Source organism: Oryctolagus cuniculus, chromosome 6, assembly GCF_964237555.1.
Source record: "Oryctolagus cuniculus chromosome 6, mOryCun1.1, whole genome shotgun sequence".
In the NCBI taxonomy this organism is placed as follows: Eukaryota; Metazoa; Chordata; class Mammalia; order Lagomorpha; family Leporidae; genus Oryctolagus; species Oryctolagus cuniculus.
Window position 1 is genome coordinate 27,106,077 of NC_091437.1, and position 276,106 is coordinate 27,382,182.

Sequence of the window (276,106 nt, forward strand, 5' to 3'; positions counted from 1 at the left end):
TTCAAATAAATAAAGTAAATCTTTAATTAAAAAAAAAAAAACTATTTTGCTGCAGAAAATGTGCAATTCATGCAGTTTTGATAACATGCATTATTCATGAACTTTTTTTTTTTTGACAGGCAGAGTTAGACAGTGAGAGAGAGAGAGACAGGTCATTTTTTCCCATTGGTTCACCCCCCCGGGTGGCCGCTGCTAAGACGTGAACTGGCACCCATGTGGAATGCTGGCTTTGCAGGCATCTGTTTTACCTGCTATGCCACAATGCTGGCCCCTGATAAGTTGTTTTAAAAAAAAATACTGGGTAAGATCTTCAATCCACTGGATTATTTTCCAAATGTCCAAAACAGGCAGCGTCACATAAGGTGGAAGTTAGGAACCTAGAACTCGGTGTCTCCCATGTGGGTGCCTAGGTGCTGCCTCTCAGGGTGCATCTTAGTTAGAAGCTGGAGTCAGGAACAAAGCTAGAACTCAAATCCAGGCCCTCTCATAAGGAACGCAGGTTTTTAAAGGTTTTGGATTAACTTCAGTTTATCTAAACACCGATCTTGATTTTAGTTCTATTTGCACCTCTACCAGTTTCATCCCCAGCTCTCCTTAGATGTATTACACACAACAGACTGGTTAACATCATCTCCTTCCCCTAGAGTTTTATGCTTGGCAGGCAACAAAGCCAACCCTAATCTCCAGTCTAGGACACAAGACATTTATAATGTGGATGAAGTGGTTGACCAAGGGACTAGGATAAAAACACAAATTCATTTCTTTGAGACTCTGGACTGGCCCAAAGCAGTCTTAATTAAATAGCCCTGAAGAAAAGTAACCTTGCTTCTGGATTCAAGCCTTGGAACTGAGTGAACTTTCTGTGATACTATGAGCATGTCGTTTTTGTTGGTTTGGTTTGTTTTGTTTCGTTTTTGATAGGCAGAGTTAGTGAGAGACAGAGAAAGGTCTTCCTTCTGTTGGTTCCCCCCCTAAATGACTGCTACAGCCGGCACGCTGCTCCACTCCGAAGGCAGGAGCCAGGTGCTTCCTCCTGGTCTCCCATGTGGGTGCGGGGCCAAGGACCTGGGCCATCCTCCACTGCACTCCCGGGCCACAGCAGAGAGTTGGCCTGGAAGAGGGGCAACCGGGACAGAACCCAGGGTGCCGGCACCGCAGGTGGAGGATTAGCCTAGTGAGCCGCTGTGCTGGTCTGGCCATGTCATTTTAAAAATTCATATTTTAGGCCAGCGCCACGGCTCACTAGGCTAATCCTTCGCCTTGCGGTGCCGGCACACCAGGTTCTAGTCCTGGTCCGCAAAAGGAAGACCTTTCTCTCTCTCTCTCTCTCTCACTGTCCACTCTGCCTGTAAAAAAAAAAAAAAAAAAAAAAAAAAAAAAAAAAAATTGGCCAGCGCCGCGGCTCAATAGGCTAATCCTCCACTTAGCGGCGCCAGCACACCAGGTTCTAGTCCCGGTTGGGGCGCTGGGTTCCCGGTTGCCCCTCTTCCAGGCCAGCTCTCTGCTGTGGCCAGGGAGTGCAGTGGAGGATGGCTCAAGTGCACCCCATGGGAGACCAGGAGAAGCACCTGGCTCCTGCCTTCGGATCAGCGCGGTGTGCTGGCCGCAGAGCGCCAGCCGTGGCGGCCATTGGAGGGTGAACCAATGGCAAAAGGAAGACCTTTCTCTCTGTCTCTCTCTCACTATCCACTCTGCCTGTCAAAAAAAAAAATTCATATTTTATATGAGTCAAATTGTGATTCTTAGCATTGATCTTCCATTGATGTTCCTCTTCTCTCCCAAGAAGGAAGACAGTGTATCCCCTTTCAAATATGATGCATACATACTCAACCATCCAGATTCTTTTTTAACTCTTTTTTTAAAGATTTTTATTTATTTATTTATTTGAGAGGTAGGGCTACAGACAGTGAGGGAGAGACAGAGAGAGGTCTTCCATCCGCTGGTTCACTCCACAAATGGCCACAACAGCCAGAGCTGCGCGGATCCGAAGCCAGGAGCCAGGAGCTTCTTCCTGGTCTCCCACGTGGGTGTAGGGGCCCAAGCATGTGAGCCATCTTCTACTGCTATCCCAGGCCACAGCAGAGAGCTGGATTGGAAGAGGAGAAGCCAGGACTCAAACCAGCACCCAGATGGGATGCCGGTGCTGCAGGCGGAGGATTAACTTACTGCGCCATGGTGTCGGCCCCTTTAACTCTTCTTTACCTTACTCAGTATCACTAGAAACCTATCTTGGGACTCGCCAGTGATAGCAAAAAAGCAGGAATAAGAATAATGTATGGGAAGTGGGGTAGTGGGTAAAGCCAGTGCCCAGCAGTGCCAGCATCCCATATAGGCGCCGGTTTGAGTCCCAGCTGCTCCACTTCCGATCCAGCTCTCTGCTATGGCCTGGGAAAGCAGTAGAAGATGGCACAAGTCGTTGAGCCCCTGCAACCATAGTGGCCACAAGGGCCAGAACTGAGCTGATCCGAAGCCAGCCTGGCTTCTTCTCGGTCTCCCATGTGGATGCAGGGGTTTTCCCAGGACAGAGCAGAGAGCCGGATCGGAAGAGGAGCAGCCGGGACTCGAACCGGCGCTCATATGGGATGCCGGCACTGCAGGCCAGGTCTTTAACTGCTCTGTGTCAGCATCTCAGTGTGACGCTGAGGCGGCGTGTCACTCAGTGTGGCCCTGGCCCTATTACTTTCAGTACCTATGTCTGGGTGTGAGCGCCCTGTTTTCTAGATGTTCCTCTTGGCTATCAGTGTGCGTGTGTGATGTCCGTAGGAGTTCACGTTTGTGTGTGTCGTCTATATGTTTTTCAGGCCCCAGCTCCCCAACCAGTGCATCCCTTCATTCTCCAGGGCTCAGCGGGTGTGGGAACAACAGCCCGTCCCCACTCCCGCCCTCAGAGGGAACGCACAGGGCTCCAGGCTTACGCCGCGGCCCACCTCCCGCGCGCAAAAAGGCTGTTGTTCCCCCTGCACGCTGGACGGCTGAGGCGATGAAGAGATCCCGCGTTCTCTCGCGCGCCCTCTAGTGGCCTCGGAGGGTGCGCAGCGCTGACGGAACGAGAGGGCGGGGTCAGTGGAGGCGGAAGTGAAGTCACTTCCGGTCTGGGTGTTTGTTTGGACTGGAGAAGGGAGGCGGCGGGCAAAGCGCACGTCGAGCGGGGGAGCGGCGTTGCCTGTGGAGATCCGCGGAGGCCGACAGGTTTCGTTGGCTGCCGTCCCCGCTGCCGTTCACTGGGTGAGGGTACCCCTCGGGCGGAGCAGTGAGAGGGCTGCGGCGGTTCCGGCGGTCAGGGACAGTGCCTTGGCGACGGCTGGAGGGTCTAGAGGGCCCCCCGGGTTTGTTGGCCACCGGGGCCCCGAAAGATCGCCGTTGCCCGTTCCCTCTTCCTGCCGAATCTGAGGGGTGAGCTTGGGCCGACTTCATCTCCTTCTTTTCTTGAGAAATGGCCGTCGCTTTTTTTTTCCCCCCTCATTGTCATTATTTATGATTTGGATCTCTTCGCTCTCTATCCGGGTTCTCAGTGGCGCGCGAAGGTTGTCGGGATAGCGCTTTCTCGCGTTCCTGAACGCCACCCCCCACCCCATCTGTTCTCCCCCGGCCCCATGCCCCTCTCCCCTGCCCCCCTCCACCACCTCGGCAACAAAGCTCATTGTTTCTACCCACTTTACGCCTGCGCGTCGCCACGCGCAGCCCGTGGCCGGTGCGCGTGCGCGGTCCTGCCGAGCTGGGGCGGGGGGAAAGGGGCGGGGGGACGGCTAGGCAGCCGCGTCCGGGGGAGCCTCCTGCGACAGGCGACAGGCCCGCTCCTTTCTGACGCTCTGCTTTCTGCGCCTTCCCGACCCCCTCCTGTCACTTGGATCCCATGCTCCACACGACAGTCGGAGCTTTGTCTCGGGTTCTGAAAACCCTCGATCCAAAAGGGCTGCTTTTGAGCTTGATGGACTTTAAGGGCCCACCCAGTCCACAGTCTGATTCTGGTAATGACTCTCTGAGTGAAATGACGGCTTACTCCCCTCCTGCCCTACCACCACTGCAGAGAATTACAAGGCTTGTGGTGAAGTTATGCTTTGAAAACATTGGTTGAAGCAGCCAGTGGTGGTGTTTCTAATGACTCCCAAAAGGGGCCTTAACTGCTTCCTTTTGTTGTCTTGATTTCCCTGATTTTTCAGCCAGCTCCATCAGCTCATGGAAACTACAAATTCTAGAAAGAAATAGGCTTCCGTTTTCCTTGAGCCTAGGTCTAACACAGCACTGACACTGATTTCAACAGAAGGCAAATTCCCACTTTGCATGTGCCGACTGGCCGATCTCCTCTCCTACTGTAGTAGTGGCCCTGGTTTTGTTTTTGTTTGTTTGTTTGTTTTACAAATTTCATTTGAGCATTTGATCAGATGTTGATTTGCATTTTCATTAAAGAGCCATTCAGTGTGATTGGCCATTGGTTATGTTTGCAAATACAAGAGAATCTTTTATAAAAGATTTTTAGTGAAACAGTATTTGCTGTTTGTGGTTCTGTTTCTGGTTTGTGTGAGACAGGATATGTGGGGCAAATCCTGTTTATGTTACTTCATTGTGACCTTGAACAAAACTGAACTGTGTCTCACACCTATCATAAATGAAGATAGGTAGCTTCAGTTTGTTTAAGGGATGAGAGGCAGAGAATAGATTGATTAGATTAAAGGTTGTGTATGCTACTCTTTAAGAGCACAAAGAGAGGTGGATGATCTCCACCTTTTGTAGGAGAGTGAGTTTATGTATAGCAGGCTTTTCCTTGAGTAAGCACCCACTGTGTTATTCATATTTAATTTGTGATTGGAGCATGATACTCCAGTTTTAATAAAACTTATAAAATGCCCCTTTTAGCACAGAAATTTAGTGAATACTGTAGGAGATTAAGGAAGGTGAAAAAATCAGACCCTGCTCCTTTTAATAAGCTTTTGTAACTTTACGGGTTTGTTTTTTGTTTTTTTTTTTTTTTTGATAATTTACAAACTTTTTTTTTTAAGGTTTATTTATCTGAAAGGCAGTGTTAAAACAGAGTGAGAGAGAGAAGGATCTTCATCTGCTGGTTCATTCTGCAAATAGCTGTAATAGCTGGTGCTGGGGCAGGCTGAAGCCAGGAGCCCAGGACTCCATCTGGGTTTCTCTCATGGGTGGCAGGGGCTTAAGCACTTGAGCCATCCTCTGTTACCTTCCCGGGCACATAGCAGGGAACTAGATTGGAAGTGGAACAGTGGGACTTGAACAGTCGCTTATATGGGATTCTGGTCTGTAGGTGGTGGCTTAACTTGCTGCACCACAGTGATAGCCCCATCTGCTGGTTCACACCCCCAAATATCACAATAGCCAGGGCTAGGAGAGGTTGAAACCAAGAACCAGGAACTCCATCTTGGTTTCCATGCAGGTGGCAGGGACCTAAGTACTTAAGCAAGCATCTTCTGCTTCCCAGGATACATTAGCAGGAAGCTAGATCAGAATAGGTGCTAGGAATCAGAATGACACTTATATGGGATGTAGGCATCCCAAGCTGCAGCTTAATGGTTGCTGGGGCCGGCGCTGTGGCATAATGGGTAAAGCCACCACCTGCAGTGTTGGCATCCCATGTGGGCACCGGTTTGAGACCTGGCTGCTCCACTTCCAATCTGGCTATCTGCTGTGGCCTGGGAAAGCAGTAGAAGATGGCCCAAGTCTTTGGGCCTCTGCACCTGCATGGGAGACCCAGAAGAAGCTCCTGGCTTCTGACTTCGGATTGGCACAGCTCCGGCTGTTGCAGCCAATTGGGGAATGAACCAACAGATGAAAGATCTCTCTCTGCCTCGCCTCTCTGTGTAACTCTGACTTTCAGATAAATAAATTTTTTAAAAAATGGTTGCTCCTGTAGAGCAATTTTTTTAAAAAGGTGTTTTTTTTTTGTTTTTTTGGTTTTTTTTGTTTTTAAGATTTATTTATGTATTTAAAAGAGTTACACAGAAAAGGAGAGGCAGAGAGATCTTCCATCCGATGACTCACTCCCCAGTGGATTGCAATGACCGGAGCTGTACCAATCCAAAGCTAAGATCGAGGAGTTTCTTCCAGGTCTCCCACGTGGGTGCAGGGGCCCAAGGGCTTGGGCCATCTTCTACTGTTTTTCCATGCCGCAGCAGAGAGCTGGATCAGAAGTAGAGCTAGGGGCCGGCGCTGGTGTGCATTAGGTTAATCCTCCACCTGCGGCGCTGGCATCCCATGTGGACGTTGCATCTAGTCCCGGCTGCTCCTCTTCCAATTCATCTCTGCTATGGCCTGGGAAAGCAGTAGAAGATGGCCCAAACCCTTGGGCCCCTGCACCCACGTGGAAGACCCAGAAGAAGCTCCTGGCTTCGGATCGGCATAGCTCCGGCCATTGTGGCTATTTGGGGACTGAACCAACGGACGGAAGACCTTTCTCTCTCTGACTTTCCCTCTCACTGTCTGTAACTCTACCTCTCAAATAAAAAAATAAAATCTTAAAAAAAAAAAAAAAAGTAGAGCTAGTGGGGATTTGAACCAGCGCCCATATGGGATGCTGGCACTGCAGGCGGCGGCTTTACCTTCTGTGCCACAGTGCTGGCCCCTAAAGGCTTATTTATTATTTACTTTCTTGAAAGTCAGAATTACAGAGAGGAGAGACAGAGAGATCTTCCATCTTCTGAGTCACTTGCCAAATGACTGCATTGGCTGGAAATGGACCAGACCGAAGCCAGGAGCCTGGAGCTTCATTGTGATATCCCACGTGTGCTCAGGGGCCCAAGCACTGTCCAGTTTCTGCTGCTTTCCCAGGCACATTAGCGGGGAGCAGGTTTGGAATTGAGCAGCCAGGACTCAAACTGGTGCCCTAGCCCACTGTCCTGGCCCCACTGTTTTTGTTTGTTTGTTTAAGATTTATTTATTGGGGCCGATGTTGTGGCTCAGGACGGTAAGCCACTTCCTGTGACACCAGCATCCCATGTGAATGCCAGTTCCAACTCTGGCTGTTCCACTTCAGATTCTGCTCTCTGCTGGTAGGTCTTGGGAAAGCAGTGGAGGGTGACCCAGGTGCTTGGGTCCCTGCCACCCAAGTGGGAGACCCCAATGGTGTTCCTGGCTCCTGGCTTTGTCCTCGCCCAGCCCTAGCCATAGTGGCAATATGGGGAGTGAGGCAGCAGATGGAAGATCTCTCTCTCTCCGTCTCTCCCTGTCACTCTGCTTCTCAAATAAATAAGCTGAATAACAAAATGATTTATTTGAAAGGCAGAGTGACAGAGGGAGAGAGAGAAACAGATCTTCTATTCGCTAGTTCACTCTGCAGACAGCTAGGGCTGGTCCACGTTGAAGCAAGGAGCCAAGAACTCCATCTTGGTCTCCCACATGGCTGTCAGAGGCCCACGTAATTGGACCATCTTCTGCTTTCCCAGGCACCTTAGCAGGGAACTGGAGCAGAAGAGAGCATCCCGGTCTCAAACCAGTGCTCTGATGTGGGATGCTGGTGTCACAGACAGTGACTTAACCTGCTATGCCACAATACCAGCTGTGGTAGAACAGATTTTTTTTATTTGAAAGTCAGAGTTACAAAAAGAGAGAAAGAGTTCTTCTGTCCGATGGTTCACTCCCCAGACGGCTGCAACGGCCGGAGCTGCGCTGATCCGAAGCCAGGAGCTTCTTCCGGATCTCCTATGTGGGTGCAGGGGCCCCAGCACTTGGGCCATCCTCTACCGCTTTCCCAGACCATAGCAGAGAGCTGGATTGGAAGAGGAGCAGCCGGGACTAGAACTGGCGCCTATATGGGATGCCGGTGCTTCAGGCCAGGGCATTAACCTGCTGCGCCACAGCGCCAACCCCAATGGTAGAACAGATTTTATCTTGCCTGTTTTGAAGTTGAGGAATAAAGATCTTGACAGGTTATTTTAATTTTTTTTAGCATGTATCTGTAAGGTTTTAGAAATGTCAGGTATTTTCTAAGAACTTTTGCAAATATCAACTAATTTAATTTTAAACATTTCTGTAAAATGAAGATAACAACTGGGAGATGTGAAGTAACATACCCAGTGTCACATAGCTAGTAAGAGCTAGAATTTAGATCCAAGGTTTCTGTTGATTATGTGCTCCTAACCATTAAGCATACTGCCTGTGATATAGTGACATACTCAGGTCCAATAGGTGGTCAATGGCATAGCTGGGATGTGATTTTTTAAAGGTTATTTGAGAGGGGAAGAGAGACATTGCTTCTATCTGCTGGTTCACTGTTTCAAGTGCCAGCAACCATGATCACTGGGGTAGGCTGTAAACCAAGAACACAATCCAGGTCTTTCACGTGAGTGGCAGAATCCTAGTTATTTGAGCCATCACTGTTTTGCTCATTTTGCTTTAAGGGCCTGCAATAGTGGACACCAAAAAACAGGAGCCAGAGCTGAGAATTAAACCCAGGCACTCTGATGTAAAATTATTTTATACTGCCAAATGTTAAGGAATTCAGTGATTCTCTAAAGCTTCCAAGTGATAAACTGATGGGAAATTTTCTTTTTCTTTTTTTTTTTTAATATATTTTTGTTTTATGTATTTGAAAGAGAGAGAGAGAGGGAGATCCTTCATCTGCAGGTTCACTCCCAAAATGGCTGCAACAGCCAGGGCTGAACCTGGGCAAAACCAGGAGCCTAGAACTGCAGCCAGGTCTTTCACGTGGGTGCAGGGACCCAACATGTGGGCCATCTTCCACTGCTTTCCGAGGCACATTAACAGGGAACTGGATAGGAAGTGGAATAGCTGTAACTTGAACCATCCTGGCACTCATGAGATGCTAGGGTTGCAGGTGGCGGCTTAACCCACTGTGCCACAGTGTTGGCCCCCTGATTCAGCTGTGTAGAGATAGCAGATGATGGCTGGAGTACTTGGGTCCCTGCCACCACCATGATAGACTCAGATTTAGTTCCAGCTCCTGGCTTCAACCTGGCCTACTCCCTGGCTGTTTCAGGTATTTGGTGAGTGAACCAGTGGGTGGAAAATGACTGTCTCTGGCTCTGTATCTCTGCCTTTCAATTAAAATGAAAATAAATTTTTAAAAAGATAAAGCTTTTTTAAACAAAGGTAAAACTAAGGGAAAAAAGATGATAAAACCTAAGAGATTTCCATATATATACAAGGTATTTCAGGAGGGATAAAACAACTGAAAACCGAATTTGGTGTTTAGTTTGTAAACTGAAGATCTGTAGACTTTCAGGTGGCATTAATGGGAAAAAATTAATTTTACCTAACCAAAATTTGGTGAAATTTATCAAGTTTATTAGTTAACTTAAACATCTTAGCTCTTACCTAAACAGGATGTTTACAGAGGAAACATCAACATATTTATGTACATATGAAAGATCAGCATATTATATGTACATGATTTTTGTACCTTAGAAATAGAAGTCACAGGGTGGTGTTGTGGCACTGTGGGTTAAGTTGCTGCTTTGACACCTGTGTCCCATATTGGAGCATTAGCTGGAATTCTAGTTGCTCTGCTTCTGTTCTACCTCCCTGCTAATGTACCTGGGAAAGCAACAGGTGAACCAAGGGGTTAGACCCCCCCTATGCCACCCACGTGGGAGACCTGGATGGAGTTCTCATCAGCTGGCTTCAGCCTGGACCAGCCCTGGTTTTGTGGCCATCTGAGGGAGTGAACCAGTGGATGGAAGATCTCAATCTTTGTCCCCCTCTCTCTCTTCCTCCGTATCTGTCTCCTTCATTCTGTTTTTCAAAGAAATAATAATGTTAAATATATATATATGTATGTATGTATTACAGGAAGCACAATTGAAGAAGTATAGGCACACAAAAGTGATCATTGCAAGGTTGTAATGGCAAAAACTGGGAACATACAATGTGCATTAGGGGCTGGCACTGTGGCTGCGGCATAGTGGGTAAAGCTGCCGTCTGCAGTGCCAGCAACCCTTATGGATGCTGGTTCAAGTCCCAGCTGCTCCACTTCCAGTCCAGCTCTCTGCTATGGCCTGGGAAAGCAGTAGAAGATGGCCCAAGCCCTTGGGCCCCTGCACCCACGTGGGAGACCTGGAAGAAGCTCCTGGCTCCTGGCTTTGGATTGGCGCAGCTCCAGCTGTTGCGGCCATCTAGGGAGTGAACCAACAGATGGAAGACCTCTCTCTCTCTGCCTTTCCTCTTTCTGTGTAACTCTTGACTTTTGAATAAATAAGTTTTTTTAAAAAAATAATGTGCATTAAAGGGGAAGCAGTTGACTTGGTGGTGCTACACCCATTTAAAAGTGAGGTGGAGGCAGGCATTTGGTGGAGTGGTTTAGCCACGACCTGGGATGCCCACATCCTATGGCAGAGTGCCTAATTTGCGATTCCCAGTTATACTCCCGATTCCAGCTTCCTCCTGATGCCTACTCTGAGGCAGCATCTTGGAGGTAATGGCCCAGGTACTTGAGTTTCTTATACCCATGTGATAAGGTTGGATTGTGTTCCAGCCTAGTTTCTGTCTGACCCACCCCCGGCTGTTTCAGACTTTTGGGGAGTAAAGCAGTGGATGGGAGATTTGTCTGCCTCTCAAGTTTTTAAAAAATTTTAAATATACCTATACACGTTCACTAGTAAAGCTTCCACATGAAATGTGCTTGATATGGTATTGATAAAACAGAAATCTTTTATTCATGTTTTTGTAAATAAGCAAAGATAAATGAAAGAATACACACTAAGCTGTCAACATGATTTCTTTTAAGTAATTATACACATATGTTGAAGCAAATAGTGGACATAATATTGGGAAAAAATTCTTTGCATTCTCAGTGCATTCTGTCCAGTTTTATAGTTCATCAGATTGAGACATGATCCAAAGACAGGATAACAAAGTGGAATGATTGACTTCTGCATTTGGGTTTTTTGTTTATGTTTTTACTGTATTTGTTGTCATTACCTCCTTTGGGCCTTCAAACATTATTCAAGCAAATTAGATGCTTCTGTTTCCAACATTTCCTATGAGTTTTTGTTGTCTTTTGGGAGAAATACTTGACTAACATATAAGTTTGAGCTTAGTGACTCTTAGAGTTTTGTTTATTTATTTATTTTGACAGGCAGAGTGGACAGAGAGAGAGAGACAGAGAGAAGGGTCTTCCTTTGCCGTTGGTTCACCCTCCAATGGCTGCCGCGGCCGGTGCGCTGCGGCCGGCGCACTGCGCTGATCCGATGACAGGAGCCAGGTACTTCTCCTGGTCTCCCATGGGGTGCAGGGCCCAAGCACTTGGGCCATCCTCCACTGCACTCCCTGGCCACAGCAGAGAGCTGGCCTGGAAGAGGGGCAACCGGGACAGAATCCAGCGCCCCGACCGGGACTAGAACCTGGTGTGCCGGTGCCGCAAGGCGGAGGATTAGCCTAGTGAGCCGCGGCGCCAGCTGTTTGTTTATTTTTAAGATTGATTTATTTGTTTGAAGGAATTAGCAACAAGACAGAGAGGTCTCCCATCTTCTGGTTCATTCTCCATATGGTCACAACAGCCAGGGCTTGACCAGGCCAAAGCCAGGAGCTTCTTCGAGTCTCTCATGTGGGTGACAAGAGGCCAAGCACTTGGACCGTTGCTGCTGCTTTTCTCAGGTCATTAGCAGGGAGCTGGATAGGAATTGGAGGAGCTGGGACACAAACCAATGCCCATATAGTTACTTGTCAGCATTGCAGGTGCTAGCTTAACACATTAGGCTATGCCACAATGCCAGCCCCGAGTCTCAAAAACTGCATGTTTCAGACTGCCTTTGAATAGAAAGATGTTGATACAACCCAGGTGTATACGTTTTGCTGCACATTTTTTAGTTATTAAAGATTACCGAATTAAAACCAACTCAGTTTAATTTGTTACTGATATACAGTACAGATTTATACATTGAATGTTCATTAACCTTGATTTATAATTGTTTTACTATTCACCTTTTGATTCATGTAGAAAAAGATTTACCAGCCAGAACTACATTATTACTATCTTTTGTGTTTACCTGTATAGTTAGGTTTCTTTTTTCTTCACGTAGATTCACATTAATGTCTAGTAATCTTTCATTTCAGCTTGAAGGACTCATTTTAGCTTTTCTTACATGGCAGGCCTACAAGTGACACAATCTTGGGTTTTGTTTTTCTGAGAATGTCTTTGTTTCTCCACATTTGAAGGATAATTTTGCCAGGATATAGGTTTATTGGTTCAGTTTTTTTCTCTAAGCACTTGGAATATGTTGCCTTCTGACCTCCGTGGTTTCTAATGAGAACTCAGCTGACCTGTTCTCCTGCCGTGGCTCCCTTTACACATTACGCCGGCACGGTAGCTGTTCTACAGGTCTCTGACATTCTGTTCATTCTACTTCATTTTCCCTTTCTCCTCCTTAGACCTGTCTTTAAGTTTGCAGATACTTCTCCCTGCTCATATCTGCTGTTAGACTTCTATAGTAAAATGTTTATTTGTATCAGTTTTGTATTAGGTGAGCCATCAATCCCATGGTTTCCTTTAGTTCTTTGCATTCCATATCCTATAGCACTTTGAGCACATTTGAAGTACTTGATTTAAGTCTTTGTCTACATAAGTCCAACTGTCCTTCTTTGGGACAGTTTCTGTTAATTTTTCTTCCTACATGTGGACCATACCTTATTTATTTGTTTAAAAGGTTGATAGACCAAGACAGAAAGAGATCGTCCATCTACTGTCCCAGTGCCCGTAACAGCTGGGGCCAGGCCAAGCTGAAACCAGGAGCCTGGAACTCAGACTGGATCTTCCACTTGGATGGCATAGACCCAAGTACTTACGCCATCAGCTGCTGCCTCTCAGAGTGTATTAGCAGAAAACTGAAAGGAGGAGTAGAGCCAGGATTCAAACTCAGGCACCCTGATAGTGGATGTGGGTGTCTCGAGTGTTGATTTAACTACTGTGCCAACTGCCCATCCCAGAAAGCATGCTTCAGCGTTTCTTGGCACACCTCATAGCTTTTGTTGAAATGATATTTTGGGCCGGCGCCGCGGCTCAATAGGCTAATCCTCCACCTGCGGCGCCGGCACACCGGGTTCTAGTCCCGGTCAGGGCGCCGGATTCTGTCCCGGTTGCCCCTCTTCCAGGCCAGCTCTCTGCTGTGGCCCGGGAGTACAGTGGAGCATGGCCCAAGTGCTTGGGCCCTGCACCCCATGGGAGACCAGGAGAAGCACCTGGCTCCTGCCTTCTGATCAGCGTGGTGTGCCGGCTGCAGCGCACCGGCCGCGGTAGCCACTGAAGGGTGAACCAACGGCAGAGGAAGACCTTTCTGTTTCTCTCTCATTGTCCACTCTGCCTGTCAAAAAAAAAAAAAAAAGGAAAGAAAGAAATGATATTTTGAATACTATAATATTCTTAGATTCTTCCCTTCCCTAGAATTGTTGCTATGTATTGTAGTTTGATTAGTGGCTTTTGTGAAATAATATTGTAAAGTTCGGATTTGTGTGTGTGTGTATGTGTGTATGTCATTATTGGTGTCTGTTCCATTAGCTTAATGATCAGCTGGTATTTTTGTTTATTTTTATTTTTTTCTTTTTTGACAGGCAGAGTGGACAGTGAGAGAGACAGCGAGCAAGGTCTTCCTTTGCCGTTGGTTCACCCTCCAATGGCCGCCGCGGCCGGTGCGCTGTGGCTGGCCCACCACGCTGATCCGAAGGCAGGAGCCGGGTACTTATCCTGGTCTCCCATGGGGTGCAGGGCCCAAGCACTTGGGCCATCCTCCTCCACTGCACTCCCTGGCCACAGCAGAGAGCTGGCCTGGAAGAGGGGCAACCGGGACAGAATCCAGCACCCCGACCGGGACTAGAACCCGGGGTGCCGGTGCCGCAAGGCGGAGGATTAGCCTATTGAGCCACGGCACCGGCCTGGTATTTTTTTTTTTTAATAAAGGTTTGTCTATGAAAGTTAGTTAGAGGAAGAGAGATCGTCCATCTGCTAGTTCCGTTCACTGCCCCCATGGCTGCAGTAGCCAGGGCCAGCTGATCATTAAGCTAATGGAACAGACACCAATAACGACATACACACATGCAGTAGCCACACAGAAGCCAGAAGCTTCTTCCATATCTCCCATGTGCGTAGCAGAGGCCCAGATACTTGGGCCATCTTCTGCTGCTTTTCCCGGGCCAATAGCAGGGACTTGAACCAACGCCCATATGGGATACCAGCATTGCATGCTGTGATTTTACCCCCTGTGCCACAATGCTGGCCCCTCTCTGGTGATTTGATGGATTTCACTAGTTGTCTGTAATCAATAAAAAAATTTTTTCTTTACGGAGGGGCCTGAGGTCCATGTATGTGTTCATGCACACCTTCAGGTGATGTGCAACCCTGCCTTTACCTTTATTTCCTGACTGGCCTGAAAGTCCACCAGAGGTAAGAGTTAGGGCCAGGGTTTTTTTTTCTGAGTGTGCACCCAGCACTGGCATGTCCATGGCTTTTTAAGTTGCCAGAATACATGGGAGTTTCTCAAAGCCGTTGGGCTCAGAGCATTTCCTTCATGAGCCTTTCCTCCCAACCATTATTGCTACTATATTTACCTTGAACTGTTTCCAACAAATGTGTGTGTGTTGCCCATGCCCTCCTTCCACTCATCACAGCAAACACTTGAGCCAGTTGTTCAGGGACCCACCAGACAGGTTAGGACAGTTTTGTTTTTTTTTTTTTTTTTTTTTTTTTTAATGTTACATCCATATCACTCCCTCCAGCCTTTACCAGGAATGTAACTGCTGTCTTCAACACTGCAAAGTGGGGGTTGACACTAGTGTAGTTTAAGGACTAGGCATTCGGCCCAGCAGTTGAGATGCCCACCTTCCATATCAGAGTGCCTGGTTCATGTCCCAGCTCCTCCACTTCTAATTCAGCTTTCTGTACACTCTGGGAGGCAGCAGGTGATGTCTGAAGTACTTAGACCCTTGCCACCTATGTGGGAGATCTGGATTGAGTTCTGGGCTCCTGCTTCAGACTGGCATTTGGAGAGTGAACCAGTGGTTAGAATGTAGGGATATCTGTCTCTGTGTGTGTGTGTATCTTTCAAATAAAGTAAAGTAAATAAATAAAAATTTTAAATTACCAGTGCATTATTTTAAAAAATTAAGATCTATTACTAAATTATGACTTTTTTTTTCTTCATTAAACGTTTCCCTAGGTGTTGGGACCTTTAAATTGTGGAGCCAGCATTGTGGCATGGCAGGTAAAGCCGCCACTTGCAACATTGGCATTCTATATGGGCACCAGTTTGAGACCTGCTGCCCCACTTCCTGTCTAGCTCATGCTAACGGTCTAGGAAAAGCAGTGGAAAATTGCCCCAAGTGTATGGGTCCTTGCCAAACCAGGTAGGAGACCTGGAATAAGCTCCTGGATTCAGCCTGGCCCAGCACTGGCCATTGCAGCCATCTGGGGAGTGAGCCAGCAGATGGAAGACACATTCTCTCCCTCTCTCTCCACTTTCAAATAAATAAATCAACCTTTAAAAAATAATACAAGTAACTTGTACTTCACAATTCACATTCTGCTATTTTGTATAACTTCTATCATTATACCAAAATTTAAGTTGGTGTTTTTTAAGATTGATGTATTTGAAAAGCAGAGAGAGAGAGAAAGGTCTTCCATCCACTGGTTCACTCCCCAAATGGCCACAATGGCTGGAGGTGGGCTGATCCAAAGCCAGGAGCCAGGAGCTTCTTACAGGTCTCCCACACAGGTGCAGTGGCCCAAAGACTTGGGCCGTCTTCTACTGCTTTCCCAGGCCATAGCAGAGAGCTGGATCAGAAGTGGAGCAGCTGGGACTTGTACTGACCCTGGTGGTAAAGTTCTTAAATGCAGCATTTTTACTCTTATTGCATATGCATGTACTTTTAGAGGGAAATACTAAAAAAATAACAACTGTGGTCTCTTGTGAGAAAAGGATTTGGAGTGATGTCGCTCCCCCTCTTCGTGGAGGAACGACACTAAGCCCTGCCTAGGCTTCATATCCGAGTCACGGCACCATTATGTCGCTCCCCCTCTTCGTGGAGGAACGACACAGGACCCTGCGCTGTTCTTTCGTCTGCTCGGCCCTCCCCGGGTTTGCTGCTGGTTCTTCCCGGGTTGGCTACTATCCCTTCCACCTCCGTGGAAGGGCAGTTCCCCCTGGCCGCATTCCCCACTTCCGCAGGGGAGCGGCACACCGCCGGCCGGTTCTCTCGGGGGCTGCACGGGTTCCCTTAGATGTTCCCCATAGATGTTCCTGGTGCATGCCGTCTCTCTCCTCCTTTATAGTCCTCCTCCGCCAATCCCAACTCGGCTGAGTACGCTGCTCTCCAATCAGGAGCAAGTCCTACAGTTAATTGGTTGAACTGGAGGCAGCTGTGCGGAAGCTGTTTACTTCTCTCCCAGCGCCATATTGTGGGAGAGCAGATGCATAGAATAAGTCCTAATTCGAGCAACTCAGTCTAGTCCGGATTGCTCCCCACAGAGTGAGGCATGTGTTTGGTGGTCAAGAGAGAGGCAGTCACCTTTACCACTCATTTTTTCTATCACAGTTATGATGTACAGCTAAAATATAAACATTAATAGAAAACACTTACAAGTATACACCCAACTGGAAACATGTTCAAATAAAACTTGAACACACATGTTGATAGAACTATCTGTAATAGCTAAAAGGTAGGCCGGTGCTGTGGGGTAGCAGTAAAGCTGTCACCTGCAGTGCCTTTATCCCATATGGGCGGCAGTTCAAATCCCTTCTGCTCTACTTCCAATCCAGCTCTCTGCTCCGGCCTGAGAAAGCAGTGGAAGATGGCCCAAGTCCTTGGGCTCCTGCACCCACATGGGAGACCTGGAGGAAGCTCCTGGCTCCTGACTTCAGATTGACCCAGCTCAAGTTCATAGAGATGGAAGATTGGTGGTTCCCAGAGACTAGGGTGAATGGAGAATGTTTGCTAATGGAGGCAGGGTTTCTTTTCTTTTTTTTTTTTTTTTAAGATTTTATTTATTTATTTGACAGGTAGAGTTACAGACAGTGGGGGTGGGGAGAGGGAAAGGTCTTCCTTCTGTTGGTTCAGTTCCCAAATGGCCGCAATGGCTGGAGCTACACCGATCCGAAGCCAGGAGCCAGCTGCTTCTTCCTGGTCTCCCATGTGGGGGTGCAGGGGCCCAAGCACTTGGGCCATTTTCTGTTGCTTTCCCAGGCCATAGCAGAGAGCTTGACTGGAAGAGGAGCAACCAGGACTAGAACCGGCACCCATATGGGATGCCGGCGCCACAGGCGGTGGATTAACCAAGTGAGCCACGGCGCCAGCCCCAGGGTTTCTTTTTAGAGGTGTGAAAATGTTCTTAGATTATGTCATTGTGATGGTTGCATAATCTTATAAAAAAAAAACCACTGGACCGGATAATGTAAAATGGCAGATTTTATGGTATATGAACTATATCTCAATTTTTAAAATGTATTTATTGTCATTTATTTGAAAAGCAGAAACAGACAGATCCCCAAAAAGCCACAACAGTAGAAGCTGGGCCAGGCTAAAGCCAAGTGTCCAGAACTCAATCAAGGTCTTCATGTGAGGAGCAGGAAAGCAAGTGCTTGAGCCTTTGCCTGCTGCCTATCTTTTTTTTTTTTTTTTTTTTTTTTTTTGACAGGTAGCGTTATAGACAGAGATATATAGAGAGAGACAGAGAGAAAGGTCTTCCTTCCATTGGTTCACTCCCCAAATGGCCGCCACGGCCGGCGCTGCACCGATCCGAAGCCAGAAGCTTCTTCCTGGTCTCCCACGCGGGTGCAGGGGCCCAGGCACCTGGGCCATCCTCCACTGCCCTCCCGGGCAACAGCAGAGAGCTGGACTGGAAGAAGAGCAACCGGGACTAGAACCTGGTGCCCATATGGGATGCCAGCGCCACAGGCGGAGGATTAACCAAGTGAGCCACGGCACCAGCCTGCCTGCTGCCTCTTAACGTGTTCCTCAGCAGGAGCTAAATCCAAAGCAGAGGATATGAGACACAGATGTCTCTGGTGGTAGTATCTTTTTTTTTTGTTTGTTTGTTTTTGACAGGCAGAGTGGACAGTGAGAGAGAGAGAAAGGTCTTCCTTTTTGCCGTTGGTTCACCCTCCAATGGCTGCTGCGGCCGGCACACCGCGCTGATCCAATGGCAGGAGCCAGGAGCCAGGTGCTTTTCCTGGTCTCCCATGGGGTGCAGGGCCCAAGCACTTGGGCCATCCTCCACTGCACTCCCTGGCCACAGCAGAGAGCTGGCCTGGAAGAGGGGCAACCGGGACAGAATCCGGTGCCCTGACCGGGACTAGAACCCGGTGTGCCGGCGCCGCAGGAGGATTAGCCTAGTGAGCCGCGGCGCCGGCCTTCTAGTAGTATCTTAACTGTTAGATCAAACACCTGCCCCTCTATCAACTTTTACAAAGAGTAAAAGACACGAACATACAAAGGACACACTTCACAGAAATAAGAACAGGTCAGAGAAGAAAAGTAAAAATCTAACATATTGCCACATAGTAAGATTCATTTAGCCCAATGACTATTTAGGCTTGTCAGCATTAAAGAAGTGGATGATCCGTACCTTTCTGGTGTTCATTGGCTGGCTGTAGCAAACAATCCGGTAAGCTGTTGTTCCTTCCCTCGGCTGTCTCACCGTGTAAGATTAGTACCCAGGCTGTATTTCATGTTGGTTGGTTCAGTTATGATTTATTTTCCAAAGACTGCTGAACTGAAAATAATTTCCTTTTCTTCATAAATTCTTTATACTGAAGCCAGAGGTTGTTAATGAGAAGACAGTGAGTAAAAGGCTGACCTAGGCTCTGTTCAATGCAGGAATTGTTCATGTTTGCCATTTACTGTACGTTACTCATCGCTGGTTGCCTGAAACTCAGTGTACAACAGGGAAATGGAGACATGGAGTAGCTTAACATAGACTCATAGAAAAAAGCATACAGAGGGGGCCGGTGCTGTGGCATAGCGGGTAGAACTGCCGCCTGCAGTGCCAGCATCCCATATGGGCACTGGTTCGAGTCCTGGCTGCTCCGCTTTCAATCCAGCTCTCTGCTATGGCCTGGGAAAGCCGTAGAAGATGGTCCAAGTCCTTGGGCCCACACTCACATGGGAGACCCAGAAGAAGCTCCTTGCACCTGATGGGTGCAGCTCTGGCCATTGCAGCCAGTTGTGGAGTGAACCAGCAGATAGAAGACCTCCCTCCTTCCCTCCCTCCCTCTCTGTGTGTGTGTGTGTGTAACTCTATCAAATAAACAAATAATCTTAAAGAAAAAGACTAAGCATATAGAGTGTAGGCATGAAGGAGAGTTCCAGAGTTGCATTTTGAGACAGAGGAATTAAGAGGTTATTAAAAGTTTGTTAGTTTTCGGCCGGCGCCACAGCTCACTAGGCTAATCCTCCACCCGGTGTGCGGCGCCGGCACACCGGGTTCTAGTCCTGGTCGGGGCACTGGATTCTGTCCCGGTTGCCCCTCTTCCAGGCCAGCTCTCTGCTGTGGCCAGGGAGTGCAGTGGAGGATGGCCCAAGTGCTTGGGCCCTGCACCCCATGGGAGACCAGGAGAAGCACCTGGCTCCTGGCTTCGGATCACCGCGGTGCGCTGGCCGCAGCGCAGTGGCCATTGGAGGGTGAACCATTGGCAAAAGGAAGACCTTTCTCTCTGTCTCTCTCTCTCATTGTCCACTCTGCCTGTCAAAAAAAAAAAAAAAAAAAAAAGTTTTCATTTCCAATCTGTGGAATCTTTTTTTTTTTTTAACTTTTATTTAATGAATATAAACAATCTGTGGAATCTTTTAAATCAGTTTTAAAAAGTATTTGCTCCTCATTGCTTCACTTAATGGTGATTTTTCCAGAGCATACTTGTTTTTGGAAAGCAGGGGATACCCAAATATAGAATAAATGGGATGGTTTGGAGATTCCATGTAAATTGATTACCTTCATTTGCAGTTATCAGAAACTAGGTTAATCCACTTAACTTTTTCTTTCTTTCTTTTTTTCTTTCTATTTTTTTAAGATTTATTTGACAGGCAGAATTACGAACGGTGAGAGACAGAAAGGTCTTCCTTCCGTTGGTTCACTCCCCAAGTGGCCACAACGGCTGGAGCTGCGCCGATCCGAAGCCAGGAGCCAGGTGCTTCCTCTGGGTCTCCTATGTGGGTGCAGAGGCCCAAGCACTTGGGCCATCCTCCACTGTTTTTCCAGGCCATAGCAGAGAGCTGGACTGGAAGAGGAGCAGCTGAGACTAGAACCGGCATCCACCATGGGATGCCGGCGCCACAGGCAGATGATTAACCTAGTGTGCCACAGCACCGGCCCCTCAACTGTTTCTTAAAATCATTTGGAAAAATATAGGAAGCTTTCCAGTTTCTTAATATATCATGTGTGTCTAAGACATCATGGGAGCTGGCTTTGGGTGCTGAAGGTTACGCCACCACTTGTGATACCAGCATCCCATATAGGAGTGCTACTTGGAGTCATGGTTACTTCACCTCCAATCCAGGTCCCAGCTGATGAACCTGGGAAAACAGCAGAATATGACCCAAGTACTTGAGCCCTTGCCACCCATATGGGAGATCAGCATGGAGTCCCTGGCTCCTGCCTTTGGCCTAGCCCAGCTGGTTTTTGGGGCCATTTAAGAAGTGAACCGGCAGATGGAAAAATCATTGTGTGTGCACCCACACTCGCTCTCTGTCCCTCACTCTGCCTCTCTGATAAATAAATTAATTAGTTAATTTTAAAAAAGAGAAGATTTAACCATGATGCCTAGTAATAATAAATACTTACTAAAAGAATGCATCAATTAACTAGATTGTTTTTCTTTTAAGGTTAAAAACGACAAACAACGCCAACCATGAAAGATCCAAGTCGCAGCAGTACTAGCCCAAGCATCATCAATGAAGATGTGATTATTAACGGTCATTCTCATGAAGATGACAATCCGTTTGCAGAATACATGTGGATGGAGAATGAAGAGGAATTCAACAGACAAGTTAGTTTTACAAACATGTTCTTTTATGTATCCCATTATAGCACTCAAATAATATGATTATACTTATCTCTGAAATGTGTTTATTTTGTAATTTTTAAAACATTGACTTATGTATTTGAAAGAGTTACAAAGAGAGAAGGAGAGACAGAGAGATCTTCCATCTGCTGGTTTACTCCCACAGGTGGCCACTATGGCTGGCACTTGGCCAGGCTGAAGCCAGAAGCCACAAGCTTCATTCCAGGTGTCCCACGTGGGTGGCAAAGACTCAAGTATGGACCACTTTCCTCTGTTTTTCTCAGGCAATTAGCAGGATGCTAGATTGGAAGTGGAGCACCCAGGACCCAAACCAGGGCCCATATGGAATGCTGACATAGATTTATATGCCTGTACTCCTCTATTTTGTTTGGCTGTTGACTACGACAAGGTTTAACTGCTCATTAAAATTACTTGGAGAGCTTGTTTCTAGGTCCCACCCTAGAGAGTCTGATTCAAGACTAGGATGGAACCTGGGAAAGTGTTTTTTAAAAACTCCCAGCTGGCCAGCGCTGCGGCTCACTAGGCTAATCCTCCGCCTGCGGCGCCGGCACACTGGGTTCTAGTCCCACTCAGGGCACCGGATTCTGTCCCGGTTGCCCCTCTTCCAGGCCAGCTCTCTGCTGTGGCCAGGGAGTGCAGTGGAGGATGGCCCAAGTACTTGGGCCCTGCACCCCATGGGAGACCAGGATAAGTACCTGGCTCCTGCCATCGGATCAGTGTGGTGCGCCAGCCGCAGCGGCCATTGAGGGGTGAACCAACGGCTAGGGAAGACCTTTCTCTCTGTCTCTCTCTCTCTGTCCACTCTGCCTGTCAAAAAAACAAAACAAAACAAAAAAAAAAAACCTCCCAGCTGGTTCCAGTCAGCATTCAGGTTTGGAAACCACTGCCTTGTACCAATCAGATTACTGTATTGTAATGCCAATCAAGAGAATTCAGGAATCAGGAGACAACAGATCTCCCGGTGCAGTTAAGCTGTGTTTCGCCTGACATCATCAGTGTATTTTACTCTCGGAAATCTGTCAACTCTCATACAGTGGCAGATATTCTCTTTAATGTCTCTGGCATCTGTTCCCATCTTATAATTTCTCCCTTATCATGGCTTTGGTAATCAGAAGCCAGCTTGATTTCTCCATGTCCAATGTTAGATATTCAAAAGTAAAATGGTTGTCTTTTTTTCCTTAAGATTTGTTTATTTATTTGAAAGGCAGAGTCACAGAGAGAGAGAAAATCTTAGATCTGCTGTTTCACTCCTTAATGCCTGCAATGCCTGGGGTTGGGACATGCTGAAGCCAGAAGCCAGGAACTTCATCTAGGTCTCCCATGTGGTTGGCAGGAGGCCAAGGTCTTGGGCCATTTTCACTGCTTTGTCAGGTGTATTGGCAGGGAGCTGAACTGAAAGAGCAGCTGGGACTCAAACTGGTGCTCATATGGGATGTTGGCATCACAGTGGGCAGCTTAACCTGCTGTGCCACAGTGCTGACCCCCAAACAGTCTTATTTCAGTGAGAATCAGTTGTGGGTTTTTGTTTGATTGATTAGCCAGGAATGAGTATTTGGTGTAGCAGAGTGCCCGGGTTCTAGTTCCAGCTTCACTTTTAATTCCAGTTTTCTGCTAATGTGCACTCTGGGAGGCAGCAAATGGTGGCTCAAGTATTTGTTTCGTTGCCACCATGTGGAAGACCCAGATTGAGTTCCAAGCTTCTAACTTGGCCTGACCCAGCCCCACCTGTTGCAGACATTTGGGAAATGAACCAGCACATGAAAGATCTGTGTGTGTGTGTGTGTGTGTGTGTGTGTACACATGCACACACATGCCTTTCAAATAAATAAAAAGAAAAAAAGCATGCTTTGACTCTATCCCTTAGAAATTTTGGTTTTGGTTACTATTGGGTTTGGTATTAGGGATTGTGTAGTTTTTAAATTTTATTTATTTGTAAGGCAGAGGGACAAAAGGAGAAATCTCCCATCTGCCATTTCGCTCCCTAAATGCCCGTAACAGCTGGGCTTGGGCCAAGCCAAAGCCAGGAGCCAGGAACTCAATCTGAGACTCCCATGTGAGTGGCAGGGAACCAACTACTTGAGCCATCACCTGCTACTTCTCAGGGTCTTCATTAGCAAGAAGCTGAACTGGAGAGGGTTGTCAGGACTCAAACCTGTGTACTCTAATACTCCCAGTGTATTTACGGCTCTCTAATACATGCCCACCTAGTTTTAAGTATCAAATTATTACAGATAAGTCAAATACACATTCCTTCAAGCATTCTTTTATTTGTTACTCATTCTTTGCCACCATCAGTGAATAAAAGAAACTTCTTATCTAAATAAAGACATGGAAAAAACCCTCAATAGATCTTCTGGGTCTTAATGGTAAGTATTTTTCCCCTTAGCACAGAAGCAGAGGAGAAAGTATGACATTGTGTTTTTAAATGGCTTAGTTCAAAATATTTTAAGCTTTTTCTAGAAATATTCTACCGTATGTGCTATAAATTATCCTTAATTTATTATAAATTTAGATAGAAGAGGAGTTATGGGAAGAAGAATTTATTGAACGCTGTTTCCAAGAAATGCTGGAAGAAGAAGAAGAGCATGAGTGGTTTATTCCAGCTCGAGATCTCCCACAGACTATGGACCAAATCCAAGACCAGTTTAATGACCTTGTTATCAGTGATGGCTCTTCTCTGGAAGATCTTGTGGTAAAAAGTTATTTTTCATCTTTTTAGATCCTAGTTCATCTTTACCATAAGTGGAAAAGCCAGCCACCATCTCTGTAAGAAGAGTTCTGCCTCTTTCCCCTTCAGAAACTGCGCTACTTCTTAGAGTGGAAGCAAGGGCCTCCCAGTTTCACTTGTGACATGGAGTGACTTCTGGCAACACGGTGCAGCTAGCCTTAGACCATTAACAGACTGCTAGACAGCTCTTTGTAGTCATGATGTTGCCCTAGGATATTAAAATGTCTTAAAAGTTAGTCAAAGGAAAAATAATATTACCATGTGACTTGCCTATACAAAAGTAGCTTGATGGAGAAGTTTTCATCTTATCTTAAAAATTTGGTGATATTTCACAATTTTATTTGGAAGGTGTAATTTTAGAGATCTTTTCGTGATGGAGTTTTCACTGAGCACACAGTTAGAACTGTGATTTAATAAGGAATTTTACAAGCTCTTCTCAGAAGATGATCACACTTAGATTTGCATTTTAAGTTACTCTTAGTGTCTCATCGCTGACAATATATTTGCAGTAAAAGTATTTGGAATTGTGATATCTAAACATTAGCACTAAAATAGAATGGTATCTGATGATTTGATCTCTGAAATTAACATTAAATAATTTTGTGAAATCAAATCCAAATATTAACCTTTCTGTCTCTTTTTACAATCTGTAGTTGCTTATACAGAATAGCTTTCTGGAATTTACCCAGTGGACTCTGAACTGTATTTTGTTATTTCTTCTGTTCACTGTGCAGTGGTTTCCTAATCTATACATCATATTTATCTGTTAGGCATTAAAAACAAAAGTCAGTTCCTCAGTCCTGTATCAGGGTCAGTGTGCTCGGCCTGTTGAGTTTTTAGTAGCACTCCAGAGATATCAGACAGTCAGCCTACCCTGTAGGGTAAATCCTTCTTCTAAAGGACGATATTAAGAACACTGGGATTTACACTGCGGCAGGGCCTTGGCTGGAATAAATGACAGTATGATCTGAGTACCCATGTTAGAAATCATGTTGATAGCTCTAAAGGAATAAAGCTCTTTGCTAGACTTAATGTTTAGAGTCAGTGTAATTCCATAATGCAAAAACTGATTTCTTCTCAGACTATTTTAGATTACTTTAATTCATTCTCATTCTTGTTCAGCTGCCAAGTTTGTACATTGAAGAATACTGCATTTTAATTTAAACCTTACAGTTTTAAAATACAGATATATTTCCCTTGGGGGAAGGAAGACTATATCCTGTCCAAGGAAATTGTTGTGTATAAATTATGAAACTAAAAATAATTGCTCCAAAATGTTTGAATATGCTTTGGTCTTAAACTAAGCAATATAGGAGTCTAGTCCCATTGAAAAGCCTGCCAGCATCCCTACATTTTAGCTTTACCAACTTGGAATCCAAATGTACTAAAGGGGAATTTCCAGCTCCTCTTCCTGTATACTGACATTTCTGCTTAGGAAAGTAAAGGTTCAGAGACACAGAATAATGATACAAGTCTCTAGAGGCTCTTTGACACACTATTATTAGGCCATTCATCACTCTCTTTTTTTCCTTAACTTACAGAAAAAAAGACTGATTTATCCCAGCTTACACAGGAAGCTAGAGGAGAGCGGGGATTTCAGTCTTAATGTCTTCTAGCTCCCCTTGTTCTTTGCTTTTCCTGTGACATATCATGCTTCCTGTGGGAATTAAAATACAGCAGCTGTAGAAAGATACTTCTATATTTTTTGATGGGGATCATAAAATTAATGTATCAACAACTTTGCACTTAACTTTAATCATAATTTCAACATTTGTTTTAACATATTCACAAGCTCTAAAAGCAACAAGAAAGTTAAATATAGTTAACTTGTTCAGGGCTATTTCTTCAGCTTATGTGAAGCAAGTTAGTGAGTTTCTGAATACAAGTAAGCAAACAATTTCAATTCCTGTGTCGTCTTTAGAAGGTTGACATTATACAATATATAATTTACATCTGCTTCCTCCTTTGCTCTGCTGTAGACTTTTTGGGTTAACTGTAAGCATATATTCTTGACTTCTTGCTTTTCTCATTTTTTTGGAAGATATTTTTGCATGTGGATCTAGGTTGAATGCTTCTGTGTATCTGAAGCCATCTGTAATGAACTTGCTTTTCTATGTACTTATTTTCCAGGTCAAGAGCAATCTGAATCCAAATGCAAAGGAGTTTGTTCCTGGGGTGAAGTACTAAAATATTTGAGTAGACGGGGCCCTCTTTTGGTGGATGTAGCACAATTTCCACACTGTGAAGGCAGTATTAGAAGACTTAATTGTAAAAGCTCTCTCTTGTCACTGTGTTACACTTATGCATTGCCAAAGTTTTTGTTAGTCTTGCATGCTTAATAAAAGTGCTGAGACTGTTATTAAGTAAAAAGCTCTCAAACATTTACTGAAAGTAGAACTGGCCCCTTGGCTTGATGCGAAGAAAGCAAGGAAAAAAGCACCAGTCAAGTTGTGACAAAGCACCAAATGAAACAACCTCTAGATCTTACTAACTGGTCAGCTTTGAGACTGAACTGGTCCTGTACGGTTAACTCACACTTGTTAATGCCAAAACCTTTTTTAAAAATGAGTAAATTTAAATTAAGTTCTAATTGCTTAGCACATTCTCAGTTAAGACTTAAATTTACATTTGTCCCTATCAAAAATAATCTTGTTTTTACCCCTTAGAAAAAGGTCTGTTAATTTGAAATAATTCTTTGGTTACTGAGGTTACAAGGTAACAGTCAGTTGATCAGTTGAGAACTAGTCCTGGCTTTTCTGGTGTATTATCATGTTAGAAATACTGAATTCTCCTACTGTTACATCTGAGGAAGTATGTAATTTGAGAATTGCATCATAACTATGCCCTTGGGAAGTCTAACATATGACCAACAGCATCCCAGAATCCAGTTGAACAAAGAGACTGTGACATGATTTGAGTGGCGCTTTTCCTTGCTTTGTTAACCGTCACGACAGTCTGCAGCACAACTTTTCTTTTAACAAAGCTAGAACAGTTTTGGCTTCTTAAACTTCATATTTGGGTAGGTTAAGCTGCCATACGTGTTCAGTGTGAATAGTGTTTAAGTTGAAAATATTGTAAAAAAATTATATTTTTTCAAAAATATTTAAAAAAATAAATAATAGTAGAACTGAGCTGGTGGTTGTGTTTATTGGTGCTGGGATGCAGACTCTCCAGTAGGAATACTTCCCCTATGGGCCCAGGATGACTCTACTGGCACAGTGTGCTGAGAAAGCAGGATTTGATAAAACCATGGTAGCAAGTATGTTGCAAGCATCTATCCAGACTACTGCAGTGAAATAACTCGGTTGCCCCGTCCATCCTTTTTATCACCTTAGACTGCAGTGTCTGAGAAATCATAGGCAGCCATGTTAAGAGAGTTTGAGGCTGACCAATATCATGCCCTGGCCTAGTATAATCTGTTGGTTTGTGCCCTTTACAAGGTGTTTTCTTGGGTTCATTGGGCCAAAGAAAGTTAAGAAGACCATGTAGTCAGTCATGGCTCTTGTTTGTTTGTTTGTTTTGTTTTTTAAGATTTTATTTATTTGGGAGGTAGAGTTATAAACAGTGAGAGGGAGAGACAGAGAGAGAGGTCTTCCTTCCGTTGGTTCACTCTCCAGGTGGCTGCAACGGCCGGAGCTGCACCAATCCAAAGCCAGGAGCCAGGTGCTTCCTCCCGGTCTCCCATGTGGGTACAGGGGCCCACATGGCACCTTATAGTGCTATCCCAGGCCACAGCAGAGAGCTGGATTGGAAGAGGGGCAGCCTGGACTAGAACCAGCGCCCACATGGGATGCCGGTGCCACAGGCAGAGGATTAACCTACTGTGCCACAGCACCAGCCCTGAGAGTTTCTATACTAATTTACTTCCCAAATGCCTGCAACAGCCAGAGATGGGCCAGGCCAGAGCCAGGAGCCCAGAACTCTGTCCAGATCTCCTACATGGGCATTTGGGGCCCTCTTTGGAGCCATCGTGTGCTGCCACACAAAAACCTGGATTGGAAGTGGACTTTCTGAAACTCAGCAGCACTCAAAGAAGGGATGCAGATGGCTTAACCCACAACACCTGTCATTGGCTCAGGTTCTTTGTGGGGAGTCAAGGACACCTGTGCCCTGGTGATTTTTAGTAACTGCCTTAGCAGACTAATAAATAGGTGGGTTTTTAAAGAGGCCCTAATGGAGCCGTGATGCAGCAGGTTAAAGCCCCAGCCTGCAGTGCTGGCATCCCAAATGAGCACAGGTTCAAGTCCCAGCTGTTGCACTGTTGATCCAGCTGTCTGCTATGGGCTGGGAAAGCAGTAGAAGATGGCCCAAGTCCTTGGGCTCCTGCACCCGCGTGGAGACACAGAAGAAGCTCCTGGCTCCTGGCTTCAGATCAGCTCAACTCTAGCTGTTGCGGTCATTTGTGGAGTGAACCAGCAGATGGAAGACCTCTCTCTCTCTCTCTCTCTCTCTCTCTCTCTCTCTCTGGCTCCACCTTTCTCTCTAACTCTTTCAAATAAATAAAATAAATCTTTAAAATAAATAAAGAGGCCCTAAGGCAGAGACAGCCATGCTTGACTCTTACTCTTCTTGGATCTGTGATACGAGCAGTCAGTCCCTCTGTTCTCTGACAGTCCTACAAGTGGCATAGCAAACTGCCCTGTTTATAAAACTTACAAATCCTTTCTTTATGAAATCAGAAAGAGGCAAATGAGTTTATTTCTGCACACAGCCAAATTACTGTGGTGCAGTATAATTGGAGATTAAGAGGAGGAACTCAAGTCACATTTCCTGGATGTGACCCCATTGGTCACAAGCACGTCACTTAACCTTTGTGCCTTTGCTGCCACCTCTATAAAATGGGAAGATTGGGTGTCCACAGTACAAAAACAGAAATGAAGCCAGAAATCTTGAGTGCTGACATGCTGCTTAAAAAGTTCTAGACATCAGATTTTGATATTAGGGATGCTCGGCTATGCAAATATTCCAGAATCCAAAAAGCTCTGAAATCTGAAATACTTCTGGTCTGAAGCATTTCATAGAAGGGTACTCAACCTCTACTCTGTCTCTGGATCTCTGCATTGTGGGATGGGTTAATATCCATCAGGCTCTTGCAGCAGTCCTGGCACACAGAAAGTCCTGTTTAAGTGATTGCTGATTGCTGTGGTTATTACTAATAGAGCCTAGGCAAAATTCTTTTTTGGTTTGCACTTTTGCCTCTGAGGGGACAGGCACAGTGACAGCACTTCAATGTTTAACTAGGAAGCCAGGCATCTGTATTACAGATGGAGAAAGGGAAGCTGCAGCGCATTAGCTGCCCATCCGTTTTGAAGCCCTGGGGACAAAAGAGTAAGACCGCTGCTGGTATAGTTTTAAGGTAACTCAAGCCATCCATCCTGTTTGAGAGGATTTTAATTTTATGACCGCTGTTGAAACAAGGCAGCGTGTATGAGGATTTTTGCTGTGTCATTACTTCTCAGCTTCTGCCATGGCAGATATCAAAGTGGTATTTGTTTAGCCTACTGGAGTGCAAAGCTGAAGTTGCCTGTGGCTGCAGTGACTAGGCCAGGGCCTCCAGCTGGCCTGGGTTCTGCCGAGGGGTACCTGGAAGACCGAAGGGATCAGTATCTCAGCGTACTTACAACCTCTCAGTGGCCCATCCCATCAGGAAGTTCTGTTCTCACTATATGAAGTCAAGGACTTCTACCCAGAACCCGTATGCTTATTTTGCTTGCACACAGTCCACCTTCCCCCTGAGGACATGCCAAAAGGTCACAAAGAGGAAACTGCCAGTTCAGGTTTTCCTTTGGCTAAAACAGAAGAGTGTTTTGGCTATTTAACCCTTAAACAACAGCCCAAGAAAGCCTACCTTTCCTGGAAGTAGTGTTTCAGACCTTGGTGCACACAGACCCACTTTCTGTGTTTCTGGGAGTATCTTCTGGAACTGAATGTTGATCTTTTGACCTTGGAGAAAATCCTTTGAAGACTGGGCAGATAGGAATGTATCTCAGAAAAGCAATCCTTTTTACTGTGCCCATCCCAATGGGGAAGTCATAGCTCTTGAGGCTGGCAGACGTCTCACTGTTGGCATGGGCCCCAGCTTTCCACTGTATCAGACCTCGTTCCTCTGGGCTCCCTGGAGAAGGACAGTGGGGTCATTAGCCAGTCCGTATCCTAATCGGCAGGCACAGTTCTGGAAGGAAGTACCAGCTGGTCCTAAAAAGTGCATCTGATTTCTGAGCTGCCTTTGCCAGAGCTTCAGGGAACCCTGGAGGATACCAGTCAGTCTTTACTATATAACTACAGTGTGCCAAGCTCTGTGTGGAACACTTTAATTTCATGTCCTTTCTTCAGAACCATACCTCTGACAGGCACTGTTAGACAAAACTTAGGTAAGATGGAGAAACAGGACAGTGCAGGATCCGTCTGCAGGTGTGTGCTGGGCCATGAGAACCGAGCAGTGGGGATTATGCTCTGGGGCTGGGCAAGAATTCTTTGCAACACCGGAATCCATATTAATCTTCACTATTATGGTTCCACATTTGGGGGATAAACTCATGTTTTATAATATAAACCTTGGAAGATCAATCTTTGAGGGTAAGGACACACTGAGAGATTTTTACAAATAGGATTGTCCCTTGGGGGGGGGGGCAGCACATGAGAGTCCAGGTTCTCTCAGGGCTGGGACTGACAGAGGCTGTGACAATAAATCTGATGGAAGAAGTGAGGGATTTCCATGGGCCCCAATGTGCCCCAGAGTCTCAGAGAAGGCACCGTCTGAGCAGGCCCGGCTGCACACGGCACAGGTGGGCAGATGGATGCAAAAGCTGAGGGCGTAGCACAGACTATGCACTTGGTGTCTAATTACCCTCCCACCACTGTCAGGACCACACAACAGCCAACTTGAGCTCCCTCCCCAACCTCACCTGCACTACACACTTCCTGTGTTTCTCCAAGCACCCCCTCACCCCCACCCTCCAGTGTCCCCCATCCAGGAAGCCTTTCAGATGACCCCAGCTTAGGCTTGCTGGTTTTATTCCTAACGTAAATCCCGTTTTACTTTGTCTCATGCCAGGAGTTCCTTAAAAACAGACTTACACTTTTGTGGATCCTCCACTGGGTCTAATTTAGGGACAGACTGGTAAAGCTCCACCAGCATTTGCTCAACTAAACTGTCCTTTCTGGGTGGGCTGTGGCTCAGTAAGGAGAGAGCAAGGGCAGAGTGGCCCATCAGCAAATTAAGGGTGGAAGGAAGCTGTGCTATTCCACAGCTAAGAACTACATTCACAGCCAGCCAGACCTGGGTTTGAATCCGGCTCGTGTGACCATAGGCGAGTGACTCAACCACTCCAAGCTGCTTAGGACTACTGATTATGTGGTGTAACCCATATGCAGTCTTCAAAGATTCCATATAAAATGTATAGTATGAAAAGGATTTCAAAAGTTCTGTGCACCAAAATGAATTCGGCCCCACCCAGATGGCCTCGGATGCTCTAGGCCTGGAGGCTGCCACTTGGCTATCAGGAGATGGGGGGTGAGCTGCTCCAAACTACAGCCCAGCTACCTCTAAATGGGAATGACTGGGTACCATGGTTGAGTTCTCAAATATCCAAAGGACAGCTGCCCCTTGGGACCCCCTCTGAGTCTACCTAAAAATCCCCAGGTGAGCCCTGACCCTCCCCTCCCCTGGCCCGGCTGTGCCCAGCCTCTGACTCCTATGCTGAACACAAGCGCTCTGGTGTCTTCAGAGAGAGAGGGATGTGGGCAGAACCTGTGGCTGTGCTCAGGCTGGTCAGTGGCTGGGATGGAGGGCCATCATCCTGCCACTTCCATCCCTGTGTCCTTACACGGATGTAGGCATTAACTCCTATCTCTCCAGAACCTTCTCCAGCCTCCTGAACCCCTCCTACAGAGGCAGTGAGGTGCAGTGGCTGGGACAGGGTTTGTTACCTGCCTAGGCAGGATGTTCAGGACCTAGAATTGCAACATTTTAATTTTGTGACGTATCACTTTGTGGCCATAGTTTTTGAAGGTGAAATGAGTATCTTCGCAAGCTCCATACTTGGCCCATATTAAGTGTTCAGTAAATGATAACTTATTACGAGCACCTGATAACATTTATTGGGCACATACACCAGAGGTCCTCAAAGAGTTCATGGAAAATGTATTATGATAAAACTATGAATTTCAACATTTTTTTGCATGAAGATGAACTTGCTTTTTTAAATTCTATTTTGCATGCACTTTTTGAAGTACCTCCATATATATTAGCAAGAGGGTTCTCTGGGATGCCACCAAGTTCCCTTCCTGTCCCTGCAAAGACTGCTGATAGCAGAGGGAAGTGTTGCAGCCTTTCTGCCTGCCAGTGTGGCCGGCTGCTGATGTCTGCAGTGCCTTGTACCCACACACGTTCTCCATTTCTACCTGTCCTACAGTAAGACACCAAAGAACCCTTCAGCCCAGGGACTATCATGAATAAAGAACTCACAGGACCCAGAACTGACTCCTGACCTCTCCCTTCAAGAACTACCATGCATGTCTGGGCCTGGGTCCCTCCCTCCAGGGCCAGGATCACACAGGATCTGGCCAGAGCTCCAGCTCAGGCCATCTGGTGGAGTACATAGGAGTCCAGCCTAGTTCTGGGTTGCCCTCCCAGGACTGACTCGTACCTGGTACCGTGTTGTCCAGTATGAAAGCAATGCTCCCGCCCACAAACATCTCCGTGGTCAGCAGCACAGTAAGAATCTGGTCCACTTCAGTAATGCCTGTGGGAAGGCCAAGGGCTGGTGGGTGCCACGGCCCCATCTGGAAGGCAGCGCTCAGACATCCCACCGGTGCAGCCTGCTGCTTCCTGGTCAGTCCCGGCACTGAATTGGTTCCCAGCTCTGGCTTTCAAGCCTGTCTCTATCCCTCTCTCCCATCGGGATCCAGCTCCTAGTCCTGCTGGTTGACCTGAGACAAATCACCTCATTTCTCTGAGTCTCATGCTCCCCACCTGCAAAATGGGCGTGATAACTTGGAAAATGAAAGGAGCACACATACAAGCGCTCAGTCCCCCTCCACAGAAAGCGCCTCAGTCGAGGACAGCGCCCAGTGAGCCCCTCAAGGGCCTGACACCCAGAGACGCAGGGATTGGTGGCGCCAGCTAGGTGGAGCCTTTAAAAGTTTCCAAGTACCCATCCCAACTCTGGAGACAGCCAACAGCAGGAGGCACCTGTGTTGATGGCTCCGGGGTTGGAATCCAGGTAATTGGGCAGTGTGAGCCCGAAGAAGATGGAAAATCCGAGCACGAAGAGGTTGCGGGAGGAGTTCATATCCACGAACTGCAGGTTGGACAGGCCCACGGCGGTAATCATGCCTGCAGGCACATAGGAGCTGATAGCGGCCTGGTGGGCACAGCACGAGCGTCCCGCCTCCTGCGTCGTGCCCGGACCCATGCCTGGCACTCACCGAAGAGGGTGCAGAACATACCCCCCAGGATGGGGTCAGGGAGCGAGGCAAAGAGGGCCGTGAACTTGCCAATGATGCCCAGGATCAGCATGATACCAGCGCCGAACTGTACCACGCGCCGGCTGCCCACCTGTGGGGCATGGGGGAGCCAGGGCTACAGCCAGGACCAGGCACACGCGGGCTTTGTTCCAGGGGTGGGGGGCCTGGGTGTAGGGGCGAGACCTCCCCCACAAAGACAGGGTAAGGCTAGGCTGGGACAAGGCCTGTGGCCCACGGAATGGGGGCAGAAGCTGTGTGCCACCCAGGCTCCCGGCCGCACCTTGGTAATCCCCAGGACGCCGATGTTGGGGCTGGACGAAGTGGACCCATTGCCCGTACCCAGCAGCCCCGCGATAATGCAACAGACACCTTCGGTGAAGATACCCCTGTAAGGAGGGATGGGTGAGTAGGCATCACCGTGGCTGGTGCCCACAGCCACTGCCGGGCCAGAGGTGAGTCTGGGAGCCAGGCGCCTACTCCCTTGGATAGTTCTAGACTTCAATATCCTTATCTATAAAATAGGGATAATGACAGCCCGGCCTCAGGATGGTTATCAGCAGATCCCAGAAGAGCAGGCAAGACTGGGCGGGGGAGCCTGTCAGTCTCAGCTCCTCCCAGCAGCCAGAGTGAGTCAGAGAGCATCCCCATTACATAAGCCAAGAAAATGAGGTCTGGGGAGTGCTAGGAACTTGGCCGCGTCTGCGCCTCTGGGACTCAACCCCTTCCCTCATTTGCTGCCTGAGCGGCTCCAACAGTGAGGGGGCAGGTGGCACACCTGTTGATGGCATGTACCGGAGGGGGCGGCGCACCAGCCAGCCGGGCGCAAGCGTAATAATCTCCAATGGATTCGATGATGCCTGCCAAGGTGGCACTGAACATTCCCAAGACAGCAGCCACAGTCACTGTGGGCAGGCCCCACTGACCTGGGTCGGGGGAAGACAGGAGGCTGAAGAGCAAGGAGAGTGCAGGGGGTGGGGGATGGGCAGGGCACGGGGGTGGGGTGGGGGGAGGCATCACCGGGGGAGGCTATGAGGGTCACACGCAGCTCCAGTGGGGCACCAGGGGTCTCACAGGTAGACTCAGAGAGAGGCAGAGGGGCCCAAGTGGGGTTGCTCACAAGGGTAGGGGAGGCGGATCCAGGGTGCAATAGCCATGATCTCCCCACGGGCGTCAGTCCGTGCCTGGAAGCCATAGGCCGTGGAGTCTCTGGGCAGCACATTCGTGATGGTGAGGATATAACAAAGCAGCCACACCGTCATGATGGCCAACACAATCTGAAGCGGGGCGAGAGGCGGCACTGAAGGCACTGGAGGCTTTGGTCCAGGGTCACCAGCTCCTGCTTCGCCCCCAGCCCAGCCCCAGCCCCAGCCCCAGCTGGGACAGCATCTCCGGCTGCCTCTCACTCCAATGCTGTCCCTCGCCCTTGCCCCACCTTGGTCCCCGGCCCAGGTCCAGCCCCAACCACCAGCCAGGTCCTTACAGGAAACATCTTGAAGATCTGGATGCGAAAGAGAGTGAAGCCCTTGCCCCAGCGGTACACGGGCAGCAGCAACGCGAAGTTGCGCAGGTACTGGGAGAAGAGGACGATCAGGAGAATGGCGCTGGGGAGCAGAGGCACAAGGAGGAGGTGGCTGGTAGGTCAGGCTGGGGCCAGAAATGAGGGGTCAGGACATGAAGCGGGTATGGGTATGGGGCCTGGGGTTGGGCAGGGGTCAGGCCTGGTGCCTGCTCACCAAGCTGAGATGCCCCAATGGGAGCCAGCCCGTTCACCGGCTGTTTGGAAGACTGACAGGCCAATGAGGGAGACAGTGGGGGTGACCGTGAGAGGCCCGATGTAGCTGAGCAGGGCCCCAGGCAGTCCCAGCAGTCCGATCACCACCTCCACCACACTGGACACCATGATTGCACCTTGGATCTGGAGGGGCAAAGATCAGCTATAAGTCACTATGTAAAGGCCATGATGCCACCGCTAGCAGGATGAAGTTTGTGGACAACCTCCTTGAACCCCTCAACTCAACAGTGGCCCTTGCTCCCTCCTCCAGTTCCAGCCTCTTCGACCTCACGTGCAAACCCACCTCTCGCATCCGTGGGTGCCAGATATGGGAGGTGTTCAGAGGCAGACTCCAGTTACCGTAGATCTCCTCTGGGGGCAGAGACAGGGACACTCACAGGACACCGAGACAGAGGCAGAGAAGACGCTGCCATGAATGCGCCCAGGGCCTGAGCTTGGGACAGGTGCCCAGACCTCCAGGCCCCTGGGGGCCCCTCTCCTCCAGCACAGACCCCAGCAGGGTGCCCACCTTCCGGGGGACACTTCCATCTTTCCAGGGAGAGGATGGCTTTGGCTGGAACCAGAAATGCAAACGCACTGGCCTGGAACAGTGGCAGCCTGGGGGTAGGGGGGTGGAGGAGGATTACGGAGAGAGGCAGGGAGATGGGGACAGAGGCACAAAAGGACAGGGTAGGGTAAGGCAGGGCGCCGGCAAGTCGTGAGGCCCCAGGCAGCCGCGTCTAATGTCTTCTGGGCCCAAGGGGGAAAGAACATCAGCTCAACACCCGCTTCCTTTCCTCTGTGCACTGTGGTGCACAGCTCTGGCATTGGGCAACCTGTCCCCTGGCCCTTATCCCCCGCCACTCAAACCACCATCCCTGCCACCCAGGCCTGGGGCTACACATACCTGGGGGAGGCCGGAACAGGACCTCCTGAGCCATTTGGGCTGGGAAGCGGTGGTGCTGACTGTGCAGGGCAGGGCTTAGCAGAACCCAGCCAGGGCACATTCACTTAAACCCACAGACTCCTCGTCCTTGTGGGGCGCCCGGGCAGGCCGCTAAATCCAGGGGACCAGGGTAGCAGCTCAGCTGCCCACTGCCGTTAAGGCTGGCCTGGGAGCTGCAGGAGCAGGTGGGGCGCAGAGAGCGCTGTGGTTCCAAGAGGGCCCACCTAGTCCCGCTGCATGGTGCATAGTGCGCAAGCGTGTATGTGTGCGTGCGCAGTCGGGGGGACTTACCGGATTCCCAGCGTGGTCTGCAAGAGGGTGGTGATGCCAACGCACACGAAGATGGTGCCGATGAGCTGACTGACCATGTACTGGTCCTGGCCCACACACAGTGCCTCGGCCAGGAGGAAGGGCACGGCGATGGTGCCGCTGAAGCATGTCAGGTAATGCTGGGGCAGGAGGAGGCCGGGCGCGCGGGGCGTGAGGCAGGGCCCCCGCGGAGCTTGCCACGAACCAGGCACCTGCCTGCCCTGCTGCCCTGGCCGCGTGCCCGTGCAGGACGGCCACCCCACGCAAGGCATTCCCCGCGTGTACCAGGCACTCCTTTCTCTGGGCCACTAACTACCACCACCCCCCGCCCCCAGGTGGCAGGCATGGCTTCCTGCAGGGGCTCCTGGCCCCTGTCACCTGCTCCCAAGCTCTCAGGCTCCTTTCCCACCCCTGCCTGGGGACAGCCACTGTGCTGACCTAAGGTTACACTTCCTGTTGCCTGAGATAACCTTGACCAGGATGGGGCTGGGATCCTTGGGGAGTGTGCGGAGTAGGGGTAGGGGAGACCCTGGCGAGGCTCACCTGGAAGCCTAGAAGAATGCACAGGTACCAAGGCGGCGTGTCCTCAATCTTGTACAACATGTCAAACTTGGGCTGTGTGGGCAGGGACACCCGGGGGTCCGCTGGGGGAGCCTCTGCTGAGCCCCGGGCCGCATGCTGGGGGCAGCAGAGAGGAGTGGATAAGGGTGGAGAGGTGAGGACAGGCAAAGCCCATTCTGCCCCAAATAAGCCAGGCAGCAGCTCAGCAGGGGTCTGAGCCTGGGGTCCCCCCTGACCCCCCACAGTCCATGTGGCCAGTCATCATTCACCCTGGCCTCACCTGGCTCCCACCTCATATTGCTTCTGGCAGGGGTGAGTCCAATGTGCTGGCTCCTAGAGCCCTCAGAACTAGGACATTTTAGCCAGGGGGACTGGGTCCCTAATTCAGAGCACCTGGGGGCACCAGGAGAGGTGCCTACCCTGGTCCTCACTTCTGCCACTGGAGGTCCTTGGAGTATTGCTGGGGAGGCTGGACCCCACCTGTCCCCACTAGCTGGAGTCAGCCAGTCCCGAAGCCGAAGCTCATTCACCGCCAATCCTCCACACACAGCCACCCCCCCACCCCCCAGAGGCCACACTCAGCTTGGGACAGTCACTGTCAAGTTCAGCAGAGCTTTGTCTGCCCTCTCGAGCAGGCCTGACAGCCCCTGCAGCCCCCACCCTGCTCCCCCCATCCCGCAGCACCTGTGGCTGACCCGCGGCGTCCTGCTGGGCGCTCATGTTTGGAGCACTGCTCGGAGGGGCTCCTGGGGAGAAGGGACGACTTTGCAAAGGCCGAGGAGGACTTTACTCCACACATCAGACATTGTTCGAAGTAAATCTGTAACCAGATCCCCAGCTCGGGATTGCGAAAGGTGAGGTATTAACCCTGGCCACCCGGCCTCCGCCACGGTTGTCTCCAGAGCACTCCTGTCCTGGCCCCCACCTGGCCGCGGGACCTGCTTTGTTTTCCAAGGGGTGAGGAAGGGACAGTCTTGAACGTTTGCCAAGCCCCGGGTGAGGTAACAGCAAAGCAAATGGGAACAGGGGTGCTGGGTATGTGACTCCCTGGCAGAGGCCATTCCCAATTATCGATGACAAGCTGATCGTTATCTTCATCTGTATAGCCATTCTCCTTATTGAGGACTGATCACCACTGCCAGGAACACACAGGCATTGTTGTGGGCAGCCCCTGGTGCTGGGTGCTGGTAACTCCTGCCACAGCCACGAGACACATTCCAGAGGCAGGGTTCGACCAAGGCCACACAAGCAGCGAGGTTTAGCAAACCAGTCCTCAAATGCAGATCGACCTGAATGGTCTCCCCTACACCATCCCCCGGGGTCTTCCAGGTCCCCGAGGCCGGGGACAGAGAGGCCTCTGCACACAGAGCTGCCTAGGCTGGCCCGCCTGGCCTGTGCCCCTCCCAGCTGGGACCCAGTACAAAACAACTTGGGGCCCTTGTTACACAGCCCAGGCAGCCAGGCCAGTGCCCGGCCCTTCTGGCAGGCCCAAGGGCTGTGGACAGGGGGAAATGGGGAGGGGCGGAGGAGCTGAGGCTCCTTGGCCGCTAGGATCTGTGCTGAGGCCCCGGGTCTGCTCCTGTCTGGGTCGCCCCACCCCCAGCCGACCGACAGCCCACCTACTTCTGGGTCGCTGTGCCCATGGCCAGGCCCTGCCCTCGGGACCCCCGGCCAGCACCGCTCTCCAGCTGGGCAGCAGCTTCATGCCACGGCCCCGAGTCCGTCCGGCCACCAGCCCTTGCTCTGTCTGTCCTCTTCTGTCCCTCACGGCTCCTGCGCTCAGGCTCCCAAAGCCGTCTGACTAGTTCCCAGCCTGGACAACTCCTCAGCACCTCCCTCTCCTTCCTCCCGCCCTGCACTCCCCAGGGGGCTGTGGACGCCGAGCCCCACCCCTTGCCAACTCTCAACCCCCCCAACACACACAGAGACAAGGCCTGGAAGTGCGTGTGTCCCACAAAAGGAACCACAGGCGTGTACACAGTGGTGCAGTGCCTAACTCACTCTGCAGGGGCACCCAGGCCCAGCCCCACTCCTGTCGCTGCCCAGAGCTTAGCTGGCTCCTGGGCCTGACCCTCCTCGTCATGCCTAGGGCTTCTCTCCTGGGGTGCAGGCCAGAGTAGGAGGGGCCACGGGCACATCCTGGAACAAGTGATGCCCTGTGAGGGGCGGGGACACCCAGGGAAACTATGCTTCTTAGGGCCGGCCTGGGGCTCTGTTCCTGCTGCCCCTCATCTGTGCCCCCCAAACCCCTCCAAGTCCCGGGACCTGGCCTCTCTTTTTTAAACCTTGGTTTCTGCATGTCAAATGGGGAGTAAAGTGTGGTTCTGTACACACACACTCAGTCATACACATACACTGACACTCACACACATTCATACACACACTGACTCACTAATGCTCACACACACACACCCAGCTTCAGCAGATCAGAGACACAAAGAAAACTGCCAAGTTGTCATGTGTCCACTCGGGGTCCAGACCCAGGTGGGGCCTCAGAGCCCAAAGCATTTCTGAGAGAGCAGCCCTGAGCCAAGGCACTGAACCCAGCTGGTCCCACCCTGCCCTGCCCTGCCCTGTCCCAGGCAGATACCCAGCCGGGGACAGAGGCAGAGGGCAGAGGTGAGTGGCAGAGGCTGAGATGTGTCTCTGGGAGTGGCACAGATAGCGTGGAGTGATGGCATAGGTGTGTCCTTGGTTTTCTTTTCCCTCATGATGGCTCTGAGACCTGCAGTGCCCACAGGGACATGGCTGCTTGCCTGTGCCTCTCCCTGCAGGGCAGCACTGGCCACAGCAACACCCATGCCTGCCCCACCTCAGTCCCAAGGCACCTTTCGCAGAGAGGAGTTAAGGTCACTGGGTTTTATTTGAGTCCAGAGGGGAAGGCCTTGTTTCTTGCCCAGGTCCCAGTGCAATCGCGAGCGTGGGAGGCAGCGCAGGGCAAGGGCTCCCTGCCCTACAGGCCACCTGGCCTGCAGGAAGGGATGCGGGAGATCCGCAGGAGGGCCGATGGCTATTCAGGGGCAAGACAGGAGGACTAGAGCTCTTCCCTTGGGACAGGTGCCTCCTCCGAGCAGGCTCCCTGGGAGCCCCCGCACAGCAGGGCCTCCAGAGTCTCCTGGCCTTGGCGGTGGGCTTCATAGATCCGCTCCTCTCCGAACTCCCCGAGGTACTGCAGACAGGTCTTGGAGAGCCTGGGGGAGCCCAGCAGGCACCTCACAGACTGCCCAGGCCCTGGGAAGAGCCTCTGCCCAGGGGTAGCCAGAGGCTCCAAGGACTCCATCCCATCCCCAGCCACGTCATCATCACCTGTTGGGCCAGGGGCCTCCTCTGATCATCACTTTGATGCTTAACCCTGGCTCCTCGCTAAGCCCTGGGCCAGTGAGACGGTTCACATGGTTCACTTCTTGGACCCCATAGCTGGTGGCAGTGGCAAACAGAGAGGTACAGTGTTAGTGGGAGCCCAGTAGGGAGGGCCGTGTCTCCACAACAAGCTAGGCCCACTGTGCTTTTGCTGAGCTCAGAGAAGGAACGTCCCTGGTCCAAGGTCACACAGTGACTTTGCCGGCAGGACACCTGCTCTCCCCTTGCTCACAGCTCCAGAACCAAGACTCCAGTCAGCCAGCCTTTTCCCTTGGAGCAGAGCCCTGGGTGCATGCGGGGAGAGCAGGAGAGTGGGGGCTCCCACCCCCCTTGCCCTGCCCAAGAGGAGGGAGGCAAGGACCAGATTGGGACTCACTCCTGCCAGTCCTGGGAGCAGCTCCGGTCCAGGACGTCCGTGTACGCTGACTCACTCAGCTCCTGCCGCTCCCAGGAATCTCCGGGATGAAGTTTGGCCTCTGCTTTTTCCAGATATTTCCACATCTGGAACAAGGAGGGGCTGGGAGCCAGGGCTACAGGACTGCTGAGCAGTTGGTGGAGGAAGCGGGGAGGAGAGGACAGGAACCCCAGTCTCTGGGGAGAACGGGCAGGCAACGGAGCCCTGCGGCAGGAAGCATCTGTGAGGCAGGCGGTGGGCCCCTCCCTTGGCTCCCCAAAACTGTCACCAGGCCAGTGGAGACCCACGTCCCTGGGATGGGGGGGCAGAAATGCTAAGGTGGTCCCTGGAGCTGGGCACTGGGGCTCCCCCTGCAAGGTACACCTGCCCAGTAGTATTTGCTGTTGAAAACCACAAGAACACAGAGAGGAAAAGCCCAGAGCTCTCTCTTCAAGAGCACACGTCTTCACAAGCCCTGCGCACACCCAGGCACAGAGGCGTGCTCACCAGGTGCATGTGTGAGCTCCGACACACACATGCAGTCAACACATGTGTACCCCAGTCAGCTCTGGGCCGGTCTGGAAAGGGAGGAATCTGAGAACAAGCAGGTGACTGATTCCCTGGGGTTTCAAGACACCGTCCCAGTTCACCCACTCTGTTGGGCAGGCAGGTGGATAAACTGAGGCACGGGGGTTCCAATGAGGTGGGGATGCAGTATCATGGAAGGGTGGGGCTGGGGATTGCCAGTTAGAGGTGGGATCTGAGGTTGAAGGAGGGGTCTGGACAGGTGCAGGGTGGCTGCCATGGGGAGACTCACCTGGTAGGCCACTGCCTTGCAGGCGTCACAGCGCAAGTGAGTGGGCATGTGAGCTGAGTACTTCTCCTCCTCATCCATCTGGGGGGCAGTGGCACTGAGGGAGACCCTGTCCGCGAGGCTCCCTGACACGACCCAGGCTCCCAGCAGCAGCAGTGGCAGTGGCAGCCTCATGGCCTCTGGAGGCAGCTTCGCGGGTGTGGCTGCGGTTGGGCTGCAGGTGTGCGAGTGCTTGAATGCAGTGGGGACCGCTACTGGCCCAGACCAATGGGGAACCGACACCTCACCCCTCTCACCCCCTCCCCCTCTCCCTGGGCCCTGGAGATGCCACGTGTACACTCCCTCTAGCGAGACCCTGTCCCCAGCTCACAGCCCCATTTTGCAGGGAGCAGTGAGGCCAGGGGACGTGCCAGGCTGGGACAAGGATGCGTGGTGGCGACTCCCCCTGCCCCTGTGACCTGGCCGGTGGCAGGCACTGTGCAGAGCACCCTGTGGGAGGAGACGGTTAGCGAAGGTTATCTTTTTTTCTCCTGAGGACACAGAAGCTCAAAGTGGCAAATCCAGAGTCACACAGAGGGGTCCTGCTGAGATCAGCGCCTAAGCCTGACCCCAGTCCTGTGGCCACTCAGCCACCAGCAGGAATGAAGGCGCAGATGTGGTTGCCAGTCTCGGGCTCCCTTTCTAGGGGACAAATTCGCTGAGGCAGGGGACCCACAGTGTGTGGAAGCATACCTGGTCTCTGTCCCTAGCGTCCCCTCCACCCATACGGTACCCAGGCATGGAAGGGCATTGTGGGGCACTAAGAGGCTGCAGCAGGAAATCATAGACCATACACCAGTCATTTCAGCCGTCGTGGCTCCGTGGGTCAGCGATTTATTGCACAACAGGATGAGGGTGAGGTGCCCAGGGCTAGCCAAGGGCCCTCCATGCCATCAGGTCCAGAGTCTGGACAAGAAGGGATTAGGAATCACTGCTGTCCTGGTCAGTCTCCAATCCAGGGCAGAGGGACAAGGACTCCAAGGCACCACCCCCTCGCAGGCCTGGAACGAGAACCATGCACCCCCATCCCTGACAGTGCCCTCCCCGGCCTCCTCATGTCACATACCAGTCCAGCAAGACCCAGCCACTGCAGGCTGAGAACTGCACACTGACCACCTCCCCCCTCCGGCTCCTGTGCTCTCAGGGCAACTGGAGCCCGGACGCTGGGTCCCTTTCCACCTGTGAGACTGGCCTCTCTGGGCATTACTGCCGTATCACCTGCTGAGACCCCAGCCACCTAGAGGGGTCAGAGGCCCCTCGGGACAACAGCCCAACCTCCCTCCCTCTCCTAAGTCCTTCCTGCTGACTCATTTCATCAGCCTCTACCTGGGGGAGAAGGGCGGAAGCCCCCGCCCTTGGCCCCAGGAGGAGCCAGCCTGGCTTTGGGCTGGCTGAGTGGGGGCTGCCAGCTGGAGGCACAGCCCCTCGGCCCACCTCATGCCCAGTCCTCCCACCCCACATTCCAGCTCCACAGCCCTTCCCTGTTACTTCCTCACTCCATCTCCACCTGCCATCTGCCTGACTCCTTTCTCAGACCCAGCCTGCCTGGGGGCCTGCACTGGCCGCTTCTCCCGCTTGCCTCCCAAGTCAAAGCTCAGCTCCTCTTGGGAAGAAGAGATGCTAGCCAGAGCCCTTCCCCTGCGTCGCCGCAGTACCCGACGGCCTGCTCTGTCTCCGCTTGGGCGCGCCGCAGGGAGACAGCTTGCCATCTCTGGGAGCAGCCTTGTGCCCTGCTGCGCCAGGGGAGGCCCGGCACCTCCTCCGGTCGGCTCCTAAGACCCTTCGCTTGTAAGTATTTGCTTGCCTGCATACACACATACACAAACACACCACGCCCCGGGAACGCCTGGGAAAGGGCTACACGCGTTGGCAGGGGAGGGGAGGAGTAGGCAGCCACTCCTGAGCTCCATCAGCTCAGGGGTCTTGGATGCCCCCTCTGAAGGCCACTTCCGGTCTGAGGTCTGGTGTGGCAGGGCTTTGGACGCCAGAGCGCCCAAGGCCATCTGCGGGCGGCAGCCCCGTGGGCTTCACAACGGGAACAAGGTGCCCTTGCCTAGCTGGGCTGGCCCCGAGCTGGGGGGCGGGGCGCAGAGGAGCAGCGGCGCGGCGGGGCTGGGGGTCCCGCTCGGTGCCAGGTGGTATAGCCCGTCCAGGAGTCCGGGCTCCGAGGCCCAGGGAAGCTGGGGGCTGCTGAGGGCTGGCGGGCCCGGGGACGGCGGCAGCGAGAAGCCAGGGATAGGCCCGTAGGCGGGCGGATAGAAGCCGGGTCCCACGGCCATCGGGGCGTAGACGTGGCGGGGCGGTGCCGGCGACGACGGCGGCAGCAGCACCTCCACGTACTGCCCGCTCTCGGGGTCGAAGAGCAGCCGTAGCCTCGGCTGCCGCGGAGCCTCCACAACGTAGTAGCGACCGCTCTCCGGGTCCACCAGGACCTTGCCGGGCTGCGCTGCCGCCGGGAGCTTGCGCATCGCCTGAGAGGCGCATTGCAGGGAGCGGTCCGTGGGCGGCGCGGAGGCGGCGCGGGGCTGGCGCGGGGCCGTCCTTCCGGCCGGAGCCCGCGCCTCGGGCGGGAGGGGCGCCGGGGCAGCGGCCGCGGGTTCGGGGTCCGCCGGCGGCGTTTCCAGTTTGGGCGCCGCCCCAGGACTCGAGTTGGGGTGCCCCTGAGGGGAGTCGAGGCAGGGCCCCACAGGGGACCGCTGGGGTGAGGTGCGAACGCCCGCTGGAGGGCTGGTCCGACCCCCGCCGTCGGGGACGAGGCGCTGGGCCTCGACGCCCCGGCTCTGTCCGCCGGGACCGCGCACTCGCACCGCCGAGGTTCCTTCCGGCCGACGGCCCAAGGCCAGAGCGCCAGGCAGGCGGATCTCTGTGCGCGCGAAGGGTTTCGCCGTGCTGTTTTCCGCCCGCCGTCGCGGGGCCCCGTTGGGCTGCGGGGCTTCGCGGGGGACCGTGTCGAGGGGCAGCTCTGGGGGCTCATAGGGGTGGGGCACGACCGGCAGAAAGTCCTTGAGAAAAACCGAAGTGTAGTGAGCCGGGGCGGAGGCCCCCAGCGCCTGGAGCTCGTGCGTCTGCGGTGCGGCGCCCTCCTCCGAGCAGGGTCCGGCGGGAGGAGCAGGTGGCGCTGAGGCTGGGCCCGCCGCGGGGAAGCTGGGCGCGTACGTAGTCTTCACTATCTTGCGCACGTCCCGGGGCCGCGGAATGGTCACGCGCGGTCGCTCCAAGGCTGCTTCTCCAGGACTCGAAGCTTCTGGGCGCGCGGCGGCGTCCGGGGTGCCCACGAGATGACCGCGGGACAGTTCGACTGCAGCCACCTCTGGCGACAGCTGACAGCCTGGGAAGCCAAGGTCCGGAATCTCCCGCGTGGACCGACTCTGCGCGTCTGGTGGTTCTGGAGTCCCGGGTGCGGATGGCGTGCGCGGCGCGGCCTCCTCACGAGCTTCACCATTCAGAGCTCCGCGTGCAAATCCTGCGGGGGAGTTTTGCCCCGCGGGATCCCATATTTCTTGGGGTGACGGGCTCCACGTCCCAGCAGGACGATCCGGAGCCCTCCGTGGGCATGAGGCCGACGGGGACGGGCTCCTACCCCGCTCCAGGGCGTCCCCGATGGCTGGATGCGCAGCCTCCCAAGGGAAAGGCGCTTCGGGGGACGGGCTCCGTGCTCTGGCACCCCCCTGACTGAGCGGGGAAGGGGCCGCGGGGCTAAGGTTCCTCCTGCTCACCGTTTCCTCGATTGCTGGATTCCGGTTTTCCGTCGCAGAGGATGCTTCGGGGAACGACGGGTTACTCACCCTGCGAATAGTGTGATCCCGCGCGGACAGGCTCTGGGGGGACGGGCAGCGAGGACCCCGCACCGCCCCATTTGGAGCCTGCCACGGAGGGGAGGGGCTTCTGGGCCTCACAGCCCTGCTCGGAACCTCCCAGGGGGCCCTGGACTCGAAAGGCGGACTCCGTGCCCTTGGGACGGTCTGACCCGGAGTCCCCTGGGAGAACCGAGTCTTGGGCCCCTGGTTGCGAACTTCTTGGCTCTTCTCCTCCGACTGCAGGAAGATGCTGGAACTAACGGGGCCGAGTGGCTCGGTCCCGGGCGCGGGCTTGTCGCGCCGAATCGCGCGTTCGCGGAGGCTGGGCCAAGGCCGTGGGGCTCTGGCGGCAGCCGAACTGTCCTGTGCGCGGGGCGGCCGAGACCTGGCCTCCTCCGGGACCACGCGGCTGCTGCGGACCGTTTCTCGAGCCGCAGGTTCTGGGCGCACTGTGGGCCCAAAGGTGGCGCTGCTCGGGGCCGGGGCCGGGGCCGCGGGGCTCAGTTTTCTGGCCAGCGCCGTCTGCACGAGGCTCGCAGCTGCCTGCAGGCGGCCCAGAGACTCATCCAGGGAGCCGGTGCGCAGGAGCAGCCGAGGGCGCGGGGCGCCAGTCGCCTGCGGGGGACTCCGGGGCCGGGCGCGCAGCTCGATCTGACGCTTGGGCACCGTCCGATTCCTGACCGGCGCTGTACGCTCTTCCAGTGCCACCTCTACGCACTCGAACTGCGTCGAGGAGGCAGGACTCGGCCCACGGGGTTGCAGTTCCAGGTAGGTAGCCCAGCGGGCGCCACCGTCGGGGGCCTGCAGCTGTGGGGAGGCCAGGACGGGAGGCGATGGCCGCGGCGGCGAGGGGCTGCTGCAAGCGGGGGCCGTGAGCTGTTGCACCTCACGATCCTCCCCGTCCGAACGGCCAAACAGGGGTCCGGTGCTGAAGATGACTTCCATCTCCCCCGACGGCAGCATGCGCAGCTGGGGCTGGGGTGGCCGCGGGCCGGAGCCCGGGCCTCGCGGGAAACCCGAGCCGGCCCAGGGCTGCTGGCGGCTATTCTGGGCGCTGACGGACAGGCGAGGCTGCGCGCCCGCCCCCTGCCCAGGGGCCACCCAGGGCCAGCTCGCCCTGCCTTCCGCGTCCGGCCCTGAGTCCGGGGGCTCTGGAGAACCCGGGGCCGTGTGGTAGGAGCTTGACGAACCCGAGGAGTCCTGGCGCCGCGCAGGGGCGGGAAGCCGCGGCCGGAGCCGGGGCAGGGCTGGCAGCGCGAGCGCGGTCAGCATGGTGGGGCCGGACGCCGCGCACTGCCTCCCTCGCACAGCCTCCGCAGTGGCGCCGGCACTGTCCCCGCCCCACCCCCACCCCCGCCCGCCCGAGGAGGCCTGGGGTCACAGCGCCTTAAAGCGGCCGCGTCCGCTCCGGGGCCAGCGGCGTCGGCAGCTGGAAGGACCTGAGGCTTGGTCCCAGTCCCACGCACCCCCTCTGCCGAAAGCACCCCCTTGCCGGGCACTGGCTGCAGCGCCTGTGGAACGCGGGCGTCAGCTGTCACCAGGCCTGACTTTGGAAACTTTGGTGCCCGAGTCCGCCCACACCAGGTGAGGAGGCTGAGGAGTGGCGCTGTGGCTTGCAGATCAGGGGTGCGAGCCGGGGCACTGTCACCTGCAGCCCACCTCTCCGGTTCTCAGGGCTGGCGTCAGAGCTGTGAGCGCGCACCCGCCCCCTTCCCTGACCCCCTCACACACACCCCTTGGATAGGAGTGTGGCTAGAGAAGCCCCCTGGCTCCACGGTTGTGCTGGGGCCTCAGGGAGGTGCTGTCCTTGGCAGGATCCTTGGCCCTTGGTGAAACCTACTGGAAGTGGCTAGAGTGGAAAGCGCCAGCTTTAATGAGCTGCCGTAACACTCAGAGCGAACCCCAAGCGCTGATGTGGGCTCCCTTGCCAGCCTCTGGCTCCCCCAGGCCCTCACAAGGCCCTCATTCCCTGCCCCCTTAGGGAAGAGGCAACACCACTGTCATTGTCCTCCGATGATGGGCCCACTTGCCCTTAATCTGCTTTCAAGGTCCTGCTGTGACTCAGGCCCCGGCTGCCTCTGGAGCAAGAGCACAGGCCTCTCCGTGCTGCCCCTGGACCTGGCACGTTTGACACCCCTGCAGCAGGGGCCCCTGCCCGGGTGTCACCAGCAGACTCCCAGGCACATTCCGGGGGCTCTGAAGGTATGTCCGTCACCTCTAGCCCTGCCTGGTCCCCTCCACCAGGTCCCAGCCCCTCCCCAGGCTCCGCCCACATTAAGAACAGACCCAGCATGGTCTTGAGGACCGCTGCGCTCCTCAGGAGGTGGAGAAGGCTGCAGATGCGATTCTCAGGTGCAGTATTCCTGCCGCACGGTGGCAGGCAGCTGCCCAGATTTGTCGTGCTGGAGCCCGTGGGCTCTGGAGTGCTCAGGGCTGTATGCTGGCACTCCACACAGCCTGGCCCGCCCTGGAGCCAACCTGGGCAGATTTCCCTTGACCAGCGTGCTGGGGAGAGCGGGATGTTCCTGGTGTTACCAGGCTGTTTGCACGGAAGAGATTAAATACCAAAAAGGGGCCAGCCCACCTGCGCACTCTAGGGGCTACAGCATGGGTTGGAGCCTTGAGCGGCATCTCCTGTGGGGCTCAGGAGTGGTCCGAGGCCTGGCCCCTCCCCAGGCCCTGGTGCATGGGCACTGAGGTCACCAAGGCGGGCAGGCAGGCCGGCAGAAATGCCTGCTGCCTCTTCCCTTGCCCATTCCCTGAAGTGAAGGCCCGGGGGGAGGGGACTCGCGGGGACAAGAGGGGCAGGGCCGTGGACTCCCCAGAGCAGAGAAGGCTGAGGTTGGGCATTACTGCCGGAGAATAAGGAAGGCTACCGCCATTTTATTTGTCCCTGAGACGCTGGTGGCTCCGGGCCTGCCGCGTCCCCGATGCTTTCTTATGCTTCTGGTCCAGCACCTGGGCCATGTAGTTCTCCTGCTGCTTCTGGATCCGGAAGTCAGACATATGATTCCTGCAATGGAGCCAGCAGCAGCCAGAGGTCAGGCTCCCCGCTTCCACAAAGAGCCCCCAGTGTGGCCCGGATGCCTCACCTGAAGATCTGTCTCTGCTGGCTGATAACTTGCTGCAACTCCTTAATCTCATTCTCTTTGCCATTAAGTATGTCTTCTTGCTTTATAATGTGAGACTCAATTTCTGTGGGGGAGAGAGGCAGGGAGGAGGGGGTTCCATCCTACAGGCCGCTTCCTGCGTTAAGGCATTCCCTCACAGCACCTTCCAGAACTTTCTCCTCCCACCCAGCGGTCCTCTGTGAATTAACACATTCATGGAAAAAAAAAGGAATTAAAAGGCAAGTTTAATTTTTATTTATTGTTTATTTGAAAGGCAGAGAAACAAAAAGATCTCCTATCCACTGGGTCATTCCTCAAATGCCCACAACAGCCAAGGTAAAGCCAGGAGACCAGAATTCAATCCAGGTCTCCCACGAGAGTGCCAGGGACTCAACCACCTGAGCCCTCACCTGCTGCCTCCCAGGGTGCACGTTATCAGGAAGCTGGAATTGGAAGTGGAGCAGGGACCTCGACCCAGGCACTCCAAGCAAAGACAAGTTTATTTTGACAAAGAATTTTGCAATCCAAGTAGAAAATGACAATGTACTTCCATAAACCTTTGAAGACTTAGACACATGGATTTCAAAAACTTTTCATCACGATAAACACCTTTTCATTCCATTTTCCATGAACTTTTTCAGGTACCCTTGGAGTTGCTAATACCTAGTCCGAATGGGTTTATTATGGAGTCTGGGGGTGGGCAATGTCTGATGACATTAGTGACTTCACAATTCTATTTTGGAACAGGGGATCCTGGTAAGGGCAAAGGTTCCTGGAGAGGTAGGCAGGTCTTTGCAAAGCCAGGGAGATGAAGGCACTCGCTTTGTAGATGTCACCTCCTTGGCGAGACCCTCCTTGATCTAAAAATGACAACCCTTCCCACTACTTTTCCTGCTTTATTTTTCTACCTAACAATGCCATGTATTACACTCATTTCTCTTCTCCCTCGCTAGTGTGTGTGAGGCCCCCAGGACAGGGGTTTTTGTTTGTTCACTGCATTATCCCTAAAGCCTAAAACAGTACCTGACACACAGTAGATGCAGTGAACAGGATGTCCCCTGGGAGGTTAGGGCCAGTTCAGTCACTCAAGTCCAAGCAGACCTATATGGGCGCTGCAGATGCCCAGCCCTGGGCTGAGGCTTCAGGGATGGCGGTAGAAGAAGGGGTCCTTGCCCTCAAGGAAAGTAAAGTTCCACAACTCAGGAACTCATTGGAGAACAGAACACGGATGTGTTTTAATATAGGTCATGGTGATGGGACAGGATTACTACACTGGGCAGACCTGCTCTCTTCAGGGACAGAGATGGCCCCTCCTCCTTGGGGGGTGGGAGTGGGGAGGACCAATGAGAGTGATGGGCAAAGGCTCCGCAGAGGAAGCACACACGGGATTCAAGGAACAAAACCCCAGGAAGCTGTAGGGATCTGGAGTGCTTCATGGACACAACTGCCCCTCACAGGGCCCTGCAAGATTCTGACCCACACAGGAAAAATATCACAATGTCTTTATTTAAGGGCCTCGCAAGGATGAATGACCTAGGGGCCGGCGCTGTGGCACGGCGGGATAAAGCCACCGCCTGCAATGCAGCATCCCATAGGAGCACTGGTTTGAGTCCCAGCTGTTCCACTGCTGATCCAGCTCCCTGCTACTGGCCTGAGAAAAGCAGTGGAAGATGACCTAAGTGCTTAGGCCCCGTACCCATGTGGAAGACCTGGAAGAGCCTTCTGGCTCCTGACTTCAGCCTGGCTCAGCTCTGGCCACTGTGGCCATCTGGGGAGTGAACCAGCAGATAGATCTCTGTCTCTAAAAAAGGCTCATGGGAAAAATAAATAAATAAATAATACAAAAAGGAAAAAAAAAATCTCTGTCTTTCCTTCTCTGTAACTCTTTCAAAATAAATAAATCTTTTTTAAAAAGGGGGGGGGGGATGAGTGACCTAGAGTATGAGTACAAACCCTGAAAATGTTGACTGCTGAAGCATTTAAGATTCCGAAGAGATGATCAGGTAAAAAGGTACAACATGGGGGCCAGCCCTGTGGTGCAGCAGGTTTAGTCTCTGCTTACAATGACGAAGGAATCCCATATGGACACTGGTTCGTGTCTTGGTTGCTCCACTTCCGATCCAGCTCCCTGCTAATGCATCTAGGAAAGCAGTGGAGGATGGCCCAGGTGCTTGGGCCCCCACAACCCACATGGGAGACCCTGAAGAAGCTCCTGGCTTCTGATTTCAGCCTGCCTATGACAATCACTTGGGGGAGTGAACTAGTGGATGGAAGCTCGCTCTCTCCCTGTCTCTCCCTCTCCCTGTAACTCTGCCTTTCAGAATAAATCATTTTTTAAAAGGCATACATGGAAAAGAGGAAAGACAGCAAAGGGGAGAATGGAAATGTGGGCTGGCCGGGCAGCAGGACCAGGACTGCTGACCTCCCCATGGTCGCCCGTTAATCCCAGTCAGCTGCTTGCGCCATTCTTCCGGGCACAGAACTAGAAATGTGTGTGACACTGTTCAGATAAAAGCCTGAGGCACCTGAGGAGGCAATGTTGAGAAAATCCCCTTCAGAAGAATCAAGAACTATGTAGTGATGTTGTCGGGGGTTGGAGAGCACAGGCCAGGGTGAGGTTCAAACCACCAGACTGGCTCTGGTGGGGGATAGGGGCTCAGGACATTCCAGGGGGAGCCAGCCAGGCCCTCTCCCCACAGCACACACACTCCCCAACAAGTCCTGGCTGATTTATAGAAGCAAATGCCCTGGAGGAAGGATGTCTCTGGTTTCAGCAGGAAAGAAAACCCCAGGTTCTTAGAGAAGCCGGGGATGCCTGAGAGAGGGAAGCTGCAGCCTTGACCCTGGAGGCACTGACCAGCTCTTGGGCCCCAGGAGGCTCTTGCAGAAGCCACTGGTCAGACACCTACGAGGCCTATCTGCCCACCCGGCCAGCTCGAGGTGTGAGCCTGGCTGTGGATGTTCAGCCCAGCAGTTAAGACGCCCGTGCCCCGCGTGAGGATGGGGGTTTGGTTACTGGCTCTGGCTCCTGGTTCCAGCTTTCTGCTGATGCAGACATGCAGAAGGCAGTGGTAATGGCTCAAGATGCTGGGTCCCAGCCACCCATGAGGGAGACCTGGACTGTGTTCCTGGCTCCCAGCTTTGGCTCTGGCTCAACCCAGCTGCTGTGGGCATTTGGGGACTAAACTAGCAGATGGGATCTCGTTCCCTTTCTCTGTATGGGTGTGTCTCTGTCTCTCAAATAAATAAAAATAAATTAAAAAAAAAAAGAAAAAAAGCCTGTTGGCATCTTACCAGTGAAAGCCTTGCCTGGAGGACAGAGAAAGGAAGCAGCTTAAACCTCTGGGGTTCTGGTTCTGGTTCTGGTCGCTAAGCTACAGAGATGGGCTGTGGCACAGGCCACAGAGGGTGCGGCAGCAATCCACAGCTGCTTGTTTGGCCTGGCAAGTGTAGCTGGCATTCCAAGAAAAGCAAGGGGTCCCCAAGGTCTAGGGACATGGTGTAGCTGTCTCAAAGTGCCTACCACCCTGGCACTCCAGGCCAAGAGGTGGGCCACGCGCATCTGAGCAGAAACTGGCGGCCCACAACACATTTTCAAAAATTTTAAACTCAGCTGCCCACACTAAAAAGTCAGAAAAGCCTCCAGTAAGACGTGGTTTCCAAATTCTTATTTTTAAAGAAAGGCCTGGTACTCCTGGACCCCACTGCCGCAGGCGACAGGGCGCACTCCACACACCAGCACTGGCCCCGCTCCCCCTGCGCCCACCGTGCCTGCCGCAAGTGCACGCTCTCTAACACCCGTCAGAGGTGGGAAGACAAAAGGTGGACTAAGAAGGTTGTATGTTTCGAGAAAAATGGGAGCGAGCCCGTTCCTTTATGGCCGTGAAGAATACCGGACGCCGACTGCTTCCCTCATTTCCGTGGCCTGCCTGGTCCCTGAAGGCCTTTTCGAAGGTGTGGCCCGCCTTGGCCTGCCTGTATCCTCAGCCGGGGACAGAAGTTGGGGTGAAACCCTGCCCTTGACACAGGCGCTGGGCTGTTAGGGAAGAGCCCGTGGAGGTACGTTTGGGGGGGGGCACAGGCCTCCCGCCTACCATTGCACTTGGTGATGAGCTGGTCCTTCTTGCTGCACTCCTGCAGAACTCTGTGCTTGACACTGGAGAGCCTGCGGGCAGCGGAGGGGAGGAGAGGGTGGGCGGGGTGCGGGCGGCCAGGCCCTCGGCCCCCACAGCCCCGCTGAGGCTCACTCACGCCTTTTCAAAGGCCATCTTCTCCTTCTCCAGCTGCTTGGACAGCACCTCTACCTCTCCGAGGGCAAACTGCAACTTCTCCTCTTCCTTGGCCAGGAGGACCTTGGTCTTGGCGTGGGCAGCTTTCTCTTCCTGCAAGGGCAGCAGCAGTTACCTTATCATCCCAAGCCATCGTGGATCTCCCAGGCGCCCTGGACAGCCCCCTCATCAGAGAGGCACGCGGCCTCACTGCTGCCTAACCATGGGATCCTGGGAAACAGGCGTAGCAGGAGCTGCCCAGGCCGTACTCACCACCAGCTTCTTCTCCACTGCCTGGAACTCTTCTTTACTGACAAAGTTTTCATCCTGGAGAACAATCTGCAACAGAGCCTGGCTCAGGGACGGCCTGGGACTGGGTAGTGGGGCTGCCCTCCAGGGACCAGGACAAACCATGGGCTCCTAGGAGGGGACTGGCACTCCACTCCACTGAGGCTCCGCGCCAGCCTCATGGAGGAGAGCCCAGAGGCAGCCATTCTACCACACAGGTGCTGTACTGGAGAAGCACAGGGCCTGCGGCGCCCAGAGGAGCCCCTGACCCAGCCCGGGAAGAGGCAGGACTGCTTCCGGAGGTGCCATCAGTCCTGAGATCTGACTGCCAAGTAGGATGGGGCAGAAGAAGGGCAGAGCGGCAAGTGTCCAGACAGTGGGAACTCAGACGCCAAGGCCAGTCCCCAGCAGAAAGGTGTGGGGACCTAGGATGCATACAGTGTTGTGTTATGACGTTAGGGCAGCAAACACTGCATGTCCCTCTCCTGTCACCCACACCGACTTCCAGAAGGGAAGAAACTGTCTAAGAATCACTGGAGTGAAACATAGAAGTGAACCAGGCCGGCGCCGCGGCTCACTAGGCTAATCCTCCGCCTTGCGGCGCCGGCATACCAGGTTCTAGTCCCAGTCGGGGAGCCGGATTCTGTCCTGGTTGCCCCTCTTCCAGGCCAGCTCTCTACTGTGGTCAGGGAATGCAGTGGAGGATGGCCCAAGTGCTTGGGCCCTGCACCTCATGGGAGACCAGGATAAGTACCTGGCTCCTGCCTTCGGATCAGCGCGGTGCGCCAGCCGCAGTGGCCATTGGAGGGTGAACCAACGGCAAAGAAAGACCTTTCTCGCTGTCTCTCTCTCTCACTGTCCACTCTGCCTGTCAAAACAAACAAACAAACAAACAAACCCGGTTGCCCCTCTTCCAGGCCAGCTCTCTGCTGTGGCCAGGGAGTGCAGTGGAGGATGGCCCAAGTCCTTGGCTTGGGGTCTGCACCCCATGGGAGACCAGGATAAGTACCTGGCTCCTGCCATCGGATCAGCGCGGTGTGCCGGCCGCAGTGGCCATTGGAGGGTGAACCAACGGCAAAGAAAGACCTTTCTCTCTGTCTCTCTCTCTCACTGTCCACTCTGCCTGTCAAAAATAAATAAATAAATAAATAAATAAATAAATAAATAAATAAAAGAAGTGAACCAGATTTATTTCTGAAGTGGAGAGGCATCTCAACCTTCTTATCAAGGCAAAACAAGAAACCCAGCAAAACCATGAACTTTGGAGGGCCAGGATTTTATCAGGCCTGGAGAGGTAACCTGTGGCTTCAACACCTTGCACCCATCAGCCAGGGCCTCACTGAGAAGGTAAAAGCAAGAGAAATGGAGGCCCTCAAGGTGGCAGGGGCCAAATCCGAGCTCACTGTGCTCGGCCTGACACTGCATTTGGCTCTGGAACAGACAACTGAGTTTCTCGCCAGCAAGTGAGGTCCTTAGAAATTCAGTGAAGTCATTTTTATGAACAACGGGGAAATGCAGGCCCTTCAACAACCAGAGAGCGCAGAACATTGCTTGATTATACTTAAAATTCCTGGTAAGGAGCCTGTGTGCCACTGGTTAGGGCTCTCCTTGGGTGTCCACAGCCCCTGTCAAAGTGCTAGATGCAGTCATGGCTGCTCCGGTTCCGATCCAGCTTCTGCTGATGTGCCTGGGAAGCAGCAGGTGATGGCTCAAGTGCTTGGGTCCGTGCCACCCACCTGGGTGACCCAGAGACCCAGAGGGAGTTCCTGGGCATTTAGGGAATGAATCAGCGAATGGAAAACCTCTCTCTCCCTCTCTTTCTCTGTCGCTGAACCTTTCAAATAAATAAAATTAAAAAAAAAAAAAAATCCCTGGTAAATATTCAGGAAGGCCCCGCCCCGTTTGGCTCCATCTCCACCAGCAACTTAGCTGAGCCCGGCTTCCCGATGACGCCATTGTTAATGTTCCCTAACCACGCCCCTTGAATCGAGGCTGCACCTGGCCCCGCCCCCACCGGCGAGACATCCATTCCGGCCTCTCCCTGAGCGCTCCTGAGTGCGTACCACATTCCTCAGCTGGTGGATCAGTTCCTCCTGAGATTCAATCACGTCCCGCAGCTGGTCGAAGGCGAGACACACAGACCCTGAGCCCCCCTGCGACCACCCGAGGGGCGTCGCCATCTTTCGCCCCCGCCTGCTCGTTGGAAATGGCTGCCCCTGGGCGCCTCGCGGCCGTCGCCCGCCAATGAGAATGCGACGCCACAGAGCACCCTGGCAACCGGGGGCGGTGACTTCCCTTGGTAGCAGGGACGGGGGCCCACCTTTTAAAGGAGCCGCCTGGGGCGGGGAAGCCTCAAACAACGCTTAGGAACTGACGTTTGTAGGGAATTTGTGTGTCTTCTGTTTCCCACGCAGTCCTGAGGAGCAGGCAGGGCCTGGCTTGTACTTCCTTTAAGTGTGTGTGAGGTGGCAACACGCCTTCTCCAGGGCCTGCGAAACTGCATGACCCGGAAGCAAAAGGCGGCTCAGGCAGCTCGAGCACCCGGAACTTTACGAGCCTCTTTCTGGTCCCCAGCCCCCTAGTTCCCTCCTAGCGTGGCCCTCCAGCCTCCTGGTACCCACTTAGTACTGAGGGGCCCGAAGCTGAAGCAAGGAAGATGGAAGAACGGCTTTCAGATTTGAGCCCTCATGCTCGGGGCCAGCCTCTAGGCAGCTGCCGGTGTGGGACCGTGTGGAAGAGGTTTTGCCGCAGTCCCTACCGAAGGCTTTTTTTTGTTTGGTTTTTGGAAACCCAAATAAGATGAAGTTCGGTGGAACTCAGAACCAACATACATTGTGTGTTCAGTATTTCACGGCCCTCTTCAGTTTTGACTATCTCATGTGATCCTCGGAATAACGCTGTGAAGTATTCTATTATCCCTGGTTTTTTTTTTTTTTTTTTTTTTTACAGGCAGAGTGGAGAGTGGACAGTGAGAGACAGAGAGAGAGAGAGAGAGAGAGAGAGAGAGAGAGAGAGAGAGAGAGAGAAGGTCTTCCTTTGCTGTTGGTTCACCCTCCAATGGCCACCGCGGCCGGCGCACCGCACTGATCCGATGGCAGGAGCCAGGTACTTCTCCTGGTCTCCCATGGGGTGCAGGGCCCAAGCACTTGGGCCATCCTCCACTGCACTCCCTGGCCACAGCAGAGAGCTGGCCTGGAAGAGGGGCAACCGGGACAGAATCCGGCGCCCCGACTGGGACTAGAACCCGGTGTGCCGGCGCCACTAGGTGGAGGATTAGCCTATTGAGCTGCAGCGGGGGCCTCTATTATCCCATTCTACAGATGAGGAAAGACAGGCTCTGTGAGATGAGTAATTTGCCCAAGGCCACCCAAACTAGTAAACTGTGGGTACAACAGGGTTCTGACACAGGCAGTTTCACTCCAGGGTCTCTCTGTGTGTGCATTCGGATTTCTTTATTTGAAAGGGAGAGTTAAGGAGAGGAGTGAGAGGCACCCACTGTTTCACTCCCCTAAATTCGCCCTGGAGTCTTTTTTTTTTTTTTTTTTTTTGACAGGCAGGAGTGGACAGTGAGAGAGAGAGAGAGAAAGGTCTTCCTTTTGCCGTTGTTTCACCCTCCAATGGCGCCGGCCTTTTTTTTTTTTTTTTTTTTTTTTTTTTTTTTTTTTTTTTTTTTTTTTTTTAAGAGTTGTTTGAAAGGCAAAGTTACAGAAAGGCAGAGGCACAGAGAGAGAGAGAAATCTTCCCCAGATGGCTTCAATAGCCGGAGCTGTGCCAATCCGAATCAGAATCCAGGAGCTTGGGTCTCTCTCTCTTTTTTTTTTTTTTTTTTTTGACAGGCAGAGTTAGACAGTGAGAGAGAGAGACAGAGAGAAAGGTCTTCCTCCCGTTGGGTCACCCGCCAGCTGGCCGCTATGGCTGGCGCACCACGCTGATCCGAAGCCAGGAGCCAGGTGCTTCCTCCTGGTCTCCCATGCGGGTGCAGGGCCCAAGGACCTGGGCCATCCTCCTGCACTTCTGCCATAGCAGAGAGCTGGACTGGAAGAGGAGCAACCAGGACAGAATCCGGTGCCCCAACTGGGACTAGAACCCAGGGTGCCGGCACTGCAGGCGGTGGGTTAGCCTAGTGAGCCGCAGCGCCAGCCTTGGGTCATCTTCTACGGCTTTCCCAGGCCACAGCAGAAAGCTGGATTGGAAGTGGAGCAGCCAGCGCCCATATGGGATTCTGGCACTGCAGGCATCAACTTTACCTGCTATGCCATGGCACTGGACCGGAGTCCATGTTCTTAACCATGATACTGTGCTGCAATTTTTGTTGAGCATAATGGATAAAATGATAAATTTGGTACTACCAAGCAGGAAATGACTATTAAATGAAATTTGGGGAAAATAAATGTCATCAGTGACCAGGAAGCGAAGCTGAAAGTTGAGGTAAGCTGCCCAGGCTACTCTCTAAAGTTCTGTGGGGGATTTTTGGGCTGGATGTGTGGCCTGGCGAATGTGACCATCCCTGCGGATGTCTCAGTGGCAGCCCTTGTTCTGGATTTTCTGTTGTTGCTTTTAATCTCAGGTCCTTGGCGGCAAGGGCATCCTGTTGACCTCTCTCAAAGAACCTGAGACAGCTCAGTTCAATAGAATTTGCAGTACTAGAAATGTCCCACAGCTGCCCTGTCCAACATGGCATCCACTAAGCCACATGTGGCTATTCCAGGCTTGAAATGTGACTCATGTGACTGAGAAATTGCTTTTTACACTTTTTAAAAAAGTGATTATTTCCAATTTACTTTTAAATGGCCACCTGGGACTAGTGGCTACTAAAATAAAAAGGATAGGGTTTGAAGGTAAAAGAGTTTCATCTGTTGATGGATTGATGAGGGGGTCTCAGATTAGCACTCGCAGGAACTATGGTCCTCAGTGAGGGGGTTTTAAGGAGGCGGTAAAGGGGGCTGGGCTACTGAGTCAGTTCCTCAAGCTGGTTGTGGGTCTGAAAACCCTGTTTCGGATGCCAATGGTATTCCTCGGGAAGCGGCTTGACAGCTGGACTTCATCTTGGGGAGAAAACAGTAGGATATTCGGCACACTAAGCAGCTGCAAAATGTTATTTGGCTGGGATCGGAAAAAGGGAAAGTACTGTGTCGTCCCCTTTTGCAATGAACTGAAACCTCCGGGCACGCTGGCCATGGAGGGCCAGGTTACTTTTGCAACTTAAGCTGGCTTTCCCAAGGCCGGTTTCTGGAATTCACAAGCAAGCATTGTTTTTCTGTTTGCACAGACGTTTTTTTCAGTCCCAGGCTCAGTAATTTGCTTTTGTTCACGGACTTGAAAAGAGAAGAGGTATTGGTGCGGTTACAGGCCACGAGGGTGCCGTGTAGATGGCATGCCTCGCACGGAGCCCTCTCGTCTGCCAGGCGTGAATGTTGAATCAGCCTGGACAAAGCCACACATTCCTCTGGGGCAGTGATCCCCGAGCCCTCTCAATGAGCTGTGTTCCTTCCCCAGGGTCTTTCAGGAGGTACTGATGGCTGTCGCTTGCCATTCGCTAATTCTCTCTCTCTCTCTCTCTCTCTCTCTCTCTCTCTCTTTAATTTTGTTTATTTGAGAGGCAGAGTTACAGATAGAGGGAGAGGCAGAGGCAGAGAGAGAGGTCTTCCATCTGCTAGTTCACTCCCCAAATGGCTGCCAACAGTGGGAGCTGGGCTGATTCGAAGCCCAGGAGCTTCTTCTGGGTCTCCCACATGGGTGCAGGGGGCCCAAGGACTTGAGTAATCTTCTATTGCTTTCTCAGGCTGTAGCAGGGAGCTGGATCACCAGAGGAGCAGCCAGTACAGGAACTGGCACCCACAGGGGATGCTGGTGCTGCAGAGGGAAGCTTAGCCTACTCTGTCACAGTGCCAGCCCTGCCATTCACTGTTAACCAGCCTGGGTGGGATCAGGCACTCCTTCGTGTGTTTTTTTTTTTTTTTTTTTTGACAGGCAGAGTGGACAGTGAGAGAGAGAGAGACAGAGAGAAAGGTCTTCCTTTGCCGTTGGTTCACCCTCCAATGGCCGCCGCGGCTGGTGCGCTGCGGCCGGCGCACCGCGCTGATCTGATGGCAGGAGCCAGGAGCCAGGTGCTTTTTCCTGGTCTCCCATGGGGTGCAGGGCCCAAGCACTTGGGCCATCCTCCACTGCACTCCCTGGCCACAGCAGAGAGCTGGCCTGGAAGAGGGGCAACCGGGACAGAATCCGGCGCCCCAACCGGGACTAGAACCCGGTGTGCCGGCGCCGCTAGGCGGAGGATTAGCCTAGTGAGCCGCGGCGCCGGCCCCCTTCGTGTGTTTGAAACAAAATCTTGGAGACCAGTAGGCTCCAGAACTAGTTCCTTGGAGATGAGTGGTTGGGAGCAAGAGCGATCCCTGGATCCAGATGTGCACCTGCATGCCAGCATCAACATGACGGAGGTCTCTCTGATTGGGGCCCACCACAGACTCCTACTCATGATGTCCACATGTCCTCAGTGAACCTTAGGATAACATGACATCACAAAGTGGTCTGTGGTCCTGCCCAGGAAGGGCTGTCTTCCTGCACAAGTGTGTCATCCTAGTTGATGTGGTTATCTATTGGTTGTATAACAAGCCACCCACAATTTAAAAAAAAAAGATTAATTTATTTGAAAGACAGAGTTACATATACAGAGAGAGAGAGAGAGAGAGACCTTCCATCCACTGGTTCACTCTCCCAAATGACTGCAATGACTGGGGCTGGCCAGGCCAAAGCCAGGAGCCGGTAGCTTCTCCCAAGTCTCCCATAGAGGCGACAGGGGCCCAAGTACTTGGGCCATCTTCTGCTGCCTTCCCAGGAGCATCAGCAGAGAGCTGGGTCAGAAGTGGAGTAGCAGGGACATGAACTGGCCCTCATATGGGGTGCTTGGTCACAAGTGGTAGCTGAAGCTGCCGCACCGCAGTGCCACCCCTTTGCTCATGAATCCGCATTTTGGGCAGGATCCTGTGGCGCTGGCTCGTCTCTGTTCCGTGTATTATCTGCAGGGAGCACTCTACAGAGGGTTAGAAGCTCTACTTCAAGATGGCTCACAAACATGACTGGCAAGTTTGTGCCATCAGCTGGGAGCTCAGCTAGGTCTTGGTTTTTCTCTATAGGATGCCTGGGCTTTCTCATAGCATAGTGGCTGGGTTTAAGTGGAAGCATTCAAACTGACAGGAAGTGGAAGATGCCAGTGTCTTAACACTGGGGCCTGTTTACAGGCCTGATTGTCATTTCTGCTGTATCCTTTGGCCAAGGAATCACAGACCTCCACCTTAATGGTAATAAAATCATTTTGCTCCATTTCTAGAGCGAATCCTATGACAGATGGCATGTCACTCCCTTTAAGGCTCATCTCAGAAAAACCAGACTGAGGGAATCAGACAATAATCAAATAAACACCCAAGTAAATCCAAAATTATGTCATCATTCAAATAATATTATAGATATGACAAGTACTAAGAAAGAGATGAATGTGAGTAATTTAAAGGGCGATGTGGCCTAGTCTGGGCTAAGCTGCTGTGAAGGGGAAAGCTTCTGTGAAGATGTGATGTGTGAGCTGAAACCCTAATATCTTCATAGATAGACAGCTGAGAGGTACTTAGCAAAGAGGGGAGGGGCAGGTGAGTGAGACAGGGTTCTTTTTTTATATTTTTATTTTTTTATTTTATTTTTTTTTTTGACAGGCAGAGTGGACAGTGAGAGAGAGAGACAGAGAGAAAGGTCTTCCCTAGCCGTTGGTTCACCCCTCAATGGCTGCTGCGGCTGGCGCACCACACTGATCCGATGGCAGGAGCCAGGTACTTATCCTGGTCTCCCATGGGGTGCAGGGCCCAAGCACTTGGGCCATCCTCCACTGCACTCCCGGGCCACAGCAGAGAGCTGGCCTGGAAGAGGGGCAACCGGGACAGAATCCGGCGCCCCGACCGGGATTAGAACCCGGTGTGCCGGCGCCACAAGGTGGAGGATTAGCCTAGTGAGCCGCGGCGCCGGCCTGTGATTGCATTACAAGTCTCCGTCAGATTGCTTCCACTCCCCTCAGGATGCCTTCCCTTTGGTAGGGATTTGCAGGATCTCAGCTTCACTGGGGAGCATTGTCTAAAGCCTAGCTTCCCTACTGGATGTCTACTCCAGAGTCTCACCTGTTCCATGGGCCCTATCCCAAAAGCTCAGCCCGCCTAGACATAGTAAATTATCAATATTTGGTGAATGCAATCTCATGCCACCTTTTTCTCCAAATGAAATGCAAGGTATCATGACCAGTTGGGGTCATGTAAATTATGTATGTATATGCCTGCCTCCCAGCCCCATGTATTAGATTTTTAAGTCAAGACTTTCCTAAATATGGGCCATGAGGAACAAAGCCAGCAAGGAAATGGGATGACACCTGATTTTCTGATGCTAAGTGCAGGTCTGATCTGTGGCTCGACTATTATATGCTGTGGCGGCTGTTATTTGATGGAAATTATGGCATTGGTAATGCTACTAGTGCTATCTACAAATGCAAATGATTGCACACACAAATAACTCCACTGATAGATGAGGGAAGAGCAGAGCAGAGTACAACAGCCTTGCTAGAAAGACGTGGTTTCAAGGGAGTCAAGGACGCGTGGTGCCCCAGGATGCCACAAAGGTGAAGGAACACAGGAAAACAGGAAAGCCATTCTTTTTCTATAAAATCATTTAATGTTTTTCTTTGCTAAAATACACTCAATCCAGAATGCAATGGGTCAGGGGACCAGAGTTTTTGGGATTCTTACGCCACCATCAGTGTCATCCTGACTCTGGTCACAGAACATTCACATCTTTAATTTTCAATACTGAATGCAATGTAAATAATGGGACCCACATCTAGCATGTGGGTATATAGTTCCTTGGTGGTCACTGCACAAGGAGTCAACAATGCAGGCTCAAAAAAATAAGACGTACAGTAACTTGACCCTTTCCAAAAATAAATATATTAGGATCCTAAGCTTATACCTTAAATGAGTCCAAAATAAATACAAATTAAGTGCTATCCCCTGTGAGAAGTGCATGCAGAGAAAAGAAACTTGCACACGTGGTCAGGTGTAACAGAAACCTGCTGGAATCCCAGCAGTGTGCCTCCTCACAAAGCCAGTCCTGAGTGTGGGGAGGAAAACGAGGGTAGCACATAGTGTGGCCAGGCTGCTGCCTCCCATGTTCCAGTGCGTTGGGAGTTTGCCGTAATTCTTAAGTCTCCAACAGGAAGCATGGCAATGACACTTTCTTACTGGTCACTTCTCCCAAGTCGTGAGGTCGGGAGCTGATCAAGAAAGCCCGGACACCTCCAGGCTTCAGCAGAGGCACTGCAGAGTTGCTGTCCTGGGACCCGGGTTGCCTCACACCGCAGAGTTCTCCATGAGGAGAGGGACTCCATCCTCCTCTCTGTGCGCTTGCTCATGTGGAGCAGAGCAACTTCGGTTTCTGCTCGGGCTTCAGGCCCTATTTCTTAGCCTGCTCCCATCACACAACTCCAATCTGCAGTCATGCTCAAAGGAACAGTCTACAGCTATGGCCAATTTGCAACCGCAAGAATAAGCCTTCCCTAAAGAAGTTATCTACTGCAGGACACCTTTCAAAGGATGGAAGTAGGAGGCAAAAGTTGATTTTACCACCATGTGGACAGTGCATCTAAAACAAAACCAAGGACGTGAAGCAATGTTCTGGATAGTACCAAATAGATTAAACTACCCTTTAACCAAAAGCAAATACAGTTCACTTGATAAAAACTGTGGGTGATAGATAACAGTACCATTAGTGCCATAAAAACAGACAACTCTATGACATTGAATGGAATTAGTATCACCTCTGTTTAGTGTTGTCACACCTAATTACAACACATCGCTGCCAGGAATGCAAAAAGGTGTGACTTCCCCATTCATGGGCATCTAGAGTAGGATCTCCCAACCTGTCCAGTTTGATGACGGCCCATCCTGTAGCAGAGGCTGGGGCTGGTTAGAGGACAGTTTTGACTTCTGTTGTGTAGGAAACAACCTTCCATGAGCCTGTGTGACCCATGGACACATTTTAAAGTGCAAATTCCCTGTCACCTAGAGAGGGTGTCAGGGAGGCCCTGTGAAGCCAGGCGGCCCCTGTGCAATACCCACGTGTTGAATGAAGCTAGACGCTGTGGTCTAAACCACGGCTATGCATCCAAAAGGAGGAACTCTCCTTTGGGAGTCAATTTTCATGTAGACTCTTCCTCCAGCAGGAACTTGTCTCCCAACCTGACGACAACATGGAGTGTCAACCATGGCCATTCCTGATCCTTCCGTGTTCGGAGATGCAGCACGCTGTGGGCAGCCCAGACCTGCAGGGAGGCCGGAGTCACACGGCTCAGCAGTGGGAAGAGCTGCCTGTCCCCGAGGAAGCGCTGCTCTTGTGTACAGAGTGCTGCTTCCTAAAGGCCAGCAGGGACATTTTCCTGAGGGACAGAGGGCTGCCACAGCAAGGGTGCGGAGCAGGCCAGGGGACAGAGGCATCCCTGGGAGATGCTGCTTGGCCAGTCCGCTAGAATCACCTGGGAAAGGAGGACGATCTTACACAGTCTCCATCTAGTAACCAGACTACAATCCAGTTCTGCCACTACACAGGTCAGCCATTCTTCCTTTCTGGGCCCATGTTCTCGTTCATGAACACAGAGATAACGCATCAACCTCACAGAGCTGTAAATACTAAATGAACAAACAGCAACTCCAGTTATGAACTAAAGAGCACAAGATGATTGCTGGGTCATGGTGGACCCCACAGCCGCAGATGCCTCTGTGTGTCTGCCTCTCGCTAGGCTTCAGCAAGCAGCCTGGCTGGCTGGTAACAACACTGTTACCTCTGTGGGGGTGTAGAGGTGCAGCTCAAGGGTGACGACACCACATGATGAGATCAAAGGGAATGACAAAACAGAACATTCTACCATGGCCTGGGCAACCTGCACTGAGGAACTGAGAGGCGGTCTCACCTTTCACCCTCACCCACAGCCCCGCCTCCTGTTGCGGCACTGTCCATTGCACTGTTTCACAGCTCAATAGTTTTTCATTTCTAGAGCTTCTGCCAGAGAGAGGGTGAGGATCTAAAAGAACCTCAAACCCGCAGTTTGTTAATGGTACTAAGTGAGCAGATGTTGGGACAGGAGAAACTACTGGCTGTAGAAGTTTCTCCATGTTCCCCTTAGAAAACCGACTTGAGGAGGAAGCAGTTGGGAAGGCTGGACTGGGGGACAGAATGACTTTGATGAAGGGAAAGGAATAATGCTTGGTAGACGTTGTCAGTGACTCCTAGTAAGTGGCTTGGGCCAAGCCTAGGAAAGCCTGGGTTCTGAGACCTCAGTAAACTTATTTTAAACAAAGACCATATGGCTCTGCTCTGGGAAGCCCTGAGCTGCACTCACAGAGCAGGGGGACTGAATCGAATGCTTGGCCATTGGTTTAACCTGGCCAAACCATTCCTTGGGCCCGGAGCCAATGCCAGGAAGGGTTCTGTGGTGACACATCTGGCTCTAGGCTGAAGCTCCTGCAACTCTGCCCAACAAAGTTAGCTAATAGTAAACTGTTCACCATTTCCTAATTTTGTATTATAAAATGGGATTAGGAACATAAATGGTAACAAGTAACAAAACCCCAGCCCTGCGTAAGCGCATCATCTTCTCAGCCTCCTCTGCGTAGGCCGATAAGTTTGGAAAGTTTTTCACAGTTTTCAAGTTTCAGCGACTCTGCTTTCTGTTTCAGTCGTTCATCTCTGTATAATCCCGCCAAGTTCGTCAGCTCCGACTCTGAAACACAGAAGAGGGAACCCACTTACTAAGAGACTTGAGCTCCTTTGTTGCATCCCCATACTTCTGGAATCAAAGCTCCTTTTACTTTCTTTAGTGCTTTTTCTTTCAATTAATATAAGAAACGTTTACTCATTTAGTCAAGAAACATGTACTGGGCACTTTGCCAGGGCTGAGGATGAAAGGCCGCCTGTGATCCTGCTGTCCCAGCGTCTGCGCTCTGCTATCAGCGTGCTGGACATAGTTCTTATCAACCAAGCATTTGGTGGCAAGCTTGGGAAAGCTGCATGTGTGCAGTAAGAGGAGACGGTTTCACAGCCTTCTTACCGACGGCATCCAGACAGCAGTGGGGGGAGCAATGGAGGCCAGTTGCCTCTTCCTGTCACCTGAAACAAAGACAGCTGCTTTGTCTGTCCCCTGCATTGCTGGCGCACGGCTCACACATGCTACGTGACACATGGCCTAGCTTGGTGGCTGTGCTTCCACACAAGGCCAGGATGCTGGCGGCTTTCTTCCTTCCCTCGGCACCTGTGGGGTCCCCAACTCAAAGCCCAGAGGCAGCTGGGCTCTTTGAAAAGTGAAATCATCCAGATCTGGTGACCTTTGTCTCCTTGACTAAATGAATTTCATTTTCTCTTCATGGTGGAGAAGGTCGTTCTATTTTTACCAGAATACTCATATCATCTCGGCTGCATTTCCTGACTCGATGGTGGTTTGGCTGCCTCTAGTTTCCATCCTTTTGTAAGGTTTTCGAGCTGTGCTCTGGGAGAAGTGCCTGAAAAGCACCTTCAGAGGCGTGCTGTGAATTAACAGGGCGACTGCTTGGATGGCGTGGGAGGATTCTCAGAGCCCCAGCCAGCAGGCAGCTACTCTGTGTATGGGACCAGCTTTGTGAAAATGCTATTTTTGAAATATGCCTATCCATTCTTGATCACCTTGCTGAAAGATTTTGTTTTTCATGGTGGAAAAAGAGGCAGGTGTCTGATTAATCAGCAAACTGCCTGGAAGCAGGAATTAATAGTTAGCCCGGGGGAACAATGGCTATCCGTTTCTATCAACACAAAGTACCGTCTGGCATTTCGGCTCACAATGCTCACAATGCTTCTATTTACAAATAGGGCGCAGAGTGCAGATCAAGAACAGGACTCCAGGGTGAGGGGCGGATGTGTGTGGCAACCCTCCCTTTACGGTGGGCTGCGAAGCCTGGGCATTAGCCCAGCAGTTGCTTAGTGAGCAGCAGGTCTCCCTGGCTCCAGGACAATGTGCTGCACCCCCTGGCGAGAGGGCCTGCCGTGCCTGCCGGTCAGAGCTTGCCTTGGCACAGTCACTCTTGCAGGTGATGGGCTCTGTGGCGCACCCAAATGAAAGCTCTCTGCTCCCACGTCCTGCCCAGGGCTGGGCAGTGACTCCACTTCTCCGGCTTCACTGGCATGTTAAGAGAGTGCTACAAGAGGCTTCCACAAGAACCCTCCATGCCTGGCCCTCTGGGGTCACAGCGACACCAGTAGCTGGGACAGGTTCTGTGGCTTTGCCTCTCTTGAAATCATTTCCATAGGTTTTTCTGATCACTGACCTTTTCTAAATGCCTCACTCCCTGGAAGCATCTTCCAAAAAACATTAAGGACTGGTGACTCTCCCTGCTGTCTCCATGCAGACCACTGCACCAAGCTGATGGAAGATAACCAATTGCCCACGTGTGAATGCTTCTCCCAGAACGGCACGTTGCTTTTCATAAAGCTTGCTGAAACCAGGCCAGAGACCCCGCTCCACACAAGGACCTTGCACAACGTCAGTTTTTCAGGCACTGAGTCCCAAAGCCCCACACCCATGCTTAGAAAGAAGCTTCTCTCCAAACTGCCCTTCAGTGAGCACAGGGTCAGCTCCAAGAATATGCTACCTTTGACACATCCTGTTAATATTCAGTAACCGCTAGGTAACTAACAAAATTTTGGGGAGGGGCAGGATCAAGAGGACACCTTTTCTTCTTGGCAGAATGTTCCCCTTGCCCTGAATGCCAGCATAACGAGCGGGCAGAATATGGAGGCTTCAAGGTAAACTACGATTGCCAAGGGAAACAAGTCCCAGCGCCTCTCCGCAGAACGCTCTGTACAAAAGCCCAGATCAGAATCCCAACAGCGGGGAGACCCCAACAGACCCCAACTCCCCTCCTGAACCAGCTCCGTGACAAGGTGCTGCATGCGGTCCAGGGCAGAGCCACACTAAGCCTGGCCTCCCTCAGCAATCAGGTGTAGACCATGCCAGACACTGTGAGTTCCACACACCCTGTCTCCTATAATCCACACAACCACTCCAGGAGGAAGTCAATTCCAGCCCCATCCCAAAGCCTAAGCTTCTACCCACTCAGCTACACTGCTCGAGGGCATACAAAGAAGTGCGCATCAACCGGTAAGGGCCAGGATCTCAGGGCAGTGCAGCCGCTCAGGCCAGGAAGTAGTTGCTGCCTGTTAACTTTTGTCCGGCCCAGCCTAGGGGCCTGGCTGCTTTCCTGGCATCAGGGTTATTACCTAGATGCAGCTAAGAAGAGGTAAACAGGACAATTAGTGTTCACAGCAAAGGGTTACTCATAAAAATTCACTCAGATTAAGCATTCTAAGAGTAAAGAAATAAAAGATTTTAAAAAGACAATGTCTAACTTTGATAAAAAGTTTCCATCTGGTATTTTGCCAAGAGTGAACTTTGTTCTCAAGCGGTTTATTTTTACAACTTTCAAGTGCTAAATTTAACCTTGTTGGCGGCACTTGCTGCTGGAGTTGGAGAGCAGAGGCTGCTTGTTCTCAGATGGCATCTGGGCTGTGGAGGCTCCACACCGCCACTGGACTAAGATGCCAGAAATAGACTTTTTAAGGGGTGTGTGCAGATAACCCCTCTTTGGAACTTGTGGGTTTGCAAATCATGCTGACTCACTGGATTTTCATTAGTACCTGCAGGGCCAGCTGGGAAGCCAGGCCTGAAGCTTAGATGCCACCTTTGGTGCAGTCCTTATTGCAGGCTCTACAGTTCCAGCTTTACTGCCAGACAAGGATGTGGGCTGGGGGCACGTGTATGTGTCTGAAGAATGTGACATGCAGATTTGCATCAGTTCTTGCAGAAGCAACAAATTCAAAACCCTCCCAGGGCCCAGAGCATTTAGAGACTCTTAGGACAAACCCAGTAGTGCCCACCCAGTTTGGATCCATATATATGCTGTCTTTTTGGCGTAAGTCTTTGATCTTGCTCCAGAATTCTCTCCTGACTCTTGAACCTTGTCAAACTTAGTTAACAATGGGGGAGGGTCCATCCTGACCCCCCCCCCTTTTTTTTTACTTAAAGGAGAAAATTCCCTCCTCCTGTTTAGTTCCCCCTTGTATCCCAGAGTCAGCCTACCAACCCCTAATGCACCATGGGATGCCACCGGGCTCTGCCCTACAGGAATTGGAGGCAGGAACAAGGTCCCCACGGGTTAAGGTTAGAGCACTAGCCCTGCTCTGTTATTCAAAGGCCTCAGCATTTCATTGTTTTCCAGGCCTGGAAATGTCTAAAGACATTTGTTGAGCACCTGTTCTGAAACAAGGACTGTGCCAGGGGCCTGGAACACAGTAAGACATGGTCTTGTCCTCAAGGAGGCCTCAGCCCCACAGGGGAGACTGGCATGCACCTGCCACGGGTACTGTGGGATCAGGACTATATAAGCAAAACGAACAAAGTGCTTTAAGAGTGCAGGGGCACAGGGACAGGAGGGATTAGCCTGGGGGTGGGGTCAGGAGTATTCGAATGGTCAGTGAAGGCTTAGCAGCACTGTGACCACAGAGCTAATTTTATCAGACACTGGGAGATGTTAAGTGATACCCAGTAAGAAGCTTTAAAAGATGAGCTGGAGTTTATTTTTTAAAAGTTAAACAAATCCATGTCTGACAAGATGCAGTTACTAACAGGGCGTGTGTGTGTGTGTGTGTGTGTGTGTGTGTATGTATGTAATTCAAGGGAGATACAAAGTGAAGCTGCTGGCTGAGAGCCAGGGCCTTCCCTGCTGCCAGCACTCCCTAGAGACAACTGGAGCTGTAAGCCAAGTGGCAAACACTGTCACCCCACTGTCTCCATAGAGGGAACAGAGTGGAAGGCCTGCTCACCCCTGCTGAAGGAGCCCTGGAGGTCACTTTGTTGTGTGTGTTCACAGTCAGCTGGAGGTGAGGGCGGGGGGCACCCGATTCAATGCCAGTGATTTCTAAACATTTGGTTTGACTAGAAAACCCTAGGCTGGCGCAATGAGATTTCCCTCTAGGGAATGTGGAACTTGGAAATGGGACCAAACCGGGTAGCTCTGAGAAGTCCCAGGGGAAACCTGGGTGTTGAAAGGGGACCCTAAGTGGTGGGGCTGGGGAGTTGAGGAGAGCAACAAGGTGGGCAGCAGCCCCAGGACGCCGTGGTGAGACCTGAGTCTGAGGAAGCACAGAGGGGCAGGTGAGCAGAGGCCGACACCAAAGGAAGACAGCTGCCGAGCCCGGCCAAAGTTCCCAGGGCTTCCACACCCCGTCACCTGTATCCTATCAATAAAATCCCCACCTTGTTTGTCTGTCCTGACTGGGCCCCTGCCCCCTCTCTGTTCACATAAACTGAAACCTGGAGAGGGAGGGATCAGGAGGCTGCCGAAGCCTCGGCCGGGAATCATGGCCTCCAGCAAAAGCCCTCTTGACAGCATCTTACTTTGTTGTTTCTCCTTCCAGCAGCTCGTCTGGATGTAATCAATGTAATCTTTCTCTATCGCCTTCTCCAGGTCGCGCAGAGAAGCTCCTCTGTAGGCCTTGTCGAAGTTTTTATCCACAAAGTAAGGCACATGCAGGTTCTGGGTCTCTCTAGAAATAGTGTGGCCCAGGTTCCTGAAACAGGGAGCAGGAGACTCAGGGGAGCTTGTGATGTTTGGCAGTGTCACCTTTAGTACGGCCTCGCAGAAATCATTATCGCAATCGCCTCTGCATAAGACAGATGTGCATGTCATTTTCTAGTACACCTAAACATTTGTTATCTACCTAACAAAGTAGTAAGTATAATATCATCATTATCAATATTATATAAGCATGTAAGCATGTTCATACTGTGAATTAGCTTCACCATATATAGTTTATACTTTTAGAGGACTAACCTCTCATGTATTTTTTTTTTTAAGTTCATTCATTTGAAAGGCAGAGCAACAGAGAGTGAGAAAGAGAGGAAAAGAAAGATCCATCCTCTGGCTCACTCTCCAAATGCCTGCAATATCCAGGGCCGAGCCAGGAGCCTGGAACTCCATTACAGGTCTCGCACATGGGTAGCAGGAACCCAGGGACTTGAGCCTGCTGCCTCCTAGGATGCACTGGCAGAAAGCTGGATAAGAAGTGAAGTAGGTCCCGGCACTTCGGCAGAGCAGGTTAAGTCACGCCTGCAGCAGCAGCATCCCGAATGGATGTCGGTTGGAGTCCCGGCTGCTCCACTTCCAATCCAGCTCTCTGCTAACGCTCCTGGAAAAGCAGCAGAAGATGGCCTAAGTTCTTGGACCCCTAAACCCAAATGGGAGACCCTGAGAAGTTCCTGGCTCCTGAACTTGTGGCCCAGCCCCAGTCGTTGGTGGCTATTTGGGGAGTGAACCAGTGGATGGAAGATCTCACTCTGCCTCTTTTTATCTCTGTCTGTAACTCTGCCTTTTAAATATATGAATAAAATAAATCTTAAAAAAAAAAAAAAAAGAAGTGGAATAACCAGGACTTAAACCAGGCACTATGACATACGGTGTGGGAATCCCAAGCAGCTGCTAAAATTACTGTACAACAAAACCTACTCCTTATACTGATTTTTATGCTAAAAGTAGAATTCTGGATATTCAAAAAAATAATTCTTGGGGCCAGCATTGTGGCGTGGTGGCACAGTGGACTAAAATCCCGCCTGCGGCACCAGCATCCCATATGGGCACCGTTTCTAGTCCCATTTGCTCCTCTTCCAATCCAGCTCTCTGCCATGGCCTGGGAAATCATTAGAAGATGGCCCAAGTCCTTGGGCCCCTGCACTGGTGTGGGAGACTGGGAAGAAACTCCTGGCTCCTGGCTTCGGATTGGCCCAGCTCCAGCTGTTGCGGATGTTTGGGGAGTGAACCAGCGGATAGAAGACCTTTCTCTCTGTCTTTCCCACTCTCTATCTGTAACTCTACCTTTTAAGTAAGTACATACAATATTTTTAAAAAGATTAAAAAATAATAATTGGTATGTTATATAGGACTTCACATGGTATCTGACAAAGTAGACTATTTGTAAATGTTGGTTGAATGTACTGATTAATGTTACAGTAAACTATTTGCAAAACTAAATATCTTATGCCAATCTAGAATCAATTTTTAGGACATATAAAAAGTACTTCAGGGGTAGGTGTTTGGCCTAGCAGTTAAGATGCTGCTTAGAACCTGTATCTCATATTGGAGTGCCTAGGTTTGATTCCCTGGCTCCAGGTCCGGATTCCAGCTTCCTGGGAAGGCAACACTGATGGCTCAAGTGTTTAGGTTCCTGCCACCTCATGGGATTGAGGAAGATACTGAGTTCCTGGCTCACAACTTTGTGCCCCTCTCCTATCCGTTGCAGGTATTTGGGCAGTGAACCAGTAGATGGGAGCTCTCTGCCTCTCAAACTAAAAAATAATAATAATTTTTTTATTTTACTTTATTTTAAAAAATGTATTTATTTATTTGAAAGGCAGAGTTAGAGAGAGATAGATTCCACCTTTGGGTTCATTCCTTAAAACGGTGGCAATAGCCAGGACTGGGCCAGTTCAAAGGCAGGCATCAGGAGCCTCATCCGGGTCTCCCACATGGGTGCAGGGGCCCAAGCATTTGGGTCATCCTCCTCTGCTTTCCCAGGCACTTCAGCAGGGAATGCCACAGCACCAATTATTTTTTTTGAAGATTTATTTACTTATTTGAAAGAGTTACACAGAGAGAGAAGGAGAGGCAGAGAGAGAGAGAGAGAGAGAGAGAGAGGTGTCTTCCATCCGCCAGTTCACTCCCTAATTGGCTGCAATGGCTGGAGCTGTGCCAATCCAAAGCCAGTAGACAGGAGCTTCTTCTGGGTCTCCCATGTGTGTGCAGTGGCCCAAGTGCTTGGGCCATCATCTACTGCTTTCCCAGGCCACAGCAGAGAGCTGGATCGGAAGTGGAGCAGCCAGGACTTGAATTGGTGCCCATATGGAATGCCAGCACTACAGGCAGCGGCTTTACCTGCTATGCCCCAGCACCAGCCCCTATCCCAATAACTTTTTCAAAAGCACTTCAGGGACAGGCATTGTGGTGTAGTAGGTTAAGTTGCCCCTTGGGAGATCTGCATCCCATATTGGAGTGTCTGGGATTGAGTTCTGCCTGCACTTCCAATCCAGCTTCCTGCTAATGCACACCCTGGGAGGCAGCAGATGATTGCTGAAGTGCTTAGATCCCTGCTACCTATGTAGAAGACCTGCAATGAATTCCTAGCTGCTGGTTTTGGCGTGGCCCAGCCCTGGCTTTTATGGGGCGTTTGGGGAATGAACCAGTGGACAAAGATCTCTCTTTCTTTTTGTTGCTCTGTCAAATAAACAAAAATAAATGAAATTTTAAAAAATTTTACAGTGCTTCATACTTTGCTACTAAGTGAGCTGCAAAGACTCAGACAAAAGATTTCAGTGATACTTCAGGGCTAATTCTCTGTAGATCTAATACATCCAATGGTACCTGGTACTTAGAAACATGCAGAAGTATAAGTTGACTAAATTCTAATAATAAGAAAGTAGAGAAGGGAGCTCAAATTCAACTTAAAACAATGTGATGAGGGGCCAGCGCTGCGGCGTAGCAGGTAAAGCTGCTGCCTGCAGTGCCGGCCTCCAATATGGGCACACCGGTTCGAGACCCAGCTGCACCACTTCTGATCTAGCTCTCTGCTGTGGCTTGGGAAAGCAGTGGAAGATGACCCAAGACCTTGGGCCCCTGCACCTACATGGGAAACCTGGAAGAAGCTCCAGGCTCCTGGCTTCAGATTGGCCCAGCTATGCCTTTTGCGGCCATTCCATCAGCAAACGGAAGACACCCCCCCACTTCTGCCTCTCTAACTCTGCCTTCCAAAATAAATAAATAAATAAATCTTAAAACAAACAAACAAAAAAACAAACAAAAACAAAAAAGCAATGTGATGACAGGGTGCCAAATCTAGGCTGATTTTATTCAGACTGGAAAAATTCCATCTTAAAGGAGTTATATTTGGCCTTTTCCCAATCTTCTTTATAATTTATCTACTTAGGGATCTTGCCAAATATCTTAGAGCTCAGGCTGTGACTGCTCCCATCTCACTCTGGGAAGGAGTTAGCAGAGAAGATCCTGACTAGCCCCACTGGCCTAACAAGAAATGAAGTTGGAGTACCATGGGAATCTGGGAAACAGTGGGAATCAGGCCAGAGCATCCTGTGGCCATAACCTCTCTGAGGGGCGGGTATTGAGGTGCAGTGGGTTCAAAGCCTGCATCCCATATCCGAGGGCCTGGTTCTAGTCATGAGTCTTGAGTACTCCGCTTCCTATCCATCTTCCTGCTAATGCATATTCTGGGAGGCAACAGATGGTGACTAAGATACTTGGTTATCCCTGCCACCCACATGGGAGACCAACCCAGCACTGGGAGTGAACTAGCAGATGGATGATCTGTCTCTCTGCTTTTCAAATAAAATGAAAATTGAAAATAATAATCTCTCTCTGAACCTCAGCTTTGCTCTAGGAAAAGGAAGAGAGCAATAGCCTCTGTCCATAGACAGAATTGCCCCCAGAAACTCCACTTTTTAAAGATTTCTGTCCACTAAACTATAATAATGAGTAACACCTCATACTCATTATCAGTAAAGAGGAATCCAGTGATTCTCTACCCTCAGTGTGGACCCAGAACTACCCCCAGAGCTTCTGATTCGGGCTATGGAGTGGGTCTGGAGTCTGCATTTATAACCTGCTGCCACTGATGGGATGATGCTGGCCTGGGGACCAAAATTTGAGAACTGGATTAACTGAAACAATTAATTGAATAAATTTTTATAAAATTCCTATCAGACTTTATAATTTGCATGCAATAACAAGCATTATAAAGAAGTTTATTTTTAGCAAAAGTAAAGAAATGTGAAACTACAGTCTGACAAAAGCAATTTTTAAAATTGGAAATAATACTGGATCCCAGTTACTTTGCTCCCAGACCCATAGAAGCCTGTAATCCTATCACAAGTTCAACAGGCTCTTTTCCTTCCAACTCTACCATGGTGTTAAGGATTTAGTCTGAGCTTCAAGTACTCTACTGCTCCTTCAGAAACCAGTTACTGCTATTCTGCAGCTGACCAGACGATGGCACTGTAGAACAAAACAATCCACCCGCTAGACACAAGAGGCTAACCACACTCCCCACTCACTCACCTGTTCCTTTAAACATAAAATCAGTGTTTTCTACAGTGAAAGGTGAAGCAAAATGATAGGAATGTATCACATCAACAAAACCTTCAAGCAATTTACCCTCCAGATTGTTATTAAGAAAGATTTATAAGTATCTGACTTACGACTTATAGAATAGACTGTATGGGGGGTTCGCAGCCAGCAGCTGAGTAACAACAGATATGATCACAATCACAAGGACAGGAAGTAACTGAATAAAAGCAGAATATGTAGTCTGAAAGAGAAAACAATATTTGGTGTCGGTTTTCTGGGAAGGCTGTACTTTCTGCCGAGAAACACTAACCTGAGGGGAGGCTGAAGGCAGCCCCCCACAACCCCCCTGACAATCAGCACCCAGTAATCCTTCTGCGGCCTCCTTTGAGAAGACCAATGAAGCAGACAGCCCTAGGAGAATGGGTGCAGGCTCTAGAGCCATGCTGGTTATCAGACAACTCTGTGGCCTTGGCTGCAGCTGACTGGGTTTGGGAGACATCTGACTCCAGGAGACATAGTCACACTCTCCCTCATAGGAATTTCAGGCTGAGAGTCATCTACCTTCCCCACAAGGCTGCCACTGGAAGAAGGGACACACACCCTCAGGCACCGTGGACAGACCGGGGCCTGGGCAGAGCTGTGGGAGCCTGTCAGGAGTCCAGCCAGGCTTCTTCCCCTTGATTCCTTATTTTAAGCCCTCTTTAGTTCTGGATATTATGAAGAGGGTTCCTATATTCTGCTCAAGAAAACCTTGATCAAGACAGCTCCTCAGGGGAACTGATATCCAAGGAAGCCTCCAAAGAATGGGTAGGGGTGGGTCCCATTGTGGCCCATTGGGGCTGATTATCCAGCTCTTGTTACCATTGCCTCTGCTTTCCTCAAGCACATTTTAGCAACATTTCTTATTTTAACTTCTGAAACTTGACTGTGCATCGAAAGGGCAGGCTCTGTATAACTGTGGGAGAGGCTGCTGTCCTCTCCTCCCTCAGCACCTGAGGTTTTTCTTCTTCTTCTTCCTTCTGTGTCTGTGTCCTTTCACGTCGGTGCCGCCTGCGATAATACTGAGCGTCATCTGTCACATTTGAAAACATATGAATATTTCCTGAAAAAGAAAGAAAACCAATTGCTTAAGATGATAAATGTTAAACACTCTTTCCTTGCCTTTTTCTTTTCTTAAAAAACGATCTATTTATTTGTTTGAGAGGCAGAGTTACAGAGAGGCAGAGGCAAAGAGAGAAGGGCCTTCCATCCGCTGGTTCACTCCCCAGGTGGCAGGAATGGTTGGAGCTGGGCCGATTCGAGGCCAGGAACCAGGAGCTTCATCCGATCTTCCATGCAGGTGTGGGGGCCCAAGCACTTGGGTCTTCTCCCACTGCTTTCCCAGGCCATAGCACAGAGTTAGATCAGAAGTGGAGCAGCTGGGACTCGAACGGGCACCCATATGGGCTGCTGACACTGCAGGCAATGGCTTTACCTGCTATGCCACAGTGCTGGCCCCTTTCCTTGCCTTTTTCAAGGTTCTTACCCCAACTAGGTTCTTTAAGAATTCAGTATTGCCCGAATTTACCAAGTAGAAAAATAAGACAGACAGCACTTTTCACCCACATGAGAGACCCAGATGGAGTTCTGGCTTCTAGCTTCAGCCTGGGCCAGACCTGGGTGATGTGGTTATTTGGGGGACTGAAACAGCAGATAGAAGATCTTTATTTCTCTCATCCCTGCCTTTCAAAAAAATAAATAAATAAATTTTAAGGAAAAAAAGAATTTGGAATCAGTTGAATGAGTTTGAGACAAGTTGGAAAAATGGGGCTGATAATATGTATTTCACAGGTTTGCTGTGAGAATTTGATTTTTTTTTTTTTTTTTTTTTTTTGACAGGCAGAGTGGACAGTGAGAGAGAGAGACAGAGAGAGAAAGGTCTTCCTTTGCCGTTGGTTCACCCTCCAATGGCCGCCGCTGCAGCCGGCGCACCGCGCTGATCCGATGGCAGGAGCCAGGATCCAGGTGCTTTTCCTGGTCTCCCATGGGGTGCAGGGCCCAAGCACCTGGGCCATCCTCCACTGCACTCCCTGGCCATAGCAGAGAGCTGGCCTGGAAGAGGGGCAACCGGGACAGAATCCGGCGCCCCGACCGGGACTAGAACCCAGTGTGCCGGCGCCGCAAGGTGGAGGATTAGCCTATTGAGCCACGGCGCCGGCCGGTGAGAATTTGATTTTTAAATGCTTTATAAACAAATATTAAAATGCCTATTTATTTTATTTTTTATTTGACAGAGTTATAGACAGTGAGAGAGAGAGACAGAGAGAAAGGTCTTCCTTCTATTGGTTCACCCCCCAAATGGCTGCTATGGCCAGAGCTATGCTGATGCGAAGCCAAGAGCCAGGTGCTTCTTCCTGGTCTCCCATGTGGGTGCAGGGGCCCAAGCACTTGGGCCATCCTCCACTGCCCTCCCGGGCCACAGCAGAGAGCTGGACTGGAAGAGGGGCAACCGGGACTAGAACTTGGTGCCCATATGGGATGCTGGTGTTGCAGGCGGAGGATTAACCAAGTGAGCCATGGCACTGGCCCCAAAATGCCTATTATTATCATTGTTGCAAAATAGCTTTTATAAAGATAAAAGAGGGGCCAGCGCTGTGGTGTAGCGGGTAAAGCTGCTGCCTGCAGTGTTGGCCTCCCATATGGGTGCTGGTTCGAGACCCAGCTACTCCACTTCCAATCCAGCTCTCTGCTATGGCCTGGGAAAACAGTAGAAGATGGCCCAGGTCCTCGGACCCCTGCACCCGCGTGGGTGACTCAGAAGAGGCTCCTTGCTCCTGGCTTCAGATCAGCATAGCTCCAGCCACTGCTGCCAATTGGGGAGTGAACCAGCGGATGGAAGACCTCTCTTTCTCTCTCTCTCTCTCTCTGTCTGCCTCTCCTTCTCTCTGTGTGTAACTCTAACTTTCAAGTGAATAAATAAATCTTTTAAAAAAATAAATAAAGAGTACCCACCAGAGAGTTGGAAGCTGGGATAGTTTAATGCCCAGGAAGTAAACTGTATTTTGTGAGTTGCTATTGAAGATACCAGTGACATAATCTGGTATTGGGCACAGAGGCACACATTAGCATGCCAGATCAGATTCATGGCCCAAACACTCTCTCTTCTAGCGTTTCAGAGTTCTCTCATCCACTAGTTGCAAAGATTCATTTAAATGAAGTCAGGTTAAGCTTCTGCTTGGATGCCTGCATCCCACATCAGAGTGCCTGGGATCAAGTCCCGCCTCTGCTTCCGATTCTGCTTCCTGCTAAAGCACCCTGGGAGTGCTCGATTACTTGTGTAACTACCACCCATGTGAAATGGATGAAGCTCTGGGCTCCTGGCTTCAGCCTAGCCTAGCCCAGGCTGTTGTAGGCATTTGTGGAGTAAATCAGTGGATGGAAGATCTCTCTCCCTCTCTCTCTCTCTCTCAAATAAAATAAAATAATAAATAATAAGTCAGCAGAGCTAAATATATTTCTGGTCTCCCATATGGGTGGCAGGGGCCCAAGTACTTGGCCCATCGTCCACTGCTTTCCCAGGTGCGTTAGCAAGGAACTGTATTGGAAGCAGAGCAGCCAGGACTTGAACTGGTATTCTGGTATGGGATTCTGGCATTGCAGGTGGCAGCTTATCTCACCATGCCACAACACTGGCCCCTGATTCCAAATTCTTGCAGTTTCCATCCTACTATTGTCCCTCTATTCAGATCTTCAAACAGGAGCTTGCTGAGCCATAAACAATTTGTTTTCAAATAAAGATTTATTTTTTTGAAGATTTTATTTGTTTATTTATTTGGGAGGTAGAGTTACAGACAGTAAGAAGGAGAAACAGAGAGAAAGGTCTTCCATCTGCTAGTTCACTCCCCAAATGGCGACATCGACCTGAGCTGGGCCTATCCGAAGCCAGGAGTCAGGAGACTCTTCCAGGTCTCCCACACAGGTGCAGGGTCTCAAGCACTTGGGCCATCCTCCACTGCCTTCCCAGGCCACAGCAGAGAGCTGGATCAGAAGAGGAGCAGCCAGGGCTACACCTGGAGCCCCCATGGAATGCTGGTACTGCAGGTGGAGGACTAACCCACTATGCCATAGCACCATCCCCCTATTTATTTATTTATTTGAAAGGCAGAGTAGCCAGGATTTCAATATGAGCTATGGGCATTCCAAGCAGTGACTTAACCTGCTATACCACAACACCCACCCCAATAAGTAATTTTTTTTAAAGATTTTGTTTTTTTTAAATTTACTTGAAAGGCAGAATTACAGAGAAAGAGGGAGAACTGGAAAGAGAGATCTTCCATCCACTAGTTCACTCCATAAATGGCTGTGATAGCCAGACTGAAGCCAGGAGCCAAGAGCTCCATCTGGGTCTCCCACATGGGTGCAGGGGCTCAAGGACTTGGACCATTGTCCACTGCTTTCCTAGGTACACTAGAAGGGAGCTGGATTGGAAGTGGAACAGCCGGGACTCAAACTGGCACCCATATGGAATGCTGGCATTGCAGGTGGCAACTTACTTAACTTGCTACACTCCAGTGTTAGTCCCCTAATAAATATTTTTAAGAATCAATATTTTGGGGCCAGCATTGTGGTACAGCAAGTTAAGATGTTGCCTATGGCCAGTGCCGCGGCTCACTAGGCTAAGCCTCCGTCTGTGGCGCTGGCACCCCAGGTTCTAGTCCCGGTCAGGGTGCTGGATTTATCCCAGTTGCCTCTCTTCAAGTCCAGCTCTCTGCTGTGGCCGGGGAAGGCAGTGGAGGATGGCCCAAGTGCTTGGGCCCTGCACCCGCATGGGAGACCAGGAGGAAGCACTTGGCTCCTGGCTTCGGAATGGCAAAGCACGCCAGCCGTAGCAGCCATTTGGGGGGTGAACCAATGGAAGGAAGACCTTCTCTCTCTGTCTCTCTCTCTCACTGTCTAACTCTGCCTGTCAAAAAAAAAAAAAAAAAAAAAAAAAATGCTGCCTATGATACCAGCATTTCACATGAAGGCCGGTTCAAGTCTCGGCTGCTCCATTTTCAGTCCAGCTCCTTGCTAATGTACAAAGGAAGGTAGTGGAAGAGGGTCAAAGTCCTTGGGCCCCTGCACCCATGCATGAGACTCAGATGGAGCTCCTGGCTCCTGGCTTCAGCTTGACCCTCAGCCGTCATGGCCGTTTGGGTACTGAACCAGCAAATGGAAGATAATTCTCTCTTCCTCTATAACTGCCTTTCAAATAAAGAATTTAAAAAAAAATAAAGCAAGTATTTGGGGATACTAACCTGTAGGGAAATGTCCTCCAAAGAAGATGTTGAACAGCTCTTCCGGAGTGATATCAGCTTCAAAGTCCCTGTAATAATTATAAGATCTGGCTCGAGGGGCTGTGAAGGTCACCTGCTCATCTCCGTATTCATCATAGCGAAGTCTCTTGTCAGGATTGCTCAGGACTGCAAAGGCATTTCCTATGGCTGCAACAGCAAGAAGAAACACATGAACATGCAGTCCGTGCTGTGCAGAGGGTAATAACACCAGCAGTGATGAGAAGCCCAGCGATGACTTAGTTGGTACTGGACAACTTCACAGGAGCCCAAGGAGAGGTGCTCAGCCTAGACAACCCCCAAAGTGCTTGCTTTGCTCTCTTTCTCTCTTTCTTTCTCTCCCTCTTTCTCTCTCTCTCTTTCTTTCTCTCTTTCTTCCTTCCTTTCTTCCTTCCTTCCTTCCTTCCTTCCTTCCTTCCTTCCTTCCTTCCTTCCTTCCTTCCTTCCTTCCTTCCTTCCCTCTTTCCCTTTTTCTCTCTTTCCCTCTTTTTCTCTCTTTCCCTTTTTCTCTCTTTCCCTTTCTCTCTCTTTCTCTCTCCCTTTCTCTCTTTCTTTCTCTTTCACAGGTAGAGTCATAGTGAGAGAGAGACAGCCAGAGAGAAAGGTCTTCCTTCTGTTGGTTCACTCCCCAAATGGCCACTATGGCCGGCACCGCGCTGATCCGAAGCCAGGAGCCAGCTGCTTCCTCCTGGTCTCCCATGCGGGTGCAGGGGCCCAAGCACCTGGGCCATCCTCCATTGCCCTCCTGGGCCACAGCAGAGAGCTGGACTGGAAGAGGAGCAACCGGGACTAGAACCTGGTGACCATATGAGATGCTAGCACCACAGGTGGAGGATTAACCAAGTGAGCCATGGCACTGGCCCGCTTTGCACTTTTCTATGATTTAGTTTGCTAAGCCAGAAACAACAACTCTGTAATCAGATAACTTAAGAACAACTACTAAAGTGAGAGTTAACTCCCAAGCAACAGTCCTTGAACCATCTCAGGGACCTGGAAGTTAGGACATCCCCTTCTGCAGGTCAGGTTGCCAATCACTGCAAATCCCAGACATGTTAAGTAAATTTCTTCCAAAGAGCCCACACTCTTCTTTCATCAAAAATATGTTCTCAGGGCTAGCATTGTGGCACATTAGGTTAAGCTGCCACTTGTAATCTTTAAAAAAAAAATAAATTTCCAGGGCCAGCACTGTAGCACAGCAGGTAAAGCTGCCACCTGCAGGGCCAGCATCCCATATGGGTGCCAGTTCGAGACCTGGCTGTTCCACTTTCAATCCAACTCTCTGCTAATGGCCTGGGAAAGCACTGGAAGAGCACAAGTTCTCGTGCTCCTCGCTCCAGATCAGCCAGCTCCGGCTGTTGCAGCCATTTGGGGAGTGAACCAGCAGATGTAAGATATCTCTCTCTGCTTCTGCCTCTCTGTAAATAAATAAGTAAGTAAGTAAATTAATTAAAAATAAATAAAATTTTCTAGATCTATCAATTTTTTTTACTTTTTAAAAAAATACTTATTTATTTGAGAGGCAGAGTTACAGAGAGGGAGAGGCAGCGAGAGAGGTCTTCCATGAGCTGGTTCACTCCCCAAATGGCCACAACAGCCAGAGCCAGAATGATCCAGAGCCAGAACCCAGGAGCTTCTTCTGGGTCTCCCACGTGGGTGCCGGGGCCCAAGCACTTGGGCCATCTTCCACCACTTTCCCAGGCCATCAGCAGGGAGTTGGATCAGCAGTGGAGCAGCTGAGTCTCAAACCGGTGCCCGTATGGGATGCTTGCACTGCAGGTGGATGCTTAACCTATTATACCACAGCACTGGCCCCCATTTTTTTTTAATATGTATTTATTTGAAAGAGTTACAGGGAGGGAGAGGGAGAGGGAGAGGGAGAGGGAGAGGGAGAGGGAGAGGGAGGGAGAGGGAGAGGGAGAGGGAGAGGGAGAGGGAGAGGGAGAGGGAGAGGGAGAGGGAGAGGGAGAGGGAGAGGGAGAGGGAGAGGGAGAGGGATATCTTCAGTCTGCTGGTTCACTCCCCAGATAGCCACAACAGCCAGGGTTGGGCCAGGCCAAAGCCAGGAGACCAGAACTTCTTCCTGGTCTCCCATGTGGGAGGCAGGGGTTCAAGCACTTGAGCCACATTCTGCTACTTTTCCCAGGCACATTAGCTGGATTGGAAGTGGAGCTGCTGGGACTTGAAGCAGCACCCATATGGGATTCTGGAGTTTCAGGTTGTAGCTTAACCCACTATGCCACAACACTGGCCCCTTGTTTTCTTTTTGAAAAATATGAAACCCACAGAAAAATTGATAAAAGTAGTAAAACATATAAACTATTAGTAGTAAAACATATAAACTATTTGCCATATTGTTACCCCCACCTCTCTCTCTCTCTCTCTCTCTCTCTCTATATATATATATATATATATATATACATATGTACATTTATATGTAAAATTTTCCTTTACTGAATATTTGAAAGTGGGCTTGCAGATATTATGACCTTTACCCGTAAATACTTCAGTATACATTTCCAAAGACATTCTCCTTCATGATCACAATTGTCATACCATTATCATAACTATCAGGAATCATTATCAGGGCCGGTGTTATGGCATAATGGGTTAAGCTGCCACCTGTGACACTGGCATCCCATATGGGTGCCATTTCAATTCCCGACTGCTCTGCTTCTGATCCAGTTCCCTGCTAATGTGTCTGGAAAAGAATCAGAGGATGGTCCAAGTGCTTGGGTCCCTGTACCCACATGGGAAATCTAGAAGCTCTGGGTTCCTGGCTTCTCAGCCATTGTGGCCATTTGGGGGACGAATCAGCAGATGGAATGTCTTCCTCTCTCTCTCTGTAACCCTGCCTTTCAAATAAATCTTTAACAAAAAAGAATCATTATCATGTAATATATCCATGAAAAATCCAAATATTGCATTTGGTTTTATGTCTTTTTTTTTTAAAGATTTATTCAAAAGTCAGAGTTACAGAGAGGCAGAGGCAGAGGCAGAGAGAGAGAAAGGTCTTCTATCCTCTGGTTGACTCCCCAGATAGCCACAAGGGCCAGAGTTGTGCCTATCCAAAGCCAGGAGCCAGGAGCTTCTTCTGGGTCTTCCACATGGGTACAGGGACCCAAGAACTTGGGCCATCTTCTACTGCTTTCCCAGGCCATAGCAGAGAGCTGGATTGGAAGTGGAACAGCCAGGACTCGAACTGGTACCCATATGGGATGCTGGCACTGCAGGCGGCAGCTTTACCCGCTATACCACAGCACCAGCCCTGGTTTTATGTCTCTTGATTGTCTTTTAATCTAGAGCAGTTTTACCTTTTTTGTTTTTGATTACATGAAATTCTTTGAAGACTAGGTTAGTACTCTTGTAGAATGTCATACATTCTGATTGTTTCCTCATTATTAGATCCACACCAAACATTTTGTTCAGAATACTATATAGGTGGTATACCATTTAGTGTTAGATTGGATCACTTGTTTAAAGTGGTGACAATCAGTTCTCTATTACAGAGACATCTTCTCCTTCATAAATAAGTATTCAGTGGGACAATACTTTGAAATCATGTAACAACTTGTCACTCCATGGTTCCAGCATCAATTGATGATCCTTGACTGAATCAATGTCTTTCCTGTGAGTGAAGCTCTTAAGATTTCTAATCACGTATTTGGTCCAAAATATTTTTCAAGAGTATATTTTGTGAAAGTATCATGGCTATCAATGGAAAAAAGATTTGATCAGTAACTGTATTAACATATTTTGTAACACCTTTTTCATATGAACTTTTTTCTTAAGATTTATTTATTTATCTGAAAGCAGAGTTACAGAGAGAGAGAGAGAAGAACAGAAAGAGAAAGAGAAAGAGACCTTCCATCCACTGGTTCACTCGCCAAATGGCCATAATGACCAGGGCTGGGCCAGGCTGAAGCTAGGAGCTAGGAACTTCTTCCAGGTCACTCATGTGGATACAAGGGCTCAAGTACTTGAACCATTGTCCACTGCTTTCCCAGACACATTAGCAGGGAGCTGGATTGGAAGTGGAGTGGCTAGGACTTGAACTCGTTCCCCTATAGGATGCTGGTACCATAGGCCATGGCTCAACCCACTGTACCACAGCCTGGGCCCTATATGAACATGTTAAGATAAGGGTTTCAAGAACAAAGAAGTCCATGACCATAGACACTGGGAATGCTGCCTGGGACCTACCTGCAAGCAGTTCCTGTGGGGAGCAACTCGGACTAGACTAAGTTACTGGAATTAAGACTTATTCTATGCATCTGCTCTCCCACAATATGGCGCTGGGAGAGGAGGAAGCAGCTTCTACGCAGCTGCCTCTTGCCAACTTGAGTGATGACCTCCAGGAGCTGATCCTGCTCCTGATTGGAGGAGAGCAGCGTACTCGGCGTGTGGGCAGCCGAGTTGGGATTGGCGGAAGAGGACTATAAAGGAGGAGAGAGACAACATGCACCAGGAACATCTATCTGAAGGAACACCTGTGCAGCCCCCAAGAGAGCCGGCTGGCGGTGTGCCGCTCCCCCGCGGAAGTGGGGAAAGTGGCCAGGGGGAACCGCCCTTCCACGGAGGTGGAAGGGTCGGTAGCCAACCCGGGAAGGACCAGCAGCAAACCCGGGGAGGGCCGAGCAGACAAAAGAACAGCGCAGGGTCCTGTGTCGTTCCTCCACGAAGACGGGGAGCGACAGTTCCCAGCCCCTAAGTTTTTTTTTTTTTTCTCCCCAAAGACTTATTTTATATATTTGAAAGGCAGTGTTACAGTTTGAGAGGGAGAGACACAGAAAGATTTTCCATCTGCTGGTTCACTCCCCAAATGGCTACAATGGTCAGCGCTGGGCCAAGCCAATGCTAAGAACCTAGAATTCCACCCAGGTCTCCCACACAGATGGCAGGGGCCCAAGCACTTGGGCCATCTTCTGCTGTCTTCCCTGGTGCACTAGCAGGGAGCTAGACTGGAAGTGCAGCAGCCAGGACCAAAACAGTACTTGCATGGGAAAGCTCATATGGGATGGCGGTGATTCGGGTGGCAGTTTGACCTGCTGCACCACAATGCTGGGCCCTCGCAAGTTGTCTAACTGGAACTGCACATGTTTATTCACTCTAGCGACTGGTCCATAGAAGGTCTTCAGTAAATATCTGCTGAATCAGGAATGAATGGTACTAAAGGTATTACAAAGAAACTCCCAAGAGACATTAAGGAAGTGGATGAAAGCAGAAGGCAGCTAGACAGATAATCACTAAGAGACTGGCAGGGAGGAGAACACATAAAGGAGAACCCCTTTATGGCCTTAGGAAACAGACACAAGATGGCAATGAAGGTAAAGAAGGAAGATCCTGCCCCTCTAAAAGCCAGAGGCAAAGCAAGGGCTTTGAAGGTCAAGAAGGCAGCGCTGAGAGGTGTCCATGGCTACATACGAAAAAGAGGATCTGAACAGCACCCATGGGCCCAAGACGCTGCTGCTCTGGAGGCAGCCCAAGTATCCTCAGAAGAGTGCCTCCAGGGGAAACAAGCTTGACCACCATGCCATCATAAGGTTTCCACTGACCAACGAGTCTGCCATGAAGAAGACAGAAGACAATAACACACTGTGTTCATGGTGACTGTCAAGGCCAACAAGCTCCAGCTCAAACAGGCAGTGAAGAAACTCAGTGACTCGGAAGTGGCCAAGGTCAATGCCCCGATCAGGCCTGACGGACAGAAGAAAGCGTAAGTTTGTCCTGATTATGATGCTTTGGATATTGCCAACAAAATTGGGATCCTCTAAACTGAGTTCAGCTGGCTAATTCTGAATGTATGTTTTTTCACCATTAAAAAAAAAAAAAAAAAACAGATACAGGGAAGGCTAAAAGCAGTTTGCTGTCAGCAGTCACCACAGGGGCAGCATGAAGCACCAGTGCATCAGTTTAGGGTCAGACCTTTGAAGGCATCTGTTGCCCCGGGAGCACAGTTCTTGTCAGGGTGAAATTTCAGTGCAAGTTTTCGGTAAGCTTTCTTAAGCTCTTCATCACTGGCATTTCGAGGAACTCCCAGAATTTCGTAGTAATTTCTGCATTTTTTGATCCTAAAAAAAATTCAGAAACATGTATGTCTACAAAGGCTCCTATTGTATAATTACTGCAAAAGAATACATCAAATCTCTCTCTAACGGGAGACCCAAAACAAACCTGCAAGTTAGCGAAAAAGTCAATGAAGCATTCAAGTTCATTATCCTTTTCCCATCCAGAGCTTAATGCCTGGATGGGAAAGTACTTTTACATCTAGTTTATTCTTCCTGTATCCCTGCGAGTGACTAGAACAAGTGTGCTAATTCTTACTTCAAGGTTCAGGCTAAGATCCTGAGAGAAGAATCACAGGACAGCAAAGCCAGAAGAAACAGCTGACCACTTCATGTTCTCTCTCTCTTTCCTTGTGGTTATCTTTAAACTGTGGTAGCTTAACTCACTGTACTACAGTGCCAGCTGCTAGTGTCAGGAGTTTATATCTTTCAAGGTACATGTCCATTTCATCTAGGTTGTCTAGTTGGTTGTCATAGGACTGTTCCTGGTATTCTCTTATAATCTATATTATTTTTGTAAGATCAGTAATGATGTCCCCTCTGTCATTCCTGACTTTAGTTATTTGAGTCTTCTCTTTGTGTCCCCTTGTCTAGCTAACAGTTTGTCGATTTTGTTGATATTTTCAAAAATCAACTTATGGTTTTGTTGACTTTATTGTTTTCTATCCTTTATGTCATTTATTTCTACTCTATAGTATTTCCTTTATCCTCCTGATGGAGTTTAGTTTGCTCTTCTGTTTCTAATTTCTCGAGATAGATTAGGTTATTGATATGAGGTTTAATTCGGTTGATATTTTTTATGTGAGCATTTACAGCTGTAAGTTTCCTTCTAAGTAGTGCTTTAGCTGCAGCCTAAACATTTTGCTAAGTTGGATTTTCATTCTGAAATCATTTTCTAACTTTCCTTGAAATGTATCCTGTGACCTATTTGCTTTCTAGGAATCTGTGGCCTAATTTCCACATATTTGTGAATTTCCAAAATTTCTTTCTCTAATAAGAGAACTGATTTCAGAAAACAATGATGTCAACCTTTTAAAATTTATTGAGGCTTGTTTTATGACCAAAGATATGGCTAACCCCAAGAATATGACATGCGTACTTGAGAGAACTGCGTTCTGTTGTCGGACAGAATGCCTCTCGGTGCGTGTTATATTCTTGAGGCAGAGGCAGTGCAGTCAGCTCACACGCCTCCCTGTGAGGTCCTGAAGCTCTTGTGATTCAACAATAATGATACTGACAGCAGCAGCGGCAGGCAGGATTGGCACTGTGCATCCACTCTCTGAGCACTTTACACAAAGTCGCTCCTTTAATTCCATCACACGCTTACCTTTGTACGCCAAGCAGCTGCTCCTCAGTGTAAGTGGAGGTCCCCTCACCCTGGCGGGTCTGATTCCGCTCATTCTCAGACTGCTTTTCCTTCTGCGCCTTCATGCAGTTAGAGCACCCACAGGGATCGTGAGACTCAGGAGCTCTGTCTTCGGGGTACTTGTTTCTTCTAACTGCGTCAATGTACGCTGCAAAGCAGTAGCCTCTCCATTAGGCTTCCCTCGGACCCTGAATATCAACTTCACTACCTGGCTTAACTACTGGGGGCTGTTTGCAGGGAGGAGCAGGTAAGTGTGAGGAACAGGCTAACTTTTAAGCTTCCACACATGCTAGCCATCTGCCTTGAGGAAAGAATACAGGAAGTATGGGAAGTAACCAAGAAAAATGTATAAACACCAGAAACATGAAGTACATTACAATTACAATGATATCCACTATTTCTACAGTAGTCAGCAAATACTCTTTTTTAAAAAAAGATATATTTTACCTATTTGAAAAGCAGAGTTACAGAAAAAGATAGAGGGAAACATAGAGAAAGAGCCAATATTCTTGAATCAGTCTCAAAAGAGGGGTACAAGAGGCATCTGTTCAATACCCTGCCTTTACTGTAGCCCAGGGGGAAGCCTATTGTAAGGAGTGACACTGAGGCATAAAATACTATTCTTTGTTGTAATGCCTCCCACCCCTAAGATTTAAAGTAGAAAGGCAGGGGCCGGCATTGAGGCAACCTGTATGGGCACTGGTTCATGTCCCAGCTGCTCCAATTCCAATCTAGCTCCTTGCTAATGGCCTGGGAAAGCAATGGAAGATGGCCTCTGCCACCCACTGCTCAAAGTACTTGGGCCTCTGCCACCCACGTGGGAGACCCAGATGAAGCTCCTTGCTCCTGACTTTGGCCTGGCTCAGCCCTGGCTGATGCAGCCATCTGGGGAGTGAACCAGCAGATGTCTCTCCCTCTCCCTAAGTCTGACTTTTAAATAAATAAGCAAATCTTTAAAAATACAGGCACTGTGGTACAGGAGGTAAGTTGCTGTTTGGGACACCTGCATCCCATATTGGAGTGCCAGGGAATCAAAACCCATCTCTGTTTTTAATCCAGCTTCCTGCTAATGTGCCTGGGAAGCAGCAGTTGATGGCCCAAGTCCATGGGTTCTTGTCACCCTTGTGAGAGACCCAGGTGGAAGTCCCGCTGCTGGCCCAGCCCGAGTTGTTGTGAGCATTTGGGAAGATGGAAGATCTCTCTCTCTCTTTACTTCTCACATTCTCTCTGTCTCTCCCTCTTTCTCTGTTCACTCTGCCTTTCAAATAAATATAGAAATAAAACTTAAAAAATCAAGAAGAGAGGAGTTAAATTAAAAAAAAAAAAAACCCTAACAATTACAGAACTAGTAGGTACGAAGACACTTCTAGATAGGTCAGGGGGTGAATGGTAAGACCACAAAGAGGGTGCGGTTTAATGGGAGAGGAGTGAACAGATGACAGTGCCTGGGGAATGCAAAGGGGGCCCCGGCATCTAGTCCAAGAGGGCAGAGCACTCAAGTCTTGTCTGAAGGATCTGGACTAGGTTTTACAAACACCTTCCGCTGAGCACCCCTCAGTGACTACCACTTGACACTCTTCCTCCAGGGTGGCCCGGCTAACTCCAAGGCATCATCACGAATGATGGCACACTTTCGCCACAGAGCCTTGCTGGACACGCAGGCTGGGCTGGGTGTCAGTGTGCAGCCCAGGACTTCATGGTCCTGTTTTGTAGCTGGCTGTTCACCCGTCAAACTCTCAGTAGCTCAGGGGTCCACGCCTGTCACATTTCCACTGCAGCATCAGCAGCACAACGCGGGACACATTACAGGTCCGGGGCCAATACTTTCTGCCCACCTGCAGGATGGCAAAGGCCGGCTTATGGGTCCTGATGCTAGCTGGAGGGGCAAGCCAGGACCAAGGGTCAGTTGCTTCTGGAGCCCGCAGCCTGCGGCGGGCCCTCCGGCCACCGGGCGCGGTCTGCCGGGGCTACCGCGGGCCTTGGGCGGGGCAAGGGCCGGGGCGGGGCTGGGGCCGGAGGCAACAAGTCGTCACCGGGTACTCTGGGCTCCCGCCCGGTCCGCAGCCTCAGCCAACCTTCCCCGTTTCCGTATCCCGGTCCCTGCCTGGGCGGTCGTCCAGTCCATCCGGAACGACACCCAGGTTCAGCATCTTCTCCCAGCCTCCATCCTTCGCCTCGGGCCCCGGATCGCAACCCTTTTGCTCCCTCAGGAGTCCCAACCCTGATCTTTCCCGAGCGCCGCCCTGTCCCACCCTCCGGCCAGGTGTCCCACCCGGTACCTTGTGTCCAGCGCTCCCCGCTGCCCAGAGTGGCCGCCATATCCGTTCCTAGTCAGCAGGTCCGCCGAGCCTCCCCCGAGCCCGAAGCTGAAAGAGAAGGGGGCGCAGAGCGCGGGGCACGCTGGTCAGTGTAGTCCAGCCCATATGGGACTGCAACTCCCGGCAGGCTCTGCGCGCGAGCATTCAGAGACGCTGTGAGGTAACGGGGCTAGGCCCTTCGAGGGGCGACGTGGGGAGTTGCCTTGACGCTGGCTGGCAGCTGCGCGGTTACTGGCTCGTCCTCGTGTGTGGAGTGGGGGTAGTGGCGTCTGCCCTGCCCACCCCTGGGAGCAGCCAAGGAGGTGCGGCTGAGGGGCCTGCCCGCGAGATGGACACGGCAGGGCTGTTGGTCCCCTCAGGGCTGTCCGTTTGAAATGTACGCCAGTGGCTGTTCTGCGCAAAGCCTGTGCTAGGCCCTGGGGAGTCCGAGATGAGTTTTGGAGAATGCCCAACTCGTCTCTGGGGAACTTAAAAGCCAAGAAAAATACGAGAGTGATTTACGGGGTTCGAGCGCCGTCCGGAAATGGCTCTCCTCCCTCAGTTCCTCAGCCAGAGAGAGAAGAGGGAAGTTCCTTAGGCCACACTCGAGTCCATCTTTTCCTCAGCCCATTCCTTTCTTCTTAAGGACCGGGCTGTAAAAGGAAATGAGGAACTCTTCCTGTCGTTCCTGGGTTTTCACGGAGTCCAGCAAAGAATAAAAGCGACTCTTCATAGGCGGCAGAGGTCACGGATTGCTTGACATTGTAGTGTTAAGGGTGTGATGGTGGTGGTGTGTTGTGTATGTCATAAGGTCCCGGATAATACCAGCCTATCTGGTAATCAGTACAAGTTGCGCAAGAAGCCAAACACTACCACAGCATCCTGGGGAGCTGCTTTTCCCTGCACCCTAGCCTCTGAATGCAGTTATCAAAGCTGCAGGAGAGAGAAGGATGGAAAATTGAAGTACTGTGTGAAGGATCATCCACGATGACTGGGTAGATTGTATCGTGCCCTAAAACTGAGACAAGGAATTCACCCGAACCCCAGATGAATCCTGGGACACAACATATGCCCAGCTCCTCCAGCCCAGGCAGCTTCACAGAAGGCAAGATCCTAAAGAGGCCACCAGTGCGCAGCAGCCAGGGACCTGATCAGGGGCATGTGTAGATGAACATAAGAGGGGAGTTCTGGTGCTGGGCGGTTAGACAGCTGCTCTAGAAGATGGACAGCAGAGGGTGGGATGCAGCTTGGATTCCAGGGGCACAGGGCTCAGCTCTAGAGGCTCTCAAAGATGTCCAAGAGGGGCTGAGAGTGGAAGTGCTAGAGCACTGTAGATGGAACTGGATGGAGTGGAAGCACTATGAATTATGCAAGTACTAAGAAACAGAGTCCAGGTTCAAGAGCACTGGACAAGATCTGGGGAGCTGGGGTCTCCTGGCGATGTCTAGTACCTCAGCACCCTCTCCCTTCACCCTCTGAAGCCTCCTCTCCCCTTCTTTTTTAGACTTGGCGTGTTTTGCTCCTGGAATAGTAGAAAAATGGTTCAGCTCTGCAGCCTTCTCGGATATTGCCGTGCAAATGTGCCCTTCAGCTTGCTCAGACTTCAGCTAAGGGTTCTGAAGCTGTTTTCCCTCTGACTGTATCACACGAGCCTAGAACTCCAAATCTCCACACTGAGACTTCTTCTGTGCCAGTTTTTGCTTCAGCTCCCCAACCACTCACTCGGCAAGAATAATTTTCCACTGTCAAACTTAATCTCCGCTGTGGCCTAAAAGGGGATGATATGGAGTTTCCAGGGGGAAAGTAGTCAGCAGAAAGAGTGCCAGAACAATGGGGAAGGAAATAAGGAAGAGGAACTGGGATTTTCAAGGCAGTTTTCAAAGAGGAGGAGGTAGGTGTCCAAAGAGGTTCAAACAGGAAAGAATGGTAGACATCCCAAATCCACAAGGAGCCTGACTTTGGGAAATTGTGCCACAACTAGGCCAAGGAAGCCTGCAGCCATCCTTCTTCTGATTAATCATTTTACCAAGTCCTAGCTCAGATTTCTATCCGTTTTCATCACTAACTCTAAAAACTTTATTTATTTATTTATTTGAAAGGCAGAACAGCAGAGAGACATCTTCCAACCTCTGGTTCATTCCCCAAATGGCTGTAACAGCCCTGTCCGGGCCAGGCTGTAACCAGGAGCCAAGAACTCCATCTGGGTCTCCCAATGGGGGCAGGAACTCAAGTGTTTGGTTCATCATCCCCTGTTGCCCAGGTGTATTAGCAGGGAGCAGGATTGGAAGCAGACTAGGCAGGTCTTGAACAGATGTTCCAATATGGGATGCAGGTGCCCCAAGCCATGGCTTAACCCCTTGCACCACAACACCTACCTCTCCACTAACTTTTAAAGATACTTGCTGACGTGTAGTGGACTTTTGCTGGTGATACTGAGGTTTGCTATGTGCTCTGTGTGCTTGAGATGCTTCCCTTTTCTTCCCTGAAAGAAGGATATTGGATAAAAAATCCCTCTGTCCATGTGTCCTGTGTGCCTGAGCTGGTTTATTGGTTGTCCTTCCATAGGATGGAGGAAGAAATAAAAGAAGAAGACTACAGCAAGTGCCCCATCCTGCCTCGTGTGTCTGCTTTAGGACCATGTAGACCCGCATGAGAAGGAGGAAGCCACCTTGTAAGCAGCCACCATCCTGTTGTCTAGACAGCAAGGAAGAGATGTGATCTCAGGGAAGCTGCAGAGGCTGCAGGCTGCACTCGGATATCCTGTCAGAGGTGAGGCTTGTGTTTGCATAAATAGTAGGATCCTCCAGCAGAATCCACTGTAACGTAGTTTGCTGTAGAGCAGAACTCAGCAGTGAGTTCATCCTTAACCCCTTCCTAGAGGATAAGTCACCTAGCAACAGGAAAATCAACATGGCTAATGTGGTATTGCTGTGTCAGTGTCAGGGTAACAACCTTTCAGTCTCAAAAATATTAATGCCAGTCACGCCCCTGCCCACATGCATATAAATACCTTATGACTAACAGCTCACATTTGCAGGACATTGTCCAGAATCGGGAAAATGTGTGGCCTTGTAATGGAGATGTTACCTTGAGTGAAACCCATGTCCTTGACCCGATTAGTCCAGGGTGATGAATCAGCTGAGCTAAGTGCCCATGGCACTCACGGAACAACACCGATTCAAGCAGAACCCAGCACTGCTAGACATTGTTAGGTCACCTGGAGGGTTCTATCCCCATGATGGATTTTTATACTGTAACTGACTAGTAAGTTATGTGCTCTGGAAGTGTGGTTTCAATCAAATATATATGAATTATTTTTTTGAAGTACTGTAGCAGTAATGTCATGAGTTGGGTACCTCAGGAAATAGTTTCTGAAACTCAATTTTGCAGATCCAAGGTTTCTTGGTGAGAGCTCCTGGGAACAAGAGCTGTGAGGAATAAGAGAAGTGGAATCGGTCAGGGGAAGAAATGGAGACAATGGGTCCAGTTCTTCACCCTCACCCCCACCCCATCTGCAGTTGTTGCCTGGCTTTGAGCCCCCCACAGCCCATACTCCCAGCAGCAAGGAAACAAGTGTGTTGGGCCCACAGCGAGGCCTGGATGGTGGTACTGCAGATAGTCTGCTACAATTGCTTGCTAGGACTTGGACTTCTGATGAGTCTCCAAATTTTGATTGCATTTTATCTATTGGACACCTCTGGAGGGAGACAGAGCTGGGTAGGGATCATTCTCCCCGGGGACTACTCCCCTGTGGGACTACACAGGGAAATGGAAGTCCAGACAATGTCAAGGACTTGCACAGGAGGGATCTCTCAATCGTTTGCATTTTTTCTTACATCTAGAGTTTAAGAACTGGAAAAGATACTGGAAGCCAAATAGCCCAGCCACCTCACTTTAAAAGTAAAAAACCTGGGGTCAGCACTGTGGTGTAGCTGCTATGCAGTGCCAGCACCTGCTATGGGCACCTGTTTGAGTCCTGGCTATTCCACTTCCAATCCAGGTCCCTCCTAATGTGTCTGGGAAAGCAGCAGAAGATGGCATAAGTGCTGGGCCCCTGCTACCCACATTGGAGACCCAGAAGAAGCTCATGGCTTCTGGTTTCACCTTGACCCAAACCTGTAGGTCTCTCCCTCTCTCACTATGCCTTTCAAATCAACAAATGTATTTTGATTTTTTAAGTGTTGAATCTGTGGGGATTTTTAAAAAATAAGGAATGAGGTTTGGAGAAAGGGGATGTTCGGATCTGTGGTAGAACCCAACTTTCTCCACCCAAAACAAGATTTTTTTTAATTAAAAAATTACTTATTTATTTGAGTGATACAGAGACAGAGATCTTCCATCTTCAAATGCCCACAAGAGACAAGAGAGCCAGACTGAAGCCAGGAGAACTCTCCATCCAGATCCATTCGGTAGCAGGGACCCAAATATTGAGCCATCCTCATCTGCTGCTTCCCATAGCAGGAAGCTGGAGCTAGGAACCAGATTCAGGAATCGAACCCAGGCACTCTGTATGGTATATGGGCATCCCGAGTGGCATCTTAACTGCTGTGCCAAGCATCTGCCCCCCCAAGCCAGTTTTCATTACCTAGGATGTGCTGGGCATTGTGTGCCACACAGGAGCTAAAGACATTAGAAGGTGACACATCTTGCCTAGAGGAATTTATAAACTAGTAGATTTTCTCAGTCTTTCTTTAATGGCTTTTTTCTTTTCAGAAAAATATTGCCTTTTAATTTAGATTAATAGCATTATTATGCCTGTCATCTTATAGGAGGAAAATTTTTTATGGCCATACATCTAAAATAAAATAACAGAATGATGTGTAGTTATGCTTCCTTAGAACTGCCTTTCATTTAAATATTTGGCAGGTGAATAGGCTCTGGAGTGAAAACATCTTTTGTTATTTTTTTAGAAAGCTTTTATTTAATAAATATAAATTTCATGGGAATGGCTTTTGGTCTTTAATAACATCTTTAAAAAAGATTTATTTATTTGAAAGGCACAATTACACAGACAGATCTTCCAGCCACTGGTCTACTCACCAAATGGCCTCAATGGCAGGGGCTGGGGCATGCTGAAGTCAGGAGCTTAGAACTTCATCCGGGTCTCCCATTTGTGTGCAGCAGCCCAATCACTTGGGACATTTTCTACTGCTTCCTCAGGTGCATTAGCAGAGAGCTGGATTGGAAGCGGAGCAGCCAGGGCTCAAACCAGCAGCCTTATAGGATGCTGGAGTCACAGGCAGTGGCTTAACCTGCTGCACCATAACAACCCTACTTTAATAGTCTTGATAAGGCAGGGAGAATGAAACCTTTTATTCTAGGCTTTCCTCTCTCATATCATTTTGTGAAATCTAAACCAGAAAAAAACAGTAGCATATATGCTGAAGAGTGAATAAGTTGTGTTCTACTGAGTTCTAAACTGCTCCTTAGCAGCTGCTTATAAAGTTAAATGCTCCCTGCCGGCTCCACGGCTCGCTAGGCTAATCCTCCACCTTGCGGCGCCAGCACACAGGGTTCTAGTCCCAGTCGGGGCGCTGGATTCTGTCCCGGTTGCCCCTCTTCCAGGCCAGCTCTCTGCTGTGGCCAGGGAGTGCAGTGGAGGATGGCCCAAGTCCTTGGGCCCTACACCCCATTGGAGACCAGGAGAAGCACCTGGCTCCTGCCACCGGATCAGCGTGGTGCACCGGCTGCGGCAGCCATTGGAGGGTGAACCAACGGCAAAGAAAGACCTTTCTCTCTGTCTCTCTCTCTCACTGTCTACTCTGCCTGTCAAAAAAAAAAAAAAAAAAAAAGTTAAATGCTCCCTGTGTATACACTCAGATGATTCCCCTGGATTCTCCCCAGACAAGATTAATTTCCAAGCCAGTGTCATGGTAGGTAGGCATGCCTTTATTAAGAAAGTAAGTACTTCCTTTCTTTTCCCTCTCTTTATTAAAAATTTTTAGGGGCCAGCTTTGTGGCACTGTGGGTTGGGACACTGGCATCCCATATGGGCTCTGGTTCGTGCGTGTTCCAGCTGCTCCACTTCCGATCCAGCTCTCTGCTATGGCCTGGGAAAGCAGTGGAAGATGGCCCAAGTACTTGAGCCCCTGTCATCCATTTGGAAGACCTGGAAGAAGCTCCTGGCTCCTGGCTTCAGCGTGGCTCAGCCCTGGCTGCTGCAAACATTTGAGGAGTGAACCAGTAGAGAGAAGATCTCGATCTCTCTCTCTCTCTCTCTCTCTCCCCTCTACTTTTCAAAGAAACAAAAAAAAATACATCTTTTAGAATTTAAAAATTTAATGAATTTGAAAGGCAGAGCAAAAGAGAGAGGACAGGGAAAGACCTTCCATCCGCTGGTTTACTCTCCAAATGGCCGAAGCCAGGAGCCTGGAACTTCATCGAGTCTCCCACATGGGTAGTAGGGACCCAAGTACTTGAGCCATTACCTACTACCTCCTAAGATGTGCATTAGGAGGAAGCTAGAGTAGGGAGCAGATCCAAGACTGGAACCAGTCCAATATGGTATGCAGGTAGTGTCTTAAACACTAGGGCAAACACCCACCCCACCTCCTTCTCTTTAAATGACTTTAGAGTATTTCTGCAATCCTTTGTCCTGTTTCTAGGACACAAAGGTAATAGCTTTCTGGGGTAATGTGGGTGCGTTTTTGCTTTATAAAGCTGCAGACCTGTCCTTGCAGCAAGCCCTCCCAGTCCTTATGGTCCCATGGCTAGGACCAAAGTGATGCCAGCTTAGCCTGGAGTAAGCCAAGGGCAAATGCCCGCAGATCATTCGGCTCCCACCACTAGAGTTTCATAGTCAAATGTTTTGGGCCCCCCCGTTCTCATTCTGCGGTTTTAAAACTTCTTTGTTGGTGATGGTCAATCTGTTTCTAGCCCCTTGTTTCCCTCTTCTCTCCAAGTGGTTGGTCCGTGGCCTCAGCTCTCAGTGACACCACAGGTGAATGGAGGCAGACCTGACAGAAGTTCCCCTTGACTGCCCATGGTTCTCACAGAGCTGCCCACAGGTACAGAAACTTACACACATGCCTGGCCTGGGAAAGCAAGCCCCAAAGATGCTTTGTTAAGAAACAAACATAGGAGTGTGACCTGAACAGAAACCAGACTGCAGGCCAGAAAATAACTTTAATGCAAAGCGGAAAGGATCAGTTCTTTTCCTTGCTCTTGCTCTCTCAACTCCACTTTCCTTTGACTCTGAGGAAGTAGAAGGAGCCGGCCATGTTTCTAGAGTGGCTGTCCATTTGGAAAAGTATCTCCCCAGTGTGGAGGTGTGCTCGTGTCCTTTAGATCTGAGCAGACTCAACACAATCAGATAACTTTAGTGTAGTCCATCGCCTCTTCCAGTCCCATCTTTTCACAGGCACAGGGCTGCTGCATGATCCTCGGGCTCAAGGGGACCCAAAATCACTCTTAAAGAACCTGCAAAAATAAATACATCATGGGGAAGGGTGAGTTTCTTGGGAGCAGCAGGATAGGGAGGTGAGAAAAGGAGCCTGGGCCCTTGAACAGATTTCCTGAGAGGGGTAGGGGTGGGAGGAGAAGGACAAAGGAGAGAAGAGGGAGGACAGGGAGGAGGAGGAGAGTTTGGAGAGGGAAGGAAGGAAACAGGAAAGCGCACCTTCTCTGCTGAGGGGCATCCTTTGCTATTGTTGGTGTTGATGTTCTTCATGGAGATCAGCGTGATGCTGTCTTTCTCTCCGTTGGCTGTGGAGCAGCTGGGATGGGAAAGTAGTTGGTTACAGGGAGCGTTGGTGACAGAAGTGCAATGGGGAGTCAAGGAACCATGGGCTTGTTGAACCTTAGACCTCTGTTTCGAAAAATCTGCTGGTGGTGGACTATGGTGAGATGAAAGTGTGCTTTGAAGCCCCAAACACTGATACTTAAATCTTGGTTTTACTACTTACTGCTTCCTTGGTCTCTACCAAATTACATCTTTTAAGCCTCAACTTTTTTAAAGATGACATTTTTTTAAAGATTTATTTATTATTTGAAAGGCAGAGAGACAGAGAAAGAGATAAAGAAGAGGAGGAGGAAGAGAGAGAGAGAGAGAGAGAGAGAGAATCTTCTACTAGTTTATTCCCCCAGATACCCACAACAGCTAGGTCTGGGTCAGGCCAAAGCCATGAGCTAGGAATTTGTTTTTTTTTTTTTCCAAATTTTTTTATTTAATAAATATAAATTTACAAAGTACAACTTTTGAATTGTTGCGGCTTTTTCCCCATAACCTCCCTCCCACCTGCAACCATCCCATCTCCCACTCCCTCTCCCATCCCATTCTTAATCAAGATTTATTTTTAATTATCTTTATATACAGAAGATCAACTTAGTATATACTAAGTAAAGATTTCAACAGACTACACCCGCACAGCCACATAAAATATAGAGTACTGTTTGAGTAGTAGTTTTACTGTTAATTCTCGTAGTGCAACACATCAAGGACAGAGATCTTACCTGGGGAGCAGGTACACAGTGACTCCCGTTGTTGATTTAACAATTGACACTCTTATTTATGACGTCAGTAATCACCCGAGGCTCTTGTCATGAGCTGCCAAGGCTATGGAAGCCTCTTGAGTTCACCAACTCTGATCTTATTTAGACAAGGCCATAAAAAAAGTGGAAGTTCCTTCCTCCCTTCAGAGAAAGGTACCTCCTTCTCTGATGGCCCATTCTTTCCGCTGGGATCTCATTCACCGAGATCTTTCATTCAGGTCATTTTTATGAGCTAGGAATTTCATCTGGGTCTCCCATGTGGGTGGCAGAAACCCAAGCACTTAGACCATCTTCCGCTGTCTCCCAGGCACATTAGCAGGAAGCTGGATGGGAAGCAGAGGTAGTACTTGATCCCAGGCACTCTGTTATACGATATGGGATCCAAAGCAGCGGCTTAACCTGCTGTGCCATTATGTCCACCCAAGCCTCAGGTTTTTGTTTTTGTTTTGTTGTTGTTGTTGTTGTTTTTGTTTTGACAGGCAGAGTGGATAGTGAGAGAGAGAGAGAGAAAGGTCTTTCTTTTGCCGTTGGTTCACCCTCTAATGGCCGCCACGGCTGGTGTGCTGCGGCCGGCACACCACGCTGATCCGAAGGCAGGAGCCAGGTGCTTATCCTGGTCTCCCATGGGGTGCAGGACCCAAGCACTTGGGCCATCCTCCACTGCACTCCCGAGCCACAGCAGAGAGCTGGCCTGGAAGAGGGGCAACCAGGAAAGAAATCAGGCGCCCCTACCGGGACTAGAACCCGGTGTGCCGGCGCCGCTAGGTGGATTAGCCTATTGAGCTGCGGCGCTGTCCCTCAGTTTTTCAAATGTCTCAAATGAAGTTCTATTTTGAAAAATTGCTCTAAGTATACCATTGTGTTGGGGTATTCAGTGAGTGGTTCCTAAGCCTGGAGGGAATGCCTCCTTAGGTTAGAATCTGAATTCCTTCAGTTTCCTTACAGGCTTATAGGGCTTAGCCCTGGGGCTGAAGAGCTTCATTCCCTCTCCAGTAGCCTAAGTGTTTCCTTTCAGGCCTACCCTTGTCCTGCTTATCTCTAGCCCTGGCCTCAGTGGAGTCTGTTAGGATTGTGGTGTGTGTGTATGTATATAATATAGGTGGGGTATATGTGTGTGAGGAGGAGACAGGAAGTGTGGAGTCCCTCTTGGAATGGGGGAGTCAGGAGTCAACAGAAGTTTCCTGCCTTAGGGTTCTGTCAGTCTTACCTTTCAGACACCCCTGAACTCCCTGGTTTCTGGGGATCTGTAAAAACCCAAAGGCACAGATCAGAGGACATGCTGTGAGGTTGTAATTCAGAAGCTCAGCCTCCCCTTCACAGCCCGCCCAGAGGGACCCAGAGGGCTGCTTGTGAGCGTGGCTTCCCTCAGCTCCCGGCTGGGTGTTGGGAAAGATACCTTCAGACTCCTTGTTCTTCCGACACTTAAACCTTAGACTGACCACGCTGACCAGGACAATCACCACAACCACCAGGATCACAATGAAGCTGATCACCCCTGAGCATGGAAAGGACTGGACTGAGGGGAGGCTAAGGAGGGGGCAAATGAAGGCAACAAGAGCCCAGCATGCCCATGCCATCATGCTTTCTGGACAGCTGGACCAATGGGCTCTCTGCCTGCTGCCCCTCCCCAGAGTGGCTGCACAGCCAGCTGCATCCTCCCATGCTGGCCATAGCCAAGAGGAAGAGCCTCCCTCCCACCAGGGCCTTCCTCACTGGCCAGTCCCTCCTGGAACAAATCAGTGAGATTTGAACTTGTGTGTCCGGGCCAGAGTACACATAAATTCCAGCAGTGGGGTCCCCTCCCATGCCCCACCTTCTCCTCCTCCTCTCACCAAATGCAGCCACTGTGAGCACTGTCTCTGATGTGGGACTGGGCAGGATACTCAAGTCATCCCTTGTCCTCAGGGTCATGGTGGTTGAGTTGGGAGTAGCCTCCTGAGATGTGTCTACAGTGGAGTGGGATCAGGTGCATCAGTGAATAGGACTGGCACAGCCTATCAGAGAGTTAGCTTTCCTCCCGTTTCCCCCAAGTGAGCCGCTTTGACTAGAAGACAGGTTAGCATGTGGCTGTGGGGGTCATGTGAATGGCATTGCAGGCTGATCATGGTACTGATTACAGAGGATTCCAGAAGGTTCAGGACATTTCCCTCACTGTGGTCTTCCCACCAGCCCTTGGTGGGACCCAGAGGAAAGGGTTTTCTGCTGCAGAGACAGGAAGCAGACAGGTAAGGGAGAGCCGACTGGGTTTGGCCGAGGAGTGAGGTGGAAGAAGTGAAGGTCATGTGATGCTGATCCCCTGGCATTGATCCAATAAGCCAGGCAGCCAGTGAAGGGACATGGTTTCTGGCCTCTGAATATGTGGTGTGGTCACCCTTTCCTTCCCCTATTCTACTCCCTGTATTTCAAGCCTGATTGCAGTACCTTTCCTTATTTCTCCTCACCTCCTCCCCCCCAAATGAGATTGGGAGAATAGAAAATCCAAGAGCCAAGGCATAGGATGAGAGAAAGAGTCATAGATGTACCCATCCAATCTCCTTACTGTGTGCACAGGCAGGACATACCTCTACTTGTACTGCCACCACGGTGGGCCCCTGTGTCTGTAACGTGAGAAAGCATGGCTCAGATGGAGGGTGTCCACCACCCACCCGGCTCCCCTGGAGGTGCATGAAGGCCAGCCACCCTGAGAAGGGTCAAGCCCCTTCCTAACATTTCATGTCTTCCGTTTCCCTCATGTTGGGGTCTCCTTTTTCTTCCCTTCTATCTATGCCTTTATTGGTCCCAACTCAGGCTCCTTGTACCTTCACTGTTCCCCCGAAACCTCTCTCATTCTTTCCCAAACCAGGGTGCCAATGATAGGGATCCTGGCCTCAAGAACCCTAATTTGGGGGTAGCACCTGGGCCTCCAGAAGATAAAAAGAAGGAGCCTACCCAGACGTAACCCAGTGTCTTTCACCCCACGCCCGCCTGCCCTGGGTACTCACCAAGTCCTGATGTGTGCTTCTGTGGCTGGGACTGAGTCAGGCCCAGCACGGATGCAGAGTGACTGTCCACAAGGCTCGACTGTGGCGTTATGGCTTCACTCACTACCAGGGGGGCCAGGGAGATGTTCCTTGAAGCCACTGTGGATCGGGAAGCACACATGGGCCCAGGCAGGGCCTCAGCCAGCATGGTCACTGGGAGGGCTCTTTAGTCTCCAAACCTCCTTTTCTGTACTGCCTTCACAGCCAGAAGGGGCCATTCTCTTGTTCACTTCTGGGTCTTTGCCAGTGCAACTCCCTGGGCCTCCACCACCCTCCACCCCACAGCCTCCACCTGTTCATCCGACTCCTTCTCAGAATCTGCCTTGGGGCCGCTCACTGAACATTCTTCCAGATCCCTACATCTGCAGTGACTGACATCTGCCGTGTGCACTCCCACAGTGCCTTTGGCTTTGGCATCATCAGTGGGAAGCCCTGTTTATTGTCCACTCCCCTACTATACATTCTCCTTTAGTGTCCAGTTCCCCATGGCGTCCTCTGTGGGTGGCACCTATTGTGTCAATGACAGAGTACCTGTGGCAGCAGTGGTAGACAGAGGGCTTGGGCTGTTGGGCTGTGAGGAGGCGACATCTCCTGCCAGAACAGAGGCAGATGGGGACTTGGAGGTGGGGCAGGTTTGGTGATACCATACCTAACCCACCCAGAAAGCCCTGGGATCCAAGCAGGTCTGAATGACTGGGCTTGGGGCAGGCAGTGGTGGTTGAAGAGGTAGGAGATTGGCTCCTTGGCAAGCACACTCACTCACCTGTGGTGGCAGAAACTGGCTCTGTGGTCAGACTTGGACTGCTGAACGCTTCTGAAACAGATCATCTGAGGCTGAGAGGTCTACTGCCTCCCCTTGCTTAGTTTCTCTCTTTTCTTCTCTATATCTGACATTTTCTGGTCTTTCTGTCTATCGTATACCCTTTCCGCCCCTCTCCTCCACCCCCCACCCCAGCCCCTGCCACCATTCATCTCTCTCCTCTTTCAAGGCATGATAGACTGGGCAAGGCTGAAAAGAAGATTCCAAGATGTGCTCAACTTTGAACGAGCTCCTGGGAGCTCTGTTGCTAGTCCCAGTCACCTGAGATCAGTGCTAACTTGGACTACAGCTCCTCTCACCCTTCTTGAGCGCCTAGGCCCAAACACTGGAGTAGGCCCTGCATGTTCAGTCTTACCCTGAGGTCTAGAGATCTGTCTGGTAGGCTGGGAGCTGTGGCCTGTAAGAGAAAGCAAAACACAGGGTCTAGGGGTGGATATTTGGCACAATGGTTAAGAAGTTACTTGGGATGCCCACATTCTGTGTTGGAGAGTCTGGGTTTGAGTCCTGCCTCTGCTTCTGATTCTAACTTCCCGCTGTTGTGCACCCAGAGAGGCAGCAGGTGATGGCTCAAGTCCTTGGGTCCCTGCCACCCATGGGGGAGACCCAGACTAAGTTCCAGGCTTCTGAATCTCAGGCTTCTGGCATGGCCCAACCCCAGCGGTTGTAGGCATTTGGGTAGTGAACCAGTGGATGGAACTTTGTCTATCTGTCTCTGTTTCTCTGCCTTTCAAATAAGATGAATAAAACAAAAACAGAACAAAACAAAACCCAGACATGACTAGCTTGGTAAGTTGCTGCCAGCACAGAGCCCAGAGACGCCGTTCGGCTTTCCAAGACCCCCATGCTGGAAAGCAGGCACTTGGCAGATGGCTGAAGGCTATGTGGGCTTCAACTTATGGTGCTGGCTTGCTCTGAGACTGTTGACTCCCCTGTGCCATCACCACCGCCTCATGGTCAGAGTCCCCACGTCCTTCCTGTCTCTTCAGTCCTCTGTGAATATCATACCAGCCTGACACAAGGTCAGAGGAAGGTGATTTTTTTTATTTTTATTTTTTTAAATTTATTTATTTTTTTGACAGGCAGAGTGGACAGTGAGAGAGAGAGACAGACAGAGAGAAAGGTCTTCCTTTTGCCGTTGGTTCACCCTCCAATGGCCGCTGCGGCAGGCGCGCTGCGACCAGCGCACTGCGCTGATCCAAAGCCAGGAGCCAGGTGCTTCTCCTGGTCTCCCACGGGGTGCAGGGCCCAAGCACTTGGGCCATCCTCCACTGCCTTCCCGGGCCACAGCAGAGAGCTGGACTGGAAGAGGGGCAGCCAGGACAGAATCCGGTGCCCCAACCAGGACTAGAACCTGGTGTGCCAGCGCCGCTAGGTGGAGGATTAGCCTACTGAGCCACGGTGCTGGCCGGAAAGTGATTTTTAACTAGTGACTTGCCCAAGGCAGAGGGCCATTGACCTGCCTTGTCTAGACAAGAAGCATGACTCCAGGTCTCTAGGTTAAGGCATATGCATTGTTCCCACTGGGCAGTTTGCTTTCCCTCTGGAGACTGTCATCCTGGCCCTGTCCTGACGGGAGAGGATGGCGAGATAGGAAAATGAGTAAAAAGGGGTTAGAGATGAGGGCTTGCATCTGGCCTCTCTGTCCCACAGCTGAGGGTGGGTCCCTAGACAGGAAGCAAGTTCTGAGGTAAACAAGGAGGGCAGGGAAGCTGTAGGACGAACAACCAACTCATTCTCACAGGCAGAAGCTACAATGGTCAGCACTGGCCAAACCCAGAGAGGAGTCAGTGATCAGGAATCTCCCATCAATAGCCTCACTGACTCCTGTGGATGTACATGTGAGTGGTATGGACCTCTATGTACACATGTGTATGTGCTCGTGAGCCCATGTGTCTATATGGGACCTGGAAGGTCAGATTGTATTTGCTCATTTTCCACAATGAAATCATTCTTGAAACTTGTGAACAATGTGAAAGGAAAACAACGTGGGGAAGTGGAGCCGCCCAGCTGGGTTCCCGTTCCTGCACTGCAGCCCCCAGCCCTCAACCCCCAACCTGGCCCTCCAGCTCCCTTGGCCTCTCACCACCAGGGACACACCAAGTTTGGGCCTGGTGACAGAGGCGGCCAGGTGCCAGGGCCCACCCCAGCCTGCTGGTCTGTTTATTTTCTCTAGGCCACTGCCTTCCTCTGTTGGGCTATCACTTGGATAGTGTGTAGTTAATTGTTTCCAAGTCCAAGTTTGCCCAAATCTTGGGCTGTGTTTTTTCCAGGTCGCCATCTCTGACACCCCCATTCCTGGTTGGGGCGCCGGATTCTGTCCCGGTTGCCCCTCTTCCAGGCCAGCTCTCTGCTGTGGCCAGGGAGTGCAGTGGAGGATGGCCCAAGTGCTTGGGCCCTGCACCCCATGGGAGACCAGGAAAAGCACCTGGCTCCTGGCTCCTGCCATCGGATCAGCGTGGTGCGCCGGCCGCAGCGGCCATTGGAGGGTGAACCAACAGCAAAGGAAGACCTTTCTCTCTGTCTCTCTCTCTCACTGTCCACTCTGCCTGTCAAAAAAAAAAAAAAAAAAAAAAAACGGCAGGAACCCCAGGCCACAGAGAATGTTTTAATCCAAGGCACATCCTGAAAGCATCTGTGAGGATACCTCAACAAGTTTATGGGAAAATGGAATTGAAAGATAAGTTTATGGAACCGGCACTGTGACGTAGGGGGTAAAGCTACCACCTGCAATGCCAGCATCCCCTATGGGTGCTGGTTTGAATCCCAGCTGCTCCACTTCCAATCCAGCTCTCTGCCATGGCCAGGGACAGCAGTAGAAGATGGCCCAAGTCTTTGGGCCCCTGCACCCGCGTGGGAAGACCCGGAGTAAGCTTCTGGCTCCTGGCTTCGGATCGGCGCAGTTCCAGCCAGTTGGGGAGTGAACCAATGGATGGAAGACCTTTCTCTCTCTCTCTCTCTCTCTCTCTCTCTCTCTGCCTCTCCTTCTCTCTCTGAATAACTCTGACTTTCAAATAAATAAGTAAATCTTAAAAAATATTTAATTGGGCCGGCGCCGCGGCTCACTAGACTAATCCTTTGCCTTGCGGCGCCGGCACACCGGGTTCTAGTCCCGGTCAGGGCGCCGAATTCTGTCCCGGTTGCCCCTCTTCCAGGCCAGCTCTCTGCTGTGGCCTGGGAAGGCAGTGGAGGATGGCCCAAGTACTTGGGCCCTACACCCCATGGGAGACCAGGATAAGTACCTGGCTCCTGCCATCGGATCAGCGCGGTGCGCCGGCCACAGGGCGCCGGCCATGGCGGCCATTGGAGGGTGAACCAACGGCAAAGGAAGACCTTTCTCTCTGTGTCTCTCTCACTGTCCACTCTGCCTGTCTAAAAAAAAAAAAATATATATATATATATATTTAATTGGAGCCGGCACTGTAGCATAACAGGTAAAGCCACCACCTGCAGTGCTGGCATCCCATATGGGTGCCGGTTCGAGTCCCAGCTGCTTCACTTCCAATCCAGTTCTCTGCTATGGCCTGGCAAAGCAGTTGAAGATGGCCCAAGCCCTTGGGCTCCTGCACCCACGTAGGAGACCAGGAAGAAGCTCCTGGCTCCTGGCTTCAGATTAGCACAGCTCCAGCCGTTGCAGTCAATTGGGGGGTAAACCAGCAGATGGAAGACCTCTCTCTCTCTCTCTGCCTCTCCTTCTCTCTCTATGTAACTTCGACTTTCAAGTAAATAAATAAATCTTTTTTTAAAAATTTACTTATTGGGGCCAGCACTGTGGCATAGTAGATAAAGCTGCCTCCTGTAGTGCCGGCATCCCATATGGGCGCTGGTTCAAGTCCTGGCTGTTCTACTTCCAATCCAGCTCTCTGCTATGGCCTGGGAAAGCAGTAGAAGATGGTACAAGTACTTGAGCCCCTATACCCATGTTGGAGTCCCAGAAGAAGCTTCTGGCTCCTAGTTTTGGATCAGCCCAGCTCCGCTCATTATGACCATTTGGAAAGTGAACCAATGAATGGAAGATCTCTTCCCTTCTCTCTCTCTGCCTCTGGCTCTCTGTAACTCCAGATTTCAAATAAATAAATATTTTTTTAAAAAAAGATTATTTTGGTGCAAAATATTTTGAAATCCACATACTTTTTTCATGATACTTTTTTTTTTTTTTTTTTGACAGGCAGAGTGGACAGTGAGAAAGAGAGACAGAGAGAAAGGTCTTCCTTTGCCGTTGGTTCACCCTCCAATGGCTGCCACGGCCGGTGCGCTGTGGCTGGCGCACCGCACTGATCTGATGGCAGGAGCCAGGTACTTCTCCTGGTCTCCCATGGGGTGTAGGGCCCAAGTACTTGGGCCATCCTCCACTGCACTCCCTGGCCACAGCAGAGAGCTGGCCTGGAAGAGGGGCAACTGGGACAGAATCTAGTGCCCTGACCGGAACTAGAACCCAGTGTGCCGGCACCACAAGGCGGAGGATTAGTCTAGTGAGCCGCGGCGCCGGCCTCATGATACATATTTTCTATGAACTTTTTTTGAAGTCTCCTTGTATTCATGGATTTTAAAATTTGTGCACCAAAATAAACTTTTAATTCCATCTTCCCATGAAATTTTTGAAGTACCCTTATGTCTGCTACCAGTTGAGTCTGTCTTAATTACCACATAAGTGCTGTAAAATTGCAACTTCAATTTGTAGAAAGAAAACTATTTAGTGACTTGGGAGGAATTCCAAAGCCGCTAACTTCAATTCCTAGTTGCCTGTTTTCATCTCCTGCCCCCTCCTCTTCCCTAAACTTATCATTATAAAGGTTCCTCTGTGCAGAGGGAAAGAACTCAGGGAGCCTCTGTTTCTGGAGGCCAGGGGCCCTCTGACCTCAGGGTACATGGATACCCAAAAACCTGGGCCACAGGCATTGCTGGTTTTCCTGATCTCTGTTCCCTGATCCCCACCTGCTTCATTCCTTTCCAGTCTATCTGACCCCACCCCTGTTTTCTGCAGCTGTATGGGCTAGGGTTAAAATCCTAGATTTTTGAGCCTGACAGGCTTGAGTTCGGCTCTTGGCTCGGTCTCTCCCTATCTGATCTGGGCCTCAGCTTTCTCTCCTTTGAAATGCAGGTGGCATTAATACCTCCTAAGTTATGGCAAAGAAGAGAAAATGCACTCAAGGCACCAAACACTGGCTCACAGATAGTCTGTGTTTAAATGGTACTAGACATTTTTGGCTTTGCTCTATTCTCTCAAATCCTCCAAGTCATATCTTGCCGTGATTCTGTGTAGCCACAGTCAAGTACCTATGTGGGCCTCAGTGTGTTCGAAAGAATGCCTCAGGGGCAAATGTTTGGCCTGGCAGTTAATCTACTGCTTGGGACACCCACATCCTATATCACAGTTTCTGAGTTTGAGTCCCAGCTGCACTCCTCATTCCAACTTCCTGCTAATGGGCATCCTACTAGGCAGCAGGTAATAGCCCAAGTAGTTAGGTCCCTGCCACCACATGCGACATCTAGATGGAGTTCCAGGCTCCTGACTTCAGCCTGGCCCACTCCAGCTGTTGAGGGTCTTTGGGGAATGAAACTGTGAACAGGAGATCTGTGTCTCTCTCTGCCTTTCAAATTAATTAATTAAATAAATGCAAATAAATTCCTCAGTCCACCAAAAGTAAATGTCCTGTGTGCTCTCAGGATGATAAGTTAGGAAACTCAAGAGGTGGTAGTGGTAGAGTTTATCCTGGGCGTTTGGGAAGCCTGGGAGAAGACGCTGGGTAGAGAAGCCAGGCAGAGGAGTCTAGGCCTCTAAAAATGCCACCTCACCAGTTTCCACAAGAAACTGCACAAGATCCCAGCCCCAGTTCAAACCTGTGACTGTACCCTGTCGGGTAGGAGGATCAGTGTTGCCCCCAGCGAATGGGATTAGAGCACTGCCTGCTCTCTGTAGGAGGCAGAGGGCCCTCTCACCCCGCCCCATCCTTGCTCTCTACTGCTTGAGCACAGAGCACAGGCTCATAAATTGTCCACAGAGGACTTCCAGAGGCTGAAGCGGGGGTGGGGAAGGGGTGACCAAAAGGAAGTCACTGCCCCATGAGTCAGAACGTCCTGGACTTCTCCTGGTTCCTAGCAATTGCTCCCTAATTAGAGAACCCCGTATGAGCCGCCTCACACCTCATCAGCTAGCAGAGCCCTGTGAGAGGTGCTGCTTCCCAGCATTGACCGCCTTCAGAAGTCCTCTCAGCCAGCCCCTGAGTGATTATGTCATGTCCTCCTGGGCAAGTAGTTCTTTGTGTCTAACCTGAGTCCCTCTTGCTGCCATCTCAGCTCACAGGCAGCATTTCAAAGCCCCAGGCGGCTACTCATATGAAAGAAGAGAAAAGATCACCTGTAAAGTCCAGGGTGCAGACAGTTCTGTGCTGAAACTGTCTACAGAGTGGCTGTGGTCACTGAGCCCAGGCCAGAGGGTGAGACTCAGAGGAGCAACCACAGGCTTCCCGGGCCTGCACATACCCTGCTGGGAGTTTTCTAGGTTTATTCTCACACCAACATGGCAGCTTCCCTCATTTCAGGAGGCCAGCCTCTATATGACCCCAGTAGGGTCCCACAGAAGAAGTCAATGGTAGCTCTGTTTTACCTCTGACCACCCCCATCCAATTGATCCCCTTCTTGGAAGGGTTCTGGAATTTCTGTCCCTTGGGCAGAACCCTGGGTGGGCAGCAAGTGTGGTGTTTGTCCTGAGCAGGGATGGTCGCCCAGGGCTCCAACCCCAGGAGAGGAATCGCGGAAGGAAAGTGGCCGACACTGCTTACCTTGGAGCAGTAGGAAGCCCAGGATGGCCCAGCACAGCTGCGCGGCTCTGGCGTTCCCCATGTCAGCTGGGGATGTGGCAGGCAGGCAGCCACTCAGTGGAGGCTCTGTCCATAGTGGAGGAGAGAGAGGGAGTGCTGGGGCGGGGTGGGGGTGGGGCCAGCTCTCCTGGAGCTTCCTGTCAAAGAATAGAAGGAAACAGATTGGGATTGGCTCCAGGGGCCCTGTAAGCACACAGCCCAGATGAGGATGTGAGGCTGGGCAGCCGTGGCAGCGAGTGCACCCTGAGCCCCTCTGCTGTCCCCTAGGGGCTGTGTGCAATTACTAACAATGGTGACTTGCCCCCATGTCCCCTCTCTTCCCCTCCACCAACTACCTGGTTGTTCCCCCAGAGTGTAATGCCCATCCCACCCATGATATTTCAGCCCAGCTCTCCTGTCCCAGGATGGAGCCTGGAAGCCCGGCCCCCCAACCGCCCATGCTGTGTAGAGTCTGAATTCTCCACATTCCTTGGCCTCCTCAGGGCTCCCAATACAGATGGGGCACCCACCATGTTTCAGGAGAGGGCTCACAAACATTATCCTTACTCTCTGTAGACAAACAGGGGACTATAATCCAAACACCTCTCCTCCTGCCACTCTACCCCACTGGGCTGGGATTCTCAGGGTGCCTGGTCATTAGCACCCAGCACATATCCCACAGTGCTGTCTCCTGTAGAATGCAGGCCAGTGTTGTCACTGTTTTCAGTGTCCCTGGGACCCAACACAATGCTTGCCACAGAAAGAGACTAGGTCCTCAGCACATGTTTATTGAGCTAAATGCAATAGCTTTAAAGAAAGAGAAAAACTACCCACAGCCCTGCCTCCTTAATACTGATGATCCACTGTAGTGGCTTCCCCTCCTGGCTCTGTGCCTTCCAGGACATGACAATGTGCATATACCATCCTTTACACCACTGGCATTTTTTTTTTACCTTTCTGATTTTTTTGGCTAGATCTTCTATTTTGAAGCAATCACAAATGTACGGAAAAGTTTCAAGTATATGACAGAGGAGTTCTTTTCATTTGAGAATAAATTGCTAGTAGGCTATCCCATCACCATGCATGGTTTAGTGTGTGTTTCATTCAAACAGGGGCATCTCCTAACAGTCACAACACTACCAACAAGACTCAACACAATAATATTGATATGGTAATGCCATTAAGCCTCAGATACCAGCTACGCCTTGACAGTTGTCCCAGTAATGTACTTCATAGCAAAAGGGTCCTGTCTAGAATCACTCATTGTATGTCCCTTTAACCTGTATGGAGTCAGATGTTCCTGTTTTATTCAATGGTTATTATTACCATCATTTCTTATTTTGATGCTCAAATTGTTGCCATTTTTAGCCATGGGAACCTCTTCCTGCCGGCTTCTGTGCCTTTTGCTGTGGTTCCACTGCTCTTTGAGTATTGTCTGACTGAGATGTTCCAGGTTCATGTTGTGCCTTCCCTGCCCCAGCCTGGAATCAGCTGTTTCTCCAAGGAGACGTCATTTCTTGTACTGACAAATGAGATTTACAAAGTGAGATGAGGGGCTGGCATTGCCGCACAGAGGGTTAAGCTGTGGCCTATGATCGTGGCATCCCATATTAGAGTTCCATTAGCCAGTTCCATTAGCCCTAATGCTCATGTGGGAGACCTGGATGGCATTGCAGGTTCCTGGTTTGGCCTGGCCCAGCCCTGGTTGTTGCAGCCTTTTGGGCAATGAAACAGCAAGACTCTCTCTCTCTCTCTCTCTCTCTCTCTCTCTCTCTCTCTCTTCTCTCTCTCTCTGCCTGTCAAATAAATAAGTAAAGCTTGAAAAAAAAGTGAGATGGGGGGCTAGTGCTCTGGCACAGTGGATTAGGCTGCCTCTTGTGTCACCTGCATCCCCTCTTAGAGTACTGATTTAAGTCCACTTCTGATCCACCTTCCTGCTAATAGGCCTGGGAAGGTAACAGATGAGATCCCAAGTGATTGGACCCTTACACCCTTATGGGAGACCCGGATGGAGTTTCTGGCTCATGCGTTCAGCCTTGCCCTTAACTGGCCTTTGCAGCCATTTGGGAGGCAAACCAGTGGATGGAAGATCCATTCTCTCTCAAATTCTGCCTTTCAAGTAAATAAATACATCTTTTTTTTAAAAAAAAGTAAGTGGGGCCAGCATTGTGGCATAGTGGCTAAAACTGCTGCCTGCATTGCCAGCAGCCTATGGGCTCCAGTTTGTGTCCTGACTGCCCCACTCTCTATCCAGCTCACTGATAATGGCATGGGAAGGCAGCACAAGATGGCCCAAGTGTATGGTCCTCTGCCAACCACGTGGGAGACCCGGAAGAAGCTCCTGGCTTCTGGCTGTTGTTACCACTTGGGGAGTTAGCCAGTAGGAGGAAGGTCTCTCTTTCTCCACACCCCCTCCTTCTCTCATAATGCTTTCAAAAAAGTGAGATCAGGTGGCAGGGGTGCTCATCGGTGTGTCAGTGCTGGGGATAACTTCTCCAAGGCCCTTCTGTGACATCTGGCTCACATCATGTTTAACATATCCATGTTTGTTTGTTTGAAGATTTATTTATTTATTTGAAAGGCAGAGTTACAGAGAGAGAAAGAGAGATTGTCCATCCACTGGTCTGCTCCCAAAGTGGCCACTGAGACTGGGCCAGGCTAAAGCCAGGAGGCTTGAAATCCATCTGGGCCTCCCACATGGTGACAGGGGCCCACGCACTTGGACCATCTGCTGCTTTCCCAGGGACATTAGCAGGAAGCTGGATCGGAAATGGAGTAGCTGAGACTTGAAGTGGCACTCCTATGGGATGCTGGTGTCACCGGCAGTGGCTCAACCCACTGTAGACACTACTCTGACCCCATATCCATGTATTTGATCATTCCTCTTGGAGTAGCCAAAGTCCCATCTTGAATACCACCCCCTGCCCCACAGATACCTTCCCCATCCCACTCAGGCTCTGAGACCATACAGGGCTCTTCCCCCACCATGGGTCCCTTCCTTATTCCTCTTCATTGGAGGAGTACAGTTCAGTGGCTGTTAGTATATTCAGAGAGTTGTGCAAGCAGCACAGCTAAAGTCAATTGTAGAACATTTTCATTATCATAAAAAGAACCCCCACACCCCTTACAGACCTATGGCTTCTACAAGAAGGCTGGCAGTGGGCCATTCTTACTCCTAGTTTCCTCCAGTGACTTGGAAATTACGACCCTAGGAGGTCCCCCGTTCTCAGACCTCGCCCAGCTCTATCACTGTGCCCTAATCTGGCCTTCTTGGGGTGCCCACCCGCTACTGTACTGCAGCTCCCTCCTCTGACTTGTACCTTGGCTTCCATCCGTGGTCACAGAGAGAGGGGAGGAGGGCTGCTCCTTATCTCCCTAAAGCCAGCAAGGCCACCTCCACCCTCCCGAGAGTCGGGAAGGAGAGGTGACCCAGAGGATAGGGCTGAGTCAGGGGCTTCCAGCCCAGAGAGGTGATAGTAGGGAGGACCCTACCATCACGTCAAGTACTTTTCATCTTTGTTTCTGGAACCTGAGTCTCAGAGTCTGGGGCTTTTGTTCTTCATGAAATAGAGACAATTTCCTTTTTATTAAAATTATCTTTTGGGGCCAACACTGTGGTACAGTGGCTTAAAGCCCCAGCTTAGCCCCCTTGGAGATCCAAGCAAGTGAAGTGAGCTTTCCGGAAATTCCAAATATGTTCTCAAAAAATGTTAATGCCCTCTGTGCCCCACGAGGCTGGCATCTGGTTTGATCACTTGTGAAACATTTTTTATAGCTGTTACCGTTAGTGAAGACACTGTTAGTGTTACTGTTAGTGAAGACACAGAAAGAAAAATGCATTATGTGTCAATGCAGTTTCAAACTAAATTATCATGTTGTCCTAGCAATAAATAAATAAATAAAGCCCCAGCTTGCGGTGCCAGCATCCCATATGGGTGCCAGTTCAAGACCCGGCTGCTCCACTTCTGATTCAGTGCTCTGCTATGGCCTAGGAAAGCAGTAGAAGATGGCCCAAGCCCTTGTGCCCCTACACCCATGTGAGAGACCCGGAGGAGGCTCCTGGCTCCTGGCTTCAGATTGGCACAGCCCTGGCTGTTGCAGCCATCTGGGGAGTGAACCAGCGGATGGAAGACTTCTCTCTCTCTCTGCCTCTCCTCTCTGTGTGTAACTGTGACTTTCAAGTAAAATAAATAAATCTTAAAAAAAAAGAACAGCAGAGGATGGCTCAAGTCCTTGGGCCCCTGCACTCATGTGGGAGACCCAGAAGAAGCTCCTGGCTCCTGGTTTTGGATGGGTTCAGCTCTGGCCATTACGGCCATTTGGGGAGTGAACCAGCGGATGGAAAACCTTTCTCTCTGTGTCTGTCTCTACCTCTCTCTGTAACTCTGTCTTTCAAATAAATTTTCAAAAACTATGTTTTATTTGTTAGAAAGACAGAGAGATCTTCCATCTGCCAGCTCATTTCCCAAATTCCTTGAACTCAATCCTGGTCTCCCATTTCCAGGCAGGGACTCAAGTACTTGAGCCATTATCTACAGTCGTCCAGGGTGTGAATTAGCAGGAAGCTGTATCAGAAGTGGAACTGGGACTTGAACCAGGCACTCTGATATCAGATGTGTGTGTCCCAAGCAGTGTCCTCATCACCACCCCATACACCTGCCCCAAGGGCAGATTCTTGATCATCATAGCCCCCTAAGCCCACCCGTGACCACAGAATCCTGATAGAGACAGAGGGAGTGAGGAGGTGAAGACTCTGGTTGGCTCAGAAGTGTCATCCTACAGGTGAAGGGTGCTCCGCTTGCTATAAGCCTCCAGGATTTAGGACAGGATGTGTGTGTTTGGGGTGGAGGGGGCACTTTCTTCCATGTTCCATTTCTATTCAGTAAACTTCTGTTCTGCACTTCCTGTATAAAACCAGGCACTGTGATAAGACTCTAGGACACAGCAAAGAATGAGACATAGTTCCTGGACAAATGAGCCCCCACACACCTGAAACCCAAAACAGAGGTGAGATGCCAGGTGTTCGGAGCAGGTGAGAAACATACGGCTGTAGGGTTTAAGGAGAAGAAAGTAAGCTGCTCAAATATAGAGGGCTGAAGAACACATTCCTCCAGGGGCAGCAGTTAAACTAAGCCTTGCCAAGGATGAAGCCGTGGGAATAGGGAAGTGGCAAAGTGATGGAAAAGGAGGAGGCCACAGCCTGGTCCCAAAAGTTCCGCCCCTTTGTTCTCTCTGAAGCCCTGGAGAAAGGAGACCCAGGATTGGCGAGAGAGGGAAACAGATGAGGTAGTACCAAACAGATCAGACATTAGAGCTTTTGGGAGCCAGTGTTGTGGTGCAGCAGGTTAAGTCACTGCCTGCAACATCAGTATCCCCTATGGGCACCAGTTTTGTGCCCTCACTGCTCCATATCTGATCCAGCTCTCTGCTAATGTGCCTGGGGAAGCAGTGGAAGATGGCCCAAGTGCTTGGGCTCCTGCTACCCACAGAGAGGACCAGGATGGAGTTTCAGGCTCCTTACTTGGGCCTGGCACAGCCCTCACTGTTCTGGCCATTTGGGGAGTGAACCAGCAGATGTAAGATTCTCTCTCTCTCTCTCTCTCTCTCTTTCTCTTTCTCTGTGTGTGTGTGTGTGTGTGTGTGTGTGTCTCCCTCTCTCTGTCTTTGCTTCTCTCTCTTTAACTCTGTCTTTCCAATAAAAGATAGGTCTTTAAAAAAAAAATGGGGAATCTGGACTCAGGGGCGGAGCCCCTAGAGCTCGTGCCTAGGACAGCAGCATGTGAATCCTGAGGAGGCAAGAGGCAAACAGCCGTGGCTAAAGGCCTGGACTTGAGGCACAGTCCGGATCCACCATGGTTGAGGTCTAAGCACTCTGAGGTGGGAGGCACAGAGTTATCAGAGTCTTCATTCATGTTGGGAGAGATGATCTAGGGCTTCAGAGCCAGCCAGCAACAGTCAGCAGTCCAGGGTCCTGGCCTCCATGAGCTTGGAGGTCCCTATGGGGTCCCTGAATGTCAGGGTAGGGGGCCGCCCAGCTGATAGACAAGGAAGCAAAAGGCTACATCCTGATTCATCTTGGATCAAGCCAGTGGATGAGGGGTGTCCCAGACCAGGATGCACAGCAAGGGACAAAATGAGAGGTGGCTGGTCCCATGCAGTTAGCTTGGACCAAAAATTATCTGTAAAAACTGTCTCTAGGGGGAAGAGAATGGTGGGTACTTTCTGTAACCTGGACACACTCAAATGAAGTTACATTCAGATAAATGTAAAGAGATACAGAATCCATGTTTGTAGAAATCAAAGGGGGGCCACCATTTGGCTTAACGGTTGAAACATCCCTGTCCCACATTAGTGTACCTGGATTTGATGGTCAGTTCTGCTCCTGACTCTAGTCTCCTAATTCAGACCCTGGGCAGCAGTGGTGATGGCTCTGTAATTCTACCTCCCCCTCCCTGCCATGTAGAAAACCTAGGTTGAGTTCTAGGCTCCTGGCTTCTGCCTGGTCTAGTCTCTGTCGTTGTGGGCATTTGGGGAGTGATCTAGTAGATGGAAGTACTATAATCTCTGTCCCTCTGGTTCTCAAATAAACAAACAAAAATTTAAACAATTTTTAAAAATCAAAGGGAGAAAACACCCACAGGGGAGTATGCCTTGGTTGGGGTTAAGGAGCGATCAGTTTTTTGTTTTTTGTTTTGTTTTTTTTTTTTTTTTTACAGGCAGAGTGGACAGTGAGAGAGAGAGAGACAGAGAGAAAGGTCTTCCTGTGCCGTTGGTTCACCCTCCAATGGCCGCCACGGCCGGCGCGCTGCAGCCGGCGCACCGCGCTGATCCGATGGCAGGAGCCAGGTGCTTCTCCTGGTCTCCCATGCAGGTGCAGGGAACAAGGACCTGGGCCATCCTCCACTGCCTTCCCGGGCCACAGCAGAGAGCTGGCCTGGAAGAGGAGCAACCGGGACAGAATCCGGCGCTCCAACCGGGACTAGAACCTGGGGTGCCGGCGCCGCAGGTGGAGGATTAGCCTAGTGAGCCAAGGCGATCAGTTCTATGAGGCAGTTAGCCCCCAGGCTAAGGAGGTCTGGGTGGGGAGTAGAGGCTTCAACTTTTCTTTTAATTTTGTAGTTTTCAGCATTTTTTAAAAGTTTATTTATTTTGGCTGGTGCCGCAGCTCAATAGGCTAATCCTCTGCCTATAGCGCCAGCACACCAAGTTCTAGTCCCAGTTGGGGCGCCGGATTCTGTCCTGGCTGCCCCTCTTCCAGGCCAGCTCTCTGCTGTGGCCCGGGAAGGCAGTGGAGGATGGCCCAAGTGCTTGGGCCCTGCACCCCAAGGGAGCCCAGGATAAGTACCTGGCTCCTGCCATCGGATCAGCGCCGTGCGCCGGCCGCAGCGCGCCGGCCGTGGCGGCCATTGGAGGGTGAACCAACGGCAAAGGATGACCTTTCTCTCTGTCTCTCTCACTGTCCACTCTGCCTGTCAAAAAAATAAAAATAAAAAAATAAAAAAAAAGAAGAAAAAAAGTAAATGTTGCAAACTAACAAGAGATAAGCAGAGCTGGTGGTTGGCTAGAGAGAGATTTATTAATATGTACACAGTTTATTCTATAGAGGGTATATTATCATCTACAATTTCCAGCGAGCTTGAGAGTGCATTTAAAAAGAAAAGAACAAAGGACAGTAACTTCAGGAAGTCAGCCGAGTGAGATGAGATCAACATGTTCTGGTGGGGTGTGTGTGTGGAGGGGTGCAGGCAGGTGGCTGGCTGGGATCTGTGGTGGGGTGGGGGTGGGTGGGCAGGCACACCCAGGCTCCTGAAGCTGGCAGGGAGCATGAAGGGTGCCAAGGAGGACGATGGAGCTACTATCAGAGTTAAGGACTAGCCAGGCAGGGTAGCCCCGATGTTCCCGGAAGTGGAAGCGCGGGAAAGTGCAGTGAGGGTGTGTGCGGAGGGTGTGTGCCCCGGGAGACGTGGCAGCTCCGGGTAGGGGCTGAGCTTGTGCAGCCAGCCCCTCTTTGCCCTGCCCGCTGGCTACCAGTCCCCAGGGAGCCCCACGCCGTCCGGACAATGTACCAGGTAGACTCTGCTCCCCCTTCCTGCCAGGCTGGCCCGACTCCCTGCAGGGGCCCCCACCCCCACCCCGCCCCTCTCCAGCGTCAGCTTCCCTTTCCCTTGTACATCCGGAGCTGCTTCCGTGCCCCCTGCCCTGGCGGCTCTGCCCCGGGGTTCCAGAGAGCCTCAGACTGGCAAAGGGGCAAGAACAGGGTCTCCTGTCACAGAGAGAACTGTGTGGGAGATGGGACAGGGTTGACAGAGTGACCAAGGGATTAAAGGAAGTGGGTTTGCCCTGGGCAACATTTCTTGCCTCCGACCCATGAGGAGAACCAGGCTGAGGGCTCAGGGTCAGTGGGAGGGTGGTCCCGCCGGGGAGGGAGTAGGGGAGGGAGGAAAAGTTTCTGGAAATTCTGATGACCTCACCAGTGCTGGGATTCATAGTTATGAGGTTTGCTAACTTTACTACGGCCCTCCATTCCCACTCAGTACTTTGTTGTTGTTGTTTTTTCCCAAAGATTTATTTATTTATTTGCAAGCCAGAGTTACACAGAGAGGAGAGGCAGGGAGAGAGAGAGAGAGAGAGAGAGAGAGAGAGGTTTTCCCTCTGATAGTTCACTCCCCAGATGGCCGCAACGGCTGGCGTTGCGCCGATCCAAAGCCTGGAGCCAAGAGCTTTTTCTGGGTCTCCCATGTGGGTGCAGGGGCCCAAGGACTTGGGCCATCTTATACTGCTTTCCCAGGCCATAGCAGAGAGCTGGATTGGAAGAGGAGCAGCCAGGACTAGAACCAGTGCCCATATGGGATGCCGGCACTTCAGGCCAGGGCATTAACCCGCTGCGCCACAGCACCGGCCCCACTCAGTACTTTGAAGGTGGGGTCAGGACCCCCAGCTTTTGGTTGAAGGACTCTGGGACCATGACAGAGGTAGCCTGGTTTGGGCCTTGCCCCTACTTCCAGGCCTCCTAAACCTGATCCTGAGACCTAAGGGCACAGGGTGTAGTTATGGGATTAAGCGTCCCCTGCCATCTTACCCCATGCCTCTGGGGTTCACATCCCCTCTTCCCTATCCCCCTCCCTGTGAGTCAGGAGTAAGGGGAGCCTCAGCTCGCTAGGCAGTGACTTCCTTTTTCCAGGAGTTTAAAAAGCAGCTGTTCAAGGCTACTGCCTAGGACAGGGGATACAGCCCTGACCCAGGACACAGGAGCTGTCGGGGAACTTTGCTAGAGACCAAGGAGGAAGAGGCGGTGGGAGGCGACGTGGGGGCCAAACTCTGTAGGCCAGACTCTAATGAACTTCCTCTTTTTGTCCCTTTCTGAATGACTTTGTCCTCTCTCTCTCAACTGTTTCTCTCTGTCTTTATCTCTCTTTTTTCTTTCCCATTTCCTCTTTGTATCTTTCTCCATATCCATTTTGTTTTTCTTTCATTTTCTTGGTTGTGTTTGTGTGCATGTGGGCCTGTTTCTTGTTCCCTCTGCCTCTGTGTCTTTTATGTCTGTGTGTCTTTGTCCCCCTCCCCCCATCTTCTCTTGAGTCTCTCTCTCTCTTCTCAGTTCCCTTTGTGTATCCATCTGTCTCTACTTTTGTCTTTTTCTGTGTGTAAACATCTATGTCACCCTCTGTCTCTGCCACTCCCTTCCCAGGATGGCCACAACCCCCAGCCTTCTCCAGCTGTGAACGGCTCATCTGGGCAAGGGCCCCAGAGGCAGCTCCCCGAAGTGCTGGGTGGGGCCTGGGAACCACCTCCAGGGGGCGGGCTGCCCCAGATCACCATCATCGTTGCTGTCTTTGTCCTGCTGGCCATCTGCATTGTGGTGGCAGTCCATGTGGGGCCAAGGCTGCACCAGGGCCATGCCACTTTCCCCACAGAGCCTCCAGTGCCAAAGCCGGAAGATGGCATCTATCTCATCCACTGGCGACTACTGGGCTCCCAGGATAGTCACCAAGAGGCCCAGAAAAGAGCTGCTGTCCCCAGCTCCTGCCCTGCACCAAATGGACCAAGGCCCAGCATTGAAGAAGTTACATATTTGTAGGAGGAAGCCTTCGGGCATTCAGCCTGACCTGGCTCAGAAGGAGAAACTGGACAGAGAATTAGAGCAAAAGAAAATTGGAGCCTGAGCATCTGAGCTTTGAAGGGCACACAGGACTCCACTGCTAGGAGTCTGAGCAGCTCTGAAGGAAGCCCCCGCTTGGACAGGGGAAATCCAAGAAGCCTGAGGCTCGGCCCTGAAGCCTGCAGTGGTATCTCTTCTGGTGCCCAAGGCCACCCTGGCCAAGTTACTTCTCCTCTTCTAGGGCCACTGGACTCCTGAACCCTCTTATTCAATCCCAGTACCCTCCTTGGACCCCTCGTCTCCTTCCCTTTTGGTGTAGAGTCAAGACCTTTGGAAGATTCCACCACCTGCCGCAGCCCCAGGAAGGAAGGTCAGAGAACCTGGCTCCATGGCCCCCAGCCCTACAAAAGCCAGTCTGGCAAAGAACTCGTGATCTGCCTTCTCTGAGACCCTCCGGGACTGCAGGAAGGAAGGGACATCTGCTGCCCGCCACCTGCTGGTGGGCAGCCCTTGGGCTATTGGTACTCAGGCCCGGTCAACAACTTTCAGAGCCCTTGTAAGCTCCAGGTACCATTCATAGTTCAAATACTGGCTTTGACCCCCATAGACTCTGTCCTGCCTTCCCAGGATGTGATGGGAGGGGGGTGGATTCGGGGCCTCTTGTAACCTCCCACATTTGATGTACAGGCTCATTGGAACAAACCTAGAATTTACCACAGGACATGTCCCAGATCCGAACTTTCTAGCCAGTGGGAAAACAGGAAAGGAAGAGGAGTTTCATGGAAGTTGCTTGGGGAAGGAAGGAGTGGGGCGTGAGCAGAGTCAGCAATGGTTTCAGGAAGACTGAGCAGGGTCTCCCAATGGCTTTTGGCATGGGTGCCTTTCTTTGGCATCTCTGAACTTTGCTCCAGTGAGGTCAAGAACACACAGTCGTTCGTGGAAGGCCCTCTGGTGCTTAGCCCCGGGAACTCCTGAGGACAGCAAATCAACATGGGGACCTGGCTTTGGTGAGATCCCCACATAGAGAGGCAGGAAACTAACAGAGTAGAGAGGAACAGAGGTGGGGACTGCAGTCTGTGCAGAGGACAGACTTACTTCCTGGGGGACCGGCAAGCAGTGGCTATAGTATCAATAGCTACTCCTTTCAATAAAAATATTTATTTATTTATTTATTTATTTGAAAGATGGTGGGGGGGGAGAGATATGGGCCAGGCTGAAGCCAGGAGTTTCTTCTGGGTCTCCCACATGGATTGCAGGGGTACAGGTACTTAGGCCATCTTCTGCTGCTCTCCCAGGCCATTAGTAGGGAGCTGGACTGGGAGTGCAGCAGCCAGGACACGAATCAGCACCCATATGGGATACCAGAATTGCAGGCAGCAGCTAATCTGCTGTGCCACAACAGTCCCAACAGCTGCTCTTTTTAAATGTTTATTTATTTATTTTATCTACTTGGAAGGCAAAGTGAGCAAAGTGAGAGAGAGAGATTCTATTCACTGGTTCCACTCTCTGAATCCCCTGAGCACCTCAGGCTGGGAGGAGCCGGGAACTCCATCTGGGTCCCCCACATGGATGGCAGGAGCCCACCATCACCTACCTGTTGCCTCCCAGGATGCATTAGCAGGAAGTTGAATTCAAAGTAGAATAGCAAGACTCAAACTTGTACTCTGAGATGGGATGCCAACATCCTAAGCCAAGGCTTAACCAGCTGTGCCACAGTACCTGTCTCTACTAGCTGCTCCTTCTGAGTCTCCAGGCTTACAAGTGGACCTACAGAAATGATACTAACCCCCACCCGCCACAACACTGAGATGGGGCCCACTGTTACTCTGAATTTATACATGGGCCAACTGTGGCTCATCAAGACATCAGGCAGACACAGGTACAAACTGTTGGAGCCAGGATTGAACCTGGGGCTTTTAGACTGCATAGCCTGGCCCCAAGGTGGGGCTGAGGGGTGGAGGAAGGTTGTGTTGGTGAGGCCCTTGATGCTGTGCTGGTTTCTGGTGTCAAAGAGCCAAGTGTGGGCCGGTGCTGCAGCTCACTAGGCTAATCTTCTGCCTTGCGGCATCGGCACACCAGGTTCTAGTCCCGGTCCAGACACCAGATTCTATCCTGGTTGCCCCTCTTCCAGGCCAGCTCTCTGCTGTGGCCCAGGAAGGCAGTGGAGGATGGCCCAAGTGCTTGGGCCCTGCACCCCATGGGAGCCCAGGAGAAGCACCTGGCTCCTGGCTTCGGATCAGCGCGGTGCGCCAGCCGTGGTGGCTATTGGAGGGTGAACCAACGGCACAGGAAGACCTTTCTCTCTGTCTCTCTCACTGTCTACTCTGCCTGTCCAAAAAAAAAAAGAGAGAGAGAGAGAGAGAGCCATGTGTGATGTCGGAGAATCCTCAGGCCTTGGGGACAAGATGGTATAGACAGCTGGGGAACAGGGGGACTGTTCCCCCTTGGCTCCCTTGGCTCTGTCACCCTTAGGGGAGCCAGTTCCTTCTGAAAAATGTGTGTCTCCAAACAGATGCTGGACTTATAAATGCACGTTGAACTTGTGTGATAAAAATGGGTGGGAGGGAGGGATCAAGTCCAGCCCTGGGGCAAACGATGGAACCTGTAGCCATGATGTGGCAGTTGAGCCACTGTGGACAGTGCTGCTGCAGCTGCTCTGCCTGACAGTGATGGTGTGAAGTATGGCAGGGTAACTGGCTTTCACCCCCAGGGGAAGTCCCGTCTCTTCACACAGACCCTTAACCCTTATCCTTTTGCAAGCTCTCTCATCTGAGGATGTTTATTCAGTTGTCCTTGCTCTTTTGAGTGGCGCCTTTCCCAGGATGCAGCTGTATGGCACTCGTGGCCAACACTTGCTCCTTGGTCCCCAAGCCTCCCACTGGAAATGAGGGGCAGGTGTTTGGTCCAGTGGTCAAGACGCCACTTGGCACACCTCAAATTCCTTTCCAAGTGCCTGGGTTTGAGTCCTGGCTCTGCCTCCAATTCCAGATGCTTGCTAATGTACATCCTGGGAGGGTACCAATTGCCACCAATGTAGGGAGACCTGAATGGTTTTCCTGGCTCCTGGCTTCAGCCTGGCCCTGCCCCAGCTTTTGCAGGCATTTGGGGAATGAACCAGCAGATGGGACTTCTCACTGTTGTTGTTTTTTTTTTTTTTTTTTTTTTTTTTTTTTTTTTTTTTTTTGACAGGCAGAGTTAGACAGTGAGAGAGAGAGAGACAGAGAGAAAGGTCTTCCTTTTTCCGTTGGTTCACCCCCCAAGTGGCTGCTACGGCCAGCGCGTTGTGGCCGGTGCAATGCGCCGATCCGAAGCCAGGAGTCGGGTGCTTCTTCCTGGTCTCCCCTGTGGGTGCAGGGCCCAAGGACCTGGGCCATCCTCCACTGCACTCCCTGGCCACAGCAGAGAGCTGTACTGGAAGAGGAGCAACCGGGACAGAACTGGCGCCCCAAACAGGAATAGAACCCGGGGTGCCAGCGCCACAGGCGAAGGATTACCCTAGTGAGCCACGGCGCTGGCCACCTCTCCCTCTTGCTCTCACTCTGTGTTTCTACCTTTCAAATCCAAGTTTTTTGGGGCTAGTGCTGTGGCACAGTGGGTTAAAGCCCTGGCCTGAAGTGCCGGCATCCCATATGGGCACCGGTTCTGTCCTGGCTGCTCCTCTTCCAATACAGCTCTCTGCTGTGGCCTGGGAAAGCAGTAGAAGATGGCCCAAGTCCTTGGGCCCCTGCACCCACGTGGGAGAGCTGGAAGAAGCTCCTGGCTCCTGACTTCAGATGGGCTCAGCTCTGGCCGTTGCAGCCATTTGGGGAGTGAACCAACAAATGGAAGACCTCTCTCTGTGTCTCCCCCTCTCTCTGTAATTCTGTATTTCAAATAAATAAAAATAAATCTTTAAAAAATCCAAGTTTTTTTAAACATTTGAAAAAGGGCAGATCAGGTGGGGGGTGCTGTCCCACTTTACGCCCTCAGCCCAACTGATGGACTTTGTGCACACTGCAGTGACACCCATCACCCCAGTGCCCTACACAAGGATGAGCACAGGTGCAGGAAGCATCCAGTTGCAAGCCAGTGTGGACATCAGAGCTAATAAATGCCAAGCTCTTGTAGCTGTTGGGTCCCATAGCAAAAAGATGACACACTCAAGTTCAGTAATTGGAGGCACATTTTAAAAAGAGACTATTGGGAAAGCACAGGGTATAAGCAAACCACAAGTGAGAGTGAATGCTCAGGGCGGGTGGGGTGGGGAGCCAATACCGCTGCTAGAGGCAAGGAGGGGAAGAGGTTCTAGAAACCTGGAGATGGACAGGGTCATCTAGAGGCCTCCCGGCAGGAGAGTCCCCAGTGACCTTGATATTGCAGGGAGGGAGCTGGACAAATAAACATCCCCACCTCACTTCCACCTTCCCTCCCTTCTCCTGCTGGGGTCCCCATGGACCGAATATGACCAGAAGCCAAAGGGCGAGGGAGCCTGTTGGTGCCATCCAGGCAGGTCAGTGTCCCCAAGTAGAAGAGGTAGAGAAGGGACAAGCATCAGGCTGGAGGGTCCAGTGGAAGACACTGGGCATGTCTCTAAAGTTTGCATGGTATTCAGCATTCACAAAACACTTGCACACACTCCTAGTCCTCACACCACAACGCTGTGTGGCAGGAAGGTGATGAGGCTCCCATTTCACAGACGAGGAGCTGAAGCTCAGAGAGGTGAGGTGGCCCAAGGACACAGATAGGACCCATGCTGAGACGTCACATCCAGAGCCTTGCTCTGCCAGGCCGCCTGTGGGAGGACATGGCTCTGCGGGACATTCAGCTGCTGAAGCAAGCCCCCACCAGAGTCTTGGGATCACCGGAGGCTCGGGCAAGGAGAGCCTGGTCTCAGAAGACATCAGTGCGCAGTGGGAGAGGCTGCTCCATGCCACTGATGAGGAGCTGGGGCTCTTGGGACAGCGTGCAGGGGGAACCATGGACTGCCAGGGGCCCCACGTGGCCCACCATGACCTCCTCCCTTTCCTGCTGCCGCAGGTGCCGGAGAACCTCCTGTGACAGGGAGAAACTGCTTCCCTCGGCAGGTTCTGGAATGGGAGTGAGGCAGGAGAGCTGGAGTGAGGATCTTACACATCCCCTACTCGAACACACCCAGAAAGATTACTGAGGTCTTCAGTCCTCCCCTTACCTCTTCCCAGCCACCCGCCAGCCACTGGAGCTATAGTTCTAGCCCAGAGCTAGAAGTGGTTTTAGAAGAATTCCACACTCTTGCTCTTAGGGAGGATGCCCAGAGAGGGGCAGAGCCTTCACACAGCGAGGGCGTGGCAGAACCCAGGCTGCAGACCTGGACCCTTGTGTGCCCTATAGGCTTGCCTGGCCTTCTCCGGTTCCCTCTTGCATCCTGGATCAGTAAAGGGTCCCTATAACCCATCTCTTCAACCCTCCCTGGCCCAGGCATACAGCTGAAGACCTCAGAAAGCATGGATTGCTTGTCCCAGAGTGAGTGGAGGGACTTGTCCAGGGTAGGAGAACGGAGGGCCCTGGACACCTTGCTGCTATGGCTCCTTCTGGCCCTCTGGGAGGCCCTGGCACCCTTCTACCTTCCATCCAGGCTGGCGAGCCCTCACCCTGGTAGACAATGAGGCAGCAGTTGTTCTGAAACTCCGGGGCCTCTGCCAGGATGTCCTCGAGTGTCCGGCAGAAGAGTTTGGCCTGCTCCAGCCGATCCTCACGGCTAAAGCCAGCCCGGCCATCCTGTGACATGGCAAACAAGGTCTGCAGAGGGGTGGCATACTCCAGGACACAGGCAGCTGCCTGGAGAAGGTGAGAGGATGACCAGTTTGAGCCAGAAGCCAGACAGACTGACTCGGGCTGAGACACCCACTCCCTCCTTCTACAGAGTAGAGCCCTGGAGGTGGCTACCTGATGCGGTCTATGCAGTCTGATCTGCTTTGGCCTCTGATCCCTGACTCCTGAAACCAGGACCAGGCCTGAGCTAAATTCACCTACTACAGCTCCTTCTCCTAAACCCAGGGCGAGGCCCTCAGAGCTAGGCTGTCGACTGCCCTAGCTGGAGACTGAGTCGGGGGCTGGGCTCTGGGGTTCACCTCAGGACTGGGTTCCCCTGCACCCATATGAAGTCCTTCAGAAGTTCTCACAGCCATCCTCTAGGGCAGCTTTATGGTCAAGAGCATGATATACTTCAGATGAACTTATCCACTTTCTCACTGTGTCTCTGAGCCTCAGTTTCCTCCTCTGTAAAGTAGGATTGAACAGTCCCTACCTCACGGGGTGGTGGTACAGATGGCACAGGGTGATCAGGTGACTCATGCAGAGTAGCTTCTGGCATGCAGTGTGTGCTCAATAAATGATACTTATCATTATCTTTCAGAACTGAACCTTGCCCAGCCCTGGGACCAGCTGGGGAAACTGAGACTCAGAAAAGGGCAATGTATTTTCCTCAGTGCTTGGCCAGGGCCCAAGACTCTGAGGAGCCTGACCCTTCCCCAGGGGCCCCCACTACCCTGCGTGCTCACCGGCTGCCCATTCTCTAGAATCTCATAGACACTGTTGCTGTAAGCCCGACCCTTGATGCCAGCACGGTCAGTGTTCTGCTGGGGCAGCATATGCAGGAAACGAATGTTGGGGTCGGCCATGCTCAGGTCATCAGGCACCCCACAGTCCAATGGGAAGAGGACGTACAGGCGCCGGCTGCCCATGCCCGATAGTATGTTGTTGTGGAGTTGATTGTAAGCGTGGATCCGAGCGTGGAGCCCTGGGGTAGGAAAGCTCAAGAAGTCATTCCCACCAATACTGTCTCCCACCAAATTCCAGCCCGAGACCCAGGTCCTTGGTGCTCTCAGTACATGGGTGCAAGAAAGCTTTGTCCAGCCTACTCTCATTGTGCAAGAGGCCATGAGGGGCAGAGCATTCAGGCACCCTCCCCACTTTCCTGTCACTTCCTTCCTTCCCCTATCACTTCTCTTTTCTCCAGATTCTGTGTCAGCCCCATGCCTTCCTATTATAGCTTTCAGAGGCCTGAGATGCAGGCAATATTCCCAGAATTCCCGGGGCAGAGAGGCCAGAACCTAGCACAAGTCCAGCAATTGGATGTGGGAGAGGAACAGCCTTGGTCTGCAAATCAGAAGCATGAGACACATGGGCCCCACAGTAGTCAAAAACTCAGGCTCTGGGCAGACCTGGCCTCAAATCTTGTCTCTTCTCACTAAGTCAAGTGATGAAGGACAAGTCTCTTGGAACCACAGTAGGGATGATGAATATCCCTTCCTCACAGGGTGTGAGATGGAAGAGAATATACACAATTTTGGGAGCGATCCAGTGGACGGGAGCTCTGCTTCTGCCTCTCAAAGAAAGTAAATTAGTAATTCAATAAGAGAAAATGCACAGTAAGGGGCACCTGGCCTGTGGTATGGATTAGAAGAATTCACTGGGGACCTTGGGCACACCCCTTAAAGGCTCTAGGCCGCATCTCCCTCACTGTAAATCAGGCACCACGATAACATCCTCCACGCCTACAGGAATGCACTGGGGACCAAAAGATTCAATAGACAGGAATATGCTTTGAAAAGTACGGAGAGTTCTGGAAATACAGGAGGCTGTGAGCCTGTCTTGTGGGTCTGGAAAGGGGGGGTGTGGAGGAAGACCCACCTGGCAGGATCAGCCGCAGGTACCCAATGTAGTACGACCATGCCAGCCCGTGGGCCACGTTGAAGTTCTTTCTTTCACAGATTGTAGAGACCTCAGCGGGGGTCAGGCTCTGTGGACAGTAGGATGGTGTTGGGAGCCTCCAGCAATGACACCAGAGCCCTCCTCCTCCAAGAAGGTTTCCCAACCTGCTGCTGATTCGTTCCCTCCTCTGTCATCACTGAACCCACTGCCCAGTATGTCAAAGGCTCCCCTCCAAGACTCCAACCTTTAAACTAGTGCCATTCCAGGGAGCTCAGAGAAAGACCCAGCCTCCACTTGGCCAAACCTTCCAGCTCCCACTGTGTCCTACCTGTAGGCCCAGGAGGATGTTCAGTGCCTGGGAGAGGCCCAGGAGGGCAAGCATCCATGAGAGGGGCAGGCCTGCCACATTCGGGAGGGAGGAGTAGAAATAGCAGGACAGCAGCATCAGGGCCCCGTGGCGGATGGGGCAGCCCAGGCAGGACCGCATGGCCTTCCAATAGCTGCTCTGGTACCTGCAGGGGACAACCCAGTCCCAGATCCCAGCCCAGCTCAGCCAGGGATGTTTGGGGAGAGACAGGGCTAACAGACCCTGGGGTGATACCTGTTGGGTACCCCATCACCCTGGGCACTGCTGGGACTCACCTGGAGTGGATGTGGCACAGCTCCTCCGCCAGACAGCAGGCCCCTTTCAACAGCAGTCCCAGCTGTAGGGAGGCCAGGTGGAGCACCAGGCACCGCAGAGTGTGCTCTGGGGGCTCCCCCAGCCCCCAAAGGGACACCAGACAGACACCCAGCAGAACCAAGGCTGCCTTCTCGGCCCCATGACCCCTGGGTCGTGGGATGGCTGGATGCAGGCTTGACTGGGGCATCTGTGGGCACCAAGAAATCCATGGCCATGACCTCCTCACTCTCTGGTCCTTCTGAGACCCAAGCCCTAGTCAGCCACTTCCCCCAGCTCTCTCCTCCCCTGACACCTAGCCATTCCCACAGGCTGCTTTTGGAGGCACCCCTGGGGGACAGGCTGGGCAAACACCATCCCATAGCTCTTTCCATGAGAGACCTGTTGCAAACAGAGCAACTCCAGAACATTCACAACCCCCTGAGCCCCAGGGAAACCACATATACATGACCCCTGAGCCCCAGGGAAACCACAAGTGTGATGAAGAAAGAAGGCAATGACCAGTCCAGGCCTAGACCTGAAAGTGTCCTGTGCAGCCTGGTCCACTGAAGGACCCTTGAGGCTCTGGGATCCTTTGTCCTCAGAACTCACCCGAGGAAGGACTTAGCAGAGTGAAAAGCAAGAGTTCAGGGGGTAGGGGGACAGCCTCTGGGTCTCACCTCCCAGCCTTGGAGCTCTGGCCGGCCTACCCCTCATCCTACCTTCTGATCTCTGGACACAGGTGGCTCCTGAAGGAGGACAGAGAGAGGAGACTCAGGCCAGCGACCAGGGCAGCTTCTCTGAGTACAGCCTGAAAATGAAACAGAAAAATCCATTTAAGCTTTCTCTACATCACTGTAGCCCTGGAATCTCGCCAGCAGCAGCCTTATGGGCACTGGGGAATAACCTATTTCCTGCCTTTGAGGAAAGAGGAAGAGCCCTCCCTCCCAAACCCTGGGGAGCCAGGCTTTTGTCTCGAGTGGAGATAAAGCTGGAGAAAGCCCCATTCTGTTGCCCCTGCTGCCCTCAAACCTAGGACCCTCAGAAATTCTCTCATTCTCAGTGGCAGCCACAGTCCTGAGCCCAGGTCACCCTCCAAACCCGCAGTCAAAAGCTCTCTACCCAGCACAGAGTAGGACTCCACACACCAGGCCCAGGGCAACACCCACAGCCCTCACAAAGCCTCCCTGTCTGATTCTTTTTATTCTGATGTCCACATACAGATCCTCTTTTGCCGAAGACTGTGACATCAGGAGGGAGGCGGGGAAAACGAGAAAAGTTATTTCCCGGAACGACAGCATTTTTAGTGAAGGGCTGGGTAGGAGCAGAAGGCCTGTGAACAAGTAGAGTTTGGGTTCCGTGCAGGAAGTAGCCACGCCCATGGTTTCTCAGAGCCAGCACAGCTGTTAACACCCAGAAAGGCGGTTGTGCAGACGGCTGTAAAAACCGTGTTTACCTTGTTCCGGATGCCGCGCCAAGTGCTGCTCTCCTTTTCATGTGTCCTCCCAGCCACCAGGTCATGTGGGTATAATTGTATTGTTTTTTTTTTTTTTCTTGAAGATTTATTTTTATTTGAAAGGCAGAGAGAAAGAGGAACAAAAAGAAATAGAAAGAGGTCTTCCATCCACTGGTTCACTTTCCAAATGGCTACAACAATCGAGGCTCAGGACTCAGCCAGGAGCCTGGAACTCCATGTGGGTCTCCCATGTGGGTGACAGGGGCCCAAATCCTTGCGCCATCTTTGGCTGCTTTCCCAGGTGCATTACGAGGGAACTGCATTGCAAAGAGAGCAGCCAGGACCTGAACGAGCGCTCCAGTGTGAGATGCCAGCATCACAAGGCAGCAACTTCACCGGCTATGCTACAACACTGATCCCTCTGTCACTGTTTTACACATGAGTAATCTGAGGTCTTGCACAAGTAAGTGAGCAGGTGGGGACTTGAAGCTTTGCCTTTGTTTTATGAGAGGGGTAAGTGCCAGGACAAGTTTCACACCCAGAGTTTGCGGCGGGTTGGGGAGTGTGTCTGGCTTCCGCCCCACAAGCTGATAAGCTGATTCCTGGACAGGGCAGGGGATGGGGTCAGAGTGGCACCAACAGAGCAGCACTAGTTTATTTCTACCCAGGTCAGAGGGCCCTAGGCTGGAGCCCTCCCCACTTCACAGCCCCACACTGGAAGAGACACATATGAGGTGAGGCTTCCTGGAAGCCCTCTGGTTTTAAGAAACCATTTTGAAGGAATGGAGGGAACTCTGTATACCTTTTCTTCCCTGCAATTGGCACCCATAAAAGTCTTGAAGGATATGCTTTGACTGCACCCATGTGGGAAACCCGGAAGAAGCTCCTGGCTCCTGGCTTTGGATTGGTGCAGCTCCAGCCATTGCGGCCAAATGGGGAGTAAACCGGCATAGGGAAGACCTCTCTCTGTCTCTCTCTCTGCCTCTCCTTCTCTCTGTGTAACTCTTTCAAATAAATAAATCTTTAAAAAAGAAATCAAGAAAGAAGGCTGCTGAAGCAGGCACTATGGTGCACGGGTTAAGCCGCAACTTGGGACACCCACATCCCATATTGGAGTTTTGTCTCTGCTTCTGATCCAGCTTCCTGCTGATGTGCCTGAGAAGGAACAGAAAAAGGGCAAGTCGTTAGGTTCCTGCCACCCACATGGGAGACTGAATGAAGTTCCCAGATCCTGGACCAGCCACAGCTATAGCATGAATCTATAGAGTGGGCCAGCAGGTGGAAGATCACTCTCTGTCTGCCTCTTTCAATCTGGCCTTTCAAATAAGCGACTAAATAAATAAATATAAAATTTAAAAAAAGAAGGCTGCTTGGGAGGCAAAGTCCTCACTACCAGAGCCTTCAAATGGCAGGCCAGAAGTTTTCATGCCCCTTTTATTCACACATTCCTTGCACGTGGGCCCCAGCTTCCTGCTCTGTGTCAGGGACTGTGCTAGGCATGGGAGAAGATTTGCTGGGAAACGTGTCAGGCCTGGTATTGTTGTCATGGCACCTATGGTTGGGCAGAGGAAATGGGCATAATGTAACTGTACAGGTAAAATAATTCCAGATACAGCTTCCTGCTCTGAAGGGGAATAGGTGTGGCAGGTGCAGACTTTCCTGAAGGTGCACTGTTTAAGGCAGGCTTACAAGGACAGGAGGGGTGGGTAGGAGCGAATGGATAAAGAGCCTTGTGAAGAGAGCAGCACACACAAAGACCCTGGGGTTAGCAGGAGCTTCTCCTGTGTAGAAATAGAGCCACGACTGGCACGGCGGGAGCGTGTGTACATGTTGGGGGATCTGTATTAATGTCCTAGGGCTGCTGTAACAAGCATCACACATTTGGTGGCTTAAAACAAGAGAAGTTTATTCTCTCATAGTTGTTGAGGTTGGAAGTCCAAAGACAAAGTGTTAGTAGGGCCACACTTCCTCCAGAATCTCCAGAGAAGGGTCTGACTTTGCCTCTCCCAGGTTCTGGTACTCCCAGGCGTTCCTTGGTCTGCTTCCATTGTTACACTGGGTTCTTCCCCTGTGTGTCTCTGTCTTCATGTGGCATTTCCTCTTCTGACAAGATCACCATGGGACCGGCATTGTGGTGCAGTGTGTTAAGCTGCTGTCTGCAATGTGGGCATCCATATCAGATGGAGAGTTCGAATCCTGGCTGATCTGCTCCCAATTCAGCACTCTGCTAGTGCACCTGACAAAGAAGCAGAAGATGGCCTAAGTGCTTGGGCCCCTACCACCTACACTGGAGACCCAGATGGAATTCCAGGTTCATGGCTTTGGCTTGGCCCAGCTCCAGCTGTTGCAGCCATTCAGGGAATGAACCAGTAGATGGAAGATCCCCCCCCCCTTTGTGTGTCACTCTGTCTTTCAAATACAAAAATCTTATAAGAAAATCACTCATATGGAATTGGGACACACTATAGTGACTTCATTTTAACTCTATCAGCAAAGACCCCATCTCCAAATGAGGTCACATTTACAGGTACTGGAGGTTTGGATTTCAGCATGTATTTTGGGAGACACAATTCAATTCATAACAGGGTCAGTGATGCAAGAAGGGGACTATAGAGTGATAGGTCCATTGAGGGCTGTGGTCAGGGCCTCCAGGCCTGGGAAGTGTTATGACAGCTACATTTGTGGGATTGTCCTTAATGTTCAGGCCAGCTGTACTCACAGGCAGGGACAGTGCAAGTATTCTAGACTGACTGTCATCTGATTTGTCATCTGGAAGGAAGCTGAGGGCCATGGAGGGAAATTAGGCCCGAGTACCAGGCTGTCTGTGTACAGGCTGCTGCTCTCAGGCCAGTGCCTGGTAGCTGCTTCTGATATATGCAGGCAGATAGAATGAAACCTATTAGGTCTGTAAGCTGGAGACCACGCCTTCCACCACACCTCTCATTTATCTGAAAGCAGAGTTACAGAGAGAAGGACAGAGAGAGAAAGAGACCTTCCATCCACTGGTTCACTCCCCAAATGGCCATGATGACCAGGGCTGGGCCAGGCTGAAGCTAGGAGCCAGGAGCTTCTTCCAGGTCTCCCATGTGGATACAAGGGCTCAAGGACTTGGGCCATCCTCTGCTGCTTTCCCAGGCACATTAGCAGGGAGCTGGACTGGAAGTGGAACAGGCGGGACTCAAACTAGCAGTCACATGGGATGCTGGTGCCACAGATGGTGGTTTATCTGCTAAGCCAGAGTGCCAGCCCGTAACAGAATGTCTTGTGAGGAACTGGGCTGCAGTCACCCAAAAGTGTTACAGGAAGTCTGGTGAGTTCTGTGAGGGAAGCCAGGAATTCCCAAGGTCTGGGCCACTGAGCGTATTGAGGAAGTCAAAAGGGCGTCTTTATGGTGGAGGAGGATTGAGGAGGTGGCCTTCCCCCTCCCCACTTTGAGGAACTTAGCTCTGAGCCAGCTAAGCAGACAGGAATTCTCCCATCCTCACTTCCTTATCCCAGCCCATCTTTTTCTCTCGCCTGTGAGAGAGCATGTGACTGGCGCTAGTGACACCTGGTGGCCGATTGTTCTACCAGAAAGGTCTGGTAGATCATGGTTGATCCCAGGGCCTGGCACAGAGAAGGCTGTTGGCTTTGAAGGAAAAAAATTATTGCGTGCAGACTGGAAATAGGAGGAAGAGATGTCCGGACACCCTCGAGGAGGATCAGCCAGAACTGCCTGAGGGGTGGCACATTTCATCTGCTCAGGGATGGACGGACAGAGGGGCTCCGGTCTCTCCTGCCTCTCCATTTGGTACCTGGACCGTGTTCCGGGGCACCTGTGAAGCAGGGGAAGGGGCGAAGTTAATTGAATCTGCTCCAACATCTGAGTGTAATCATGCTCTGGAGCTACACATAGAGACTGGCAGGCTGGGTGGGACAGTGAGGCCAGCGAGGGCAGGAACCTGCCTAAGGTCCCACACTCGGACTGCCATGGAGCCAGGACTCCCAGCTTCCGTAGCATTCGATCACTTAAGACAGAAACACAGGAAGGCAGAGTTGGTCTGGAGCCCAGAGGAGCAAGCCAAGCCCCTGAGTAGCAGGTGGGGAGTGTTACCTTCACCGGGCACTCTCCCCAGCATGGGCCTTCCTGCCACCTGAAGATCCAGATCAAAAACAGACACTGCGACTCCAGCGTTTGGGCTCCTGCCACCCACATGGGAGACCCCGATGAAACTCCTGGCTTTGGCCTGGCCCAGCCCTGGCAATTGCAGCCATTGCAGCCATCTAGGGAGCGAATCAGTGGATGGAAAATCTCTCTCTGTAACTCAGACTTCCGAATTAAAATCTTAGGAGGCGAGATGACAAGTTACTGCTGGAGGACGAAGAGGCCGTCTCCACCTGCCGTGGATGGTACAGGTGAAACTCAAAGCACCCAGCAAAGGAACAGGTGGGGCCGTGAAGCCACAGGGAAGAAGCTAACGCATGGACACAGGCTCTTCTTGGCAGGCTTGGGAACAGGTGTGGCCCTGAACCACAGCCCCATGGTGGCAGCATGGGCCCACGAGTTGCAGCCACTCTCTCCCTTCCCAGGCTGCCTCATGCCAGGTTCCTTCTTCTCACCCCTGATACCAGGTCCTAGAAGCACTGCAAGCTCAGAATACGCCCAGATATGCATTCCTTCAATACTCAGTGTTTACTGAGCCCCTTTTCTCTGCCAGGCACCCTGCTCTGTGAACAAGATGGACCTGACATTTGCGAGAAGGGAGCTTACATTCTGGTTGGGTCCGATATAGAGGGAGGAGAGGACAAAGACGCAAAGCAGCAAAATCCTATTTAATCAGCGCTTTTTGAGGAGCAAGCCCAGGGCCTCAGGAGAGAACGGATACGCTGCAGATTCAACGTGAAGGAAGCAGTGGAGGTGAGGTTTTCAGGTGAGGGGAACCCAGGTCAGGAGGGAGGAGGGCCCTGGTATTCTTGAAGAGTTTCGACCACGCAATCCTTGTTAAAGTGGGTGCCACTTCGGGCACTGGGATTCGGTGGGCACAGTGTGTGTTTAACAGCCTCCAGCGGGGATTTGATGCAGGTGAGGCTGTGATTGGCCGCCAGGGAGGCCTCGCGCACCACGGGCTGGAGGTTGTAGGGCCCAGGTCATAGACCGCTGAGCAGGAGTTTGATCTTTCCACCAAGGGAGGGGGCCACCGAAGAGTGGCGATCCCGCCAGCAACACAGTCTATAAAAATCCCTCGTGCAGCTGCAGCCCGGGGCGCAGGTGGCATGAATCAAGAGGTGTCAGGGTTGGAGAAGCAGCCACGGGCGGGTGTGGAAGGGATGGGAGGCAGCACGAGGGAGACGCGGAGCCAAATCGTGCTAACAGAAGTCGGCGGAGCGCGAGGAGGGTCGGGGTGGGGTCTCCTGTGGGATCTGAGAGGCCTCTGCGGGGCAGACCGCCACGGCCGCGGGAGCTGCCCGAGGACACAGGCTGCAGATGGAGGAGGCGCTGCCGGGCTCTCACTGACGCTTGGACATCCGGGACCCTAGCGCCGAGGTCCCGCACTCAGGTGTGCGCAGAGTGCACAGCTTGGACAGCGTCCACAGGCGCAGTCCACAGCCGCGTGTCCCGCGCCGGCGGCTCCCTTCCCGGCATGCCGCCCGGCGGTGACGTCACCGCTTCGGCTGCTGAGGCCGGGCTTCGCCAGAGGGCGCTGCTCCCGGCAACCGGGGCAGGGGCTGAGAGCCCGGCGGCGGCCGGCGGCCGGCGGCCGCTGCGCGCACACCGCTGGGGCTGCAGGTCATGGCGTGCGAGCTGAGACCCCTGGGTACCGGCTCTGGCTCGCGGCCCCGCGCTTTTGCACGTTTCTTGCAGGCGCTCAAGGCAGAAGCCCGGGCTTCGTTTTCAGAGCGCTGGCTGCCACGCCCATACCCTCATCCAGGCGGTCTCGGAGGCTAACGACCACTCTGTGTCCCAGTCTTGTCAGAGCCTCCCCGACCCTGCCCCCTCCCCAGCCCGCAGCTTCCAGGGTCAGCTCCTGCCTGGGACCTCGAGGAAACGGTCTTCCCCCACCCCAGGTTCCCTTAACGACGACACGGAAACAACACAAGCTTCCTGCTGAGCAGGTCTGAAGAGCTCTCATGGAGCAGGCGCGCAGCACACCCGCGCTGTTTCCACGCTTCTGTGGTACTGGAATATGCCCCCGGCCCAAACCCTTGACGGCTTCTGGCTGCCCTCAGGGACCGCGTCTCACCAGGAGCCTCGAGGCCAGGGCCCGCTCAGTCTCATTTCCTGTCATTTCCCACCGCTTCCGCTGCCACATCCTTTGTTGGCGGTAAACCATGGGGACGGGCTGCGACCTTGCCGCGAGAGGGGTAAGTGGGCTGGGGGCGGACAAGGCAGTGCAGTGGTTAGCAGCCTACCCTGGCACCAGATGACGCTCCAAGAATGCTGACTGCTCTAGGTGACTGATCAGTAAGTGCTTACCTGGCTCTGTTTGCCCGAAATGCTATCGAAAATGCAAAGCTCGTCCTCTAGTCTTAAGCCCTGACAAATGTGAGCCATCCCTGTGAAAACCCTGCAGTTAATCTCACAGCACCCCGGGATCATCACCCCAGCAAAACACGATGGAGGGGGAGGACACAGGAGGAGGAAAACACAGGAGGAACTGGCTTCTCTAAAGGAGGTGGCTCAGGCCCCGGGGTGCCAGGGAACAGCAGGGGCACCCAAGGGGAAGGTGATGCCTGGGAAACTTGTCTTGGAGGTTCATTTGCATGAGAATAGGAAAACTTCCATTAAATTGTCTGTATTTAAGAAAGACTCGAAGTCCCCATGGGCACTGCCAGGGTCACATCTCCAACTCTCTGGATCACCAAAGACATAACTGAGAATGCCAAGAAAATCAAAACAGTGCCTGCAGACAAGTTCATGTCTTCATTGTGGCTACTGCATTTTTTTCCTTTTTAAAGATTTATTATATTTACTTGAAAGGCAGAGTTAGGCTGGCACCGCGGCTCAATAGGCTAATCCTCCACCTTTGGCACTGGCACCCCGGGTTCTATTCCCGGTTTGGGCACCGGTTCTGTCCTGGTTGCCCTCTTCCAGGCCAGCTCTCTGCTATGGCCCGGGAGTGTAGTGGAGGATGGCCCACGTGCTTGGGCCCTGCACCCGCATGGGAGACCAGGAGGAAGCACCTGGCTCCTGGCTTCAGATCAGCGCGGTGCGCTGGCCGCAGCGGCCATTGAGGGGTGAACCAACGGAAAAGGAAGACCTTTCTCTCTGTCTCTCTCTCTCACTGTCCACTCTGCCTGTCAAAATAAATAAATTAAATTAAAAAAAATAAAAGAAAGGCAGAATTAGAGAGGGAGAGAGTGCTGGTTTGTATCCCAGCTGCTCTACTTCTGATCCAGCTCCTTGCTAAGTGCCTGGGAAAGCAGCAGAGGATGGAGGTGTTTGAATCCTTGCCACCCATGTGGGAGACTCCAATGAAGCTCCTGGCTTCTGGCTTCAGCCTAGCCCAGCCATGGCTGTTGCAGCCATTTGGAGAGTGAGCCAGCAGATGAAAGATCTCTTTATCTGTCTCTCTTTCTTTATAACTCTGCCTTTCTTGATTTTTTTTTAAGATTTATTTATTTATTTTTAAAGATTTTATTTATTTGAGAGGCAGAGAGAGAGAGGCCTTCCATTTGCTGGTTCACTCCCCAAATGGCCACAACAGCCAGAGCTGGGCTGATGTGAAGATAGGATCCAGGAGCTTCTTCTGGGTTTCCCATGTGGTGCAGGGGCCCAAGGACTTGGTCCATCTTCCACTGCTATCCCACGCCATCAGCAGGGAGCTGAATTGGAAGTAGAGCATCCAGGACTCAAACTGGCACCCATGGGATACCACCGCTTCAGGCAGAGGTTTTACCTGTTATGCCACAGCACTGGCTCCATAACTCTGTCTTTCAAAGAAATAATAATCTTGGGGCCAGCTGGGGCACAGCAGGTTAACAATGCCCTGGCCTGAGGCACTGGCATCCCATATGGGTGCCAGTTTGAGACCTGGCTGCTCCACTTCTGATCTGGCTCTCTGCTGTGGCCTGGGAGGGCGGTGGAAGATGGCCCAGGTCGTTGGGCCCCTGCACCCATGTGGGAGATGTGGAGGAGGCTGCTGGCTCCTGGCTACGGATCAGTGCAGCTCCTGCCATTACAGCTGGTTGGGGAGTGAACCAGCAGATGGAGGACCTCTCTTTTGCTCTCTACCTCTCCTCTCTCTCTGTAGCTCTTTCAAATAAATAATCTTTAAAAATAATAAATAATCTTAAAAATATTTTAAAATTTTAAAAGTAAAATTTTATTTGAAAGATAGAGACAGACAGAGATCTTCCAAATGCCTGCAATAGTCAGGGCTGTGTCAGGCTGAAGCCAGAAGCCTGGAACTCAATCTGGGTCTCCCACAGGGGTGACACAAAGCCAGATACTGGAGTTGTTATCTGTTGCCTCTCAGGGTACACATTAGCAGGAAACTGGAATCAGAACAGTCTGGGACCAGAGTCCAGGCACCCAGACATGGGATGCAGACATCCCAAGAGGCCTGCTAAGCCATAGGATCCCTCCCAACCTCAAGTCAGATTTTAGGAATCAAGAAAGACAGCTCCTGGGGCCAGAAGAGGGGTGCGTAGGCGGAAAAGAAGCCAGCCTGGGTTTATAGGTATTCCTAGGGAGAATGTAACATGGGATCAGTTAGCCCTCTACTATGGTTTTTCTGCAGGCTGCCCTAGGAATTCTTTAGCAGGGAGACTTTACACCTGGAGAGTGGAGAATAAGATTGTCTCCATTTGGGACCAATGGTGCTACATGGTGACCCAAACGCAGGTGTTATCTTTATTCCTGACTTGTGGGTAAGGAGACCGAGGCTGTGTTGTCCTCTGCTGCCACCCTGCTAGATGCATGGACTGGGTCAGACCCAGACCTGCTCACCCTGGCAAGGGCACTTGGCAAGCCAGCCTAGGCTATCTTCCAGCCCTCTCCAGGAGCCACATTCTGGCCACAGGCAGTATCTGAGGCTGGGATGAGGAAGGCGTGACAGAGCCCCTTCTGAGCACTGGGAACCTTTGACCTTTAGGTGGACTGGCTAACAGTGGCACCAGAAAGGGCCGAGGGGTGGCTGGACCGGGAGGGAATGGGAAACTAATCCTTTGTGACCCCAAAGACGACCTGAATAACTGGAGAGACAATGATTGATGATGGCGGATGCAGAGAAACTCAGCGGGTGGGCGAGAGGTGACGTGAGAGCAGGGCCTGGGAAAAGCTCCTGAGTCAGGAAGGCGAGGGCCAGCCGAAGCGCCAGCAGGAGGGAGGGAATGGGCAGGTTTGAAGGGGCGGCCGCGGAGGAGGCGGGGAGCCCTGGCCGCCGAGCCCAGCACAGGCCTTCAGTGCCGGGCCGCCATCTTGTTGCCTCGTGCTTTCGAGCGGTTACGGACCTGCAGCCGCCTTGCGTTCTGCTCCTCCCAAAGTGGCCGTGCGCGAGTCAGCGGTAGCCTCGGTCCTCACCCTGCGCTTTAGATGCTGCCCTAAGATTGGGCCGCGCTCCCGACAGGGCCTATTGTTATGCAAGGCCTGGCGGCCCCTCGAGGCTCCGCCCACACCCCCTAGCAGGGTGCGGTGCGGGATCAAAGGAGCCCTGAGCACGAATGTAAAAGCCCCATAGAGCCTCCGAAGCTCCTGGGACCCTAGCCAGGAAGGCCTTTATGATGATGATTAGGCCGGGGTGGGGGGTGCGCTGCCAAGCTGGGCGCGAGCACCACCCGTCCCTCGGGAAAGAGTCAATAGTGCCCCGGGCCTAGGCAGCAGAAGTTTGGAAAGGGAGGGAGCCTCACTCCACAGCTACAGTCTGGCCAGGTGAGAACAGCCTCCCCCGTCCCTGCCCCCACTACCAGTGCACGGCGTCGGGGTCTCCCGAGGGGGGTTCAGGGCCAAGGAAGAGTGGGGGTGCCCCCCCTCCCCGAGCCACCTTCCCTCCTTCACAGTTTGACATCTATGCCTGGAACGGGGAGTGTGGTGGGGAGCTACAGAGGGCGGGTACAGAGCTCAGGTGAGTGTTCCACGGGGGCAGCAGGAGGGATGGAAATGAAGCTACAGGCCGGGCTTGCTTCCCTGAGGAAGGCGAGGGCAAGGGAGCTGCTTCAGACAGGCTATGAAGCCTTTGGCTGGAGATCTGTAAGAATAACAGCTACCTGGTGCTCTTCATAGTCGGTTCATCACTTCCTAGGGCAATCCGGTTGGGAAAACGCTATTGCTTTCCCGATTTTTCAGATTAAGATGCTGGCTCAGAAGTGGGGAGACACCTGCTCAGAGCTCTTGGGCAAAGTGGCAGTGCTGGGACCTCTGTCAGGTGGCAGCCCTACCTCTCGGACACCTACCTTCAGGCCTGATTTAGAGCCTCCCACAGCAGCTTGCGATGCTTCTTGTGTTTGACTTGCAGACTCTCTGGCCACCCCCGCAAAGCTGTCACCTAGGAATGAATATAGGTGCACATGCTGTTTGTCACTGCTGCCATTGGCTGGGGGCTTCCAGTGAGGTGAGAGCACACAGGCCGCTGAGAGCAGAAGCTCCTCCTGTCCCACCCCTGCAGGGTTGCAGGCCTTCCCCAAATACAGGGGTGGGCGTGGAGGAGGCAGGCACCGCACACACACAAGAGTGGACACACATTGGTGATCTTATAATCCTCTGGCTGGGGTTCCTGGGAGCCTGCATCCCAATATTTACAAATAAAGACATGAAGCTTCAGAAAGCTGGGGGCATGCAAGTCTCTGTGCAGGAAACACAGGTGGCCAATACGCTTTTGAAAAAATCCTGCTGCCTTGTTTGTGATGAGGGCTGTCTGGGGTACGAGGAAAGAAGCAATCTCATGCAGTGCTGATGGGGAGTGAGAATCAGGACTCCCCCCCCCCCCCCCCCAGCAAACAATCAGTGATACCCATCCAAGATTTAAGGCTGCATATGTCCTTTGACCCTAAATATCACATTTAGGAATTCACCCTACAAAATCAACCGTAATGTTTTTTAAATGTTTATTTATTTTCATCTACTGGAAAGGCAGAGTGACAGAAACAGATAGAGAACCTTTGCATCCACTGGTTCACCTCCAAAATGCCCGCAATAGCTGGGTCTGGACCAAGCTGAAGCCACGAGCCTAGAACTCCATCTGGGTTTCTCAGGTGGGTGGCAGGGGCTCAAGTACTTGAGTCACAATCTCCTACATTAGCTGCATTAGCTGGATTGGAAGTGGAGCAGCCAGGACTCGAAGTGGCAGTCCTATGTGGGTGTCCCGCTGGAGGCTTAACCTGCTGTGCCACAATGCCTACCCAGAACACACCACCCACACACACACAGAATTTTTTGAGAAAGTTGCTGTGGTCAAATAGCTAGTAATCTGGGCAGTCACAATTCAGCTGAGCCTTGTCTGGCTTTCTCCTTTTCGCCTGTCTCCTGTGTTACGTGAGATCACAGCTTCCCTTTGCCTGGCACATGAGACATCCTTAGTAAACATGAACTCTTACTATGTGCCGCAGCCCCACAGCCCTTTCCGGGGTCTCATCCCTGGGTCACTGCTCTCCTTTCATCTCCCAAGTGCATCCTTCCTTGGTATTTAGGTGTTCTAGTCGACATCTCAGGTAAAATTTCAGCCGGCAACTAGCACCAACCACCACAGCTGAGAGTGAAAAAACCTCCGGGTGATTCTAGGACCTGGCCTTTGTTAGCCTCCGAGCTGGGGCCCTGGACGTGGCAGAGCGGGGGCAGGCCGACTCTTCTGTGTGTTCTCTGAGTTCCTGCCCTGCAGAATCCACGAATACAACAAACACTGTAGCTTTTATGGAGTGCGCATTCAGTACGGTGGTTAAGACACTGCTTGAGGCACCTGCATCCTGTATCAGAGGACCTGGGTTCTAGTTCCGCCTCCTCTCCCAATTCTAACTTCCTGCCACTGCACATCCTGGGAGGCAGCGGGTGATGGCTCAAGTGCTTGGGTCCTTGCCATCCACACAGGAGACCTGGATGGAGTTCCTGGCTCCTCGCTTGAGCATGGCTCAGCCCTAGGGGTTCTGGGAGTTTGAGGAGTGAACCAGCAAATGGGAGATATCTCTCTGACTCTGTCTCTGCCTTTCAAATAACAAATTAGTTAAGAATTTTTTAATTTATTTTTTTTATAATTTTTTTTTTGACAGACAGAGTGGACAGTGAGAGAGAGACAGAGAGAAAGGTCTTCCTTTGCCGTTGGTTCACCCTCCAATGGCCGCTGCGGCCGGCGCGCTGCGGCCGGCGCACCGCGGCCGGCGCACCGCGCTGATCCGATGGCAGGAGCCAGGAGCCAGGTGCTTTTCCTGGTCTCCCATGGGGTGCAGGGCCCAAGCACCTGGGCCATCCTCCACTGCACTCCCTGGCCACAGCAGAGGGCTGGCCTGGAAGAGGGGCAACCGGGACAGAATCCGGCGCCCCGACCGGGACTAGAACCCGGTGTGCCGGCGCCGCAAGGCGGAGGATTAGCCTAGTGAGCCACGGCACTGGCCCCTATTTTTAATTTTTTTAAATAAGAAATTGTTTAAAACTGGAACTCTCGGCCGGCGCCGCGGCGGCCATTGGAGGGTGAACCAACGGCAAAGGAAGACCTTTCTCTCTGTCTCTGTCTCTCTCACTGTCCACTCTGCCTGTCAAAAAAAAAAAACAAAAAAACAAAAAACTGGAACTCTCTTCCATTAGCATATGAGCTCTAGGGGCAGGTGCTGTGGCACAGATGGTTAAGCTCATGCTTAGAACACCCATGTCCCATATCTGAGCATCAGTTCAGGTCCCCACTACTCCACTTCCTCTCCAGCTCTCTGCTAATGCACCTTGAAAGCAGCTCATGGTGGTTGAAGTACTTGAGCCCCTGCCTCCATGTGTGAGACTCAACTGGAGTTCCTGACTTCTGACTTCAGCCTGCCCCAGTCCCAGATGTTGCAGCCATTTAGGTAATGAACCAGAGCATGGAAGATTCTCTCTCTCTCTCTCTCTCTCACTGCCTTTCAAATAAATAAACTTTTTTTTTTAGAGATTTATTTATTATTTGAAAGACAGAGTGACAGAGAGAGAGAGAGAGAGAGGAAGAGACACAAAGAGAAAGAGGGAGAGGGCTTCCATCTGCTGATTCATTCCCCAAATGGCCGTAACAGCAGGGCTGAACCAGACTGAAGCCAGCAGCCCAGAGCTTCTTCCGGGTCTCCTACGTGGAAGCAGGGGCCTTGCACCATCTTCTGCTGCTTTTCCAGGCACATTAGCAGGGAGCTGGATTGGAAGTGGAACAGCTAGGTCTCCAACTGGTGTCCATGTGGAATGCAGGCGTTGCAGGCAGTGGCTTTACCTGTAGTGCCACAATGCTGGCCCTGATAAATAAGCCTTTTTTTAAAAAAAGTAATAATAATAATACTGCCGGCGCTGTGGGGTAGCGGGTTAATGCCCTGGCCTGAAGCGCCGTTATCCCATATGGGCACCGGTTCAAGACCCAGCTGCTCCACTTCCGATCCAGCTCTCTGCTATGGCCTGGGAAAGCAGTAGAAGAAGGCCCCTGCACCCACGTGGGAGACCTGGAAGAAGCTCCTGGCACCTGGCTTCAGATCAGCACAGCCCTGGCCGTTGCAACCATCTGGGGAGTGAACCATCAGATGGAAGACTCTCTCTCTGCCTCTCCTCTCTCTGTGTAACTCTGACTTTTGAATAAATAAATACATCTCAGAAAAAAATAATACTTAGAGCTGTGTTGTGATACAGCAGGTTAAACTGCTGCCTGCCATCCCAGCATCCCATATTGGAGCACTGGTTCGAGTCCTGGTTGCTTTGCTTCCTATTGAGTTCCCTGGTAATACACCTGGGTAGACATTAGAGGATGGCCCAAGTGCTTGGGCCTCTGCCACCCATGTGGGAGACCCTGATGGAGTTGTAGGCTCCTGGCTTCAACCTGGCCCAGCTCTGACTGTTGCAGCCATTTGAAGAGTGAACCAGGGGATGGAAGGAATCTCTGTCTCTGTCCTGCTCTCTAACTCTGCCTTTCATAATAATAAATAGATAAATATATTTTTAGAATTTAATTTTTTAAAATATTAACTTTATTAAGTTTACACCCTGGACCCCAGTGCCAGCATGGGAGCCAGCTCAAAGTAGCCCCTCAGCAAATGCTTGTTGAATGACAGAATGTATCAGCCAAGGCTCAGAAAATGATGCATCAATTTTAAGGCCTCAGAAAGGAAGGTTGGGGGCCAGGTTTGCAACCCTTATGGGTGCTGGTTCAAGTCCCGGCTGCTCCACTTCTTATCCAGCTCCCTGCTAATGTGCCTGGGAAGGCAGCAGGAGATGGCATAAATGCCTGGGCCTTGCACACATGTGGGAAACTTAGATGAAGCTCCCAGCTTCTGGCTTCAGCCTAGCACAGCCACAACCATTGCAGCCTTTTTGGGAGTGAACCAGAGGATGGAAGATATCTCTCTCTCTCTCTCTCTGTAACTGCCTTTCAAATAAGTAAAATAAATATTTGGAAAAAAGAAGGAAGGAAATCTGTCTGACATTCTCCTGCCCTCCTGTCCTTGCCATCCTTCTCTCCCAAGTCAAATCACCAACTAGAACGTCCCTCCCACAAGGTGGGGCATAGAAAACCAGACTTCCTTTTCTGCAAAGCAGCCATAAATCTCAAATATTACTCTAAACTCCTCCTCTGAGTAACAGTGGACCCTAAAGAAATAAGACCTTCATTCCAGAGCGGGCCTGCCCCGTGCCTGGGAGAAACAAACGCTCCCCGGGAGGGGCCGAGGAGAGGCTGGGCACACCAGCCGAGGGGGTGTCCCCCTCCGCCACTGCCACTGGCGCATGCCTGTGTCCCACCCCACTCCACTGCCTCATGGAACCTGAGCATGAGAACGGCCGCTCACCCTGGGCCTTTGGGTCTTCGTTCTGCAAGCTTCTGTGTTAGGGAAAGCTGAGTGAATACGTCTGCATTTTTGTCTCCTGTCGTTCTGTGTAATTTATTTCAGCAGATTTAATGCTGTGAGCCTGCAGAGAGAAGGTCTGAGCTTCCTTACGTCCCTCTCTCCTCATTCTCTACGCATAGCTGGAGAAGCCCCCAGCAGAGCCATCTACATTGCAGATGGGAACCTTGGATGGAGGTTTAGGGGACAGTAGGACTCACCAGAGACCCCGTCCCCTAACCCAGAGGGTGGACTTCCTGTCCGGCTTTAGTGTCAGCAGCTGACCAAAATGATCTTGCTCTGCCTACCCTTTGAGTGTGACTGGTCTCTGTTCAACCATCCAGTCCCGGGCATTGGGGTGACAGGACACTCCCTAAGGGCTATTTGGACACAGTCTGTGTTCTATAAGAGGATGAAGAGGTCTTTAGAGGAAAAAGGGAGTTCTAGAGCAGACTTGTGCCCTGGGACTTTTTTGTGTGTGGGGGGGGTGGGGGAGCAAAGAGATGGAGGACAGATTGAGAGAGAGAGAGAGAGAGAGAGAGAGAGAGAGAGAGAGAGCGCTCCCATGTGCTGGTTCATGGCTCACTCCCCAAATGCCTGTAATGGCTAGAATCAAGCCAGGCAAAGCTGGGAGCTGAGAACCCAGTCCAGGTCTCCCACGTGGTGACAGGAACCCAGTCATTTGTCATCCCTACTACTTCCCAGAGCCTGCCTTGGCAGGGAGGTAGAGTCAGGAGCCAGAGCCTGGAACCAAACGCAGGCACTGACAGAGGACACGGGGGTCCTCACCACTAGGATAAACACCCGCTCCTGCCCCGTGGACCCTGGTCAGCAGAAACAGAGCCCACATCTCCCAACTGTGAGGGTCCGTAGGCCTTCACATGCTGTCTCGCCTGGACAGGCGGCTTCTCCTTCATCCACCATCCATCCAGTTAGGTTTCAGACAACGGGAGTCCCCTCCAGGGCTCCTTGTCTAACCTCACAATCTGGGTTAGGATCCCTCCTTTGTGCAACACAGCTTCTTGTGCTTACCCTCACCAAAGCCTCAGTCCCTTCACCTGGACACTGTTTACTTCTCTGTAAAATAACAATTATATTGGGGTCGGCGTTGTGGCACAGTGGGTTAAGCTGTTGACTAGGATACTGGCATCCTATATGAGTGCAGCTTCGAGTCCTAGCTGTTCCACTTCCCATCCAGCTCCCTGCTAATGTGCCTGGGGAAAGCGCAGAAAATGGCCAAACTACTCCCAACCCACATGGAAGACCCACATGGAATTCCAGGCTCCTGGAATTGTGGCCATTTGGGGAGTGAGTCAACTGCTGGAAAATCTCCCTTCCTCTCGCTCTCTCTCTCTCTCTCTCTGTGTGTGTGTGTGTGTGTGTGTATCTTTCCCATCCTCTCTATAGCTCTTTCAAATAATAAATACATTTTAAAAATAATAAAAATGATATGCATCTGATAGGGTAGTTAGGAGAATCAAAATGAGGAAAAGCAGGGCCATTGTTGTGGTATAGCAATTAAGCCACAGCTCATGACACTGGCATCGCATAGTGGAGTACTGGTTTTTGAGTCTCTGCTACCAGCTCCTTGCTAATGTGCCTGGGAAAGCATTGGAAGATGGCTCAAGTTCCTGGGCTCCTGCGTCCACAAGGGAGACCTGGATGGAGTTCCTGGCTCCTGGCTTTGGCCTGGCCCTGCTCTGGCTATTGTGGCCATGTGGAGAGTGAACCAGTGGATGGAAGATATCTCTCTCTGCCTTTCAAGTAAATGAATTAATAAATATTTTAAAAAGAGAGAAAAATTAACCCTCACCTACTACTTAGTTAACACATGGCATGATATGGTTTTGACAGATAAAGAGAATAAATAGAATACTTATGTTCATAGTAGTCCCTGCCACCCATGAGGGAAACTTGGATAGAGCGAACCAGCAGATGGATGATCTCTCTCTCTCTCCCTCTCCCTCTTCCCCTCTCCCTCCCGCTCTGTCTCCCCCTCCCTTCCTCCCTCCTTTCTCATTGTGGCATAGCAGATTAAGTCACCATATGGCCACCTGGTCAAGTCCCAGCTGCTTCGCTTCTAATCCATCTTCCTGCTAATGGCCTAGGAAAAGCAGTGGAAGGTGGCCCAAGTGCTTGGTTCCCTGCCACCCAAGTGGGAGACCCAGAAGAAGTTCCTGGCTCTTGACTTTGGCACAGCCCTAGCCATTGTGGCCATTTGGGAAGTGAACCGGTAGATGGAAGATCTTGCTATCTGTGTATTTCTTTTTCTCTTTCTTAACTCTGCCTTTCAAATAAATAAAATGAAATATTTTAAAGGAACATTGCAGGGCAGAGTAGTGCTGGGCAGTGCTGCACACAGCTTGGATGGATCCCAAGGGCATGGCAGTGAGGCAAGGAGGTCCCATGGTGTATGGTTCCGTTTACCCAGCATTCTCAAAATGCCAAAATTACAGAGATGCAAAAGAGATTAGTAATTGCCAGGGGTTAGGGATGTTGGGACGTGTGTTTATGATTATAAAGAGATGATGTGAGAGAGATCTTTGAGGTCATGGAATAGTTCTGCCTCTTGATTATGGCAGTGTTTACGGGAATACACACATGTGATAAAATGACATAACACTATATATACCCATTGTGCAAACATCAATTTCCTGGTTTTGCCATTGTACTATAATTATGTACGATGTAACCACAGGGGAATAGATGAAGGGAAGACTGGAATGCTCTGTAGTAGTTGCACAACTCCCTGTGAATCTATAAATATTTCCCTCCCCCAAAAGGTTTTTTTTTCCTTTCTTTCTTTCCTTTTTTTTTTTTTTTTTTGGAAAGGCAGAGAGAGAGAGAGAGAGATAGACAGGGGAGGAGGAGGAGAGCTGGCCAAAGCAATAATGTCTAGGGCTGGCATTGTGGTGTAGCATCCCATATGGGCACCAGTTCGAGACCCACTATTCCACTTCCATTCCAGCTCCCTGCTGATGGCCTGGGAAAGCAGCAGAAGATGGCCCAACAAGTGCTTGGTTCCCTGCCATCCAAGTGGGAGACCCAGAAGAAGCACCTGGCTGTCGCAGCCATTTGGGGAGTGAACCAGCAGATGGAAGACCCTTCTCTCTGTCTCTTCCTCTCTCTGTGTAACTCTTTCAAACAAATAAATAAATCTTCAAACAAACAAACAAACAAACAAACAAAGTGGTGGCATCGGCCTGGGGCTTCCTTCCCCATCCAAGTGTTTCTCTGGGGTCACAAGAGCTGCAAGACCCTGGGCCCACATTCGTCTGCTTTTCCACTTAAACAAAATCAACTTGAACCAAAAGTTTGGTTTGCTTACTATAAATTGGAGGGAATTTAGCAATCCTGGTTTCCTGCAGCCCTTGCTATGCTTTCCTGCCATTTTTGTTTCCTGCTGAGAGGGAGGGAAAGGCAGGAGGAATGCCCTGGGAGTCAGTGGAATGACCTGGGAATCTCCATGGAAGACCAAGAGTTCTTTTTTCCATTTCCTTTTTGTTGTTGATAATAGAAGCCAGTGGTGCTTATTATTTAAGATGTGAGTGAGGTTGGAGAATGCCAAGCAAGAAGGGGAAAACTGGGGATGGGCTGTGGCCGGGGACTAAGCTGCCACTGGGGACGCCTGCATCCCACGTCCAAGTGTGGGTTCAAGTCCCAGCTCCGGGCCGGCGCCGCGGCTCACTAGGCTAATCCTCTGCCTTGCGGCGCCGGCACACCGGGTTCTAGTCCCGGTCGGGGCGCCGGATTCTGTCCCGGTTGCCCCTCTTCCAGGCCAGCCCTCTGCTGTGGCCCGGGAGTGCAGTGGAGGATGGCCCAGGTGCTTGGGCCCTGCACCCCATGGGAGACCAGGAAAAGCACCTGGCTCCTGGCTCCTGCCATCGGATCAGCGCGGTGCGCCGGCCGCGGCGGCCATTGGAGGGTGAACCAACGGCAAAGGAAGACCTTTCTCTCTGTCTCTCTCTCTCTCACTGTCCACTCTGCCTGTCAAAAAAAAAAAAAAAAAAAAAAGTCCCAGCTCCTTGCCTTCCCACCCAGCTTCCAGCTAATATGCCTGGGAAGGCAGCGGATGATGGCTCAGGTACTTGGGTTTCTGCCACCCATGTGGGAGATTTGGGATGGAGCTCCCAGCCCTGCCTGCGGTGGGCATTTGGGGAGTGAACCAGCAGATAGAAGATCTCTCTCTCTCTCTCTCTCCTCTGCCTTTCAAATAAATGAATACATCATTTATAAAGATTTTTTAGTTATTTATTTTTAAGCAGGGGGGTATTCTCATTTTAAGAAAGACTTATTTATTTGAAAGGCAGAGTTTCAGTGAGATGAGGGAAGAGAGAGATCTCTTTCACCCTCTGATTCACCACCCCTAAATGGCTGCAATGGCCAAGGCTGGGCCAGGCCAAAGCCAAGAGCTAGGAGCTTCATCCCAGTCTCCCTTGTGGGTGGCAGGGGCTCGAGTACTTGGGCCATCTTCCCTGCTCTCCCAGTGGCATTTGCAGGGAGCTAGATCAGTATTAGAGCAGAGCCTGGCAGTGCAGTGCAGTGGGTAAAGCCACTGTGTGTGGTGCCAGTGTCTCCTGTGGGTGCCAGTTCGATTCCAGGCTGCTTTGCTAGGCTTCTGGCTTCAGCCAGGGCTGGCCCCTGCTGTTATGGCCATTTGGGAACTGAACCAGCAGATGGGAGATTTCTCTCTCTGAGTCTCTTCCTATCTTTCTGTAACTCTGGCTTTAAATAAATAAATGTTCAAAAACAAAAAGCAAAAACCACAATGACAGAGTTTTCCATCTGCTGGTTAACTCCTCGGATGGCTGCAACCCGGAAACCAGGAGCCCAAGTCTCCTGCATGGGTGTCAGGGGCCCAAGCACTTGGGCCATCTTCCGTTGCTTTCCCAGGCTTATCGGCAGACAGCTGGGTTGGAAGTGGAGCAGCTGGTGATGGCTTTACTCACTACACCACAATGCCAGCCTCAATTGCTTGGGCTGTACCCTTTACTCAGCCCTAAAGCTGCCATCTGCCTGATATATTAATGTGAGCATTCACCTTATCATTTAATCTCTGGCTACATCAGCTTTGGGACTAGCCTTCCCAAGGGAATTCCTTTAAATACTGTTGTACAGTACTTGCAGCACTGAGTTGACTGACAACCAAGGAGATCAAACTCGAAGAACATGAAGTATGCCCACGGTTTCAATAGGACAATGGGAGACAAATCAGGAGCTCTATGATTCATGTGATGTGAATGGGACGGAAAACTGCCATGAAGAAATCTGGAAGACCTGACAGTCGTGCACATTTGTTAAAAATTTATGATAATCTCTACACTACAGTTTATATACAATAAAATGCACAGATCTTTAGTGTTCAGCTTCACAAGGTCTGACAATCATATACACCTGTGTAACCTCCACCTGAAATTATATAGGACATTTCCATACCCTGGAAAAGTTCCTTGGTACCTTTCTTGACAAATCATCTCTCCTACAACGGCAGTCACTTCCTGACTTCAAAGATGAAAAATGAATTTTATTTTTGGACTTTATGTAAGTGGAATCACACAGTCCATATTCCTTGTGTCTTTCTTCTTTTGCTCAATGTGATCATTTTGGGATTCATCCATGCCGTTGAGTGTACCAGTCTGTCTTTTTGTTGTTGCTGCTTAGTAGTCCAGGGTAAGAATATCCCAGAATGTGTTATTCCATCTTCCTGTTGTTGATGATGGGGTTCATCATCTTGTTTTGGGTTACGCATGACCAAGGCTCTATGAACATTTGTGCATAAGTTGATAGATAAATGGGTAAATGCAGATTTAACTTTTTTTTTTTTTTGGGTCAGGCAGAGTGGACAGTGAGAGAGAGACAGAGAGAAAGGTCTTCCTTTTGCTGTTGGTTCACCCTCCAATGGCCGCCGCGGCAGGCGCACCACGCTGATCCGAAGCCAGGAGCCAGGTGCTTCTCCTGGTCTCCCATGGGGTGCAGGGCCCAAGCACTTGGGCTATCCTCCACTGCCTTCCCTGGCCACAGCAGAGAGCTGGCCTGGAAGAGGGGCAACCGGGACAGAATCCGGTGCCCCGACCGGGACTAGAACCCGGTGTGCCGGCGCTGCTAGGTGGAGGATTAGCCTAGTGAGCCGCGGCGCCGGCCAGATTTAACTTTTGAAAAATAACCAGACAGTTCTCCAAACTGTTTGTGCCATTTTACACTCCTACTTGTGGTGCACTAGATTTCCCAATGCTGTACAAGCAGGCATGGGCAACGTCCAGCCCGTGGGCCACATACAGCCTGAGAAGCACCTGGTGCAGCCCTGCCAGGGCAGCTGCAGGTGGGACTCGAGATTCAGTAAATCCGTAGCAGGATAATTTTTAAGTTGATCATTTTGCATGTCCCCCAAATGCTGTCATTACCATTCAAATGGCCCTCGGTAGATAGAAGGTTCTCCATTCCCGCACACCCCCAACACCATTCATCATTGTCCATGTTTTTATTTCAGCCATTCTAATAGGTGTGAAATGGGATCTCATTGTGATTAGAATTTGCATTTCCCTGATGACTAATAAATTCCAAAGTATTTGAAAATAATTCTTGGTCAAAAACAAATCACAAGGGAAGTTAGAAAATACTTTGAATTGAATGAAAATGGGAACACAACACATTGCACTTGTGGGATGCTGAAATAACACTATGTCTTTTGGGATTCATTAGAAAAAGGCAAAGTGGCCGTTGCCACGGCTCACTAGGCTAATCCTCCGCCTAGCGGCGCCGGCACACCGGGTTCTAGTCCCGGTCGGGGCGCTGGATTCTGTCCCGGTTGCCCCTCTCCCAGGCCAGCCCTCTGCTGTGGCCCGGGAGTGCAGTGGAGGATGGCCCAGGTGCTTGGGCCCTGCACCCCATGGGAGACCAGGAAAAGCACCTGGCTCCTGGCTCCTGCCATCGGATCAGCGCGGTGCGCCGGCCGCAGCGCGCCGGCCATTGGAGGGTGAACCAACGGCAAAGGAAGACCTTTCTCTCTGTCTCTCTCTCTCACTGTCCACTCTGCCTGTCAAAAAAATAAAATAAAAAAAAATAAAAAAAAGAAAAAGGCAAAGTGTAAAATCAGAAATCACTCACTTTAAGAAATGAGAGAACAAATCCATCAGCACACATTATGTACCTTTATTACAAATCACACTGTATCCTATACATGTGTATATAATTAGTAGGTGTTAATCAAAAATTAAAAGCCTGTCAGACACTAAAAAATCCAAAGTAGAAAGAAAATAATATGAGCAAAAACTCATTTTTTTAAAAACATCATTATTTGGTGTAGCGGGTAAAGCCACCACCTGCATCCTATATGGGCACGGTTTCTAGTCCCGGCTGCTCCACTTCTGATCCAGCTCTCTGCTATGGCCTAGGAAAGCAGTGGAAGATGGCCCAAGTGCTTGGGCCCCTGCACCCATGTGGGAGACCCAGAAGAGCTCCTGGGTCCTGGCTTTGGATAGGCCCAGCTCCAGCCATTGCGGCCATCTGTGAAGTGAACCAGCAAATGGAAGACCTCTCTCTCTCTCTCTCTGCCTCTCTGTAATCCTGCCTTTCAAATAAATAAATCAATATTTTTTTAAAGTTGCTTGTTTGGAAGAATTAACTGAATTAATAAATTCCTTGTTAGACTTATCAAGAAAAAATAGAGAAAACACATATGATTGACATTAAGAATACAAAGAGATACCACTTTAGTTGCTACAGCTAACAAAAGGAAAAATCAGAGGATATTATGGGTAACTTTGGTAAATTGGACAACTTGAGTGAAATGGACAAATTCCTTAAAAAACATAGATTGACACAAGAAAGAAAAAGAAAATCTAAATAGTCTCATATTTTTAAAAATATTTGTCTTATTTGAACGGCAGAGAGGGAGAAATAGAGATCTTTCATGTGCTGGTTACTCTGCAAATGCACTCAACAGCCTGGGATGGTCCAGCTGAAGCCGGGAGCCAGGGACTCCATGTGGTTCTCCCACATGGGCGGCAGGGACCCACTATCTGCTGCCTTGCAGGCACATTAGCAGGAAACTGGATCAGAAGCACAGAGTAGGTGGGTCGCAAACCAGGAACTCTGATATGGGATGCTGGCATCCTAAGCAGGAGCTTAACCCACTGTGCCACAATGCCTGCTCTTAAATAACCCCATACCTATTTAAAAAAAATTAAATTTGGGGCCAGTGCTGTGCCGTAGTGGGTAAGACTGCTGCCTGCAGTGCCGGCATCCCATATGGGCACCGGTTCTAGTCCCGGCTGCTCCACTTCCAATCCAGCTCTCTGCTATGGCCTGGGAAAGCAGTAGAACATGGTCCAAGTCCTTGGGCCCCTGTACCCATGTGGGAGACCTGGGGAAAACTCTTCGCTCCTGGCTTTGGATCAACGCAGCTCCAGCCCTTGTGGCCATTTGGGGAGTGAACCAGCGGATGGAAGTCCTCTCTCTCTCTGCCTCTCCTTCTCTCTCTGTGTTAACTCTGACTCTCAAATAAATAAACAAATCTTTTAAAAAATAATTAATTTTATTATTAAACTCTTTCCCCCAAAGAAAACTCCATGGCCAGATGGCTTCACTGGTGAATTCTACCAAATATTTATTTAAGGAAGAAAAAAATAGCAATCCTAAATAAACTCTTTCAGAACACAGAGGAAAGAACACTTCCCAATTTATCTTATGAGGCCAGTATAACCTTGATATAAAAACGTGATAAAAATATTACAACAAAATTATAAACCAATAGCCCTCATGAACATAGATGTAAAAATCTGCATGCCCTTTGGTGTAGCATTTCATTTGTAGTAGTTTTTCCTAAAGAAGTACTCTTAGAGCTGTTACAAGATAGTCACCACAGGATTACTTTGTTATTTTATAAAGTATTAATTTATTTTCATTTTACTTGAAAGGCAGAGAGAGAGAGAGAGAGAGAGAGAGACCTTCCATCTGCTGATTCACTCTCCAAATACCTGTTAACAGCTAGGGCTGGATCAAGTGGGAGCCAGGAGCCTGGAACTCAGTTTGGGTGTCCCACATGGGTGGCAGGGACCCAAGTACTTGAACCATCATCTGCTGTCTTCCAAGAAGCTGGATGCAAGCAGAGGCAGGACATGAACCCAGGTATTTCTATGAGAGATGTGGGCATCCCAAGAGCAAGTGCTGTGCCAAACGCCTGCTCCACATTATTTTCAAATTGTAAAAACTGTAAATGCGGAACAGGTGTTGTGCTGCAGTGGGTTAAGCCGCTGCTTAGGATGCCCGCATCCCATACTGAGGTGCCTGGTGAGTCTGGCTACTCTGATTCCAACACAGTTTCCTGTGGATGTACATCCTCAGAGGTGGCAGATGATGGCTCAAGGACGTGAGTCCTTGCCACCCCGGCTGGAAGGCAAGATGGAATTCTGGGCTCCTGGCTCGGGTCTGGTCCTGTCCCAGCTGTTGTCAGCACTCTGGGAGTGGATCAGCCAACGGAAGAGCTAGCTGTTGCTCTACTTTTCAAGTAAATAAAATAACCATAAAAATTAAAAAATCGGAAACAATTTAAATGTCTCCCAATGTGTGACCAGTTAATATGGTACTTTTTTTTTTTTTTTGAAATATTTATTTATTGGGGCCGACGCTGTGGCTCACTTAGCTAATCTTCCACCTGTGGTGCAGGCATCCCATATGGGAGCTGGGTTCTAGTCCCGGTTTCTCCTCTTCCAGTCCAGTTCTCTGCTATGGCCCAGGAGGGCAGTGGAGGATGGCCTAAGTGCTTGGGCCCTGCACTGGCATGGGAGACCAGGAAGAAGCACCTGGCTCCTGGCTTCGGATTGGCACAGCGCCAGCCGTGGCGACCATTTGGGGGGTGAACCAATGGAAGGAAGACCCGCGCTGGCCCCCACATGTCTCTATTTCTTGCAACAAATGCATATTACTTTTCTAATATACAGTTATGGAGAAAAAAAATTTGTTAAAGATTTATCTATTTGAAAGGAAGAATTGGGTGGGGATAGGAGAGAGAGAGAAAATTTTCCATCTGCTGGTTCACTTCACTAATGGCTGCCGAGGACCGGTGCCGGTCCAGGCCTAAGCCGAAAGCCAAGGAGGTTCTTCCAGGTCTCCCACGCGGGTGGCAGGGGCCCAAGCACGTGGCGGTTGAAAACATTCTTAAAAACCTGCCCAGTGGTTATTTTGTACCTCTCTCAGATTTCTTAGCAAGAAAAGATCTGGGGCTGTACAATGTTCCTCTTCAGCTCGAAACTCAAAACACATCCACTCTGGACAGCTGGATAACGGTTCTTCACGGGGCCGCGGGGGCTCTGCCCTGAGGATACAACCCAGGCGGCTCCCCACTCCTGCACCGTGGGACTCAGCGGGCCCCAGTGTTTACCTTCTAATTTCAGGAGTTAGAATCGGTCTCTTTCAGATGTAAAGGAGGCAGCATTTGAATCACAAACCCTGCGGGTGAATGTGAGAATATGGGCATTTTCTCCCAGCAAAATATTCCTGGCTACCTCCCGCTAGTCTCCAGCTAGATCACGAACACTGCCTGGCCCAGGCTGGGCCGTGCACTACGTTATTCTGGTCCTGGTGGAGGGCTCAACAGACAAGGTGCTGAGCTAGCGCTCTGCTTTCAGCCCCTGAAAAACCACTTCCCACATTCCACGTTCGCCTGCTAGCAGGCGCAGGACGCTGGATTTAACTACGGGGCACCGCGTATTCGAGGTAACTGCACCAAGCACCTCCCCTAACGCTGACATGCCCTCTCCCGCCCGGGCCCTCGTGGCGAAGGGCAATCTCGGGGAGGATACCCCCGATCCCGGCGGGTGCCGACTGCCGCCACAAAGCTGCGGCCAAGTGGCCCGTGCAGACCCCAAGACTTCAGATAAGTCCGAGTCCGGCCGCTGAAGAGCTGTTTGACCTTGGACAAGTCCCTTCCGCCTTGCAGGGACTTTGCAACGTGCCAAGTGCCCGCTCGGGGGACTAACGCGGGAACGGGCTAGCGACCTACAAAGCCTCTGCTTTCACGTGCTTATCGAGCTTCAACTACACGCGCTGGGGGGTACGACACGCAAAGGATCCGAGGGGCGCCGCGCGGGAGCGACCAGAACCCGCGCCTCGCCTCTCGCGAGATCTCCCAGCGCTTCGCAGCGTCATCCCCTCGGCGGCCGCGGCGGCGACAGCGACGGCGCGTACGAGCCTCACAGGGGCGGCACGTATCCCTCCGCCGCCGGCGCGGCCCGGCCCTCCCTGCGCTGGCCCGCCAATCCCCGCGCCTCCCGGCCTGCCCCTCGGCCTGGGCCCACCCCGCGCTCGGCGGCCCCACCCCGGCGGCGCCGCCCGCCCGCCCGCGCGTCCCTCGGTCCACCTGCAGCCCGCAGGAAGGCCGGCAGTCCCTCCGGCTGTTCGACCGAGAGGCGCCCGCCGAGCCCGAGGCTTGGGCGCTTGCTCCCCGGCGGAGGGATCCGTGGCGGCTGAGGAGGCGGCGCTGAGCCTGGGAGGAAGAGGCAGCTACGGCGGCGGCGGCGGCGGCGGCGGCTGGGGCGGCAGCGCATAAAGGGGCCGCCGCCGGGTGATGCGGTGACCGCTGCGGCAGGCCCAGGCGCTGAGTGGGCCCCGGCCCTCAGCCTGTCCCGTCGGACCCGCGTCCCCCACCTCCCCGTCCTCTTCTGCCGACCCGCGATCCCGAGGCGGCCTCAGCCCCCCTCGTCCCTTCCCCGTCCCTCCCCTGCCCGGGGGGCCGCCGCCACCCGCCTCCCACCATGGCTCTGAAGAGAATCCACAAGGTAAGCCACCCGGGGTCGGCTGCGGGGCGCGGGGCGCCGGGCGCGGGCCGGCAGAGCAGCCTGCGGCCTGCACTTCCCGCCGTCGCCTCCGCCGGGCTTGCGGTCCCTGGATCCCGGTCGGCTGCGGGCGCCGGCCCCGCGGGGCGGCCTGCACACCCCACTCCCAGTGATGGCGCCCGTGGAGGCCCCGGCGCGCAGCCTGCGCTGAGGTCGGAGGTGCCCTCGCCCCCTCAGCGCGCCTCCCCGGCCGCTTTTCCCGGCCCGCGAGGTGTTGAGTCCCAGGGCCTCCGTCCAGCCTGGTACTGCTGAGTCGAGGGCCATTGTCCGGCCAGGCCGGGGTGGGGGGTGGGAAGGCTGGGCGTTGGGCTGTCCGGGCGCGCCCGGTCTCTGCCCACTCCGCACCCCGCCTGCCCCAGTTGCCTTCGCAGAAGCCCCGGAGCTCGGGGCCCCTATCTCGGGCCGCTGGAGGAAGCCTTTTTGCCCGGCCCTCAAGTAGTTCTTGAGTTCACTTACCTCTTGGGCGGCTGCATGCTTGGGTCCATCCTGCTTGTCCAGAAACAGAGAGCACAAAGTTCGGAAGGAAAAGCTGACCCTGATGAGGAAGGAGGGAAGTAAAAGCAGAAGGCGGTTTATTGCTTTGAGATTCCCATATGTAGTCGGCCACTGGCCCTTGAGTTTTGCGAATTGGTCTGCTAGATAAACGATTACCCTGCAAGGGTAGCAACCAGTCGTTTCAGAAATCTGACCATAGGCAACCACAGGAGAAATTTCAGAAAGATTGCTTTCCGCAGTCTCTTCGCAAAATGGGCTTTGAGGTTGAAATTAGGCGATACTTTTAGGAAATCCTTTTTAGGAGGAGTTTTACTAGGTTTTCTGTTAGAAAGGACTTTGCTCCTTAAAAGGAATGTTTATTAATTGCGTTATTTGGAAGGAGGTTTTCCTGATCCTTGGCTGGAACCATAGCCTTCACCCGATATTGGAAGCTGTCAATGCAGCTTACTATTGTTTTTGTTTTTTTCCTTAGAAGTGAGGAGGCACCACTGACATTTCTTTGGGTGTTCCACTTGGCTAGTCAGATTGGCTATATTAACCTGCAGCTGCTTAGGGAGAAGTAGGTGCTGGGATCCTGAGTCCTGAATGGTGGTGATGAGCATGCAAAAGGGAGAGAACCAGTTTTCGTCTTGCCTTAAACTAAGAATGCAGGTTGATGATTTAAACACCTCAGTTCAGGCATTGATCTTCATTGCATTTCATTAAAGATTGGAGACTTTTATTGTGAAATTATATTTTTTAAAATATTTATTTACTTGTTTGAAAGAGTTACACAGAGAGAAGGAGAGGCAGAGAGAGAGAGGTCTTCATCTGTTGGTTCGCTCCCCAAATGGCTGCAACGGCTGGAGCTGCGCCGATCTGAAGCCAAGAGCCAGGAGCTTCTTCCGGATCTCCCACATGGGTGCAGGGGCCCAAGGACTCAGGCCATCTTGTACTGTGTTCTCAGGTCATAGCAGAGAGCTGGATCGGAAGAGGAGCAGCCAGGACTCAAACCACGGCACCCATGTGGGATGCTGGCACTGCAGGCGGCGGCTTTACCTACTATGACACGATGCCAGCCCAACATTGTTTTCTATAAATTAGATTAGATCATTAGCGACATTTTTGAATTTAAAGCAAATGATAAAGAGCAGACTTTAGATAAAGTAAATCTTGTAATAGAATGAAGTGTTTGTTAAAAGAAACTTGAACTTAAAGTAAGGTCTTGGGAGTTAAAAGCAGGAGCACACTGAGGAATGTTCTCCCAAGTGAAATGTTTGTGAATAAGTATTTTAAGACTTCTAGAAGTTATTAGGTTCTAACAGAGTTTAGTGGGGAAGTTATCAACCTGAGTTGACACTTGGTTTTATTTCTGTAGAAGAATGCTCTTATTTTAAAACCTAAAGAGGATTGTGAGTACAGTGTATAGTACTTCACAGATCCAGAAATGTAGCATTTAATCTGTGCATTGATATATTGTGTTATGGATAACTGCTTTGGAGAAGAAAATAGCACTTTGATTCACAATACATATTTTAATCTAGTAATACTTGTACCCACTAATAAGATTTCTTTTGAGTTACTATCTATTTTCTAGAATTGTCTTTTTCTAAAATATACCCTTAAAAAATTTTTTTTTAGTAAAAACAAGTTTGAAAATGATAATTTGAACTTTCAAATCTCAGCATTAACCTCTTTTTCCCCCCCTGGTTTTTTTTTTATTATTTTTTATTTTTTTTTTAAAGATTTATTTATTTATTTGAAAGTCAGAGTTACACAGAGAGGAGAGGCAGAGAGAGAGGTCTTCCATCTGCTGGTTCACTCTCCAGTTGGCTGCAACGGCCAGAACTGTGCCGATCCGAAGCCAGGAGCCAGGAGCCCCTTCTGGGTCTCCCACGTGGGTGCAGGGGCCCAAGGAGTTGGGCCATCCTCTACTGCTTTCCCAGGCCACAGCAGAAAGCCGGATGGGAAGTGGAGCAGCCGGGTCTTGAACCGGCGCCCATATGGGACGCTAACACTTCAGGCCAGGGTGTCAACCCACTGCACCACAGTGCCAGCCCCTCCCCCCTGGTTTATAATCTAGAGCCATCTTCAAAGTTTGACACCTTCTGTGAGACTATCAAGAATTAGAGAAATGAGATTTATTTATGCTGTACCAGTCAAAAAGATTCTGAAAGCAAAGTGGACTTAATTGTTTTCAAACTTTTTGTATGATACTAATTTTAAGTTGATTGGCAGATACACCAGGTATAGGTAGAACCAGTCCTATCTTACCCTCAAGTCCTAGTAATGGAGCTACATTGGAATCCCCAGAAGACTTGCTTGGCTTATAAAATTACCTTGGTCAGTGGGCTTTCCTGATTATCTTTCTCTGAAGAATTTTACTTAAGTACCCTCTCAGCTTTAGATGTAATGAACTGCTACTTCTAGGCTCTAATAAAATTTTTCGAAGAAAAATCACATTTGCCATGTCAGTGTCTTTAGGAGAAAGGTGGAGTGAAAGGGAAGGACAGATCCTCCACTCGCTGGTTCACTCCCTTGTTTCTTGACGGAGGGAGTCTGCGTATGTCTGTGCATTTGGCAGTCTTAAATGCCATGCCTTTTTTTGGAAAAAGGTTTTGGTGGACTTCATTTTGATACATGTTTTAAAGTCATCTGACCTCTGTATTCAGCAGAGTATACCAAAGAGGGTGATACTGAACATACAATGCAGTCTGGGACAGGGGTTAGGATCCTCTGGGATGGTTTGTATCTTCACCAAATGGCCCTAGCCTGTTAGTTGTGAGGTTTTCTGCTGACTTTATAGTTCTTTAGCTTTGATTTTGATGTTCTGAGCGCCTGCCTCTAGCAGCACCACCCCCTTTTCCAGTTGGCTGCATCTCATCTGTTGTGGGCTAAGAAACCAGATCACGGAGCTTATTAAAATTGTGACTAAAATAAGATCCAGTAGGCTCTGTGAAAAGGGCTTCATGTGTTCTGTGAACTGTGTGGTCTCTTTGGCTGATCAGAGACTTTTTTGGCTTGTTTCCTGTTTTTTTTTTTTTTTTTTTTAACTTTTGTTATTCAGATGCAGGAGCTTCTCTTGTGTTCTTAGAGTGCCAGAATATTGAAATATAAGGTTAATTTGTGTATTCTTATGAAGGATAAAAGGCTAAAGTTAGGATACTAAAAGCTTTTTTAGAACAGTTATAGGGTTGTATACATTTTAATGGTATCCTAACTTTAAAACAGCACATGATCTTGTCTATTTCCATGATAAAGATTTTTATGGAGTGGGGGTCAACTTTGTGGCATAACGGGTAAAGCCACCTGTGACCCTGATGCCTGCCTCCCATGTGGGTACTGGTTCTATGTCCTGGCTGCTCTACTTCCGATCCAGCTCCCTGTTAAATGCACCTACTAAAAGCAACAGAAGATAGCCCAAGTATTTGGGCCCCGCCACCCAAGTAGGAAACCCAGTTGAAGCTCCTGGCTTCAGCCTGGCCCAGTGTTGGCCATTGTGGCCATCTGGGGAGTAAACCAGTGGATGGAAGATAGTGTGTGCTTGTTTTCTCTATCTTTCCCTGTCTGCGACGCTTTCAAAATAAATAATTTTTTAAAATATTTTTTTTATTTGAGAGGCAGAGTTACAGAGAGAGAGGAAGAGACAGAAAGTTCTTCCATCCGCTAGTTCACTCCTCAAATGGCCACAATGGCCGGAGCTGGGCAGATCAAAAGCCAGAAGCCTCTTCCAGGGCTCCCACTCAGGTGCAGGGGCCCAGGTACTTGGGCCATCTTCCGTTGCTTTCCCAGGCCATAAGCAAGAGAGCTGGATCTGAAGAAAAATAGCCGAGACACGAACCAGCAGGCAGGTAGAGGCTTAGCCTACTACACCACAGCGCCAGCCCCCATAAATAATCTTTAAAAAGAGGGTTTTTGGGGGGCCGGTGCTGTGGCATAGCAGGTAAAGCCACCGCCTGCAGTGCCAGCATCCTATATAGATACCAGTTTGAGTCCCAGCTGCTCCGTATCCAATCCAGCTCTCTGTTATGGCCTGGGAAAGCAGTAGAAGGAGGCCCAGAAGCTTTGGCCCCTGCTCCTGCATGGGAGACACGGAGGAAGCTCCTGGCTCCTGGCTTCGGATCAGCGCAGCTCTGGCCTCTGCCTACCTGCCACAGCGCTGGCCCCAGAAGTGTACTTCTTACCTTTCATTAGGATTTTTTTTGAGATTTATTTTATTTATTTGAAAGAGTTACAAAGAGAAGTAGAGACAGACAGACAGACAGAGAGGTCTTCCATCCACTGATTGATTCCCCAAAAAGCTGCAGTGTTCAGAGTTGAGCTGATCTGAAGCCAGGAGCTTCTTCGGCGTCTCCCACATGGGTGCAGGGGTCCATGGACTTTGGCCATCTTCCACTGCTTTTCCAGGCACATTAGCAGGGAGCTGGATTGGAAATGGAGTCATCGAAACTCCAACTGGCACCCATATGGGCCTTTAACCCACTGCACTGTGGCACAGCCCCCCATTATGATATATTTTATCTTTTTTTTAAATTTATTTATTTCAAAGAGTTATACAGAGAAGGAAGGAGAGGCAGAGAGAGAGAGAGAGAGAGAGAGAGAGAGAGAGAGATGTCTTCTGTCCACTGGTTTACTCTCTAGTTGGCCGCAATGGCTGGAGCTGTGCTGATTGGAAGCCAGGAACTTCCTCTGGGTTTTCGCATACAGGTGCAGAGGCCCACGCACTTGGGCCATCTTTCACTGCTTTACCAGGCCATAATAGAGAGCTGGATCAGAAATGGAGCAGTTGGAACTCGAACTGGCACCCGTATGGGATGTTGGCACTGCAGGTGGTGGCTTTACCTGCTAAGCCACAGCGCTGTTCCCATCAGTACCAAATTTTAAAAGATTGTTTAAGAATGTTTACTAGTGGGGGATGATGTCACATAGGGTAAAGCCACTGCCTGTGACACCCATCTGCTCCACTTCACATCCAGCTCCCTGCTAATGTGTCTGGGAAAGCGGCAGAAGATGGCTCAAGTACCTTGGCCCCATGTGGGAGACCCAGAAGAAATCTGGCTTTGGTCTGGCCCAGCCCTAACCATTGCAGCCATTTGGGGAGTGAATCACTGGTTGGAAGGTCTCTCTTCCTTTCTGTCTGTCTCTCTCCTCTCTAACTCTGCCTTTCAAATAAATAAATATTTAAAAAACAATATTGGGGGCAGCAATGGGGTATAGTGGGCTAATCCTCAACCTGTGGGGCCAGCATTCCGTATGGGCACCGGTTCATATCCTGACTGTTCCACTTCTGATCCAGCTCTCTTGTTATGGCCTGGGAAACTAATGGAGGATGGCCCAAGTGCTTTGGCCCCTGCACCCATGTGGAAGGAAGACTTGAAGAAATTCTTGGTTCCTGGCTTTTGATTTGCCCAGCTCTGGCTGTTGTGGCCATTTGGGGAGTGAACCAGCGGATGGAAGACCTCTCTGTCTCTCCCTTTCTCTGTAACTGTCCCTCTCAAATAAATAAATAATAGTTAAACAATGTTTACTAGAGATATGGTATCATATTTCATTAATGTTGAGGTAACAATTGAGTGAATTCCTATCAGAATGATGATATAAGTTAGCAGATAATCCTGTGGAGTACTGGGAATTTAACATAATGCATGGTTGATTGAAGATGATTATTTAAATCATACTTATTTTAGAATGTAAACTTTCTTATGGAGGACAAGTTTCTCTTTTTCTTGTTTTTTTTTTTTTTATTATTATTCCATTAGTAAAGGATTCTGCGTTTTATAAAAGTTCATGGAATTGAGGAACTTTTTATGGCTCTATTTTTGTCTCTCAGTGTGATATACTGTACTGCTGACCAGTAAGGAGGAGTTTCTGACAAGGTCCAATTCCGAATATTGTAGTCCACAGAGACATGGCTGCTAAAATATCCTAGGCAGTTCCGAGGATAGGAATACTTGACTCATGCCCGATGCTGCCAGGAACCTCTGCTGCCTCATCTTGGAAATGCAGCAGCGCACTTGTTTTCTCTATAGAAAAAAGTGTTGATGGTTAGGTTCCCAGGCTAACCTTCAAAATACGAAACTATAACATGGGGGAATAAAGTACCTTTGGTCTTCTGTCTACAGAGTTAAGTGAGGTTTCAAGTCATAGAATCATTAAATGTTAGCACTGTAACACGTCTCAGTTTCTGCCTGAGAAGACCATGTGACTTACTTAGTAAGCCTAGGGCTGGATTAGGAATCTGAATTTCTTGACTGTGTTCAGTGTCTTTTCTGGTAAGTCAAATACTACCCTTTCATAGCTGTTAGATATGTAAAGCCAGGGGGTAACCCCTTTCTTCTTTTGTTCAAAAAGTTGGATATCTTCAGTATGTACTAGAAGACTTTACTCAACTTCCCATCATATCATTGTTGAGATGTCCTTGAACTCCTTTAATGTTATGCAAATTTGTATGCTCTGCTGTCCTTCATATTTGTTTTGTCAGAGTCAAATTTTTTTTTAAATCTCTGCAAAAATTATGAACCATTGTCCTTTTTTTTTGTTTCAAAGATTTTATTTATGTATTTGAAAGGTAAAGTTACAGACAATGAGAAGGAGAGACAGAGAGAAAGGTCCTCCATCCGCTAGTTCACTCCCCAAATGGCCGCGATGGCCAGAGCTGGACCGATCTGAAGCTAGAATCCAATAGCTTCTTCTGGATTTCCCATGCAAATGCAGGGGCCTAAGCACTTGGGAGGATCTTCTACTGCTATCCCAGGCCATAGCAGAGAGGTGGATCAGAAAGAGAGGTGGATCAGAAGAGGAGCAACCAGGATTTGAACTGGTGCCTATATCGGGTACTGGTGCCACAAGTGGAAGATTAACCTACTGTGTCACAGTGCCGGTCCCTGTCCTATCTTTTTTTTTTTTTTTTTTTTTTAAGATTTATTTATTTGAAAGTCAGAGGTACACAGAGAGAGGAGAGGCAGAGAGAGAGAGAGGTCTTCCATCCGCTGGTTCACTCCCCAGATGGCCGCAATGGCGGGAGCTGCACCGATCCGAAGCCAGGAGCTTCTTCTGCGTCTCGCATGTGGGTGCAGGGGCCCAAGGACTTGGGCCATCTTCTACTGCTATCCCAGACCATAGCAGAGAGCGGGATTGGAAGTGGAGCGTCTGGGTCTCAAACCGGCGCCCATATGGGATGCCGGTACTTTAGGCCAGGACATTAACCCGCTGCACCACAGCACCGGCCCCGTCCTTTCCTCTTAAACACTGGTTTTATCTATCTCAGGAGATAACCGCAGTCCCTATTGTAAGAGAAAACGAGAATCTTACATGTGAATTCTTTTGAATTTCCTTTCAGTCATTAAAAAAACCCAACAAATTCCAGCCACCATTTTTAGAATCCTTACTATGTCAGGAATTACTGAGTCTTCAGCAGTTCTATGACAATTCTGAAAATTCCAATTTATGTGTCAAAATGATGACTTGAAGCAGTAAACAAACTTGTCCAAGATTGTATGGTTATGGTAGGAAGAGCCAGGATTCAGATGCTGGTATTCTTGACTGCAGAACCAGTAGCTCTGCAGATTTACCATCTGTTTTCCCCTTTTGTCTCTGGAGAAGCTCTTCTTTTCTCTTTGCTAAATGATTGCTTTCCATCCTAGTCTTAATTCCAGGTCCTTGCTCTCTAGTAACTGTCCTTGCAGCACCCAAGGATTTCCCTTCATCCTAAAAGAAAGCACAAGATGAAAAAAAATTTTTTTTAAAGATTTATTTATTTATTTGAAAGGCAAAGACAGAGAGAAATCTTCCATCTGCTGGTTCACTCCCCAAATGGCTGAGACAGCCAGGGCTGGGTCAGGCCAAAGCCAGGAGCTTCTTCCTGGTCTCCCACACAGGTACAGGGGCCAATTCTGCTGCTTTCCCAGGCCATAGCAGGGAGCTGGATTGGAAGTGGAACAGCCAGGTCTCGAACTGGTGCCCATATGGGATACTGGCACTGTGGGCTGCAGCTTCACCCACTACACCACAGCGCCAGCCCAGCACAAGAAAATTCTAAACTATCCATTCCCTCCCCGACTAGAGCTGCTTCTTTCCTTTACTTTATCCCTTCCATCTCTGATATTTCAGTGCCAATGTTCTTGAAAGAATAGTCTATTTGCTGTTATGAAGCTGTTCAGTAAGGTCACTGATGATTACTAAATTGCCAAATTCAGTAGATGCCTCAGTTTTTAATAGTTATCATGGTTGTCACTCATTTCCCTTAGCTTCTGGCAAGTTTCTTTCTTTTCCTCCCTTGTGTCTAGTGTTTCTCAACTTTATTAGGATACTTTAGGCTAGTATGATTGATGGAATACAAACAAAAATTCATGAAATAATGCACATTTTTAACCGTGTTAGCATAAATTATCTCAGATTAATTAAAATATTTAACCAAATATCATAAGTAAAAGAAATGATTAAAAACAGTATAAAAAGGAAGCAATTTTTATTTTGTTATAAGGTAACATTAACTTTTTAAGAACAGTATTTTCCTTACATAGTAAAAATCATTATCAGGTGCTGCATTAAATATAATTGTTATTTTCTTTAGAGTATAAAATGGAGATTTTTTTTTTCCAAACAATGTAAAATACATAGACTGCATATTTTGTAGTATTATGTTAGGCCGTTGCTGACAATTGCTCACTGTAAATAGGTCATCCAATATTCTAAAAATTAAGTCTGCTTTATTCATGTTAATTGAAAACAAAATTTTGAACAAAAAATATAGCCTCATTAATTACTATAATGCATATTAGTATCTCATGGAAAATGGTGCTGTAATTGAAACAGTTCTATCTGATCTTTCTCAAGTCATTTTCTTTTGTTTTTTAAGTAGTTTTTTTTTTTAAAGATTTATTTATTTATTTGAAAGTCAGAGTTACACAGAGAGGAGAGGCAGAGAAAGAGAGAGATCTTCCATCCGGTGGTTCACTCCCCAATTGGCCGCAATGCCACAACAGCCAGAGCTGCGCCAATCTGAAGCCAGGAGCCAGGAGCTTCCTCTGGGTCTCTCCTGTGGGTGCAGGGGCCCCGTCCTTGGACCATCTTCTACTGCCTTCCCAGGCTATAGCAGAGAGCTGGATCAAAGAGGAGCAGCTGGGACTAGAACTGGCGCCCATATGGGATGCCGGCGCTTCGGGCCAGGGTGTTAACCAGCTGAGCCACAGCACCAGCCCCAAGTAGTTTTCCTTATACAGAGAAGGTCTTCTCACCCCACCCCTTACCTACTCCTAAATAAAAAAAAAAAAAAAAAAAAAAAATTGAAAAGCAGAATGACAGAGAGAAGGGGACAATCTTTTTTTTTTTTTTTTTTTTTTTTTGACAGGCAGAGTGGACAGTGAGAGAGAGACAGAGAGAAAGGTCTTCCTTTGCCGTTGGTTCACCCTCCCTCCCTCCAATGGCTGCCGCGGCCAGCGCGCTGCAGCCGGCGCACCACGCTGATCCTAAGGCAGGAGCCACGTGCTTATCCTGGTCTCCCACGGGGTGCAGGGCCCAAGCACTTGGGCCATCCTCCACTGCACTCCCTGGCCACAGCAGAGAGCTGGCCTGGAAGAGGGGCAACCGGGACAGAATCCGGCGCCCCGACCGGGACTAGAACCCGGTGTGCCGGTGCCGCAAGGCGGAGGATTAGCCTAGTGAGCTGCGGCGCCGGCTGTGGACAGACAATCTTAAATCCACTGGTTCACTCCCCAGATGGCTGCAATGGCCAGGCTGAAGCCAGGAACCAGGAACTCCATCCAGGTCTCCCACATGGGTGGCAGGGGCCCAAGCAGTTGGGCCATCTTCTGTTGCCTTCCTAGGTATGTTAGCAAAGAGCCTAATTCGAAGCAGAGCAGCTAGGATCCAGATTGGCATTCTGATATGGGGTGTCTGGCCCCTCCTCTTCAATTCTTTATTTATTCATACTTAAAGACCCAGCAGAAAGAACTTCTGGGAAGCTTGTCTCAAGAATATAAACAGTTGAAGTTCCACTGTAGAGATAGAGAGAGAAAGAGCTTCCATCCTCTGGTTCACTCCCCAAATGGCTGCAACTGCTGGGCTGATCCAAAGCCAGGAGGTCTCCCACGTGAGTACAGGGGCCCAAGTAATTGGGCCATCTTATGCTGCTTTCCCAGGCACAATGGCAGGGAGCTGCATCAGAAGTGGAGCAGCCAGGACTGGAGATGGTACCCTGTGGGGAGCAACCTGGACTAGACTAAGTTGCTGGAATTGAGACTTATTCTATGCATCTGCTCTCCCACAATATGGCGCTGGGAGAGGAAGAAGCAGCTTCTACACAGCTGCCTCCAGTTCAGCCAATAAACTGTAGGACTTGCTCCTGATTGGAGGAGAGCAGCGTACTCGGCGTGTGGGCAGCCGAGTTGGGATTGGCAGAGGAGGACTATAAAGGAGGAGAGAGACGGCATGCACGAGGAACATCTAAGGGGAACATCTGAAGGAACACCTGTGCAGCCCCCGAGAGAGCCGGCCGGCGGTGTGCCGCTCCCCCGCGGAAGTGGGGAATGTGGTAGGGGGAACCGCCCTTCCACGGAGGTGGAAGGGACGGTAGCCAACCCGGGAAGAACCAGCAGTACCCATATGGGATACTGGTATCACAAGCGGCGGACTTACCCACTACACCACAGTGCCGGCCATTGTAGATGTGATTAATTAGTATTATTCCCTCCACACTGAGCTGAGCTCTCCTGGTAAAAGCCTTTGTTTTATTTGTATTTACAGTACCTGGTGCATAGTAGATATTTAGTGTTTGCCAGCAACATTCAGTGAATGTCAGCATCAAGTGTTGTACTTACTAACTCATACTTTAATTATGACCTTAGGCACTCACTTCACTAATTTTCTTGAGCCTCAGCTTCCTTGCCTGTAGAATGGAGATTATGTCACATATCCAGCAAGCTTGTGAAGATTAGGAATGAAAATGCTTGACACTTATGGAGTATATTAAGAGTATTTTTTGTTGTTACAGTTACTTATTTGAAAGGCAGGGTGACAGAGAGAGAAATCTTCCTTTAGCTCTTTATTCTTCAAATGCCTGGAACAGCTGGGGCTGAACAGGCTGATGCCAGGAACCAGGGGTGGTGGGGACCAAGTACTGGGATCATCTGCTGTTTTCCCAGGCACATCAGCAGGAAGATGGATTGGAAGCAGAGTAGCTAGGACTTGAACCTATGCTGTGGTAGGCTGGCATCCAGTAACAACTTAATTTTTTTTTTTTTAAGGATTTTATTTATTCATTTATTTGAGAGAGAGTTACAGACAGTGAGAGGGAGACAGAGAGAAAGGTCTTCTATCTGCTGGTTTACTCCCCAAATGGCTGCAACAGCTGGAGCTGCGCCGATCCGAATCCAGGAGCCAGGAGCTTCTTCTGGGACTCCCACACGGGTGCAGGGGCCTAAGGACTAAGGACATTTTCTACTACTTTCCCAGGCCATAGCAGAGAGCTGGATTGGAAGAGGAGTAGCTGTGACTAGAACCAGCGCCCATATAGCATGCTGGCGCCACAGGTGGAGGATTAACCTGTGCCACGGCGCCACCCCAAAAATTTAATTTCTGAACCACACATCTGCCCCTCTTTATTTCAGGGGAGGCTGCCAGTTTGATTCCTCATTGACCCAAAATATTTATTTATTTATTTTATTTATTATTATTATTATTTTTTTTTTTTGACAGGCAGAGTGGACAGTGAGAGAGAGTGACAGAGAGAAAGGTCTTCCTTTTTGCCGTTGGATCACCCTCCAGTGGCTGCCACGGCCGGTGTGCTGTGGCTGGCGCACCGCGCTGATCCGAAGCCAGGAGCCAGGTGCTTCTCCTGGTCTCCCATGCGGGTGCAGGGCCCAAGCACTTGGACCATCCTCCACTGCCCTCCTGGGCCACAGCAGAAAGCTGGACCGGAAGAGGAGTAACCGGGACTAGAACCCGGCGCCCATATGGGATGCCGGCACCACGGATGGAGGATTAACCAAGTGAGCCATGATGCCAGCCCATGGAAGACCTTTTTGTCTCTCCACCCTCTCTCTGACTCTACCTCTCAAATAATCTTAAAAAAAAAAAAAAAAAAAAAGTGATATGTGATCCAATAAAATTCCTCAAAACCTCAGAATATTAAATTTTGGGGGGGCCGGCACTGTGGCATAATGGGTAAAGCCACCACCTGTACTGTTGGCCTCCCATATGTGTGCTGGTTCAAGTCCTGGCTGCTCCACTTCCAATCCAGCTCTCTGCTATGGCCTGGGAAAGCAGTAGAAGATGGCCCAAGTGCTTGGGCCCCTGCACCAGTGTGGGAGACCTGGAGGAAGCTCCTGGCTTCTGATTGGCACAGCTCTGGCCGTTGCAGCCAACTGGGGAGTGAACCAGTGGATGGAAGACCTCTCTTTCTCTCTGCCTCTCCTCTCTCTGTGTAACTCTTTCAAATATATAAATAAAATTTTTTTTTGACAGAGTTAGAAAGGTCTTCCTTCTCCGTTGGTTCACCCCCTAAATGGCCACTAAAAATTTAATAAATATAATAAAAAAAGACTATTGGGTATGATTGACAAAACTCCAGTGGAGTCTGAGGATCAGCTAGCATCAAGGTATGAACATAAATCTCCTAATTTTGGTGGCTGTAATATGATTATGTATAAAAATATACTTGCTTCTAAGAAATCTTAATTAAAGTGTCTTGGGTTGGAGCCAGCTTTGTGATAAAGTGAGTAAGGCTGCCTCCTGCAACACCTGCAACCCACATGGGTGCTGGTTTGAGTCCCTGCTAATGCACTTGGGAAAACAGTAGATGACCCAAGTGCCTGGGCACATGCACCCATGTGGGAGACCCAGAAGAGGCATCTCTGGCTCAAGTCTTAGTCACTGGGTCATTTGAGAGTGTACTACTGGATGGAAGACCTCTCTGTCCCTCCCTAACTTTGCCTTTAAAATAAATAAATATTTTTAAAAGATTTATTTATTTATTTATTTGAAAGTCAGAGTTACACAGAGAGAGAAGGAGAGGCATATAGAGAGAGGTCTTCCATCCACTGGTTCACTCCTAAGATGGCCGCAATGGCCGGAGCTGCGCCGATCCAAACCCAGGAGACAGGAACCTCCTGCAGGTCTCCTACGCGGGTGAATGGGCCCAAGGACTTGGGCCATCTTGTACTGCTCTCCCAGGCTGTAGCAGGGCGCTGGATCGGAAGTGGAGCAGCTGGGAAACGAACTGGTGCCCATATGGGATGCCGGCACTGCAGGCTGTGGCTTTACCCGCTACACCACAGCCCCAGCCCCTAAATTTTTTTTTTTAAAGTATTTTGGGTCCCTGCACCCACATGGGAGACCAGGAGAAGCACCTGGCTCCTGGCTTTGGATCGGAGCAGCGCCAGCTGTGGCGTCCATTTGGGGAATGAACCAATGGAAGGAAGACTTTTCTGTGTCTCTCTCACTGTCTGTAACTCTATGTGTCAAAAAAATAAATAAATAAATAAATAAAGCAAATTAAAAAAAAAAAGAAAAAGGTCTTCCATTCACTGGTCCACTCTTCAAATAACTTCAATGACTGCGGCTGGGCCGGGAGATCATCTGGGTTTCCCATGTGAGTGCAGGGGCCCAGTCACTCAGGCCATCTTCTACCTGCTTTCCCAGGCCATAGCAGAGAGCTGGATCAAAAGAAGCAGCACCTGGCTCCTGGCTTCGGATCGGTGCAGCGAGCCGGCCGTAGCAGCCATTTGGGGGGGGTGAACCAACGGAAAAGGAAGACCTTTCTCTCTCTCTCTCTTTCACTCACTGTCTAACTCTGTCTGTCTGTCTGTCTCTGTGTGTGTGTGTGTGTGTATATATATAAATATATATATAAAAGAGGAACTGCCGGGAGTCAAACTGGCATCCATATGGGATGCCGGCACCGCAGGCAGAGGTTTAGTCTACTATGTCACAGTGTCAGCCCCATCATCTGTCACTTTTTTAAAAAGATTTATTTACTTGAGAGATAGAGTTAGAGACAGAGAGATGTAGAGACACAGAGAAAGGTCTTCCATCTGCAGGTTCACTCCCCAAATGGCCGCAATGGCTAGAGCTGGGCCGATCCAAAGCCAGGAGCCAGTATCATCTTCTGGATCTCCCACGCAGGTGTGGGTGCCCAAGGACTTGGGCCGTCTTTTGCTGCTTTCCCAGGCTATAGCAGAGAACTGGATCAGAAGTGGAGCAGCCAGGACTCGAACTGGTGGCCCTGTGTGATGCCAGCACTGCAGGCAGTGGCTTTACTGGTGATGCCACAGTGCCAGCCCCGTAACTCTACCTTTCAAAGAAATGATAAATCAATCCTTAAAAATGTTTTAAAATTTAAAAATATTAAAAATTTTTTTTGAAAGGTAGAGCACTGCACGCATGGGCTTAGCTTACTATGCCACAGTGCCGGCCCTGAATCATCTGTCATTTTGTTTGTGGTTTCATTAACTCCGTTTTCTCTTCTCCCCTTTAAAAAAAATTTTATTTGGGAGAGAGGGGACACACTCACACATCTGTCAGCTTCACTCCCCAAATGCCTGCAGCAGCTGAGTCTGGTCTGATGTGAAGCCAGGTACCAGTAACTCAATTCAGCTTTCCCATCTGGGTGACAGTAAACCAGTTAGATGAACCATCACTGCTGCTCCCAGGGCCTGCATTGCCCTGAAACTGGAGTCAGTAACTGGTACTAGGTATTGACTGAGATACTCTGGTATTGTTTGTGGCCATCTTAATGGGTTTTATGACCACTGGGCTAGATGCCTGTCCCCATGTTCTCCTTTTTAATGAACTTTATATTGCCTGTTGGACTTCCTTGCCCCTCTTGCTGTCTGTATAGATTTGTATATTTTGAAAGTTTTATATAAATGGAATCATACAATGTGTGGCTTTTTGCGCCTGGCTTCTTTCATTTAGCAGTGTTTTCATGGTTCATTAATGTTATAGTATGTCAGTATTTCATTTATTTTCATGGCTGAATAATACTCCATTGTATGGATATACCACATTTTCTTTTTGCATGTATCAGTTGAGTTGATTTCACTTTTATAGCTACTAAGAATGATGCTGCCCTTGAACATTGGTTTTGTATGAACATGTTTTTATGTTTCCTCTAATAGAAGCCTAAGCTTCTATTAGACTGCCAGTCTGTCTGACTCAGCGACTAGCAGCACATGAGATTTCCAGTTTTTCCATTTCAACACCATTGGTCTTATTTTCTTTTTTAAAGATTTATTTGTTTATTTTTAAAAAGTGTTTTTTGTTTTGTTTTGTTTTGTTATTCATTAGAGAGGCCTAGTGACAGAGAGGGGGATCTGCTGATTCAGTCCCCAAATAGCCATGGCACTTCAAGCTGGTCCAGGCTGAAGGCAGGAGCCAGGAGCCAGGAACTCCATCTGGGTCTTCCCTGTGGGTTGGAGGGGCCCAAGGACTTGGGCCATCTTCTGCTGTTTTCCCAGGCCACAGCAGAGAGCTGGATGGGAAGAGGAGCGTTCGGGACTAGAACTGGCGCCCATATGGGATTCCAGCGCTTCAGGCCAGGGCATTAACCCGCTGTGCCACAGCGCCAGCCCCACAAACATTTCTTAAGTTTTAAATTGTGTGTACTGTTGTGAATTGAATGAAATTGCTTGATGAATCTGTGTCCTGCTCTGTCCACCTGAGATGTGAATTGTTCCTTTGGTTAAGGATACCCATACTTTGCATGCCACCTCTCATAAGATTAGTCACTTAGCTGGTGTCTATTATTAAAACCGTCATGATGCTGCAGTGCTTGTATTCAGCTACCAGTGTACCTGCCTCATTCATCTCACTGCAGCTCATCATAGTAGGCATTGTATCATATCACCAGAAGGGTGAGTATAGTAAAATAAAATACTGTGAAAGAGTCTACCTTCACATAACTTTTTATCACAAACTATTTATAATTGTTATATTTTATTAATGTTGGTATTAATTTCCTATTATAAATTATTATTTTAAAAATTATTATAAATCATAATTTATAAATTAAACTTCACCATACGTGTGTATACATAGGGGAAAAGTATATATAGGGTTCAGTATTCTTTACTATTTCCAGCATCTACCAGGGATCTTGGAATGGATTCCCTGCAAATTAGGGGTTCTACTGTGTTTGCAACATTTTTCTCCCATTCTATAGGTTGCCTCTTACTTTCTTCATGGATATGAAGAAATTAAAATTTTTGAGTCTTATTTATTTGAAAGTCATAGTTAAGGTGAATAGGTGTTGGAGGAGATCGTCCTTCTCCAAATGGCTGCAATGGCCATGGGTTGGCTCAGGTGGGAACCAGGAGCCAGGAGTTTGATCTGTATCTCTCCAGTATGAGTGTCAGGGACCCAGGCACCCTGGCCATTCTCTGCTGCTTTCCCAGGCACAATAGCAGGGCTCTTGGTTCTAAGTAAAGCAACCAGGACTCAAACTGGTGCTCATGTGGGATGCTGGTGTCCCAGGCAGTAGTTTAACTTGATGTGCACAACACTGGGCCCAGAAATCTTAAATTTTGGTGTTTAGTTTACTTCGTTTTTCTTCTGCTTTTGTGCTTTTGGTGTCATATCTAAGAAGCCATTACCTAACAGAGTTTGGAACCTATTTTTTCCCTAAGAGTTTCATAGTTTAAATATTTATTTATATCTAAAGATTTTCTTATTTATTTGAGAGGCAGAGTTACAGACAGAGGGAGGGAGGGAGAGAAAGAGAGAGATCGATCTTCCATCTGCTGGTTCCCTTCCCAGGTGGCCGTAATGGCCAGAGCCAGGAGCTTCTTCTGGTCTCCCACGCAGGTGCAGGGGCCCAAGCACTTGGGCATCTTCTGCTTTCTTAGGCAATTAGCAGAGAGCTGGATCGGAAGAGGAACAACTGGGGCACAAACTGGTGCCCATATGGGATGCTGGCACCACAGACAAAGGCTTAACTTACTATACCACAGCGCTGGTCCCTATAGTTTAAATTTTTTTTTAAGTCTTAGATACAATTTTTTTTTCTGATTTGTTTTTATTGTGCTAAAGTACATGTAACAGAATTTGCTATCTTAACCATTTTTAAGAATTCAGTTCAGGGGTAATCAGTGCTTTCATACTTTTTTTTTTTTTTTTTTTTTTTTTGACAGGCAGAGTGGACAGTGAGAGAGACAGAGACAGAGAGAAAGGTCTTCCTTTACTGTTGGTTCACCCTCCAGTGGCCGCTGCGGCCAGCACGCTGCAGCCGGTGCACCGCGCTGATCCGAAGCCAGGAGCCAGGTGCTTCTCCTGGTCTCCCATGTGGGTGCAGGGCCCAAGGATTTGGGCCATCCTCCACTGCACTCCCTGGCCATAGCAGAGAGCTGGCTTGGAAGAGGGGCAACCAGGACAGAATCCGGCACCCCGACCGGGACTAGAACCTGATGTGCCGGTGCTGCAGGCAGAAGATTAGCCTATTGAGCTGCGGCGCCGGCCAGTGCTTTCATACTGTTATGCAACTATTACTACCACCCATATGTAGAACACTTCTCATATTTTAAAATAAAATTATTTTTTTAAAGATTTATTTTATTTGAAAGAGAGGTAGAGACAAATAGAGGAATGTCTTCGATCCACTGGTTCACTCCCAAATGATGACAATAGCCAGAGCTGAGCCGATCTGAAACCAGAAGCCAGGAGCCTCTTCCAGGTCTCCCACATGGGTGCAGGGGTCCAAAGATTTGGACCATTCTCCGCTGCTTTCCCAGGCATATTAGCAGGGAGCTGGATGGAAAGTGCAGCAGCTGGGACTTCAACCAGCTCCCATACAGGATGCCAGTGCTGCAGGCTGAGGCTTTAAACTGTTGCACCACAGCATTGGCCCCAAAACTGAAATTCTATAGCCTGTACCCCACCCCTGCCACGTGCAATGATTATTCTACTTTCCGTGTCTATCTTTTGACTTCTATAGGAATCTCAAATGGAAATCACTTGATATTTTTGTGACTGGCTTATTTCATGCAATTGATTTTTAGAATTTCCTATCTTTAAAGGCTGTATACTATTAAATTTCTTGTGTATAGCCCATCTTGCCTATCCCTTTCTGTCTGTTGATGGATACTTGTGTTACTTTTGTAGTTTAGCTATTGTGAGTAATACTGTTATGAATACATGTGTTTTTGAGATTCTACTTTCAATTCTTTTGTTTATATACCCAGAAGTGTGATTGCTGGATCATGTAGTCATTCTACATTTAAGAAAATCTTTATTTTATTTTTAATTATTTGAATGACAGAGGGGGATAGACAGAGACAGAGATCTCTCTGTTGGTTCACTCCCCAAATACCTGAAACAGCTGGGGCTGGGCCAGGAGCCAGGAATTCAATCCAGGTCTTCCATGTGGGTGGCAAGGACCCAGCTGCTTGAACCATCACCTGCTGCCTCTCAGGGTGCCCATTAGCAGGAAGCTAGAATAGGGATCAGAGCTGGAATTCTAAGTCAGGCATTGATTATGGGATGTGGGAATCCCAAGTAGCATCGTAACCACTGTGCACAACACTTGTCCCTATCTGTAACTTTTGAGGAGCTGCAATACTGGTTTCCATAGTGACTGTACCATTTTTTTTCATTTATGCCAGCAGTGCACAAGGATCCCACTTTTCTCTACATTCTTGCCAACACTTCCTTTTTTTTTTTTTTTTTTTTTTTTTTTGGTTACCGTCCTGGGGCTGGCACTAAGGAGTAGCAGGTGCAGGTGAAGCTGCTGTCTGCAGCATTGGCATCCTATATGGGTGCCAGTTCGAGTCCTAGCAGCTCCACCTCCCACCTAGATCTCTGCTAATGTGCCTGGGAAGGCAGCAGAAGATGGCCCAAGTGCTTGGGTCCCCGTACCCATGTGGGAGACCTGGATGAAGCTCCTGGCTTCAGCCTGGCCCAGCCCTGGCCATTATGGCCATTTGGGGAATGAACCAGCAGATGGAAACCTCTCTCTGCTTCTGCTTCTGTCTCTCTGTAACGTCACCTTTCAAATAAATAAATATATTAAAAAAAATAAGCATCCAGGGGCTGGCGTTGTGGCACAGTGGGCTAAGCTGCCCCATGCGATGCTAACATCCTTTATGAGCCCTGGTTCGAGTGCATTTCCCATCTAACTCCCTACTAATGCTCTTGGGGAGGACGAACCAAGTATTTGGGCCCTTGCTACCCACATGGGAGACCTAGATGAAGCTCTTGGCCATTTGGGGAGTAGATAGAGGATGGGAGATAGCTCTCTGTCTCCCCTTCTCTCTCTTTAACTCTGCCTTTCAAATAAATAAATCTTACAAAAAAAAAAAAAAAAAAACTCAACGGTTTGAGGTGATGGTCTTTAGTCTATTTTAAGTTAACTTTTATGTATGATGTGAGGTACAGGTCCAAGTTCATTTTAGATTTATTTAATTGAAAGGCAGAGTTACAGGGAAACAGAGTCAGGGAGAGAGAGGTCTTCCATCTGCTGGTTCATTCCCCAAATGGCCACAACGGCCGGAGCTTCTCCTTGGTCTCCCATGTGGGTGCAGGGATCCAAGGACTTGGGCCATCTTCTACTGCTTTCCCAGATCATAGCGGAGAGCTGGATTGGAAGTGGAGCAGCCAGCACTCAGACTGGAGCCAGCAGGTCCATCTGGGTCTCCCACATGGGTTGCAGAGTCCCAAGTACTTGGACTGTCTTCCACTGCCTTCCCAGGCGCATTAGCAGGAAGCTGGGTTGGAAGCAGTATAGCTAGGGTTTGAGCTAGCACTGTGATGTGGGATGACAGCATTGGTAAGCAGTGGTTTAGCCCACTGTACCATAACGCCAAGCTCCTATAATAAATATTGTAACATAGTTGCTTAGATCAAGTGTTGTCGATTTAATTTTGCTTTGGATTCATTGAAAACTTTCCTAATGGTTATATAACATTGAATTAACATTTTTTCTATATGTTTATTCATAAAAGTTCTGAAGATTTGTTTGACCAATTAGTGGAAATAGAGGAAAGAGGAGTAAAGGAGAAAGGAAATTTTTGTTAAGCGCGAGACCTAAAAATGTGATTGCCTTTGAATAATACAGCAAGTTGCCTGCGGCCTGATCTTTTCCTGTCAGAATAACTATTTAAATTGCTTTGTTTAGCATAGTGCTAATAGACTAACAGAAATTTAAGAGATAAAACGTAAAACTGAAATACAGGAAGAATTTCATTCTCTCAGCCTTGTACCTACAGTGGCTTGAGTCACATCCTTCACACACGTCTGTTAAGAAACTTGAGGCTGTGCTGGGGGTGGGGGAGGGGATTCTTGAATCATCATGTCTTCACACTTCTGTTATCATACCTAAGAATTGCTTCTCTCCTGGTGCTTCCACTCTGTTAATCTGAAAAATGTTCTCAGAATCTTCAAATAGCACCACTATAGTGATTTTAATATTTAACTGTTCTCCAAAGACTAGTTAATTGGTCAGATCTACCATATGAAAAACTGCTTATAAGAACTATGCTTTGTTCTTTTTTTTTTCTTCTTCTTTTTTTTTTTGGCCAGGCAGAGTTAGAGAGAGACAGAGAGAAAGGTCTTCCTTTTCCATTGGTTCACCCCCTAAATGGCCGCTGCGGCTGGCACACTGCACGGATCCAAAACTAGGAGCCAGGTGCTTCCTCCTGGTCTCCCATGCAGGTGCAGGGCCCAAGCACTTGGGCCATCCTCCACTGCCTTCCCGGGCCACAGCAGAGAGCTGGACTGGAAGAGGAACAACTGGGACAGAATCCAGCGCCCCAACCAGGACTAGAACCTGGGGTGCTGGCGGTGCCGGCCTGCTTTGTTCTTAATATCAAGAATATAAAATATTTTTGGAACATGTAATACTTGTTAGCATGTTCTTTATACTGCTACTACAGATAATATGGCAGTTCTTTCAGTGTGTGAATTTCTTATAGGAAAACAGAAACTGTTCATTTTTTTATTGTTATAGCATTGTAATATTTTCCACCAAGACAGTAGTAAATGCTTGTTACTTTGTAGAAGGCATTTGATTAGATGTCATCTCAAGTCCTTTCAGTATTGCCCAGAGGAACACAAATCTCTAAGCTTATATAAAATGTAACATAGATGTTTCTTCAACAGCCCAAGTGCTTGGGCCCCTGCCACCCTTGTGGGAGATCCAGAAGAAGCTCCAGTCTCCTGGCTTCAGCCTGGTCCAGCCCTGGCGAGTGAACCACCAAATCAAAGATCTTTCTCTCTCTGTAGCTCTGCCTTTTAAATATAAAAAATAAACTTTACCCCCCACCCCTCAAAAAAAGGATGTATGCATATTTGAAAGGCAGAAGGACAGAGAAATTTTCATTCTCTGGTTTACTCTCCAAAAGCCTGCAACGGCCAGGGCTGGGCCAAACTGAAACCAAGAACAAGGACTTCCATCTGGGTTTCCCATATGGGTGGCAGGAACACCAGCACTTGGGCCATTTGCTGTCCCCTAGGCACATTAGCAGGAAGCTGAATTGGAAGTGGAGGTGGAAATCTATCCTAGGCACTCTTATGTGGGATTCTAGGCGACCTAAGTGGCCACTTAACCAGCTGTGTGACAATGTCTGTCCCAACAATTACTTATATGTTTCAAGAATTTGGGGATGGTATTGTGGTATAGTAGGTTAAGTCTCCATCTGCAGTGCCAGCATCCATATGGGCACCAGCGCAAGTCCCAGCTGTTCCACTTCCTAGTCAGCTCCCTGCTAATGGCTTGGGAAAGCAGTGGAAGATGGCCCAAGTCCCTGGGTCCCTGCACCCAGGTGGGAGACCCACAAGAACCTTGTGGCTTTGGATTGGCCTACCTCCGGCCGTTGCGGCCACTTGGAGAGTGAACCGTTGGATGGAAGACCTCTTTCTATCTTTCCCTCTCTCTGTAACTCTGCTTCTCAAATATATCTTTAAAAAATAAAATTTCAAAGATTTATAGTTCTAGGTTAACAGTTCTTAGGTATTTCAAAAGATCCTAGTATGAGGTGGACATTTGGCCTAGTGGTTAAGTTGTTGCTTGGTACAGCTGTGTCTCAAATTGGATACCTGGGGTTGAGTCCCAAGTCTGCTCCTGAGTCCAGCTTCTTGCTAATGTGCACCCTGAGAGGCAGTGATGATCACTGAAATAATTGTGTCCCTGCCACCCATGTAGGAAACCTGAACTGACTTCCTACCTCCAGTCAGTGACCTGGCTCAGCCCTGTCCATTGTGGTCATTTGGGAAGCAAAGCAGTAGTAGGTAGTAGGTCTCAAAGAAACTTCGTGTCTCTCTGCCTCTTAAATAAGCTGTGAATGGGTTAATCTCCCAAACTTTGTTTTAAAAAAGATCACTGTTGGAGGCTGGCACCACCTATAGCACCAGCATCCCATTTGGGTACCAGTTGTGTCCTGGCTGTTCCACTTGAAAACCAGCTCCCTGCTAATGTGCCTGGAAAAGCGGCGGAGGATGACCCAAGTGTTTGGGTCTGTGCAAACACTTGGGAGACCTGGAAGAAGCTCCTGGCTCCTGGCTTCAGCCTGGACCAGCCCTGGCCGATGTGGTCATTTGGGGAGTGAATGAGCAGATGGAAGACCTCCCTCTATGTTTCTGCAACTCTGCTTCTTAAATAAACAAAATATTTTTTTTAAAAATCATTACTAAAACTTACCCATATGCTACTTAGTAAAAGTAGTTCAGGCAGGGTCTTTAGGACAGGGAGACATCATTTTACACAGCATAGGGAAATAGGGTTCCATTTATTTATTTATTTATTTTGAAGTCATGATTATTCTACCATTTAAGTAGCACAGAAACATACCAAGATATTAGGACTGATATTTTCCTGTTTTCTCAAGCTTGGGACTTGGGAATTAATGTTATAGAAGAATGTGACGGTAACCCCTGACAAAAAAGTTCTTTGGGTTTCTAGTTTTGCTGTGTAGTTGTCTAAGGTGAGTTTGAATCAGTGGAAGAGCTCTTGGTCACTATCCAAAACCAGGAAGGAAGTGCTTTTCCTAGCATTTCAGTGTTTTCTTTGGAGCTTAGTGAGTGGTGAAATCTTCTGGCATAGATGCTCACCCATCTGTCTATTAGCACATAGACTGTTCCCATCTACCTGGCAATGTGCCATGCTCAGTTTGAACATTAGAATGGTGGAGAGCAGGGTCCATTGCTTTAGTAACTTAAAATGTATAGTATTACAGATACTGACAGATTTTATTTAAGATTTTTCTTTTTTCATTTAATTGAAAGGCAGAGTTAGAGGTAGAGAAAGAGAGAGAGGACTTCCATCCTCTGGTTCACTCTCCAAATGGCCGCAATGACCAGGACTGGGCTAGGCTGAAGCCAGGAGCTTCTTCTAGGCCCTCCACATGTGTGCAGGGGCCCAAGTACTTGGGTCATCCTCCACTTCCTTCCCAGGTGCACCAGTAGGGAGCTGGATCAGAAGTGGAGCAGCCAGGACTCAAACTGGTGCCCATATGGGATGCCATCACTGAAGGCCAGGGTTTTAACCTTTGCAGCACAACACCAGCCCCCTAACAGATCTTTTATAGAGTCAAACCTACACTGACAATTTTAGGCACCAGTGTTTTTCCATTCTAGGAACTGGTTGCAGGGAATAGCTATTTTCCTGCTTTTCTTTTGGTACTGTGTGTACCTTCTTAATCCTTTTTTGGTTTGTTTGTTTTATGGTGAAAAAATGTTAAACCACCGCTTTTTTAAAAAATACTTTTTTTTTTTTTTTTGAAGAGAGGCAAAGACTGACAGGGCTACCTGTCATCCATCCTGATTCACTCCCCAAATACTTTTTTTTTTTTTAAGATTTATTTATTTATTTATTTGAAAGGCAGAGACACAGAGAGGTCTTCCATTCACTGGTTCACTCCCCAGAGGGCCGCAACAGCCAGATCTGTGCTGATCCGAAGCCAGGAGCTTCCTCCAGGTCTCCCACTCCAGTGCAAGGGCCCTAGGACTTGGGCCATCTTCTACTGCTTTCCCAGGCCATAGCAGAGAGCTGGATAGGAAGTAGAGCAGCCCGAACTCGAATTACCACCCATATGGGATGCCGGCAGCCTTAACTGCTATCCACAGCACCAGCCTCCACAAGTACTCTTTTTTTTTTTTTTTTTTTTTTACAGGCAGAGAGAGACAGAGAGAAAGGTCTTCCTTTTCCATTGGTTCACCCCCCCCAAATGGCCGCTACAGCCGGCACGCTGCGCCAATCCAAAGCCAGGAGCCAGGTGCTGCTTCTTCCTGGTCTCCCATGCAGGTGCAGGGCCCAATCACTTGGGCCATCCTCCACTGCCTTCCCAGGTACAGCAGAGAGCTGGACTGGAAGAGGGGCAACCGGGACAGAATCCGGCGCCCCGACCGGGACTAGAACTCCGTGTGTCGGCGCCACAAGGTGGAGGATTAGCCTATTGAGCCACGGCGCCAGCCCCCAAATACTCTTAATAACGGGTGATGGGCCAGGCTGAAGTCAGGAGCTCAGAACTCAGTCCAGGTTTCTCTTGTGTTTAGGGACCAAAGTAAGTACTTGAGTCCTCACCTGCTGCCTCGCAGTGTACATATTAGCAGAAAGCTGGAATTGGAAGTGGAGCCACACCTTTGATAGGGGATTCCAGAGTCTCAGGCAGCATCTTAATCATGGCCAAATGTCCAGTTCCCGTCCTTTTATTTCCCTGCTCACTAGAAGACCTGGCAGTTTTCTTGTCCTACCTGTGCGTTTACTCAATTATTTTCTACTGTGGCTCTGGTTGCTAAAATTCTAAGCTTGTGCTTTGTTAGGTATATGATACGGTGACTATGGTATCAGAGAACAAGATTATTACTTCTTTGTATACTTTGTTGCCATCAATTGAAAGATCTACCAGTATCATAATAAAAAAAAAAAACTCTGCTTTTAAACTGATATTGTGATTTGCCATCTGATTTATAAAATAGAGTGTATCTTACAATCAATGAAAGATGACTTTGTCTTCAAGTACTTACAATTCCGTTATGTGGTTGTAACTATCTGTTCTTTGTGGACCTTTCCCATGGACCAGACACCACAAAAAGCTGGAGGTTGGGTCCCTGTTTGTTACTGGTTTTTAAGAGATACTAAATAATTTTATGGGTCAATGTGAATATGCTAAGTTCAAGAAGCTTGCTTTTCATAATATTTAATAAGTGGTAAATGGAAATGAGGTGGGGGCTCTGGGAGGGCATCTTTAAGGACAACATTTAAGTGAAGTCTGAAGGTTGCCTGGAGGGGGGTGAATGCAGGCACTGTTCTAGACAGAGTGCTGAGCTGGCTGCAATTTCAAAGCCAATGAATTAAGAAAAAAATTTTATTCATGGTGAAAGCTTGTTTAGCCTTTAAGTAAGAAGAACAAAATCCTGTCACTTTGATAACAGAGACAAACTTGGAGAATGTTAAATAAGTCAGGCACAGAAAGATAAATGCTACATGCTACATTTGTATGTGGAATCTAAAATCTCACAGACTTAGAAAGTAGTATGATGGTTAACAAGGGCAGGGTTTGGAGAGTTAGGGAGGTAGTCCAAGGATACAAAATTTCAGTTAGATAAGAAGAACAAGTTCAATAGAAGAGATCTGTGCAACATAATGACTTAGTTAATGATGTAGTCTTAAAAATTGCTGAGATTTTAAGTATACTCATCACAAATAAATATGTCAGGTAACACATATGCTCAAATAGCTCTGTTTAGCCATTCTATATTATACAAGGCAACTGGAAAAAAGTTTGTGGAGGGATAGGCATTTGGGAGAATGGTTGAACTGCTGGTTGGAATGCCTGCATCCCATATTCCGAGTTCTGAGTTCCTACTCTTGTCCCAATTCAGGCTTCCTGGTAATGTATACCATGGGACACAGCAGGTATTTCCTTAAAGTAATTGGATCCCTGCCACCCACATGGGATACCTAGATTGAATTTCCAGTTCCCAGGTTTGTCCTGACCCAGCACCATCTATTGTGGGCTTTTGGGGAGTGAATCAGCCAGTGGAGAACTCCTATTCTTTCTCTTAATACCTCTCAAAAAAAAAAAAAAGTGAACTTTTTTTTAAGATTCTTTTTTTTTTAAAGAAAACATTATTTACTTATTTATTTGAAAGTCAGAGTTAACACAGAAGGGAGGCAGAGAGAGAGAGAGAGGTCTTCCATCCACCGGTTCAATCCCCAGTTGGCTGAAACGACTGGAGCTACGTCGATCTGAAGCCAAGAGCTAGGAGCCTCTTCTGGGTCTCCCACACAGGCGTAGCGGCCCAAGCATTTGGGCCATCTTCTACTGCTTTCTAAGGCCATAACAGAGACCTGGATCAAAGTGGAGCAGCCAGAACTTGAACTCGTACCCATATGAGGTACGGCTTTACCCCCTAAGCCACAGTGCTGGCCCCTTAAAATCCTCTTAAGATTTATTTATGTAATTGAAAGGCAGAGAGAGAGAGAGATCTTCAAACTGCCAGTTCACTTCCCCTAAATAACAATAGTAGTGAGGTAAAGCCAGGAGTCAGGAACTCCATCTTGGTCTCCCACGTGAGGGCAGGGGCCCAAGCACATTGCTTTCCTCAGGTGCATTAACAGGGAGTTGGATGGGAGGTCAAGCAATTGGTACTTGAACCGGCACTACCACATGGGATGCTGGCATGGCAAGTGATGGCTTAACTCACTAGACTACAACACGGGACCTTGCAAGTTTTTTTAAGTTCTTAGAAATGGAATTTTTTAAAAAAGATATATTTATTTTAAAGGCACAGGGACAGTGAGAGGGAGAGACAGTTCACTCCCCAAATGGCTTCACTGATCATGGATGGGCCAGACCAAAGCCAGGAGCCCAGCACTCCATCTGGGTCTCCATCTGGGTAGCAGGGGCCCATGTATTTGGGCCATTTTCTGCTTCCTTCCCAGCCACATTAGTTGAAAGCTGGATCAAAAGCCAAGCAGCCAGGATCTGAACCGGTGCTGATATGGAATGCTGGCATTACAGGTGGTAGCTTTTCAGTGTGCTACAATGCTGACCATAAAACGTGGATTTTTAAAAAAGATTTACTTGTTTGAAAGAAAAAAAAAGTTATATATATATTCAGAGGGACAAACACACACAGATCTTCTGGTCACTAGTGCACCCCCGAGTGGCTGCAGTGGTCAAGGCTGGGGCAGGCGAAGCTGGAAGCCTGGAAATCCATCCTGGTCTCCCACAAAGGTGGCAGTGCTTCTTGGGCCATCGTCCTCTACTTTCCCAGGCACATTAGCAGGAAACCAGATTGAAAGTGGAGTAGTTGGGACATAAGCCAGCACACATATGGGATGCTGGTTTTGCAGGCAGTGGTTTAACCTGTGCTTACAACACTGGCCACATGAAAAATGGAAGTTTTAAGAGAAGTTTACTTCTGCGCAAAAAATTTGATATCCATACTTTGTTTTTACATAATGTGCCATTTCCATGAACCCTCCTCATACATATTTCAGAACAACTTACTAGGGGCAGTGAAGACCCCACTTGGCATGCCTGCATTTGTAGGGTTAGGATGCCTGTGTTCATGTTAAAAGTTCTGCTTCCTCCCCTGCCCCCGCCTCTCTCTGTAACTCTGCCTTTCAAATAAATAAATAAATCTTTAAGGGGGGGGTGGCACCGTGGCGTAGTGGGAAAGCATGATGCCTGCAGTGCTGACATCCCATGTGTGCGCCAGTTCAAGTCCCAGTTGCTCCACTTCCGATCCAGCTCTCTGCTGTGGCCTGGGAAAGCAGTGGAGGATGGCCCAAGTGCTTGGTCCCCTACACCCACATGGGAGACCAGGAGGAAGCACCTGGCTCCTGACTTCGGATCGGCGCAGCACCCTGGCCGCAGTGCACCGGCCATAGCGGCCGTTTTGGGGGTGAGCCAATGGAAAAGAACACCTTTCTCTGTCTCTCTCTCTCTAGCTCTGCCTGTCAAAAAAAAAAAAAAGTTCTCAAACAATGAAACTGTTCTCTAGTGTTTATCCAGTCAAAACATCTTTTTCATTCCATTTAAATAATTCAATCGTAATATTTTTTGTATATCACTGAAACTACTAAAACAGAAAGCATCCTGTTTTCTGGACTGGACTTGTCCTTCAAAGTTGTCTGCTGGTTCACTCCCCAAATGGTCCCATTGGCAGCAACTGGATCAGGCTGAAGCCAGGAGCTCCACACTCAGTCCAGGTCTCCCAAGTGGGAGGCAGGGGCCTGAGCACTCAGGCTACCATCTGGCGCCATCCCAGGTGTAATAGCAGGGACTGGAACAGAAGTGGCAGCGTAACCTGCTGTGTCACAATATCAGCCCCATATATCTTTTTTTTTTTTTTTGAGATTTTTTTAGAAAAATTATTTGAAAGAATTACACAGAGAAAGGAGGAGAGCTCAGAGAGAGAGAGAGATCTTCCATCCGCTGGTTCACTCCGCAATGGGCCTCAACAGGCGGAGCTGTGCCAATCCGAAGCCAGGAGCCAAGAGCTTCTTCCAGGCCCCCACCATGGGTGCAGGAGCCCAAGGACCTGGACCATCCTCCACTTCTCTCCCAGGCCACAGCAGAGAGCTGGATCGGAAATGGAACAGCGCCCACATGGGATGCTGGCACCACAGGCAGTGGCCTTACCCGCTACGCCACAGCACTGGCCCCAGCCCTGTATATCTTTCATTTAAAAGGTATGAAAGGAATATTCTCACTCTCCAAGCAAGTTTTCTTTCCTGAAGACTATTTCTTTTAGTTTCTCACATACTTTCCAAGAGATACTTCATACAAAGATGGATAGTTAAATGCTCTTAAAAAGAGTACTTTGAAATATGTTACGTATAGTAAAATGATTTTCTGTGTACGGTTTGAGCTTTGACAAATATATACACAGTTGTGCGGTCTCCATCAGAATCCTGATACAGAACGTTTCTATCACATGTGTGTGCTCCACCGTCCCTCCCCAAAATCCGCATTCTCATGATGTTGTGTGGTCAGTCCCCCTCCAACTAGTTCCGGCCACTGGAGTTGTTGCTCTGCTATTTTGTCCTTGTAGTTCCACTTTTTCTGTGATGTTGTATGGATGAAATCTATATAGTGGATAGTCTTTTCATGTCTTCTTTGACTTAGCATTTTTCTTTTGAGATTCATCCATATTACTGCCTTGAACCAAGGCAATGTTGGATGAATGTGTAAATGTCTGTTAGCCTAACTTTGGATTAGGTTTTTAAAATTAATTGTATCATGAAGTGGACTGATGACTCCCATGCTTGACTTAGATAAATCTTAGCTCTTGAGGTCAAACCTTGATATCATTTGGCATGGCTCAATTTGAAAGAAGCAAAAGATTAAAGCTAAATCAGAAGTAAAATTCTGTTTAATGAACATGGCAGGACTTCAGAATAGTTTGTTAAATCCAAATTATATTTTAATAGCAACCTATTGATAGAGTAGTCAGCGTCTTAAGTTTGTCTTCTTAGTTACACTGACCTACAGTGCAGACAACATTTGGAAGTGGGAACTTATACAATAGACTATTATATTTTTTTTCTTGAGATAAGCAGGGAATCTCTGTTGTAGGGTGACACAAAACCAAAAATTGAGATACTTGAGAAAATAAATTTTTTTTAAAGATCATTTATTTACTTATTTATTTGACAGGTAGAGTTACAGACAGTGAGAGGGAGAAACAGAGAGAAAGGTATTCCTTCCGTTGGTTCACCCCCCAAATGGCCGCTATGGCCGGAGCTATGCCGATCCGAAGCCAGGAGCCAGGTGCTTCTTTCTGGTCTCCCATGCGGGTGCAGGCACCCAAGCACTTGGGCCATCCTCCACTGCCTTCCCGGGCCACAGCAGAGAGCTGGACTGGAAGAGGAACAACTGGGACTAGAATCTGGTGCCGATATCTGAAATATTAGAATCATACCTTTACATGAGGAGTCTTTTATTTTTTAAAAGAATTATTTTATTTATTTGAAAGACAGGGTACAGAGAGAGGTAGAAACAGAGAGAGATCTTCCATTCCTGTGGTTCACTCCTCAGATGACTGCAATGGCCAGAGCTGAGCTGATCCGAAGCCAGGAGCTTTTTCCGGGTCTCCCACGTGGGAGCAGGGGCCCAAGGACTTGGCCATCTTCTACTGCTTTCCCAGGTCATAGCAGAGAGCTGAATTGGAAGTGGAGTGACTTGGACTTGAACCGGCTCTAATATGGGATGCCTGTGCTGCAAACTGAGGGGCTTTTTTTTTTTTTTTTTTTTTTTAAAGATTTTTATTTATTTGAGAGAGAGAGTTACTGATAGTGAGAGGGAGAGACAGAAAAGGTCTTCCTTCCATAGGTTCACTCCCCAGATGGCTGCAGTGGCCGGAGCTGTGCTGATCCGAAGCCAAGGGCCAGGAGTTTCCTCTGGGTCTTCCACACAGGTGAAGGGGCCCAAGGACTTGAGCCATCTTCCACTATTTTCCCAGGCCGCAGAAGAGAGCTGGATTGGAAGAGCAGCAGCAGGGACTAGAACCGGTGCCACAGGCAGAGGATTAACCTACTGCACCACAGTGCTGGCTCCTACATGAGGAGTCTTAAAAAGTTGATGGGAAATGTACATTGTGAAAGAAACTGTATGGCCGGTGCCGCGGCTCACTAGGCTAATCCTCTGCCTTGCGGCGCCGGCACACAGGGTTCTAGTCCCAGTCGGGGCGCTAGATTCTGTCCCAGTTGCCCCTCTTCCAGGCCAGCTCTCTGCTGTGGCCAGGGAGTGCAGTGGAGGATGGCCCAAGTGCCTGGGCCCTGCACCCTATGGGAGACCAGGATAAGTACCTGGCTCCTGCCATCGGATCAGCGTGGTGCGCCTGCCGCGGCGGCCATTGGAGGGTGAACCAACGGCTAAAGGAAGACTTTTCTCTCTGTCTCTCTCTCTCTCTCACACACTGTCCACTCTGTCAAATAAAAAAAAAAAAAAAAAAAAAAATATATATATATATATATAGAAAGAAACTGTATGGATTTCACATTTTTTTCTTACTCATAAGTTTTATATAAAAATCAGCTTATCTTAAAAATATTTTTTTATTATAAGTGGCAGAGACAGAGAAGGAAGTCTCCTATCTGCTTGTTCATTCTCCAAATGTCCACAGCAGCTGGAGACAGAGCAGCCTGATGCCAGAAACCCAGAACTCGAGATGGAGTCTGCCATCTGAGTAGCAGGGACCCAAGTATCTAAGGAACATACTGTGATTCGCTGCCTCATGATCTTTTTTTCATGTTTACACAATTAACCTCAAGTTTGTGGGCTTTTTTGTTAGGACAGTTGAGGGGGCTAGTGCAGTGGCATACTGGGTGAAGCCACCACTTGTAGCACCAGCGTTCCATATGGGTGCCGGTTCTAGTCCCAACCGCTCCATTTCTGATCCAGCTCTCTGCTATGGCCTGGGAAAGCAGTAGAAGATGGCCAAGCCCTTGGGCCCCTGCACCCACATGGGAGACCTGGAAGAGGCTTCTGGCTCCTGGCTTTGGATCAGCACAGCTTCAGCCATTGTAATTGATTGAGGAGTGAACCAGTGGATGGAAGACCCCTCTTCCCCCACCTCCCTTCCTCCCTCCCTCTCTCCCTCCCTTTTTAACTCTGACTTTCAAATAAATAAATAAATCTTTAAAAAAAAAACAACTGAGAATTGGACATCTGAGGTGGATATTGTGATACATCAGGTCAAGCTGCTGCATGGTAGCCCACACTCCATATCAGAGTGCTGGTTGAAGGCCAGGCCACTGTAATTTAGCTTTGTGTTAATTCATCTTGGGAGTCAACAATGATGGTTCAAGTGCCTGAACCCCTGCCACCTATGTGGGAGAACATAGATGGAGTTCCAGACTGCTGGCTTTGCTCTGGCCCAGCTATGGGCATTTGGAGAGTACATCAGTGGATGGAAGATTCTGAGTTTTTGTTTTGTTTTGTTTTTAAATTATTTATTTGAAAGGTGGAGTCACAGAGAGGCAGAGAAAGAGAAGTCTTCCCTCCGCTGGCTCATTTCCCCAAATGGTCGCAACAGCTGGAGCTGGGCCAATCCAAAACTAGGAGCTTCCTCTAGGTCTCCCATGCCGGTGCAGGGGCCCAAGCACTTGGGCCATCCTCTGCTGCTTTCCCATACTATAACAGAGAGCTGGATTGGAAGTGGAACAGCCCAGACTCGAACCACTGCCCATATGGGATGCTGGCATCCTTACCTGCTATGCCACAGCACCAGCCTCCCCAAGTACTCACAGGATGCTGGCACTGCAGGTGGCAGCTTTTACCTGCTACGCCACAGTGCCAGCCCCATCTCTGTCTTTCAAGTAGTTGAAAATAAACAAACATTAAAAAAGAAGCAGCAGCAGCTGACACATGATTGTAGACTGTTCATACAGGCAGAATAGGCCAGTCTCTGCCTGCAGAGCTGTGGTAATGGAGGACATTTCTTCAGTCAGCCCTTAGAGTTTTTGTTCCTATTACCTTTTGAACTCTGGTAGTGGACATCAACTGAAAACATATCAGCATACTCTCAATGTTCTTGTATAATTTTGGAATATTTATGATTTTAAGAGCTTTTTCTGAGTCCATCCTTAAGGTTTTAGGTGTAAAAAATTGGCCTTAAATCATTTTTGAAAAAAAAAACCAACATTTTTATGTAAAACATTTTTTTCTTTAGGATGTAATACCTGTTTATGATTATTACCTACTAAACTGAAGCAAAGGTAGCTCATTCTTGGGGAGCAGGGTGCACTATTCCTAGAGGTACTGCAATATCAGGTTGATGCTTGAGAGTGGATAGAGCAAGATCGTATTCCATCTTTCTGCTTCAGAAGTCTATTTAGTATGCTGTCCTCAGAGCACGTGCCAGGTACTCCACTTGATCTTAGCCAAAAGACTAAGAAGTAATGATGTGCTTTTGAAAAAATATATTTGCATTCAAGAATCCAAAATACTTTGACTTAGGACTCACCAGTCTGCTCCTCTCTGACACTGAAGGAGTCCTCTTCCCAAAAGAGCATCACCAGTAAGTAGGACAGAAACTATTGGTAACATGGTATATTTTATTGTTAGATAAAAGTTAGGTATGTGTTGAATAAATTTCTTTCTTCTTTCTTAAGGAATTGAATGACCTGGCCCGGGACCCCCCAGCACAGTGTTCAGCAGGTCCTGTTGGAGATGATAGTAAGTATTTCCAAAGAATGATGGAATGAAACAGCTAGTAGCAGGCCTCTGGAGAGCTCTGGGACAGATCAGTCTGTATCTCTTAAGCTTATTTTGTGTGAAGAAATAAGAAACAATATTTATCCTTAGTTGCCCATGAAAGGAGTTCTGTTTGTATCTCATCTTATTTTAAATGTCCAATTTATCTGAAGTAATATATTAGATGATATTGTTGCATAGTTGGAGAATTTTCCCTTTCTTTCATTTTATCTCAACGTAGCTTTTCTCCCTAGGGTGTCTTCTAACATTTTTTTAAGGGAAGATTTTTGAAAGACACTGTACTTTGTGATGCAAAACTAATCCACAAAACTTTGTAAGATTTAGCAGATTTTTGAAAAATAAGCATGCTTGGAAATAGTTCTGTGAGAAAGGTATACAAAGGGGCAGGTGTTTGGTATAGCAGTTAAGATGCCACTTGGGGAATGGGTGTTATGGTGCAGCAGGTTAAGCTGCTTGGGATGCCCACATATCAAATCAGTGTCAGTTCCCTTCTGATCTGCTTCTGATCCAGCTTCCTGCTAATGCATCCTGGGAGACATCAGATGATGGCTCAAGTGCTTGGGGCCTTGTTACTGACCTGAGAGACCTGGATGGAATTCCTGGCTCCTGGCTGTTACAGACATTTGGGGAGTGAACCAATGAATGAAAATCAATTTCTTTGCCTGGCTGTCTGTCTGTTTTTCTTTTAAGTAGTTGAAAATAAATAAATGCTTGTTAAAGAGGAAAAAAGAGAGAGAGAGAGATGCTGCTTTGGATGCCTGTACCCTCTATCAGAGTACCTGGGTTTCAGTCCTGCTCTGGTTGTAATATCAGCTTCACACTAGCACACTTTGAGGAGCAGCAGATGATTTGTCCCTGACATTCACCTGGGAGGCCAGAAATCTAGATTGAGTTTCTTTCTCTGGCTTCTGACTCCAGCTTCCTGGGGGACAGCAGTAATGGTTCAAGTAGTTAAGTCTCTACTGCATATTGGACATGGACTGCATTCCCAGGCACTGGCCTAGGCTCAACCATTATAGTCCTTTGGGGAGAGTGAAGGAGTAGATAGAAACTCTCTTGCGTCTCTCTTTTCTCAAATTAAAATATAAATAAATAAAAATACCTTTTTAAAATATAAATTAAGTGTGGTAATGATTGCAAAACTGCCAGTGTATAAAAAAACCATTTGATTGTACACTTAAAAAAATTACTTGGGGTCCGGTGCTGTGGCGTAGTGGACAAAGCTACTGCCTGCAGTGCCAGCATCCTGCATGGGCACTGGTTCAAGTCCAGATGCTCCACTTCCAATCCAGCTCTCTGCTATGCCTGGGAAAGCAATAGAAGATGGCCCACTTGGGGGTCCTTGGACCCCTGTACCCGCGTGGGAGACCAGGAAGAAGCTCCTGGCTCCAGGCTTCAAATCAGTACAGCTCCGGCTGTTGTAGCCAATTGGGAAGTGAATCAACAGATGGAAGACTTCTCTCTTTCTTTTTCTCTCTCTCTGCCTCTGCCTGCCTCTGCCTCTGCATAACTCTGACTTTCAAATAAATTAGTAAATATTTCAAAAAAATTATTTGGGACTGGCATTGTGGCACAGTGGGTTAAGTTACCACCTGTGAAACCAGTATCCCTTATGGGTGCCAGTTCATGTCCTAGCTGACCTGCCATTCAGCTTCCTACTAACGTGTATGGGAATACAGTAAAACATGGCCCAAGCAAGCACTTGGGCCCCTGCCACCCATTTGGAATACCAAATGGAGTTCTCAACCCTGTTGTGCCATTTGGGGAGCAAACCAGCATATGGAAGATCTCTCTCTCTTTCTTTCTCTCTTTCTCTCTTTCTGCCTTTCAAATAAATAAATAAATTTATCTCAGGCCAGAGCTATGGCTCAGTGAGTTAAAATCCCAGCCTGTGGGGCCAGCATCGCATATGGGCACCAGTTCAAATCCTAGCTGCTCCACTTACGATCCAGCTCAGTGCTATGGCCTGGGAAAGCAGTAGAAGATGGGCCAAGTCCTTGGGCCCCTGCACCTGCTTGGGAGACCCGAGAAAAGCTTCTGGCTTCGGATCAGCACAGCTCTGGCCATTGTGGTCATTTGGGGAGTGAACTAGAGGATGGGAGACCTTTCTCTCTGACTACCTCTCTGTAACTCTGTCTTTGAAATAAATAAATCTTTAAAAAAAATTTTATCTGGGGCCAGTGTTGTTGCACACAGGTTAAGCCACCACCTGCAATGCCGGCATCCCATGTGGTTGCCATTTTGAGTCCTGGCTGCTCCACTTCTTACTCAGCTCCCTGTTAATGTGCCTAGGAAAGCAGTGGAGGATAGCTCAAATCCTTGAGACCCTGTCCCGTGTGGAATATCCAGATGAAGCTCCTGGCTTTGGCCTAACCCAGCCCTGGTTGTTGTGACCATTTGGGGCGTGAACCAGAAGATGGAAGATCTCTCTCTCTCTCACTCTCACTCTTCCATTCAAATAAATAAATATTTTTTTAAAAAAATTTATCAGGTCAGCGTTGTTGCATAGTGGGTAAAACCACTGTGCATGATGCTGGTATCCCATATGGGCACCAGTTCATGTCCCAGCTGCTCCACTTCTGATACAGCTCCCTGCTAATGGCCTGGGAAAAGCAGAAGATGGCCCAAGTACGTGGACCCCTGCCACCCACATGAGAGACCTGGATGAAGGTCCTGGTTCCTGCCTGGCCCAGCCTTGGCTATTGTAGCCATATGGGGAGTAAACCAGAGGATTGATGATCTCTCTCTTTCCATCTCTCTGTGTAAGCCTGAGTTTGAAAAAAATAAATCTTTTATAGCAAAAGAGGGAGAGACAGAGAAAGAGGGTGAGAGAGCACAGCTATGCATTTCCTTCCATTAGTTTGCTCCACGGTGGCCACATGGTCAGGTCTGAGCCTGGTCTAAGCAAGGAGCCCAGAACTCCATCCTGGGCTCCTACATGGGTGGCAGGGCCCCAGATACTTGGACTGTCTTCCACTGCCTTCACAGGCAAAATAGGAGGAAGCTGGATCGGAAACTGGGTGGCTGGGACTCACATCAGCACTTTGATATGGGATGCTGACAACTATTCTGCTGTGTTGGCCCCTGGATCGTACACTGTCATTGATTTGAGTTGTATACTATGTGAATTATATATCAATAAAGCTGTTTCTAAAATAATATCCCCCTGATTCCTTTCTAGTGTTGCTATTGAGTTTTGAGTCAGATACTAAGTTGCCAACCATATCTGCCTAGGCACAGTATAACTTCCTTGAACTTGCTCGTCTAAGTAGGATTTGCCGATAAAATTTTTTCTTAAAACTTTTGTGGGTGTTTGAGACCATTTGAGAATGAATTTCTGTCAAAAAATTCTTAACCAGGTCTTGGTGATAAACCGTAAGGATACACAGAATAGCATGCTTTTTCATCATCTTAATTTTATGAGGAGACAGAATTGAATCTCTTGAGACAGAAATGAAACTTTGTCTATTCCCCACCACTCGCTCATTTATTAGAGAAAGAGAAAGAGTGCTCCCATTCATGGACTCAGCTCCCCACATACCTACAATGGCTAGGGGTAGCAGGAGTGTGTCATGCTGAAGCCAGGGAAGGGAACTCATCCTATCTGCTGATTTACCTACCACCAAATGCTCACAACAGCTAGAGCTGAGCCAGGCTGTAGCCCAGAACCCAAAATGCAATCCTGATTGGGTGTCAGGGACCCAAGTACTTAAGCCATCAGCTATTGCCTCCCAGGATATGCATTAGTAGGAAGCTAGAATTGGGAGCAAGCAGAACCAGAAGTTGAATCCAGGCACTCTGATAAAGAGATGTGGGTGTCCCAGGAAGTGTCAAACTGCTATTGCCAAATGCTCACTCCTTGAATTGCTTTTGACTTTCTTAGCAATCAGGTAAGTGTCTTAATATCACATTTTATTATACTGAGTGTAAAGGTAAGTGGATACGTGTTTTATTTTAAACTGTCCAGATTTTACTATACTATTAATGTTTTCCCCACTTTTCTGCAAAGATATGGTAAACAGGAAGAGGTGTCCTTGTTGAAAAGAGAGTAAGCTGAAGATTTGTTGGTCATATAATCTTTATTTTCTTTTGTTTTGACACTTGGTAAATGTGACCCTTGAGGTCTGTGTGCTCAGATGTAAGCCTCCAGAGATTCACTTCAAACTAACAAGTATTCTCACTATCCCTTAAAAAAAAAAAAAAAAAAGATTTATTTGAAAGAGTTAGAGAGAGAGAGAGAGAGAGAGAGATGGGGCGGGGGGAGGTCTTCACTGGTTCTGTGCAACAACGGTGACCCAAATAGCCTCAACAGCCAGGGCTGTCCCTTTTAACCTCAAGGCTGTATTTAGAATACTAAATAATAGTTATTGAGCTGTGAACTTCTCATTTAAGCTCTCAGTTTGTGTAATTTGGTTTGACAGCAGCAAACCAAGATGGTAGTGATAGTTTGGTTTTTGTTTTTTTACTATTTATTTATTTGAAAGGCAGAATAATAGAGAGGCAGAGGCAGAAAAAGAGAGATCTTCCATCTGCTGGTTCATTCCCCAGATGGCCCCAGTGGCTGAAATTGGGCCGATCAGGAGCCAGGAGCTTCTTCTGGGTCTCTCATGGGGGTGCAGGGGCCCAAGGACTTGTGCCATCTTCTACTGCTTTCCCAGGCCATAGCAGAGAGCTGGTAAAGAAGTGAAGCAGCCGAGACTCAAACCAGTGCCCATATTGGGTGCTGGCACTGCCGGCGCCAGCCCCATTTTTTGTTTTTTATTATTAGATTTATTTGAAGGGGCAGGGAGAGAGAGAAAGAGAGAGAGATTTTGCATCTGCTGGTTCACTCCCCAGATGGCTGTAACAGCCAGGTTGGAGCCAGCAGCTAGGAGCCCCACCCTGGGTTCCCATATGGGTACTTACCCCAAGTACTTAGGAGCTGAATTGGAAGTAGAACAACCAGGAATTAAACTGGCACTCTGATACTGGATGCTGGCATCGCAGGTGGTGGCCTAACCTGCTGTGCTACAGCACCAGCCCCTAGGCCAGTTTTTCATCATCATGTAACTATTTGTAGAGTCCTTTCTGCTTGGAAAGAACTTAATAAAGTTCTTGGAAAGAACTTTAATAATTCTTGAAATACTTGTAAAACTAGTATAATTTGAGGCAAGTTAGATATTCTCATACCTCTTCTCTCCTTGTTTATGCTTCCTTATAGGAGAGCTAGGAGTCTTAGGATTACAGAGGGAGAGCTGAGCCAGTGATTTTAGTAGTTACTCTTTTATTTTACCAGTACGAAAGAATACTACAAGAATATTTAAATGGGAAGTCTTCAAATACTTTAATTAAATTCACCTCTTCTTTTAAAAATTATTTGAGTTACAAAGAGAGAGGGAAAAAGAGATCTGCCATCTGCAGGTTCACTCCACAGATGGTCACAATGGCCAGCGCTGTGCCAGACCTAAGCCAGGAGCCAGAAATAGAGCATTAGGGACATGAAGTAGCACCTATGCTACTAGTAGAGATGCCAGTGCTACAGGCGACAGTTTAACCTGCTGTACCACAGCACTGGCCCCTTTACTTATTTTTCTTATGGCAATATTTGACCCTTTTTAGTAGTCAAGACAAAATTACTAGCTTTTGAATGTGAATGTCTTTGTATTTAGAGTTTTGATGCCAGTGGATCCACATTTGTTTTGTTCTGTTGTAAAATTAAGAGTAGGAATGATTTACTAACTAAAAATATATGAATTATAAATGTAGTCTGTTGATATTGTGTGTAGAGTTCTTGGTAATAGAATCCACTAGAATATCTTCAACTTTTTAGAATATGGATATAAAAGAGATTATAGTAATACTTGAAAATAATGATTTTCATCCTCTTACCAGAAGGGTATTCTTTTGCATAATTTATAGATGTTTTAGTTGCCAGCTTGTCAGCATTTCTGCTCTAAGCCTAGTGAGGTTTCTATGCTATGTTAATAGATTTTGATCATAAAATATAAAATATAATGTGTTTTCTGTTAATAGGGAGAATGGAGAATAACAAAAAGAAGCATTTTCTCTGTAGCTAGGAATTTGTTCTGATTCAGATTTTCCTAATTTTTTTTTAAGACTATTTTTTGAGAGAGTTATAGATGCATATACACACAGAGAAAGGTCCTCCATCTGCTGGTTCACTCTCTAAATGGCTGCAACAGCTGGAGCTGGGCTGATCAGGAGCCAGGAGCTTCTTCTGGATCTCCCATGCATGTGCAGGAGTCCAAGAACTCTGGCCATCTTCTCCTGCCTTCCCAGGACATAAACAGAGAAATGGATCAGAGGAGGTGCAGCCAAAACACAAACCGTTGTCCATAAGAGAGGCCAGTGCCGCAGTCGGAGGCTTAGCCTACTATGCCACAGTGCTGGCCTCTCATAATTTCTTATATATAGTACTATTTTTGGCAAGAAGAAAAGATTGGGGGAGTGGATGTTTGGCACAGTGGTTAAGAAACTGCTTGGGATACCTGTACCCGGTATCAAAGTATCTGGATTCAAGTCCCTGCCCTGCTCCCAATTCCATCTTGCTGCTCATGTGTGCCCAGGGAGGTGGCAGATAGAGTAGGTCCCTACCACCTATTTGGGAGACTTGAATTGAGTTCTGGGCTCCTGACTTCAGCCTTGTCCAGTCCCTGCTATTGCAGGCGTTGGGATTGAATCAGTACCTGGGAGATGTGTGAGATCACTGTCTCACTCTCTCTGTCTCTCTGCCTCTCAAATAAAAAATAATAAATACATTTTTAAAAAGAATTAAGTGAAAGAACCACACTTAAAACAGGTCGCTTGACTGGTTTGTTGGTCTTTTAATCAGTCAGTATTTTTTTCTCCTTTGTTTATCAAAGAGAGAGAGAGATCTTAAATCCTCTGTTTCACTCCCCAGATGCTAGTAGTGCTGGGCCTGGAGGAAGCTGGGAACTTGAGCTCCATCCAGGTCTCCCACATGGGTGGCAGGGAACCAACTACTTGAGACATAACTCACTGCCTCTCACCGCGTGCACATTAGCAGGAAACTGGAAATAGAAGCTGAAGCAGGACTTGAACCGAGGCACTCCAGTACTGGATGTGGATATCCTAAGTGGAGTCTAAGCCTTCATGCCAAACTCCAGCCCCTCTCTGTTTATAGGACTTTTTTGGAAAATATTGTGACCAATCTTAATGGCCCAAAATAGCTTTCTCTGTATCCATTTAATCATTTAAAACGTTGATTGACAGAGGTGTGAGGAACTCTTAATTACTGGCAAAAAATGATCTAAGGAAGGACACCTCAGCAATACCTATCCCTTAACTTTAATCTAATAAATAGTGTTCAGGTCCCAGTGCGGGACAGCTTCATATTACAGAGGCCTGAGGAACTTCAATTTGGACTGACTGTCGGGGTCTCAAGTCCAAGGCTGGCCCCTGACCAGCAGGGGCCAGTACAGACACTCCCCAACAAGGCGAACGGGAAGGGTAAGGTCGAGGGGTGATGAACACAGCACAAGCACCCGTGAGTTCTGTCGAAGCAGGAACCACTTTATTGAGGAAGTGTACAGGCTTATAAAGCTTACTAAGGACATGTGCAGTAGGGGAGCCAGTCAGTGAAAAGGTCTTGCAGGCATGGGTGGACCACGCACAGGGGCATCTTTAGCAAAGTATAGGGATGACACACTGTCCACATGTCCAGAACTAAAGCAGATCTATCCCTGCCAGTAGTCTGATCTTACATAGCTTAACCGTGGCAGCTGCAGACACGCCCCTCGAACATCCGCCAGGTGCCATATTGTAATGGAGATTTTAGGCAATGCCCAACATTAACAGCTCAGCGGATTTTCATATGGCTTCTTAGTCTTCATGTTTCTACTTTATGAAGGAGTTCACTGGTTTTTATCAGATACAGTCTCAGGGACAACTTCCCTAAGTTTGCCTAGATGCTAGTATGAATGTTAAAGTATTTACTAACTTGCTTTTAAGTGAAAATTTTGTCTTTTGATGCATGTGCTGTACTTAATATGACACCACCATAGAAGTGGAACAAGTAGACCTTTCTGAAGTTTGAAGAGATCTCCTTATTCAGTTTTATAATTCATTGGAATTATGCCTAGAGCTTATAAACAAACTTGGGCTTTCAGCAAATGTTTTCTTTTTTTTTTCCTTTATAAAGATATATTTTATTTATTTGAAAGACAGAGACAGACAGGCAGGTCTTACACCCGCTGGTTCACTCCCCAAATGGCTGCCACAGCTGGGGATGGACCAGGAGGAAGCCAGGAGCTTCTTCATGTCTTCCATGTGGGTTCATGGGCCCAAGCACTTGGGCTATCTTTGCTGCTTTTCCAGGCACATTAGTAGGAAGCTGGATCGGAAATGGAGGGGCTGGGACTTGAACCGGCACCAATATGGGATGCCATCATTGCAGGCTTCACCTGCTGTGTCACAACACTGGACCCAAATGTTTACTTCTTAAATTGAGGGGCTGGAGGCCGGTGCTGTGGCATAGCAGGTTAAGCTGCTGCCTGCAGTGCCAGCATCCTATATGGGTACCAGTTTTGAGACCCAGCTGCTCCACTTCTGATCCAGCTCTCTGCTATGGCCTGGGAAAGCAGAAGATGGTCCAAGTCCTTGGGCCCCTGTGTGGGAGACCCAGAAAAATCTCCTGGCTCTGGATCGGCACAGCCAACTGGGGAGTGAACCAGGGGATGGAAGACCTCTCTCTCTCTTTCTCTCTCTGCCTCTCCTTCTCTCTGTAACTCTGACTTTCAAATAAATAAATACATCTTTAAAAAAATTGAGGTAAAGAATAAGAAGTTTGTTTACCTGATAAGAATTTTTCTTTTTTTTTATTTTTTAAGATTTATTTATTTACTTGAAAGGTGGAATTACAGTTTGCTCCCTAGATGCCCACAACAGCCAGGGCTGGACCAGGCTGAAGGCCCACATGGATGGCATGTACCTTCCTAGGCACACTGGCTGGGAGCCAGATCGGAAGTGGAGCAGCTGGGATACGAACTGACACCCATATGGGATGTCCATGTCACAGCAGAGTCTTAACCTGCTATACCCTAACATGACTCTGGCCCTCCTGACATGACTTTTCAAGATGCTGTAGCCCAACTACTTTATTGAGTGCCTTAATAGTTTTTCAAGCTATTCCAGTAATTTTTTAGACTTAGATTCTTTATCCTGCCTGTACTCATTGTCATAATGCTTATAAATGAACTTGGAGTAGACAGGAAATGATACGTACTAGGTACAGTGTAGATATCACTACCTGATTAATTTTTTTCTTGTTCTTTTTTAGTGTTCCATTGGCAGGCTACGATAATGGGGCCAGTAAGTATTCAGATTTGATTTCAGAATAAATAATTTATGTAGTTTGCTCATTTTAATTCTGTTTTTCTTGTCACCAACAGAATGACAGTCCCTATCAGGGTGGAGTATTTTTCTTGACAATTCATTTCCCTACAGATTACCCCTTCAAACCACCTAAGGTAATTGAAATGTGACAGTTGTTTTTAATGTGTATTTTATGGTAATAAGAAACCAGTTTTCAAAGTGTTCCTTTTTTCTATAGGTTGCATTTACAACAAGAATTTATCACCCAAATATTAACAGTAATGGCAGCATTTGTCTTGATATTCTACGGTCACAGTGGTCTCCAGCACTAACTATTTCAAAAGGTAACAGCATGGGTATTTGATATGAAGATAGATAATGGTCTTTTTGGTTATCTATTTTTTGAAGATATTAGTTACATTGTTTAAGAGGAGATAGCAATCCCCCTTATTCTGAAATAGACCTTAATACAACTCCAGCATGTTGGGTATCCAAGTATAGGTGTCGGTTGGTATGGTGACTGTGCTGTGCTAGTCAGGCATAGGTTGAAAGATGGGCACTTGGTAATGACTGTTTTTCAGAGCATGAAGTAAAAGACAGTGTTTCTTCCAGCCTTGAGATCTTTGAATAAAAAGTGTAGATAATGTTCCACACAGGAAATACCAGCCCTTTAGAGGCATGCTTATGCTGTAAACATGAACATTATGTTCTTGAGGAACAAAATATAGGTAGATTTGTATTGATGCTGTTAACGGTTTTACCACCTCTTATCTTTAGATTTTTTAAGATTTTATTTGAGGGGCCGGTGCTGTGGCAAACGGGTTAGCGCCCTGGCCTGAAGCACTGGCATCCCATATGGGCGCCAGTTTGAGACCCGGCTGCTCCACTTCCAGTCCAGCTCTCTGCTATGGCCTGGGAAAGCAGTAGAAGATGGCCCAAGTGCTTGGGCCCTGCACCCAGGTGGGAGACCTGGAGGAAGCTCCTGGCTTTGGATCGGCACAGCTCCAGCCATTGTGGCCAATTGGGGAGTGAACCATCGGATGGAAGACCTCTCTCTCTCTCTCTCGCTGCCTCTCCTTTCTCCGAGTAACTATGACTTTCAAATAAATAAGTAAATCTTAAAAAATATATATTTTATTTGAGAGAGAGTTACAGACACAGAGAGGGAGAGACAGAAAGGTATTCCATCTACTGGTTCACTTCCCAAATGGCCACAACAGCCAGAGATGGGCCGATCTGAATCCAGGAGCTTCTTCCAGGTCTCTTACACAAGTGCAAGGGCCCAAGCACTTGGGCCATCTTCCACTCCTTTCCCAGGCCACAGCAGAGAGCTGGATCAGAAGAGGAGTGGCCAGGATTTGAACCAGTGCCCATATGGGATGCTGGTGCCATGGGTGGAGGATTAGCTTACTCTGCCACAGCACTGGCCCTACAAGTTAATTTATATATATATATATATATATATATACACACACACACACACACACACACACATTTTATTTATATATATATATTTATTTATTTATTTGAAAGACAGAAGTGGGGGAAAGAGAGAAAGGATCTTCCATCCACTAATTCACTCCCTAAATGGCCACAAATGCCAAAGCTGGGCCAGTCTGAAGACAGGAGCCTGGCGCTCCTTCCAGGTCTCCCATGCAGGTACACGGGCCCAAGCCCAAGCACTTGGGCCATCTTCTGCTGCTTTTCCAGGCCATAACAGAGAGCTGTATCAGAAGAGAAGCAGCCAGGACTCAAACCGGCACCCATATGGGATGCTGGCACAGTGCCAGCCTGTCAGCAAGTTAATTAAAAAAAAAAAAAAAAAAAAAAAAACTCTTGGACATTAAGGTAATATTTCTGGAATTCTAGACAAAAGTAAAAACAACAGAACAGAACCATGATTTTTTTTTTTTTAATTTGACAGAGTTAGAGAGAGAAAGAGAAAGGTCTTCCTGCCGTTGGTTTACCCCCCAAATGACTGCAACGGCCGGTGCTGCGCCAATCCGAGCCGGGAGCCAGGTGCTTCTTCCTGGTCCCATGCGGGTGCAGGGCCCAAGCACTGCCCTCCTGGGCCACAGCAGAGAGCTGGACCAGAAGAGGAGCAACCGGGACTAGAACCCGGTGCCCATATGGGATGCTGGCGCTGCAGGCGGAGGATTAGCCAACTGAGCCATGGCGCCAGCCCCAGAATCATGATTTTTGAAAATGATGTTTTTATTTTCTTTTATTTATTTGAAAGGCAGAGAAACAGAGAGAAGCATAGTCAGTCAAAGAAATACATGGTCAATTCCCAAATGCCTGCAATTGCTAGGGCTGGGCCAGACTGAGACCAGGAACCACGAAGTCTCTCAGGTCTCCCACATGAGTGGCATGGTCCCAAGTACTTCAGCCATGAGCTGCTGGTTCACAGGATACACATTTTCAGGAAGGTAGAATTAGGAATAGAGCCAGGGCTCAAGCTCATGCACTCTGATATGGGACGTGACGCCCCAAGCATCATCTTAACCACTGTACCAAGTACCACCCTGGAAACCACAGTTTTAAAAATTGTGGATGAAGCAGTTCTCCAGAGAAATGGCTTTTTCTCTTTTAGACCCCTTGCTATGGAAGCTATTGAAGGGCTATTTGAGAAAGTGTTCATATACCTGTTCTTGCCACTTTTTGGCCTGGTGAAGGTCCTATTTGTTCTTCACTAAGTGGCATTGGAGGTGTAAATCTCATAGTGAGACCCAGAGAAGTGGAATTGGGCGGGTATTTAAAGTTTATTTAACTTAGATTCTGTCTTTTAATGTAGTACCATTTTGTTGACACAATTGAGTGTGTCATCTAACCTAGGTCTAATTTTTTTTTAAGTATTTATTTATTTGAAAAGCAGGAATAGAATGAGAGAGATTGATCAATCTTCCATCTGCTGATTCACTCCCCAAAAGCTGCAACAGCTGGGGCTGGGCCAGGCCGAAGCCAGGAGCTTTTTCTGGGTCTACCACATGGGTTCAGGGGCCCAAGTTCTTGGGCCATCTTCAGCAGCTTTCCCAGCACCATTAGCAGGGAGCTGGATTGGAAGTGGAGCAGCCAGGACTTGAATCAGGGCCCATATGGAATGTGGACACTGCAGGCAGAGGCCTAACCTTTTATGCCACAGCACCAGCCCTTAGGTTTACTGTTTCTAATCTTGTGTGTGATACTAATTAGCCCTTCAAAACATAGTCTGTTTTCAAGGGCAACAATTTTGACCTAAATTTTCTTCCACTTTGAAGATTAATGTTAGAGATCTAAGTATGTAGAAAACTTGAAGCAGGTAAGTGTGCTATAAAAATACTTTATTATGTTCTAGAATTGAAAGTGACTGCGTTTTGACATTAATGAAAATGTGTGTATACCAACGAAGAATGTATATAGGTAGAACTTGTGTCACTTTAGTGAAGAGCCAGCCTATGCAGGGTGTAGAAATAGAAGTCAGTCTTCTTACAGAGGAAGAAGCTATAGTACATTGTATGCTGCAGTCAATTTTCCATGAATCCTTTCCTCAGATTCAGATAATCACTACCCAGCTTTATTTTCCTAGAAAGTTAGAATAAGCTTAGAGTTTATCTTTTTAAAGTTAACTTACTAGAATAATTAGAATTAAGTAAAGGAATTTATAGTGAATGCTCTTATGGTGACAGTATATATAATTTTAGGTGAAGAATCAGTTGTAGTCTTGCCAATTTGATAGGCCAGATAACTTTCTTCTTTCCATAGTCAGTACTTTTCATGAGCATTCAGAAATCTGTTATTCCGCAGTGTGTGCTGTGGTTTAGCAGGTAAAACTGCCGCCTGCAGTGCCGGAATCCCATATGGGCACAAGTTGGAGACCTGGCTGCTCCACTTCTTACCTAGCTCTCTGCTATGGCCTTGGAAGGCAATAGAAGAGGGCCCAAGTCCTTGGGCCCCTGCACCCATGTGGGAGACCTGGAAGAAGCTCCTGGCTCCTGGTTTCCGATCTGTGCAGCTCCAGCTGTTGCAGCCAATTGGGGGAGTGAATCAGTGGATGGAATGTCTCTCTCTCTCTCTCTCTCTCTGCCTCTGCCTCTGCCTCTCTTTCTCTTGTAACTGTAACTTTCAAATGAAATAAATAAGTCCTTAAAAAAAAAAAAAAAAGAAATCTGTTATTCCCTGTTGTCATTTTCAGGCTTTCTTCCCTAGTTGCTGTTAGAATGTTCTATGCTTGAAGAGGGCATCAGGTGATGACATCTGACAACGGGAAGAGAAGATATTTTGGGAATGACATCTGCCAGAACTGTGGGCAACAGAAAATGAAGATTTAGAAAGCATCTTTTTTGATATCTTATTTTGTTTTCCCAATAGTCCTATGGCAAGGAAATAGCTTTGACAAATGACAAAGGGCATGTCAGCTTTTTCTTCATCTCTCAGAGGCCCTTGATCTATGTATAACAGATCTGATAGGAAGATGGGTAAATCCTGTTCCTGCTGGATTTGATGTTTTGTGAGTAAAGTGGGCTCAGAGTCATTGCCTGTTAGTATACAACATTAGAGAGAAATAAGATAGTTAAGTTTTGTTAACATCATGGTCAGAGGAACTAAATTTATTTCATTATGCCAGAGCCTGCTGAAATAAACAGTGACCTTGGACCCCTTTTTTGTGCATTCAGTAAGGATTATATAAGTTAATGACAGGTTTGAATAGAGAAAATTAAACCACTGAGGTTTGTCTGCTCATCTCAGGATATCTTTGGGGAAATAGTTTAGATGGGATTCTAAATTGTCACTGAAAAGAATTTAAGAAGTTAGTATGTTGTCCTCTGTAATAAGTGTGTGGTTATGCCTATTTGGAGACAGGTACTGGCCTTTAAAAAAAAAATTTAGGGGCCAGCGCTGTGGCATAGCAAGTTAAAGCCCTGGCCTGTAATGCCAGCATCCCATATGGGCACCAGTTCAAGTCCCAGCTGTTCCACTACCAATCCAGTTCTCTGCTATGGTTTGTGAAAGCAGTAGGAGATGGCCCAGGTCCTTGGGCTCCTGCACCCGTGTGGGAGACCCAGAAGAAGCTCCTGGCTCCTGGCTCCTGGCTTCTGGCTTCATATCAGCCCAGCTCTGGCCATTGTGGCCATCTGGAGAATGAACCAGCAGATGGAAGACCTCTCTCTCTCTCTGCCTGCCTCTGCCTCTGCCTCTGCCTCTGCCTCTGCCTCTGCCTCTGCCTCTGCCTCTGCCTCTGCCTCTGCCTCTGCCTCTCTCCAACTCTGCCTTTCAAATAAATATTAAATAAATCTTTAAAAAAAAAGTTACAGAAAGGCTGAGGATGAGAGAGCGCGCGGGCAAGTGAGCTTCCATCCATTGGTCCACTCCCCCATCCCCACCCCCACCCCCTGCAAATGGCCTCAACCGCAGGAACTGGGCCAGTTGCAAGCCAGGAGCCTTGTGAGTACAGCGGCCCAAGGACTTGGCCATCCTCTGCTACTTTACCAAAGCCCATTAGCAGGGAGCTGTATTGGAAGAGGAGCAGCTGTGACTCAGAAAGGCACTCACGGAATGCAGGCACTACAGATGGCAGTGCTGGCTCCAGCACGGGCCTTTTTTGTTAAAATTTTTTTTTAATTTATTTATTTGAAAGAGTGACAGATCTTCCACCTGCTGGTTTACTCCCCAAATGCCCACAAAAGCCAGGGCTTGGCCAACTCCTTCAGGGTCTCCCACATAGGGGTGGCAGGGATCCAAGTACTTAGATCATCTGTTGCTGCCTTCCCAGGCATATTAGCAGGAATCTGTGTGGGAAGGGAGTAGCTGGGACTCAGACTGACACTGTGATATTTGATGGAGGCACCCCAAGTAGCGGCCTAATCTGCTGTATCACAGTGCCTGATCCAATGGCCTTTATGTTCTTGGCTTAGACTAAATTGTTTTCAACTGAAAACTAAGCAAATCTGTTGTATCTAAAAGTGCTACCTACCATACAGAAAACATTGTTGGATTTTGTGATTATCAGTTTTACCTAAGAGTATACAGTAGTGGGGCTAGATTTGTAATTTTGAAAGCCATTTTTCCCTGAACATGAGCTTCTAAAAATTGAGCTTTCAAAAGTGTTATTGGTTTAATATTTGGAAGACATTATAGTTACTAGTTAAGGACTTTGGACCAGTCACTTCTGTCTAGGCTGGCTTCCTTGGGAGTTTAGTCACACATTTCTTGTCTTTCTCTTTTCTAACTTCATAGAATATAAGACTTTGAACAAAGAGTCTTATATTCTTGTGTGAGTGACCAAGATGTCATTTATCATTTTTTTTTTTTTATTTATTTTTTTTTTTTTTGACAGGCAGAGTGGACAGTGAGAGAGAGAGACAGAGAGAAAGGTCTTCCTTTGCCGTTGGTTCACCCTCCAATGGCCGCCGCGGCCGGCGCGCTGCGGCCGGCGCACCGCGCTGATCCGATGGCAGGAGCCAGGAGCCAGGTGCTTTTCCTGGTCTCCCATGGGGTGCAGGGCCCAAGCACCTGGGCCATCCTCCACTGCACTCCCTGGCCACAGCAGAGGGCTGGCCTGGAAGAGGGGCAACCGGGACAGAATCCGGCGCCCCGACCGGGACTAGAACCCGGTGTGCCGGCGCCGCTAGGCGGAGGATTAGCCTAGTGAGCCGCGGCGCCGGCCTGTCATTTATCATTTACCATTAATTTTGTTCTTTTTGTTTTCATTTTTATTTTTAGGTGACAACTTGAAATCTGTATAAGATTTTAAATTCTTTGTTGACCACTGTTATACAAGCAAGGCAGAATTTATATAGCTGCTAGGCACTAAAGTATAGTAGGTTTTCAGAATTTTCTCAGGTGATGACTTCTCATGTTTCTCTCCACCCTTTGCTTTTATCCTCTACTAATGAATACATTTGTTTCATTCTAGTCCTCTTGTCCATCTGTTCTCTGTTGTGTGATCCCAATCCAGATGATCCTTTAGTGCCTGAGATTGCTCGGATCTACAAAACAGATAGAGAAAAGTAAGTATGGCCTCTAGACAGAAAGTGTACAAAGTGGGATTGAGATGTTTGTCTCAAATCTTTCTTACAAGATTCTTAAAATGAAGTCCTAATAAACTTCCCCACGGACAGGAAAAAGGAATATTTGCACAAGTATCTTTATCAGTGGATGATACTGTTTTTAATCTTGCTTTCATAAGGCTCCTACTATCTAGAAAAACTTTTTTACAGTGTATTCTCCAACAGCTTTATGTTGTATGTTTGGCTTTGGATACATGAAACATTTTGTGTCAAGTGCCCATTTTCTTATGTAGGTATTTGTAAATTAATGGGAAAAGGGAATTGATTTTCTACCATTTGGCATAATCTAAAGGAAAAAAGTAAGTAAATGCCATTAGACATGAAAGCCCACATTTCTTTTAAAAATAAAATGTGACAAACAATTTAGATGTTTTAGAGTCAGACTGAATTATTGAAGAGTGGTCTGGATATCAAAAGAGAGTAACTAAAAGTGTTCTAACCATTTTTGTTATGTATTATTCAGTGAGATTATAAGAAAAACTAGATGGGAGAGGCTGGTAGTTTTTTCTTTTCTTTTTTTTTTTTTTTTAGTTAAAAGAATAGAGAAGTACTTAAATTCTATTGGCTTAGAGAGAGACACCAGTAGGATTTTTCTTTAATGAAGCTACACTTGCAAACGGGGAACTCTAATAGCTATGGGTTCTTAGTTTTTGTTTGTTTTTCTGTATTATCTATTATCCTAATTTTTTCTCTGCCATGTGCTTATTTGGAATAAAATTGTATTATACTTTTTTCTATTTGTGGATTTATTCACAAATGTTTTTTGATTGGAGAACTGTAGTCCAGTGTCTAGAGCTGGGGACTTGAATGGCATTTCCTAATTAATTGTAATAATGTTCCGTAGAACTTTCCTGCATCTCTAAAAAGAGAGGAATTACGGAATGTTTTTCTTCATGTATTTTTCTACTCAAATGTTCTTCTGGAGCAAAATGCCTATTCATTTTGTCAAGCACAAATTGTTGAAATTAAGTTCTGCCAGAACCAGTGTTTTATTGATATAAAGCGAAGTATTACGTCCGTTGGCACATTATTAGTATATGATTTCAAGAACCATATAGTGTAGAATTACATATTTTCAAGAATCTCAAATAATCGAATCAAGAGTTGAACCTATTTCTTAGAAATACATCGATCAAATATATAATATGGTGTATGCCAGCAAATGCTAAAATTAATCAGAATCCTGTAAGTGGCATTTACAGCAAATTGTTTGCATTTTTTAGCTGTGTCCTATATTATTGAATAAGTGCTTATTAAAAATTTGGGATGTAAAAGTGGCTTTGCCTGAGTATTTTGTGGGTTATTCCCCTCACAATACTAGATAAGATAATGAATGAAACCTGTTGTGAACTAATTGACATCTCACTGTTGTTAAGCTAAGCTTCTCTTTGTGTGTACAGGTACAACAGAATAGCTCGGGAATGGACTCAGAAGTATGCGATGTAATTAACGAAATTATTGGATAACCTCTACAAATAAAGATAGGGGAACTCTGAAAGAGAAAGTCCTTTTGGTTTCCATTTGACTGCTTTCTATGAGCCCACGCCTCATCTTCCCCTGTGCACATGTTTACCTGATACAGCAGTGCTGCGTGTTGTACATACTTGGAAGAACAAACTAGAAAAATACTGTACTTCTGTACCAACATTGCCTCCTAGCAGAGAAGTGTGTGTGTGACAAGCCAGTTCTCCAGGCATAACCTAGTGTGAGACTAAAAGCTTTCCTTATTGACTTAAATTTGGATAACGGCAAGGTGTGAGGGGTGGTGGGTATGGTGTGTGCTTGGAAGGGGAAGAAAAGTTCCACTGATCTGTAGGAGATTGCTTTAAGTGGAATCCATTTTAACTCAAAACAGTTAAGAAAAGCAAGGTGAAGAACATGAAGCTGTTTCTGTATACATTTTATTCCGAAGGACCTACATCGGTGTAGGTGAAGGTGATGACCAACCAGATTAAACTCTACCCACATCCTGTACTTGAAGGTCTAAGTTTAACTGGTCAACATTTGAATGGATTGGAGCTATTAGTATGTAAAGTATGATGGGCTTTGTTCCCAACTCTTTTACATCCCCCCATCCTTTCAACCTTTCAGCCACTCTTTGTCTCCATATTCCTTGGTTTGTATGTGGTTTCTCAGTTAATACATAGCTAATAGCTCTTATTTTTCTTATGTTTTTAACCGCTTAGGTCTATTTGGATGTAAGGGTAAAAATTCATTTGATGGAAATACTTGTGAATATTTAAAGACCCAATTGCTCCTCTGGAGCTTGTACGTTCAAGAATGATTAATCTGTGTAATAAACTGATGACTACAGTCATTACGTATAATTTTGTGTGAATAGGCTTTTTGATTTTAAAGAACTTTGTCTAGTTAAGATTAGTGGTGGATTTTCCCCCACCCCTGAAATGTTTTTCATTTATACTGGTTGCATTTCAAAAATCATGAAACAATTCCAGTTTACATAGTAAAAAGGATATCTTGAGAGTAATTTTATTGAATGAGATAGAGGCATAAGCTTAAAAGCATTTTCATGAAACTTACATGTGCAGCATTCCAGGAACATGACTGTTAAATAAATAAGAAATTTGCTTTATTAGTGAAACTAAGCTGCATTTCACCAAAACCTTGTGACATTCCCTTGGTATATAGGAAATAAAACACAAAGGCATTGCAAATTTGTTAAGTTAGGCCTCTGATTGTAATTGTAAAAGAGCAGCATTGACCAGCCCTGGGAGCCTTGAGCACAGCTTTGTATTGGAGAGTCTATGTAATTACTTTGCACTGACATTTACAGATGTTCACTAAGTTTAAATTGTACTGTATGTGGCTTTTTGAAGTCTCCCCTTGGCTCTAGTAAAATGTAGTTTGAAACTTGTAAACAACTGTGTTTGCCAGCAACATCATTCGTGTGAACTAGGACAGTTACCTTTTTTTTCCTTTTTCTTCCTGATCTCATTGTAAACCAAGCCAGCCTGAAGGCCATGGCTGATGCTCTTCAGCCATCAGTTTCTTTCAAATGCATCTTAACACTCTTGCGCAAAAATTGAGGAATAAATGTCCACTGCTTTTCGTTTTAAACTTGTTCACTTCGTCTCATCTCTCAGTGTCACAGCTACTCCATCTGAGAACTCACCTGTGATACAACCGAATGTCTCCTAATGTTATGCATTTTAACTGCTGCCTGCTTACAAGCATTTTAAGAATGCTTATTAGCATCCTTTATATTGTAGAAAATGTTTAGCTGTTAAAATTTTTAACCGTTAAAGTGTCATAGAGAAAGTAGATAGAATTGAGAACTGAAAATCACCCTGTATTCTCAGTGTCACAGACGGGTGGGGGGGTGGAATTTATCAGTCGTTGGCTTGCTGTTTACCATACTACTGACTGAGTCAGTTGCATAGATCATGAAAGCACGTTCTTTATTTAACTCTCATCTTAGCAGCCAGCTTATTACCATCTTCTAGGTTAGACTGGCTGGAGCTGGGCTGGTCCGAAGCCAGGAGCTTCTTCTGGGTCTTATGTGGGGGCAGGAGCCCAAACACTTGGATCATCCTCCGCTGCCTTCCCAGGCACAATAGTAGGGAGCTGGATTGGAAGTGGAACAGCCCAGACTCATTCCGGCACTTGCGTGGGATGCCTGTGTCACAGTTGGTGGATTTAACCACTGTGCTGCAGCACCAGCTCCTTTCAGGAGCTTTCTTATTTTTGTGCTAATAAAAGCCTTTTTCCTGGTTTACTGGTGTTAGATGAAAGAGTGTGATTGGTCACAAACTATATATGCCCTTGCTTGCAGTTTGGTCTTGCTCATTTGGGTCTGAAGCACGTTTGGTCCAGCTGTGTACTTGTGTGTTTGCCAGAGTGAAGGTTTTGTGAAGGAGGCCACCTTTCCCACTCGTAAAAGGAGCATCACTCAGGGTGGGTCTCCCCTGAGGTCACGTTACTGTTTATGGTAGTTCTCTGGCTTTGCCATATGTACAAGTTAGTCTGTAGCAACCTTGGTTACCTTGGCAAGGTGATGATTATGAGAGAATGTCACATGTGTGACTTCCCTTTTGTGTGCTGCTTAATCCTAGCTTGAAGTACTTCATCAAATTATATAGTTGGAATAGTCTCTTTTGGTACAGACTGAAGTCTTCAGGTAGTGGCATGCTGTCATTGGCCAGTGGTCACAGGTAGCATCGTCCTATCAGTTTCTGCACTTTGGCTAGTACAAAGACTTGAACAGAGGGCTGTAGGATTGGGGAGGGACAGGAGGGTCTGTAAAGAGAAAAGATGATGGTCAGAAAGAGGGGCCCTTTCTACCGACCTGGCATAGAGGCCTTTCCCACGTCCCCCTGCTGCAATATCCCATTCCTCTTTGCCTCTATGAGTTATTTTGAGCCCTAGGTAGATTGTCAGAAGAAATGGGTTATTTCTAAATTACAGCCTATAAGTTGGGCCTTGTCTGCAATTCATTTGAAGCTTTGGCTTTGTCTCCATGACACCCCTTAACACCTAGTGGTAGGGTTGCAGTGGAACCATCTTCTATTCCGTTCTTTCCAATTAGGAATAACATCTTTATTATGGCTGCAACAAAGTGTCACTAGCTTAAGGACTAATCTCCTTTTGATTCCTTTTTTCCCCTTTGCAAAACACTATTTCAAATGATGGATTATTTTGGTGTATTTGTTTTTTGTTTTAAAAGATTTATTTATTTTTTTGAAAGTCAAAGTTAGAGAAGGAGAGCCAGAGAGAGAAAGACGTCTTCCATCCGCTGATTGACTCCCCATTTGGCTGCAATGGCCAGAGCTGCGCTGATCCAGAGCCAGGAGCCAGGAGCTTCCAGGTCTCCCATGTGGGTACAGGGGCCCAAGGAGTTGGGCCATCTTCCACTGCTTTTCCAGGCCACAGCAGAGAGCTGAATTGGAAGTGGAGCAGCCAGGACTCGAACTGTCACCCATATGGGATGCTGGCACTGCAGGTGGTGGTGTTACCCACTAAGCCACAGCTCCAACCCCAGAAAATTTTTAATATGAAAATTCCTGAAGGTAGCAAAATATTGAAGTATACATCCAAGAAGAGAAAATAGACTTCCTTTGAGTCACTCCAGAGCCTGGTCCTTGTTTAATTTTCTCTTTATGTTGTGCATGCATTTAGATGAAAAGTGGCTTTCAGTTCTCTGTACCCTACAGAAGTCTTCCTTAAAAGTTTTTTCCTGTTGCTGTACCTGTAGCCAAGGCTGGTGTAAGTGGTTAGTACTCAGTCCTATTATGACCCTGAGTATTCCAGACAGTTCTCTCACTGTTGCTATATTTCACCTTAGTGTAAGTAGGAAAATTCAAAGGTTGAGACGAACTAACGCCTTTGAGGCTGAGTGTGTAATGCAGTTATCAGCTGGCTTTGCTGTGGCTCAGTGAATTCTGGTATAATTGAGGTAGAATGTAAGTTTTTAAATTTAATTAGTTTGAAAGGCAGAGACCGACATCTTCCATCTGCTGGTTCACTCCCTGAATGCCAGGAGCCAGAACTCCATCCAGATCCACCACGAGCGAACTCACTGCTGCATCCCAGGGTGCACATTGGCAAGAAAGTGGAATGGAGAGCAGAGCCAGGCCTTAAACCTGGGCACTCGGGTACAGGGCACAGGTGTCCCTGTGACACCCGTCACCCCTGTGCCAAACACCAACCCTTAAGAATCAGACATTTGGGGCCCGAGCTGTGGCATAACGGGTGAAGAAGCCCCAGGCTGCAGCACCGGCATCCCATATGGATGCCAGGTCAAGTCCCGGCTGCTCCACTTAGATCCAGCTCTCTGCTATGGCCTGGGAAAGCAGTGGAGGATGGCCCAAGTCCTTGGGCCCCTGCACCCACATGGGAGACCTGGAGGAAGCTCCAGGCTCCTGGCTTCGGATCAGCCTAGCTCTGGCCATTGCAGCCATCTGGGGAGTGAGCCAGTGGATGGAAGGCCAACTGTATCTCTCACTCTTTATGTCTCTCTGTAACTGCATTTCAAATGAATAAATAAATCTTAAAAAAGAATTCAGACATTTTTGTTAAAGGTGATTGCTGTTCATCTTTGATTCATTCTGAAAGCTTTTCTGGTCAGAAGTACTGCAGTATGCCTTGTACCAGATGTAATAGTACATGAATATTTTATTGCCAAACTAATTTAATAGTTTTCTTCAGTTAAGTGGTTTGCTTGTTTTTAACTTCATATTTGAATTGTGACATGGTAGAAAGCTTTCTCCTGGGCTGGGGCACCTGATTGCACTGCATTGTACTCTGAGTGGGTGGTCACTTTTGTAAAAGCCAGGGAGCAGCCATTGAAGTCCCCAGGCTAGGCTCCTTGTGACTGGCATGGAGGGGACTGTTCATCGAGCATTGTGTTCCATTTCAGACTGCTGGGGACAACGGCGAGGCTGGCAGTTGCCATTTTCCCTGATGTACTCTCCCTGTCCTGAATGACGTGTTCTCAGGGTTCTTCTCTTTGAACTTTTAAGTACTTAAAAATCTTAACTTAAAATGCTCTAAATTGTAGGGCCTCTAGAGAGCAGGAGTGAGTGTGAGAGGGTTTAGTTTTATTGACCCCAAGACTAGCTACTTTCCAAATGGAAATGTTGACCTGGAAGACTAGAGAGCCTGGGGCCGAAAACACACCAGAGTCAGACAAGAGAGGAATACTTCCAGGTTGCACCACGGCCCCCAGCCCTGCTCTTCCTGTCCCCAGGCCTCCATCCTCAGGGCTAAGGGGCCATGTCCTGGTTGCCTTGAGTAGGTGGGCAAGCAAGTGAGGCTGGGCTAGTCAGGCAAACCCATTGTTGGGTTTGAAGTTTGCCATAGAAAATAAAGTAGCTTTGGATGCTCCAAAATTATCAGAACCTTGTAGAAACACCTAAAAATGCAATCTGACATTCGGCTTCCAGAGCCAGCACTGTCTTAGAGGTGAGAAGTGTGTGTTTGTGGGTAGTTGGCAAAAGCTAGGCTATCTGTCAGAGTATCTGCAGCTTTCCCTAGCTGGTTAAATAGACAATACTGATTTGGTCCATCTGGGGAATGATTCGCCTGCCAGTCAGCATCACTGTCCTCCTTAGAGATGTGGCTGCCTGCAAGGTTGTTGAGAGAAGCTGCCCTTAATTTAGGTGGCACTGAAGGCTTCCAGTCACCTGCTGCAATGTGACAGCAGGAATGAGGTATCAGGATGGTCATCCCAGTTCATCAGCCCTCTGCAAGAAGCAAGGTAAGAGCATAGCAAAGGGCAGGTTAGGGGGTAAGTGCTCTTTCCTGAGAGTAGGTTCAATGTGAAAGGTGCATAGAAGTTTCAGATTCATGGGGCACGGGGTGGGGGTGGGGTCCTCTATGATTTTTCCCTAGACACAGTGTATCCCTGTGCTAACAGCTCCCTGAATCAGGTGACAATTGGATGGGTTTATGTCTCATTGTCTACAGAGCGAAGAAAGGACTCTATAGAGTGTTTTGCCGGGGTGGGAAGTGTGGTCTGGTCTTTGGTGCCTGAGTAGATGCTGATGCATGAGTGACCAGCAGAGGGCAGTGGTGACCCACAGCTATAACAACCATGAGGTATGTGGTCAGTGAATCTGCATGGACAAACCTGAGGGGCTTTTGTTGGGGTGAGGAGGGTTCTTGTAGGATTGGCTTTGTTCCTTGTGTCCAGAACCAGATGAGCCTGTGCCTAGTTTTCAGGCTCTTAGCCCTACTCCAAGTGAGGGAGAAGCTTAGTGACTCGTATTCCAGCCCAAGGCCTACTAAGGAGTGTCAAGCTGTCTCCTGCTTCCTATTGCTCTTGTAACCAACAGACTGAGCAGGGTCCAGGCCAGGACTCTTATCGACCTGCCTGCAGGCTACATGAGGGCAGAGACCTCCTCGTTCTTTTTTTTTTTTTTTTTTTTTTTTTTTTTTGAACATTTACTTTATTTGAAAGGGTTACAGAGAGAGATCCTTCATCCACTGGTTCACTCCCCAAATGGCCATAACGGCCAGGACGGGGCCTGACCGGAGCCAGGAGCTTTATCTGGCTCTCCCATGTGGGTGCAAGAGCCCAAGGACTTCTGCTGCTTTCCCAGGCGCACCAGCACGGAGCTGGATCAGAAGTGGAGCAATTGGGCATCAGCGGGTACCTATGTGGGATGCTGGCATCGCAGGCCACTATACCACAACGGCTGGCCCCCTGTTCATTCTTCCTATGAGCACAGAGGTCCCATCTACCTTCATCTCTCTGTTGTGCAGTTGCCTTTTCCCAGAGGCAGCAGGCCCTGTGCTGCCTGACTAGCCCAGCCTCACTTGCTTGCCCACCTACTCAAGGCAACCAGGACATGGCCCCTTAGCCCTGAGGATGGAGGCCTGGGGACAGGAAGAGCAGGGCTGGGGGCCGTGGTGCAACCTGGAAGTATTCCTCTCTTGTCTGACTCTGGTGTGTTTTGGGCCCCAGGCTCTCCAGTCTTCCAGGCCAACAACAGCTGTGAGCCTCCAGGGCCACCACCCGGAAGCCAGCTGCCTCTTCATGGGGAATTCTTTGAAATTCTAGGCTTGGCCATCTGGGTATGCAAATATCTCCAGATTTGCTGAGCCCACCAAGTGGCTACAACCCAGGCAGGGCTATGAAAATTTACCACCACTACCCCCAGCTGCCAAAAGGTGCCTCGGGGCTCTGAGGGCACCCAGGCTTTGCCTACTGATAGATTCTGGTAGAAGAAGGGCTTGGGTATTCTCCAAGTCCTGCTCTGTTGGCTCGCCATATGAAGGAGTTTTACATCCAAAAGAAGCTCTGGACCTAAGAAATAAGAAAGTCCCTGGAGGAAAAAGGGGAGCCTTGGTCTAGCCTTGGTCTAGCCTGGCTAGAAGGGTGGAAGCTACACACTGGAAAAACTGCTGAGCAGGCCCAGGCAATAGAGCTGGTGCTTAGCCCAGAGAGGGCCAGTGGCCTGGCCCCCACAATGCCTTGCTCTCCTCCAGGCCTCCCCTTGGGGCTGGTTATCTGGCTGCAGCAGGAGGAATGTGTGCTCTGAGTGGGGAAGGGGTGGTCAGGGTCAGGGCGGAAACCTGGGAATGTAGACTCCCTGCCTGCCGCTGTCCCTGTTGGAGGGAGGGAGCCATAGAGAATGTGGCTGACAGGCTCCAGGCGTGGGAGAGTGGCGGCCGGGCTCTGAGTGCGTGCAGGAGGGGGCTGTGCATGTGTTCAGGAGCTTGAGAGAGAGCGTTGTGAGCATGAGCATTCCTTAGTGTTTATGCATATGGGTGTGAGCCCAAGGCTGTGTGGCCTTTGAAGAACTGGAGTCAGATCTGGATTTGCATCACAGGCCCGTGGCTTTTTAATTGTATAATCTTCAGCAACTAATTTCTGTCCTTAGCTTTGATTTTCTCATCTAGAAGATGAGCACTTGGCCTTCAGCCTGGCCCATAGACAGTGTTTAATGGAAAATGGCCTTAGCAAAAAATTTCTAACAACTTTTTTGAAAGGCAAAGTTAGAGGTCTTCCATCTACTGGTTCACTCCCCAGATGGCTGCAATGGCTGAGGCTGGGCCAGGCTGAAGCCAGGAGCCTGGAAGCCCCTTGGGGTTTCCAACATGGGTGTCGAGGCCCAGACACTGTGGCCATTTTCCGCTGTTTTCATTAGGGAGCTGGATGGGAAGTGGAGCAGATGGGACTTAGCCAGCCAGTACTCATGGGGTGCCTGTGTCACAGGCAGCGGCTTAACCCGCTGTGCCACAACACCAGCCCTGGCTGGATCAGATTAAAGGGGTGTGGCTCTGGGTACTTACGGGGTTCAGGGAAGTAGGTGTAGACAGTGGGATGGCTTTCTTGGGTTTCTGTACAGGTTTTAAATCTCCTTCTCGGGGCAGAAACAGCTTACTGGGATGCACTGTCAGCCTCTTTACAGCCCACCAGCTCACCCACCTGTACTTGGCAAGGATGAGAGTGCCCACAAACGGGAAGGCAGATGGGCAGGCAAGCCCAGGCAACCTGTATGTCCTACCTAGCATCTGTCCTTCTGCTGTTGGGCTAATGGGGGTTTGCAGGGGAGTAGGAATGGGGAATCCAGCTGCCTCTGGAGGGATAGAGTAGTCGGGCAGACCTCTCCCAGCTTTTTCCAGGTGTTGCCCGAGGAGGGAGAGGGAATGACTGGGTGATCATGGGAGAGCATCCTTGCGCTCTCTGTCCTAAGTCAGCCGGCCCCATGCCTGTCCTTCCTAGTCAAGGAATGCCTCTGCGTGTGGGGAGGTGCCTTGGGTCACTGGGCAGGATTTAGGATGGCCAGAGAGGTTAGGGGATTAACCAAGATCACAACTGAAGTTTAGGGGGAGCTCCCTGGCCACCAGGGATTCCTGGAATCCCCTGGGTGGGCCCTGCCCTGAGTTGCAGGAAGTGAGGGCTAGAGCCCAGCTGGCCTGGCGCTGGAGCCCCGGAGTGGTCTGTATGGGTGCTGAAGGACTGACACACTGGCCCTGCTCCCGGGGACGTGCACTGCTGGGAGTGGGGGTGGGGAGAGGAGACTGCTGGGATCTGGAGCCAACCCTGCTTCCTGCTTTGAATTTGGAATGGGGAGAAATTTTCTGGGAATTCTGTGACTGATGCCTTGGTTTCTCTAGGAGGAAATGGGAGGGGAGAGAATGTGACTAGAGACTGCCCCTGGGGAGCTCACTTGGGAGGCTCTGGGGCCCTGCGTAACTGGGTGGGTGACCGTTGTCTTTGTGAGTGGCAGGAAAGGGGGCCAGTGTGCACTAGCTGAGTTGCACCTGGTGAGAGACGGTGGTTTCCTCTCCGTGGGCCCACAGCCTGAGCCTGAGCACAGCCTGCTGCCCCTGTGGGGGTTGGGGGTTCCGGGTGGGTGTGGCTGTGTGCTGGAGGAAGTGAGACCAGAAAGCACACAAGCAGCGGAGTGAATTGTGTTGTTTCCCAGGTGTGTGTGGTCACAGTACTAATTTTGCTGCTGAGGTGAAGCAGGTTCTTGGGGAGGAATGGACCGGCCTGGAGAGAGTGATGCTAAGCAGTCATTGCAGAAGTACTGATGGGACTTCTATTAGTAGTGACCCACGGCCCTGGGTGGCGCGTGCTGGCCGTGTTCCTGGGCACCTGTCCTGCAGGAGCTCCCGAGGTCCTGCCGGCACACCGTGAGTTGATGCTGCTCTGCCCTGGCACGGTGTGTGTTTACTGTGCCATGTTGCAAGGGGGAGTCGGTTGTGTTCCTTTGGGCTCCCTCAGTTCCTGGAGTGCAGCTTGTTGTGTGCTGTATTGGGGCTGTTGATCCATCGTGTTGCCAGTGTGCAGCACCACTTAGTGTTGAAGAGTGAGGCGGTGAGGATGTGCTGTGACTCCCTGCTGGTGTGTGGTTGAGACCAGCTAGCCCAGTGCCTGACTCATGAGTGTCTGGTGTGGAGTCCTGTTGCCGCGGGGTTGTGATAGTGTGGCTGATTGTAAGTCCAGGTGTCGTGCTGAGTGCAACCCTGTTGCGTGTCCATACAGGCCAGATGTGTGACCCTGTTGTGTGGTGACTTGGGTCAGAGACCGTGGTGGTGCGGTGTAACTGACCCACTGGTGTTTCCCGATACAGACTGTCCGAGTGACCCCGCCGTGCCGCTGTGCCCCTTTGCTGGGCTGTGTGTTTTTTGACCTCAGCCATGGGTGCCCCCACCCCGGCTGCCCCGCCGCCCCTCCCCCGCGCCGTCCGCCCTCGCCCGCACGGCGATCGATCGCCATTGATTGTCCCTGACGAGCTGCTCCACTTTCCAGCCAATGTCAGGAGGGGGGATCTCCGCCGCCCTGGCGGTGTCATTTCCACACACTCCCTGGGCTGCCGCCAGCACAGGCGTCACCAAGAGCCGGCCTGGATCGCCCGGAGCGCGGACCGGACCGCCCGCCCTGCGCGAGAGCCCCCGACGGCGCGGCCGGCGCGGCCCCCCTCCCCCGGGTGGGGTAGAAGTTTTCCCCACACGAGTTCCAGCAGGACCCAGCAGGAGGGGCGCTCTGTCGCAGCGCCTGTACGTCCGGGTGGGGGCGCGGGGCCGTTTCCGGCGGGCGGAGGCGCCAGCGGGCCAACTTTGCCGGCCCAAACAGATGCTAATGATTTTCCGGGAGGCGCCGGTTATCTCTGGCCCCAGCCGGCCGGTGTGCGGGGGCCCAGCCCGGCACAGACACCTCCTCCTCCTCTGCCCCCAGCCCAGGAGCCCAGGCAAATGACCACCTTGCTCCGGGTGGTTGGTGGGGGGCGCCAGCTGCCCCAGGTGGCCCGGGGAGCTGTGGCTGCGTGGGAATATTTGTTCCTTGTCCTGCTGGTCTGCTACTGCCTTCCCTCTGAGCAGCTCCCCAAAGCCCACTCCCTTGCCTGGAAACCGAGCTGCTTCGAAGCACAACCCAAGGTCATACGGACCCTCAGCTGAGCGAGTCCCCTTCGCTGGGAGCCACCCCCTCCGGGACCCGCATTCCCCAGCGTCCCCCGCCGGGGGGCCGGAGCCAGTTTCCAGACTCCCCGGGTGGAAGTGCTGACGTGGCTCTGGGCAGCTGTCTGGGGCCGGGAAGCGGGGCAGATGTCACGCAGCCCAGGGGAGGAGGCGGCTCCGCGGGGAGGGCGGGCAGGGCCTCTGGCAGGGGGAACCGCCTCCTCCCCCTCGGGCCTGGCTCTGTGCGTCTGGAGCTGGGGCACAGACGCTGGGCCAGGCTGACCCGCTCGAGTCTAGCTCCAGCTCCTCTGTGTGGCTGCTGACAAGTGCTGCAGCCTCTCTGAGCCTCTTCCCTCCACCTGCTTTGGCTGGGTGCGATCCTCAGGTGGAAGCTGAGGTGTGCAGAGCCCCCGGCCCAGCAAGCCGCCCGCCGCTGCAGCCCAATAAACGTCAGCTGTTATTACTGTTGTCTCTGCAAGTGGGAACTGGGTGTGTCCGCACGCCACACTGAATCCCGAGGGTGCCAGCTGGCTTCAGAGGTCGTTCAAGCCGGCCTCCCTGCCTCACTACCCCGGCTCTCCACATTTCTCATGCCTGTCTAGCCCTGTGCCTTCCCCTGCAGTGTCAGCTCCTCCTGACTGCCTGCTGCCAAGCTGCCCCCCTCCCCGCCTCTTATCCGTGTGGTTCCCTCCTATCTGGCGGCCACATTGGGTCCCTCGAGCAGCACAGCCCCCTGGGAACAGCAATCGATGGGGCGGAACAGCCTCCCTGACAGATGGACCCACGGAGGCTGGGCTGCTTCGCAGAGCTCCCTAGGAAACCGGAGACAGGAGCTGAGCCACCATGGCTGCCTCCTAAATAGAAATGGGAGGGGGCGGGGAGATGAGGACAAGGAGGAGGCAGCGCTCCCAGCCAGCCCCCCACCCCCACCCTGGGCTGGGCTAGCCCTTCAGGGACGGGCCTGGGGGAGCTAGGCAGCCCCCACCATTCTCCCAGGGCCCAGAATCCTCGTGGGGAGGGCCCGTAGAGGTGGGATGTGTAAGACACCCTCCGTGGACAGGTGAAGAGCTCTGCCAAGCCCCCTGTGGTGGACAGGATAAGCCCAGAGGCGTGTGGGCGGGCGGGCAGGCAGCTCACCACATTGCTGAGGCCAGGGGGACCGTCTCTGCCTGTGGGTGCCAGGTGATGTGCTTTAGCGCCTACATGGACGCTGGGGGCCAGCTGGGGAAGTTCCTCCCCGGCTTTACCTATGGTTTCTCCACCTCAGCACTGACATTTTGGGCCATGGGCTATTTTTCTTTGTCCTGTGCATTTTGTAGGTTGTTTGCCAGCATCTCTGTTCTCTGTCCCTGTTGGTCCCAGTAGCAGCAGTTGTGACAACCAACAACTGTTTCAAGACGTTGCCAAATGTCCCTGGGGAGGATTTCTAGTCCAGAACCACCAGTCTGACCCCAAGACCTCCAGGGGGCACCAGGGACCCTCTATAAAGAGGGGAGGGGACAGTAGGTCTTGCAAAACAGCCCCATCCCAGCTGTCTCAGCCCCAGGACAGGAGAGAGCTTGCCTGAGATGGCAGGGCTGTTGGCGTCACTGCTCAGCTGTGCCAGGCTTCGAGCCAACACCTCACTGCTGCGGCTACGAGTCCTGGGGGCGGGGGCACAGGCGCAGTCATGGGGGTGCTAGGCCTGCCTAGGTGGCCAGCCTTCCGCTCAGCCAGCATGGGTGGTCAGCCCTCTCCCTTCCCCTGGTGACCGAGGAATGTCTCTGCTGTCTCTCTCTGGGTCAGGGTGGGGCTGGCAGCCCTCAGAGCCAGTGTGGGGGCTACAGCCACGAGTAGGAGGGTTGTAGACACAGGGCCACCTGAGCACTGAGCTAACCACTGCCTGCTCCAGGAAGGGAGGCCCTGGGGGTTGGCTGAGTGGCACAGTGTCCCCAGCCCACCACCCTTGAGCCAGAGGATTCGGGACGGTTTCCTCTGGAGCCATTTTCTTCTCTTTCCCAGGCAAGCTCTCTGGTCTCACTGCTGGGAAGTCCCTCCCTCTGTCTAACCTACTTCCTTTCTTCTTCCAGCAGCAGCCCTGTCCTGGCTTGCATGCTTGGGCCCTGGCCGAAATGGCGCGCAGCATTGCAGGCTGGCTGGCCAGGGCGGGGAAGAGACCCGCACCCCAGGGTAAATCTCAGTCCAGTGAGGACGTGTGCCGGTGGAGGGACAAGGGTGCCCAAGTGGGCAAGGCTTGGGGATGGAACTGGTGCCGGATGACAGAAAGCCCAGGACACACCGACAGCACCAGCCTAGGGGTCCCGGGGTGTGGGGAGGAGGGGATAGCTAGGAGGCGGGCAGTGGCTTTGTAATCAGAGATGGGCCTGGCTGGCTAAGGCGGCAACTTGGGGCTGGGGTTTAAAATAGCGCCTCGGCCTGGCCAGGATCGGGTTCGGGTCACCCACAAGGCAGCGTGGCCACCACCATCCGGCTCGGGTTTCTTGCTTTCCCGATGGTTTGGCAGTGGAAGAGGGGGCTACCCTGGTACGTGGACCTGAGGAAAGGGATCCAGGAAGCAGCACCACAGCCTGCTGACCCGGCCCTGACCCGTCTCCCTTCTTCCTTGCCGTCCCCAGCGTGAGACAGACTCGCTCCTGCACGTCCTGACGCTCACTCCTCTAGTGAGTGTGTATTTAGCGCCAGCTGGGGACCGAGCCCTGCACAGAGCGTGGAGGGGGCAAGGCCCTCTCCCTCCAGGTTTCTCTGATGCTCCAGCCTCTTGATGGAGGTTCTCAGCATGAGGAGTCGGGGGCAGAAACGCCGCCGTGGGCTGCAGTGGGGAGAGGAGAGTGCTCTCCAGAGACATGACTGTCCTAGAACTTTCCCGGGGTTCCCTGGAGGGAGTGGCCAAACAGATGGCCTGGCACCCCTGTGGTCACCCTCTCCAACAGCAGGCTTGGATCAGCGAATGCAGTCCGGTGATTGTCCTGTGTCCAGAGAGCCCAGGCTGCCCGAGGAGTAGGGAGACGGCCCAGAGTATCCCCTCTCATTTCTCAGCAAAGGGACTGGTGGTTGTGGCCCTGCCTCTCCCAGTACGCTGTTGGAAAGAGAGGAGAGCCGCTTCCCACGATGCAAGAATTCTGACCGTAGTCCCTTAGACTAGACAGGGCTGGCATCTCTGGACCTCTGGGGGGCCTGGCGGGTAGGAGTTCTCCCCAGCCCTGGACCCGAGTGGGGGTGGCAGGTGACACCACCTACCTCTTGCGGAAGCAAAGGCCAGCCCTCCTGACAGAGCTCACATCTATATTTTTAAAAAAATCGCCTGTGTATCTTACTGATTTCTCAACAGCCCCTGATTGAAGCATGCCCAGTTCAGCCGGGCCATAAGTAACTTCTTATATTTCCTCGGGAATCATTTCACTGAGGATCTCTTCTGAATCTGCAGTCGCGATTAAAAGTTGCTCTTGTTTTTTCTCCTCTCTGGACCCCCAGATGCCTCCCGAGAGAAAGTGGGCGCACCATCCATCCCCCTCTGCTAGCTGGGGGCAGGAGGGAGCCCAGCCTGCCTGCGGTAGTACGGGGTAGGGGGCAGCAGCGTGACACTGGGAGAGCCGCTCAGTGCCCCCTCGCCACTCTCCCCTCACACCCGCCCCAGCTTAGAGATCTGAAGGTTGTGCTTGAGAGCACAGAAGCGGTGCAGGCCCGGCCCTGCGAAGACCTGGTTCACGGGACGGGGGCAGAGGGCTTCCTCCACGTGGTGTCCCCACAGAGGCACCAGGGCGCAGGGCAGGAAGGATGCTGAGGCCCTAACCAAGCCTCTGCCCACTCGGGGCAGCTTCCTGGTGCCGCCCTGCAGGTGGAGTGGGGGGGGGGGCTGTCTGCTCTCTCCTCCCCGGAGAATAGGGCTGATGGGGTTGGGCCTGGACTCCCTGAGAGGCAAAGGTTGGCCGTCCCGGGAGGCTGCAGGGCAGGGTAGGCAGCTCTGGAAGTTTCTGCGATCCCCCCAGAAAGCCGGGTCGGTGCTGGAAGGATTTGCCCAGGTGCTAGGACCTCCGGCTCTGACCCCTGACCTTTGACTTCTGGCCTGGAGGTGGGGCCCAGGGGACGCAGTGGCGGCCCTGGGAGTTAACGATTTACAAGAGGCCCCTTCCTGAGGCCTCCCTCCTCCCAGGCCCGGGGGCAACCGGTGACTGCCCAGGCGGCGGGGCGAGACACAGAACCAGTCCCACCAGTTCAAAGAGCAGTTCCCGCCCCGCCTGAGCCTGAGCACCCCACTCTCAGCAGGGCACACGGAGGAGGGGGTGGTGGACCGGCCCCCTGGTCTGGGGAGAGGCTGGGCAGGCTTTAGAAGGGGCTGGGGCCAGATTTCTGAGCAGAGGCTGACCCCTCACTTCCAGCCTGCCCACACCCCACACACAGCCTGCAGGCCCCGTGGGCCCCTGCCCAGGTGCCCTCCCCTCCCCCAGCAGTGCTCACCCCTCCCTCTTCCTGAGCCCAGGGGCCAAGGAGCCACAGCTTTGGCCTCCCGCCGCGTCCCCCCAGTGGGACACACATATGTGTGCCTGGAGAAGCCAAGGGCTATGCCGCCCCCACGCCGCCCCCGTACCCGCTGGATTCCTTGTCGCTGGGCCTGGGTGAGCGGCATGTGGAGGGAGAGAGTTGGCCTGGATTCTGCTCTCTCCCAGCCCTTTTGTTCTGGGCCTGGAGGCCCCCTTCTGCCCCTTCCTCTCCCCCTGTTTACGCAGGTCAAGGCCGGCCAGGGAGCAGCAAACTGGCTTCTCCTGCGCCTTCTCCCTTTGCTCCCCCCCGCCCGCCGTGGCCCCGAGTGGGCGAGGCAGAGACCCAAGGTCCAGTGTTGAGTGTGTGAGGCCCGACACCCCACACACCTCCGCCCACGCTGCTACCCCTCTGCCTGCCAGCGGGTTGTGGCCGAGGTCGCGGTGCAGGGCAACCCCACTGAAGACCACGCTGCTCCTGCCCCTTGCTCGCGTCCTTTGTGACACAGCTGAAGGGACTGGGCCCCAAGAGGGGTGGGCCAGGCGGGCCCAGGCCAGGCGGACTGCTGAAGACCCCGACGCCTGCACTCCCAGCCATGCGGCCGATTCCAGGCACTGGGTGTTTAATCAACGACAGACATTAGCTGATAAACAGTGGTGGGCACTGCCTTGGACAACGCCTGCTTTTGCCGTTTTGTAATCTCCAGCAGGCGCTGTAGCCGAGGATTAGGTAAGCACACGCACAGCCAGCGCCCAGGAGGCATGGCGCGGGCACACAGCAAGTGCTCAGAGCTGTTGGCTACAGTCCTCGTTCCTGCGCCCCCTTAGAGCCAAGCTTCAGGCCTGAGGCATGCGGGGTGGGGGTGGGGCCCTCCCTCACCCTCGAATCATCTTTATGGGTGGTGTAGTGGGGGGGGAGGGGGAAGGGGAGACAGGTGAGCACATGAAAGCTATTTCTGTGCAGTGTGGTCACTGTGGCCACAGGAGGGGACAGATGAGGGGCCCCAAGCAGGCCACAGTGTGTGCACCCAGCAAAGGGAGCTCAGGAGGCAGTGGGCGGGCCTGCCGCGCGTGTGCCTATACTTGGATATGCCCCAGTGGGTTACCTTGTTCTGATCTGCACAAAGGCTACGTGTGGCCCCAGCTCGGGCTGGGAGTGGCAGTCCCAGAAGGTCCCCATGTTCTAGGGCTTCAGTGAGTCACAGGCAAGCCAGATGGAGGCCCGCGAAGGTCAGCAGTGGGCGGTGTCCGCAAGGCCGCAGCTGCGGGAAGGCAGAGCGCAGGGCAGTGAGCCTCAGGCCGTACCTGTGTGTGAGACTCCACACCTGGACAGCAAACCTCCTTGTACTTGGGAGAACAATCTGGGTGCCGATCTCACTTCACTGTCCTCATCTGAAAGATGGAGAGGAGAGTGCTCCTGGGGCTGATGGAAAGATTAAATGAGGGGCCTGCACTGTGGCGTAGCGGGTTAAGCCACCAGCATCCCATATGGGCCCTGCTTTGTGTCCCGCTGCTCCGCTTCTGATCCAGCTCTCTGCTGTGGCTGGGAAAGCAGCAGAGGATGGCCCAAGTGCTTGGGCCCCTGCACCCACGTGGGAGACCGAGTAAAGCTCCCTGATCCTGCCTTCATCCAGGTTGTTGTGGCCATTTGGAGAGTGAACCAGAAGTGGGAGATCTCTCTTCTCTTTCTCCTGTTCTTCTTATTTTTTTTTTAAAGATTTATTTATTTGAAAGTCAGAGAGGCAGAGAGAGAGAGAGAGAGAGAGATCTCTACACTGGCTCCCCAGATGGCCACAAATCGGAGCTGCGGCTATCCAAAGCCAGGAGCCGGGGGTCTCCCACTCAGGTGCAGGGGCCCAAGCACTTGGGCCACCTTCCACTGCTTTCCCAGGCCATAGCAGAGAGCTGGATCAGAAGTGGAGCAGCCGGGATAAGAACCCGCACCTATATGGCATGCTGGCACTGCAGGTGTCAGCTTTACCTGATACACCACAAGTGCCAACCCCTCTCCCTTTCTCTTGGACTCTGCCTTTCAAATAAGTAAGATGAAGTGAGATAGTACACTGTGACTGTGGCGCGTACTGCCCTGCTTGGGGTAAGAGCTGCCTGGATGGCTGGCTGGCAGGGAGACTCCGCAGGATTCAGGGAGTGCGATCTGCGGCCTGGACTGCCTCGCCCCTCCCTGGAAGGCAGGGCAGGGGATGCTGCGCTCCTCCATCCCCAACAGGTGTTGGTGACTTAAGGAACTCACTTGCTGACTGGTCGAAAGAACTCAGAAGGAGGTTCTCCAACAAAACAACACTTAAATATTCCTTTCTGGGGGCGGGCGCTTTGGCGTCGTAGGTTAAGCTTCCACCTGCAGCACCGACATCCTACATGGGCGCTGGTTCAAGTCCTGGCTGCCACACTTCCTATCCAGCTCTCTGCTATGGCCTGGGAAAGCAGTGGAGGATGACCCAAGTGTTTGGGCCCCTGCACCCGCGTGGGAGACCTGAAAGAAACTCCTAGCTCTGGATCGGCTCAGCTTCAGCCATTGCGGCCATCTGGAGAGTGAACCAGCAGATGGAAGACCTTCAGTATCTCTCCCTCTCTCTGTAACTTTGCCTCTCCAATAAATAAATCTTTAAAAAAAAAAAAATCCTTTTTGGCGGTTGAGAGAAGGGCGTGGTGGTGACCATGGTTACCACCGAGGGCGGTGCCCCCCCGCCCCGCCCCATCCTTCCTGCTCGTCCCTCACTCACTGTCACACTTCATCTGAGATGGAGAGTCCTCTGTGGGTGGCTGCATGTGACACTGCCCGTCTTTGTGGACAGCTCTGCCCCTGTTCTCTCTGGTTCCCGTCTGCGTGGGAAAGGTGAGGGCCTGGGTCTCTGCGGAGTTCTTAGCTGCAAGGAGAAGGGGAAGACAGTCAGACCCCCCGCAGTGCGCTGGGCTGGGCGCACATCAGCACCACCCTCTACAGACCCCCCCCCATGCGCTGGGCTGGGCGCACATCAGCACCACCCTCTGCAGACCCCCCCCCCCCAGTGCACTGGGCTGGGCGCACATCAGCACCACCCTCTGCAGACAACCCCCCCCCCCCAGTGCGCTGGGCTGGGCGCACATCAGCACCACCCTCTGCAGACCCCCCCCCCCATGCGCTGGGCTGGGCGCACATCAGCACCACCCTCTGCAGACCCCCCCCCCATGCGCTGGGCTGGGCGCACATCAGCACCACCCTCTGCAGACTCCCCCCCTAGTGCGCTGGGCTGGGCGCACATCAGCACCACCCTCTGCAGACTCCCCCCCTAGTGCGCTGGGCTGGGTGCACATCAGCACCACCCTCTGCAGACCCCCCCCCCCAATGCGCTGGGCTGGGCGCACATCAGCACCACCCTCTGCAGACCCCCCCCCATGCGCTGGGCTGGGCGCACATCAGCACCACCCTCTGCAGACCCCCCCCCCAGTGCACTGGGCTGGGCGCACATCAGCACCACCCTCTGCAGACCCCCCCCCCCAGTGCACTGGGCTGGGCGCACATCAGCACCACCCTCTGCAGACCCCCCCCCTAGTGCACTGGGCTGGGCGCACATCAGCACCACCCTCTGCAGACCCCCCCCCCCCCAGTGCACTGGGCTGGGCGCACATCAGCACCACCCTCTGCAGACCCCCCCCCCCAGTGCACTGGGCTGGGCGCACATCAGCACCACCCTCTGCAGACCCCCCCCCCCAATGCACTGGGCTGGGCGCACATCAGCACCACCCTCTGCAGACCCCCCCCCCCCCCCCCCGTGCACTGGGCTGGGCGCACATCAGCACCACCCTCTGCATGGGGAAGCCATCACCACTCTGGCTCAGCCCTCCACCACTTCCCGGCTGCAGCCCCTCGCCCTCCTGCGGTGGCAGTAGGGTGAGTCAGTGTTAGCAGGAGAGGCAGGTGGAGGTGGGCTGGGGCAACTGCACCTGGGATCCTGCCTCCCCCATCTGTGCCCTGACGTGTGGGGCCGAGGCTATGAGGGATGACCATTTGGGGGTGCTCACTGTCTCAAAACCATGTTTCCACCGCAAACATCTGCTTTTACTCACCCGGCAAGTCCATCTGGAATGGCTTGGAAGGAGGTGAAATGGGCCGATTCTGTGGCGCAGTGGGTTAAACTGCCACCTACAGTGCCAGCATGCATATGAGCGCCAGTTCGAGTCCTGGCTGCCCCACTTCCCGTCCAGCTCCCTGCTGATGCTCCTGGGAAAGCAGAAAAAGATGGTCCAAGTGGTTAGGTCCTACCATCCACTTGGGAGACCCAGATGAAGTCCAGACTCTTGGCTTCGGCCTAGTCCAGCACCAGCTGTTGCAGCCATTTGGGGAATAAACCAACAGATAGAAGATCTCTCTCTCTCTTTCTTTGTAACGCTGCCTGCCTTTTTTTTTTTTTTTTTTTTTTTTTTTTTTTTTGACAGGCAGAGTGGACAGTGAGAGAGACAGAGACAGAGAGAAAGGTCTTCCTTTTGCCGTTGGTTCACCCTCCAGTGGCCGCCACGGCTGGCACATTGCGGCCAGCACACTGCGCTGATCCGATGACAGGAGCCAGGTGCTTCTCCTGGTCTCCCATGGGGTGCAGGGCCCAAGGACTTGGGCCACCCTCCACTGCACTCCCTGGCCACAGCAGAGAGCTGGCCTGGAAGAGGGGCAACCGGGATAGAATCTGGTGCCCCGATCAGGACTAGAACCTGGTGTGCCGGCGCCGCAAGGCGGAGGATTAGCCTAGTGAGCCTCAGCGCCGGCCACACTGCCTTTCAAATAAAAAAAGTGAAAAGAGTTATGGGGGGGGGTCTTTTATCTGCTGGTTCATTCCCCAAATGGCCACACCAGTCAGGGCCATGCCAGGCCAAAGCCAGGATCCAAGAACTTCAACTGGGTCTCCCACGTGGGTGCAGGGGTCCAAGCACTTGAGCCATCTTCCACTGCTTTCCCAGGAACATTAGCAAGGAACCAGATTGGAAGTGGAGCAGCCAGGATTTGAACTGGTGTCCATATGGGATGCCGGCATTGGAGGTGGTGGCTTAACCCATTACACCACAAGGCTGGCCCCTGTAACTCTGACTTTCAAATAAATAAATCTAAAGAAAGAAAAAGGCGAAACACCTGCCCAAGGAGCCATTCCTTGACCCAGCTGGTCAGGGAGGACACTTCTAGCATCAGTGCAAAGAAGGAACTGGCTGGAGGGGGTGCCCAAATTATCTGGGAGGGGCTACTCCTGTGGCCTGGGATGCCAGGAATGAGAGAGGCAACAGTTTTCAGATGGGTTCTGCCCTTTGACACTCCATAACCCCCTGCCTCCAGGCTGAGTCAAGACCCCCAGGAGGGTCACGGCCACTTCCCTGGAACCCCAGGCCCGACAGCCATGCCTGGGAGACAGCCAGGCCGCCGCACACACGGACGATGGGAGGAAGCAGCGAGGTGGGAGACGGTTTCGCTTCTCCCACTGAACAGCCTGTGGTGCAGTTAACTCCCTGCTCTCTGAACTCCAGCTGGTCTCAGAAGGTAAGGCTGAACCCTGGGCTCCTCCCCCTCCCCAGGGGTCTAGAGGCAGCACCTCTGCACAAACCCCGGGTGCAGGGATTTCGGAGAATGGGAGAAGACTTGCACTTTGGGATGACATGAGCCTGGGGGCTCGCTCTGTGGCTGCTTGCGAGGAAGCCCTCTGAGGCAGTGGGCAGCCCAGGTTGGGCAGATGGAGGGGCCTGCTGGGTCCACACCTCTAGCCAGTGTCTGTTGGGCACCGCTCTGTCCCAGGGACTGTTGCAAGCTCTCGACTTGGGTCAGTCTCAGGGCCACACAGTGCAGTCCCCTTAGCCTCAGGACCCCGGGCCTGAGTAGGAAACAGGATCAGTTTCCTCATCTGTGAAATGGGGACAGGAATCTCTGCTCCCTTGCTGCCCAGGCCCGGGGTCTTTGAGCTCCCCAGCCCTGAGGTGCGAGGCCGGATGAGCGCTCTCCCTCCCGAGGCTTGTCGCTTCTCACTCCTCTGAACGCAGGGGGCAAAGGGACGGTGCTTTTTTTTTTTTTTAGGAAGTTGCAGGGTGGGGGTAGGTGAAGTAGGGCTCACGGGGCGCTGCGCCTGGGTCGGCGACGTCAGGGAGCGGGGAGCTAGAGACGCAGCGACTGCGGCTCCGGCCTCAATGCCTGGCGGCATCCAAGTGACCAGAGCAGCGCTGGGAGGGAGGCGGCGGGAGGAGGGAGGGGAGCCGAGGTGGAAGGGGGGGAGGAGGAGGAGGCAGCGGCGAGTCCGGTCCGGGTTTTGCCGGCAGCCCCCGGGCAGCGTTCAGAGCTCCTGCCCGGGCGGGCGCGCGGCGGCGGCGGCGGCGGCGGCGGCGGCGGCGGCAGAGGCGGCGGAGCCTGAGCGGGGATGTAGAGGCGGCGGCACTGGCGGCGGCGGCGGCGAGAGCAGGCTCCCCAGCCGAGCGAGAAGAGCGGCCGAGCCTCGCCCCCGAAGCCGGCCCCGCGTCCCAGCCCCTGCCCAGCCCGCGCCCAGCCATGCGCGCCGCCTGCTGAGTCCGGGCGCCGCACGCTGAGCCCTCCGCCCGCCGCGCCGCGCTCCGCTCGGGGGTGATTAGTTGCTTTTTGTTGTTTTTTAATTTGGGCCGCGGGGAGGGGGAGGAGGGGCAGGTGCTGCAGGCTCCCCCCCCTCCCCGCCTCGGGCCAGCCGCGGCGGCGCGAGTCCGGCTCCGGACCCGGGCACGGCGGGCGGCTGAGCGGAGCGCACCGCGGCGGCGGTGCCCAGAGCGGAGCGCAGCTCCCCGCCCCGCCCCTCCCCCTCGGCCTCGCGGCGACGGCGGCGGTGGCGGCTTGGACGACTCGGAGAGCCGGTAGGTGTCGGGCCACAGCCCTCCCCCGACCCCCCCGAAGGCCGGCCCCCTCCCCTTCCCCGCCTCCCTCCCTCTCCTCCCCCGGGGCTCGGTGCGCGGTCGGGGCCGGAGTTCGCTGCAAGTCGGCGGAAAGTTTGGCGGCGCGGCTTCCCCCGAAGTTCAGGTGCGGAGAGCCGGGGACGGGGAAGGAGGGGTCCGCGTTTGGGAGGGGCGTGGGGCGCCCGCAGCTGGAGCCGCGGAGCCCCCGGAGCCCGGGAGACCTAGCGCCGGTGATCGCTCGGTGGCCGCTGCTATACCCAAGCCTCCCCGAGCCGCAGTGTGGTCGGTCGCAGATCACTGAGTTCAGACAAAAAGAGGGGTTTTAGGGTCGCGGACGGCGCGCTGGGCGCAGTGGAGTGGGGCCGGGGCCCTCCCAGCGGGGTCCCGCCCCCTCCCCAATGACTCGAGCTGGCCGGCGCAGGGGTGGCGGGCGCCGGGGGTCTCACCTCTCGGCGTTGGGCGGGCGCTCCGCCTGCGGGGGCGGCTGGTTGGCGATCTCGGGTGCGCACTGCCCGCCTGGGACCCCATTCGCAGCCCAGGGTTTGGGGGGGCCACGGCAACTGCTCTGCGCGCCCTACACCACGCGTCGCCGAGCCTCCCCCTCCACTTGGAAGAGGCGGCGGCCACTTCTGCATTTCCCCTCCGGCTGCTCGCCCCCGCTGCCCGCGGGGTGCCTGGCGGGCTGATCAAGTTTGACCTTTTTTTTTTTTCCGTCAAAGTAGCACCCCCGCCGTCCCGGTGCCCTGCAGCCGCTCCCGCCCTCCCCAGCCCCGGAGGCGGCGCTCGGCCGTGTCCGAGCCCCGCGTGCGCCAGGCTGCGGGCCCCGGCCGGGGAGGCTGGGCGGGGGTGTCGCTCCAGCTGCGGAGCTGGGGTGGGGGGGCGGGCGTCTCCGGAGCCCCACGCTCGCCCTGAAGTTCGGCCCGAACCCCCGCCTCTCCGCTTCCCCGGAGCGAGGGGCTGGACGGCAGCGAGAGGAATGTGTTAATTTTCTGACCGGGGGAAGTTGTCCTCGCCCGGAATGGGCCGTTTTCCGGCGGGGAACGCGGGGTGCGCCTGGCTTTGTTTATTTGTAGGGTCGACGAAAAGTGAGAGACCCCGGGTTTTAAATGGGGGCCAACTCCGGGACCTGTCAGAAGAGCTGAAACGCCCAATGAGGGAGCCTAATCTTTTTTTTTTTTTTTCGCCTCCCGGGAATCGGAAGGGGGACAAGGAGGCACCCGGGAATCGGGGGTTCTTAGTGATTCGTCGGGAAAGACCTGCGCCCGGGGTTTGCAGGTTTTGGTGGCCGCGCCCTGTTTTGGTCCCTGGACCCTGGGTGGTCCGAGTCGCGTCTGCGGAGAGGGGCGCCGGCGGGCCAGCCTCCGGGTCCCCTCCTTGGCCTGCGCCGAGGGCGCTGCCTGGAGCCCTGGGTCTGCGGCGGGCCCAGCGCCGCCCCCGCCCCCCCCGCCCCGCGTTCGCGCAGGAAGCGCTGGGGAGGGGGCGTGTGTGATCGCTCGGCCCTCGCCCCCGCCGGAGCCGCCCCAGGGCCGCCGGCAAACAGAGTCCCTTTCAAGTTTTCCGCTGGGGCCGCCTGGCGGGGGCTGCGAGCGCGGTCGCTGCGGACTTGTTTGGAGCGCGATTTGAACGCCCGGCGCCACCTCAGCTGCCCCAGCCCCGCGGGGGTGGGGGCGCCCGTTCGTGCCATGGGAGCATTTAAATTAAGACGTTTGGGGGAGGGGGGCTACTGGCTTTAAGCTTGACCTGATCCCTCGCCCGAAAGACGCCGGTACCCTGGGCTCCCACCGCCCCTGAAACCCAGGAAATGGGACGCCCAGCCCCATGCAATCCCCTTTTTGAGAGCGTGCGGGCAGGCTCAGGCCAGCGCTACCTACCCGTGACTGCGGAGTGTTGATTTAGCAGTTTCCCTAGATGAGAGTGGAGCTGGAGCTGGGAGGGGGGGTGGCCCGCTCTGCAGCTGTCACCCCCCTCCCAGAACGGAAATTGTCATCTCTCCTTGGGGAGGAGAGGGGGTGAGGGTTTGAATTTTGCTCTGGGAAGAGGTTGGAAGAGCACGGAGGAGGCTGGCCTCTGAGTGCCCTGTCTGCCTGGGAGCTTGCTGGGAGCCCCCACCCTGGCGGAGAGGCCCCTCTGCCTGTGCTCCCGGCGGTGGGGGGGGGGGGGCTGGAGGTTCCTCTGCAGAGGACAGACCCTTGGCTGCCTAGCTGTCTCTCAGTGCCTTATTTATGTGTGTGTTTGGGCCGGGCTGTTCCCCCACACACACCCTGCTCAGCAGGTGACCCTGGCCTGGGCCTCCTATCTCTCCGGGCGACAGAGCCTGTTGACTTACCCGAGGCCAGCGGCCTCGTCTTTATCACGTGAGGCCTGGAATGTCCACTTGGCTGGGCCGGGCTGGGCTGGGCTGGGCCGGGCTGGGCTGGGTGGGGGAAGGGGCGGGGAGGATTCTCCATCCAGGGCTGGATCCGGAGAGGCCTATGTTGCAAGGTTCCCGCTGAGACCCTCCACTCTGGCTGCCTTTTTTCCAGCCTTGACTTGCCTCGTACCCATTTGGCAAGTGTGAAACTGAGGTCCCCAGGAGTGCAGGGGTGAGATTGCTCCTCGCTAAAAACCTAAGGCTTTGGGAATTCAGGACCCCACCTTGGCTAGGACCCCACCTAGCTATGTACGGGAGGGTGGAATAGAGATGGGCTGAAGTCAGCTGACTTTGGGCCTGGGCAGATGGCGGAGAGCAGGTGAGCCCGATCCAGGGCTGCTCTCCTGGGGCTCCCTGTCTGGCCTGGCGATTCCCCAGGCAAGGCGCTGTGGAACCTGCCCTAACCGGTCACCTATCACCGATGGGGCGGCAGCTCACTCACGGTCAAAACTGCCCACTCTTCCCCTGTCTCATTCCTTGGCCTGATGCCGTTGTATGGAGCACCTACTATGGCCCCCTCCTCCAGAGGCAGGCCCAGGATGGAGGCTCCGCCCCCTTCCCCACCCCCTGGGGCTCTCCCTCTGTTACCCCTACCACCTGGTTCTGTCTTAGCCCTGTGTGTGGTTGTGTGTTGTGTGTGTGAAGTGTCCTTGATGAAGTGTATTAATAGTTAAACTCTCACTCATAGCTGGAGCTCACCAGACCACAAAAAGCCTGCCCCGTTACTCACGCGCTACTGCCCAACAAGAATATCCCACTAAAGTTTTTTTCTGCTTTCTCTTACTTCCCCCTCGCCCTGTCTGCCTCCCCCCAGTGCTGAGGCCACCCTCCCGGGCTGCGGGCAGTGAGAAAGGACTGCCCCTCCAAGACCCAGGAATCCCCCACCTTCCACCTGCTCCTGTGGAGGCGGTGCCGGCAGGCAGCGGTGTGCTGTGCGGAGCCTGGCCCCCGGGTCTGGGATGTGGGGCTGGGGGCGTGTGTGTCTCTGTCGTGAGTTCATGGGTTGAGGGTGTGTGGCTTTGTGAGTCGGGCGTATGTGTCGGGATGTTGGCGTGCGTGTGCGTGAATCCGAGGCTGTGTATCTGAAAGTTGGATGTGGCCCTTGGGCCCCGGCAGTCTCTGTGTGCTCTGTGTTGTGTGTGCTTGGGATTTGGGAGAGTTGGTGTTGGTGATGTGGGTGTATCTGTGTGCTTTGTGTAGGCTTCTGAGTCTGGGAACGGCTCGCTCCTGGACGGTGTGGATCTGAACTGTGAAAACGTGCATCTGGGCTGGCTGGCCAGCGGTGTGCGTCCAGCGTCAGGGGCTGGTGCTGTCTGCTCCTGTCTGCGAGCCTGCCTCCCTGCTGCGTGTGCGCGCGTGTGCGAGTGTGAGCGTGTTTATGGGAGCATGTGTGTGCATGTTCGTGTGAGTGTGAGCATATGTCAGTGTCTGCATGTGAGTGTGTATCCGTGTGTGAGCATGTGTGAGTGTGTATGTGTGTGGGTACATGTGTGTGTGAATGTGAGCGTGTGTGTGTGTGTGCAGTGTAGTCTTGGAGCCCATCCTCCCACCCCACCGCAGCAGTCACTGGGCAGCCTCTGCGTCTGTGCCTGCTGGGAGTTTTGGAAGCCTCGGAGGGAGACAGGCTGGGGCCGGGGTGACAGCGCGTATCCACGGTGATGGCAGCCTGTGATTACGGGAATAAAAGGATTTTAAGGTCATGGGGTTTTTTTTTCCTTGGGTTTGTGTTCCCCCCTCTTTGGAGCCAGTGGCAGTGAAGGGCCGGTGCTGTGTGTCTGTGGGTGGGGAGGTCCGCCCATGCAGGTGAACATGGATGTGAGTGGGAACACATGTGTGAGCATGCTTAGCGGAGCCCGCGAGAGGGCACGGGTCTGGTTGCCTGCTCCCCGGGTGCGAGTCTGGACGGCTGCTCCCCAGGCGAATTCCCAGGAAAACTTCTTGCTTCTGGGCATCACGTGGGGCTGGAATCCTGCGGTCCTCTCTGTGCTGAGCAGAGCGATGTGGCCCCAACCCGTAGCTGCGCATCCTCCCATGTTGGGTGTCTCTGGCCGGAGACCGACTGGGCCCAGTCACCTGGGCCAGGCCACATCTTGGGGTGTCGGTGGCCCTGGCCCCGCTCCAGCCCCTGTAATTGCATTCTGCCGCCTAATCCCCCGCCAGCTCAATTAGATCGCAAATTCTTCTTCATTTCCTGCCTCTGATGCTGGCCTCCCTCTGGGCTCACAGGGCCTGGGAGGGAGGGGGGGACCTGAGGGGCCTGGGGGTGGTTAGTGCTTGGCACACTGGGTCTTTCTGGGCCAGCCGCGGTATCCCCATGCTGGGGGCGGTGGCTGGTGGTAGCCTAGAACGGGATTTCCAGGTAGACCTGGTGGATGACTGCAGCCAGGTCTGGACCGCGCCGTCACCTGGGCCCCGAAGGCTCTGCCTCCTGCCACCTGCAGCGCGGCAGTGGTGACGGAGCCCCTGGCCCGCTGTGGGGTCCTGTTGACCGTCCTCCTTGGCCGCTTCCCCCAGGACCGATGCCCCTGAGCAGTGGTGCCTGGCCCTGTGAGGCCTGGCTAGCCGGGTGAGTGACAGACGGGCAAGTTGTGCTGTCTCTACACACCTCAATTTCCTTCGCTCTGAAATGGGACCGTTTTCAGGTGAACACAGGGGGATGGTTGTGCAGTGCCCAGCCTGGATGACTGGCCCATTCGGCGTTTAATACAAGTGGGCTTTGTGACAGACTTTATATTCCGCGGGGACTGGGACACGTGACTGTCCATTAGCTTTCCTGTCTCCATTCTACTCTTACCAGATGTGTGACCTTGGACGCATCTCTTGATGTCCCATCTGTGAAGAGGGACCGACGCCTGCTGACCTCACGGGGCGCTGGTGCGTTCGGATGCTTGGCCCCAGCAGGTCTTCAACATGTTGAAGGGTGGGGTGGGATTGGCTCAGGGACCGGGGACTGGCCAAGGTCAGGAGGCTGCGAGCGGGCCGACTGGGGTGGGAGGGCGAGGGGATGACCTGCTGGCTCAGCTGAGCTGAGCGGTGAGGCACACAGCCTTCCTCCCGCCGCTCTCGGCAAAGTGGTGGCTTGGCTGATTTTCTCTCTGGGCGGGGGGAGCTGGGAGTCTCCCCCTCCTCCCCCTCGTGCCCCGGGAGGCGCTGGTGGCCGGGGCCGGCCGTGCTGACAGGCCTCCTGGCTCTCTTGCTAGGGTAGCTGGCAGCTCGGGGAGGCCGGCTGCGCCCAGATCAGCCCCAGGGAGGGAGCGACCGCGAAGGTCTCCCTGCCCTCCTGTGCACAGAGCGGGGGGGAGGGGGGCTGTGATGGAGGTGGGGGCCTCCCTCCCCTCAGGATCCCCTGTCGCTGCTGCCTTCTGTGACCTGTGCCACTCACTGGCCTGGGCTCTTTAATATTTCATGGCCCTCCAAGCCGGCCCCCTGCCCCAGCCCACACGGCCCCCTTTGTCTGCCTGCCACCCCCCCGCCCCCCGCATCCCTGTCACTGAATTACTGACCCAGAGGCTGCCTCTGCCTCCCCCCTGCCGCCCCCCCCCCCCGCTGTGCCTGCCCCTGGCGCTGGCGCTGGCCTGTCCCTCGGCCCTCCTGACCGGCTGCCCCCACCCCCACTCGCGACACCTTCTGTCTCCGCAGGGTCCTCTCCCCTCCTGACATCCCTGCCCTTGTCTTCCATATCCCTCCCTGCCCTCCCGCCCCCAGGGCCCACCCCTCCCTGCCCGTCCCGCAGCTGTGCCGGCCGGCCAGCGTGAGAGCTGCTTGTATTTATTTTTCTGTTTGTTTGGGAAGAGGGCAGCTCTGGGCCCTGGCTGCTGTGCTCTGCTGAGAGCGGCGGCGGGCAGGCTGCCGCGCTGGCCTCCCAGGAATGCGGCCGGGACGCCCCGCGCTATATTTACTCCCTTCCAGCTGCCGGCCCCAGCAGGGCAGAGCCAGGCCTGCCCGGTGGCCCCGGGGGAGCCCTGGACCCACCCTCCCCTGTCTGGCAGACCCCACATGGCCCTTGGACCCACTGCTCCCTCCCTTGCCCGTGACCCGCCCCCCCCACCTCAAACCAGCCGGGCCTCCCACAGGAGTGCTTGGGTACCACGCCAGTGAGGGCAGCACGTGTGGGTGCGGGGGGCCTGGGCCATGTGGGGCAGCCCCCGTCGGACCCTGCACCCCCACCCCGGGGCCTAGCCCAGGCCCGTAATCCCATGGCCACAACTATGCAAAGCATGTTTCTGCCCTCTCCCCTCGGGCCTGGCCCCTGCTCTTGCCACAGCCCCCTGGGCTCTGCTGTGGCCCCTGGCAAGGGCAGGGCGGGGTGGGGGCCCGAGCCGGCTTGAGCTGCGGGGCTCCCTGCGTCGCCAGCCCTGCCAGGCCCCTCAGCCAGCCTCGAGTACTTGGGCGTGCACTCGCACACCTGCATGTGTGCAGCAGGACTCCTTCCCCATGAATACCTGCTGGATGGCACCTTCCTTGGAGGCAGGGCCGTGCCTCCTGTCATTGAGTCCCTCATTCATCAGATGGTTAGAGGGGGTTTTTGAGCCCGCTCCTTGCCAGCTTTGTAGTGGGATGTGGCAGCGGCTCCTTCCTGTACCCCAGTGCCTGGCACCGCGTCTGGTTTGGAGAGCTGTAGCTGCTGCTGTCCTCGGTGGCTGCCTCTGACTGTTCCCGGCGGCAGCGACGATGGCCAGCCTGCCCTAAGCCCTCGCTGTGCACGGCCTGCTGGCCCAGCGGCTCGGGTGCCTTCACATCCCCGCATGCAGATGAGGAAACCGAGGCTGGAGCACTGGGTCCCGGCCGTCCGCAGGCTCTGCACTGTCCACACTGCCTGACGCTCATAAGGGACTCTCCAAACTCTGGCTGCGCATGGCTCTGGCTGCTTGCCCCTTTGAGGTCCCCTTAACCCCTAGCAATGAGCCTGGGAATAGGCTGCTTGAACAAAGAAATGAATGAATGAATGAATGAATGAACGCACAGATGCCTGTAGGTCTGAGCCCTGGGTACAAGGGAGGGGGGGGGAAGCCGCGGTGAGAGCCGCACTGGTGGACAGACGTGGCAGTGAAGTTAAGGGAACAGGCTAAGAGGCCGCTGGGGCTCAGTCTTTCCATCCATCAGATGGGCTTGGGAGCCTTCGCCATGGCTGGCTGCCAGCTGGCCTGGGAGGGACCGGGACTGTGGCGGAAAGGAGGAAGCAGTGGGTGGCGAAGACAGGAAGATGAAGCGCGGAGCTTGGCTTGGAACCTGAGAAGCAGGGAGGCCAGCCCTGACCTGATGCCTGCCCCCGCTCCGAGCCGCGGGGTGGGGGGTGCAGGTTCCCGAACCCCCCAGCCACCCCTTCGTGTGCTGGTGTGGGCTGACTTCCTCACATCTGCCGGCTCAGTGGCCTCGCCCCCGGGCCTACACCAGCTCCTCCCCAGGCCCGTAGCCCACCCCCACCCCCAGCTTCTAGTTAGTTCCTGTTGACACCTATGGAGGAGACCCAGCCAGCTCATCCTCCCCACTGCTCGACCCACCTCTCCCAAAGCCTGATGGGAGACTGGCTACCTGGGCCCAGGGAGGGCAGTAGGGGCAGGCCCAGCTCCTTCTCCTTGGGAGCCCAGGTCTTGGTACTCTAGGATTTTTTGGTACTGGACTCTTGCGTCCGAATGCTTAGAGTAAGGGGGATTCTTGACCCGTGCCCAGGCCGGGCTTCCCTGAGATCACAGAGCATGGTGCCCTCAGGAGACATCAGCCCACACCTGGACCCCGTGGGGTTCTGCCTGCAGCCTGCTCTTCCCCCGAGAGCTAGCCCAGGAAGGGGCAGCGAGGGGCGCGGCCCAGGAGGGGTCCTCGCGCTGCTGCTCCGCCCACCTGCTACCCACGCTTCCCCAGGCAGCAGCGTGAGGAGGAAATGCAGGCTGTTGCTTCCAGCGACAGCCGGCAGGGCCGGGCGGCTTCCCAGCTCCTCCTCTGACTCACGGCCGCCTGCAGCTCCCCCTCCCCTGGGGGCCTCAGCAGCCCCATCTGTGCAATGGGGAGAGGAGCCTTTGTCCCACAGGCCGTGTCACAGACACAGTGCAATGGGCATCTTTCTTAAGGCCATGGTGGGCTGGGGGTTGGGAGGGAGGTCCAGAGGGGCCACCGAACACCCCCGGAAGGCTGGGCTTGCTTCCGGGGCAGAAAGCGGCGGGCGGCGACTGGAGAGGTAGACAGACCTGCAGTGTGGCTCTCTCTGGAAGAGCCTGGACTGGGAGCATGGACGTCCCAGGGGCCTCAGCTGGGGCGGGGGCGTCCTTGGCTGCAGGAGTGGTTGGGGTGTGCTCTGGTCCAAGGGGTGACTCTGGAGGCAGGAATGAGGGTGGGGGGCGGTGGGAGGAGGCCAGCGGAGGAGAAGCCCAGCTGCTCTCTGTGAGCCAGCGAGCCAGCGTTTCCTCTGCTGCTCTCCTGGGAGGGAGCCGGGACGAGCAGGAAGCAGGGCAGTGGGGGGCCAGCGGCCCCAGGGCCGGTCTGAGAAATCCCAGGCCTGGCAGCTGGTGGGTGTGCCCCTCACTTTCGGGAGGGCTGGAACACACCCCCTCCCCTCTCTGTGGTGGGGGCTAGGGCTGCCAGGAGGGGCTGGGCCATGGTCCAGGATTCAGCCTTCCCCAGGGGCCCCGGGTGCCCTCCACCCTGTCCTAAGCTGCCGCCGCGGGGGTGGCAGATGCTGTTTCATCAGCCTCGGCGAGTGGGAGGCCTCCGGAAAGTCCTCCTGGGAGGTTCCGGGGGGCAGCGGGGGCGTGGGCAGCTGCTGCCCAGCCGGGGCTGGCTCACAGCGGCCCCCGAGGACCCCCAGCCTGCAGTCACAGGGATCCGGCGTGATGCCTCTAGACCCTCCTGCCCTCCCCCCCGCCCCCCACTGCCCACCGAGCGTCTCGGCTCTGGCCCCCTCTCATCCCTGGCTGCGCCTGCAGGGCCCCCCGGGAAGGCAGGGGAGGAGGCACAGCACGCTCAGAACAGCGGGTGCCCATGCAGCCAAGTATATGTGCGAGCTGTCAGAGACAGACAGGCATGTGGGGAATTTGGTGCATGTGGGGCTAGGGGAGGCAGCCGGGTGGGCAGGCGGGCAGGGCGGGCTGGAGGGGGCTGCCTCCCGGCCTGCTGGACCCTGCAGAGCCATGGCTCCTCCCTGGACCTGCGCGGCCAGGGGAGCGGGACTGATCCCGCCAGGGCTCTGGTGACAGAGCTGACACTGGGGAAGGGACGCCCTGTCAGCCGGAGCCAGGCAGGAATCCTGGTTGTGCCTGACTGTGGCCTCCAGGAAATAGCAGCTGTCATGCCTCCTCCAGCCTGGCACAACGTGTTTCCTGGCCAGGGTCCGGCCTGGGCAGATTGGAGGAGCCTGGTATTGCCCGGTCTGGGCGAGGAAGAGGCAGGATGAAGAAGGCCATGTTTATAGGCCTGCAGGCACCCCAGGGCCGCGGGCAAGGACCTCAGCCCCCCACCCCTGCCAGTCACCTCTGTAGTCCACTTGTCCCTGGTGCCTGTGGGGCTGGGCAGGCGCAGAGCTGTGGTGTGTGAGTTTTCATGAACTGCGAGCGCGTGGGGGGGCGGGTACTGTGTCCCGCCCCGGGGTCACACAGCAGACTCCCCACCTTCCTTCTCCCCTCTGTGGGTGGGGCCAGAGGGCGCTGGTGAACACTGGGGGATTGCTGGTTTGGGGGGGCCTATATTTAGTCTTACAGAGCCCAGGGGGCCCTGGGAGCAGCTGTTGGGGGGGTGCATAGACAGAGGCCTGGAGCTGCATTTAGCCTGGACAGAAATATCCTCCCCCCACTCACCCACCCACCCACTGGCTGGGCGGCCAGGCTGCGGGCTCGTCCCCTGAGGGGCAGCTTGCCTGGGCCTGGCGGCGGCGGGACAGGCAAGATGACCCGATAGGCTTTTCCCAGCTCAGGTTTCGATGAAACAGGAACCGGAGCCGCGGCCAGGGCCGCGGGGGCCAGGGCCGCCGGAGCCTGGGGGGCCGGGACTGCCTCCCCCGCCTCCCCCACGGCTCCCCATGCTGCAGCCCTGGCTTCTCTGAGGCCTGGGGAAGCAGCAGGTTATTTATCAAGCCAGCCTCCCCGCTGCGGCTGCCCGCGCCTCCACCCCCCACCTCTTGCGCTGGCGGCCATGAGCCCAGCAGAGCAGGGTGAGCTGGGCGGGCGGGTGGCGGGATTAGCTCAGGAGACGTGAGTCACCCCGGCCCCGGCAGCCCGCGAGGCCCTGCGGCCTGGCAGGCGGCGCACACACTCACGCACCCCCTACGCACACAGCCAGGGGCACGCGCTGTGGACCGACCCAGTGGCTCACAGCACACATGGTTCCACCCAACTGCACATGCACAGCTGACACACACGGGGCACACCCGGCCACGTAACGGCCCTGCACACGTGACGCCCACATGGGCACTCCAGAAGCACACTCGCTCCCATGCACATACATGTGCACACACGTGCCTGCACACTGGCCTCTGCCTAGGTGAAGGGACACGCACAGATGCACCAGTCAGACATGGGCGTGTCCCCTCCCCTGCCTCATGGGCCCACACACTGCACTTGTGTGTCCGCTGCACCTGCTGCAGGCGCAGGGCCCGGCCTGAACATGGGGCACACACTCGGCACACCTCATGTGCTTGGCACTCTGCTCACCCGAATGCCCCTCTTTAGGCCGTCACCGAAGAGCCCTGGCCTTCAGCCCGGTGGCGTCAGCTCTGTGAGGCGGGGCTGGACAGGTGACAGTTTCCCCAGCACTGAGGCAGCCCAGACGTCCTTGGCGTGCAAGTGGTAAAGCCACCTGCCCTCCAGTGTGGGGGTAGCTGGGGGAGGGCTGCAGAGGGCCAGGGAGAGGAAAGGCTGGAGAAGGAAAACTGTGGAAAATCGATTTCCCAGGAGTGCAGGGTAGCCGGCGGGGGGTCGAGTCTTGGAGGGTGTGTGTGTGTGTGAGTGTGTGTGTGTGTGTGTGTGAGAGAGAGAGAGAGAGAGACCGTGTTCGAGGGTCTGCCTGCTCACCCTGCCACCCCTTATTCTGTTTCCTTGGTTCCCAAAGCTTCATTATCCAGTGTCACCTACCCCTACCTCGCGGCCCCAGGCTTAGAATCCAGCCATAGCCCTGGTTCTTGGTCTGTAGCCCGCACAGGTGTGAAACCGTTCTAAGTACAAGGAGGGCCTGTGCAGCTAGGGTGGAGGAACGCCCAGGCTGGGTACCTTGGGGGTCACGGCCGCATTCCAGGTGCTGAGAAAGACCCCAGGAACAGCTGTGGACACAGCCACCCAACACCCAGGCTGCAGGCTCTCTGTGCGTGGGATGGAGAGAGCCCAGCAGGAGCTGTAAGGACTCAAAGCAAGCAAGCTCCCACCCCCTTACCCCGCAGCAGCCCCAGGGCCGGGCCACCCTCCGTGCCCCCCCCCCCCGCCCCGTAATCAAGAAGGGGACAGGGACTCAGGCATCCTGAGAAGAGTGAGCAGTGGGGGCCAGTCAGGAAGGCTGGGTGCCCTCCGAGCCCACGGCCACTGGAGTTGGGCGGGCCTGGGCCCATGCCTGGCTCGGCGTCTCGCTGTTGCGTAATTACGAGCCAGTCTGCAAACCTCTGCCCTCACTTTTGTCACCTGTGAAATTGGTATGAGCCTCGCCTGCGTCTCAGAGCTGCAGGACCTGAAGTGGATGGTGAGGCGTGCCCTCGCTAGCACTTGCTGCGTGCACCTGGCCCTCCAGGTGAGGCCCGCTCCCTGTGTCCCCCTCGCACCTGCCCTGCTCCTTGGTTAGGTGGGCTTCTCAGGCGCCTGTGCTTTGGCATGGAGTAAAGAGACTGAGGGCTGGGCTCAGGGCTCGGGGTGGGTTGGACCCAGGGCAGAAATTGCTGGGGACTTCACAGTATGGGAGGACCCAGAGAGTCGCAAAGCTTCCCCTGTTCCCCGCCGCCAGTAGTCACAGCAAGACCACAAGTCAGGCTGGAGCCGGGGACTTCCGACTGGCGAGTAGGGCCTTGGCAGGGTGGCGATGGTGAGGGGCTTGGCACATGTCTGTGTGGCAGGGCTGCTGGGCCATGTGGGTTCTGGGAAGGACTAACAGAGTGGGCAGGCAGAGAGGAAAGACTGGTGGGAAGTGTAGGTGGCTTCCTGTGGCCAGAGGAGGCGGTGCGAGCCTGGCCTGCGTGTGACCTTCAGATCATACCGTGTGCTCGGCGCCCTGTGGTGGTGGTGGGTGCTCTGGCCAGGGACACTGAGGCGTGAGAGAAGGGCTCAAAGGCAGAAGTGGTGGAATCGGGGCCACAGCTGGGTCATCCCACCCCGCCGGCCTGATGGTGACAGTGAAAGCAACATCACAGCTCTGCTTGCTGAGTCCCTACTATGCGCTGGCCCTGCACCGAGAGCTTCACCTGTGTCCTCCGCGGGGCCCTGGCGACGCTGGGGCCGCTGCCATCTGCATTTCACAGACTGGCCCGTGGGCTCAGCGAGATCCAGCAGCTTTTCTGAGGTCACCCAGGCCAGAGCCTGCAGAGCTGGGAGAGGGCCCTGGCGCCCCCACTTACTGTTACCCTGAGTGTGCTCCCGGTGGGGCCAGCCCCTCAACTGCCCTGGGCCCACCGATGTTGGATGCCAAGGGCCTTGGCACTGAGGACCCCTCAGGCCTGGGGAGGGTGAGCCCTGCTGGTTGTGGCTTCCGGAGGGGGCAGGGCACGCCCTGGGGAGCAGGTTGCTGCCCCTAGGGGTTGCAGGCAAGTTGTGGGGAACTCCATTGCTGGGCTTGTGAGAGACACGTGGGGGCCGGGCTGGGGTGACACACTTCCCCTGGCCCCCACCTTCCTGGGGGCTCCTTTTCTCCCCTGCCGGGGAGCCCTGCAGGGAGTAGTTACAAAAGTCCCTCGTAGGGACGCTTCCTCCCAGGGCACAGGGGCGGCTGCAGCGACCCCCTCCTCTCACCAGAGTGCGGCTTTGCCAAAGACAGCCCCAGCCGCCACTGGCGGGGTCGGGCCAGCAGGTCACCGGGCCAGGCTGGCTCAGCTGAGGTTTGGCTCCACCTCAGTTCAGCACCCCTGTCCGCCCTCAGCCGGCCCCTGCGCACAGATAGGTGAGGGAGCCTGGCCACTGTGTCCCCATCTCCCCCCCGCCCCGCCGGGCCCGGGCGGGCAAGCAGGGCTCCCTGGATTTCAGCCTCCACTGTTGACAGCTCAGGTGACCTTGGCCAGTCGCTGCCTCACTCAGCCCCAAGCCCTCAGCTGGGAAATGGGACAACCACGCTGCCCGCCCTGGTCTGCTGTGAGGGTACAACAAGGTGGTGCGGACAGAGCGGGAGACGGGGCCCCTCCCCCCACGCTGTCCTCATGGCTCCTGCGCCCCCGGCCTGGGGCTTGAGGATGCCGGGAAGGAGACGGTGCCAGTCTGCTGGCTCAGCCGGCTTGGCCGCTGACCTTCAGAGCACCCAGGCTGTCAAGGCCGCCCGCCTGCCTGGCGGGTGGCGGGCGGGGGGAGCGCCAGGCAGCTCCTCGCCTGCTGCTGCCCACCCCTGCTCCCCTCTCCTCTCCTCTCTGCGCCTGTGTGCGAGCTAATTAATCTCAGCCCCGTTGGGAAATTAGAACGCCGCAGCCACGGCCTCCTCCGCCTTGCAGCGCCTGTGCGGCTCCCGGGCCATGCCAGGCCCCGCTGTGGTCAGGGGCACCGGCGTGGGGGTGGGGGGCAGGATGGGGGCTCCCTGAGCACCGCACCTCCTGGCCAAAGGGCTCCGGCCTGTCGGCCGCCTCCCTACCCAGGCTACACGCAGAAGGGGCCAGGCAACAGGAAGCCTCAGGGACCTGCACGCCCAGGGCCCTCGCTGACTGGTCCCCGGGCTGGTAGGGTCATCCTCACCCCACTCTCTGCCCATGGTGGGGTCCCCTTGCCTGCCCAGCTCGGGCTGACGGAGACAGATGTAATTATGGAATTTTGCTTGGGAAATTAATTTGAAAAAGTTAATTAATTGGCGGTTCCGGAGGTGGCAGGCTCCACGCCCGGCCGGACTTGCTGACGTCAGTGCTGACCCACGCTGTAGACGTGTGGCTTTCCCGGGCCAGCTGGGGGGCCCTGGGACAGGTAGATGGACAGACAGGGAGGAGCGAGAGGGGCCCAGCCACTGTTGGTGCGTTCCCCAAGCTGTCCCTTGACCCCAGCGTCCCCAGCCTAGACCACGGAACCTGTTCCTAAGGTGCCTGAGCCATGTTGCTGGACCTGCCGAGAGCAGCCGTGACTTGCAGGGTGGGGCAGGGGGCGTGTATGAGGCTGTCTCTTCTCCAGAGTGAGCAGGTAGCTGTAGAATCCCACAGGCAGCCCCTCCCAGGTGAGGCTGGTGGGGGCCTTAGACTTGACTCTGTCCCCTAAGGCCATGCGGCCAACCCCTTCCACACTGCCCACATACCATTTTGCCCCCTGGCCCCCAACATGTGGTGCCTACGTGTGCATGCAGGGGGACTCCCGCCCCCGACCCGAGCCTCGGGAAGACCCAGCTGGGATATGTAGGGACCCTCCCCACCTCCTGGGGCCCCATGGGGCCCCTGACCACAGCCTCACGTGAACCAAGTCCTAGTTTCTGGAGGAGCACGGGGGCATTGGTGCAGTCTCTGTCCAGACCTGGGTGGCAGAGGGGGTCAGGGCTGGGGCAGGGGGCAACCCAGCCTGGGACAGATCAGGGAAACTGGCCAGTGAAGTAAGAGAACGCGGGCTCTTGGGAGCCCTGGGCCTGGGTTCCCCGGAGCTGCGTGGCCTCGGGCAGCTCTGAGCCCCGCTTTCCTTCTGTGGAAAGGTGAGATGATCCCAGGTGCAGTCAGAGGGTTGTGGTGGCCTGCAGCGAGGGAGCCCAAACCAGTGAGTGAGGTCCAGGTGCGGGAGCCGGGACCGTACTAGGGCTGGGGCACGAGCCGGTGGGCGGGCTTGGGAGGGGAGCCTGGTCGTTCTGATGGGCCGCAGCAGCTGAATGACTGCAGAGGAGCTGGTGTTTACGAGGCCTGACTCGGGCGCCAGTCCACCCGGGGTCCACCCTGGGATCTGTTGGGTGCATCCCACGTGGCTGTCGTGGCCTGTATGTAGTTCTGGGCTTCTTCCAGGCCTGGCCCCCACTCTTGGGTTTAAATGGACTACAGCCTCACCCTGAGCATCGTGTGTGGGCTGGCTAGGGGTCAGAGGAGCAGCAGCTTCCTCTGCCCGCCTTCCCTCCTCCAGGAAGCCCTCCATGGGACCGCCCTCAGCAGGTTGGCCCACCTGAGAACACCGGGCTCCTGCTCAGGTGCAACCCATGTTCCAGGGGACACACAGATGCGTCTCACCTGTGCAGGACCCCGAGGGTGGGGTCTGTGGTCTCCTCTCTGTACCCTGGCGCCCAGCACAGGTAGTCGGCAGGGTGGGGGGAGGTGGCGCAGGTGTTGGATTTTACAGGTGGGTCAGGTGAGACCTGTGAGGACACTGCTCCAACAAGGTCACACAGCCTGCTGGGAGTGACTGCAGACTGGAGCGCTGTGCCCCTGGAGGGCTGGGGAGTGAGGGCGCTGGCTGGGGGCACCTCTGCCTGCCTTGGGGGGGAGGGGCTGCCGTGCGCAGAAGCAGGCGCTCCCTGCGTGTTCGCCATCGCCATCGTCACTATTACTCAGGCGCCCGGGGCCCCGCGGCTGGGCTGGGCCTGGGCACAAAGCTCTGGTCTGCAGCCCCTAATTACGGGCTCCGAGCAGCAGGCCTGGCTTGTATTTTGCTGCAGGGTCCCACCTGCCCACGGCTTCCCCAGCCCCCTCCCCGCTGCTGCTGTGCCGAGCTGCTGCCCCCTGCCCAGGCTCAGGTAGGGGGCCTGGCCCCAGGCGCGGCCTCCCCAAATTTCCCTCCGCCTCCCAGACCTCCGGGGCCATGAATCATTTATGAGGCAAAAATGAAACCAATTAAGGACAAACTTTGAAAGCCTCTAATTGCTGCGCCTGGTGGCACCGAGGAAGGAGGGGAGGCAGGCCTGCTCCCGCCGAGCCGCCTCGGCCCAGGCCTTCCCGGCCTGCCACGGACGTGCCTGTGCGGCTCCGGCGGCCGTGGCTGCCGCCCCGGCGCCCGCCCGGGTCCCAGGCCGACTAATTAGGCCCGACTCCCTCCCCACGCCGCCCGCTGCCCGCTCCAGGCCCGAGGTGATGGCGGCTGTTCCTGCCCTTCTGGGGCCTGTGCCCCAGAGCTGGCCGCGTTTCTCGGGGCGGGAGCCAGCTCTGCCCGCCTGGCTTAACCCAGACGAGCCCGGGCCGCCCTGTCCCTGAGCCGAGGGGCCGAGGCCCCGGCGCTGGCCCCCATGGGGGTGTGGGTGTGGGTGTGGGTAGGTGCTGGGGCTCCAGGCTCGGATAGCCTTGTTCAGTCTCAGGAGGCGGTGCCTGTCCACTCGGCCGCCGCAGTGGAGGGCTGGGGCTCTGGGACGAGGGGACCCGCGGTGGAGATCTTGAATGGTGCTGCAGGAGCCAACTCCTCTCGGCCTCCCTTGAGCCGAGTCCTTGGCCTCAGTTTCCCCGTGTGTAACCTAGCAGGACTGGCTGGTTGTCTCCTGAATTCGGCGTTCTGAGGGCTAGGCTTTATGTGTGCCCCTCCTGTCCAGTGGGGACTGGGGGAGGGGCAGCGTGCCGCCCAGCAGGCCTGCCTCGCTGTCCTGCACCCCGGGTGCCGGTGACCGCCCGCTAGCTGCGCTGAGGGCCAGGCGGGCCCTGGGCACTCAGGCACGCTGTTTGCTGAAACCGAATTTCCGTGCTTGTGTTTTTCCATAATTATGTTAGCAGGTGGGATTTTTCCTCGGGGAAGCGGTTTGAGGGGAGTGCCACGGCCGTCCCCGCCCGCTCTGAGCGTGAGCTCACACTCTGCCCGCAGCCCCGCTGTAATGATTTTTTAATTATGCAGCCAGTGCTCGGAATTGCTAATCCACCCCCAGCCCAGCATGCCTCCCGTAGCTCACACCCAGCCCCGAGCTGGCGTCCCCCGGAGTTCCGGCCCCAGCTCTGAGCCCCTCACAGAGATCCGCAGACGGTGGACCAGACAGGCCTGGGTGCCTCCTCTGTCTGCAAGCTACAGGCCCTGGGGGCGTGGCTCTTGTCCCCCACCTTCCCCCGGCCTCCACCAGGACAGGTGTGGCTCTGGGAGGGAGAGAGGGCAGTGCTGAGTGCCCACCCCTGAGCAGTGCGGCCACACCCATGTCAGGAACGTGAGCCCCTCTCCAGCCTTGTGTGACCCCCAAGGACACACGCACACAAGCACAATCTTTGTCCCTGTCACACCCACATTCACACTTTGCTTTCCTTCTGCACACACAGTCTGCCACACAGCTCAGCTACACGCGCACAATGGCCAGCTCTGTGTGTCTCTCACACACACCGCCACACCTGAAGGCCCAGGCACCCCCTGGAGACCCCACTGCCGCCCCCTGTGCCCTGCAGTGCCCCCCCTCCCACCCCCTACTGGGAAGCACTCCTGGCTCCCTCCTGGTGGGGGGCTGCCTGTGGCTGTGCTGCCTGAGCCGCCATCGACCCTGGCCTGGGGGAGGTGGGGGGGTTCTGTGCGGCGCGGCCGCGGCGCGGTGGCGGCGGCGGCTCCTCTCCAGGCGCCCAGCTGTGGCATCTGTCAAGGTCAGATAGCGACTCCGGAACCAGCCGGCTCGGCCCCACGGCCCCTCTCGCCTCATTATTTTTGTGTTCCGGGGCTGTGGCGACACCTCCCTCCCTCCCCCGCAGCCTCCCGCCTCTTGCCTGCCTCCCCCACGCCTCTGCAGGGAGGGCCTGCGGTCTGGGGGCTTTTGTTTTCCAGTTTTTCCACGCTCTGGCCAGGCAGGCGGGTAGACGCTGGCCAGAGCTGTTGGACCTTGAACGGCAGACAAGACAGGTGCCTCCCTCCTGGCTGGGATGGCTTCTCCGCTGGTGCAGCCCAAGTTGCTTTCTCAGAGGGACAAAAGTGAACCTGGGTGGAGCCCAGCCCCCACCACGTCCCCCCGCCCCCCCCTGCCCCGCACCTGCGGGCAGCTTCCTGTTTCCATAGGGGCCCTAGCACCTGGCACCAGTTCTGTGTGCAACAGCCCCATCCCAGGCTCAGGCCTCTCGGCCCTGACTCAGCTCACAAGTGCACACACAAACACCGGGGCTCACACAGCCTAGCCTAGGCAGGCTGGGAAACGCAGACAAGACCCCACCACATCATCTGCTCTACTTGGGCCCTGCGGGAGGCCACACAAAGACCCGCACCTGCGCTGTGCTGTGTATCCATCCACGCCCCACTCCACTCGGGGACATCTGAGACTGGACACGGCCACTTGGGCGCACCTGCAGCCTGTTGTGTGCACAGCCTGCAGTTGTCCGACGTGCCTCCGAAGTGGACGCACACAGATGCACTTGTACCTGCCGCTGATCTTGACCACACACACTCGGACCCAGGCCCCAGATTTCCTGAAGGGTTGTCGTTCAAGGGGCTCCTGTCCACTGAAATGCTGGGGAGTGAGCTTGAGGCCTCTGCTTCATGAGCCCCGAGTTTGGGACAAAGTTGCTTGCAAGTGGTGGTTTAGACAGAGGGCCTGTCCTGGCCCCCTGGCCAGGCTCACTGTGCACACCACCCTGGCCCAAGAACACCAGGATAAAGCGGGTGGGGCTTCCAGGTGGGTAGTGATGGTCTTGGTGGCTGCTGGTGAGGAGGCAGGGTCCCTCTTTCCACCTCCAGCCCCTAATTAGGGTGTGTGGGTTTTGGGGGAGTGGGATGTGGGTGGACTCCAGGCCCCCCAGGGTCTCTGGGGTAGCCCTGACCATCCACTCGCTTCCTCCTCCAGCTGTGGACTGCTGTGACTGCCCCCAGTAGGAGAGAGGTAGCTCGAGGCTTCGTGGTGGCTGGGCCCCCACCCCCCAGGAAACTCAAAACCCTGGGCCGGCCGCGGGTGGCGGGTTAGGGCAGGCACAAAGAGGGCCTCTGTGCAGCCCGGCCTGGCTGCCCACAGGATTCTGGGGGAGGAGGCAGGAGCCGGTTTCCGTCCCGTTCTGCTTCCTGCGGAGGCCGCCGGAATGCCCGGAGCTCTGGCCCGTCCAGCCCACCCGCAGCCCCTTCCTCTGTGTTCTCCTGGGCCTTGGGGTGCAGCTCAGACTTGTCAGCAACGTGGCCCTAACGGGATTTGCCCGGATCCTGAGAGCCACCCTCAGGGCCCACGGGAAACCTAGGGGTTCTCGCAGGCTGAGAGCTGGACGGGGCCTCATTGTCCGGCCATGGCCCCCCTATGTGCCTCGGAGCCAACGTTGGAGAGCGAGGCCCAGGAGCCATGCAGACTTGGGTTCAAATCCTGGCTGTGCCACTTGCTGACCTTATGGCCTTAAGCAGGGGGCTTGATCTCCCTGGGTCTTAGTTGTCCTACTGGGAAATGGGGCTGCTGTTAGATACGGGGTTGTAGAGAGAATCTGAGGAGTAAATGCATAGGTGCAGAACAGCGCATGGCAGAGTGAGTGTGAGCGCAGGTACAGTATCCTCCGTGGAAATGGGCGGGGAGGCCTGGGTGCCCTGCGAGCCACATCGCTGGAGGTGTGCGCACCTCCCAGTCCTCCTCCTGGGACTTGGGGGAGCAGAGGGTCAGCACCTGCGATTGTTGCTTCTGCCACTCCCTTTCCTTCCCCGCGGGGCCCCCTGGCTCGGGACCCTGCGGCTTGGGGTGAGGAGTAAGAACTGGTTAAGAGGTGGGACTCAGCTGTTGAAGGGCTTGGTGGAGTCAGCAGTCGGGGAGTGGCAGGACCGACCCAGGTCCTCGCCGTGTGGGGCGTGTGCTCCCCTCTGCCCACTGCTGGGCCCATGTGTTTCTGAGCAGCTTTTCCCGGCCTGTCCCCTGGTGCTGCCCGCCAGGAGGGGAGGCCCTAGGTCCCTGGACTCCGATCGCAGCTGCTTCTCCGTGACAGCCCCTGCCTGGGGATGAGGCTCCGTGCGTGTAGGCTGCGGTCCGCATGGTGCCACGTGGTGGGGGGAACCGGCTCAGAGGCCTATGCCAGGGTCACTAAATGAGAAGGGGCCTCCTGGTCCCCTGGCTCTTCCGGGGGTGACGGCTGGCCTGTGGAGGTGCCTGCGAGGGAGGCCCTGTCTGTATCTGCTGCGTCCCGGGTTCCCCAGCTCACAGCATCCCTCCTGCCAGGGCCTCTGTCCCCTGCTCCAGCTGATTCTGGGATCCCTGTAAGGGGGCGCTTTTCCACCGCTCATGTCTGAGCGGCTCTCTCAGCGCTCAGGGCAGCCACAGGGTGGTGCCTGCCCTGGGAGACAGTGGGGGTGCGGCCCCCCATTCTGTCCTTGTCAGTGTGCCTTGGGGGGGACCACAGTGATGCTGAGGGCATGTCTGGCCCCAGGCTGGTCAGTGGGCAGTGTCTGTGTGTCCTGCTGTGGCTGGTCGCGCCCTGTGCTCCAGCGGGGGCTGCATCCCGCCAGTGTGCAGCTCCCTGGGCCCCAGCGGGGGGTTTTCCCCTTTCTGGAAACTCCCCGGGCTGAGTCATGGAAATCAGAGAGGCAGGCCCCCCGCCCCCATCCCTTCAGTCTGTGTGTCCATCCTCCTCCTGCAGAGACCAAGGTGGCGGCAGCAGGGAGGGCCACAGGCAGAGCAGGGTGCTCTGAGCCAGCTCCCCCAAAACAGCGGGGGCTCCTGCAGGCCAGTGCTTGGGGTCCTGAGTGCCGCCTCCTCCAGGACCTTCCGCCCCCTGCAGGTGGCTCTGAGCGAAGCCCTTCCGGCCAGCAGGGAGCGGGGAAGGGGCGAGCTCTGCCCTCTGTAGCAGTTGCACAACTCTGAACTTAGTGAAAATCACCGAGCTACACACCGAAAAGGGGGTGGGGTTTATGGTATGTAAACTGTACCTCAATAGAACCATAGACACAAGCCTGCCCCGTGGAGACCTCCCAGCCCCACACCCACTCCCCCAGCTCCCTCCAGGAAGACTGCCCCCCCATGCCCCACTGTGTCTCCCTGCGGCTCGAAGTCCTCAGTGGTTTGGGTGAACCCAGCCCCACGCCCTGTACTCCCAGGAGGCAGCACCGCAGGACACGGTGCTGTCCTAGGGGTCCAGGGCAGGGGGCTGTGCACAGGCAGTGTCTGAGCTCCCATGTACGTGTGTGTGAGCAGACAGCACAGCCCCCGCCCAGGAGCTCCGCCCCACCCCCGGCCCCCCGGCCCCAACTACCATCTGGCCTGGGTTTGGGATACAGCTCTGCTGGGGGTGAGGCGAAGGCTTTTCTGGGGCTGAAGATGGAGTGAGGGCACTGCCACCACCTCGGTGACCTCATTGCCAGCTGACATTGTGATGTCACCGGCCCAGTATTCCAGTTTCCCGCCTAGCCATCTCTGAGCTCCCAAGGAGGGGGCACTCCCCGGGGTGTGTGACGGCTCACCCCTTGACCACCACGGAGAGGTGACAAACCTGGTAACCGTCCTGGGAGGTGGGGACAACCTTGGGGGTAGCTGGTGGCCTTGCCCTGGCCACTTTATCAATTGCCTCTGTAGAACAAAGCCTGTCAGAGCAGGGTGACTAGGCCCTGGGCTCTGGGTTCAAGTTCTACACCTCCAGGGCACCCGCTGCTTGAGCTCAGGCTGAGAGCTTGAACCTCACTGAGCCTTGGTTCCCTCAGCTTTGAAGCGGGTTAGTAGTTCCCATCTTCTAGGGTTCTGTAAGGCAAAGCAGGAAGAGCACAGGGCCTGGGACACAGTAGGTGCTCATTAAATCTGGCTGATCAGTTAGGGAACCTGAGTGTCAACGTTGGTGCTGGGGGCAGCGAGTGGCCACCCTGCTCTTCCCAGCTTGGTGTTTTGCTCGGGCCCTGAGGCCAGGAGTACCTGGCCTTGGGCAGCGCGTGGAGGGTCTCTCTGGTCTCGCCTCCCCTGGGCCTGTCCAGCTGCCTCTCCTTGGTCTCGGGCCTCTGCGAGCCTGGTCACCTGGGTCCCTGCCCTCCGTCCTGCCCACCCCGCCCCATCCCCAGCTCTCCAGTTTTCTAGCTCTGTCTTGGGACTCTCTTCTCCCCAGCACCTGTCTCCGTTCTGTCCCCATGCCCCCCCAGCTCCCCATGACTTGCTCCCCTGCCCCTGGGCTCTGTCCCCGCCCGTCAGTCCCTGGTCCCAGCTCCCGGCCGCCCGGCTCCTGCGCGGACAAAGGGGTCCTTTGTGGGCTGGCCGCGCTGGCGGGGCGGCGGGGCGCTGGCTCCGCATTGCTGATGAAACGAGGCCCTTTGTTGTCCCTCCTCAGGCGCAGTATTTCTTTTTGGGGGCTGGATGCGTTCCTGGCAGGGCCGATGATGGATGCGCCCGCCGCGCCCGCCTGCCCGCCAGCTTTCCCTCCCGCTCCTTCCCGCTCCGCTTCAACGCGGCCCCGGCTCCTCCCCTGCTGCCTGGGCACTGCCAGCCCCTTCCTGGCCCGGGAGGGGTCGCCGGGTGCCCTGCAGTGGGAGGCTGCGTCTGGGAGAGCGACCCCTCCGTGTTCTCCCCTTCTATGAGTAGGGCAGCTGGGATACCCTGGGACCAGGGTGGCAGCTTTTCCCCAGGGGCTGGGGGAGCTGAGCCAGGTACAGGGGCGGGTTTGGAGCAAGTTTGGGGAGCAGGCTCGGAGGACAGGCTGCTGGTGTCTGCCCACGCTGCATCGGGGGGCGGCGTTACCTCTGTGGGCCACATGCACGCGGCTTCAGCTTTTGTGGCTGACAGACCAGCGTTCTGCCTGCGACACCTGTTCAGTGACATATCACGTCCTCTGGACGCAAGCTCAGCATGTCCCAGGGCTGGGGAGGACGGGGGTGGGTAGCGCCCGAGGCGGGGCAGAAAAGTAGAAGGTGAGAGACGCCAAGAGAGGGCCAGGCATAAAGAGGCCCGGAGGTTGGGTCCCCACCGAGGGAGACAAAAGCAGAGAGAAGCGCGCGCGCTGGCCCTGACGCAGGCCGCCTGTGCTGGAGGGAGCTGACTTCTAATTGACCTGCCCGCCCCGCACGCAGAGCCAGGCCCCGGAGCTGGGAGGAGGGCAGGAGCGAGCAGAGCGCGAGCAGCGCTAATGCAGCTATCGATTTCTGCACCCGCCAGCAGGCCGCAGAGGCGGGGACGCACACTGCTCCGGCCCGGCCTGCAGCCCACCGGCACCTGCCACCCTTGCCCGGGGCTGCGGGCTGTGGTCCAGGGGCAGGAGCTGGAGGAGACCACTGGGTGGTTTCTGGCCCTGATGTCACCAGCCCTGGTCCCCCACACCTGACCAGGGCCACGGATGCCTGCAGGGGTCACCAGTCTCTGAGGAGAGTGGCTGCAGAGCCAGCTTGGGCTTGGCCTTGAGGCAGTGGGACAAAGCAGGGCTCTCCTTGGGCAAGCACAGTCCCAACGCCCCCGGCCCATCCTGGACACCGCCTGGTGGGCGCTGCCGCTGGTCCAGCCCTTGCTCCCCACCACCTGGCATCCCGGGAAGGAGCTCTAAGGGGGCCGTACCTGCTGCTAAGGGCACGGGAGCGGCCCCCGGAGGCAGAGCCGTCACCTCCTCACGCGCGCCCCTTGCGGCCAGCCGTGAGCAGTCCTCATGGGGCGAGAGCCCTGCCTGCTCGGTGCAGGGTGTCCCGGTTTCCCCTTTGGTAGATGCAGAGGGGTGGGCTCACCGGCGTCTGGACCGGCAGGGCCCTAGCCCTGGAGGCTGGTGAGGTCATCTGGGGACAGGGATGCAGTTTGGCGCCCTGGAGCTCAGGGCGGGACAGGGTCCGCCAGATGTGCGCCTCCCCCTTGAGCCGCCAGCTGCTCAGGGCTGGGCCCACCGCCACCCTCTGCTTCCCTCCCTCCCGGTGGGTGCTGGGCCACAGCAGACTAGGAAGGGGCCGGGACGGACAAGACCCTGCTCCGTCTCCACCAGTTCCTCTCAGCCCCGGCAGCTGGCTGCTCAAGTGCCTTGGCCTTGAGGCCTGCGCAGAGCGGGCCTTGTCCTGGGAAGCAGCATCTTGGAAATGCGGAGGGGCCCAAGGTCAGGCTCCCGCCTGCCCTCGTTCCTTTGGGGATCCCCTCCTGCTGAGAGCAGCCCGGCCAGTTCCCTGGGTTCTCACTGGGACCTCGGCCTGCTCCCGGCCTCTGGGAGCCAGGCTGCAGCACAGCAGTGACCCACGTAGAGGCGAGTGGGGAGCTGAGGAGGCGTGTGCCGGGCGGTGTGTGCCCCGGTGCATCCGCCCACCTTTGGGGAAGGCTTGTTCCCAGGCCCGGTGCTGCCGCCCAGATGCTTCTTGAAATAAGGGTCCTGGGCCCTCTTGTCAAACCCCTGGTGAACAGAGGCACACTTGGTCCCTTCTGCAGGACGTGTCAGAGCCTTGAAATGGTGGTGTGTGTTGGAAATCTAATGAGGCTCCGGAGGCACTTCCCAGGCCCTGTGCTTTCCACATTCAGCACTTCTGAGATGGGTCGGGGAGGGAAGTGGAGGTGACGTGGTCACCCTGAGGTTCATGAGCACTGCAGCTCCCTGCCACCCCAGTGCAGGAAGGGTCGCCCGCCTGCCTCAGGCCACTGGCACGCCCGAGAGAGCCGGCTGAGCCTCCACGGGGCTCTGTAAAGCAGGACTGCCAGCCGCCGCTCCATAGGAGCCTCGTGAGCCTGAACAGAGACGGGAGCTGTAGGAGCTTCGCTGCCGGGGTTAACGCACACCGAGTCAGGCCGCGGGTGCGTCGGGCGGGGGCGGGGGCGAGGGAGGAGTGTGCGCCCCCCTGACCCGTGTCCTCTTGTCCCGACAGAGTGAAGACGCTTCCCCGTGGCCGCCTGCCATGTGCCGCCCGGAGCAGTGAGGCCCAGCCGGCGTCTGTTGTGGGCGGCAGGGCCAGTGCTCGTCCGTGAACCCCGGCAGTTGGCAGGCTCCCCCGGCAGCGGGGTCCGGGCCTCGGCCCCACCATGTCGAGCCTGGGCAGTGGCTCCCAGGATGCCGGCGGCAGTGGCGGCAGTGGCGGCAGCAGCGGCAGCAGCAGCAGCACTGGTGGCGGCAGCAGTGGCTCCAAGGCAGGAGCGGCAGACAAGAGCGCGCCCGCGGCCACGGCCACCCCGGCCTCGGTGGCCGACGACGCCCCGCCCCCGGAGCGCCGGAACAAGAGCGGCATCATCAGCGAACCCCTCAACAAGAGCCTGCGCCGCTCGCGCCCGCTCTCCCACTACTCCTCCTTCGGCGGCAGTGGGGGCAGCAGCATGATGGGCGGGGAGGCTGCCGAGAAGGCGGCCGCAGCTGCGACCGCTGCCTCCCTGTTGGCCAACGGGCACGACCTGGCAGCGGCCATGGCGCTGGACAAAAGCAACCCTACCTCAAAGCACAAAAGCGGTGCTGTGGCCAGCCTGCTGAGCAAGGCCGAGCGGGCCACGGAGCTGGCGGCCGAGGGACAGCTGACGCTGCAGCAGTTTGCGCAGTCCACGGAGATGCTGAAGCGCGTCGTGCAGGAGCACCTGCCGCTCATGAGCGAGGCGGGCGCCGGCCTGCCTGACATGGAGGCCGTGGCTGGGGCCGAAGCCCTCAATGGCCAGTCCGACTTCCCCTACCTGGGCGCCTTCCCCATCAACCCGGGCCTCTTCATCATGACCCCGGCTGGCGTGTTCCTGGCTGAGAGCGCGCTGCACATGGCCGGCCTGGCCGAGTACCCCATGCAGGGAGAGCTGGCCTCCGCCATCAGCTCGGGCAAGAAGAAGCGGAAACGCTGCGGCATGTGTGCGCCCTGCCGGCGGCGCATCAACTGCGAGCAGTGCAGCAGTTGTAGGAACCGAAAGACTGGCCATCAGATTTGCAAATTCAGAAAATGTGAGGAACTCAAAAAGAAGCCTTCCGCTGCTCTGGAGGTAACGGCGCCTTAGCGGGAGGTGTGTGGGCTCTTGCGTCAGTCTGGCAGTCCAAACCCACCCCCGGCTCCCAGCCCCTCCTTTCCTACCTAGCTGGGCAAGCGTCTCGGGGGTGCCTGGCCAGCCCCCTGGGGCCCGGGTCTGACTTTGAGACACCAGTTCACTGCTTCCAAGTCAGCCACATCCTGAGACCCCACCAGGCTGTAGATTGCACAGCAAAGGCCCAGCCCAACATCACCTGCTCAGCTCTGGGGTCCCGAGCCGGGCACTGAGTCTGACTCGCACACGTGACCTAAGGTTCTGGGACTCGCCCCAACCCGGCGTGGGGTCCAGTGCTGTCTCATGGACCCTGTGGCCTTGAGACTCAGCCCTGCACTTGCCTCCCTGGAGCCCAGCCTCTCCCCTGAGCTCCCCCACAGGCAGAGCTGGCTGCTCAGGCCCAGGAGAGCCCTAGTTGCCAGATTTGGGGAACCTGGTGTCGGGGTGGCCGGAAGCCTGGGGCCCAGGCAAGGGCCTGTCCGCTGCAGAACTGGCTTAGAGGAGGCGCAGGGGCTCCCGTTGAGCTTTCTCTCCACCCTGTGGTAGGGCGTGTTCCTGTGCCCCCAGACGTGGCAACCTTGCTGGCGTGCCAGGCCTGGCACAAAGCGTCTTTTCAGCCTGCTGTCCCTGCTCCTGTCCCCGCCCCTCTGCAAGTGGGCTTGACGCAAATGTCCAGAATGGCTGGGAAAGGCCTGTGGCATCCCAGCCACGGCCACCCCTCCTGGCCACCCCCACAGGCTGGCCCCTAGACCTCCTGCCTGCACACAAGATGCCCCCTTCTGTCCGCTGTAGACACTCAAACCTGCCCGGGACACGGCCTCCTGTGTAGACAGCACCCGTGAGGACCGCCAGATACCACCCCGCCCCTACCCCGGCTCCATCCATCCACCCGGCACCATCTCGCCTAGCGTGAGACACGCTCCCGTGTGCGTGTCCAGTGCGCGCGTCACAGAGAGTCACTCGGCCCCCAGGTGCAGCCCAGCCACCCCACCTGGCGCTGGCTGCCTTTGGACCAGGGGAGGGGCTCTTCCCGTCTGCGAGGAGGGCCCCAGGGCGGCCAGGAGGCCAGGAGCTCCGCAGAGTGGCCGCACCCCTCCAGCCGCGAGGCCGCGCGCGGACCCTGACTGAACTCTCTCCTTGTTTTTGTCTCCCGCCCCTCCCCCGCCAGAAGGTGATGCTTCCGACGGGAGCCGCCTTCCGGTGGTTTCAGTGACGCGGCGGGACCCCAAAGCTGCCCTCTGCGTGCAATGTCACTGCTCGTGTGGTCTCCGGCAAGGGATTCGGGCGAAGACAAACGGACGCACCCGTCTTTAGAACCAAAAATATTCTCTCACAGATTTCATTCCTGTTTTTATATATATATTTTTTGTTGTCGTTTTAACATCTCCACGTCCCTAGTATAAAAAAGAGAAAGAAAAGAAAAAAAATTAACTGCTTTTTCAGAAGAGCAACAACAAAAAAAAAGAGGTAAAGATGAATCTATAAAATCCCGAGACTTCCTGGGCAAAGAACGGACAATCAGTTTCCTCCCTGTGTCGATGTCATGTTGTCTGTGCAGCAAATGCCGTTTTGTGTAGAGAATGTACATTTTCTGTAACCTTTTGAAATCTAGTTACTAATAAGCACTACTGTAATTTAGCACAGTTTAACTCCACCCTCATTTAAACTTCCTTTGATTCTTTCCGACCATGAAATACTGCATAGTTTGCCTGGAGACTCCACTCACGTTCATAAAGAGAAGGTCGATGGCACCGTGTAGCCGCCCTCGGTCTCCACCCGTGCGGGCAGCGCCGCAGCACCGCCGCCGCCTGCGAGGAGCTCCGGGGAGGGGGGGAGGGCGCGCCCCCCACCCCACCCCGGGCCCGGGCTGTGCTGCACCCACGGTCCCCAGACGGGGCTCCCCCACGGCGGCAGTGGTGATTCTGACAAGCTGAAAGTCCTCTTGGTTTGTGCATTGCGACTGGGGGAGCCCGCGTCTCTACTTCTGATCCCGGCTACTTCCCTTAGAGAAAATAATTTTTTTTTTTTTTAAATCTGGCCTTGCTGATGGCGGCAGAAGAAAGGGCTTCTTGGCGTGGTCCCTGCCGGTGGGGGTGGGTGCCCAGGGGGCCCCTGCCCGTGGCCAGCTTCCTGCTGATGAACATGCTGTTTGTATTGTTTTAGGAAACCAGGCTGTTTTGTGAATAAAACGAATGCATGTTTGTGTCACGAAGCGCTGCTGCTCCTTGCGTCCTGCGTCCTGCAGCTCCCAGGGGCCGGCTCAGGGGCTGGGGCTGGGGAGGGGTCGGTGGGACCACTCTGAGGGGAAGGTGGTGGCCCAGGCACTGAGAGTGGGGGTCCCTTAGGGACAAGCGGCCTCAGGATCCACGAGAGCAGAGTGGCCGGGCCCCAGCTGCCCCACCTGCCGGCTTGCACCTGGGGGTCACCGCCCACCTGCATTCACTGGAATTCCTCAGGCCTGACCAGCGGGAAGCGGGGGCGGGGCCCAAGCTGCCTGTCAGGCTCTCGTTTTTCCCCTGACCTGGCTGGATCTGGGTCCCCCCACAACCTCTGATGTGGCAACCCCCTGGCGGTGCCCAGGGCACACACACACTCACACCCTCCTCCACGTGGCCTCTTCCCTGGGGGTGTCCTTGCCCTTGGCTGTCCCCAACTCCAGAGGGTTTACTGGTGCAAGGCTGTCTGGGACCTCAGAAGGCACATGCCTGGGGAAGTCCCCACACAGCCACGCGGTGGATGGAGGCTGTACGCCCAGGCCAGCCTGAAGGAGGAGGCCCGTCCACCCACGGCGGGGGTGGGGGTGGGGTGCCCTCTTCCCACCCCTCTGCTTTGAGCCTGGCTGAGACAGAGGGTAGACTTAAAGAAGGACTTCCTGGCGGCGTGGGGGCCCGGCTCCAGGTGAGTGAGGGGACTGGGAGAGCGGAGTGGGCAGTGGGGCGGGGGAGACGGGCTGTCTCTGCCATTGTTCTTGGGAGGAGAAAGCAGCCGTGGGGGGAGGCTGACCCCCAACCCTTTCCCGGGTGTCACAAGCTCCCTTGGAGCACAGGGGCTCAGCAGCCTGGCCTGGCACAGCGGGGGCAGGCGGGGGCGGTGGGAGGCAGCTTTCAACTCCATCTCTGCCTGGGAAAAATTCCCTTTCATGTGGCTGCCTGTGATCTCTCCAGGCGGCTCTGCCGAAGGGGGGGTCCAGCAGGGAGTAGGGGGAGGTGTTGGCAGCTGGGGGGCACCGTCACCCTCCATAGGAGGAAAACTGCAGCACCTCCGGGACCCTTAGGGGGCGGAAGGGTCCATCGGAGGAGGGGGCCTGGCCAGCAGGGGGCACCGGGGCAGGAGGCCCCTCTGCCTGCCCCCGCACGCTGGCAGCACGCAGTCTGCAGATGGCCTGGGCCGGCCCTCGTTGGCACGCCTACAGGTGTGGGGTGGATGGCTCTGGTGCCAGCCCCGGGCGGGGGGGGGGGTGCTGTGACTCAGCCGGCCTGTAGCTTCAGCGTGCCAGCCCTCAGCCCAGCCATGCCTCCTGTGCCACCCCCCACTGCAGAGACACCCGAAGCTCCGAGCTGCCAGCCTGCAGCTTGGGCCTCTTCGCGCTCGGCTTTATGGCAATAGCGTCTGGAGGAGGCCAGCACAGGGGTAGCTATGAGTCTGAACACGTGGTGAGGACTCAGTTACCTCATCTGGAAAATGGGACAATAGTCTCTCCCCTTAGGGTTGTCAGGATGAAATGAGATCACACAAGGGGAGGGCCTGGCTCCCAGTGTGCACTGCTGCGGCTGTTGCTATTTTAACACTAATTCACCGAAATCTTACGAAGATGTCTCCCATCCTCTCCCCGGGCTGTGAAGCCCTCACCACCCCCTCTCTCCCTCTCCCCCGGGTGCCCCACCCTGCCCTGGCCTGCCCTGGCCTCCTGCTCCTGTCCCTGTCCATGACAGCATGGTCTCTGTTGGAGTCTTCGTCTTCCTGAGCCTCCCTGGGTCCCTTGTGTCTCTGGCTCTCTCACCTCTGGTCTGTTGGCCATAGGCGCGCACCTGCTGCCCTCCCCCTGATGGAGCATGTGCGGAGACGCCACCGGGCAGGCTGTGTGTCTTCAGCCGTCCTCAGCTGAGCCTTCACCCCAGGCACCCGGCACCCCCTCCTGGCTGATGGGCATGGTAGAATGGGGGTTCAAGAGGCTGGGCGCACCGCACACTGGGCTAGAGAAAGCCTGACTGCTGAGTAACCCCTGCATGGGCTCTCCTGAGTGGTGTGAGGGGGACATCCGTGCGACAGGAGCCCTCGTGGCTGTGGCTTAGTGAAGTCAGTGGCCATACTCGGGTGCTCTGTGACATGGCACGTGTGATGCTGTGACATTGGGTGATTCCACGTGTGTGACCATAGCCACGCAGCACTGATGTTGTAGGTCATTGCTTGACGCTGTGATAACACTGAGTGTGTGACACTGCATCTGTGTGACGTGCGGCAGCCGTGCTGTGCCTGGTGCCCAAGGTGTGGCCCTGGGATGCTGCCGATCACCCTGGCGTGTGGTCACCACACGCACCTTGCGTCCTGGGTGCCCGTGGTCCTCCTCGGGGATGCTGACTCCTTTGCCACGTGCATCATTGCCACAGCCTGTGCCTGGGTCTCTGCCCTGACAGCCAGGCAGCTCTGGGCGGTGAGTAGGGGCTCTGGCAGCCCCTTCCTCCCAGCCTGGCCCCCAGGCCCAATCTGGATGGGGGAGCTGGCGTGGGGGCAGCAGGCGCAGTTCCCACGGCTGCTGTGGCCCCACTCCCAGCCCCATCACGGCGGGCTGCAGCTCCACAGAATATCCTGGCAACCCCAGCCTCTTTGTTCTCCACGGCCGCCAAAGGCCTGCCCAGTGCCTGCCAGGCGCCCCTCCCCCACAGCAGTCAGACCTGGCCTGACCTGGTCTCTAGCTGTCCTTGTCCCTCACTCTGGCAGGGGCCCTGGCCCCGGCCCTGGGCCTGACTCTGACGTCGGGCTGGGCCTCTGGCTCTCTGCTGCAAGCTTGTTCTGGGCAGTGTGTGCAGGAAGGAGGAGGCAGGACAGCTCCTGTGGCTGCACTGGGTGATCGTGGCCTAGAGCTGGGCTCTTCCGAGTGCTTCCTGAAGTGCCAAGGCCAGTGGGAGACGGCGGTCTCCCGTCGGGGGCACTTGGACTTTGTCAAGTAACTAGTTCTTTGGCTCCAAGAAATCACCAGACAGGATTGCCCCCATTGTACAGATAACAAACTGCAACTCGGACAGAGAACAAGACTCGTCCAAGAGCAAGGCTAAGCTGGGGCTGGTGGCGGGCCCTGATCAAAACCCAGGCCCCCAGCTGCCTTGGGAGAAGGACTGGTCACCTGCCGAGGAATGGAGAGGGGCCTGGGAGTGCACACCTAGGTCCCTCCTGCTGTTAACAGCCGTGGTGTGTGTGTGTGTGTGTGTGTGTGTGTGTGTCCTTGCGGGGTGACCTTGGCCAGGAAAGCACACAGCCAGGAGTTGTGGAGTGGGGAGCTCGTCAGCAAGGTCACCTCAGTTCAGGCCTCCCGGCATCTCCAACAGGGACAGGAGGCTGCCAGCCCAGGGGGCAGATGCTGGCTTGGGGCCCCAGCCTCCATTCCCAGGCCCAGCCTAGCTCTGGACTACGACAGAGGGGGGTGGTGACAGCCACACAGCTGAGCTGGAGTCAGGCCGCCTGCCTCTGACCTGATCACAGCACCAGCTCCCGCCCAGCCCCTCTGCCCACCTGCAGCTGTGGCCCCAGCAGCCCCCAGCATGGTCATAGTGCAGACCTCAGCCCCAATCCCCTGCTGAAAGGGGGCTGGGCACAGAGAGGCACCGCTGTCCCCCAAGGTCACACAGTCCTGCGGGGAGTCCTGGCCCCAGAGGCGCGCGTCTCCCTCGAGGGCCCTTCCTGCCACATTGAATGGGGAGCAGCAGCGATGATGGAGGGGCATGGAGGGTCCCCCGAGGCCGCCGGCCGGGCTGCCAGAACGGACACTTTCATCTCTCTCCGCCTGTCGACCTGCCATCTCTCGCAGCATTGAATTCCCCTCCTGCCCAAGAACAAGGGCTGCCTCAGATTCCAGGCAGCAGGGCGTGAAGATGGGGCGGGCCCAGGGGAGGGAGGCCGGGCCTGCTCTGGGGGCTCCAGGCCTGGGCGCAGCACGAGGGGGCTCCGTGGCCACTACCCCAGCCTCCTGATTAATTCCCCAGCAGAGGCAGGGCTGCTTCCTGTCCCATCTCCCTCCAAGGGCCCTTGCTGAGCCCTGCAGTCTGGGCCAGGCATCCCCGTGTCCCCCCCCCCCCATCTCCGTGCTGATCGCTTTGGGTGACAGCAGTGGGCTCCAGGGCCGCAGGCGCGAAGGGCAGCTCGGACACCTGGCACGAGGAGGGGCGAGGAGAGCTGTGAGCGAACAGTCCTTATCGCCTCTCAGGACATACCTCTCACCTGTGTGTTGGAAACTGGGCGCTGCCCACAGGTGTGGGAGACTCACCACCAAGGACCTGCTTACCCAGCGCCTCCACACGCCTTGGTCAGAGGCGTAGGATCCCTTCCCACCTCCGAGGTGGTCAGCTGGGCGGGGCCAGTCCCCCGCCCGCGTGCATGCCCGCCCACCCGCACTCAGCGCTCACGACTCCAGGAGGGCACTGGTGAGTTAGCCCCCTTTTCTAAACGACAAAGTTGGGGCTCAGAGAGGCACAGAGACACGCAAGGCTGCACAGGCGCCTCTGCTTGCGGGAGGAGGCCTCCGGCACCTGGTTACGCTTCAGGCTGCGCCTGGGAGCACCTGCCCACCCACAGGCGGCCGTGATCACACCCAGGTGTGGGCTGACCGCTGCTTCCTTCCATCAGCTGCTCTGCCCCTTCTGACCGTTTCTTTCCTTCTTTGTCTTGTTTCACTTTGGGGGACATATTTATTTGTTGCTCTACAGATCCGAATGCCCCATAATTTCCTTAAACAAGCATTCTCGAGCCCAGAAAAGCCTGCAAACCAAGGGTGCTGTGTGGGTGGGGCCCGGGAGTGGAGGGCAGCCTTGGTGCTCTGGGGGTCCAGGGTGGGCACGGCCTGTGCCTCCCCCTCCATGGAGTCTCTCCGCCTGGTTCTGAAGCCTGCCCAGGAGGAGGGGGCACCCCAAGTTTTGCTCTGCAGTAGTGGGGTCCACAGGCAGCTGCCAGAGATCCCGGGGGAGTGGCTGCCAGGGTGAGGCCAAGGGCAGTCCCAGTGCCGTTGATAAGGAGACAGGGCCTCTTGAGCAGGGCCACAGTGAAGCCATGGAAACATGCCTGAGGTGTGAGGCTGGCCCAGCCGCCTCCCCCAGGTGGCCGCCTCCCAGGCCTGGCAGGGGCGTGTCTTCGCCCTCCTGGGGGCCAGGCCTGGGCTGGCACTGCACAAGCTTGCTGTCACCCCAGTCCATTTCCCCGGGGCCAGGCTGGAGTCCAGCCTTGGGTGTGAGTGGGCCCTCGCCCCCCGCCCGCTCCAGTCCCCGCTTCCCTATCAGTACGTGTGCATTATTTACCTTAAAGCATTTTGATAAATCATAATAGCAGAGACATCTGCTGTCAAAACTGCAAACTGCATTTGAGGTTCAGCTGGTGGACGCCGAGGGCTAGAGGCCAGGGATGCGAGGGCTCTGACGCTCCGGGGGGCGACAGGCACGCCCCCACCCCTCGTCGGTGCCTCGGCCCTGAAGGGACCCCTCTTCGCCAGCTGCTGATGAGAAAAACCTTCCCAAGGAGCCTGTCCACCCCCCAACTGTGTTCCTCCTTCCTGCCTCCCTCTGCCTCCGAATTAATGCGGCGGTGACAGCAGCGCGGCGAAGTCCCCCGAGCGGAGATTAACTCCCGGGGCAGCGCGGGCGGGCTTGGCCATGGGAGCCTGGGGGTGGGGGTGGGGGGCTGACACGCAGACCTCACAAGATTAATCACCCTGCAGCAGCCTCGTCACGAGGCACCCCGCGCTCGACCCCTGCCCGCAGGAGGGGCGCTGGGTCCCGTGTCGGGGGCCTGCCCTGCCTCCCCCAGCCCCCACGGCTCCCAGTTCAACTCGTGGGAGGATTTGGGGAGCTGAGACAGCGCTCCTTTCTCATTTTCTCTTCCCTTCCTGGTGGCCCGCAGGGACTTGCGGACCAGCGGCAATCCTGTGGTCTCTTTCCCTCCCCCAGCTCCTGGTCTGGTTCGGCAGCCTGGGAGGGGGAGGCTGGGACTGGCTGGCCTACCTACTTGCTGGGGCTGCTGGCCCCTGTGGACTGCTGCACTGGCTGCCTGGGCTGCACTGTTTGTATGCGGAGGGGCGTGGCTGGCAACTACCTAGAGAGGACCCCAAGGGGGGGGTCAAGAGAAAAGGCCGCCTAAGGCCAGGCGCGGGCAGGGATGCACAGAGGCTTCCTTCTCAGCGGTAGGCATCACCCGCAGGGATGTGAGAGGAAAAGGCGATGTCCCCTGTGACAAGGGCCGGTCAGCCCTCCAGCCTTGCACCTCTTGGTCATCAAGAGATGCAAGTAGCCTGGGAGAGCCAAGGGGGCTTCCTGGAGGAGGTGTGAGTCAAGCTGCTCACTTACTTAGGAGGTTTGGAGCCCCGTCCTTCCGGGTCAGTGAGGAAGCCACACAAGAGGGAGCCCCAGATGCCGTGAGGGCCCACTTCACGATCCAGCATACAAGAGTGCATTTCATGGGGGGTTCTGGACCCTGGAGAACCTTCGGAGGGGCTGCCAGCTGCAGCGGAGCCTTTCGTCAGCCTGATGTTGGGGGCCCATGGGGCTGGGGTGGGGGACCAGCCAGAGGCCACGATCCCCACCACCTCTTCTTCTTTAGAGGAACAAAGACGTCTTCCACATGGGGCTTGGGCTTGACAGGAAGTGACCTGTCTGTTGGGGGCTTGGGCCACTCGTGACAGGATGGGGATCCATGTTACAGAATGGCCAGGCTGGGGGCCGGTGTCGTGGTGTAGCAGGTGAAGCTGTCCCCTCCCATAACAGAGCGCCGGTTCAAGTCCCGGCTGCTCTGCTCACCATCCAACTGTCTGCTAATGTGCCAGGGAAAGCAGCCGAAGATGGGCCCAGTGCTTGGGTCCCTGCCTCCCATGTGGGAGACCTGGATGGGGTTTCTGGCTCCTGGCTTCAGCCTGGCCCAGCCCTGGCTGTAGCAGCCATTTGGGGAGTCCACCAACAGATGAGAAGATCTCTTTCTCTCTGTGTGTTTCAAATGAACAAATAAGTAAATCTTAAAAGAAAAAAAGAGGCTGGCGCCGTGGCTCAATAGGCTAATCCTCCGCCTAGCGGTGCCGGCACACCAGGTTCTAGTCCTGGTCGGGGCACCAGATTCTGTCCTGGTTGCCCCTCTTCCAGGCCAGCTCTCTGCTGTGGCCCGGGAGTGCAGTGGAGGATGGCCCAAGTGCTTGGGTCCTGCACCCCATGGGAGACCAGGAGAAGCACCTGGCTCCCGGCTTTGGATCAGCGCGATGCGCTGGCCGCAGCGCACCGGCCGTGGCGGCCATTGGAGGGTGAACCAACGGCAAAGGAAGACCTTTCTCTCTGTCTGTCTCTCTCTCTCTCACTGTCCACTCTGCCTGTCAAAAAAAAAAAAAAAAACAAAAAAAACAAGGAAAGGCGGGGCTGGCTGGAGGGTGTCAGTATCCACTCCCTTCCCACAGGTGGGGGTAGGACACCTGCGCCCCCCAGGCCCTGAGCTAGGAGCAGCAGAGTCTTGGCTGAGAGAATTGGGGCTGCCACTGCCGTCCATGCGCTCCCGCTCACTGGCGCCAGTCACATGACCAAAGGCAGAGCCAGCCCTTCCCGCCCTGTGCTGTCCCAATTAGTGCCGCGGGGTTACCTTTCTGCATTAGTCAGCCACTGTTTCAGGCCTCTCCTTGGAGCTGAAGAGCTAGGAGGGTGCAGCCATTTGGGGGTCACGCAGCCCTTCGCTGCACCTGTTATGCCCCCCTTGCCCTCGTCTGCTTTTCCATCCACACCCCCTCACCCCTGACCCTGTGGCCAGCAGCCTTCATTGCTGTCATCTGTTGTCATGGGAACCACGCGGCTGTGACCTGGCACAGGCAGGAGCAGACCCAGAGCTCCTCGCAGGGGATGCTGAGGGTAGCTGGGGGCGCCAACCTGCCCCTCGGCTGGGTGCTAATGCACCCCCCCCAGGGATGCCGAAGCCCACGTGGGGAGGATGACACAGATGGGGGGTGGTCTGGAGTGCAAGGGGTCAAGGCCTAACTGCCCCCAGCCCCTGAAGTCCCTGTCCCTTTCCAGGCCCACCTGCCTAATCCAGCTCCAGGCTGCTGGTGGTGGGGAGGGGTGGTGGGTACCTTTCCATTTCCCTCACTGCCAATGGGAGCGCAGAGCCCTGAGCTCAGCTCATTCTCCAGGCTAAAAATACCAGGGAGGCAGCAGCAGCAGCTCCCCCAAAACCCTGGCCACCGCCTCCCCTCTCCAGCGCACACACACACACACACACACACACACCCAGCCTGGACCAGACACTAAGGTGCTGCTCACCCACCCACACCATGGTCCAGGAAGGGTCTTGAAATCCCACCACTGAGACCCAGATCCAAGTCCTGCCACCTCTGACCCCAATTTGCTGTGTGATCCTGGGGTAGTCCTTTGTTTTTTCCTCTCTGGGTAACATGGGTATTACCTGGCTGCCCCCACCTCATTTAATAAGTGTAGCAGCCCTACCAGCCCCCTGAAGTATGCACCAGTCACAGCTGCTTTTCCAGACAAGCTCACTGAGGCCGGCGCGGGCAGGGTGCTGAAGGGCCGCTAACCTGGACTTCGGTTCCAGCCTGGACCTCTCTTGCCCTGCAGTGGTCAGGTGAGCTCCGGGAGCTCCAGGTGTTGTTGAAAAATAGACCTGTGCCCCGTGGCGGGGCAGGGTTCCTGGTCTGTGAGCTGGACTGAGAAGGGGGTGGGGAGTCCACACTGCCCTCCCCCCAGGGTCTGGTTGGGCTTGCGGGGTGTGCCTGCACCATGGTCTGTCAGAGGGCTGGCCAGGGTGGGGCTGAGGGTCTGTCCTGCCCACCCTGGGTGTGGCCGAGGCTCAGACAAGCAGTTAGCAGAGGCTTGGGGTGAATGTCCATGTTGCTCATGTACCTGGCACTGGGCAAGGCGAGGGTTAGCAGCCAGCTGCCCAACTCTGAAGGCAGCTGCGGGGTTCACTGTGACCCTGCAGCTGAGGTCAAGGTGACTGTGCCCCTGTCCATCTGCCCTGGCCCACGTCTCCTTTCCACCAGCCCTGGGTTCCAGAGTTCCTCGTCGCTTTCCTATTCTCTCTTAGGAACCCGAATTATCTAGTTTCATTTGAGAACTGTGCGGGGGCAGGATCCTCCCGGGGTACCAGGAAAAATCCACCACTGGGCACTGGGCGCCACACCCTCAGGGGCTCTGTCACTGAGTGCCCACCCTTCTCCCCACCAGCCCTGCCACCCACTTCCACTGACAGTTTGAGACCCCCAGGGCTCACCTCCCCTCGCACCAACGTTTGGAGCTGGCCAGGGTATGGATTTTCTGAGGGGCCACCCTAACCTGCTTTCAGGCACACGCGCTAAGTAAGCAATGCCAGCTCTTCCCAGAGGTAGGGAGGTAGCCGTGTGACCCTGGGTCGGACACTTCGTCTTCCTGGGTCAGTTTTTCTATCTGTAGAGCAGGTATTCAACAGCACCTCGCTACAAGGGTTGTGTGAGGTTTCAATGAGACATCCCCACTCTTCCTGGAGGCTGGCAGCGAAGGGGCATGCTCCGAGAGAACGCGGGGCCGTTTGTTCCTGAACTGAGTGCCCGGAGCTGCCTGAGTCGCTGGGTGGCGGAGCCTGAGACGGCAGCTGGAGTCCCCAGCTCTGTGCACCCCAGGTCTCCCAAAGACAGGCCATGGCCCTGAGTTTTATGAACGTGCTTTCAGCCCATGAATGAGCGCCGTCACGCAAGGCATTAATACACTGCACCACACGGGTGGGGAAGATGAAACGGCTATTAGGTGATTAGAAGTGAAGCTGATGCCCACCTCTTGGTGCTGTTACCTCTTAGGAAAATTATGAGAGGCAGCCCAGGGGGAGGATGGTCCTAGGGTTCTGGTGGGGTGGGGAAGGGGCTACCTCCTGGAGCCCCATTTGGTCTTTGGAAGAGGCAGGCCCCGGGGTGAGGGGTCTTCGATCCTGGGCTGTGGAGTGGGTGCTGGGACCAGACGCTGGGCATGGGCCTGGGTTCTGCCTCCTGTGGGTCCCTGGGTCAGGACCTTCCGCTTGCCAAGCCCCTGAGTTTGCGCATCTGCAAAGGCAGGCTAATAACAGAAGCTCCCCGGGCCCAGGCAGGGATCCAGGGAGATGACTTCCAGAAAGCACCCAGCCAGGGCCTGGCGCATAGTAGGTGTTCATTCTGTAGCCAGGATTGGTAGCAACATCATCCCCGCCATGTCTCCCTGTGAGGATTTCACGGCCAGCTGCCCTTTCTTAGGCTGCCCGTGTGCGGTGTGCACCTGGGGTAGGGACGGGGACCCCGTTCTGTAAGATGAGAAAAGCCAGGCCCAGCCAAGGGGCCAGGGTCACACATCACTCCAAGGTGGGGGCGGGGGCGGTCAGGAACAGCGCTCCCCACACAGTGCAGTGCCTACCAGGCTGAAGAGGTGTCATGGCCTCCTCCCTTTCCCCTGCACCTGCCCCTGCTGGGCCCCAGGTGAACTCCGGAGAGCTAAGGCCCGCGCGGCGCTCTAATCAGAGCGAGGCCGCAGAGCAGCACGGGGAGCGGGGATGGGCTCGGCAGGTAGCAGGGCCGGCGCAGCCGCAGGGAGGCTGCGAAGCCGGCGGCCAGGCCGGCGGTGGGCTGCGGAGGGTGCGCGCTGAGGGGGCGGGAGAGCACGGCGCGGGTGAGTCACCGTTTCTGGGCCAGGCAGGCGGCGGCTGCGGAGCGGGGGGCGCATTCCTGGCTGGCAGGGCGGCCGGCACTAATGTCTTTCCCACATGGCCCCGAGTTCCCCGCTCGGCACGATCACACGGGCAAGGCGCTCCCGCGGCCACCCCCGCCCCAGCTGCCGCCTTCCCACAGCGAGGGGAGGGAGGGGAGCGCGCGGCGGAGCGGCCCCTGCGCGCCGGCGGGGGTCTCGCCCCGCGGTCCGCACCCGGGAGCCAGGAACCGGGCAGCTGTGCTCAGAAGAAGAGAAGGGGGAAGCGGCCAAAGGCAGGCGGCCCCTTGGCCACGTCTCTGCCCCCCGACCTCCCCTCCTCCCACGCGGCCCCAACGCTGCCCGCCCCCTTCCCGCCTTCCCGACCTCTGGGCGCTGGGTGCGGTGCAGTGGGGGCAATCCGAGGCGGAGGCGCATCCGGTGGGGGCCTGGGCTGGGCGACTCCTGGAAGAGGCCACACCCAGCCCCGGTTGCCTAGGGTGGAGGACGGCCCTTGGAGGGGACTCGGAGCGCTGCTCTCCCACGCAGCCCCTGTCCCTGGGGCAGGCCCTGGGGGGAAACTGAGGCTGGGAGGGAGGGCCACTCAGAGCTCCTGGTCTGTTAGGGGGAGCTGGCGTGTGTCCCTGCCAGCTGGGCTCAGAGGCGCTAATGACAGTTAAATGTAGGGAGTGAGTCACCTCGGGGCGGGGGGGGGGGTGGAGTGGGACCACCCCCAGATGTGGAGGTTGCAGGGAGGTGTGTCTCCCACACTCCACCCCCTGCCCCTGGCCTGGTGGGGCGGGATTCTGACCTAGCTGACCCTTCCGCGCCCCTCCCCCCAACCTCCCAAGACTGGCTGGCCGTGTCAGGCGCGGGGGCCATGGGACAACGGGGTTGGGGGAGACCCCAGACCCCAGGAAGGGGCTTGAGCATCTTGAGGTGGACCAACACCCGGGATTTCTCGTGGCCCTGGGCCCTGGCTGGGGATGGGGGTGGGCCCAGGCCACACTGAAGACCCTCCCACCCCTACCTCTGTCTACTATGTCTAGCCTTGCTCAGGCACCAGGCTGTGGCCACACAGGGCGTGGGGACGTGGGTCTGTAGTCCTGGTGGCAGAGGGGGAGGTAGCGCGAGTGTGTGTGCGTGTGTGGGTGTGCGCGCACTGGCCCCGGGACTGGGTCTGTTTTTGCCGCGCAGTGTGTCTTCGTGACTTTATGTGCAACTGGCTGTCTCCGAGTGGGCCTCTGTTGCAGGGGCTTGGAGGGAATGTGTCTCTGCGTGTCTCTGTTAGTCACTTCTATGTGTGCCTGTGTCACCAGACCCCATCCACAGGGTCCCTGGCTCCTCCTTGAGCACCCCGCTGCCACCACCAGGAGCCACGGGGTTAGGGGAGCCAGCCTGGGAGGGTGCTGTGGTGGGGGGGGGGTGAAGCGCCCGCCCGCCCGCTGTTTCCCAGATGGAGTAGCCTGGCTGGGTGGGCAGCACTAGGGGGTGGGCGTGGGCCGCCACGGGAGAGAGAGCAGGGGAGCCTGGGGGGGGCCTGCTCAGCAGTCCCCTCCCTGCTCCCTCGCTCCTAGCCCAGCGCCTCCTGGCAAGAGCTTATTTGCATGGTATTTACATTTCATTTGCATCGCGTTCAATTAAAAACCTGACCAGCTCCCGCCTGCCTGGCGCTGCCCGCCCAGCCTGGTGAAAATGTTGGTTGGGCACTGCTGCCTTCCCACCCCCCCCAACCCCCCCACGGACTGACCGATGTGGGAGGGGTCCTCCCCTCAGTGAGATCATCTGAGTCACCCATCCTAGAAGTGACAGGGCTGGAAGCACAATGGAGAAACTGAGGCCCAGAAGGGCCTGCCTCGAGCTGCAGGCCACGGCTAGCGTCAGACGTAGCCGGAAGGGTGTCAGCAGTCACGGCTGTGCTCCACAGAAGACTTGCTGGGCCAGGAGTGGGGCCAGCGCCTCGGGTGCAGTACCCACTGGGGCTGCACCGCCATTGTTATCCCCACTGCACACATGAGAAACCAAGGCCAGCGAGGGCCAGCCCAGGGCCTCTCTGTCAGTGTGACTTCCAAGTCCCTGACCATGGCTCCCAAAAGGCCAAGCCTCCCTCCTCCTGGTGAGACAGGGTCATTTCCCCAGGGTCATTAACTCCAGGATAGGCCATTGCAGCCCTCACCCTAACCTGGGGGCTGGTGCTCTTCACTGATAGCCTTGCTGGTGCCTGGGTGGAGGAGGGAGCACCTGCCCTGTGGAAGTCCCTCCTGGGACCTGGCTGCAGTCTTTCCTGTTGCCAAGTTGCCCTTGGTGGGCCCTGCTCAGAGCTGGTGACGTTGTGAAAGGCAGGAAAAGACCCTGAGAATGAAGCGAACCCAGAGGCATCCGAGTCACAGAGCTAGGGGAGAAGGGTGAGTACGGAGATCTGACCGACATCTGAGCCACAGGGCAAGCTGGGGCCCTGTGACCCTCAAGGCCTGCCTGGAGCCCCTTGCATTTAGCAGGAAGCTGGGAACTCAGTTCTGGGGAGGGAGTCGGGACTCCTCGTGCTGCCCATGCAGGGGTCACTTGGGCCTAGGTAGGAGCCTGGTGTCCACAGGACCCCATACACCTCCTTCCCACCCCCCCTTGGTGCTGGGGGACCTGGCCACTCAGACCCCTCCCTGGCCAGGGTGACTGGTTCAGCAATGGGTGTGTGACCTGAGCCTGACCCATCCGATCGGGTCCAGCTGAGTCCGAAGGCCGTGGCTGGAATTATTGGCAAGGGGGGCATTGTCTGTCGCAGCAGCTTGCGAATTCTCTCCCCACTCTGAGGAGAGCTGCCCACTTGTGAAGCCAGCAACGGCCACGGATCCTCTGCTACTTGAAGCCCAACACTCTGGTTTGATTCTCAGAGGGAGACGAGTGGTTCCAGATTTGCTTCAGCCGCTGTGTTGGGTCTGTTGAACTTGCAGCCTCAGGTTCAGAGCTCGTGGTGCCTCCTCAGCCCGTTGCTTGCGTCCAGCCTGTGTCCGTGCGGGTCTCCCCTGCCTGGAACTGGCCCTGCGCTGACCAGTACCCGAGGTCAGCTTACCTCCTGGCCAGGTTCTGTGCCCACCCTTCTCTCCTCACAGCCGTCCTGGAGAGCCCCGGGGACTTCTGTGTCCGTGCCCACACCCGGAGCTGATGATCCTTACCTGGGCCTGCCTCCGGTACCGCCAGCTCTTGAAGAGAGGAGGGCTGGAGCGTGTGGCTGGAAGCTTAGCTTTGGCCTCGGGCAGCCTGGGTCCCAGTTCCAGCCCATCTGGGTGAGCTTTGAACCAGCCGCTCCTCCTGTGAGTTTCCTCTTCTGTTTGTTTTTATTATTCATTGACATAGAATTGTACCAATTTATGGAGTTCCCATAAATGTGGAAATCGTGAACTTCCGGATTTTTAAAATGAGGATGTTGGGGCCTGTGCCCGGGCATGGAGTTAGGCCACCGCTCGTGACCCTGACTTCTCATTTTGCAGTTTCCTTTCAAGTTCTGGCCTCTCTGCTTCTGATCCAGATTCCTGCTGATGAGCCTAGGAAGGCAAGACAACCCAAGTGCTTGGACCCCTGCCACCCACATGGGAGTCCCAGATGGAGGACCTGGCTCCTGGCTTTGTCCTTGCCTAGCCCCAGCTGTCCTGAACATTTGGGGAGTGAGCCAGTAGATGGAAGCTCTCTCTCTGTATCTGTCCCTTTCTCTGTCACTCTGCCTTCCAAAACATGGAGTCAATCGGGGGTGGTGCTGTGGAGCAGTGGGCGAAGCTGCCACCTGGAATGCCAGCATCCAGTAGCACAGCACTGGTTCCAGTCTGCTCCACTTCCAGTCCAGTTTGTTCCCTGCTAGTGCGCCTGGGAGAGCAGCTGAAGATGGTCCGGTGCTCAGATCCCTGCCACCCACCAGGAAGTCCCGGATGGATCTGGCACAGCCCAGGGCATTGCAGCCATTGGGGAGTGAATCTGCAGATGGAAGATGTCTTTCTCTCTCTCTCTTCTTTTTCTCTGTAAATCTGCCTTTCACATAAATACATCTTTTTTTTTTTTTTTTAACAGAGATAAAGGTTTAAAAACTGAAATAGAGGCCGGCATCATGGCATAGTGGGTTAAGGTGTGACACCGGCATCCAATATGAGCGCCAGTTCGAGTCCCAGCTGCTCTGCTTCCAATCCAGCTCCCTCTAATGCACCTGGGAAAGCAGCGGAGAACAACCCTAGTGGTTGGGCCGCTGCACCCATGTAGGAGACCCTGGTGGAGCTCCTGGCTCCTGTCTGCTCCAGGTCCGGCCCTTTCAGCCATTTGGGGAGCGAACCAGCGAATGGAAAATTCTCCCTCCTCTCTTTTTCTCTCTCCCCTCCTCCTCTCTCTCTCACTATGCCTTTCAATTAAATAAATAAATTAGGTGAAATAGGGACATCGGGTGGACGTTTGGCATTGCACTTAAGCTGCTGCTTGGGGCACCTGCATCGATGTGGAGTTCTGGATCGCTGCTCGGCTTCTGATTCCAGCTTCCTCCCAGTGCATGTCCTGGGAGGACGGAGTTCTGGGCTTCTGTCTTCAGCCTGACCTGGGCCTGGCTGTTGTGGGTGTGTGGGGGAATGAACCAGCAGATGGGAGCACTCTCTCTGCCTTTCAAATAAATAAGTAAGGACATGTCAAGGGGGGTGTGGAGAGGACTCTGAGTCTGCAGGAGAAGTGCAGATGTGGAACGCAAGGCACAGTCAGCCCACAGGTGTTTTCTGGGCCCCCACAGGTGCCCCGAAGTGAGGGCTCTGCTGTGCAGCACCCACAGGCGTGGGGCCTGCCTTAGGCAGCACCAGCACAGCGCAGCCAATCAGGAGAGGGCTCTCGCCGGCCTCCCAGCTCTCCCCTGCCTTCTCCCGCACCGTGGCCCTGGGTGGGGGGAGGTCCGGCCAGCCCCTCCCCCTCTGTCGTCCCTCAGTGCCTTGGAGCCAGTGCAGCCGCTCTGAGTTAATCTCCTTGCCCGTCAGGGGGTGACAGGAGGTGTCTGTCATTCGGAGCCTTGCCGGCTAATTGGGGCGCAGGCGGCGCGAGCACGGGAAATGGCCGGAGGGAAGGAGGAGGAATGAGGCAGGGAAGCAGCCTCACCTCCTTCCCGCCGGCTTGCAAGGGGGCGAGGGGGCGAGGGGGCGGCAGACGGGAAGGGGCAGGGGCTGGGAGGAGGGGACTCCGTGACCTTGGCCTGAGTGCAGGTCCTCTCTGGGCTGCGCGATATTAATCACAATCATACCGGAGAGCCTTTAGTGAGCAATTACTGTGCAGATCCCATGCCTGTGGAAAATCTCCCGTGGTTTTCTAGGGCCTCTGGAATTCATGCTGGACTCCTCCAAGGGCCTTGAGGACTTCCAGCCCCCGTGCCCTCGGGGCTCAGCCCTCCCTGCCCCTTCTCCTGTGGCCATTCCATTTTTCCCCAGAGCAAGCTCTTCCTGCCCCCAGGGCCTTTGCACTTCCTGTTTGTGCTCCTTGGAACCTTTCTCTCTCTCAGCATGGCAGGCTCCTGCTCCTTCTTCAGATCTGAGTCCCGCTGACATCTCAGAGAGGACGCCTTTATCCTCCCTATCCCAAACCCCTCTGTCCCGGCTCTGGCTACCCTCGTACATTCTCCTGCTTATACCTCCACGGCCTTTGTTACATTGCGCAATGCTGCTTTTCTGTTCGTGGTTTCTGTTCATTGCCCCCTGAGAAGGGAGGACCTTGTCTGTGTGATTTACTGCTGCAGCCCCACGCCTAGAACCGTGCCCCGCACCCGAAGACTCTCTGCTTGTAAAGGATGAACCCTGGTGAAGCGGCGAAGACTCTGCTTGTACCCTCGCATCCCATCCCACGGCACAGGGCCTGGCTGTGGCTCCAGCTCTGCTTCGGATTCCAGCTTCCTGCTAATGCGCAGCAGGTGGCGGCGGAAGTAGCTGAGTCTGGTGCCCATGGGGCAGGGCCCGCTCCTGGTGCCAGCATGGTCCAGCCCCTGGTGCTGTTGGCATTCGGAGGAATGAACCAGTGCATGCAAGATCTCTGCCTGTCTCTGTCTCTCTGCCTTTCAAGTAAACAACAACGATAAAAAGAAGTAACGGGTTTCAGGCATTCTCTAGAGTACCTAATCCAATGTATTTGTCACAAAAAGTCTTTGGACCTTGATATTCTGGCCATTTTGAGGTGAGGAAACGGAGGCAGAAGGAGTCCCCAGTGACTGTAAGTATGGGACCTGGGCCCTAGGTGCACAAGGAGACGCGGCCAGAACCCCGGCGGGAGAGGTCATGGGGCTGAGCAGCTCGGCTCAGAGCAGAGAGCACACGGTTCGGTGGGAGGGGGCTCTGGGGGCCTCCACTCGGCCTGGCCCTAGATAGAGGGGCTACCGTGGGGGCAGGCAGGGAAGCTCCCACACCTCTCCCTGAAGTCTGCGTCTACCTTTCTGGCCTGTCAGACAGCTGCCTCTCCCGCTGTCCCTTGGCTGTCCCCCGCACCGCTGTCTGGTCACAGGTCTGATGCCCACCTGTGCTGCCTTCTCCAGGAAGCATTAGTGTTTGTGCGGTGGTCATCTACAGGTGTCCCCACACTTGTCAAACTGTCAGTGTCTCCTGTCATTTGCACATGGGTGGCACCTACTGGGTGCCTCCAGGCCCGAAATCTCAACTTTGAGTGGGAGAAGGGGCTTAGGGGGCTGCAAGATGCCTCTGCCCATCACAGTCCTCAGCTGCCGATACCTCTGGGCCAAGCAGACCTCATGATGCTCATTCCAATGACAGCTGGCTCCAATCAGCACAGGTTGTTGGCCTGCGCGCTCTCACACGGGCCAATCACAGCGCTCCTTCCTCCGTCGCCCCAAGGGTCTGACTTGGTTGAAGGTGCAGGCTGAGGCCAGACCAGGCCCAGGAGGGTCATAGAGTCACAGTTCCTTCTTTCTGGCCCTTGCTACCGTCCTGTTACTGGCCTCTCCGTGGCTTCCTGGCCCGCCCCTCTGCTTCCGCCTGGCCCGAGCAGCCCTATCACAGGAACAGGGAGGCATGAGGTCGGCAGGAGGCAGCTGGGCTGCGGTGAGGATGCTGATAGGGACAGGCCAGCCACCGCCTGGCACCAAGGCTGCCTCTCCCTTCCCAACCGTGGTGGCAGGCGCCGGGTGCCCCGAGGTTTCCTGCTGCACTGGCTGCCAACCCTGCCACCCCACCACGCTCCTAGGGATGGATGGAGGGGCGGGCGCAGGCAGGAGTCCTGGAAGTAGTCAAGCTTAGGCCCACCCCGGCAGCCCCACCTCCTGCTCTGGGTCAGCAGGTAGGTGGAAGGGGAGGCTAAGTGAGGGACAGGGCTCCAGGGCCAAGCCTCTGTGCTTTCTGATGTTATGTGAACAGCATGCAAAACAGATGCAAATATTATGCAAAGCAGAACTTTGTTTTTCCAGTCAACAGTGCTCAGGTGCTCTGAAAGGGGGGCCCAGACACCAAGAGGAGGCAGGCAGTGAGGACGGTCATCATGGCTGCTGTGTGGGGAGCATGCCCCGTGCCAGCAGCTTCCTTCCTTGAAGGCCCACGGGGAGGCAGAGGGCAGGCGGGGCAGGGCCGTCTCCTGTGAGGAGCTTCCGTGCCTTTGATGGCTTAGAAGACCAGGTAGCAGAATGGCCAGACTCTCCTGCTCTGGCCCCCAGCAGACCCGGCTTGGGTTCCCAGAGCCACTTCAGTGCCTGTGACCTTGGGCAAGGCACTCCACCCCTGGAAGCTTCTGTTTGTTGGCTCATAAATTAAGAAGAGGTCATTGTTCCATCTCAGGGGCTGGTTGTAAGGACTAGGTGACACGCGTGACAGGTATAGACCGGGGCAAGGTGCCCGGCCCTGCACAAGGCTCTGTGCGTGGGAATCCTGACTGTGGTGAACACCTGACCACCTCACCTGCTCGGACCTGTACATTTCTGGAGGACAAAATGCCACAGCTAACCGTCAGCAGTCTGGGCGTGTGGGATCCCACGGCAGCCTTGCCACAGCGAGGGCCACTGAGCTGATGGGCAGGGCGGGAGGCCGCGCCCACACTAAGACCCCCAGGCAGCTCTTGGGGTAGCCCCAGCATGGGGAGGGGTCAGGGTCCCGGGATGCGGAGGACCCTAAGGGGACGGGTCGCTCCTCAGTGACCCCATGTGCCCAGAGTGCTCTCCGAACAAAGGAGTGGTCAAGCTCCTGCCCTCAGCAAGTGAAAACAAGCGAGGGGCAGAGGCCAGGCGCTGCTGCGGGCGGTTCTGGCAGCAAGAGGCAGGTGTGTGAGGGTGCGTGGGGAGCAGGGGACGTCTTCCCGTAATGACCGAAATAGATTAAGCATCACCTCTTATCTGGGTTCCGTGGCAAACACCTTGCACCTTGCATCACCGCAAACCTCACCACCGCCGTCTCCGTCTCCTCCGTTACCAGCCACCTCCCTTTCTT

The 276,106-nt window shown here is 52.5% G+C and overlaps 10 protein-coding genes, 4 long non-coding RNA genes and 1 pseudogene across 59 annotated transcripts; 5 read left to right on the forward strand and 10 right to left on the reverse strand.

Annotated features, from left to right (window-relative positions):
- The first annotated feature begins 3,056 nt into the window (after positions 1-3,056).
- On the forward strand, positions 3,057-26,834 carry PAIP2 (poly(A) binding protein interacting protein 2). The gene is made up of 4 exons (XM_002710245.5): positions 3,057-3,225; positions 20,776-20,939; positions 23,488-23,667; positions 25,834-26,834. Exons 2-4 carry the CDS (start codon positions 20,802-20,804, stop codon positions 25,888-25,890), a joined length of 375 nt encoding a protein of 124 aa, XP_002710291.1. The 5' UTR covers positions 3,057-3,225; positions 20,776-20,801; the 3' UTR covers positions 25,891-26,834.
- On the reverse strand, positions 23,227-38,529 carry SLC23A1 (solute carrier family 23 member 1). Of its 3 annotated transcripts, none has more exons than XM_051843429.2 (16): positions 38,382-38,529; positions 37,443-37,504; positions 36,741-36,875; positions 36,180-36,337; positions 35,472-35,560; positions 35,247-35,314; positions 34,905-35,086; positions 34,652-34,772; positions 34,289-34,445; positions 33,947-34,094; positions 33,452-33,557; positions 33,133-33,262; positions 32,897-33,040; positions 32,352-32,447; positions 29,552-29,818; positions 23,227-25,360 (listed from the first exon to the last, which is right to left on the reverse strand). In XM_051843429.2, the coding sequence occupies exons 1-15, from the start codon at positions 38,461-38,463 to the stop codon at positions 29,571-29,573; spliced, it is 1,926 nt and encodes a 641-aa protein (XP_051699389.2). In that variant the 5' UTR covers positions 38,464-38,529; the 3' UTR covers positions 23,227-25,360; positions 29,552-29,570. The 3 variants fall into 3 exon arrangements, with proteins under 3 accessions (XP_051699389.2, XP_051699388.2, XP_008253324.2); XM_051843428.2 differs by lacking the exon at positions 23,227-25,360 and adding an exon at positions 29,077-29,286 and having other exon boundaries at positions 38,382-38,528; XM_008255102.4 differs by lacking the exon at positions 23,227-25,360 and adding an exon at positions 29,077-29,286 and having other exon boundaries at positions 37,443-37,578; positions 38,382-38,511.
- Positions 38,530-39,602: 1,073 nt separating this feature from the next.
- Positions 39,603-42,400, reverse strand: MZB1 (marginal zone B and B1 cell specific protein). Its single transcript, XM_002710112.4, has 4 exons — positions 41,330-42,400; positions 40,495-40,619; positions 40,065-40,175; positions 39,603-39,949 (listed from the first exon to the last, which is right to left on the reverse strand). Exons 1-4 carry the CDS (start codon positions 41,498-41,500, stop codon positions 39,793-39,795), a joined length of 564 nt encoding a protein of 187 aa, XP_002710158.2. The 5' UTR covers positions 41,501-42,400; the 3' UTR covers positions 39,603-39,792.
- PROB1 (proline rich basic protein 1) lies at positions 42,168-46,520 on the reverse strand. The gene has a single exon (XM_002710246.5). The coding sequence runs from the start codon at positions 46,432-46,434 to the stop codon at positions 43,393-43,395; it is 3,042 nt and encodes a 1,013-aa protein (XP_002710292.3). The 5' UTR covers positions 46,435-46,520; the 3' UTR covers positions 42,168-43,392.
- Positions 46,521-48,015: 1,495 nt separating this feature from the next.
- On the reverse strand, positions 48,016-55,083 carry SPATA24 (spermatogenesis associated 24). The gene is made up of 6 exons (XM_002710247.5): positions 54,892-55,083; positions 52,814-52,879; positions 52,524-52,654; positions 52,367-52,437; positions 48,255-48,357; positions 48,016-48,175 (listed from the first exon to the last, which is right to left on the reverse strand). The coding sequence occupies exons 1-6, from the start codon at positions 55,006-55,008 to the stop codon at positions 48,046-48,048; spliced, it is 618 nt and encodes a 205-aa protein (XP_002710293.1). The 5' UTR covers positions 55,009-55,083; the 3' UTR covers positions 48,016-48,045.
- A 6,428-nt stretch (positions 55,084-61,511) lies between these two features.
- Positions 61,512-92,293, reverse strand: DNAJC18 (DnaJ heat shock protein family (Hsp40) member C18). Of its 7 annotated transcripts, none has more exons than XM_051843432.2 (10): positions 92,112-92,257; positions 89,084-89,170; positions 86,766-86,952; positions 85,299-85,444; positions 79,341-79,526; positions 75,057-75,166; positions 74,196-74,305; positions 69,333-69,598; positions 66,205-66,299; positions 61,512-64,631 (listed from the first exon to the last, which is right to left on the reverse strand). In XM_051843432.2, the coding sequence occupies exons 2-10, from the start codon at positions 89,121-89,123 to the stop codon at positions 64,620-64,622; spliced, it is 1,152 nt and encodes a 383-aa protein (XP_051699392.2). In that variant the 5' UTR covers positions 89,124-89,170; positions 92,112-92,257; the 3' UTR covers positions 61,512-64,619. The 7 variants fall into 7 exon arrangements, with proteins under 7 accessions (XP_051699392.2, XP_069932296.1, XP_069932293.1 ...); XM_070076195.1 differs by having other exon boundaries at positions 69,333-69,505; positions 92,112-92,256; XM_070076192.1 differs by lacking the exon at positions 66,205-66,299 and having other exon boundaries at positions 92,189-92,293.
- On the forward strand, positions 86,918-146,241 carry SMIM33 (small integral membrane protein 33). 18 transcript variants are annotated; one of them, XR_011389756.1, is made up of 5 exons: positions 88,944-89,282; positions 90,606-90,992; positions 91,667-91,870; positions 132,807-133,006; positions 146,021-146,241. It is a non-coding gene; the product is annotated as a small integral membrane protein 33 (long non-coding RNA). The 18 variants fall into 18 exon arrangements; XR_011389752.1 differs by having other exon boundaries at positions 88,954-90,206; positions 132,807-133,019; XR_011389749.1 differs by having other exon boundaries at positions 88,954-90,206.
- ECSCR (endothelial cell surface expressed chemotaxis and apoptosis regulator) lies at positions 96,208-108,733 on the reverse strand. 6 transcript variants are annotated; one of them, XM_008255103.3, is made up of 11 exons: positions 108,211-108,733; positions 101,787-101,828; positions 101,375-101,425; positions 101,143-101,202; positions 100,573-100,710; positions 100,153-100,188; positions 99,424-99,537; positions 98,988-99,086; positions 98,799-98,835; positions 96,720-96,816; positions 96,208-96,520 (listed from the first exon to the last, which is right to left on the reverse strand). In XM_008255103.3, exons 1-11 carry the CDS (start codon positions 108,269-108,271, stop codon positions 96,512-96,514), a joined length of 744 nt encoding a protein of 247 aa, XP_008253325.1. In that variant the 5' UTR covers positions 108,272-108,733; the 3' UTR covers positions 96,208-96,511. The 6 variants fall into 6 exon arrangements, with proteins under 6 accessions (XP_008253325.1, XP_051699402.1, XP_051699401.1 ...); XM_051843442.2 differs by lacking the exon at positions 101,143-101,202 and having other exon boundaries at positions 108,211-108,381; XM_051843441.2 differs by lacking the exon at positions 100,153-100,188 and having other exon boundaries at positions 108,211-108,381.
- On the reverse strand, positions 122,472-128,923 carry STING1 (stimulator of interferon response cGAMP interactor 1). Of its 7 annotated transcripts, none has more exons than XM_051843435.2 (8): positions 128,110-128,923; positions 127,376-127,464; positions 126,638-126,864; positions 126,324-126,507; positions 125,975-126,083; positions 124,843-125,081; positions 123,934-124,120; positions 122,472-123,393 (listed from the first exon to the last, which is right to left on the reverse strand). In XM_051843435.2, the coding sequence occupies exons 3-8, from the start codon at positions 126,862-126,864 to the stop codon at positions 123,197-123,199; spliced, it is 1,143 nt and encodes a 380-aa protein (XP_051699395.1). In that variant the 5' UTR covers positions 127,376-127,464; positions 128,110-128,923; the 3' UTR covers positions 122,472-123,196. The 7 variants fall into 7 exon arrangements, with proteins under 7 accessions (XP_051699395.1, XP_069932290.1, XP_069932292.1 ...); XM_070076189.1 differs by lacking the exon at positions 128,110-128,923 and adding an exon at positions 127,875-128,011; XM_070076191.1 differs by lacking the exon at positions 128,110-128,923 and adding an exon at positions 127,776-127,924 and having other exon boundaries at positions 123,934-124,060.
- Positions 129,212-155,858, reverse strand: LOC138850154 (uncharacterized). Of its 3 annotated transcripts, XR_011389765.1 has the most exons (4): positions 155,340-155,858; positions 138,481-138,572; positions 131,769-131,924; positions 129,212-130,345 (listed from the first exon to the last, which is right to left on the reverse strand). It is a non-coding gene; the product is annotated as an uncharacterized lncRNA (long non-coding RNA). The 3 variants fall into 3 exon arrangements; XR_011389763.1 differs by lacking the exon at positions 131,769-131,924; XR_011389764.1 differs by lacking the exons at positions 131,769-131,924; positions 138,481-138,572; positions 155,340-155,858 and adding an exon at positions 137,542-137,677.
- Positions 154,336-207,218, forward strand: UBE2D2 (ubiquitin conjugating enzyme E2 D2). 2 transcript variants are annotated; one of them, XM_008255106.3, is made up of 7 exons: positions 154,336-154,826; positions 188,410-188,473; positions 197,811-197,842; positions 197,923-198,000; positions 198,084-198,189; positions 204,738-204,831; positions 206,292-207,218. In XM_008255106.3, exons 1-7 carry the CDS (start codon positions 154,803-154,805, stop codon positions 206,335-206,337), a joined length of 444 nt encoding a protein of 147 aa, XP_008253328.1. In that variant the 5' UTR covers positions 154,336-154,802; the 3' UTR covers positions 206,338-207,218. The 2 variants fall into 2 exon arrangements, with proteins under 2 accessions (XP_008253328.1, XP_017196580.1); XM_017341091.3 differs by lacking the exon at positions 154,336-154,826 and adding an exon at positions 188,293-188,315.
- LOC127490888 (U2 spliceosomal RNA) lies at positions 188,032-188,198 on the reverse strand (annotated as a pseudogene).
- Positions 207,219-222,344: 15,126 nt separating the features above from the next.
- Positions 222,345-231,006, reverse strand: LOC103347889 (uncharacterized). 4 transcript variants are annotated; one of them, XR_007918469.2, is made up of 4 exons: positions 229,067-231,006; positions 225,804-225,957; positions 224,480-224,623; positions 222,345-224,281 (listed from the first exon to the last, which is right to left on the reverse strand). It is a non-coding gene; the product is annotated as an uncharacterized lncRNA (long non-coding RNA). The 4 variants fall into 4 exon arrangements; XR_007918470.2 differs by having other exon boundaries at positions 222,345-223,161; positions 230,492-231,002; XR_007918467.2 differs by having other exon boundaries at positions 222,345-223,161; positions 229,067-231,002.
- On the forward strand, positions 227,775-257,038 carry CXXC5 (CXXC finger protein 5). Of its 4 annotated transcripts, none has more exons than XM_051843436.2 (3): positions 227,775-228,581; positions 253,707-254,787; positions 255,995-257,038. In XM_051843436.2, exons 2-3 carry the CDS (start codon positions 253,861-253,863, stop codon positions 256,037-256,039), a joined length of 972 nt encoding a protein of 323 aa, XP_051699396.1. In that variant the 5' UTR covers positions 227,775-228,581; positions 253,707-253,860; the 3' UTR covers positions 256,040-257,038. The 4 variants fall into 4 exon arrangements, with proteins under 4 accessions (XP_051699396.1, XP_051699397.1, XP_051699398.1 ...); XM_051843437.2 differs by lacking the exon at positions 227,775-228,581 and adding an exon at positions 228,592-228,744; XM_051843438.2 differs by lacking the exon at positions 227,775-228,581 and adding an exon at positions 250,215-250,402.
- Positions 257,039-266,880: 9,842 nt separating this feature from the next.
- Positions 266,881-271,730, forward strand: LOC103347890 (uncharacterized). The gene is made up of 3 exons (XR_516398.4): positions 266,881-267,671; positions 270,794-270,994; positions 271,172-271,730. It is a non-coding gene; the product is annotated as an uncharacterized lncRNA (long non-coding RNA).
- The last annotated feature ends 4,376 nt before the right edge of the window (positions 271,731-276,106 follow it).

Excerpts from the sequence above, each read along its gene's own strand:
- PAIP2 (XM_002710245.5), top strand. The coding sequence starts at position 20,802 with ATGAAAGATCCAAGTCGCAGCAGTACTAGCCCAAGCATCATCAATGAA. Across the intron at positions 20,940-23,487 it reads AAGAGGAATTCAACAGACAA|ATAGAAGAGGAGTTATGGGA; the intron begins GTTAGTTTTACA and ends TTATAAATTTAG. Across the intron at positions 23,668-25,833 it reads CTTCTCTGGAAGATCTTGTG|GTCAAGAGCAATCTGAATCC; the intron begins GTAAAAAGTTAT and ends CTTATTTTCCAG.
- SLC23A1 (XM_051843429.2), bottom strand. The coding sequence starts at position 38,463 with ATGAAGCTGCTGCCCAGCTGGAGAGCGGTGCTGGCCGGGGGTCCCGAG. Across the intron at positions 36,876-37,442 it reads ACGCCGCGGGTCAGCCACAG|CATGCGGCCCGGGGCTCAGC; the intron begins GTGCTGCGGGAT and ends TGCTGCCCCCAG. Across the intron at positions 29,819-32,351 it reads ACTGGACAACACGGTACCAG|GGAGCCCAGAGGAACGAGGT; the intron begins GTACGAGTCAGT and ends GTCCTTCTCCAG.
- MZB1 (XM_002710112.4), bottom strand. The coding sequence starts at position 41,500 with ATGAGGCTGCCACTGCCACTGCTGCTGCTGGGAGCCTGGGTCGTGTCA. Across the intron at positions 40,620-41,329 it reads GCAAGGCAGTGGCCTACCAG|ATGTGGAAATATCTGGAAAA; the intron begins GTGAGTCTCCCC and ends TCCTTGTTCCAG. Across the intron at positions 39,950-40,064 it reads GGAGGCCCCTGGCCCAACAG|GCTCTCCAAGACCTGTCTGC; the intron begins GTGATGATGACG and ends GGGCTCCCCCAG.
- PROB1 (XM_002710246.5), bottom strand. The coding sequence starts at position 46,434 with ATGCTGACCGCGCTCGCGCTGCCAGCCCTGCCCCGGCTCCGGCCGCGG.
- SPATA24 (XM_002710247.5), bottom strand. The coding sequence starts at position 55,008 with ATGGCGACGCCCCTCGGGTGGTCGCAGGGGGGCTCAGGGTCTGTGTGT. Across the intron at positions 52,655-52,813 it reads CAGTGGAGAAGAAGCTGGTG|GAAGAGAAAGCTGCCCACGC; the intron begins GTGAGTACGGCC and ends CTGCCCTTGCAG. Across the intron at positions 52,438-52,523 it reads AAGATGGCCTTTGAAAAGGC|GCTCTCCAGTGTCAAGCACA; the intron begins GTGAGTGAGCCT and ends CGCTGCCCGCAG.
- DNAJC18 (XM_070076192.1), bottom strand. The coding sequence starts at position 89,123 with ATGGCGGCCACTCTGGGCAGCGGGGAGCGCTGGACACAAG. Across the intron at positions 75,167-79,340 it reads TGGAGGACATTTCCCTACAG|GAAATATTCATATGTTTTCA; the intron begins GTTAGTATCCCC and ends TTTCTTTTTCAG. Across the intron at positions 74,306-75,056 it reads AAGAAGAAGAAAAACCTCAG|ACTACATATTCTGCTTTTAT; the intron begins GTGCTGAGGGAG and ends TTTCTCTTTCAG.
- ECSCR (XM_008255103.3), bottom strand. The coding sequence starts at position 108,271 with ATGGGGAACGCCAGAGCCGCGCAGCTGTGCTGGGCCATCCTGGGCTTC. Across the intron at positions 101,829-108,210 it reads GGGCTTCCTACTGCTCCAAG|GCCACAGCTCCCAGCCTACC; the intron begins GTAAGCAGTGTC and ends TTTCTCTTACAG. Across the intron at positions 100,711-101,142 it reads GTCTACCACTGCTGCCACAG|TGGCTTCAAGGAACATCTCC; the intron begins GTACTCTGTCAT and ends CCCGATCCACAG.
- STING1 (XM_051843435.2), bottom strand. The coding sequence starts at position 126,864 with ATGCCCCAGTCAAGCCTGCATCCAGCCATCCCACGACCCAGGGGTCAT. Across the intron at positions 124,121-124,842 it reads TTCTAGAGAATGGGCAGCCG|GCAGCTGCCTGTGTCCTGGA; the intron begins GTGAGCACGCAG and ends CACCTTCTCCAG. Across the intron at positions 123,394-123,933 it reads CTGCCTCATTGTCTACCAGG|AACCTGCCGAGGGAAGCAGT; the intron begins GTGAGGGCTCGC and ends CTCCCATTCCAG.
- UBE2D2 (XM_008255106.3), top strand. The coding sequence starts at position 154,803 with ATGGCTCTGAAGAGAATCCACAAG. Across the intron at positions 154,827-188,409 it reads CTCTGAAGAGAATCCACAAG|GAATTGAATGACCTGGCCCG; the intron begins GTAAGCCACCCG and ends TTCTTTCTTAAG. Across the intron at positions 204,832-206,291 it reads TACAAAACAGATAGAGAAAA|GTACAACAGAATAGCTCGGG; the intron begins GTAAGTATGGCC and ends TTGTGTGTACAG.
- CXXC5 (XM_051843436.2), top strand. The coding sequence starts at position 253,861 with ATGTCGAGCCTGGGCAGTGGCTCCCAGGATGCCGGCGGCAGTGGCGGC. Across the intron at positions 254,788-255,994 it reads AGCCTTCCGCTGCTCTGGAG|AAGGTGATGCTTCCGACGGG; the intron begins GTAACGGCGCCT and ends CTCCCCCGCCAG.